Source organism: Balaenoptera physalus, assembly GCF_965194825.1.
Source record: "Balaenoptera physalus genome assembly, chromosome: 7".
Classification (NCBI taxonomy): Eukaryota; Metazoa; Chordata; class Mammalia; order Artiodactyla; family Balaenopteridae; genus Balaenoptera; species Balaenoptera physalus.
The window spans coordinates 35,763,769-36,052,126 of record NC_138886.1 but is presented as its reverse complement, the minus strand read 5'-3'; the positions used below and the strand labels follow the sequence as shown (position 1 = coordinate 36,052,126).

Below are 288,358 nucleotides of genomic sequence, written 5' to 3'. Positions count from 1 at the left end.
AAAGATAAGCAGAAACAGAAATCTAAGAGTAAGAAAAGGGGTGAAAATTTAAAAATGAAGACATTGCCTGTTCTCAGGACAGACGGCAAACCAGTTGTCAGACTAGCCGCAGGTCTGTCTGCTCCTGAACCCTCTCAGACGTGGGGATAGAACTTGGGAATCTGGGGCCCAAAGAGTGGGTTCCAGCTCTGTTCTGCCAGTTAGTCTCTGGGCAGTAAATTCCTTTACCTCTGCCTTAGTTCCTTAGTTGTGAAAGTGGGGATAATAATAGTTCTTGCTTCATAGGTTCATGTGGGGATTTATTCAATTATTTATTGGTTCCTACAATGTGCCAGGCTCTGTACTGAGCACTGAGGATATAGCAGAGAGCAAACCCCAGACCCCATGCCTCTATTTATGGAGTTGTGGTCAGATCAATATATTCATTACTCATGTAAAATTTACCAGTACTACAAGGGAGTCCACGATGTACATTGGGGAGCCCTGGGAGTCTAGCAGGTGAGGAGAGGGGAGAGCAGAGGCAGGTGTGGCTGGGGCAGAGAGGATGGGGAGCCCAGGTCCCGGTGAAGCGGGGGAGGGGAGAGGGCACCAAAGATGCTTACACGTCATAAAGTAGCGCTCAGCTCTGGGTAGCTGCTCCTATGAGTACTTGAATTGTGACTGCAGGCTTCCCAGGTCCAGCTGACCCCCTGAGGGGGAACAGAGCTGTTTACTGCCTCCTGTCCAACCGTGGGACAGCAGTGACAGGCCCAGAAGGAAGGATCTTAGGGTCAAGGGTCCCCATAGTTGGGGCACCAAGGAGCCTGGACCCACCTGAATGGGGGCCCAGCTGCAAGAGGGTCTGGAGTGAGGTGACATGAGGCAGGGGCCACAGGATTTTCTGAAACTGTCTTCAGCTGTGGTTCATAACCTGTGGCATGTATCAGAACCACCGGGTGAGTTTATTTCAGATGCAGATATCTGGGCTCCATCCCTGGAGGCTGATTTACCAAGTTTGGGCCAAGACCTGGAGTCTGTATTGTAATAAGAGCCCCAAGTTGGGGTCCCCCTGAGAAGCACTGCCCATTGGCAATTTGACCTTCTGAACAAACTTGGGCCCTGTGTGGATTCCTGCAACCTTGGTCAGCAGGGCTGAGAGGCTTCTCAAAGGAAAGGACCCTTTCTGCTTAGGTATGAATGTGCTAATAGTAGCAGCTTCCCAGAACCTAAAACCATTGAGCTTCTTGTCAAGATTCATATAGCAGCATGAAACGGGAATTAAGGAGACATAGCCTGGTACATAATTTCAACAAAGCTTCGAGAACCCAACCAGATGTGCCGTCAGCTGTGGAAACAGCCCAGCAAGTCCAGTGAACATCTGGATCTAGCGCCTGTTGACGGCAGACACTAAGGGAAGGGGGGACATGGGTGGCCTCCCTGGCACTGAAGAGTGGAGGGACCGCTGAGTCAGAGGGGGACCCAGCTGTGGGAATCCTGCCAGACCTAGGGGTCTGCTCAGGTGCAGGCCCTGGAGAAGATGGAGGCAACGGGATGGAGGACTGTTGGACTTGATGGCAGGGTGATCATCCATCCTGGTTTGTCAGGGACTTTGCTAGTTTTAGCACTGAAATTTGCATGTTCCAGGACACCCCTCAGACCCTACTTCTTGACAAGGGAATTGCATTCTCCTGGGGTGATTATAGCTCCACCATTACTGTGTGATCTTGGGCAAGTGTCTTAACTGCTCTAGGTTTTAGTTTTCTGATCTGTCAGACGGGAATAATATTGCTTCCTTCATAGGAGGATTTTTGGGGAGGAGTAAATAAAATGCATGTAGACCCTTACACAGTGCTTGGTACATTTATTCACTTGACAAATATGTTTTGGCCACTATTACCATATTTCACCATATTTCATTGAATCTAAGATGCATGAATTGTATGGTGCACAATGATCAATCTATTAAGGAAAAAAATGCTGCCAATTAAACTTTGACCTGCGGTTGGTTGATTGCAAGTTGTAGCCCACTCTCAGAGATGTGAAACTATGAGAAAAGGCCCAGTTTAGAATCAGCGAACCAGGTAGCACGCTGGGAACCGCTGAGGCTACTGTGGTGAGTCAGGTGTTGCAGTCTCTGCCTTTGCTCAATTTGCAGCTCAGGGCAAGCGTCCAGGTGGAGATAATTTTCTAAGAAACCTGAAGTGTAAGCATGTCTCCTTGAAGAATGTGGCAGGTATCTGGTGTTCAATTTAAAACGTCACGATGTGAAGGCAAGTTTCAGGCTGTCCAGTGTGCCAGAGGAGCAAATTCTTGGGTTCCCATTGGGACATGATTGCTTTGTGACCTAGGGCCAGTGGTTGGTGGAACTCTGAGCCTCATGTGTAAAAAAAAATGGGTTGATTCAGCTCTGAGGTCCTCCCAGCTTTGCCGTTAGGGGACCCTGCAGGTGTAAAGGCTTCCTCTCCCAATTCTGGGAACTGCTTCCTCCAAGTTAGATAGCCTGACAAGGGAACTCAGCCTCGCTCACTGCCTGACCTGGGAGGGTGGTGAAGGTGCTTGGGGATGGGCAAAGGAAGCTTCAGGTGTCAGAGTCTGGGACTGGATCGGAACCAGTGATAACATCCTGCCTCACTGTTCCCACTGCTGTTTTCTCTGAAGAAACACACATTTTCCCCGTTGTTGTCAGTTCCCGATATGGGGAAATTCCATCTGCTGGGGAACGGAGAACAGAACCATAATAGCATCTCCCCTTTGCCCCCAGTATGCTTGATCACCTGATCATCTTCCAGAGGAGGATCCTGTAAGGTCAGGTCGTGGGGCATTTCAGCCCTGTCCTGAGGGAGACGCAGTCATCGCAAACTCTGGGGAGGGCACTGGTTTCTGCTTAGTGCCCAGAAGTAGCACTGAGTTAACTCCTCGGGGGGAAAACCCTGGGCTAAGAATGCTGTTTGCCCCGCAGGGCATTCAGGGCCTCCTTTATGCATTTCATTACCTGACACCAATGTCGGCTGATGGGGAAAACGCTGAGTGGACTGAGGGTGGAGCCACCCTTGGGGTCCCTCCTGCTGGAAGACTGGGGTTGTTGTGGGAGCAGAGGGATAGAATTAGAAACCTGTCCCAGGATCCTGGTTGAGGGTAGAAAGTTGCATGTTGAACTGGGGTTGGAGAGCTGACCTGGTAAAGATGCATCACTTGAAAATATACTTACTTGTTTTTTCCAATTAGATAAGTAATATTTTTTCATTGCAGAAAATCTGGAAAAATACAAATAAAAAAATAAAAGAATAAAATAAAATAAAAATCATGGCAATCTTACGATCTATATTCAACTTCCTTTAAAATTCTGATGTATTTTTTTCTCGGGATTTTTTCTAAACACAAGCCTAATCTGTACATTTGAGGGGTCCAGGGCAAGAGTACTATTGGAGTCCCATATACCACATGTTTAAATCATTTTCCTAAAAAGGTTGTTTTCTAAAATATTCAAAATTATTAAGATGAGTGGGCAAACTTCGAATTATAATTAGTAAATATTGAGAATCTACATAAAAATTATTCCAATAAAGCTGAAAACTTTCATTTAATTTTCAAATGTTTGAGTAAATTAAACTAAATATTCAAAATAGTAAAACTCGACGCTATTTTAATGGCCAATGTCTATCTAGTTGTCAATGTAAAGACCTGGCATCATGCTTCATGCATATTATGTCTAGACCTACATGCATACAAATTTAAGAGAAAAATGAATTATGTGCTACTGCAAAATATTCCTCAGCTGTTATGTGCAGCTGTTGCGAATGTGCTAATTAGTGAGTACCTCTGGAACCACGAATTAGAACATGAAGAAAAGCAAGAAAATGGACACTTGGCACTACTGGGAGATGATACTTTGTTATGCAAGAAAAGATTGCATTTCATGCCATCTGAGAGGAAGTATTTGACAAATTAATTTGTCTTTTCTCTTCCTTAAGCACGTCCACTGCTCAAATCTTCCCTGCACTCTGAGGCAGTGTCTGTCTCTGGTGTCAGGAGCAGCACAGCCCGCACAGTGTTGTGGCACTGGGATTCAGTCCCTGTTTGTTTTTAAAGACAGAGGGCTAGAGGAGACATAGTTCCTAGGGCTTAAATGATGTTAGTTTTGAGTTGATATTTAGGGCTACACTGTGCAGCACCAAGCACCAGATCCCAAGCAACAGAAGTGCCCATGTCTTCTGGAATAACTCTTTGCATGTGTGTTTATGAAATGTAGAGTGCCCTAAACTGTGACCCAAAACAGGGACCATCTTTGCTTAGGTATAAGGATATATATACACATCTGTATAATTTTGGAATGTTAGGAACATACTATAGGTATTATTTCCCCAGGTTTCTATATCATGAACATTTTCTTTATAAGTATCTTCTTAAAATTTACTTTTAATGATTGCACAATAGTCCATAAACAGATATGTCATCATTGATTAAACTAGCCCCCTACTGTTGAAATTTTCTGTCTTATAAACAACACCACGATGAACATCCTTGTGCACATCTGGGGTCCAATTCTGGAAGAGGTATCACTAAGTCAAAAGGGATATACATTGTGTACATAGAATTAAATCAGGGAGGGGTCCCTTTAAAAGCCCCATGTTGAACTGATAAGCTCTTTTATCCCCTGTTAAGGACTGGTCCCAGGGAGACCAATGATGCAGGCAGCACTAGACTGACCAGGGAGTGGAGTCTGGAGAACTGGATCCCAGCTATCCGTGTGAGCTTGGGCAAGGCCCTTCCTCCCTGGGTCCCAGTTTCTCCGTGTCTACAAAGAGGAGTTGGACTAGATATTTTCTCAGCCCTTGCAATCAGAAACACTCTGATTCTGGGAGTCTTTGCTGGGTGAGTGGAGCCAAACTCAGTCCTCGGGGACTGTATCCATAAGACCACTCTGCCCCCTGCTGGCTGGTTGCCGGATGCCAGTCTTGTTCGTGCCTCCTTCAGGCAGAGCCCCTGGAAGCTTGCTGGCCTCACAGCAACTCAACTGCCTGCTGTGAAACCAGCAAGCTAGGAGAGGTGGAGAATTGGCTTCTGCTCCATTTACAGAAATTACATTCTTTGGGCTGTGTTCTCGATGTCTTATTTCATTCATTTGTTCAGCAAATGTTCCCAACTTCCTCGTTTGTGCCGGGTCAATGTGAGGGAGCTGGGAACTCATTCTTCACCCTTGAGGAATGCACAATATAGAAAGGGTAGAACAGGCCACATGTTACTACCATACAGAACAGAAAGAGAGGTACAGAGAAAATGCTTCAGACGTTTAAGTATTTGGCTAATGCTGGGCTCTCAAGCTTCTGATATTCATTTGTTTGGATAAAGAGCCCAAATAGATGGCTATGCTGGGTTAAACGGTGTCCCTCCAAAACTCACGTCTGCCTAGACCTGTGATGTGATAGAGGCTCCTTGCAGATGTAATCAAATCAAGATGGCATCACACTGGTGGACCCTAATCCAATGACTGTGTCCTCACTAGTAGAGAAAACAGAGACACAGAGACACAGATGGGAGAGAGTCCTGTGATGACAAAGGCAGAGGTTGGAGTGATGCAGCCACAAGCCAAGGAATGCCAAGGATTGTCAGGAGATGCTGGAAGCCTAGAACCTTCAGAGAGAACATGACCCTGCTGATACCTTGATTTGGGGCTTTTGACTCCAGAACTGTGAGAGAATAAATTTCTGTTGTTTTAAGCCACCCAGTTGGTGGTGATTTGTTATAGCAGCTCCAGGAAACTAATACAATGGTGACTTCCTGAGGATGAAAGTTGGCAAACCACAGAGTGCTAGAAATCTAATAGTGTGTGAGTGTTGTGAGTGCGTGTGAGTGTGAGGAGCCAGAAGGCCTGAGCTGTAGCCCTAGTCCAGAGGCTGACGGTGCTGGAAGCAAAGCCCAAGGAATGTAATTTCTGGAAATGAAACAGCAGCCACTTCTCCATCTCTCCTAGCTTGCTGGTGTGACCCTGGGTGAGGCCTGTCTCCTCTCTGGGCATTGGTTTCTTGGTCTGTATCGGAAGGATTGGACTAGACTGGTGGTTTTTATACTTCTTTCTTCTGCTATTTCATTTCCTAAAATTATATTCTTGGGGACTATGCCAAAGCTTTTTTCTTTTTTGAGAATCAGAACTCTTTTTCTCAAAAAAAATAACCATAGGGCCCTTTACATAAAAGAGTACATAGAAGCTGTGCAGGTCGCAGGATCTTGGGGCTGGGTGGAGCACTTCTGAGAACTCCTAACCCACTTCTAGGGCGTAAGGTTGTGCTCAGTCCTACACTGGCCTCTGGCATTGAAAAGGGTGACATTTGACGTCGGATGATTGCAGACTACAACCCAGAAGTGAGTCACTTCCTTCATTATTTAACTGGAAGCTTTGTTTGCCCCTGAGAGTTTACAAGCACTGGATCACAGAACTTTCCCACGGGCTCGGAGAGGGTAAGTACATTTGTTTTTTGTGGCTGCCATAATAAATTAACCACAAACTTGATGGCTTCAAACACAATTTTACTCTCTCACAGTTCGTGAGGCCAGAAGTCCAAAATCAGTTTCACTGGGCCGAAATAGGTGTCGACAGGGCCACACTCCCTCTGGAGGCTCCAAGGGATGTGTATGTGTGCATCCATTCTTTGCCTCTTCCAGCTCTGGCTGGCTGCCAGCATTCTTTGGCTTGTGGCCACATCACTCTAATCTCTGCCTCTGTGGTTACATTGCCTTGTCATCTGCCTGTGTCTAATTTCCCTCTACCTCTCTCATGTAAGGACCTTTGTGACTGCATTTAGGGCCCACCCAGATAATTGAAGATAATCTCTCCATCTCAGTATCCTTAATTTAATCATGCCTGCAAAGTCTATCTTGCCATGTAAGGTAAGATTTACACCTGATATTAGGACCTGATATTTGGGGGTTGAGGGGAGGGGGGCATTATTCATCCCACTATAGAAGTGATGTGTCCACAGTGAGTCAGTGGCAGAGACACATTCCATCAGTCTCCTACTTTTTTATTCTCACCCCCTCCTCTCTGCCCAGTAAAGAAGCTGTAGAAGGAATCTAGAGCCCCCTTTTTTGGGTGAGGGGTGGAAGAGGAGGCACTGTCTGCTGTCAGCCTCTTGGGCAGCACCTGTTGATCTCAGGGCACGTGGACAGCAAGGCCATTCCCGCAGAGAAGCACAGAAGAAAGCCCACCTGGGCAGCCATGTCTGGAGGCAGCCCTTTGTCAAAGGCTCATCTGACTAGGGTGGGAACTTGTATACACTGAGCTGGATCCTGTGTGAAAGAGCTTCCCCTTCTGATGTAATCCCCTCAATAACCCTCAGAGACAGAGATTATTAGGACCGCTTTACAGATGAGAAAACAGACTCTGAGAGGGGAAGGGCCTTGCCTAAGGCTACATAGCTAGTGAAGGTTAGTGTTGGAATCCAAATCTGTCACTGTGTGAAGACTTCAGAGTATGCATTTGGGTCTGGGTTTCTGCTACCCTGAGCACAGCATAAGAGCACTGGATTTGAGTCTGGGAGCACAGGCTCCTCTTCTAAGTAGTTCTATGGGCAACTCATTCTAATTCTCAGAGCCTCTGTTTCTTTATCTGTAAAATGGGGCTGAGAGCCTTTGATCTCCCTCCTAAGTTGTTTTGAGGTTCCAAGGAAATTGTGTCTGGGATAGCCTTGTACCCCCACTGCCCAGAGAGGAGAGGCTATAGGTAAGGTTTCACTGGATCAGCAAGCTGTGAGCAGCCTTCCAGGAAGAATGGTGATGAGAGGGTGTGCTGCACACCAGACTTTGCTGGGCCTGGCACAGACAAGGGCAACTGACCCCTCTGGAAGGCAGCAAGCAGGCTGTGTATCCAAGGTGATCTAGCTCTAGCCGATGGCCATTTAGTTTAATTCAACAGGCATTCACTGGGTAGTGATCCTAGGACAAGCCCTGACCAGGTGATGATGGCAAGACATGGTGGCTTCTGCACCAGTGACCTCTCAGGCCACAAGGAGATATGGGTGTGTAAATAATCTAAGAGAAGGCAGCATGAGGTCGGTACTGGGAGAACGACACAAACAAGTAAATGGAGGCACTGAGAAGGGCGTGACCAACTCTGACCCAGGGCAGGGGCTTCGGGGAGGACAGTGGAATCATAATCCTCTATGTGGTCCAGTCTCCTTAGTGTCTCCAGTTTGATCCTCACTCCCACCCTGGAGAGACAGAGTAAGGATAGTTACTAAATAACTTTTTTTTTTTTTTTTTGCTGTAAAATTAAGAGTGTAATGGCCACTGTAGAACATGTAGACAATGCAAATAAACAAAAAGAAGAAAATAAAAATCACTTATAAGCCCATTGTCCAGTGAATCCCCATTGTCCATATTTTGATGTATTTTGTTCTAGTACTTTTTCCTCCATAGATTTCACTCTGGATTCTGTCTTGAAGCCCACTTTTAAAAAAACTTAACAAGGAATAATTTTGTGTCACTAATGGTTTTGACAGATAAATTGGATACCATCAGATGGTTGTAACATCCTTTAACTAATCCCTAACGATCAGATATTTAGATCTTTCTCATCACCCCCTCCCCCCACTATTATAAGCAGATTCTGGGATAAAATTCTTAAAGTTCTTGCATTTTTGTTCATACAGTTAATTATTTCCTCTGGACAAATTCCTGGGTTTGGAGTTGCAGTGTCAGAGGGTAAGCTCATTTTAACAGCCAAGTTTGCCCCCCACAAAGGTAATTCTGATTTATATTCTCAGCAGCAGTGTTTGAAAGGCTTGTATCTCTCCACAGTCACTGATGCTGGCTTTTATCACCTTTTAATCTTTGTCAATTTGATAATCAAAAATTTCCTCTAGCTGGTTTAATCTGTATTTCTAAGTTGATTAGGGATTTTTTTTTTTTTTTTTTTTATGGCTGTGTTGGGTCTTTTTTTTTTTATAAATTTATTTATTTATTTTATTTTTGGCTGTGTTGGGTCTTCGTTGCTGCGCGCAGGCTTTCTCTAGTTGCGGTGAGCCGGGGCTACTCTTCATTGCGGTGCGTGGGTTTCTCATTGCAGTGCTGTAGGCACCCGGGCTTCAGTAGTTGTGGCATGTGGGCTCAGTAGCTGTGGCTTGCGGGCTCTAGAGCGCAGGCTTAGTAGTTGTGGCGCACGGGCTTAGTTGCTCCGCGGCATGTGGGATCTTCCTGGACCAGGGCTCAAACCCATGTCCCCTGCATTGGCAGGAGTATTCTTAACCACTGCGCCACCAGGGAAGTCCCTGTGTTGGGTCTTCGTTTCTGTGCGAGGGCCTTCTCCAGTTGCGGCAAGTGGGGACCACTCTTCATCGCGGAGCGCGGGCCTCTCACTATCAAGGCCTCTCTTGTTGCGGAGCACAGGCTCCAGACGCGCAGGCTCAGCAATTGTGGCTCATGGGCCTAGTCGCTCCGCGGCATGTGGGATCTTCCCAGACCAGGGCTCGAACCCATGTCCCCTGCATTGGCAGGCAGACTCTCAACCACTGCGCCACCAGGGAAGCCCTGATTAGGGATTTTGAACATTTTTTTCTGTATTTACCAGCCATGTGTATGTGTGCATGTCCTTCCTGGTAAAATGTCCGTTTTGTGTTTCTCTGATGTATTTGTAAGACCATCTGATGTACCAGGGCAGGAGGTAGTGGCCCCCGCCTTGATGATGGGGAAGCTGAGGTTCAGTGAGGATAAGTGACTTGCCCAAGGTCACTTGGGCAAATCAGTGCTGGAACCGAGACCTCCACCCTGGGCTTTGCAGTCACTCTCTAGTACTGTGCCCACTGCGTCACGCTGATAGATGACCCCCTCCTATGGTTCTGGGGTAAAAAAATCAAGCCTGCCTTGTTTCAATTTAGTCTTGATTCCTAAAATAATCTATCCTCTAACATACAGTAGTGTTAGCAGAGAAAATATGTTCCGCCACTTACCGCTAAAGGAGCGGAGATCTGTGGTGGGCTGTGACCCTTTAAGAGCGTGCCCTCCATTCTGATAAATCAGGTCCTGGAAGGCTGTGTGGGAGATTAGTGCTGACGTGTGTGAGGACAGTTAGCGCGGTTATTAACAGGCCACCATGGCTGGAGACAGCTGGCTTAGCGCACACCTGTGCTCCTGGAGACCCCAAGTCCAGGGCTGCACTCTGAGAGCTGCCTGGACTGAGGGATTGTCCACCCACGCAGCCACACCCCCCGGGACGGCTCTGCAGTGCCTATCCATGCACCCCACTCTGCTCGGTTGGTCTTGTGGCCACTTGCAAAGCCTGGGGTTAGAAAGAGCTGAGTCCCAAACCTGCCTCTGCCATGAGCTTACCTGGTACCCTAAACACCTCTTTGCTTCTCTGCCACCTGTCCAAGGTGTTAGACAAAATCATCTCCAAGGGCTCTTCTGAGTCTAGGTTGCCCTGCCCTCTCCATCTACCCACCCCTGTCCACCCTGGCCTTTTCTGCCTCTCGGCTGCCTGAACACCTAGAAAGTGCACCACCCCTTCTCCGAGTTCCTGTCTGGCCTCCCCTGCCTGCCTCCCGCCAGCAACAAAGAGCAGAGGTGCGCATTCAGGTCCAGGCTGCGACACGGCAGTCTCCTCTCTTCAGCTTTGGTCAGCATCTCAGATTCAGCTCTGGGACCCACACTTTATTTTATTATTGTGTGTGTGTGTGGTATGTGTGTGTGTTAAACCCTTTGTTACTTACTTTTATTATTATACAAGCAATGCACATTTGTTATAAAACTCAGAAAATACAGATAAACAAAAAGAAGAAAATGAAAATCAAGTGCAATCCCAATATCAAGGGAAAACCCTTCTTAACATTTTGGGGTCTATCCTTATCTCTCATATTTATTTTTCATTTTTACAGAAAAGGGTTCAGATGGTATGCATTATTTTTTATTGAAAATAATTCTGAATTCCTTATGTTCTACCAAGTATACTTCTGTGACATCATTTCCAATAGCTAAGTAGTTTTTCAGTGGGTACGGAAATGCAGGCAACCATTTCTATTAATGGGCGTTTAAGTGTTTCTAAATTTTTTATATAATTTAACTGAACAACATGAAATTTCTGACATTTGGCTGCTCTTGACCTAAGAAATGGCAGTTTCATAGGGTTTAACCTAATGTAAATAACACTATGATGAACATCATTAAGACTGATCTTCGCATAATTTTCTTGGTGACTTGCTTGTCTTTCTAGACATTCCTAGAAATCCATTTGCTGAGTCAAAAGGGATGCATGTTTTCAAGTAGACCTACACTTTAATATACTGACCTCTGGCCTGTGTTCAAAACAGAACAAGAAACCAAGGGACGGGGCTGAGGAACAGTTTCAGGAGCTGACTGTTGGGTGTCCCGGAGAGGAGCCTGGGTTTGGCCTCAGATGATGGGGCAGAAGTCCCAGCTGCTTCCCTCACTAGGGTGTGACCCTGGACCAGTGACAGCAGAGGTGAGACGTAATCTGGAGAGCAATCAGCAGGGTTTTCATAATGGGATAACTGGTGCTTTGTTTTAAAGATATTGGTGGTTTGGACATTTCGAACCCTGTCTAACCTCCATCACCCTTTGAAATTTCTTTGACTGAGCTTAGGATCCTCTGACCTGTGAGATCAGAAGCCCCCCCTTCTCCTGGGAAAGGTGACTCCGAGATGAGGGCTTTTTACCTGACTCTCAATTGCGTCCATGGTTTTGAATGTTTAAGAATGTGACTTGGCCTCAAGGATGGACCCAGGCCCGGCTGTGGAGGGAGGTCCTGATGGATTCCATGGTGGCAGACCTCCCGAACCATTGAAGCATGCAGGCTGAATTTTAAATATAATTGTCCTTTTTAATGATGTAAAACATGTCATCTAGATTAAAAAACAAACACATTTTATCACTTTGCCAGTCCTTTCTTCTTTCCTCCCAGGGCCAGATGGGGATTGCGTGAATATTTCTGGCATATTTCACATATTTAATAACGCCCTTGGAGGTTCTTCCAGATCTGATGAAAATGTGGGATTGAACTCTGCCCATAGACGCTATTCACAGAAAAAAAAACTGGTGGTAGGGGCGTGGGTGCGCGTGTGTGCTGGCGTTGGGGACGCATCCTATTTTGGAAGCAGCTGGGTCTACAAGTCAAAAGGCCTGGACTTTTTATCTTGAGCAACAGAGGACATTGTTTCTGAGCCCCCTTGGTGCCTTTTGGCGGGTGGGGGAAAGAAAGGGAAGAAGAAATGACTGCAGCTAAGCAAACTAGATAGAGCTTCTGGAGAGAGTCAGACCTTCCCCGACAGCTTTCCGCTAGCTCTCTTGAGCTGCGGCGAATCCAAGAAAATAATTAAAGCTTTAATTTATTTATACATCTTCTCTATAGATGTTATAGATCCAACAATTGCCGCCTCCGAATTTATGCACGCGGAGCCCTGCAGGAGTCCGGGCTGCTCGCAGAGGCCGAGCTCGGGTCCCGGGCCGCCGGGAGGAGCGCGGCCCCTGGCGGAGCAGGGACCCGGGCGGGCTGTCAGCCCCGCGGCGGCGGAACAATGGCTCGTGTCGTCGCGAGCTGCGCCGTCCCGGCAGCCGCCTCGGAGCGGGTGCACCTGGGTGATGGGCACCTCCCGAGACTCCCCGGGACGGCGGGCCTGACAGGCGCGAGGCGACTCCTTAATGGACTGCGCGAGTGTTCTCCGGGAGAAGTCTGCAGCAGTCCCCGAGGAGAGATCATCAGGCAGAGTGGTCCCCGGAGCAGGATTTATTAGCAGACAGGATGGGGAAGTTGATTAGCCTCCGCGGCTGAACGGACATCCTGTCAGACAGGCCTCTTAATCCAATCACTTACCTGTCGAGGGGGAGCCTCCCGCCCGCCGCGCCACACCGCCTCCCCCGCCGCCCGCGGGGCCCCCTGCTACCTGCCCGCCCCAGAGCCAGGAGCTGCGGCCAGGGCAGGGACCCACCGAGCACAGCCCACACCCGCGTCTGGGGCCAGGGGACGAACGCGCCCATCTCTCCATCTCTCCCTGGCCGGGTCTGCTCTCTGATTCTGTCTTGCTGTTGAGGGCACCTCCAGGTTGCTTTCTGGACTCAGCCCTGGTGGTGATCCTCTCCTCCGTGGAAACCTTGCCTTCTGTGGCTCCCTATTCCGCACTCAGGAAAATATCGCTCCTGCGTTTTGCCTCGTTTGACCCTGAACCACCTTCCCAGCATCATCCTGCTCTGGTCCCTCTCCCTGGAGTCTCTGCTCTTTGCAGACCCAGTTACCCTCCTCCTTTCCTAAAATGGGCTCCTGCCTGCATTCCCGGCCTTTGCTCCAGTTATGGGGTCTGGCTAGAATGCTTGCCCTCTTTTTTTTTTCTTTTTCAAATCCAATTTGTCCTTGGAGGTCTGGCTCACAAACCTCATCTTCCCTGATTACATCCCTTCTCCCTCCATGGCCAGGTCATCTCTCCCTCCTGTGAAACTTTATGTGTGCCAGGGTGAGGACTCTAGCCCCAGATCCTGCCTCCAACACTTCCTAGCTCTGTGACCTTGGCCAAAAGACCTCACCTGGGCTTCCCCCTTCCGTCAAATAGGGATGATAACAATAAGTTCCTCACAGGGTTGCCATGAGGACCAAATGAGAGGATGCATTCAAGAGCGGGGCGTAATGCCTGGCACATAGCAGTGCTCAGTACAGTCCTTTACAGATAAGATGGTTAAATATTTGTTGAGTGAATGAAGGAACTGCTGCTGCAATGCAGACCAAGTATGGTGTGCCATCTTTCTGAGTGACCCCAGGAGGCCCCATTTCTGGTTTGTCTGACCATTGAAGGAGCAGGAGGGTGAGGGACAGGGCCCCCTTCTGCTTTGTGTGGCAGGCATTGACTCCAGCTCTTGTCAAGAGTTTAGGAATTCAGACCCTATTGATCCACTGCATCTTCAAAGCCATCAATCATCATTAAGAAACAGGACCTGAGTCCCTGGATGGGGCGGCTGGTACTGGGTAATTTAGAGGATTTTACACACACAGACACACACACAGACACACACACACACACACACACACAGATGTGGCTAAAACAAGTTGGCTAAGACAAGCACTGAACACTTAGCAGGCAGGGGGGGATCTTGTAGAGACCAAAAGTTACTGACCAGGAAATACATCAGATTCTACTTCCTCGTAGAATAGTAGATTTTTGTGGTCGACTGTAATTGTCTATGAGCACTTCACTTTGGTAAATGTGGATGCTGAGGTCTCATCCAGGCCCTCATCTCCTACCGATGCCTGTCTTTTCTGGCTGCTCACAACCCACCAGTCTTGCCTGGGTCAATGTCAAGGTCACTGGTTTCTGATTTGGGCCACCTTCCTTATTTCTCTTTCAAAAAACCAGAATAGCATTTTCCAAGCCACAGTCATCAGGCAACGTTCCTATGTCTTGGTGTTTTTCAAGGATTTCTAACCATGCCTAGAAAATCTTGGTGTGGCGGAACATACCAGTGGAATGGGATTCTGAGCACCTGGGTTGGGGTCAGGCCCTGCTACCGATTAGTCGTGAGATCTTGGGTGGCGGAGGAGCATTTAACCTTGCTGAACTTCAGTTTCTTCATCCATTAAATGGGAATAATATTTGGTCTCCCGTCACCAGAGGAGAAATTTAAGAGTAAAATGAAGTAGCTGATAGGAACATGCTTTTACAAGTACAGTACTGTACAAAATTAAGGCAGAATTACTGTCATGAAATCGTTCCTAATATATTGATTGCCCTCAATGCGAGGTGCTGGGGAAGTAGAGGTGGCCAAGCCTCAGACTGCCCTCAGTGGGTTCACACGCTAACGAGGGAGGGGACAGATGTGGGGACACTGGCTAAGGCACCAGGACAGAGGAAGTCAGTGCTGGGAAAAGGCGTGACTAACGTGCTAGGAGAAGGGAAGGAAGCATCCTCCTCCCCAGCTCTGGGGGCTGGCCGGGCTTCAAGGAGGAAGGGGACTGGAATAGTTGGGGAAGAGGGTGACAGACAGAGGGAACAGCAAGGGTAATAGCCCAGGGACAGGAAGGTGGCCGTGTGGTAGAGAGGGGGGAAGATGAGGCGGGAAAGCTGTTGGGAGCCAGATATGCAGGGCCCTGTGGCCGATGGACGCAGCCCACATGGAAGGGTTCTCAGCAGGGAAGTAACAAGGTCAGGTGCATTCTGGAACTTTGGGAAGATGGCAGGCTGTGTATGGAGCATGGGTGGAAGGGAGGCAGGAGGCAGGGAGGAAGTTACTGCCATGTCCAGATGAGAGGTTGTGAATCCTGAGGACCTGGGAGCTGTGGGACTTGCTTTTGCCCCCCTGGGTGGGGCAGAGCGTAAGAGGGAGCAGGGGTGAGGATGGCTGAGGGAACTGGGGGAACCCTCTGGAACCAGGTTGAGGAAACCCTGGTCTGCATTATAATCCAAACAGGTAATAGTCTTTTTGCAGGGAGGCATCTCTGTCTATGCAGAGGGCGCTACCCTGGTGCCAAGATGAATGTTCACAATGCCTGTACACCTGGAAAGAGGACTTTTCATAAAACAAGTGTCTCAGTCCTCTCCCATCACACCACCGATGCAGGGACTGACCCCAGGAAGAACTTGTACCCTGAGAACCATCAGTAGAGCCCAGAGGGTGGGCTTGGAGTCATATCTGGCTCAAGTTCTGGCTCCTCCACTCCCAGCGGTGGGACCCCAGACAAGGGGTGTAACTTCAGTGTTCTTATTTTTTAAATGGGGATAATAATAATCAAACTGTATTAAGTACTTATGTGTCAGGCACTGTGCCATTCTCACTGCTGGGACGAGGAAAGGGGACCACTCGTTCCAGCCCCTCCCACTCTAAGCTTCCCTCTGCCCAGCCTGTGGGCACCTCCTTGGGACTTCAGAACCCTTCCTGGGTGAGCAGGAGTAGGTAGGATGTGACACCAATGAGGAGAATCAGTTTGCTCTGATAAAAATCCTATTGTTGGGAGAAACCTTGCAAGTTTCCACAATGATTATGGCTTCAATGCTAGAGTCACAGGCACAGTGTAGGTAGGGTGTTGTGAGACACAGGGTCCTAATTCCTCTGCCTGTGAGGGGTTGACCTCTCTAGATGAGGCAAGGGAATGTGACCCAGATCTGGGGAGAATAAACTGGGATTTACCTGAGTCATTGAACCGTTGACTGAGACCAGGGACCTGGCTCCTGAATGTTCTGAGGTCTGGAAGTAGCCCAGTGTGAACCTGGGACTGTGGGAGCTCCTTGGTTCCTCGTGCAGAGCCCACGTGGTCTGCTACCTGCCTTCCCCATGCCCCTTCCGACCCCATCCTGGGGCTCTGGGCGAGAGGGGCAGACGAAGCCCTGTGCCTGCTCACGGCCTGCGTGGTGGAGGGACAGGAGCCAGTTGTTCTGAATGGGAGGGGGTGGAGGCCATGCTCTGGGCTTCCCAGTTGTGTGATGCTGGCCAGCTGTGCTCAGCAGCCCTGCGGGTGGGAGGAGGGAGACAGCTGGTTGGGGTTCTAGGGGCAGGGATGATGTTTTGGTGATCCCTGTATCCCCAGCACAGAGTAGGTGCTCAGCAACTGTGATGCTGAATCAAAGAATAGCTGAGCAGGGGTTGTGCTGGTAGCAGAGGAGAAGGCTGCTCCGGACTGAAGAACCTGCCTGAGCAAAGGGCCTGGAGGTGGTCACGACAGGAGATGAGGCTGAAGAGTGAGTATGCGAGAACTCAGCTTGGGGGCACACAAAGAGCCACCCCGTTCCAATCCCCTCCCCACTTTGAATCCATTCTAGAACCCCAGCAGCAGCCTTCCAGAAGATCTTCTGGCTGTACTTGAATGCCTCTGGAGACAGGGAACTCATTCTTCCCTTGACACTCCTTTGCATCTTAGAACATCTCTAACTGTGAAAAAATGAATTCTTTCTTAAACTAAGTGAGCACTGATTCTTTCAGGGGCCCCTACTGCTCCTCAAACTGCCTGCTTCTTTGGCGCCTTGAGTGCCAAGCCCAGGGGTGTGGTCTTTATTCTGCAGATGGAGGGAGCCCTGGAGGCCTCTGAGCAGGAGGACCACGAACAGGTGGAGCTTTGCTCAGAAAGGCGACTCTGGCTGGGCTGGGGCTGGGGCTGAGGCAGGGCAACGTGCTGTCTGTCTCTCTGCACCTATTCATACCCACTGCGTTCATTAACAGACTTGAGTGTAGATAACCAGTGATAATCATTTCTCTTACCAGACAAACGGGTCCAAGGCCAGCGGTCATGGGTATGGACTGAGTGGAGGCACATGCAGAAGTTTGTATGTTAGGGTCATCCTGAGTCTAGGGATCATGGAAGTCAGTGCCAAACCCTGTTGGCCCTCTGGAGTCTGTCTCTCTGCAGAACTAGAGATGGCAGGCAGATGCAGGAACTGGGGGTCTTGGGGTAAAGGGAGTCTCCAGCTCTCCTCTGGACCTGATGCCGGGGAGGCAGCTGGAGGGATGTAGCAGATGGCCGTGGTGAGGACTGGTGCTCAGTGGGAGAGGCAGTCAGCTCTCCACCTTGAGATCAGGGCTTCACCTGCCCCCAGGATCCCTTCTAACCTTTGCATTCTCCAAAAAAAGTCAAGGTGATGACAAGACACATCTATCGCATCTCAGCCATCATTGTATTTGAAAGATGGGCCTGGAGCAGGTGGACTGCTTCAATTATGATGGATGAGGACGGTGACAGCTCTCGGGAGAGCTGCGGGAACCTGGCAAGTGTTCACTCAGCTATGACTCCTCTGGTAGCAATTTGACAAGATCAGAGCACTTTATGGAAGTGGAAAGTTTGGGGACCTCGGGGTTTGCTTGGCCCGGGGACTCTGTCTGCTGGAGCCCTCTGTCAGCAACACATGGTGGGCACCTCTCTTAGGAGGGCCAATGTGGGAGGCGGGAGCAGCCCATGGGGAGGCACTCTGCCTCGGAGGCCTCCTGGCCCTGGGCTCCACCTGGGCCTTGCCTGCTTCAGTCTCCCCCAGTCGCTGACCAGGGGACACCAATGTGGCTAGAGCCACCAGCGGACACCTCACAAGCCAGCCAGGCATCTCCCTTGAGCAGAGCTGGAGATTCATACCCTGCCTCATGGCACTCTCCGTGTAGACTCTGGGTGAAGGGAGGTCTGGGACCAGACAGCCCCATCTGTCACTGGCTGTGAAGCTTCACTTTGAGCTTCGGTTGGATCATCTTGCTTGGGCTTGGTGGCTGGGTGTTAAGTGAGATAACCTACAAGGAGTACCCAGCTTGTCCCAGGTGTTTAGTCAATGCTGCTTTTCCTCGCTCACTGATTCTGTTGTCCTTTGGTGCATTTCTTTATTCATTCAGCAAACCTTGGCCCCAGGAATTAGATGTGGTCCTGGAGATGAGGGGCTCACAGCTTTAACCGTGGTTGGATCAGGCAGTCCCCTGGCCTCACTGCCCCTGTTGGTTGCTGGGTGGAGGCGTCCACCTTGCAGAATGATGGCCAGCACAGCCGTGGCCTTAGTGCTCCTGGACCCTGCATCTCCCAGGCATCCGTGGGCTTCTCTGAATCAGGTCTGCTCTGAAGCCAGGATTCACATATTCCTCACTTTAGAAGGCCACCTTCCTAGAGCCTGGAGGGAACCCCCAGCATGGGCAGCTCTGCTAAGATTAGTGGAGCTAATCAGAGTCTGTCCTTGGGATTTCATACTCTAGCTGGGAAAGAAGATCTCTTTCCTCTCTGTTGTAAAGATATAAGATGTAAGCTAGAAGTTGCCTGCAGGCATGGCTCTGGCCTTGGGGGGATAGCTGATTCATCAGAAAAAAACCAACTTGGAGAGAAGCAGAGAAGTGGAGAGAGAGAGAGCCCTGATTGCACTTGAATCCCTGGCTCCAATAATCTCTTATTCCAGTGTCTTTAGTGTGGTTTCACTATTTAAGTGAATGTCCATAACATTTCCCTTTTGGGTTAAGCTGGTTGGGGCTGGGTTTCTGCCACTTGCAACCAAAGGATTCCAACTCTTATTAATATATGTAGCACAGTACCTGGCTTACAGCAAGGGCTCAGTAAGTGGTAGCTCTCAGAATTAACTCAAGTCAGGCTCTGTGCAGCTTGACTTTGGTGCTGAATTTCCATCTCCATTTACCTCTGGCCACCTTGTCATGAGGACTTGTGCATCCTCCCTGCCTCCCAGCCCAGAATCTAGGGTTACCTGCATGAGGCACAAAGCTGGTGGGTAGCTTGAGGCCTGAGCCTGCCTGGCAATGAAGGCAGCAGCGCCAGCCCCTGTAAAACAGAACCATGGACAGTGGCAGCCCAGCTTGCAGCCGCCTACCACAGGACACAAACACAGTCAAGCTGCTGACATCCTTCCCCATGTCGGGGCCTGATAATGAACAAGTAATTTATGTCCAGGAGTCAGTGGAGCCTGTCGCAGGCCAGGGCTGAAATGTTACTACGAGGGATTCCTATGAAGGTCATTGCCCTGCTCTTGTCGCTGTTAAGTGTTGTCTGTAAATGGCGTCCCTATTGGAGGCGTCCCCTTGTTCTCCTGGTTTCTTTGGAGGGAGAAGGACGCACGTTTGAGAAGCTGGGTTGGGAAGAGCAGTGGGCTTCTTCTGAGCCACTCCCTTGCAGTGGCCCTGGAATCTATAAAATCTAACCTCAGGTCACCCACAGATGAGAAATGGAGATCCAGGGTGGACTGGTGCTGGAGTGGCTGTGAGGGATCTGTGGGTAAGGAGGACAGGAATTGGGCATCCCTCTTTGGGAAGGGATGGAAGAAAAAATGGCTCCAAAGACTTTGTCTGTGAATTAATTTGAATCAAGTGCCAGATGTGACTGGAATAGTGTTCTGGGGATAAGGTAACAGAGTATCTCTTTTAAGAGCATGAAAAGAGGAGAAGAGATAATGGAGAAGACGCTGCGCTAGTGAGTAGATGAACCACTCAACCCCTTCCTATGGGCCTTAGTCTCCCTACCTGTTAGTGGGCTAGTGAGACTTCACCATTCAGGGATGTAGGCAAAGAATGTTTAACAGTCCCATTTCTTAGATGAGGAAACTGAGGCTCAGAGGTCATACAGCTTCTATGTTCCAGACTTGGGTCTTTGGATAACCCAGTGCTCCATCCATTACCCAGCCTTGCATGCTGTTTATAGAAATTGTGGGACAAGCAGTCTCATGGGGTCATTCCCCCAGCAGAGGCCCAGCGGTCCCTCTCTGTCCCTCCATCATTTCAGAGCAAGCATTCCTCAGGAAGTTGTCAGTCTTCTTCTTTGTGGACAAAAAGAAGGGGAGAAGGAACCCCTTGAGAAAAGTTCTGTCTCCCTGAGGAGATTTGGCTGCTTGTGTGTGCATTGCCTCAGCTCAGCCAGGCTAGGTTCTGTGGAGGGTCTGCAAGTGGGATCAACCCCATTCCTGCACCACGGGGTCCCTTGTCAGTGGCTTCCTTTCAGCTCCATTTCCACTTTCCACATTGGGTCTGGGGTCTCTGGCCTGAAACATGATCAATACACCCTTGGCTGAGTGCTGCAGTTTTCTTTTCCTCCCAGATGAGGACTACATTTCAATTTACCTGAAGGTCCTATGAGGGGATGAAAAATAAAGGATGGAGGGACTTCCCTGGTGGTCCAGTGGTTAAGACTTCATGCTCCCAATGCAGGGGCCCAGGTTCGATCCCTGGTCAGAGAACTAGATCCCGCATGCTGCAGCTAAGATCCCGCCTGCCGCAACTAAGACCCAGCGCAGCCAAATAAATAAATAAATATTAAAAAAAAATAAAGGATGGAGTGGGGAACTTCCATGCCAACCCAAGCCAAATGGGGCCCCACAGCTGTGAGCTGAGCCTGCTCTGGGCACAAGGTCCCATGGCCACATCACAGGAGTTGGGCAATGTCCACTGTGCAGAGGGATGCTGACAGCTTGATTCCCTCTGTGGCCTGGGCTTCTAGAAAATATCACTTAACCAAGCTTGTACCCTCAGGTTCCCTTGGCAGAATTCTGGGAAGCAGGTAGGACCTGGATGATCACTCCCATTTCACAGATGAGGAGATGTGGCTCAGACAGGGAGAATGGAGGGGACCAGAAGCTGGCCTTTGGGGCCCTCATGTGGGGCCCTTTCTGCTGCACCTCTGTCCACCCCACCCTCAACAGCAGGTGCAAAAGGGGTTGCCCAGATGCACAGGGCTCTGGGACTCCTGGCCAGATGCTCCCTGAGCAGGGTCGGGGGAGGCAGTGTCCCTCTAATGAGCACTGTCTGCAAGAGCATCCCCATCACAAACTATATTGGTTTTTATTTTTATGGGGAGATCTGTAAAAGGGATACATGTTTATTTTGAAATGTTGGGAAGATAAGGCAGAAAGGGGGGCGATTTCTCCTGTCGTCCCGACTGTCTGGCGGTCCTTTCCCTGCCTGTTTCTCTTGACTGTGTTCCTCTCTATTGCTGACTAATGACCTGCACCCTCCAGAGTCAGATAGACTGAGTCCAACTCTCAGGCCCACCGCATTCTAGCTGTGTGACCTGGGGGAAGTTACCTCACTTCTCTGAGCCTCCATACCTTCATCTATAAAAGGGGAATAATAATTAGTGTGACTGTTGAGGTCATCCAGACTGGGACACGGCACTGGGACAACAGGCATAAACCAGGACTGTCTTGGAATACCAGGATGTACAGGCACTTAGCAGTAAGAGGAGTAGCTATTCGTGGGTTATTGGAAATGATAAAATGCATGGAGCAACTAGCACAGAGCTGAGAGTCCAAGTTCTCAGTGTAAGAGCTTTACTCTTATTACTGTGCATTCTCTTCATCTCAGGGCCTGTTGTGACCTTCTTTTGAGACTGAGGGAGAATAAATGGTCTGAGCTGGGATTCCTCATCTTTCACATATGCATATTCTACACAATATTGGTATTTGACGTCTCTTCTAAGGTTGGGCTTTGGGAATGATCTGGATGGCTCTGAAGCCCTCTGACCATAATGGAATGAGGTGATATGTAGTCACACAAGGTCATTAGCCAAGATCCTGGAGAGCAAACATCTCTGAATTGGGGATGAAGGTCATATTTGTAGGTTTATTCCTCCAGCTTCCCCTGCTAATACCTTCCACTGCTTACTATAAGATGTAGATTTTTAGGGTGATGGCTGGGTGGTGGGAGAGATGGTGTTGCTCAGAGAGAGGTGAAGCCTAGGCAACCCTTCTGGAAAACTCACTCCTGGGAGTTGGCCTCAGGGGTGATCATACCTGCTCCTGGAGGCTGGGATTGGACAGCCAGGCTGGTCTGTCCTGACGTCATACCCTAGAGAATTCCAGGGAAGCTACTGAGGGGTCCTGGTAATTCAGAAAAAGTCACAGAAGAACATCAAGACAATCGGGGATGCCACCGTCCCTGGGTGTTGTTAACCGCCGTTAGCATTTCAGGCCAGGTCTTCTAGCCTGATGCAAGTGTGTGTGCGCTCCGTGGGAAGGAGTTTCATAGCTCAGGGTTGATGCACCCAGATGTACCTTTATTTTTCCTGTAAGTGGGCTTTTTTTTCTTGTGCCCCTGTTCTGCCCAATGGCAGAAAAATCAGTCTAGTTGTGTCTTACCTAAGTCATTATTATTCAGAGATTTCTCAGTGACTTGAGGTTTTAGAGCTCGGTCACACTCAGGATTCCTCCCCCTGTCAGAGTTTCCTCTCTGTCCCACCCTCTAGGTCGACTCTAAGTGGTGGGGGGAGCACTGTTTCTCTGCCTGGATATCCATGGCCTACACGCCCCTTGCCCTTCTGGCCCAGCTGGGTGGGCCCCTTTGGGCTGAAACCCACTGAGTGTGGCTGCACCCGCCCCTGAGGGCCTTCCTGGCCACAAAACTCTGACTCATGACTTTTCAGTCAACCTGAGTGCCCCACTTGGGAACCGTGAGAATTTTCTGAATGCCCTGCCACGCAGTCAAGGGCTGCAAGAAACTGCATGGGGCGGTGGCAGGGGGTGCAGTACTGGCGTCTCAGGTCCGGAGGCACCACGTCTCCGTTCTGTTCTCCGGCGGCTGCCTCCCCCACTGGTGTAGGCTCAGAGGCTCTCTGCTCTGGGGTGTCCACACTTACCTGGGTCTTTTAGCATTTCCTCCCCTCCTGTAAGATTGGACCCAAGGCAGGTAGGTGGCAGCATTCAGGGCTCTCCCGCACCAGCAACTGAGCTATATCTTCTTCTGCAAACTCCCCCTCCCCCTTCAGGCCCGAGTGCCTTTTGTCTCATCTGGGTGGGCAGGGGGTAACTGGTGGATGGTGCCCACCTGCTCACTTGTCCATCCTACACCTTGGGCCATGGCTCCTGAACTTAAAACCTAAGAACTTGGGGGGGTTTTGGGTTTTTTTTGTTTTTTGGCCATGCTTGGCACGTGGGATCTTAGTTCCCCGACCAGGGATCAGACCCGTGCCCCCTGCAGTGAAAGCGCGGAGTCCTAACCACTGGACCGCCAGGGAATTCCCTGGGACTTTTATTCTTTGGTCCTATTCTGACAACTACCCTCTTGGGTAATGGGAATGGGGTGGGGCATGACATGCTGTCATGGGGGGTGAAGGCATGGGGTAAAAGGGGTGCAGGGGAGACAATGAGAACAAACCAATTAATATTTCAAATTCATGTCTTATCACAGGGATATAAAAATTAGGGCACTAACGTATCTGGTTTATGAACTTCTTTTGACATGAATATTTACCACTGTCAGTATATATTCCTTCATAACATCGTTTTTAATGACTGCACCACATTTCATTATATATGAGTTTCCTAATGGAACCATTTCTCTACTGTTGGATGTTCAGGTCGTTTTTATTTTTTTTTACTCTCAGAAAAAAAAGCCAGGATGAGTTTCCTTGGACATAATCTTGTGCAGATCTCTATTTCTTCAGAGTACATGAGGAGGTTGATTTTAACATAAACATTTGAGGATATTCCCACCTCATCCCCGCACATGCTCGTGTGCACGTTTCCACAGATACACAGACATGCACACATGCGGAGCCACACACGGTCCCGAGACTGTGTCCCACACAGAGCTTGGCATGGAGCAGCTGCTCCAGTGGAAGTGTTCATGGTCCTAAGAGAGTGGCAGACACTGGGCTGTGGAAGGGCAGAGGGGGAGGAATCAATTGGCTGGGAAGCTTGGCATGTTAGGGAGAAGGTGGCCCGGGAACTCGGCTTTGAAAGAACAGGAAGGTAGAGAAATGGAGAGTCCAGGCAGATGAAACGGTGTGACCAAAGGCCTGCAGGTGGGACAGTGTGTGTTTAGGAAAACGCAAGGAGCTTGTGGAAGGTGAAGGTGGGTGCAGAAGTCAGAATTGGAATCTGTCCAAGGAGAGAGATGCCCCCAACCCCCAGTTCTTGCCTGACTGTGAAAACTCTCTAGCTGGGTGTGACCCGGCTGCAGCAGGAGGCTGGGTGAGTAGAGTTGTCAGATAAAACACAGGACGCCCTGTTAAACTCGAATTTCAGATATAAATGAATAATTTTTTTTTTACTGTATGTCCCAAATAAGCCTATACTTATATTTACAAAATTCTTCATTGTTTATCTGTTAATTCAAGCTTAACTGGGCTTCCTGTACTTTTACTTGCTAAATCTAGCAACCCTATATGTAAAGAATGCAGTAATGCTGCGGCGGCAGAGGCGTCATTACCATTTTTTGGGCCATTGCTTCATGAGCAAAGACAGATTGAAGTGTGTGAATCCTCACCGCACCTAAATGCAGATAAACATGACGAACGGTAATGGCTCCAGAGGAGCCAACGGGAGCATTTCCAGAAGCAGGTGAGTGATGGGTGTGCTGGAAATGAGCATCTGGGCGCTGGAGCTCAGGCCTCACCTGCCATCCCTGGAGTGCAAGGTTCCCAAGGGGGTCTCTTCTGCTGGAGTGAGGCTCAGGTCTGGAGGAACAAGGCTGGAGGCAGTGATTGCGTTCCCAGCCTCGCCCACTAAAGGTCCATTCTGCTAATAAGGGGCAGCGTTTTAGCAATATTATGAGAGGTTGGTGTGAGAGGCTGGCCTGGAGCCCAACTTCTATTTGGAACCCTATTTCTCTGGCGATGGGGACTCTGTGGTCCTAGACTAGAAGGAAAGATGGAGGCCTCAGAAACATTCCAGCCCTGGCTGCAGTGGTCTCTGGGCCATTGGCTCATGGGCCATGGGCAGTGGGGAAGGGAAGGAGGGGGGAGGACATGCATATTAAAGGAAACTGGGGAGTGATAAAGAAGGTGAGCTCCCCTTCATATCTTCTCTCCAGCTACCAGACCCCCCAGGGGAGGAAGTATCATTTACTATGTACTTTGGGTACATTATCTTGGGTAATTTTCCAACATTTGTTTGGTGTTATTCCATTTTATAGAGGTGGAAACTGAGGCTCAGAGAGATGAAATAACCTGCTTAAGGTCATACAGTTCAAAAACAGCAAAGTCAGTACTTGACCTATGTTTTTGTAGCTCCAAAGTCTTGGTTCTTTTTTCTGGGCCACATTGGAAATAACTCCCTGGGAGCTCCCATCAGGGGCCCCAGGACCTGACTTCAAGATTCCATATTCCTGACTCTCTGAGCTGCCCACAACTCCTTATCCAGACTGTCCCAGCATGGACCAGTCACTCACTTATCCACCAAGGCACTTGCTCTGTGGGTGCCAAAGATGGTAGCTATTGTCATGTTCCCAGGAGGAGCTCAGTGTTGCTGCTACTTTTTCCCAAAGCTTACCTGCACCCCTTTCACCCCAGATTTACTGTCTCTGGACTCTCTGAGCCTTGGTTTGCATCTGCTCATGAGCTCCCTGGAATTATTGGTGAAACCAAGTGGAGTCACCCCTGGGGTACGGGGTGGGGTGAGAACTAAGTCTGTTCTCTCTTCCTCTCTGGTGCTCCAAATGTGTCCATGGAAGAGAGAGGGGTGAAAGCTCCGTAGGCTCTACCGAGCTACAGCAGTCCAGGCAGGAAGAGTTGGTGACAAGACATCCACTTGCATAAATGCTGATTAGTCCAGGAAGGGCTGGACTCCTGGGCTGTTTAATATCTGACACCTCAAGGGAGCGATGGTATAATGCTAGCTGCTATAACAAACAAACCTCCAAATATATAATGGCTCAAACACAATAGACATTTATGTCTCACTCCTGTAAAATACCAGACAGGTGTTCTGACAGGTTGTAGGGTTGCCAGATAAAATATGATACCTAGTTAAATTTGAGTTTCAGATAAACAGCAGATAATTTTTTAGTCTAAGTAGGTTCCAAATGATAGCTATTTACCCAGGGATCCTAAGAGCCCAGAGCAGTTACAGAAACGTGACTGGGGTTGCCTCTCTCCCCAGTTTGTCCCCAACATATTATACTGAAAATTATTCATTGCTTATTTGAAATTCACATGTGACTGGGTATTCTTGTTTTTAGGCAACTCTAGATAGGTAGGTGGTCCTCCTTCCATGCTGGTTCAGGGACCCAGCCTCCATAACCTTCTGGACCTGCCACTTTCAACCTTGGTTTCCAAGGTCATGACACTTACTTGCATCAAACTGGTAAGAGTGGAAAGAGCACGGAGAGTCCTGTGGGGAGGTTCTTATGGGCCAGAGCTATAACTAGAGAAGACAGCTCTGCTGTTATTCCATTGGCTAGAACCATGGACATGGCCACGCCCAATTGCAAGGAAGACTGGGAAATGTAGTCTAGCTTAATGCTCAGGAGCGGTGGAAAGAGGTTTCCTGAGCAACTGAGCAGTCTCTACCATTAAAAAAAAAAGGCTTTTAAAAGAAGGTGCCGGGACTTCCCTGGTGGCTCAGTGGTTAAGAATCCGCCTGCCAATGCAGGGAACACGGGTTCAAGCCCTGGTCCAGGAAGATCCCACAAGCCGCAGAGCAACTAAGCCCATGTGCCACAACTACTGAGCCTGCGCTCTAGAGCCCGTGAGCCACAACTCCTGAGCCCACGTGCCACAACTACTGCAGCCCGCATGCCTAGAGCCCGTGCTCCGCAACAGAGAAGCCACAATAATGAGAAGCCCGCACACCCCAACAAAGAGTAGCCCCAGCTCGCCGCAACTAGAGAAAGCCTGCTCACAGCAGCAAAGACCCAACGCAGCCAATAAATAAATAAATAAATAAATAAATAAATTTATTTTAAAAAATAATAAGAATAAAATAAAAGGAGGTTCCTTTTCTAGGGTCATCTTTTTAAGACTGCAGCTTTACTTAAGCAAACATGTACTCCAGGAGGGAACAGACCCGTGCCTGGGTTTGTTGATGACAGTCCTTTCCTCTGCTTCCCTTGCAGAAAACAAACAAACAAAACATTTATTTCTTCTATGTTGAAATTAGTTTTTTTCTAGACAAAGTCCTAGTAATGGATTGTCAACTTATATATTCTTAAACAAGCAGCAGGAGGCAGAGTCATAACTGAATCTTGGCATTCAAGACCTGGGATGGATCCTGGTAGAGCCTGGTACCACCTACTAGCTGTGGAATCTTGGGAAAATTACTTAACCTCTTTGAGCTGCAGTTTCATCTCTGTGAAATGGGGCTAATGGCATTTACCTAATGGGTTTCTGGGAGGACACAGCCTGGTCCAACACAGAAGTGATCTTACTGTTCCTGTCCCCTCCATGTTCCTGTAGCGGGGACCTGGCTTGATCCTGAGCTGAGCCCATCTGGGTGTCTGATAGGAGCGTCCTCCAGGAATCTGCCTGTGTACTGAGGAAGCCAGGCTGACAAACTCAACATGGCAATAGGCCTGGAATCATTAGCAAGGAGGAGAATCTGTCTGAGAACTTTTCTCCTTGTCCAAATCCATCATGGACTCCTGCCTGGGGCCTGTGAGGAGCGAGTTACAGTGGGTAAACATGGAAAGACCTGTTCTAAAAAAAACCTCTGCAAATCATTGAAACACAAGCCTCCTTGCAACACCAAACTGGGGGAGAGGCAGTCCCCACAGGGACACAGACAGGCTGTGGACCCCCTAGGATGTTCTGGCACATCCATTGTGGAGATGGTGCTTCCCAGTGGACGGTGGCATAAAGGTGGCCCCGAGGCAGCAGTGTGTGTTCTCCTGTGACTTGGCAGGAGCCGAAGGAGGAGATGAAGTGGTAGCTGATAGGACTTGCTGGTAAAAACACATGAGTTTTCCAGAACTAAATAAGGAGGTGCTGGAAGCAGCTAGATGTTTGGAGTTATCAGGCGGAGTGGGCACCCTGGTTATCAGTAGTGATGTGTCTCCATTTTAAACCTAGAGTTGGGACTTCCCTGGTGGTCCAGTGGCTAAGACTCTGTGCTCCCAATGCAGGGGGCCTGGGTTCGATTCCTGGTCAGGGAACTAGATCCCATATGCCTCAACTAAAGATCCCAAATGCAGCAACTAAAAATCCTGCATGCCGCAACTAAGACCCGGCACAGCCAAATAAATAAATAAATAAACAAATATTAAAAAAAAAAAAAAACAGAGTTCATGTGACTAAAGTAACCCAGGGTACACCATTTTCTTCAAAACACCTTAAAAATGTGGGATATATATATATATATATATACATATATATATACATATACATATATATATATGTATATATATACACACACAACGGTGTACATTAAATATACACAATGGAATATTATTCAACTATAAAGAAGGAGGAAATCTTGCCATTTGTGACAACATGGATGGATCTTGAGGGCATTATGCTAAGTGAAATAAGTCTGGCAGAGAAAGACAAAGAGTGGATGATTTCACTTATATGTAGAATCTGAAAACAAAATAAAACAAAACAGAAAATGAACTCGTGGATACAGAGAACAGATTGGCGGTTGCCAGAGGCAGGCGTGCGTGAAATGGATGAAGGGGTTTAAAATGTACAGACTTCCATTTATGAAATAAATAGACCCTGGGGATGTAATGTACAGTATGGTAACACTATCGTATATTTGAAAGCTGCTAAGAAAGTAGATCTTAAAAGTTCTCATCACAAGAAAAAAAAATTTGTAACTATGTGAGGTGATGGATGTTAACTAGACTTACTGTGATGATCATTTACAGTACATACAAATATCAAATCATTATGTTGTACACTTGAAACTAACATGTTATATGTCAATTATATCTCAATTGAAAAATTCATAAGTATTTTAACTCCAACTACATTTCACTGTATTTTGCATGGGTGTGTCCTCCCAACTCCCACCCACCAATTGATTTGCCTTCCCCTTTGCGGGGGAGTCTGTGCCCTTCAGTGGAAAATGATTTGGCATCTTTGATTTAGACTCACTTCTCCATTCTTTTCCTGACTGCATCCCACACCCCTCTGATTATGGAAAGATTGTCTTCTGGTCTCTGAATCATTAACTTTGGTTGTGTAGCTCTTGCCTGGCAGAGTTTTTTCTGCTCTGAAAAACTCTGATTATAAATAGTTCAATAATACATGTCCTCCTGAGTTTAAGACTTGGGCCTATGTAATTGGAAATCTGGATGGGAAGCAAGTTAAAGTTGATGCCATAAAGACAGTAAAATAATTAATCACTTTGCTCCGTTTAATAGATTCAAGGGCACGGGAACAGCCTTGCGGCCAGGGTGAGTCCTCAGGAGTGGCAGTTGCTGTCATGATGAGCTTGCCAGGCGCTGGGGGGAAGGGCCCCAGAAATCAGCACCAGGGATCGGAGGATGGGGCCACCCCAGGCTGTGCCCCCAAAGCTCACTGAGGCCCTGCTTGTAAAGCTGTCAAGCGTCTGTCACCCTCTGCTCCTCCCTCCCTCTGCCAGTGGCTTTCTGTCCCTGGATTCTGGTGTAGTGTGTATGTCCTCGTGCACACACCAGCCTGGTCCAGCCCACCTGGCTGACCCCCTGGATGCAGTGCTCTGATTAGGATAATCTCTGTGCAGCTCACAGAGGACTTTTACATCCATTCTCTTGTTCTGTCCTCACAAGGCTCTGTGAAGCAGGCAGAGCAGTTATTCTTTCCCTCTCTGCTTGTCCTAAGGGAAAACGGATGCTTGGCTGGGTTCTGGGGGAAATGGTCCACTTCACATGTATCTTTCTCAAAGTCACACAGCTAGTTGGTGGAGCCAGGTCTTGCATTCCCATCTGGGTGACTCCTTAGCCTGTGCTGTCTTGGCTCTGCCTCAGTAGCTCCCTGAGGGACCAGGAGCACGAGAGTGTGGGCTTGAGGGAGGCTGCTCCGAGGGCAGGGACCAGCAGCAAACTGGGGGAGCTAATATTATTTTTGCATTTGTAATGGGCCAGGCACTATTCACTATTCAACCACTTTGTCATATATTTCTCATTTATTCTTCAAATCACACTTTGAGGTAGCTGCTATTATTGTCCCCATTTTGTAGATAAAGAAACTGAGGCACAGAGAGGGTGGGAAACTCGTGCAAGGACACACAGCTAGTAACTAGTAGAGGTGGGATTTGAACCTGTGCTTGTAACCATTGTACCCTGTGAGCTCCCTGGAAAACTGTAACTTGAGGCTGGGTTGTTCTCTTACTTGACTTAGTGTTTCAGTGTCGAGCCCAGGGCCTGGCACAGAGAAGGGGTTCACGAGATGTTTGTTGGAGGGCTGAAGAGCCCGGCTTGGTGGGGTTCTGCTGCCTCTGGACTGGCCAGCTTCTCCCCATCTCTATTCATTTATTCCTAACACAGTGCATCCTGATCTGGGTCGGGGCCCATCCTAGCACTGGGGGACAGTGCGGGACGAGCCCATCTGCTTCTGTGCAGGCAGGTGGAGTGCGGTGGGCAGATAAAGATAAAGCAGTGTGGAGAGCGCACTGATGGGAGCACCGTGGGTGCCTGAAGAGGGCCATCTGAGCCAGTCTAGGGCAGGCAGCAGGCAAGATGTGGTGGGAAGGGGACAGGCCTGTTAGGTGGAGAGGACAGCATCAGCAAAGACCTCAAGGCAGGACACAGCGTGGGGCGAGCGGGAGCCACTTTCTGCTAAAGGAGAAAGTTCAGGGTAGGGGGATAGCAGGAGATCGGCGGGAGAGGGTTAGGGCCTTGGGTGCCAGGGTTAGGGCCCCTGATTTTCTCTAAGTAAGGGTCCTGACCTGGTGAGGTTTTAGTAAGCCGGGTCTCGAGAGAGACTGGAGGTCGGGAGGCCAGCGAGGAGAGAGAGGGCAGCTGTGGGAGCTCAGGCAGTGGCTGTGCAGGAGGGACAGAAGGGGGTATGCTGGGGCCTCACTTGACTTATAAACATGTTCGTCCCTCCCCAACCCCTACCTGTGCCAGGGCCAGTTTTTGGCTTATTCTGCGGGTTGTAAGTGAGCTCTGGCGAGGGGCCCAAAGGGATGCATTTGAGACCCACAACCAGCACCTGCCTTTCAGACTCTCTTGCCCGATGAGAAGGGCAGCTCTTCCCTTGGTCTTTTTGGTACTTGGTGCCTGAGCCTATCCAAGGTGACTTCTGGAGTGAGCCATTGGGCAAGCAAAGGGCGGCTGGAGGTTGGAGATGCCCCCGGGCAGCGCAGACAGTATGGGAGGAGGCCCGGGAGCTGAAAAGAGCTCGCCACATCAGGGCTGAGCAGCAGGCTGCAGGGGACGGCCCCAGCCGAGGGCAGACGAGGGCAGGCAAAGCAGGACTCCTTTGGCTGTTTCTAGGGGTTTAGATTGTTTCCAAAGGACACTGGAAAGCCTCTGAAGATTTTTACAGGGAAGGAAGGGCCATGTGTTTTCAAAACAATCACTCTGACTTTGTGTGTAGAATGGATTGGGGAAAAGCAAGAAGATTTTTATTGGGGTGGCCTAGTTTTCTTCTTCCTGGTAACTGGTAACTAAAGGGAATTTGAGAGGAAGCAACGTTTAGAACCTCGAGCTGAAGGGCACTGCATCAGAGGAGGCCCAGTTTAGCCCCAGTCCTCTCCGGAAATATATGAGCTCACTTGCGGCACGCAACTTTCAGGACTCAGATCAGGAGTGGAGGGAGGAGAGAAAGGACACGGACTGTGTCACAAGCCAGCCAGGCCTTCTGCCCAGGTGCCCCCCACATCCCAGAGCATTCCTTAGGTCCTGTCTGAAGCCTGTTTTCCTTTCCTATTACAATCCTCCCACCCAATTTCCCCAGCTGGGTTCTTCTCCAATCCTGGGCAGCTGTGGGACAGAATTCGAACGCCTGGGTTCCTCCATTCCCTTGCTGTAAGCCCCCAGCCTCTTGCTTTGGTGTTCTGGTTTCTGAGAGGCATTTGCCTACCAGAAATCTGGTTACCTGGACCCATAGTTGAAACAGGGTCCAAACAGTCCACAGCAAGTGAAAAATATCCTGTCCAGCTGGCCAGCTGTGGTTGGACAGGAGGCTGAGTAGATGATGACCCTCCAGATTGTGGAGACAATGACAGCAGGGACGGGTCAGTTTCTACTTACCACTGCATTCCCAGCACCCTGCCTGGAATGTAGCGGGTCCTTGGGAAATATTTGCTGTATGGAAGACGCTTTTACCATGTTTTCCTAACTCTAAGGTATCATCAGCTATAAGAAACACTGTCAATTCACTTATAACTTTTCAGGAAATACAAAAGGTAGACATGACATTGATTACGCACATCCATTGTAAGATGCACCCTGTTGGGCTTCCCTGGTGGTGCAGTGGTTGAGAATCTGCCTGCCAATGCAGGGGACACGGGTTCGAGCCCTGGTCTGGGAAGATCCCACATGCCGCGGAGCAACTAGGCCCGTGAGCCACAACTACTGAGCCTGTGCTCCCAACAAGAGAGGCCATGATAGTGAGAGGCCCGGGCACCGCGATGAAAAGTGGCCCCCACTTGCCGCAACTAGAGAAAGCCCTTGCACAGAAACGAAGACCCAACACAGCCATAAATAAATAAATAAATGAAATTAAAAAAAAAAAAAAAAAAGATGCACCCTGTTAATAGGAATGCTAAAATGTGAAAAAAACCAATACATACATTTGAGAATCAGGAACTTGTGTGATCATAATCATTCTTCCATGAACCAGTTTGCAAACCAACTCCTGTGGCTAATTCAGCTGTGCAGGGCCCATTGTTTTTCCTTCTCAGGCCAGTGCTTGCTTTTATGTAGCCACATCCCCAGGCCTGTGGATTGCTCGAGCCCAGGTTTCTTTCCTCCAGAAAGTAGCCACGGCCCCCGGTCAGCGGTTGTGCGCAGATGAGCTCCCGGTGCTATCTCGCCATGACTTTGTAAATGACCAGCTCCACAACGTATTTTCTTTGGAGTTTTATAGGAGTAATGGAAGTGACATAAAACTGTGCAGCCAGATTCAAATGAAAGAACAAATGTACTTGGCCAAAATGAACAATTATAGGAAACAAAGGGAAAATAACGATTAAAGATCTTTCATTACAGCCGGCTAATTATCATGAGTTCTGGACTTAACTGTTCAGGCATAGAATTAAAAACCTTAATTATATTGTCACCTTTGTCTCTCAGCTCCCATTGCCACAAATGAATCCATTTACTGTAAGTGCCGCTGATGAGCAGAAATTGATGGCAGTCCCAGCGAGGTGGGAGAGGGGGCCCGGGAGTGGAGGGGGTGTGCACCAGGCAGCACGACCAGGCCCGCACAGCTGGGAGGCATCTGCATTCCAGGACATTATAAATTAGAAACACTTTTAATGAGACAAATACAGGTTTGATGGATTTTACGATTTCTTCTCCCCTTCAAACCGCTAACAATGCTCCTCCTCTTTCTTCCTTTCTATTAGAGCTGGCCTCTCATTAAGTGATTGCGTTAATGGTCTTTGGAGACAGGCTGTGTGCGGGAGGACAGGGGGACTTCCCCTGCCAGGGCACTGAAAGGCTCTTCTCTGAAAGCAAGACAATTCCCGGCTGTTCTTCCAAACGGGAGCCTCTTAAAGCCCAGAGCAGTGAGTGGAAACATGAGATTACTTTGAGAGCGAGGGAAATTGGAAAAGAAAGCTGCAGGAAGGTTGGGGAGATAAAATCCTTAAACTAGCCAGTTGCTTGGTTTGAGATACCAGCTCAGTGAGAGAAGCCAGGCACAGCTACTGGAGTGGTCAGGTGGCCAATTTCTCGACTTCAGGGTGGGGTAGGGTGCAGCTTGGGAGAGAGGAGCCCTAGAATTATAATCAAACGTAGTACAGATCTTCCTCGATTTACGATGGGGTTACATCCCAATAAACTCATCATAAGCTGAATATATCATTAAGTCAAAAATGCATTTAATACACCTTACCTACCGAACAACATAGCTTAGCCTAGCCTACCTTAAACATGCTCAGAACACTTAAATTAGCCTACTATTGGGCAAAATCATCTAATAAAAAGCCTATTTCATAATAAAGTGTTGAATATCTTATGTAATTCATTGAATACTTCACTGAAAGTGAAAAACAATGGTTGCCTGGGTACAGAATGGTTGTAAGTGTATCAGTTATTTACCCTCGTGATGGTGTGGCTGACAGGGAGTTGAGGCTGCTGCTGCCCAGCATCAGGAGAGAATATCTTACCATATGTGGAAAAGATCAAAAGTCGAAGTACAATTTGTATGGAATCTGTATAGCTTTCACACCATTGTAAAATAGAAAAACCATTAAGTTGAAACTTCATAAGTTGGGGACCATCTGTATAGTGGTTATGGACACAAACTCAGGAGCCAGACTGCCTGAGCTTGAATCCAGGCTCCATCTCTTTCTGTATGACTCTGGGCAAATTACTTAACCTCTGTCTGCCTTGATATCTTCCTCTGTAAGGTGGAGCTATTGATAGTACCTACCCAAGGGTTAAAAGACTTAATATGTATAAAGCACAGGACAGCACCTGGCATATTGTAAGAGTTATGTAAGTGTCACATATACCAAGTAAAAAACAGCCTTGAACTTATGTTTTTTCATTTTTAATTTTTATTTATTTATTTATTTTTAAGTAGTAGGTCCTTTTTGGTTATCTATTTTAAATATAGCAGTGTGTACATGTCAATCCCCAACTCGCAATCTATCTGTCCCCTCATCCTTCCCCCCCCCGACCCCGGTAACCATAAGTTCATTCTCTAAGTCTGTGAGTCTAAAAACAGCCTTGAATTTAAATATTGTCTCCCATTTAATGGCAGTGTTACCTTGGGCATGTTACTTAACCTCTCTGAGCTTCAATTTCTTCTATAAAATGGGAGGAACCACCATGTGTACTTCAGAATTTACACTGGGGAGCCAATGAGAAATGGCAGGGTACAGCTGCTACACACTATTACTGTGTCAGCACCAGCTCTGCTATGATTGGATTTTGGTGCTGTGAGGAGAAAAGGCAGGTACACAGTCAGGGAGAAAACCTAAAATTAGCTGAAAGCCATCTGCTGACACATCAGTGGCTGGGTAGGGGTGGCTCCGTCTTGGGTGGGGATGTTTCTGGAGGCACGCGCTGGGCGCATAGTAGGAGCTCAGGTGGCACGGCTGTTCTGACTGGAAATGAGTTGAGGTCTCTGGCCCTCCTGTGTATCTGGGGAGGGGGTGCAGGCCCGCCTTGGTGGCAGCACTCCTATCTCGTATCTTTGGGAGAGTCGGGAGCCTGTGTTGCCATGGTGACGTGGAGGAGTTAATGGGATGGAACTCCTCACAGGGCTGGCAGTGGAATGGCAGCAGTGGCTGCACGGTGTTAAGATGCCCAGAACAAAAGGGTGAACACCTCGGCCGCCCAGGGTCACAGCCAAACCCAGCTTGTGGGGAGTTCAGGCTCTGCTGCCCAGAGAGCAGGAATGAGATTCGCTGCTGGCCGCCTTTCCTCCTGTGTCGGGCCGCCCCCTCCCCCTCCCCTCCCCCCAGGACAAAGACAAAGACAGGGAGGCAATGTCAGGCAGATGCTAAATAGGCTGGGCAGGTGGGGCTGGGGGGAACCAAGCAGAGACAGGAAACAAGGGGCAAGAGAGAAAATGCCCACGTGGGGTGCGTGTGTGAAGAGCCCCCCAACCCCATTCCTCAAGTGAAGGCCCCAGACAACTGGGTCCTATGGGTGACCAGGGGCTTTTATATCCCATATCATACTTGTCTCTCCAAAAACCCCGGGGGTAACCAAAGTGAGCTTTATTATCCCCATTTTACTGATGAGCAAGCTGAGACTCAGTGAGGTGATGAGCCTTCCCCAGGGTCAGTGACAGAGCTGGGGAAAGACTGGGATCAGGTTCCGTGTCTTTTTCCCTTAAAACCATGAGAGCTGGAGTGACTATGGGGTTGGCGGCAGGCTGAGCCCTATGCTGCCCTTGCTCCAGGGCTTTCTGTCTTTGTGGCCCTGGCTTTCTGTGTAGAAGCCCAGGACTCTTCCTCAGGCCCCCAAACATGCCTCTGCCAACCAGGTGACTGCAGAGCTGCAGCTGCTCCATCAGGAGGTCCGGCCCCACCCCCTGAGCTGGCCCACGGGAGTGACAGGGGGCGGCCGTGCTGGGGAAGAGCCGACTGGACAGCAGGAGAGAGCCAGTCCTCATTCTTCCTTCCCCCCTGAACTCCCTGTGTGACCTTGTGTCAGCTTCGGGCCTCTAAGACTCAGCTTCCTCTTCTATAAAATGGGACAAACATGAGTTGCCTCCCACCTCACAGGCTGGCTGTGGATGTCAGGTTGTGAAGAGGCGGGAGCTGGAATGGATGGTGGTAGATGTGGAGGGTTACCCGGTGCCACCACGGCCCCAGAAGATCTGAACCTGCCCTCCCTAGGACTCTTCCCCCTGGCTCTCCCCTGCTCTGCCCTACACTTTACTGTTTCTCAAACTCTTAAGACTTTTGCAGATTTGAGTCTCTGTCAAATGGTCCTTCCATCTGTAACTCCCCGTCCCTGGCCTATCAATGCTGACTCCCTCTGTGGTGCTCTCCCAACCCCCGGGAACCGTCCCTCCTCTGTGTCCCACTGCTGCAGAATCATCTCTTGAGACAACCGAGATACTGTACAGCCCCGATTTCCCTGTTAATAGCCCCTCTCCTTGGTTAGACTAAGCTTCCGAAGGACCAGTGAGTGTTTGCTGAAAGCCCGATGGGTGTGGGCTGCACTGCGGTCCTCGCTTTATAGATGTGGAGACTGAGGCTCAAATTAGGCAAACGTTTCACCCAAGCGCCCCCTGGAGACAGAGGTCTCCATCTCTGGCCCCTGGTTCAGTGCAGAGCTTATCTCTCCCTTATTCATATGGTTGCCACTCTTGAGGCCAGGGAAGTTGGTGGGAGTGTACCTGTATGAATCAGGGTTCATTTAGTGGCACATAATACAAGTAATGTTAGCTGTTTAAGAAGAAAGGGATTTAAGTCAGGGAAGTAGGTGCTTACAGTAGCACTTGAAGGGCGAGAGGAGTAGACCTTTGGCCAGGTCTCCAGAAAGGACTCTCAGAACAACACTGCAGACCAGCTGCCAGAGGAGCCCTCGGGAGATGGGGGAATGCGGGAGCAGCCACCAGCTACACCCACAGCAGAAAAGTAATGATGCCCAAGCTCTGCCACTTGGCATACGGGGACCCCTGCAAATACTGCTGCACCTGCTGAAGGAGCAGAAGCGGCAGGAGTACAGCCCCTGCCTCACCTTCACCTGCCAAATGCACTTAAGTGCATCTGATGGGCTGAACCTAAATCACACTGCACTAGAGCTGCTTCACTGCTGGGGCCAGTTACGGCCTTCGGGGCTGGGGTTCCCCTGGACCCCTCCTGACCCACAGACAGGGAACTGATGCACAGAGAGGCAAGGTGAGCAGTGTGCCCCAGTAATGGGGACAGAGGCAAAATTCTCTTCTGCGACATGTGACCCCAGATGGCTATTGACCCCTCTAAGCCTCAGTGCCCTTGTCAGTAAAATCGCCTTCCTAACAGTGCCAACTCAAGGGTCACGATGAGGATTAAGAGAGACACAATCCACGCCAAGCAGTCAGCGCAGTGCCCAGCACTCAGCATGGACTCAAAGAATATCTGCCTTGCTGTCATCACTGTCCGTGCTTCAAGCCCGTGTCCCTTCTGATGTGTCACAACCAGTGTGTCATCATTCCTTTGCCTCTCCTAGGAAAGGCTCAGGGCAGGGCTGCCCCTGAGACCACGGAACCAACCATGTGTTAACCATTTAGATCCTGATTAGGAGCTGACCCTGGGGTCTGAGGAAAGAAATTACGCGAGCGAGCAAACCAAGCCAGAGCTTCTCGGCCTTGGCTGCACGTTGAGAAACACTGACTCCAGCTCCACTGGCAGAGATGGGATGTAATTGGTCCAGGATACAGGCCAGGCATCATGTTTTGTCTATTATTTATTTTACGGCTGCCCAGTGATGCTAACATGTAGTGGGGGCTGAGCCACACTGGACCAGGTGCTTTGCTGCAATCTGACTGGTTAGGGCAGAGTAATAGGGCCCTTACATCTTACCTGTGTCTATGCTTGACTTCTCAGAATCCTTGCAGGATAGGAATTGAGATCCCCTTTTTATGGATGAGGAAACTGAGGCTTGTGGGCTCTGGGTGACCCTGACCCATGCTCCTGGGAGGGCTGTGAGGAGATAGAGGAGGGAAACTCTTGTGGTCTTGCTTTGTTAAAATCCCTAGGAGGAATTTCCAGCAATAGAGAATCTTTGTCTAGATCCATTTACCTCCTGCAGGAGCTGAGGGATTGGACTGTCTGGGGGGATCCAGGCTGCTGTCTTGCCTTCCTCTGATCCCAGCCAGCTCTTGTCTCCTGCTGCAGGGGACATGAAAGGACCCTACATGACTTCCGTGGAGTCATGGAAGGGCCCTGCCATTCTTAGAGGCAGCCCTCAGCCTGCCCGGGCCCAGGCAGACAGGCCTGTCGTGGAAAGGAAAGCATTTCTACTTGGAAACAAGTGTAGTTCTTTCTAGGGGACCCATCTGTGTGGTGGCTTCTTGAACCCAGGTGCCCCCAGAGCAGGTTGTCACATGGGCTTGGCCGTAATATAGGCTGGTTGATGCTCCCAGTGAGGGTTTCACCTCTCGTCCCATGACTGGGGCACATTCATCACATCGAGTGCCTCAAACATTGAAAGAGATGGGATTATAGATGGTGCCAGGAGAAAAATGGAGATTTAGCTCACAAGTAAATGAATTTATCTATTCCCAGGCCCAGGTCGGACAGCACTGGCTAGAGGAAGTCATTTATCTCTTTGAGGGATGATTTTAGAAATACAGTCATGGATGTGTCAGTACTGTGCTTTCCAACTTCGAGGTGAGTTAGGAAGAGCCGAAGTGTCTTCCTTTGCCACTGGAAGACAGCAGGAGGCCCCACGGTGACCAACTGCTCTGCCTGACAGCGGGGGCCAGGCATCGGGTGCTAATTACCACAGCCTCTTCTGAATTGGAGTCTGTGTTGTTCCTCTTCACTTCCTTTTGATTATCTCAGGGCAATTTTGAGAGAGCTGGGGCCGAATTTAAGCAGAGCTGGTGCGCACATAATTACGTCTTCTCTCTGGGCTTAACTGGCTCTCTAGAAAATAGGCCTTTTTATTTATCTTCTCTCCTCCTCTCCTTAAATTGTAGCCCAGCCCGAAAGGCGTGGATTGATTGTGCATTTCCTTTGCCTTGGAGTGAGCCTGTTTATCACTTCTGTGGTTCTGGAAATAGGACAGGAGGTAGGGATGCTGGGGACACGGCTTCTCCCACCAGCCTCTCTGGCCGACTCAGACCAAAAGCAGCTCTGCCTCCAACACTTTTTTTTTTAATGAATTACTTACTTAATGAATTAAATTTTTGGCTGTGTTGGGTCTTCGTTGCTGCACACGGGCTTTCTCTAGTTGCGGTGAGCGGGGACTACTCTTTGTTGCAGTGCACAGGCTTCTCATTGCGCTGGCTTCTCTTGTTGCGGAGCACGGGCTCTAGGCGCGTGGGCTTCAGTAGTCGTGGCACACGGGCTCAGTAGTTGTGGCTCGCGGGCTCTAGAGCACAGGCTCAGTAGTTGTGGCGCACGGGCTTTGTTGCTCCGTGGCATGTGGGATCTTCCCGGCCCAGGGCTCGAACCCATGTCCCCTGCATTGGCAGGTGGATTCTTAACCACTGCGCCACCAGGGAAGTCCCTGCCTCCAACTCTTGATTTTTAAAGAAGTCACTTACAGTTTGCATTGGGCCTGGTGGAAGCAAGATGTGTGTGGTGGGTAACTGGAGTTTTTCTTTATTTCCTTATAAGTGGTTGGACCTTGGCCCCAGGACAGGTGCTGTGAAGGGTCAGTTCAGATGAAATAGGCTGCACCCATTAATCTCCTGGCCACAGGCTGGAGGTGGAGTCAGAACAAATGCGTCCTGGGCCCAGGAGGGGAGGCCACGCCCACATGCACTCTCATCAGTTGGGGACCTAGGAATTTCATCCTGGGACAATGGTCTTCACCTGACTTCCCACCTGGCAGTTAGTGCCAAAGCTGGGAGCAGAGGCTGGGTCACTGCCACTTCCTACAGCAGCCTTCTAGTCTCTCCTTCATCTTGACTTTGTCAACTTTTTAACTCTTTGACAACATTTGGGGGGAGGATCGGAGCTACAGAGCCCACCCTGTGCCTCGGCTTGTGCCCCTCGCTGATACAGGTGGCCCTGCAGGCAACATGCCCCACTCAGGGCACTATTGGTGGATGTCGGGTCAGAATAAATAACACCCGCTAACTTGCACTGTTACTCTGTACGTGGCCCTGGGCCAAGTGCTGCACCTCTGTTGACATCCTCCCTGCAGCTCTGCGACATAGTACTGTTATTATCCCCACTATCCAGATGCAAACACTGAGGCACCGAGAGGTGATGTAACTGGCCTGTGGCCACACAACTAGTGAGCAGTGAAGCCAGGATCAAACCTAGGCTACCTGGTGCCTCAGCTTGAACTCGTAACCACAACTCCAGGGAGTGCCGGGCCCAGCCTGTGCTGGGCCTTGGGGGATGTTTCCCGGTGGTCCCACAGCCACTGCCCACTTATCTCTCTCCTGGCCACATTCCAGCCTCTCCCCTGGATGCCATGCCTGTGGTGTGGCCCATCCAACCACCCTCCACTCAGCCTGCAGGGACCATTCCAACACAGAGGCTCCCCACGCGTCCCTCCCCACCCCCCTTTTACGGCTCCTAGTTGTCTGAATCTGGGTCCTCCTGACCCTTCTAGTCTGATCTCCCACCACATCTTTTATGAGTCCTAACCAGCCAAACAGCAGGATTCACCACCTTTTCTGTACGTGTTTCCCCACCTCGGAGTCTTTATCCAAGCCGTTCTTCCTGCCTGGATGCCTGTTCTCTTTCCCCATCTAGCTCTCAATTCCATCCCAGCTTCTCAGGCCCCGCACGTGGCAGGTGCACACCACTGGGCGCTCTGTGTGAACGTTGCTTTGTTTGTAAAGGAAGTTTTCTTGTTTATCTTTCTGGATCCTAAAAAGAATTCAAGTTCATTTAAGAACACTTGGAAAATACAGACAATCTCTCAGAAGAAAGTAAAAAATACCCTGGAATCCTACATCTGCTGTTAATATTTTGATGTATATCTTTTCAATTTTTTTCTTTCATTTTTTTAAAATTGTGAAATCTTTCAAACACTGACAGAATAGAGAATAAAGAAACATCCCCTGGGTGCCCACCCCCCCCCCTTTTATCAGTCCAGTAGTTTTTCTATGTATATATGCAAATTTAGTTTTGAACACTTTGGGATAATGGTGTACAAATTATCCACGCTATTTGAAAGTTGCTCGCCCCCCCCAACCCTCCACTTAATAAATCACAAATACTTTTCCATGGCTGAAGAGTAAGTAGTCTTTGAAAAGATGTACAATAGCTTACTCAGCTAACCAATCCCCTGTTTTTGGACATTTATAATTATTTAAAGCAACGCTGCACATCCATGACTATTTACTAAGAATAAATTCAAAGAAGTGGAATTATAGGGTCAAAGAATATGAACTTTTTGATGTATTCTGCCAAATGGGCTTTTCAAAGGATTATGCTCATTTACATTTCCATAAGCAGCATATAAGAATATCAATTTTAATGCATCTTAGCGAGCACTGCATATTATCGTTTTTATAAGACAGTGTCAGTTATGAAGGAATGAAGAAATGAATGATAAGAGCCCTTTCATGGGAGGGACATGATAAGGTCTCCTTGAGATGCTGTCATCACATTGCCACTCCCCTTGTGGCCAGCTCAGATCCCACTGCCTGTGTGAATGTGCGTGGAGGTAGTTGGGGGCGAGATGAGGCAGAGGGCTGACTTCCAGACCATCTCCGTGTAGCGTGGAGACTTCAGCCAAGTCTGTGAAGTGACCATGCAGCCGAAGTAATCACCCTTCTGTGGGCCAGGCTAATGTGCTCCTCCCTTCCTGCTTGTATCAATACCATACTTACTGCAGATTAGCTAAATGACCCAGCACAGCTGGGAATGAGCTTCTAGAGACAATTACTATGGAAAATGCAGCCATGTTTTAGTGGGTACCACATGCAGGAGGATCTTTGCAAATATCAATATATATTTGCTTGCTTAACAAAAACATATCAAACCTAAGTCAAGAGATTAATCCAAATGATTGGACTGTAAATGATCCTTGGGCGAAGTATGATGAAAACGTGACCTTTTTGATGGTTGCTATTGTTCGGATTATGCTGGAAACAACCAGCCTGGCAAGACCGGCTGGTGGTTGGCCTGCAAGTTTATCTCGGGTAGAAATAGTCATGATACTGATGATGATAACTATTCATGTTTGCGTAGTATGATCTCGCTTGCTCTTCACCACGACCTTGGGATGCTCAGTAAGTGCGTATTTAAGAACTCAATTCATTCATTGAACAAATAATTATGGAGTGGCCTGTGTGTATTGGCGTTGTTCTAGGTGCTGGGGAAACAGTAGTGAATAAGACAGGGTCCTTTTCAGGGGAACTTGCAGCCTGGTGGGGCAGGACTGACCATAAGCAAGAAAACAAGCAAATGGATAAGAAATCATGCATTGAAGGAAGTGCTACAAAGAGAAGGAAAGACAGTGCTGTGAAAAGAAAATATATGGGCAGTGGTGCTTAATTTCGATGGGTGATTGGAGAAAGAGGCTTCTCCAAGGTGACATTTAAGTTGAAAATTGAAGGATGTGGAGAAGTGAGCCAGGGGCGAGCCAGGGTCAGAGGAGGGGGGTGTTCTAGGCTGAGGGGCCAGCGTGCACAAAGGATGTGAGCGGGCATGAGACTGGCAGTTCCCAGGAGCCAATGGGCTGCCGTGCAGGGCTGGGGTGGGGGGAGGCAGGGGAGAACAGCACGTCGTCAGGTGGGAGAAGCAGCCGGCAGCCGGACCACACAGGGCCCTATGCGGCACGCTAAGGAATTGGGATTTTATTTTAAGGGGCAGATGGGAAGCCATCAAAGGGCTTTGCGAAAGGGAAGAACATAATCTAATTTACATTTTAAAAAGATCACTCTACGTCCTAGTTAGGGAACAAAAAATATCCTATTCATTTTGATAGCTGGTTCCAGAAGAATAGCAGATGTAAGTAGACAGGCTGGCAAGGTGGGGGAACCTTGGGTGGCTCCTCTGAAGAGCTCTCTGGGATATGAGGGCCTCTGTCAAGGCTGCAGTCTCTGGTTCTGAATTTTCTTCTGATTTCACGTCTCATCTCACAGTTTCTCTTTCCTTTGAGAGGGTTTGTCACTTGGTGTGATTCTTGGCCCAGTAAGATGGAAAAGCAACAAATGGAAGGAACGGAGAGAGCTGGGAACCTCTGAGTGGGTGTAACAGGGATGTCCACGTGCTCTCCCAGCCCAGGTCCTCCTGTGTGTGCATTTCACCCCAAAGAACAGTGTGGGAGCCCATGGAGCATGGTGGGGGGCACCCTCCAAGGGGAGCCCCATGGTGAGCTGGACAAAGGCTCCCCCTCGCTCAGTCACTGGGCTCGGAGAGCAGTAACTCCGAGGCCAGGAGCAGTGACTCTTGGTGGCCAGGCTCGGAGAGCAGGTGGCCTGAAGTTCCTCTCTCATGAAGAGTGGGTGTCTGATCTGTGATTGGCTCCCAGTGTCCTGCCCTTGGACCCCAAACACCCCCCTGGTTGTCTCCACCACAGTTTCCTTTGTTCCTACCACAACTTTCTTACTGCTCTACATAACTATCAACGAAAACACAACTGCAATGCCTTTTTGTGTTTGTAGACAAGCTGCAATTGTAGAGAAGTCTGGAGTGCAGGGAATGTGAAGGCAGGAAGATGAAGATACCAATTCCCTTTAGGCTGTTAGAAAAATATAAAGTTAAATATGTATTTAAGTGTTTAAAGGGACAACACTAAAAGATTGGGAATAGAATGTACAACTTCCAAACTAGTAGTGGGGGAAGAGACTGGAGAAAACACACCCCAACAGATGGTTAGATGACTTCCCATGTAACAAAGTGACAGAGAAAGGAGGAGAGAGGGAAAGAGAGAGACAGAAAGAGGACAAGCGGAATTCCAGTTCATAAACAGTTTGAACATGCTTATCCGACCACCGCCAACCTGGGGGCAGATTCTCTCAGGAGGCTGGTGGGTGGGGAGGCCATGGTGGGCGTCTCCAGTGCCCATGTGTGCCAGTCAGTAATTTATACACCTGCCTCTCCTTGATTTTAAACTCCTTGAGGGCAAGGTCAGACCCAGTTCCCAGTTCATCTCTGTTTGTGCCCAGCACAAGGAGGTTCAGCTCCCGAAGATGGAATACGAGTGTGTGTTGTTATTATCCAACATAAGCTGTGTCTTTCCTCTTGGCTCGTGCCATCTTCTGAAAGGCGTGAATTCTGACCCCACTCTGAAGGAAAGGGAATAGAGCAACGTAGAAAGAGAATGTGAATGTGAACCCCACTGTGGGTGAGACCAACAGACAGAAAGCTTTGCGTTTGAGGGGCTGAGAAGCTTTCCTATCACGCCCGCTTCCCTTGCTATTTCCTCCTCCTCCTCCTCCTCCTCCTCCTTCTCCTCCTCCCCCTCCTCATCCTACTCCATCCTTTGACTTTTAGCTTGCAGGTTTGCTCGCTGTAAAGCAGTTCCCTGAAAGGTACACGTGAATCTCCCCTTAGGAGTGTAAGAAACTCAAGGGCTTCTGTTCAATTCTCTCCGGCCCTGAGCATGGGAACCACGTGAAACCTGTGCCGTCCCGGAGCTGTGGTGACAGTGGTAACGTCTGTCGTTCTCAGGAGCCTTCTGGATGAGGCCTTGCAGGATGGCTCATGCCCACACCGGTGACCTCCAACAGAGACACACCAGGGAAGCAGGAAAGGGCCGTGCGGCAGGATCACGTTCTGGACTAGAAAGTACGTCTGCTCATCACGCGACCTTTGCTAAGTACACCAACTAATGGAGCGGGAGACGTGAAAGATCTTCACAGCCCACGTGGAAATGTAATTCAGACCCAGACCGCGGAGGTCACAGTAAGTTAGATTAATTTTCCTCCTGCCTTTCCTTGCAAAGCTAACCTTTGCCTTACAAAAAAGTTCTTTAAAAAGAGATAAGTCAGTGTTTATTCGGCATTTGAAGGAGTTTTAATCCTAGCAACCCTGTTGGAAGCGTCCCTGTTTCCTTGGGATTCAGCCCAGGCAACTGTTTATTGATCCTTTACATCAGAAATAATTGTTCTGAGTTTGAAATCTATCAAGTATTGGAAATTCAAATTAAGCTGTTTGTGAAATTCTGTTTAATGAGGGTTATCAACTGAGAGAGCCATTTGCTTGCAGCATTCATTGGCCTCATCTGTGTGCCCTTAGATGCTGCTGCATGCGCCCTTCCCTTGTTTGGGTATCTCTGCCCTTATCTACCTCTTGGCGGTACTTGTCACTCTGCCAGGCCCCCACGAGTTCTCTTTCCATCCCGACCCTTCCATGTCTTTTCTTGCCCTTTCATTTTCTGTTCTGTCTCTCCTGTCCCACATCTTCTGTCTCCTGTCCTCTCTTCCAGTTTCCTGCCTCTTTCTTGCTTTGGTCTGTATCCATCCCTGTCTGTCATCAACAAGAAGACCCACAAGCATTACCAAGCTGTCTCCTTCCATCAGAGGCCTCTGAAACGCTCTAAATCTGTCTTCAACGTGTTGCAGTTTGACAGCATGACATTCTGAGTTATCAAAGTTTATCATCCATTTTTTTATTCATAGACCTTTTTTTGGCTTGAAACTTTCTCTTTCACCTTCTATGGGGAGCTTCCTAGGCACTAGGTTGGGAGCTGATGGCAAGTTCCCTGTGCCTCTTCGCTGGCCCTCTGGGTTTTCTAGAATGTAAACTGGTGTTCTCTTAGCCCATGGTGCTCCAGACTGAAAAGTTCTACTGTTCATCAGGAAGCCTCCTTTTTGAGCACTTTCACTATCTTTCTGAGACTTTGTCAGTTCCGGGGTCTCTTGTAGGAGACGAAGGGCCAGATTGGAGAGATGCTTGGAGAGAGATGATTGTTGGGACCTGGAGAGGCATGTGGGAAAGGGGGATGCTGCAGAAGTATCCTTTCCTCCTCTTCCTCCCCGTCCTCCTCCTCCTTCCCCCTCCATTACATCTTTCCCATCAACCCCCAAAGCTTTGCCGATGCCCAGTTCCCTAAAGTCCCACATGAACTTCTTGCATGTATGCCTTCATTCCTGTTCCTTCTAATTCTCTCAGCTTCAAACTCAGGAAGGAGAATTTCCCTGATGAATTTTCCAGGAAACTCCCTTCAGCCTTCAGCCCTCTTGCTGCTCCTCGCTAGCCACTCTCTGCCTTTTGGTTCATGAGAACCATCCAGAGAGCCAGTGTGTCATTTTTAAGTAACTTAGCTTGTAACAAGGCAAGAAATTAAGGACATCCCCCAGTGGCAGTGTACCCAGGGGAGGGGTGGAGAGGGCAAAATGACAAAGTATCTGGGAACCACGCTGTAGAGCAAGGTCTACAGAGCTGGGATGCCTATGGTGTGGGTTGGTTAGTGACAGGAACCCAAATCAAAGGGCTTAACCAAAAAACATGGGTATTTATTGGCTCCCCTAACTGGCCTCTGGCCATTGATCCGGAGCTGCAACAGTGCCATCAGGACGCCATCTCCCTTGACAGCAGTATTGCCTAGTGGTCAGACACTGCCTGCATTTTGATCCTGGCCTCCCCTCTTATAAGCTATATGAACTTGGGCAAGGTACTTAACATCTCTGTGCCTCAGTTTCCTCATTTGTAAAATGGAGATAATAGTATGATAATAGTATGACCTTATAGGGCTACTGTGACTATTAAATGAGTTAATGTTTGTAAAGTACTAAGATCAGTGTGGAACACACAGTAAAGGCTCTATAAATATAAGCTGTATTCGCTTCCTAGGGCTGCTGTAACAAAGCATCACAAACTGGGTGGCTTAAAACAATAGAAATATGCTGTCTCGTAGTTCTGGAGGCTAGAAGTCCGAAGTCAAGGCATCAGCAGGACCCTGCTCCCACTGAAATCTATAGAGACTTCCTTCCTTGCCTCTTCCTAGCTCCTGGTGGTTTGCTGGAAATCTCTGGCCTTCCCTGGCTTGCAGATGCATCACTCCAGTCCTCCATCCTCATACGGCATTGTCCCTATGTGTTGTCGCAGCGTTTCTCCTCTGTCTGTGTCCAAATTTTCCCTTTTCATAAGGATACCAGTCATCCTGGATTAGGACTCACTCAAATGACCTCATTTTAACTTTATTACCTCTGTAAAGACACTATTTCCAAATAAGTCACATTCTGAGGTACTGAGGGTTAGGACTTAACATAATTTGGGGGGAACACAATTCAGCCAATAACAGCAGCAATTATTCCCCACCCCGTCTCCCTCTGTTTCTCTTTCTCTCTCTCTCTCTCTCTCCTCATATCCTTTACTCTCCTCTGTGTTGGCTTCATTCCATGGCAGATTTTCCCTAGGCTTTGGAAAAGATGGTCAGTACAGTTCTGGGCTTGGAGTCCACCGTCTTAGCATCATACCATCTTTTCTAACAGTTTCTGCAGAAGTTCCTGATTGCCCTTGATTGGCTTGCTTGGACTATGTGGCCACTCTGGAGCCAGTCCCCATGGGCAAGGGCACTGTGGTGCTCACACTGGCCATCTCTGGAGTCAGGGGCTGGGACCAGGCCTCCTCAAACCATGTAGGTTATGGGTTGGGCAGAGGTGAACCCAGAGCCCACAATGAAGACGTGAGTCTTGCTTCCTAGAGAAGGGATGCTGGGCAAGGCAAGAGAAGTGGATGAGCCTAAAGCCTCGAAAGAACTTGGCCAAGAGGCTTGTAGAGCTGTTTTCAACTCTCTTAAGGCTGTTATCTAAGGTGGGATTAGGTTTATTTGGGAGAGAGAGCTAGGGAAGACCAATGGGCAGGAGAACAAGAGACAATTTGAGATGAAGAAGTGCTTCTAGTGCGCAGAGCCGTCAACAATGGAAGGGGGTTTTGCCTTTGTCAGCATCCTGTTCCCAGAGGTGAGCAAGGGCGGCCGTGCATTTTATTGGGAATTCTGTAAAGGCAATTCACACAGTGTGGAGGGAGTGGACTAAAGCAGTGGCTTTCAAATATTTATTACTGTGACCCACGGAAATGGATTTATATTTTGAACCAACACACACACACACCCCGAAACAAACGTTTCGCAAAGCAATTTTACCTTTACCACAATTGATGCTCTCTGACATAGCCCTTCTCTTCTATTTCATTTTAAAAACACTCTCAGCTCAGTAAATCGATTTCCCAGCCTGGAGTTTGGAAACCTGGACTAGGTGACCTCTGAGGTCCCTGGCAGCTCAGTGATTCTGAGATTCGATGACAGGTACCAAGAGGGAGGAAATGTGGTTTGGTGTGACTAAACATCACCTGCGTAATTAGCGATGACCCAGGGACTGGAGCCCTGCTCTCTGGACACCCGCACTAGTGCTCCTTTCATATAACCTGCTTGTAATGGTGCTTCTGGGTCCTCTCCTCCATCTTTGGATGACTGCCCTGTCAGCCTGTGAAATGGACCATTTATGACTACATCAGTCTATTGCCCAGACACCTTTGGGGGGTTCTGCCGTTGTCCACAGGGCAGAGGTCCAACATCTTCATCTGCTGACCCCATTGACCTTCCCAGGAATCTCTGCAAAGCTCTATCCTCTTTGAGTTGCTCCTCTCCCATACCCAGGCCCACAACTTCAATCCCACCCTCCCTCCGCCCGGGTGTCCTCCCTCCATTTTTCCTTCTCCAAGTTCTCCCTGTCCTACCAGGGGCAGTGCCATGCCCCTCTTCTAGGAAGCCCCCATGGTCCATTCACGGCTGGCAGGGATCTTCAGCTCCTCTGAGTCCTCTCAGCCTGGTTTTCCAGTTCTTCCCAGACCATGAAACCACTGGTGGAGAGGATTGTGGCGTTTGTTTGTGAGTTTCCCACAATACCTCATCTAGTATGTCCAGAGAAATAAATGCTTGAAGAATGGATGGATGTATATGAATGGATGGATAGATTTCACAACACTGAATCTAATCCGTTCCGTCAACACATATTATTGTGTGCCAGGCACTGTTCTAGGCACATTGAACAAAATAGACAAAGATCCCTGCCCTCATGGAGTTTATGCTCTAGTTGAGAGAGACAATGAACAAAATACAGTATACGGTGCATTAGATAGTAATAAGGGCTAAGGAGAAAAACAACGCAGGGAAGGAGATAGGAAACATCAGGTCTTTTGCAATTGCTGATGGGATGGCCAGGGAGGGCCTCCCAGAGAAGGTGGTGTTTGAGTGAAGCCATGAAGGAGAAGAGGAGTGTGGATATGGGGGCAGAGCCTCCCAGGCTGAGGGAAGAGCAAGGACAGAGGCCCTGAGGCAGGAGCATGTCTGATCAATGAAGAACAAAGAGGCCAGTGGCTGAGCAGAGGGAGAGAGGGGAGAGGGGTGGGAACTGAGGTCAGAGAAGGAAAAGGGACCAGGTGTCATAGGGTCTTTGTCACAGGTTGGGTTCCTCAGGCAGCAGACTCTGAGCTGGAGATTCCCGGGCAGAAGGTTTATTAGGAGGTGCTCTTGGGATCGACACCTGTAGGAGGGAGTGGGGCGGATGGGAGGAAGCAGGACAAGGCAGAACAGGAGTTGAGCAGTGACAGTCTCGTTGGAGGCCTCCAATGCAGGGAGGTGTGAAGGCGGGCTAACCTTTCTCAGGTGTCCCAACTTGGGGTGAGACAGCTGGACCTTACACCCCAGTGTTGATCAGGCATTGGGTGCAGGCACCCTAGGAAGCGTGTGTGACCCGAGGCGAGGGGACATTCTTCAGCTGAGGCAGTCCCTGAGGGGGTGAGGGCTGTGGGCTGTGGGCTGGTGCCGCTCCCGCATCTAGGGGATGAGCCCCTTATTCCTGATGGGTGTTTGGGGGCCAAGTCTTGTAAACCAAGGTGAAGACCCCGCTGTTATGCTGAGGTACAAGGAGACACTGGAGGGTTCGAGAAGAGTGACATAACTGGGCTTAGGCTTTTTTTTTTTTTTAATTTATTTTATTTACTTATTTTTGGCTGCGTTGGGTCTTCGTTGCTGCGCACGGGCTTTCTCTAGTTGCAGTGAGCAGGGGCTACTCTTGGTTGCAGTGCGCGGGCTTCTCATTGTGGTGGCTTCTCTTTGTTGCAGAGCACGGGCTCTAGGCGCACGGGCTTCAGTGGTTGTGGCTCGCAGGCTCCAGAGCGCAGGCTCAGTAGTTGTGGCGCACAGGCTTAGTGGCTCCGCGACATGTGGGATCTTCCTGGACCAGGGCTCGAACCCATGTCCCCTGCATTGGCAGGCGGATTCTTAACCACTGCGCCACCTGGGTAGTCCTGGGCTTAGGCTTTTAAGGGGTTGCTCATTCTGCTGTGTGGAGAGGAACCTGTGGGTAGTGAGGCAGCAGGGGAGGGGCAGGGAGCACACTCTCCAGGCGACGGATGGATGTGGCTTGGGTGGGGTGGCAGTGGACATGATGTGAGAGGTGGTCAGATTCCGGATGGATTTTGAAGGCAGAGCTGATCCCGTTTGCTGACACATTCAGTGTGGGGTTTGGAAGAAATGGAGGAAGCAAAGAAGATTCTGAGGATTTTAGAGTGAGCCACTCAAAGGACGGAGTTGCAATTACCTGAGACAGGGAAGCCTAGGTATGGGAAGGCCTCCACTGTTACGTTCGAGATCCCGTTAGCCCTCCCAGCAGGCAAGGCCAGTGGACTTGGACACCCAGGTCTGGAGGGCAGGGCAGAAGCATGGGCTGGATCAGTCACTCTGGCGTCACATGCACACAGTCTCCATTGGTGGGAGATGCACACGTGTGAAGGATACAGGGAACGATGGGGATAACCTGTGCGTGGCTGTGTCAGACCCAGGGCTGCCCTTTCCTAGGCTGTTCTAGGCCAGACGCTGAGGGAACATTGCAGGGGCTGCTATGCAGGGCATCGTCCCTAACTGGGGGCTGGGGCTTGATAAGGCGGTGTGGGGTGGAGACAAGTTGCCTGTCAGGTCCCTTCCCACTGTGATTCTGGGACTTTCTGCAGCACCAGGGGCTCCTCTCCCCACACTCCTCTGGGTTCACAAACCTTGCCCTTGCCCGCTTTGTGGCCAGTTTGTTCTGACCTGGAGATGCTCGTGGTCCTTCCCTCATTTTATTCTGACTCCTCAAACTTTCGAAAGATATGAGTAGCATGCAACCTGAAGAGGAGAGGGGTGCTGACAAAATGAATTCTGACAAAGGTAATTGCATGAAGCCTCTGTATCTCAGCCCTGAACATGGCCCTACACTGTCAGTTTTTATTTTATTCAAATCCTGGAGTCAAGCGTCCGCCTGCAGGTGGGGGAGTGGTGGGAGAGGAGAACGGAGCAGGGTCACCAAGAGGCCAGAGGCAAGATTAACCCCTCCACCCCCTGCTGTGGGAGCCATCTGGGGGGAGGGCTACCATGCCACGTCCCAGCGCTTCCTTTGGTCTGGGGACCTAGACAGTCTCTGGGATGGACGGATACACAGACGTGTGAAAGGCTTAGGGGACCACCCGTTGGCACTGCCTGCCAGGCTGGGAATCGCAGCCTTAATGAACATTGAGTTTCTTGATGAAGCAGGCATGAGCTTGCCACCCTGGGTGAGAAGAGGGAGCCACTGGCAGGAGAGGGGGTCACAGTGACCTTGCAGAATTGTACCGCAGCTGTCTCTCCTCAGGGTTCCCTGCTGTCAAAGCTGACAGGGGCCTCTGGGCCACCGCTGCCCTCAAAGCATGCCTCTCCCGTCCAAATGCTCTCACGCCATATTTCCCAGCTGTTGTCATTGGACTGCACCCGGACATCCAGGCTTGCAGTCATTTTTGGATCAGGAGCCAAGTGCTCCCAGGATACTTGGTGTGGATGTTTCCTTGGATGAACCGTGTGGCTGAGCCTTTGCCTGTCCTGACCGCTTTGCCTGGAAGTGACCTTCCTCAGTGTCTCAATTTTCACTCTGTGAAATCCAAGTCATTCATCAGCACTTTATTCTGGGCCTCAGAATCCTCCTCAGCCCAGGCTTTAAGCAACTGCCACCAAACAATGAGCACTGGTAAGTGAGATGAAACATACATACTATCCCTGATCTAGAAGAGGGAACCAAAATTTAACCAGCATTAATGTTTTAGTGATACAGTTATTGGAACTTAGTTTACGTGTAACCTATGTCATGAGTATCAGAAGTTGGTCTGGTTCCCCATTATAACAAAATTTTTTATAATTGTTTGGTGGTGAACATTTGATCCTTGTGTGAGATTTTCTCAGTTAGGACAGCTTAGACCTAAAAAGCTGATGGAGAACCCATCCTCTTGGATGTCATGCTGAACCATTCCTCAGCTATTTAACACCATGGGCACTCAGGACAAATACCTGAATTCTTCTCATAAGAGGTCCAAACATGTAAGTTATTATGTCCCATCAATCACTTCAGTAAGCAAATCAGTCAAACAGTGAAACTGACCCAAACCCTCACTCAGGCAATCTCCACAGAAACCTGCCATCCAGACCCAACGGGGGCTTCTCCTTACTTCTTTATTTGGGATTTCCCCCTTCGCCACTATCGCTCAAAATAACATCTCAAAGAGCTAGGGGTGCGTTGGGAGTGGGGAGATGTTTATTACAGCTGAGGGCACCTGGGATGACTTCCAGGTGAAGTGAGATTAATAGGAGTGGAAGGCAGAAAGTCAAGGTACCTCTATCAGCTACTTCTCTCAGCCCCCGTGTCTTCTTTTACAAAGTGAGGAGTTTTGCCCAATCGCACTCCAGAGCATTCTGGAGACCTGGTTTTTGACTCCACAGCTTTGGATGAGCACACACGCTAGGTTAGATATGTTGGAAACCAAAATATGGTCTAAATGTTTATCAAGTAATTCAACCCAAGCTAGTCATCACCTGCTTGGTGCTGAGCAGGTGAGCTAGGTGAGCAGGAGCCAGCTTCTATCCCCAGGGACCTCACATACTAGTAAAGCATGGGCCCAGGATGCAAAGACCTGAAGTAGAGGCAGAAAGTAGGAATGCCCAAGCAGATGTACAGAGGCCATCCCACGGGAGTCTGGGAGAGGGAAAGCTCACCTCTAGCTGAGGTGTATGTGCATAGATCTGGGAAGACTTCCAGGAAGCGGTGGCACTGAGCAGACCCCTGAAGTCTGGTTAGGATTTGGAAATGGAAGGGGACGGACACCCCTCCGTCCTTTACTCAGGGCCTGGCATGCTGGAGAAACCCAGGAAATGCTTAATAACAACTGCTGAGTCCCTGAACATTGCAGTTTCCTCTGTTGGGTCCCTCAGGACATCATACAGTGTTTACACAAATTAATCCTGCAAGCAGGATGGCGAAGACAAACTCAACCCATCACTTCGTCAGGGCTCTGTTTTGAGATGCCAAGAGCCTGGTCAAGAACCATTTTGAGACAAGGTATGGAAAAACATTTGGAGCCCAGGTAAAAGGAGGGAGTTGTCAAGACACTGGAGACTGGCAGGGCACCCAGTTACAGAAAGTACAGATGGGCCCCACAGGAAGTGGAAAGACCTCAGGCATCTATTTTTTCCACTTTGCCAGCCGCCCCCTCAGCCCTCCACTACAGAATGTTTGGTTTCTTATTTTTTGTCTCTTGGTCTCCTGTTTTGTTCTGCTGGCTCTGCACACTGGCTTTGTCTGCTTGTTCATCTGCTTACACGTGACCCGTGGAGACCTCTATAAAATGGTAGCTGCAGGCTGCCAAGGCCTTCCTACTCCAATCCCTGCGGCTAACTGGCCAGCGCCAGAGGGTTCTGATTCCGAAGTCTTGGGTGAGAGAATCTGCTGGGTCAGCTTACGTAAGATGTCAGTCCCTGGTGCAGTCACCTGGGAGCAGGGGCAGGCGGGGCCCTCACACACGATAGCTGTCCCCTTGCCAGCTGTGTATGTAATCGAGAGATAAGGACACAATAATAGTTCTCTTTTTTTTTTTAATTTTTTTAAATTTATGGCTGTGTTGGGTCTTCGTTTCTGTGCGAGGGCTTTCTCTAGTTGTGGCAAGTGGGGGCTACTCTTCATCGCGGTGTGCAGGCCTCTCGTTATCGCGGCCTCTCTTGTTGTGGAGCACAGACTCCAGATGCGCAGGCTCAGTAATTGTGGCTCACGGGCCTAGTTGCTCCACGGCATGTGGGATCTTCCCAGACCAGGGCTCGAACCCGTGTCCCCTGCATTGGCAGGCAGATTCTCAACCACTGTGCCACCAGGGAAGCCCAATAATAGTTCTTTATTATGTCTCTTCCTTTTAGAAGTCGAGCGACTTCCCTGCCAGTCCAGTGGTTAAGACTCCATGCTTCCAATGCAGGGGGCACGAGTTCAATCCCTGGTTGGGGAACTAATATCCTGCATGCTGCACAGCCCGGCCAAAAAAAAAAACGGGAAGTTGAAATTATAGTTCTCTCTTATTTAGAGGAATATAGTGCAGTGATGTATAATAGAACTTTCTACAAATGATGGAAATGTTCTATATCCAATACAGTGACCATCAGCCACCTGTAGCTATTAAACACCTGAAGTGTGGGCAGTGCAGCAGAGGAACTGGATTTTTAATTTTATTTGATTTTAATGAACTTAAATGTAAATAGCCACTTGTGGCTAATGGCTACTATACTGGACAGTGCAGCATAGCATTATTATTATTTTTTTAAATTAATTTATTTATCTTTATTTGTTTATTTTTGGCTGCACTTGGTCTCCGTTGCTGTGCGCGGAGCTTTCTCTAGTTGCAGCGAGCAGGGGCTACTCTTCGTTGTGGTGCGCAGGCTCCTCATTGCAGTGTCTTCTCTTGTTGTGGAGCACGGGCTCTAGGCACGTGAGCTTCAGTAGTTGGGGCATGCAGGCTCAGTAGTTGTGGCACACAGGATTAGTTGCTCTGCGGCATGTGGGATCTTCCCGGACCAGGGCTCAAACCCGTGTCCCCTGCTTTGGCAGGCAGATTCTTAACCACAGCACCACCAGGGAAGCCCAGCATAGCATTATTAATCTTATCAGCCACACCACACTTGGGGCTCTCAGGTGGAACAAAACGAGGTAGGATGAGGAGAACAAAACATAGACACAAAGGAAGAAGTTTAATTACAACTGGACAAAAGTTAGAGAGGATGTGTGTTTATGTATGAGAGGGCATCTGAGGTGGCATAAACTGAGTTGTGAACAATAAGAGGCAAGGAGAAGCGGGTGCTTGATATATTCAGTGTTCTCAGGCGGGGTTAGATAAGGAAGGAGGCGCGCAAACAGCAGAGGTCAGACAGTTCCACGTCTCGGCCACCAGGGGTCCCCATAGACCCAGCACAGCTTGGTTGCAGAGATCAGCGGTGAGGTGTATGTGGTGGGAGAGGGAGGATGAGATACAGAAAAGCCAGCCCTGGGTGGGTCACAGAGGAGTGGGGGTAATGTCTTATCACTCTGTGTTAAGCGCCACTTTAAGTACCTTATAAATAACAGTCCCGTGAGGTACATACATGTATTTTATCACCCCCATTTTACAGATGGGCAACTAAGGCACAGCAAGATGGATACCTTGGCCAAAGTCGTGGAGTGTTAAGTTCATAGTTAGGAAATAAGGTCTGGGTTTATTAAAGTCTGGCTCCAAAGTCTGGGTTAACTGTGATGCTCTATTACTCCCAGGGAGAGCCTGCCTCTACATGGTTCTAGCCCAGCCTAGAATGTGTAAGTATGTCACCACTCAACTGGGTTATCTTCATTCATCTCTTACTATTAATCTGTGGGGAATGTTTCCATGAAATATTGTACTCTTTTTCCTTTTTTATTTTGCCTATAGCCACTTTTCGTTCATTTATTCATTCTTGGATTCAACAAGTAAACATGGAACATGCTATGTGCTGAGGCTGGGCATACAAAGAATCAAAGAACTTGCTTGTGGCCTCACAGCTCGTTGGGGATATAGGAAATGGAAATACCTGCTACACAGGGTATGAAGGGCTGATGTCTCGGGATAGGGACAGAAACACAGGAATGGGGTCCTGACCAATTGGGATGTTCTAGGTTTCTTGGAGGAGGAGGTCCTGGAGCTGAACTTGAGGACCAGGCAGCCTTTGAACATGTCCCCATGTCTCCATTTTGGGTTTCAGCGCCTTCCTGCTGCCTGCTGACAAGATATGTCACTACTGGGAGGATGACCTTTTACAGGAAATTCAGAACTCAAATCATCAATGTCCAACTACCCCCGGTGCTGAGTCCCAAGGTAGTCACGGCCTGGCTGCTGGTAATGCCTCCTCCACACACAGACCCTCAGACTTGCGAGAACAGTGAGAGCTTCCCTCCAAGTCCCAACCTTCAGCGCAGGCCTTGCCCACCCTCCGGGCGCCTGGATTCCTCGGAAACCGGCTCCTGGGGCCTGGCCAGCAAGGCTTGGAAGCCCAGGTCCCTGCAGACTTGCTAGTTAATGAGTTCGGCAAAAACTAGGTCTGTCTGTAATCGAAATGGGAGCACAAGGCTCGCACGGTCCCCGAATTAATTCAGTTCTGTTAGAAAAGAAGCGAGGCAGAGCTTCTGCTGCTGCCTGCAGGATCCACGGAGCGGTTCTGAGTGCCACTACTTCCATTTTGGGACCCGTTGTTTCTCATCACCTCAGCATAATCATGAAAACATTCTCCAAGTCTATTATTCCTGTCTCCTGCTGCCACACTGAGGCAGTTGTTAACAATGCCCTCTGCCCACCCCAGACCCCTCCTCTATTTAAATACTAGTCTGATGGGCAAAGAGAGCATTTAATGACTGCTCCAGACTAAAAAGTTCCTATTATTTTATTCCCTTCTTACTCTCGCTTGATTTCCTTCTAGATGGGGAGAGGTGGGTACAAAATAAATGAAGCTGGAATTAAAAATGCAAGAAGATGGGTCTGGATAAGGTGGAGAAATTGGATGTGGCTCAAAAATTTGTCCAGGTCGTTATGGGTGTGTCCTCTGTGAGCTTGCAGGCCACCAGCACTACCACCCCCAGCCTGGCTGCCCTCTGAATGGTCTGGGAATAGGGAATCAGAGTGACCAAAACTTTCCCTCCCATTGGAGTGGTCTGAGTATCCTGACTGAAAGAAAGGAGAAATTCAGCAAGGGGAACTTTCTGTGGTGGCCAAGAAGCGGTGCAGACAATGCCAGCTTCAGGCTACCTTGATCCCCATACCCTTTGCCCCCAGTATAAATAGTGCATAGCCTTTGTGCCATTCTTCTCTCCTGTCTTTATTCAAATGTAATCACCTCTGGGAAGCCTTCCTTGATTACCCCTCTTCTGTGCTCCCTCCTAACCCTGTTTATGTCCCACTTACTGGTCTACCGTGCCCTTCTGCATTACAGGCCTGTCTCCACTTTCCATGGCTGCTGATTCTTGTACAGAGGAGGTTTTGGTGACGTGTGCTGGGTGACGACTCTTCTTTCCCTGCTTGCTTGCTGTGTGACCTTGTGTATGTCTATCTCTGGTCCTCAGCAACTCCAGTTGCAACATAGGGATGCTAAGACCTACTTACAAGGCTGTTATGAGGGGTAAACTAGATCCTAGCTTCCCTCTCTGCCTCACAACCCTTTGTATTCACTACTATTAGGGCACTGGGGCTCTGGAGCCAGACCAACCTGGCTTTGAATCCTGGCTCCACCATTTTCTAGCTGTGTCTTCAGTCCGGTTCCAATCTCTCTGGGCCTCTGTTTCTTCATCTATAAAATGATGATGATGACTCCTAACCCCTATCTCATACACTTGTGGGGAGGATTAAGTGGGATAAAACATGTGAAGTGCCTAGCATAGGCCCAGCACAGAATGAACATTCAGAAGCTTAGCCATTATTATTGCTGTTTTTACTAAAATTGTGAATTGGTGGGGGCAGCCATGTCAGCCTAGTACGGTGCCCAGTGACCAGTGAGTGTTGAATATATAAAGAAAAGGAAAATGTTTTCAATCTAAGCTGGGGAGTATTGTACAAATGCAATGCTCGATAATGTTACCCTTCGTCAATCAGGAATGATTAGGACATGATGTAGGTGATCAGAGAATACGGGCCTGAGAAAGTGCCTGGGGGTCCCTGCCCCTCCCTAACTGTCGCGGTCCCCTTCAGCCTCCCAGCTCTCCCAGGCTCTGCGAGATGCAGGTGAGCTGGAGGTGACAGAAACTCACCCACTGATAGCCAGAAATTTAACCTAGAAGGAAAGAAAATCCATGGCTGCCAGCTTACATCCAGCCAGGAGCAATTGCTAGTGAGTCAAGGTCGATGGCCAGACAGACGGGAGGAACCAAGGGGAGGGTTGGCATTTGCTGAGGTTGCTAATTTCCAAGCTCTGGCCTGTGGTGGAACAGCAGCAGTGTGCTTGTGGAGACCTTGGCTTTCCTTCCAGGCTGAGATGGTCTGGGGGTTCCTCGAGCCATCCACTGGAAAGACTTACTGGCCCAGAGCCGTGCCCATGTTTGTATCTGTGCCTATGTCTGCAACTATAATAGCTAGCATTTAGTAAGGGCTTATCATGGGCCAGTTTACATGGACAAACCTGAATATTACACAGGCTTGTCCATGACACAGATACTGCAGTTTCCTCACTATAAAATGGGGACCATAACAGGCCCCACGGGTATTAGTCAGCATCAGCTACGTTATGCCTTGGTAACAAGCACCTCCTGGATCTCAGTGGCTTAAAGTGGCCTCAGTCACACCATGTGTCCCTCTTGGATCAGCAAGGGCAATGGTCTGTGCTATTGCCATTTTCACCTGGGGAACAGACTGACAGAACAGCCATTATGTGGAAGACCACTGGTCTCTCTCTCTTTTTTTTTTTTAATATTTATTTATTTTGGCTGCGCCAGGTCTTAGTTGCGGCATGCAGGAATCTTTTAATTGGGGCATGCAGGATCTTAGTTGCAGCATGCATGTAGGATCTAGTTCCCTGACCAGGGATCAAACACAGGCCCCCTGCATTGGAAGCACGGAGTCTTAGCCACTGGACCACCAAGGAAGTCCCTGCTGGTCTCTTGACAGAGGGAGAGAGAGTGACAGATTGTGCACTGACTTGTAAGGCTTCCTCCTAGAGGCAACAGACAGTGTCTGGTACCCAGTAAGCCCTGCATGGATATTAGCTAGGAACACCTCTGCTGTTATTATTATTTGTTTTAAAGATGAGGAAGTAGAGCACAGAGAGGCCAAGTAACTTACCCAAGGCCACACAGGGATTGCTCACAGGTTGTCCTCCTAACCAGGACACTATACCACCCCACCCCCAGAGTGCTGGGCCGACTTTGAGGGCTGAGCTGGGTCAAGACAGACATGATGTGCCCTTGAGGAACACCCAGTGTATTGGGGTGTGCAAAGGGAAGCTATTGTTTAGTGAACACCATGTACATGGACTCCTTGAATTCTCACAGCAGCCCCGAAGTACAGATTATTATTCCCATGGCTAGGATGGGGAGACAGGCTCAGAAATGTGACGTCATTTGCCCCAAACTAAAGGCTGGTTGGGGGTAGAGCCAGAATTCACACCCACCTGTTGGACTCTGAAGCCTGTGGCTCCTTCACTGCATCAGTGGGGCACGTGGCCAACAGCCTCGGGTGTTTTCTTTAGGACAGACTTGGCTGTTTGAGGGGACTTGGGTGAATTTAGGGAAGAACAAGCTGCACTATCTACTCCCTAAGAGGAGCCTAAGGTGTGTATGAGAGAGAAAGAGAGAAAGAGAGCGATCAGAGAGACAGAGGAGAGACACAGAGAGATAGAGAGTTGAAAACAGAGCGAGGCGGCCCACTCATGAATCATCCTGGTATTAACTCGCTGAGGGAGAAGTACAGGGGAGGTTCTGTGCGGATCCCTGAGGAAGCAGATATGGCTTCCAGTTGGTGGGATTGGGCAGGCTTCAGGGAGGAGGTGGCATTTTCTCTGTGCTTTCTAGATTAGATGTATCTGAAGATGGGGAGGAAATTGCAGAGGAGGGAGCAATGTGGGCAAATGCTGGGGAGTCGGGATTTCTGTTCAGTGTGTTTGGGGAGCCAGAGTATGGGCTGTGTGCTGGGAAGAGTGAGACCTGGGATCAGGTCTGATTATAGCAGGGCTACCGCAGACCAACTTCGGGGCTGCCATCCATATTGTAATCATAGATTAGAATGTTTATCATGACATCCTGGCAGATGGCAGCAAAAGTCTGGAGGAAGGGGTACTTGCTGGCCACCTCTGTTTGCCCCTAGCTCTTCTCTCCCTAACCCCCCTTCTCTGTGCCCTGGAAGACCTACCGCCATAGCCTGCATCCACCAAGCTTCCTACTCTCTGGCTTCCTGTTTAGCCAGTGGGATGCACCAGCAGAAGACAGGCGGACTGATGGAGAGAGAGGTGGGGTATTTATTCCCTCATCTCCCTCCTTTTCGGGTTGGCAGTGGCTGTGACCCTCTGTCAAGGCCCCCCGCTCTTATGAGGTGCCCCTTACCAGAGATGTGGCTCAGTTGGGGTTTCCATAACTGCTTTCTCCTGATGTCCCTTCAGGCCTATGGGTGGTAATGACCCCCCTCTCTTGCTAGGGTGTTTCACCATCTTTTGCTGGTTTTTCTTAATTCTGGTCTCACCTTGGTAAACCATCTTTTCACTAAACTCTCTCCAATCACCCATTTTGAGTGAGCCATCTATCTCCTGCCAGTACAGGGCTCTTTCCTAATTGACCCAGAGATGCCATTTGACTAGCAGCCACTTCGAAAGCCTTCTGACCTTATTCTGTGGCATTTGGGGAGTTATTCCCATCAGGGGACCAGGAAGCAGCCCAGACTCCATCACTCATGGGGTGGTTGAAACGAAAGTGCAGGGGCAGAGCAGGGGCAGCATGGTGAGATCTTTTGCCTTTTTCCAGACTCCTGGCACCTAGCAGCATCCCTATGAATGTTGTGCTGAGATCACTTGAATTCTGAAGCCAGGTCAGGAGAAGCTCAGAGCCTCGGAGAAGGTGACCTACAGGTGCTGCCCCTCGCTGCTCTCACCTGCAGGTGCCCCTTAGATTGTGAGTCTTCCAAGGGCAGCTGGGCCTCTCCCATCTCTGTCTCTGCCAGCACAGCCCCGTGGGAGCAGATGGGGAGTGGCTAGTGGAATGACCAGAGCTGGCTTGGGCTGATCTGAGTGCTCCTTTGGGCATTCCCCAGGTTTCTACTGGAAGGTACACCTGCCCGTATCCGGGAAAAGCCTGACTTAAAAGGATTTTAGAAAACATCATTTTATTCCTTTTTGAAATGTACAGAAAGTAATCAGGAACATTTCTCTTGAGTCCAGTACTATTTCTTCTCCAGTTCACTGCCCCTCAAGCCAAATCCCGAAGTCTGCTTTAATGAATATAGAAAACTCACTTGTCATTGGTTGGACAAAAGCTAATGGACTGGAGTCCTTGAGGACAGTGGGTCTCTTGAGCAAATTAAACAGTCCCCTTGCAATCTTCAAGTCTATGTTAAATTGTTTATCAAACCCTTCCCAGGTAGCATTAAGGAGACAGAAAGAAGGAAGTAATTTCAAAACAGTTTTGTTTTGAAGAAGAAAAAGTCACACTAGCTTAGGGAAGGATCCATAAATATACTTCACCTCTGGTGTCACGCTTACCTTCACTCATGGCAGACATTACTAATCAATCATGTATTCTTTCCTATTCACTCAAAACAAAACCTACTTATTAAAAAAAAAAAAAAAAAACCTACTTGTAAACCAGGGCCTAGGGTAAGTGAGTCTCCATGATTTTGGTGGTCAGAGAAGAAGATGAGTCGGGGGGCAGAGGAATGAGCAGTGGGCTGGGCATCAGGAAACCTGACCCCAGTTCTACTGTGATCTCCTTCTTTGAGTCTAGTTCCCTCTTTGTTCAAATGGGAATCCTTCCTAGCCTGCCACCTGATGCTGTTGAGAGGATGGTCAAGGTCATGACCAGAGGAGCTTGCCAGTGCTGTGGAGTGCCGCCTTGCCAACTGGACCGTCATGGTTGGACACTGCCACTGAGCACGTTCAGAAACGAGCTCTCCAAGGAGTCAAGATAGTCCTTCTGAGGTTTCATCATCATGGGACTGTTAATGTTTGGGTCCCATGTGCTGTGTATCCACATGTGGCCATGGGGTGAGGGATGTGACTTGCAAGGATGCCCTGGGTCCAGGGCTCTGAGGGCAGCATCAGAGAAGCAGAATGATGGAGCACGGGGGAGGAGAAGGGAGCCTTGTCCTAAGTGGCAGCAATTCACTCAATTGTTCATTTATTCCTTCGTACATGTTTCCTGCCAGGGCCTGAGCTGGGCTTTGCAGACTCACTATCAGTTCAATTTGGAGCTGGCTAACGCCCTTCTCTGACCTGAGGTATCATGGTTGACAGGGGCCTTAGGAAAGGGCGTGGCTTTGGAGAAAGTTCCGCTGCTGACTGGCTGTGTGTCCTTGGGAAAGCCATTTCACCTTTCTGAGTCTCCGTTTCCTCATCTGCGAAGTTGGGGTAAGATGGCCCCCAGGGGGTTCTCATGGGGATTAAAAGAGATCATACATGTAAAAATGCCTGCCACATAGTAAGCAGTCTGGCACGTTAGCCAACTGCCTGGTATCAGGACCAGTAATGCCTCAGCCAACGCTTACAGAAATGGAATTCAGTGCGAATACCCAAAAGAGGGGCTTTCAGAGTGCTGGAAACGCTTTTACATTTGCGCAGGGAGAAAACAAATTATTATTTGCCGTTAACTGTGAGGAGCGGGCTAAAGGCTCGGAGTGAGGCCACTGGAAATTGAATAACTTCACTTGCATCAATTTCATTCAATTTGTAAGCACTTGTCTCTGTATTCAGGAGGAAAAATGAGTTCAGCTCAATCAGTCAGCCTGTTCCGGGTGGTTTGGGAGAAGCCACCCTCTCTCAAAGGCCCAGGGGATTCAGTGCCGCCTGGAGCCACGTGTCTGGAACTTGGATGTTTTTGCGGTGAGCTGGGAATAGTCCAGCCTTAATCACTGCCTTGCTCTTCTTCTGCGCTCCCAAATCAGGCACCTGCAAGGGGCAGCTTTGAGAAGGTGTCTCAGCCCCAAGTTGGGGGACATTTGCAGAGGGTCAACAAGGACTTCAGTGGCTACCCTTGTCCACGGTTCAATGGCATGGGAGTAACACAGAAGCAGAACAGGGGCACGTCCACCCAGGAAAGACAAAAAGCAGACGGGGAGGAATTCCAGGAAGCAGCGACTGTTTCTCTCTTTCCTTCCTTCTTACCTCTGTTTCACAACACTTAACCTGAATTGCCCTGGGCATGCCCCTGGCCACGATTTAGTACAGAAATAGTCTTTCTTTGGGCATGGACATCACCGTAGAGGAGTCCAGAACTGGATCTCCAACACTCACCTTGTCACTCCTGCCCTGGCCCATAAGTAAAGGTTTGACCCCAGAAACTTAAAGGAAATGAGATCCTAAACATAGACATCATTTAAACCTTTACAGGTCCGTTTGCCATCCTCTCTCTCCTGTCTCTCCCCTCTTCCATGCCTGCCATTCCGCCTGAAGTTCCACGGGGATTCTTTAAGTTAGGATTTTCCACCATGAGCTGCTCTTATATAAATTGAATGTTCGGGCACAACAGTTGCTACTAAAGGCATGAAGAAGTAAAAATGACCTATATTCTCCCCTCCCTGGCCACTGACTGCTGTGGAGTGACAGGTAGTAAGAACACTTAAATGAGGCCGAGATGGATGGCCAGGGTGAGAGAGGTGAGCCCTCAAATGGGGCCAAGGTTTGCACTGGTCCTGCCCTACCTCCTTGATAAAAGGCAAATAGGAAAGGGGGAATGAGGAGGAGGGTCTCATGGGAGAATTCCGTCTGTAGGCGTTCGTGCTCAGTCGAGAAGCCGAGCCGGACTCAGCCCTGCCAGCCCCCCACCCCAACCTCCCCACGACGGAACAAGCTCTGATTGTGTTAAATGTTGACGATTCTCATGCCACAGCTCCGCGGGGACAGATTCTGGCGAACATGATAGATAGACCTTGGAGTGGGAAAGCAGATGATGTTTGAAAGCATAGCGCCGGGGGAGAACCAGTCTGGGGCTTAGAGAAAAGAGCACGTTTTGTTTGTTTTTGTTTGTTTCAGCTGGATTTGTTCAAGGGAGGTGGAGGGGACACTGCAAAATGCCCTTTTTGGTCCGCTGTGGAAGCTTAGTCCTTGGGTAGCTGCCATTTAAGCATCCTCTTCGGCAATGTCAGAAGCCCCCACTCTGGGTCTGGCCTTGTGGGGTCTCCAGGGATGCAGAAAGAAGTCGATGTGGTCCCTGCCCTGAGAGCCTCAGTCTGGGGGGAGACAGAGCGCTCACAGACAGGGATGATGCAGAGCGACTCATGCGGTGATGGGGGAGGGTACGAGGGGTTGGGCGATGGAGGCAGGGGCAGCTGATGTGCATGTGTGTGGGGGTGTGTGTGTGTGTGCACGTGCACACGTGTGTACATGTACATGTGTGTGACTGGCTGAAGAAGATTGACAGGATCAGGGAGGAGGGGATTCCTGCACGCTTGTGCCTGGGAGGTCGGGGTGATAAGCTGTCTTATGGATGGTGGCCGGCAACAGGGTCTCATGCAGAGGAAAGACAGGAGTAAAAACTGGAAAGGAAGCAGGGACCAGCTCATGGTGGCCTTGTGTGCCAGGCCCCTCCTGAGGGCAATGGGGAGACATGAAATGGTTTTAATAAAGTGAAGAACCTAGTGAGGTTGGAGTTTTAGGGGGAAGGGTCCCTCAGAATGGGAGGGAGGGCAACAGACACAAGAGGATGGTCAGGGAACTGTATGAGAGAGGAACTCCATTCACTCTCTCCCTCAACCTTGGGACCTAGGCTATATTTGTGAGAAAAAAAAGAAAAAAAGATGGGGAACCAAGGAGAATTTCCAGAGGGAATTTCTGACTTCCTGCTGGTCAGAGTGGAGTGGGACAACATACCCACGGAGCACAGTTATCCAACCTGCAGGCTGGGATGGAGAGGCAGTGGGGCAGAGAACCAGGGAGATAGGAAGAGAAGGACAGTGTAATCATGTAGTGGTTGGGGCACAAGCTTTGAAATCAGACAGACCTGGCTTCCTATTTCAACTCCAAGGCTGTGTAACTGTAAGCATGTTATTTAACCTTTTTGCATCAGTCAGGATAGTCTAGGGAATGCTGCAATGACAAATAGCTCTGAAATCTAAGTGGCTGTAAATGACAGAGGTTTATTTCTTGCTCATGCTACTTTTCATTAAAGGTAATAATAGTAACTCCATAATAGTAACTCCAGAAACCAGGTTGATGGAGGCTTCTTTTCCTTACGGCTTCTCCAATGACTAAGGCCCCGTGGAGAGAGAGCACAGTGACTCACTTAAAATGAGCCGCCTCACTTCCACTCTCATTTCATTGGCTAGAGCTTGTCTGGCTGTGACTATCTTCACAGGGTGTGGGGCAGTGAGAATTGGGATAGTGGTGAACAGTTTACATAGTGAGTCTCAATTTCCTTATCTGTAAAATGGGAACAAAACTACCAACCTCAGGTGGGCATCTTGAGTCTAATGAGAGAATATACATCAAGGTCTAGTCGCACTCAGACAATGAGAGCCGGGGAAAAAAAGATGTGGGCCAAAAGGGAAATGAAGCTTTTGTTGCTTTTGGAGTTTCCTAGACAGCATGGTCCATTTGCCCGGAAAAAGCCGCTGTACCTGGAATAGCTGGAGCTAGCACTTTTGCCTTGCTTGGGACCCAGGGAGTCCCTGGTGCTCCTGCAACTCCTGCTTGAGAAAGACTTTCCCACCTCCAGGAGTCTCAAGGCTGAGCTGGGTGTTCTCCGAGGCAGCCTCAGGCCTTCTCTCCAAGACCATGCATTTCAAACACCGACCTAATGCCTTTGCTGCTGCCGCAAAGGCCTCATGGAAATTGCATTTCTATTCCAAGAATCAGTTCCCATTCATCACCGTGAAGCACGATACCTGGGGGAAGCGGTAACTGAGACTTTGTGAGTCTCCAAAGACAGGAATGTGTCTGCACGAGCTGAGTAATTAGAGCGGTTTTCTGCACACATGCCTAATCTTTATTTAAGACATTTCACTTAGGTACACATCTAAGTTATTCAAAAGTCAGTTCGATTTGAGACATGTGTATCATCCAACAATCTCTCTTCTCTATTTTAGAATAGTTGAATAAGCACCAATAACCATAATTGCAAATGTTTACTGAGCCTATGTGCTAAGCAACTGCACTCCACACTTAACTTGGAATAACTCAGTTTTCATAATAACCCTCTGTTCTTTCTTGTACATGATCTTAGAAACTCACAGGACTCTCACTTGTTTCCATATGAAGGAGTCTTTAGTAATCTTTAAGGGGAAAGTGGTGAATAAATGGAGAGTATTTTGTCTGTGAGACTAAGAAAATAATGGTAGCTAACATGTATATGGAGCTTATTATGTGCCAGGCACTGTCCTAAATGTCTCCCATGTATTAAGTCATTAATCCTCTCAATAGCCCTGTGAGAATAGGTACTATTATCCCCATTTTACAGTTGAGGTAACTGAGGTATAGAGAGATTACATGACTCTCTCAACATAATCATAGCCAACAGGTACTAGAATCAGCACTTGAAACCAAATAGTCAGGCTCTTCACCACTCTACCATACTGTCTCTTGGGGTCTAGCAATCTCGATGTCCTTAACTACTGTAGGGACTGGCATGTGGAAGAGGATGATAGGAAGGCTTTTCACTAACTTCTAGATCAATAGAACCAGGACCAATGGTATAAGACACAAAGAGGCAGATTTGGACTCCACCTAAGAAAAAACTTCTCTCGACTAATGTGGTTTAAAGATCAAAACAGGGCTTCCCTGGTGGCGCAGTGGTTGAGAATCTGCCTGCCAATGCAGGGGACATGGGTTCAAGCCCTGGTCTGGGAGGATCCCACATGCTGCGGAGCAACTGGGCCCGTGAGCCACAATTACTGAGCCTGCGCGTCTGGAGCCTGTGCTCCGCAACAAGAGAGGCCGCGATAACGAGAGGCCCACGCACCACGATGAAGAGTGGCCCCCGCTTGCCACAACTAGAGAAAGCCATCGCACAGAAACGAAGACCCAACACAGCTATAAATAAATAAATAAATAAAAATTTAAAAAAAGATCAAAACAGAGTTCCTTGTAGGCAGTAAGCTCCCATCACCAGAAGTCCTCAAGAGCAGACTGGATGACCTCTCCCAGGGAGCCATGGGTACAGTTCCTTCCTTGGGCTTGAGGTTGACTTAGATGGCCTCTGTGATCCTTTGATGTGACAATTTTATGAACATAACAAATATCATGACATCTGAGTATGGCAAATAGTTTTTAAACTAATATATCCTCTCCCTACTTAAAATTAGGAGCAGATGACCAAGGCACATGAGTGGCTAATATGAAGGCCCAGGATACTGTACCAGAGCTCAGTGGTATCATCAAATTAAACTTACAGTGAAGGTACTCTGACACATGATAATGATGCAAATAATTGTTGTTACCTGGATGATCAATTAACCTAAGTTCACTTCACTGACTCTAAGTAGGGTAATTTTCATTAGTCAAACCTGCATTTTTATGTTTTTCATTTCTAGCTTTATTAATTTACCTGACTTTCACAGCAATGCTGAATTTGGTAGTTTCTTTTGGTGCTCTATAGGGTTTTATTCTTCTTGGTGCAGCCACTAGAGGATGAGAAGTTGTTGGAGGTGGTGGCGGGGGGGTCACTTGTTTGTTGGCCTGGGAGAGCCAGGCAAGGCCAAGGACCTGGCTGGTGAGCAGGCGCTGTGGTCAGGGGAGACTGACAGGAACACAGGGCAGACAAGCTTGGGAGTCTGGAGGGAGGAGAGAAGCTGGCAGCAGAAAGTGCAGTGCCCACCACCCCCCCCCAAAAAAAACCCACAACCAGACCCTTGGGGCTGAAGCCCAGGGCAAGGGGAAGGAATTGGTCGCAGGCTATGAAACAGGGTAAATGCAGGAGGAACTGTGTGGATGAGATGTGGCCCCCACTTCAACTTCTGGGCTTTTGTCTGGGTCCCCTGGGGCAGGAGGCAGTTCTAGGCAGGAGGGCATAGGTTCTGGATGTAAGGACAAGAAATCGGTGGTAACCGATGAATAAAAAGGACCCAGCACAGGAGTCCCAGGAGCTCCTGGTAGCAAATCCAGACCAGTGCTTGTAGGCAAACCTCCTCCCTGCTCAGCTCTTACTCTCAGGGGTGGGTGGAGGGCACAGGACCAGGATGCCAGTCCCAGCGATGCTCTGATTCAGCGTGCAGCCTTGCCAACTGCGCTTCCTTCTCTGGCCTCAGTTCCTCATCTCTACAGTGGGACAACTGGCATAGATATTCCCTAAGGACCTCCCAGTTCTAAAGCATCGTGAGGGCTCTCAAACATCTTCTCCTTCAAACGGGCTGTCAGGGAGGTTAAACCAACTTTGAGTCTCTCTTTCTCTCCTCTGCATGAGAATCGAGGATTTCTGTGAGATGGAATTTTTGATTTACAGTCCCAAGAGCAACATGGTACAGGAGGGAATAATAAACTCTTTAGACTTGGAAGCTCCTGCAAGAAATGATGGATGTCCCCAAGGGAAGGTACATCCAGGAAGATGCCCCCAGCCCCCCAGCAGGAATCAATCTCCCTGTCCCCTGAATGCCCAACACCTCCCTGATAGTGTTTTGTACTTGGTATTTCTAGCAGCTGCTTATGTGTCATATCCCCCAATGAGGTCCCAAGCCCCCGACATCAGCAACTGTGCACCTAGTAGGCTCAGGCGAGATCTGAGGTGTGGATGCTGTCTGGCTGGACGAGGGGACTTCTCTTATTTTCAACCAAGTGTCTCACTTCATCTTGTTGGGAAGATCTACTAGGATCTGTGCTGCTTAAATGCACGGAAGCCCTACTACTTTGGAGTTCTTGCAAATAGAAAAAAGGCAATAGGGGTAGGGGTGCGGTTCTAGGTGGAAGCTGCCCAGTCTTCTGGAATGCAGACCCCTCGAAGCTTTGTGTCTCCCACCTGTGGCCCTGACTCCACTGACACTTCAGAGCAGACGCTGGGGGGATGGGACCTGGGCTGGCCTGCAGGCTTCTAAGAAACCTTCTTGCCACTTTCTTAGTGGTGGAGGCCCAAGAGCTGGGACCTGGTGGGGTCACACTCTAAATGATAAAAATCATCACTGATGGTGAGTTTACATTTTGGCCAAGGCTGTGCCAAGCCTTTACCCACTGAATCCTCATCACAACTCTGTGGTGGTAGAACTATTATGACTCTCAAGTCGCGGATAAGAAAACTGAGGCCCAGATGCACACAGCCAAGGATGCTTTTCCTCCGGGTCCTCACATGGATCCTCCTCATCCCTGTGGCCTGAGCCTTGAGCATCACTTCCACAGACCAGCCTCTTGACCGCCTTCAGTCAGGAGGCTCTTCCCTCACCCCATCATTCTATATCCGGGTCTTCAAACTTGAGCATGGGCCAGAGTCACCTGGAAGGCTTTAGACACAGATTGCTGGGCCCCACCCCAGAGGTTCTGAGTCAGTACGACTGGGATGGAGCCCGAGATTTTGCGTTTCTAACAAGTTCCCAGGTAACGCCTATGCTGTTGGTCCAGGAACCAGACTTTAAGGTCTATCAATCATAAGTCTGTTTATTTACTTTGAAACACTAGTCAGAGTCTGTAATTGCTAATTTATTTACCTGCCTAATTGCTTATTGTCTCCTCCACCAAATCATAAAGTTCAGGAGAGCAAGGACAAAATCTGTTTGGTTCGCTGCTCTATCACCAGCTCCCAGCACAGTGCCCGGCACATGGTAGGTGCTTAATACATATTTGTTGAATGAATGAGAGAGTGCGGGAGTCGAGACTAAACCCGATCCTGTCTGACTCGAATCCATGTTCTAAACACCACTCGGGACCATGTGCCTTTGAATTCACACCCTCTGGCTGTGCTGGCCTGTTGTTGCTGGGTGAATGGGTACCAAACCTCTCATGTATCCACAGTGACCGTTCCACACAGTCCAGTCTATACCCTGGAAAATACCGTGCATACCCTGGAAACTGCCCGAACCTGGAGAGGCCAAGAGGCCGGGCGAGCAGTGTGCGGGGTACTGTGAGAAGCAAGGCCCCCAGTGTCTGACTGTGCCCACACGTGACAGGGCAGCCGAGAGTCCAGGAGGAACCCACCCACCCCATCATCGGCCCGCTGGCTCTGCTGAGGCTGTGTGCAGCCAGCCCCGGAAGCCCTGGGACCCAGCCGGGTCTGACCACTGAGGCAGCTGGTGACACTGGCATCCTTGCTGCCTGTTGAAGCCCACAGCCTTGTCGATGCGTCCTCCTGAAGAAGGCAGAGGAAGAAGAAAAAGGAGTGGAAGGACAAAAAGAAGATAATATAAGCAAATTGTTAATGTGCTTCTCTTTGGCAAACTAAGTGCTTATTGAAATTAAGATAAGCTTGACAGACTTTTGTAAGCAGTTTGGGGGCCTATCTGAGAATATCTTGCCTTGAGAGACTTCTATTAGAACTCACCCCACAACTAACAATGTGGTCTCTGTCACTTAACTCAAAAGTCCCTCCTGGACCCGCACAATGAAGCGTTAAGGAAATAAAATCTTTTTTTTTTTTTTTAACATATACAGCAAAGTTTGATTTGTTGAGAACATTTCTTCAACTGACAAGTTACAAGCCATGTCTGAGAGGCCCACTGGGAACTTTCAAAATTTGAGCAGCAGTTTCTAATCACTGATGATCATTAGCATTTTAGTGAATAGATTTTTGATAAGAAAAATCTTTGCTCTGTGGGAAGAAAAAAAAAAAAACCCTGACATTTGATAATGCAAACAGAGTAGCAATTTTAATTAGGCCTCCAGTCCTCCTTGGTGTGGCAAACATTGTACAAGATCCAGATGTTTTCCATCTTGCAGGATGTGAACTTAAGTCTGTGTCAAGCCACTGGTGCTGGGTACCATGCCACCGATTGGGTCTCCAGGGCAAACAATAATAACCACTGTTTACTGAGCAATTATTGTGTGCCAGATGCTGCGCTGTTTCACGTGTATCCTCTCAATTAGTCCTCACATCAATCTGATGAGATAGCTACTATGATTATCAGTCCCACTTTACAGATCAGAAAACGAAAGCCCAGAAAGTTTCACCAACCCAGAGTCACCCAGCTTGTTAGTGGTGGGGACACCAACCCACGTCTATGTGACCCCAGAGTCTCCACACTTACCCACTGGGTCATCCTGCATCCCAGATGCTACTCAATGGGGACAGACAGAGTGAGCAAGCAAGAGCATTGGGCTCTTGCCCTGGCTCTGTCATTGTGTTTGACGAGTCATGTGACCTCCCCCAGCCTCAGTCTCTCAGTCTGTGGAATGGGGATGCTATCAGCCGTCTCTCCTTCACTGGACTCTGGGGGGGCTCTGAGGAAAGAGTGGCTGTGCTAGAACATTTTTTCCTTTTGTAGAACTAGACCCTGACACTCTGTCTTCTTCCCATTGATCTTAGCCTCACCCTTTGGGGCCACTCAGAGCTCTGATCCCCTTTCCCTGTGATCTTTAGGAATTTATAATCAGTTCTTGGGTTTTCTTAATTTTGTGTTCTCAGACTGAACACCTCTGACTCCTTCATCCAGTCTCCATATGCCGTGGCATTGAGTTTCAACACTCTCTGTAGCAGAGGTCTGTCATCAGCAAAATGGGGTTAATAATGGTCATTGTGAGGATTGAATGGGCTTATGTATGATGCTATGAGAACAGGTCTGGCACATCATATGTAAGTATGTGTGTGTGCGTGCGTGGGCATGCACGCATGTCTGTGGTTCCTGCCCAATTTCCATTCTCCCCTTTACTTAGTGACAGAATCTTGATTTTATTTTGAGCATCAGGAGAACAACATTTTCCAGCTTTCCTTGCAGATCGGGGTTGACCCATGAGGTATAATTTGCACACAGTGCAAAGATCTTAAGTGAACCATGCCATCAGTTTTCACGAATGCACATCAAGACAAAACATTTCTAGGCAATCCCCTCTCTCCCCCGAAAGCAAACACTAATCTGAGTTCTATTAACACTGGCCAGTTTTGCTTATTCTAGAATAAATGGATAAATGGAATAATATATTCTACACTTTCTGTGTTTGGCTCCTGTCCTTCATCGTAGTGTTTTTGAGATTCATCCATGTTGTTGTATGTATACGTAGTTTGTTCCTTTGTCTTATTGAGTGGTATTCCACTGTATGACTCTACTCCAGCTTACTAATTCATTCTCCTGTTAATAGACATCTAGGTTGTTTCTAGTTTTTAACTATTATTATAAAATTTCTGTGACAATTCTTGACCTAGCCTTTTTGTAGATACATGTTTTAATTTCTCTTGTATGAATACCAAGGAAATTTTGGAGAAATTGCAAAGATAGTTTTCAAAAGTGGTTGTACCATATTACACTCCAAACTGTGGGAGTTACAGTTGCTCTACATCTCCAACATGTGGTGTTGTCAGCCTTTATCATTTTAGCCATTCTAGATAGTGTATAGTAATATCTCATTGTGATTTTGATTTGTATTTTCCTGATGACTAATGATGTTAAATGACTTTTCAAGTATTCATTAGCCATTTGTATATTTTCTTTTGTGAAGTGTCCACTCAGATCTTGTCTATTTTTTTTAAAAAAACTGTGCTGCTTGTCTTTATTATTGGGTTGTAGGAGTTTATATCTTCTGGATATAGTCTTTTATCAGGTAAATGTGTTGTGAATATCTTCTCTTCATTCTATGGCTTACCTATTTATTTTCTTTTTTTTTTGGCTGCATTGGGTCTTTGTTGCTGCGCGTGGGCTTTTTCTAGTTGTGGCGAGCAGCAGCTACTCTTCGTTGTGGTGCACAGTCTTCTCAGTGCAGTGGCTTCTCTTGTTGCAGAGCACGGGCTCTAGGCACGCGGGCTTCAGTAGTTGTGGCGCACGGGCGCAGTAGTTGCGGCACACGGGCTCAGTAGTTGCAGCACGCAGGCCCTAGAGCACAGGCTCAGTAGTTGTGGCGCACGGGCTTAGTTGCTCCGCAGCATGTGGGAACTTCCTGGACCAGGGATCGAACCCATGCCCCCTGCATTGGCAGGCAGATTCTTAACCACTGCGCTACCAGGGAAGTCCTTATTTATTTTCTTGATGGCAGTTGTGTTTTTTTTTAAACATCTTTATTGGAGTATAATTGCTTTACAATGGTGTGTTAGTTTCTGCTTTATAACAAAGTGAATCAGCTATACATATACATATACCCCCATATCTCCTCCCTCTTGTGTCTCCCTCCCACCCTCCCTATTCCACCCCTCTTGGTGGTCACAAAGTACTGAGCTGATCTCCCTGTACTATGCGGCTGCTTCCCACTAACTATCTATTTTACATTTGGTAGTATATATAAGTCCATGCCACTCTCTCACTTTGTCCCAGCTTACCCTTCCCCCTCCCCATGTCCTCAAGTCCATTCTCTACGTCTTCGTCTTTATTCCTGTCCTGCCCCTAGGTTCTTCATAACCATTTTTTTTTTCTTTTTAGATTCCATATATATGTGTTAGCATACGGTATTTGCTTTTCTCTTTCTGACTTACTTCACCCTGTATGACAGACTCTAGGTCCATCCACCTCACTACAAATAACTCAATTTCATTTCTTTTTATGGCTGAGTAATATTCCATTGTATATATGTGCCACATCTTCTTTATCCATTCATCTGTCGATGGACACTTAGGTTGCTTCCATGTCCTGGCTATTGTAAATAGAGCTGCAGTGAACATTGTGACATATGACTCTTTGAATTATGGTTTTCTCAGGGTATATGCCCAGTAGTGGGATTGCTGGGTCGTATGGTAGTTCTATTTTTAGTTTTTTAAGGAACCTCCATACTGTTCTCCATGGTGGCTGTATCAATCTACATTCCCACCAACAGTGCAGGAGGGTTCCCTTTTCTCCACACCCTCTCCAGCATTTATTGTTTGTAGATTTTCTGATGATGCCCATTCTAACTGGTGTAAGGTGATACCTCACTGTAGTTTTGATTTGCATTTCTCTAATGATTAGTGATGTTGAGCATCCTTTCATGTGTTTGTTGGCAATCTGTATATCTTCTTTGGAGAAATGTCTATTTACGTCTTCTGCCCGTTTTTGGATTGGGTTGTTTGTTCTTTTGATATTGAGCTGCATGAGCTGCTTGTAAATTTTGGAGATTAATCCTTTGTCAGCTGCTTCATTTGCAAATATTTTCTCCCATTCTGAGGGCTGTCTTTTCGTCTTGTTTATGGTTTCATTCGCTGTGCCAAAGCTTTTAAGTTTCATTAGGTCCCATTTGTTTATTTTTGTTTTTATTTCCATTTCTCTAGGAGGGGGGTCAAAAAGGATCTTGCTGTGATTTATATCATAGAGTGTTCTGCCTATGTTTTCCTCTAAGAGTTTTATAGTATCTGGCCTGACGTTTAGGTCTTTAATCCATTTTGAGTTTATCTTTGTGTATGGTGTTAGGGAGTGTTCTAATTTCATACTTTTACATGTAGCTGTCCCGTTTTCCCAGCACCACTTATTGAAGAGGCTGTCTTTTCTCCATTGTATATTCTTGCCTCCTTTATAAAAAATAAGGTGACCATATGTGTGTGGGTTTATCTCTGGGCTTTCTATCCTGTTCCATTGATCTGTATTTCTGTTTTTGTGCCAGTACCATACTGTCTTGATCACTGTAGCTCTGTAGTATAGTCTGAAGTCAGGGAACCTGATTCCTCCAGCTCCGTTTTTCTTTCTCAAGATTGCTTTGGCTATTCGGAGTCTTTTGTGTTTCCATACAAATTGTGAAATTTGATGGCAGTTTTTTAATGAACGTGAGTTTTAATTTTGATCAAGTTCATTTTCTAATTTTTTTAGTCTTTTAAAATTTTTTTAACTTTTTATTTTATATTGGAGTATAGTTGATTAACAATGTTGTGATAGTTTTAGGTGTACAGCAAAGTGATTCACTTATACCTATACATGTAACTTCCTTTTCAAATTATTTTCCCATTTAGGTTGTTACATAATATTGAGCACAGTTCCCTGTGCTATACAGTAGGTCCTTGTCGGTTATCCATTTTAAATACAGCAGTGTGTACATGTCAGTCCCAAACTTGATCAAGTTCATTTTCTCATTTTTTAAAATGCTTTATGCTTTCTGTGTCCTTTCTAAGAAATCTTTGGTCATAAAGATATTCTTCTACGTTTTTCTGTTTTCACTTTTACTTTGAGTTTTCTAAGCCATTCAGAATTTATTTTTATATATGGTGTGAGATGAGGGAAAGTTCTTTGTTTTTCATATGGATGTCCAGTTGTTCCAGCACCACTTGTCAAAGACATTTTCCTTTCCTCAAGTGACAATGTATGTGTTGACCTATGTCTGGACCCTCTATTCTGTTCCAGAAATTTATTTGTCTATCCTTTTACCAAAATCACGCTGTTTTGATTTTTATAGTTTTACAGTAAGTCTTAAAATCTGGTAGGAGTCTTTTCATTTTGCAACTCATTTTCAAGATGTTTGGCTACTGTTAGTCCTTTGCCTTTCCAAATAAAATTCAAAATCATCTTGATTGAGATTACATTGGATCTTTAGATCAATTGAAGAATATTGACATTGTACTAATATTCCTATTAGTCTTCTAATCCATGATTTTTCATTCAAGTTTTAATTTACTCAATTTAGATCTTTTTAATTTATTTCAGCATTGTTTTACAGTTTATATAGTTTCAGTGTAGAAGACTTTCACATGTTTTCACATTGTTAAATATATCCTTAAGTGTTTGACTTTTTAAATGCTATTGTAAATTATATTCATTTTTAATATCATTTTCTATTTGTTCACTTCTAATGTATAGAAGTACAATTGATTTTTATATATATTATGATATCCTAAATTCTTTTATTAGTTCCAGCAATTTTTTTCTTTGTAGATTCTTTAGGATCACAGTCATGTCATCTGCAAATAGAGACAATTTTAGTTCTTTCTTTGCAATCTGTATGCCTTTTATTTATTTTTCTTGTCTTGTTGCACTAGCTAGAGTTTTCCCTTCAATGCATCTTGATTTTGATAAAAGTCAGTCTTTGCACAGGTCTCAAGTTTTTTTGTTTTTTGTTTGTGTGTGGGGGGGGTTGTTTTTGTTTTTGTTTTTGTTTGTTTTTTGCCTTTCTTCATAAAACGCACAAATAATCAGTTGTAAAAATCCCTTCTACCCACAGAGTTGATATTTTTCCAGATCTAAGAAGAAACTAAAAAATTTGGCTTAACTCTTTTTTATTTTGGCATGGGATGAAATTTAACTTGCATAGTAGTTATTAGTGCTGTTTGCCACGTACTTTTGGTCCTCCGACCTTCTGGGCACAAGGTGGCATTGCACTTCCTGGATACCTTATGGTTAGGTGGGGCCATGTGACTGGTTTCATCCAATAAGTGAGTGATGAAATGATATGTATCACTTCTGTACCAGGACATTGAACTACTACTGATGCAGGAGTCTCCAGAACTCTCTTTTTCCTCTAGCATTAACCAATTTCCTCATACGTTAACCAGTGATGTTTAAGATGAAAGTTACTCTATCTCCCTGTATCTCTGAATGTCTACAATGAGCAAAGCCCCCACTGCTGACCCACAATGGACATATGGCTTGAGGTGGAAATAAAATTTTGTTGTCTTAAGGCACTGAGGTTTGGGGATCATTTGTTACAGCAGCATTATTTAGTCTATCCTGACTAATTCAACTGCATGAAGTTTTAAGAGAGATGGCTAAGCAAAATGATAGGTGGAGGCAATGTAAGAGAACATATTGCTCTTCTTCTCTAAGTGAGTCAAAGGCTATATATCCCCAGAGAAGCCAGCAGTGAGCCAGAGCTCAGAATCTTACTCAAGTCTTGTGTATAACCAGATTCCCAGTGCCCGGCACATAGTAGACATTCAAACAAAGTGTTTGCTTGATTCAATTAAGCCAGAGTTCTCCTTTCAGATTGTGCTTTTTTTTTTTTTTTTAATGGAATTTCTTGGAGGGGGGAATCAGATTCTTTTTAATTTTTTTTTTTTTAAACTTTGGGTTTATTTATTTATTTATTTATTTATGGCTGTGTTGGGTCGTCGTTTCTGTGCGAGGGCTTTCTCTAGTTGCGGCAAGTGGGGGCCACTCTTCATCGCGGTGCGCGGGCCTCTCGTTATCGCGGCCTCTTTTGTTGCGGAGCACAGGCTCCAGACGCGCAGGCTCAGTAATTGTGGCTCACGGGCCTAGTTGCTCCGCGGCATGTGGGATCTTCCCAGACCAGGGCTCGAACCCGTGTCCCCTGCATTAGCAGGCAGATTCTCAACCACTGCGCCACCAGGGAAGCCCCTAGATTGTGCTTTGTAAAGAGGAAGCACAGCATTTTCTGTCACTTTCCCCCACTACCTTCTCATTGCCTGCAAATGGGAGTGACAAAAACAACCTGTCCTCAAGAATTGTTGGGAGAAATTGTGCTGATTACAAAAAGCTTTGCAAAATGTGAAATCCTATCTAAGTAGCAATTTTCTCCATTGCTATGCCAATTGTAATAAATAAATATTGTTTTTAAAGCTGACTCCTGGCTTGCTTTCCCTTGGCCATCCCATAAAACACTCCAGCACACTGGGGGTTATTGTCTACTCTGGATTTGCATGTGTGTGCATGACGCTTGTGTAATGCTGTTTGTTTATTGAGGAGTTGAGTAATCCCATCTTGTAGCAATAAAACTTGAGAACGATGTCATACCCCATTGGAGAGGTGATGGGTCAGAACAACTCACCCAGGACAACTGTACTATATGTTCCCCAAGGGCAGGGGGACTTTTTTCAGTCATTTCTGCAGCCCTAGTGTGCCTGGATTAGAGAATGTTCTCTGTGGGTATTAACATTTTTTAATTCTTGGCCCAGCTTGTATTGAGAACCTAAGTTCCTGGCTCACGCATAGCTATGGGTAGAGTCCAGGAACTCCCATAAACTATGCATCTGCTGATTGTTAAATTCATGTTCACTGACCACTGAGCATTGACCACATGCTAGAAGCTATGAGGGATGCAAAGATTACTGACATACTTCCGGATTTCAGTGAGCTCCCAGTTAGTAGGGAGCTAAAGGAGACATTCATCCATTCATTCATTCACCCATTCAGTCATTGATCCTACTAATACTAATTCTACTAATGTCAATTGTTGTTCTAGGTACCATTCTAGCTACAAAACAAAGTCATGGCTCTCATAGGAGCATAAGTTCTAATAGGGGGATACAGGCATTAATCAAATCATTACAGTGGTAAATATTTTATTATAACTTACGATAAACACAGTTGAAGAAGATTTTAGAGTTCTGTGAGCACAAAAAACCAAAGGAACAGAGTGTTTCAGCGGGAGGCAGCCAAGGAAGTTTTCTCTGAGCAAGTGACCTCTGAGTTTAGGCCTAAAGGGTGAGTTAAGAGTTACTTGGTCTGGAGGTGGTATGGGGAAGGGGAACAAGTCAGGCAGGAAAAACAATACATTTAATGTGAGAAAGACTATATAAGGTGCCACAAATGAGAGGCAGATAACATGCTAGGGGAGGTCCCAGAACAAGTTTCATTGCTACTAGGGGAATGAGGAAGGCTGCCTATAAGAGGTGGTGCTTGGGGGCTTCCCTGGTGGTGCAGTGGTTAAGAATCCGCCTGCCAACGCAGGGGACACAGGTTCGAGCCCTGGTCCAGGAAGATCCCACATGCCGCAGAGAAACCAAGCGTGTGTGCCACAACTACTGAGCCTGTGCTCTAGAGCCCGCGAGCCACAGCTAGTGAAGCCCGTGCACCTAGAGCCCATGCTCTGCAGCAAGAGAAGCCACCGCAATGAGAAGCCTGTGCCCCTCAACGAAGAGTAGCCCCTGCTCGCCGCAACTAGAGAAAGCCCACGAGCAGCAAGAAAGACCCAACAGAGGCAAAAATAAATAAATTAAATAAATAAATTAAAAAAAAAAAAAAGAGGTGGTGCCTGGGCTGGACCTAGTAGGGCAGGGAGGACTCGCACAGGTGGATTTTCTAGAGGAAGGAGGAAGAATAGTACAAACAAAGACCCAGAGGTAGAAAAGAGTAGAGGATGAGGAATCTAGGGCAGACTGTGAAGAGCCTTGAATGCCAGGCTAAGGAGTTTGGACTTCCCCCACTGGTGGTGGAGAGTCACTGAAGGTTTTGGAACAGGAGAGTGATGTGATCAGAAAACTTGGGTGAGAGAGGCTCCTTTGTCCCCCCTGGAGACAGCTCTGTATGTAACCCAAAAGGATCTCAGAGCTTCTGGCCTCCTGGAGCTCAGAGAAGGGTTTCAGGGGCTAGTTCTCTGCCCACCAAGGAGAAACCACATATGCAAGAGAGGCAGGGAGTAAGGGACACAGGGTCCTGCAGCTGGCACTTTCTTCCTTAGTGGCAAGGAAATGTGTGTGTGAGCATTGTACCCAAAGTGGCCCAGAGCAGAGGTCTGTTTGTGTGTGTGCTATTGTATGAAACAGGCTGATATGAGAAAAGACCTTGTATTAGTTTTAGGACCCTTTAAGGTGCGAGGAAAAGAATTTCAACTCAGTCTAAAATAAAGACTAAAGAGAATTAATTGAGCTATGAGACTGGGTACCTATAGGAGATGACACTGACTTTAGGCATGGCTGAGTCCAGGGCTTAAACCAAGTCATCAGGATTCTCTTTCTCTCTCCATCTCTTGGGTTTGCTTCCATCTATATATTGGACTCATTATCTCCCATTGCAGTTGGGCTTCCTCTATGCAGGTGAGGAAAAGAACTGTTGAAATTTCTAGGCTTACACTGCAGCACAAAGAGGGAGTTTCTGTGTGTCAGTATATAAATCCCAGGGAAGCACTCTGATTGGTCCTGATAAGTCACATGCTCATCTCTTGGACCAATCACTGCTGCCAGAGGGAAGAGGTACTATGGTTGGTCAGGCCTGTCTGGAGACTGACTGCCAGCCCCAGCCAAATCACACACAGTGGAGGAGAGCAGAGCCCCAGTGGAAGCAAAGCTGAGTTGACAAAAATAACCCAGAGCCATTATGGTCCTTTTCTCAGGCTGTCCACTGTAAGGCAAGTGACCCATAGGAGTGTGTTTGTATTCATCCTGGCAATCTGGGAGGCTGGGTCATTTAAGGAGAGAATAATATAATAATATTTATAAATATAATAATTATATATTTTTTAAATGAGCTTTTTATAGAGACATTCATTTTTTAATATTCTTTTCCATTATGGTTTATCACAGGATATTGAATATAGTTCCTTGTGCTATACAGTAGGACCTTGTTGTTTATCCATCCTATACATAATAGTTTACATCTGCTAATCCCACAGTCCCAGTCCTTCCCTCCCCCATCCCCCTCCCCCTTGGCAACCACAAGTCTGTTCTCTATGTTTGTGAGTCTGTTTCTGTTTTATAGATAGGTTCATTTGTGCCATATTTTAAATTCCACATATAAGTGATATCATGTGGTATTTGTCTTTCTCTTTCTGACTTACTTCACTTAGTATGATAATCTCTAGTTGCATCTATGTTGCTGCAAATAACATTTTTTCATTCTTTTTTATGGCTGAGTAGTATTCCATTGTGTATATGTACCACATCTTCTTTATCCATTCATCTGTTGATGGACATTTAGGTTGTTTCCATGTTTGGCTATTAAATGAGCCTTTGAAGTCAGGCATGGTCAATAATTTTGATATGACAAGATTAATTAAAGCTATGGAGTTCTGCTTTCAGTAGAGGTCTAGTTGCTCCTCTAAGGGGTTTTAATGCAGAGGGGTCGGTGGCTCTGTTATTTTGAGGGAAGAGCCTTGGAGGGAGGTCAGGTGATTGAGCTCTGGCTCTGGCCCTGCCCGCAGCTCACTCTGTAATCTTAGACAAGTCCTTTCCTCTCTGTGGACCTCAGTATACCCATCTCTACAACAAGAGGGGTGATATCTGCTGGTAGATCTCATGGAACTGGGCCCCTCCTGCAAGATCAGCTCTCTCTGAGTTAAATCACATTGCAGGAGACGCCCATTGCTCCCACAAGCACAGGATGCCCCACAGGGAGCATGTGAGTCCTGCCCCCACCAGCTTCTCTCTGAGAACTGAAGAGTCTGGAGCATGTGGCTAGTGCTGGGGTAAGGGATGAACTAAAGTTCAGTATTCCTGAAACGCCTGGTCCTGGCTCCACTCCCCTGACAGGGGGCTACAAAGAGGGCATTTGCCAGCTGTGGTTTCTAAGAAGCCAATTCACAGAGTCACAGAGACCCTGGGCTAGAAGGTCCTGAAAGGTCCCTGAGCCAAGACTCCCGTCCTGTGCTGGAGCTCCTCCCTAACAGCGAGGAGAGTGCTCCTCCAGCCACTGTGCACACCTCCCGTGATGTGGGGCTCACTCTCATCCTTGGACCCCTCAAGAGTACAATTTGCCTTTGACATCTCCCTACAAGTCCCAGTGGTACAAAAGAATATTCTAGTCAGAGATATGGGGAAAGAAAAGGTCAGAATGGCTGGAGCACTGAGCAAGTGGCAGGCGCCGGAGATGAGGGGCAAAGACGGCAGGGCCTTGAAGACTGAAAAGGAGTCTGAATTCTGCCTCAAGGGCAAGGGGACAGGGGCCCGTTCCCCCCTCCTTGGTCCTGGAGGTCCAGACCAGTGGGGGTGGGGGGAGGCTGGGGGGCAGGCAGGGTTGGGAAGGTAGGACCCCCTGGTGGGTGGCGGGAGCCCTGGACCCTGAGCCTGCTCAGCACCGGGCTCTGGCCTTAGCCTTCGCCTCTGGAAAATGGGGCGAGGCGCCTGCGGGGCGTCCAGCCTGGGGGCTGAGCTGCTGATGGGCACGAGGCAGGGGACGGAAGGAGCCGGCTGGAAGCTGGTAATTAATAAATGAAATGCCCTGGGACTACCGCTGAGCCGACTCAGATGACATATCTGTCGCGGGCTCGGCAAACCATTAAATGACCATTTTCTGACAGAACGACTTCCCCGCTGCCGCGGCAGAGCTGCCTGACTTGCTGGGACGTATTTCCTTCTCACCCTCTTTCCTCCCCACCCCCCGCCCCTCCCCCACCTGGTACTCTGCCCTCCCTGGGGTGCCGCTGTCCTCGGTGTATCTCCCTTTCTGTTTCTGCATGTGTCTCTCCATCTCTCTGCCTCTCTGTGTGTGCGTGTCTCTGTGTGTCTGTTTCTGCCCTCTTGGTCTCTCGGTGTCTCTATGTGGCTCCATCTCTGTGTGTCTCTGTCTCTCTCCTCCCCTCTCACCCTGGTTTCTCTTCTCTTTGTGGCCACCTCGCTCTTTCTCGGGTCTCTGGCCCTCTCGTCTCCCGGGCTGCGTCCCCTCTCCCCCGCCCCCTTGCCCTCTCTCCCTCTGTCGGTTTCTCCCCGTCTGTATAAGGTTTAACTAACCCCACCAACCTCCCCCCACCCCGCGTCTGGCTCAGCCTCCCCCCTCCCCCTCCCCGGCTGCCTGACGGCTCCAGTTCATTTCTGCCTGTTTAATTGGGCCCCGGATGAGTTTGGTCGACAGGGCCATTCATCATGTGGCCGCGGCTGGCGGCGGAGCCCGGGGGAGCGGGGCTGACAGCTCCGCCAGGCTGGGATGCGGCCTGCGTCGGGAAGTTCACATATTTGGGCATTAGTGCAGCTATTAGTTTAACAAGCTTCGTTTATCCTTGTCACTACCACTTCAGCTTCCCATGTAATCATTTGAAATGTAGATTACAGCCAGACAAATGGGACAGCGCAAGATGCGCAGGGTGGAGGGAGTGACATGCTGCCGCTCGTTAGGGCTGCCTTCCCAGCCCCATCCCTTCCCAGGCACAGCTTTGATTAGCTTAATATTCACATGATTTCGGTGGGAAGCGCCAGTCACCTGTGCTGAGCCCCTAGCGCTGGGCGGAGGTGCCTAGGGTGCCCCCAGGTGAGGGTCTAGGTCCTGCCAGGGTAGGGCCCCTCTCATCCAAAGGCCATCCACCCTTAGGCAAGAACACACGTGGGTGGCCAGAGCCTCAGAGCCTGCCCCCAAAACTCCTCCCAAAGGGATCTTCCTCCCGGGGTGAGGGGGCCTCTAGACCTCCTTCTCCCTCTAGCTCTGATTTCGGCAGCCTGGAGGCTGGGCCACTGTCTCCCTGTGACCTGAGTGAGGTCTGCCCTTCTCTGGGCCTCACGTCCCCATCTGGACGGGGGAGTTTCGAATTAGACCACGTGGGCCCACTTGTCTCGCCTTAGTTCCTCTGATGGAATACCCCAGCTTCTAGTCATTTCTATTCTTCACCCGGTAGACTGAGGGCCCTTTTCAAAATGTGAACCTGGCTGTCGATGCCCTGCTCCAGAGGCCCTCGTGGCCCTCAGAATAAAGGCAGAGCCCCTTGGTAGAGCTTGGGGAGTGGTGGGGAGGGGGAAGTCGTCAGGCTCCACCGCTGCCCCCCTTCAGCTTTACCTGGAGCCCCCTCCTTTGCTGATGCGCAGCAGCTCCCTGCGCCCTTGGCAGTTGTCAAATGCCCGAGCTCTCTCTCACCTCTGGGGTTTTGTGCGTGCTGTTTTCTCTGCCAGGAACACCAGTCTCCCTGTGGCCCCTCCCCCCGCTCCTCTTCTCAGACATCTTTCTCATCCTCCAGATTCTCAGTGTAGAAGTTCCTTCCTCCAGCAAATCCTCCCTCCCCCTGGTCCTGCCCAGGGCCTCTCCTCCTGTGTGCATCTCAGAGCCCTGAACCTCCCTACAATAGCGCCCGACACATGGGATCAGGCTGTTTGCATCCCCACTGGACTGTAAGCTCCAGGAGGGCTGGGCCTGACGAGCAGGGACGCTGCCCAGCCCAGGTTTGCTGGAAGAGTAAATGCAGCACAAGCAGCGCCGTGCCTGAGGAGCCTCGGACAGAGAGGCCTGGCCCCAGTGTCCCTCACGGAACAATTGCGTTGTGTCAAAGCTCCTTTTCCCCGGCTCCCTTCCTCCCCGTCCTGCTGACTCTCTGGAAGGGTCGGAGTCTGGTTCTCATTGGGGAGGCTCCTCTGGATCAGTCAGGTCCCAGGAGAAATTGGTCAGCCCACTCAGAGTTCAGCCGAGAAGAGTTCAGTGGTGAGATTGTGCAGAGGAGTGAGCAGCGCTGAGGAGACTGACGCGGATGGCGAGGCCTCCGTGGGGACCGGTATAACCCTGGGCTGAGGGCAGCGGGAGCGAACGTCATTGCCAGAAGCTGGAGAAAGAGCAGGAGCTGTAGAAGAGGGGCCGCAGGAGGACGGAACTCTAGAAGCAGTCACACAGAACTGGGGTGAGGCGAGGAGGGAGTGGGGGCTGAATTCTCTGATGAATTTTCTCTCCCTCCAGCCTCTGGCTGCTGTCTCCTGGAGGACCAGCGTTCTGTGTGATGTGGGCCACAGAGACCAACCTCCTGGGGTACAGGGCAGGGCAGAGGAAAGAGAAGGCCTGGTGGGGTGGGGGACAAACGGGGGGTATGGAGAACACCCCACATACTGTCCCCTCGCTCCCTCAGGCTGGCCCCTTTGCACGGAGGCCAGGACACCCCAGAAGGGCCACAAGAAAGCACGTCTCAGGACCAAGTGGACTCCTCTACAGAGGGCTCCACAGGGTGTGGACACCATCAGCAGCTGCCTTTACCTCGCGCCTTCACTGCCACATCTCCCTGCCCAACCCGGCGGGCCGGGCAGTCCTAAACTCAGTTTCTTTTTCCACCTCTTCCCCTGCCAAGGTGCTTGTCTCCATTTCCTTCCTGACACCTTCTGAATAATGGCACCAGACCTTGAAGCCAACGAATCAGGAGTCAAAGTGGCTTCTCGATAGCATAAAAAAGATGTTCTAAACCCCAAACATAAAGATCGTTTTATCTTTATTAATAGTTTAATGCATCTGAGAAAGCTATTTGACATTTTTTACACCTCCAACTCTTTCCTTCATGCATTGCTGGTCAAATTACACCAGGGTTCAGCCACTTAAATCCACTTAATAACTGACTAAATTCTACACTGAATTTACATTGAGCTACTGATTCTAGGATATAGATGAATTTTCTAATGGGGGGGGAAAAAACCCCACACCAACAGATTTCCAAAGTTGTAAATCTGCTTTAATAATGAAAAAGGAATTAGTTAAATTATTGGGATTGATGTCATGTTTAACAGCATTTCCTGATGAAGACTCTGCAGCATAAAGTGAAGAAATAGACCTGGATTAATAATTGGGAGTATTTTCTTCACCTATTTAATTGAAGCACCACATTTGCAAACACACGTGAAATTAATTGAAAACATGAAATTTGAGACACAGAGAACACAGAGACTCTTTTCAACCTCTGGCAGACCCAGTGCACATCAGTGCATGACACTGTAAGGAGAAACGTTTGGTCATTAATGACACTGACTTGGAATAACATCTAATTGGCTAATTGTTTCTACTGTAAATACACACACCCACCACTACTACCACCACCATCACAGAAACATATCCAAACACATATGACCACATTTAACATATAAACGCACACACAGTGGAGCCTAGCGCACCACACACCTGCATACATGCAAATATTCTCTCAACAAGAGACATACATGTGTGGGTCAATAAATTGTACACACATACTCCCAAGCCAGGCTTAGTAGAGAAGGGGGGAAAAACCTGCTCTCTGCCTCGCCCCAGCTTCCCAGAAAGAAAAAAAATGTCAGTGTCAGAAATGTGATAGGACTGTCAAAGACATATGGGAAAAACTCAAACAAACCATGGAAGTTGTGAAACATAAATCTCAGTTCTATTTGTTCTGCGACAGTGTACACACCACACATTTTTCAAACCACACATTTTCAGATAGAAAATTAAAACCCTCACCAGGTTCAGAATTGCTGGGGAAGTTGGATGGAAATTCTAGTATCCTGGCAAAAGAGCTGTTAGCTGGCCTAGGACTGAAGGATGCTTCTGGACCACTGTCAGCAAGGCTTAGCTGGCCTCTTTTCCTCCACATTTTAGAGGGGCTGTGACCATGTCTGTGCAACCCAGGGCTGTGATGGGACAAACATTCCATAGATATGTTCTCCACTAAAAAACATTCCTTGGTTAAGCATAGGTTCTACTTCTGGGGAGTCCCCAAGCAGCCCTGATCTCCACATAGCTCCTGGGGCTGTCCTCTACTCGCCTAAATCCATAGCCAGGTCTGTTTCTCCACTGAAACTCACCTGATTCATTTCAAACCTCCAAGTGGCCTGGGAGTTTTTCCAATGCTTTAGTTCCAAATGTCTTAACTTCTTCCTCTCAAGGAACTCTCCCTAATAACCATCTAATATTGACTAAACCAGTTAATCCCAGTCCCTAGAAAAGTAGATAATGTTACTGTATACCATTCAGAGTAGTGTCTGTTTAATGCCCACATCTGGTTTTTCTTTCCCCTAAGCCAGTTTGTTAATCATGAAGAAATGTCCCAAGACTTCTTAAAAAGCTCCATGTTTTGGGTGGGTTTGTTGTGCAATGTCCCTAAAACATTTGAAGACCAAATAATGACACCTTTTGGTACATTCTCATCCAAACATCATTCTTCCTCAAAAGAAGCTTCCTGGATCAGACAGGCAAGCTTCTCTTTGTGGAAGCCTCACTCCCCCCTCCCCACAGTTTGTCCCTTATGGACCCTCAAGCCACCATTCTTAATAGCTCCTGCTGGAAACCTTCAACAGACAGGCAGTCTGTTGCCACTGGCAGCCTGACACTTCTTTGGCTTGGGGTTAATTTCCAATGCCAGGTGCCTCATTGTGGCCAGAGTTCTGCAATTTTATTCTCCACTTTCTTCCTAGCCCTAGGGTAGATACCAGTGTTGACTGAGATCCAGATGGTTGGCTAAGCAGAATCCAGTGCCCAGGGGCTTTCAGGGGGCCCTTTGAGGGATGAAGATCACAACGTGGAAGGCCAGATCCAAGGAACCCTCCATATCTTTGATCTCTCATTTTTGACTCTGAGTCCCCCTGGTCAGTGCTTGGTCTCTTGCCCTTGATTCACTGAGAACCCCAGTCTCACTGAGCATTTGAGAGGGAAGGACTGGAGAACATGTGGTTCAGCTTTATGTCCCTTACCCTGTTGTGCGGACGGAGACACTGAACCCCACGTGAGGACCTTCTGACATGGGTGCGAGAGGAATTAGGCAGGAAGATGACTGTTCTCTCTAGGGGTGGAGTAGTGTTCTTAGCTGATCCCTCCTGAGTTTCTGAAGCAGGTCTGGGTCCTCTGTCATCCTCACCCAAGTCTATCCTATCTCCTGTCTCCCTTCAATTCAATTCAACAAACATTTATTCAATAACGATCAGCTGAATAAATAATAAAGGAATGAGTCTCTCTGAACCAAGCAGTGTGCTGTAGGCAATGGAGACATGGTGGTGTGGCAGAAACTGCTGCTCGTGTTCCAATAGCCACCCTCTCCTTTGCCTATAGTAACAGAAGCTGTAGCTGGACAAATAGGGCCGCTCAGAATAAAGATCACCTTCTCCAGTCTCCCTTGCAGCTAGATGTGGCCACGTAACTCAGTTCTGGCCAGTGGGATATAAGCAGAAGGGTCAGGTGCCAGCTTCCGGGAGACGGCTGGTTCTCTTTTCTTTGTCTCCTCTGTCCTGTTGCCTGGACTCCTGCTGCTGCCATCTTGGACCTCAGGGCTGAGGGATGTAGTCCAGGGAGAGCTGAGGATGTCTGAGTCTGGTCCTTGCGGGCCTGCTGCAGCCAAGTTGCCATATCAACCCCGATTACCAACTTCCAGGCTCTGTATGTGTGAGAGAGAGTAAATCTTACGTCTTGTATAAGCCACTGTTATTCTGGATTTTTCAGTCATTCATAGCCTATCTATTCTGTTATAGGCAGTAAAATAAGTACTTAACAAGTGTTTGAAAAAAAGATTGTATTCTTCCTAGCTTTGCCAAGAAAACATTGGACTTTTTCAAAGGGAAATTTTATTAAGAAACTAGATCCTCTTGCTGAAAATATTTTAAATGAAGAGATATGTGTATATACACACATACAACTCACGTTGCCCCAAGCCCCCACTAAGCATGGAGCAGAGATCAAGGAGCATTTACTGGCCGAAGGGAGAAGAAAACAATGGACATTTCACTTTAAAATGCAGGTCCTGACAGCAGTTCCCAGTCACCCCAGTTGATCCATGCTTTTTCCTGGAATTTTAGTTTTTCTGGTATTCAACTTTCAGCCGCATCAAGGCATGCCAAGGTGAGGCATGTAAACACAAGGGCAGGCCACCAGATCTGCTGGCCAAGAATATACCCACACAGGAAGTGACATCCCAGTCTCTCCTTGAAGATACCTTCAAACTTCCAAGGGATTCTCTTAAAGCCACTTTCCCTTGGCTTTGGAGAGAGGAAGCAGCAGCCCTGCCCACAGGGCTCCTGAACCTGCATTTCCCCCAAGCTCCCCACCACTTCCTCTCTGTCTCTATATTTGCGGTGGTAGGGTGACTGTAGGGGAGTGGTACTGGGCAGTCAGGTCCATTCTCTGAATTGTCACCTCTCAGCACTGCAGGAGGTGACTGGACTCAACTGTTAGTGGCTCCATGAACTTTTAGCTTCAACTTTGGGCTTTGGCTATGCAATTTTTGGAACAACAGGAAAAAGTCCACTAAGCATCAGTGCCTGGAAGATAGTTAGTGCTCAATAAATGCTAGTAGGTATTATCGTTCACAACTCAACCCAAAGAGTCTTGTATTTAGAAGCAGGGCAGAAGATCAGAGTGGACCAGGAGCATAGCTGCTGATGACAAGACGTGGGACACCGTCAGTTCTTCAGGCCAGGAATATGCTTGTCCTCCAAGCCTGGTGTCAGTTTGAGTTCAACTGAGGGTAGGATGAAGGTGAGGAGCAGGGAGCTGGGCATGGCGGAACTGGGCATGGCTCAGCCATTCTTTTGCTTTCAGCCTATCTGTCCTTCACTGCCCCAGAGTTAGTAGAAAAGAACTGGGTGAGGCTGAGGTTGAAATTCTCTGGAATTCATGAGTGTCATAAAGATACAGCCTGACTATCTGTCCCCAGGCCCATTTCCTCTTCATCAGCACACAGCTAGACGGCATTTCTCAGCCTCCTTTGCAGTTGGGTGTGGCCACAGGACAGGGTTCTGGGCAATTGAATGTGAATGGAAAGGAAAACCTCCCAAGGCATGATCCTCCATGCTCTTTCCTTCTTTGCGAGCTTGATGCAGATAAACAGGATAACCTTGGAGGGCATACCTTAAAGATAGCAGAGCCAAAAGATAAAAGGAACCTGGATCCCTTAGTCACCTTGTGGAAGGCTGCCTGTCTACCAGGAACGCCCACACTTAACCGTTGTGTAAGTGAAAAACAGACTTCTATTTTGTTAAGACACTGAAGTTATGGGTTATGTTTGTTACATCAGCAGGCATCGCCTTAACCAATACGCCAAGTTCACACAGTAAATGAGGAAATGAGTCTGCGCCCACATCGTCCATGCTTTAAGAACCTCTAGGCATTTCAGGAGTTTATCTGCCCTGCTCTATAAAGTATGCACAATGTTTTAATTCCACTTTCTAGAAAGGTTTTCTTTCCAAACCTTCTTCTGGGCCTTCTCTATTAAAAACGACCATTTATAGAAACTACTACTTAGCATTTTTGGAACTTGTTATCCTATTCAGCAGAGTCTAAGTCAGGAGGCTTTGAACTCGGACAATTACTGCTCTTGATTAACAACAAGGACTGATGAGTTGGCCTTTCCAGTGTGCTAAGCAAACTCAGCCAAGCAGAAAATATCACTGAAAGGGAAACAACGGGAAGTGATTTTCTTGGTTACATTGTGCGCCGTCGCGATATTTACACATGTTTGTGGATAATGTGGGAACCTCTGCTGCGCGTGCCCTTCCAGATGACACCATTGGGCTTGAAACGCCATGTTCCCTACTTGACCTGGGCTGTAAACGTCATCCTGTGACTGCAGGCAGCCAGCCTAGTGGGAAAACCACAGACCTGGGAGTGGGAGTAGGCAGACCTGGATGCAAGACCCCCGCTGTGCTCTTTTAGAGTCCCTGCTCCTCTGAGTGTCCCCAGAGCCAGCACCCAGGCCTGGCAATCAACAGGCAGCTGTGGCCTCGTACTGTCAGACGGCCCAGAGGCAGCCTGGAGGAGCGTCCACTTCCTTGCACCCTCACCCAAACTGGGTATTTAAAAAAGATCTTTGTGACGTTGAATCATGTTTTTTTCTAATCTTGGACTGGACATTTACTAATATTTAGTATTACTTCATTTATGAGTGATCTATGCATGTCCGTTACCCATTTCTCTTTCTTCGAGATAATAGTATTTTTCATATAATTGCATACAGCATTTTCATATATTAAGGGCATTGCACCTCTTCACATTTCATAGGTTTATTTTCCCAGGTTATTTGTCTTTTGTTTCTGTTAAAAAAAATTTTTTTGGTATATATAAAAGTAAAAGAAGAGAAACAGTCAAATATTTCTACTTTTTCCCTTAAGACGTTTCTTTATAAGCTTATAAAGTCACATTCCATATGGAGATTTGTGATATATTTATCTATAAACCCCTAGTTTTATTTTAAAAAATTAAAAGTATTTGTTTAACCTACCAGGGATTTATCTGAATGTAAGATGTGAGGTAAGGATCTTCCTAGGGGCTACACTGGGAGTTGAGATCTGGGAAACAGAGCCTCTGGCTTGTGTGGAGGTTTGGACACACAGGGGCAGACGTCCCTGGACAGAGGTGGCACTGGACAGGCCAAGGAGGAGTTGATGTGTGAAGGGCACATCCAGGCTGGGCTTGGGTCTGGGGGTCTCTTTTTTCTCAGGTGATTCTGTGGACTGAATTGTGTCCCCCCACTATGCCCCCGACCCCCCGGCCCCAAATTCATATGTTGAAGTCCTAACCCTAGTGCCTCAGAATGTGGCTGAGTTTGGAGATATAGGGTCTTTAAAGAGGTAAATAAGTTAAAATGATCATTAGGGTGCGCCCTAATCCAATAGGACTGTTGTCCTCATAAGAAGAGATTAGACAAGTACAGAGGGAAGTCCATGTGAAGACCCAGGGAGAAGTCAGCCATCCACAAGCCGAAGAGAGAGGCCTCGGAAGAGACCAACACTGCTGACACCTTGATCTTGGACTTCCCCACCTCCAGAATTGTGAGACAATACATTTCTACTGTTTAAGCCACCTGTCCTGTGGTACTTTGTTATGGCAGCCCTAGCAGACTAATACAGGTCGGCCCTCTGCTAAATGCCCTCAGGGCTGGTCTGAAGTGGGGCTTGCAAAGCCTCCCATTACAGTCTGCTGGTGATACCGAGTCAAGATAGCAACGTGAATTTTTAAAAATTATCTATACATTGTGTATAATGCATATTCACTAGGAAAAATCGGGATATACAGATTAGCAAAAGAAATAAGATCACCTGAGGTGCTAATGCCCCCAGTGGTCCAAACTCACACTGGCTGTGTGTCCTGCAGGGGGCCCTCCTCCTGACCTGCTCCAAGTGGTGGCTACCCCCTTCTCCTCGGGCTGTGTGGACCATGTATCTCTCCCAGAGACAGCTGTTGCATCGCGTATGGGCGAGGCCACTGCAGTGCTAAGGCTGCCAGAAGAGTCCCTTTACCCCATCACCACACAGCTGGCCAGGAGGTCCAGAGGCTGCTAGATTCACAGGGCTGGAAGTCCGCCTGCTCCCACCCCCTCTGCAGCCTCCAAAGAGTCTTCACCCTTTGCTTGCACTTGCCACTGCCTCCTCCTCCTTAAGCAATCCTATCTGTTAGGAAATGACCTGAACCCAGTCTAGCCCTTACCTTTGACCCAGTGGCACCCACAGAGCCCCTGAAGGCAACGTGGGGGAAAGGCCACAGTGCCTGGTTAACTCAGAGGTAAACTGTCTACTGGCTCTTTCTGACACACCCCTATTCTCACCCTGGGATTTTGTGCACTGTCCCTGCTGCCTGGAATGCCTTTCCTTCCTACTTTCTCTAAAATTTCTTATTGGAATCCTGCCCACACTTCACAGCTCTGCTCAAAAACCATCTCTTCCAGGAAGCCTTTCCTGATCACCCTTCCCCCAAATGAATGGAATCCCCGCTCTGAGCCTACACCTCACTGTCTGCTCCACCCATAGGTGGCACTGGTCACGTTGCCTGGAATTAAAATATGCACATCACCTGCCCCAGATGGCAGGCTCCTTGTTGGTTCATTTCTGTACTCCACCCTTGTCTTGGCCTATTGGGGCTGCTATAACAAAAACACTACAGACTGGGTGGTTTAAACCAGGGGTCCCCAACCCCCGGGCCATGGACAGGTACCAATCTGTTAGCAACCGGGCCGCACAGCAGGAGGCGAGCGAGCGAAGCTTCATCTGCCACTCCCCATCACTCCCCATCGCTCGCATTACCCCCTGAACCATCCCTCCCCCACAACCCCCGTCCATCCGTGGAAAAATTGCCTTCTATGAAACAGTTGGTCCCTGGTGCCACAAAGGTTGGGGACTGCTGGCTTAAACAACAAACATTTATGTCTCACAGTTCTGGAGGTTGAGAAGTTCAAGATCAAGGCCTTGGTAGATACAGTGTCAAGTGAGGATCTGTTTCCTATGTCCTCATATAGTAGAAGGGATAAGGAAGTTCTCTGGGGTTTCTTTTATTAGGGCACTAATGCCATTTATGAGAGCTCCACCCTCATGACCTAAGCACCTCCCAGAGGTCCCACCTCCATACACCATCACAAAGCAGAGTAAGTTTCAACATACGAATTTTAGGGGGAACACAAACATTCAGTCTATAGCAATCCTCCTCCTGCATCTAGCACTAAGCCTGGCTCAGAGAATCTTCCAACTAGAGTTTGACCTTTGGATGTAAAATTTTGATTTCTTTGTGGCAGAGAAAATAAAAAATCTCACAGAATGCATAACATGTTCCTTATAACATCTTCCAAGTAAATGTTATAAGGTTTATACCTATTGTACAGATGAAGAAACCAAGGTCCCTAGAATTTAAGAGAAGGCTCACATAAGCAAACTGACCATCAAGAACTGGAGCTGAGACTCCCAGCCCCGGCTCTTAGGAGCCTTTATCCCTCCACCTTTTTCACAGCCCAGAAAAAGGTGTAATCTCATCCTCCCAATGGATCACCTCTGTCCCCATCACCCAGCATGGGACCTGGCTGCAGTGAAAGTTTGAGGAACAAATGGGCCTGAGGCTTAAGCCTCACATGGCAGGCCTCAGGCATCTGCTCTGCCTCTCTTGGTGATGGTCGCTGAGGGCAGAGGTGTTGCTGGAGACAGAACATGCCTGAGCGTGTTCAGGGTGGCATTTCCACCCTCCCTACTGGAGGCCTGGCCCGAGACCTCCATCCTGCGTCATGAGGGGGTGGCACATGCCCTGGTTACTGCAGATACTGGTGCCCCACAAGGAGGGCAGAGGTGTCTCCTCTCTGTCCCAGAAGAGTCAGGGACAAGGTTCTGCAGCCTCAGGGACGAAAGCACAGCTCTGCCTCACCGGTTCCCCTAGGTTTGGAGCCCAGCTTTCAGTTCCCAAATGCCGCTGCTTCGCTTTGAAGTTTGTGCCTCTCGGTCCTGAGCGTGGGGAGGAGAGGAGCTGGACCAGTTCTCCGCGCGGCATCTCTCTCTCTCTCCCTCAGGAATCACCTCCGTCACCATCCATTGCCAAAATGAATGGAGGCTGCTCAGCTGGCTTTATTAAATATGAATGAGTCGCAGCCCATGGCCCCACGCGGTCACTTGCCCACTCCATCTCTGGCAATTACTGCATCGCACACACTGTGCCAACGGGCGCAGTGGTCCCTGCCTGCCCTTGCAGACTGACACCGCCCAGCAGGGGCAGGGCTCGGGCTGTAGCTGCCCTGCCCCCTGATGGAAAGCCACCCCAGGCTCCCGTGCAGCCAAAACCCTCAGCTCTGAAGGTGTAGGGACAGGGCACCTCCCACAGAAGGATTGTGGATTCTTGGGCTCTGGTCTCCTGGCACGAGCGGCTTCCGAGCTTTGCTGCACGTTAGAGGTGTGGGAAACGCCCAGACTGCTTAGGTTCCAGGCAACTTAAAGATTCAACCCAGATCAAGGTTAAGAGCATGTTTGCATGCACGCACCATTACTGAGCATATACTCGTGCATGTTAACCTTCACGAGAACCCCCTAGCAAATAAGCTTCACGTTAGCAGGGTCCTTGTTTGCCAAGTTCTCCACTGTGTCCCTAGTGCTGGGGACAGAATAGATGCTCAACCACTCTTTGTTGAATGAATGAATGAGGTGGGTGTTACTGACCATTCTGGAGCTAATGAAATTGAGGTTACAGAACTCAGCCAAGGATCCCCAGCCAGTGAATCAGAGCCAGAAGTCAAATCCGGCGGGGGGCTCAACCATCACTCCCCCCTGCCATGGCTGCTTGCCTGGAACCTCTCGAGGGTGGGGAATCTGCTTCTCCTGCCCCTGCCCGGGCCACAGTCCAAAGCCACAGCACACCGTTCTAGCTGCACGGATTTGTTCTGACCCTGATTTTATCAGGAGAGCCAATAAAACTCCCCACAAGCCCAATGGGCTTTGTCAAAGTTGTAAAAGACCATCTATGAAGTTGTATAAACAAATGAGACCAAATTCTTTTTCTGAACTTAAAAAATTACTTTTATTTTAGGAACCAATAAAATTATGGCAAATATTTACAAATAATTATCTCACATAAAGGTTACATAAAATCAATTCTTCACAAGTAACAGTCACTCATGAAAAGACACACAGATATTGAAACTACGCCAATCTTATTGCAGGTTTCTCCAACTAACCTAAAATAAATGTGTTGCAGTCAACCATTTAACTTAGAATAAAACCACAAATTCCAGGTTTGACAAGAAAAAAAGTTAAAAATGAAACCAAAATCCCACCCCTCTTTTCTCCCAAGTCCCACCCCCAGCCCCTGCCCTCCTCCCAACAAAAGAAAAATATGTCCAACATCTTTGGCAAATTGGCACTGCTGTAATTACATTCAAATATTATTACACACAAAAGCAACACACATCACTAAGAAAAAAAAAACCACCAATATTTCAAGTCAATTATTTTCTACTAGAAAAAAAGAATACAAAACATACACATTTTTAAGAAGCATTTTTTTTTCAATCTGTTGGAGACAGATCATCTCCCACTTTCAAAGGCAATTCAATTGTGGTTTTTTTTTTTTTTGTACATTTTTTTTTTTTTTTTTTTTTTTTTTTTACAAGTAAGCGTCTATGCAGGCATCACAAACTTTGGCGGTAACAGTAGATATGTATTTCTTTGATGCTGGAAGGTCAGTCCCTAAGACAAAGTCAACTGTTTCAAAGAATGAAAAGCAAAATCCACGTGTCTTCCTGGCAAAGAGTTCCATTTGCAATGTAATCTGCATTTCTACAAATACTCCATGTCCAAGGCCACTAGAGACTGAAAACCAGGGCAGCATCTTCCAGCAAGAGTCAGGGCAAAACCCGAGTCAGATTTCCACTCTTGGCCCAAACTTGGAGGCCCGGAAGCTGGGGCCGAGAAGTGTGGCCTCACTGCCCGCTACCCCACACCGTGCTGGCGGCTTGGGACCAGGGCATGGGCCTGCCTCTTCCTGAGCCCCGGGATAGGCTGCTGCCAGGTCTGCTCATCTCCTCTGACCAAAGGTGAGAAGAGCAGGCAAGAATTGGCATGAGGAGACTCAGTGCTTTCTCTGAGTTTCAAGTACGTCTGAGGTGTCGGGGTGCGCATGCCTGTGCATGCGTGTGTACACTCACCTGGGCACGTGTGGAGGGGGAGGCCAGATTTGGAGGCTCTGAGCTTTGCAGGGTGTTTAAAACAGACTCAGGACTTATTTATTTTCTTTTTAGCTTTATAGCAATTAATTGGCTGTTGATTGGTTGGAATGTTCAACTCTCCATTTCCTCAAATACAATAAAATAGTTTCATTAAAATGTATTCAAGCTTGAAAATAAGGGAGCCATTAAATGGTTTCCTTTCTGTTCCACTCCAAGGGAAATCACCATTTGTAAATCAAAAATCCATCATCGAAAATCACTTGTTCTTAATGGTGCTTTTGGAGAAGATGAGGGATGTGGTCATGAGCGTGGCAATTGTGGCGATGAGGGGCCCCTCTGGCTGCAGGAGTGGGTGAGCCCAGGTTGGGATGGGTGAGGCTGCAGCTGGGCCTCCTCCAGCCAGGCCTCAGAGTCAGGGAGGGAGGCACGTAACTCCCAAGGGGTCCCTCCCCCTGCTGTTCCACACACCTCTCCCCCTGCCAGGCTCAGAGCTGCCCAAAGCTGAAGGGCAGGATTCCTGCCCTCTCCCTCCTGCCCAGAGGCCAAATATACCACCTGAGACTGACTCCCTTTTACAATTCAAAAAGATTCCCTCAATAAATAGATAAACTGCTGCATTTTCTCCTCATGTGGCTCAGGGGTCTAAGATGTGGGAAGAAGAATAGACTTACTGACTGGTAGTTATGTGTACGCTTAACTTGGAGATGAGCTAAACAGGACCCCTGGGAACATGTGGATTGAAACTCTAGAATGGCAGGGACGTGACCCTGAGGTCCCCTTTGATCCGGGGGGTCCAGGAACAGGACCCCAGTGTTGAGAAATTACAGTGAATGAAAGATAGGCTGGTGCCTGCCTGTTCCCGGCAAGCAGCCCGTGTCAGAGAAGCTGCAGGTCCCTGGTCAGGAGAGCGGGCAGGCAAGGGGCTCGCTCCCAGTCGGCCCCCTGGGACCTGGCCGCCACTCTGGAGGCACAGCCGCGCTGACAGTGGGGAAGGTGGATCGACACCTCGGCTCTGCCATGAATATGCAAGAGGAAATCCTGAGGTACGGGAACAACAGGGGACAAGGGGCCAAAGGGGCTGCCAGGAGGTGGGGCAGAATGCAGGCTAGGAGTCATGGCCTGACTGTCCAACTTTCCAGTAATGTATTTTGTTACCTTTTAAGAAATGCACTTGCCTTGGACCTCTCCGAGGCCAAAAGAACTAAAGGAATGTATTCTCCAGGAGCGCTGGTGTGCGTGCCTGGAAACCGTCAGAGGCGGGCTCCTGGATGGGTGAGAGGCCAAGGCTGCAGAGCCGCCTCTTAGCGGGGCCGCCGGGGAGCCGGTCTAGCCCCCGTGCTGTGGATCCACCCACTCTGGCCTGGGCCTGGCCTATCCAGGGGCCTGGATTTTTCCTCTACCCTTGTGGCAGTTGTGTCTCAGACATATCTTGTTTCCAGATATTTGTCAGGAGTGCTTGGCTTGTTTTTAAGATTTGCTCTCCATGGCTTGGAGCTAAATTCTAACTGAAATGTCATCCAGAAAGGGGTGGCTGGAGTCAGAGGCTGCCAAGGCAGGGCAGATGCTCTGGGATGTGACTTCTCATAAAGGGATTTCATCCCTCAGTGCCTTGTGGCCACATCTGGGGCTCTTCCCTGGGCATGTGAAAGACGCCGGCAGCACTGACCTCCCCTTGAAGCCAACAGTCCCCTATCCCGGTCTACCCGTCCCGCCTGCAAAGCCCAAAAGCCTGCAAGAGCCCAGAGTGTGGGAGGGAGAGAGTAGGTACTGGGGGTGCCTGTTCCTGACACTGACTTGCTGGACAACATGAACCTCATCTCTTACCTCTCTGAGCTCCCATCTCCCCCGTTGTCCTTCATCTGCAATGAAGGACAAGGAGGTGAAGAAGAAAGGAAGCATTGGACAAAGAATGGGGGTCACAAGCTGGTGACCCGTGGGTCAAATTTTACCCACAGACTTTTTTTTTTTTTTGGCTGACAGAGTATTTTAAAAGTTTTCACACTTGAATGCCACTAGGTAGGGCAAGCCCCCACTGCCCAGGCTGCCAGTGCCTTGCAGAAGCGGCAAGGTCACCCCACCTGCCTGGCCTGGGAAGCAGCTGGTCCAGGGCCCTTGAGATAGTGATCTGTGCTTCCCAGGGCTCTGGGCACCCCTGATGGCCCGAATCTGGGGACTGCTGCATATTGTCACAGCCAGATTTGAAGTCTGTTCCACAGCAAGAAGGACAAAGACAAGAGGAGTGTGGGGACAGCTCATGAGGCTGGAGCCCTGGACCCTGGGAGTCAGAGCTGGGCCCACGTCCAGGCCCTGTCAGGGCTTGTGCTATGGCCTTGGATAAGCTCCAACTCCCTCTGAGTCTCAGGCACAGCAGGGAATGAGTCGGGGTGAAAGCTCAGAAGAGTTGGTGTGAATCTGGCAAAAACTCTGCAGTTTTCAGTGTTAATGGGAATCAAGTTGGACCAGCAAAGCTACCAACCCCCTGGCCCCTACGTCAGGCCAGCCTCTGAGTCTCTGTTTTTTCTTTCCTCATTGCAGGTCTGGGGGTTTCTAGGGGACTGAAGGGTGTTTCTAAGCCACACATGCCCATGACAGGAGCATGAATCTGGAGAGAATGAGGCCTGGAAATCTGAGAATTCTCTTTACCTCTATCTTGCCATGTGAGTCTTAAATCTCAGTTTTTCCATCTATAAAATGGGCATTGTGATCTTTGCCCCATGGGATGGTCAAGGATTGCAAAGCACCATACAAACATCAGTTATGAAAGGGCTAACCCTAACTAAGGCGCCTTGGGAAAGGGATGTTGGGTTTGATATGTCATCAAATTTTTCTTGGTTTCAGATAGACTAATGGTATGAAAAATTTTCGTAAAATCTACAATGTCCTTTTCAAAAAGAGCTGGAACACAGGGCTGAAGGCCCATGGAGGAATGCCCCAGGCCTCCTGCCACAATGCTGGTGAAAGCCCTTGCCTTGTGTTTTCCTTCAGAATTCTCTGGCATCTACTCAACGGCTTGTGTCCTTTGGAACCTTCCTCTCCAAGCTCCCAGGAAGCTCCTTGGGCAGCGTGGGGAACTCAGCTGGTGAGAGCAGGTACATGTGTGGCAACATGCACGTGCGTCTGTGTGCGCTTGTGCTTTCTGCCTGGCAGCCCAGGAATCAAGTGGTAGTAATCGATATAAATGCAATCTGAGGACCTGCAGAGCCTCAGGGGAGAGAGAAAAGGCATGGAGGGAGCTCATCACAGGTCAGGAGGAGGAACAGGATGGGGAGAGTGGTGCACTTGGGGCCAGGTGGGCTTTGCCGAGGAAGGACGGTGTGCGCCTTACGTAGCCAGTTCAGGGAAGGCTGACCTCCTCCCAACAGCCTGAGACCATAGGAGCATCAGGATCCAAGGATGTGGGTGCCAGAGGCCAAGAGGCCAATGCTGCAGGCCCCAGACTCCACCACTTTCTCTGGAAGGGAGGGAAGGTGGGAGGGTCCAGGTAACATATCTGCTCCTACCTTGCCCGGCAGGTGGAGGCTGGAGCTGGTTCATCTGGGCTCCCGGAGGCGAGCTCTGGCCCCAGCTGCCTCCTTTCTTGGCACAGTAGGTTCCAGGGCGGTGGGTGTGCCTGCGGTGAGCTCACTGGCTCCACTGCTGCCCTGGGTGACTGGGCTTCCTCGGCAGTTCTAGCAGCTCCAGGACACCTCATCTGAAGTTGTGGCCCAGAACCATCTCCTGCTGCCCTCACTGTCGACTTCCTGCCCCAGGGATGAGAGCATCACTACATGCCAGGGGTCAGGGGGCCGAGTCCCAGCCTCACCTCCACCAGTCACTGCCTGGGGACTCCACCTTGCTAAGCCTCGGTTTCTTCTTCTATCCCACCACCTTGTAGGGGCATTGTGGGGCGGGGGGATACTTGGTGGTGGCCAGAGGAGATCGGCTCTGTCTCCCTGCACGGTCCTGGGCATCCCCAAGCTGGGCCTCAGTTTCCCCTAAGGGGAGCTGACTTAGGTCTTCCTCAAAGCTGAGTTTCACCCCCCTAGGTGTTCTTGTTTTTCACTTGGTCGGAACATTAGCAGGACTCCGGTGCCCCACTATGCCTGCTCGGACCTGGAGGGCTTGCCCAGAGGCCCGTGTCACAGCCTCAGCGCCCCGGGAGAAAGGAAGGGAAGGAGAGAGCTGTCGGGTAATTCTGCAGGGGACCCTGCTCTACCAAGGCAGCTGAGGCTCAGAGAGGTGAACGGTCTTGCCTGAGGACGCACAGCAAGGCAGGCAGAGGTGCGGCCAGGACAAGACCTCTTAGGCCTGATAACCTCAAGTGCGGGCTCTCTCTGCCCCAGCTCTCTGCCAGCTTGGTGACATGCAGACATCAGGCACACTGTCACAGGAGAGGGCAAAGTCCACTGTCATTGTGGTAATTCAGTCCATGTTTGGATGGGGCCTCTACCTGTCTGTTCTGAGTTGGCAAGAGATATTGTGCAAGGAGTTGAGGCCCCAGGCAAAGAGATGGTGGCCCTGGTACCTCCATTTCGAAACCATTCCCAGTTCACACACCAATTCCTCACTGCCTGTCCTGTTCCTCTCCAGGAAGCTTTCCTCTGTCCCCCAGATCCTCCCAGGTGGCTTTTTCTGACCACTCCAGCCCACAGTGAGTTATCCCAGCTCCCACTCCAGGCTCCCAAGGCCCTTGGCCATGGCCCTGACCATCACAGCCCCTTGCATCAATAGGTAGATACCCACTGTGCAAGTCAGGCATCCGCCCCCACCAGAGCACCTCTGTTCCTAGCTGCATACTAGGCTCCATGAGGCCAGGGAGGGGCTGGTCAGGAAGTTCTGGCTGACTGCTGTAGGTGTTTGTGGTCCTTGGTCCAGGCAAAGTCCTTTTTGTTAATCATTGTCTGTGTGGCAGGGACAGGCTTGCCCAGAATCCACTCACAGGCATCCTGGAGGGTGGGAGAAGTGTCCATGGTAGGTGTCCAATGTGATTTGAGCCTGGGCACACCTCAGAAAACACATCCCAGTTCAGTTCAGTGGTTCCAGGGGCTGGGGGTCTGGAGAGCCTCAGGCCCGCCTTGGACCATCATCTCCTGGGTCCCATCCAGCCCTAACATTCCAAGTCCACAATGCAATCAGCACCTTGGATGACATCTTACTTTAAAACCGTAGCTGAGGAATCTCCTAGGCAGTTCTTTTTGAGTCCTTTGATATGGAAAAGAGCTGCTCGCACTGCACTGGGCCCAGGGAAATGGGGGCAGGAAGCCAGGGAGGGGTCTTGGGGTGGGGGGTGCTTAGAGCAAAGCCAACCCAATGAGACTCTTAGTCCAGATATTAAAGAAGTAGCAATGAGCAGGGAGCTGGGGCCTGGGGGTGGGCATCCTTAGTCTCAAGGGCATCTCCAAACCCACCTTCAGGGGGCACCCAGAGCAGAGGGGATGCTCTGTGCACAGGTCTAAGTCATCCTGTGACACGACGGGAGTGCTGGATGCATAATGGCTGGGCAGTCTGCTCAGTTGGACCCTCGGGCCCACAAAAAAGCAATAAGGTATTTACACGGGTGCTGTTGAAGCAACAAAAGCAAAAACTCTCCTTCCCAGGCCTGAGGCAGGAAGACGGACGGGTGGTCAGACAGCTAGGGGGCTGGCAGGCTGGGCTGGGGCTGCAGTTGTCTGCAGAACAGTCTGTTGGTTTGTGGAGACCCAGTCACATCGGGAGAAGCTCATCAACTGACTCTTAGAAATGGACGGGTGTCTAGAAGTCCAACAGTCCTACCATAGAAGCCCAGAGTCCCTGGCAGGAAAAGGGGGAGGGAGTTTCAGGCGAGTGGGGGGTTGCTGGGGGACGGTCTCATTGGGCCCCTCTGGCTGTGTTCGGAGGGGGCTGGGAGGCTATGGCCTTCAGTGATATGTGTCATAAGTGCTTGGCGCCTGCCTGGCTCCTGGGGTCAGTGACGGTCGTAGGCCGTGGCAGCTGCGGGCGGGGCGGCTCCTCGGGCAGCGGCGCTGTAATAGTACGGGGAGCCTGGAAGAGACAGAAGAGGCCACGGAAGTTGGAGGGAGACCCTGTGCCCCCAGCTCCGTACCGGGGGTCCCCTTTCCACCAGTGTCCCCTGCCTCTGTCCCTTCCTCCCCCTCCCCCAGTCCAGGCCACTGTCCTCTCTCACCAAGATCTCAGTCCCTGATCAGGGCCGCTGCCTGGTCATAGGTTTCAGGGCCTCCTCACCACCTAGAGCTGGGGTGGGCAGATGGGGCCAAATCCACCCACCCCACCCCGCCCCCACGCTGCTGCCTGTTTCAGTAATTAACGTTTGACTGGGACCCAACCTTGCCCATTCCTTTCTGTATCGTCTGTGACTGCTTTCATGCTGCTACTGCAGAGCTGAGTGCTACAATAGCGACCACACGGCCTGCAAAGCCTAAAATATGTACTATCAGGCCCTTTACAGAAAAAGTTTGCCAGTTTCTGAGCAAGATGATGAAAAGTCATCACTTCGTAGTCTGGCCTGTGGAAGCTTTGTGACCTAGCCCTGCCGACCTCTGGATTTCCCTCTAGGACCACCACCCCTCCGGCTCACTCCCAGGTACCCCGCTCCTGCAAGATCACACTCTGCAGCCATCTCAAATATACCAGAGGGCTAATGGCAGCTACCACAGGCTGAGCACTTCCTGCCCCACCCTGCCATATCCTTTACACACGTTGTCTGATTTAATCCTACGGGGCAGGTAGAGCTAGCCCATTTTATCCAACTCGCATGCCTCCGCGCCTTTTCCACGCTCTGCCTCCTGCCTGGAACACGTTGGCTGCACCTTCACCCCCTTTCCTGTCTGCTGAATAGTGCCGCCTCCTTCAAGTCCGAGAGCCCCTGTCTCCTCCTCTGGGCTGCCCCCTCTCCTGAGCCCACACCGTGCTGCAGGCTGGCCACGGGCTCTGATCATCTCTTTCTGTGCTTCTTCCCCCTCGCCTGCACGGAGAGCCCCACACGGGCAGGGGCTGGGTTCTGCTCTGCTCGGTGTCCGTCGCCAGCCCCCAGCCTGGAGCCCGGCACATGGCACGTGCTCGGCTAGGTTTGCTGAGAAGATGAGCAACAGCACTGAGTGAACCAACAATAGTAAAGACCCTGCCCATTCATTCATTTATTTTCCAACCCTACTGGGTGCAGCACTGGGCAATAATGAACAAACGCAGGCCAATGTTCAGAGTCAGGAGGGGGATCAGAGCTCTGGGAAAAGAGCTCTGGGAATGCAAGATTATTCTGGCAGGGTCAGGCTTCCTGGAGGAAGCAGGTTGGGTTGAACTTGGAGGACATGAAGATTTGGATAGATGAGTACGTGGGCGAAGGGCAGGGGGCAGCCCTGCTTCCTGTGACCTCCAGACAGAGCCAGTGTGGGGCCTTTTGTACCGATGCTGGGTTCTTCCCACTGTCTCGGGGCTGCTCTCTTTAACTGCGTGCTTTGGATGAGGCCTGCCGGAGCCCTGCTCTGTGTTCAAACTCCTCTCCAGGGACAAAAGGGTCTGGGGGGCTCAAGGGGACGAGCAGATTCTCAGAACCACAGAAGTTAGAGACACTAGGCCGTCTCTTCCTTTTACAGGTGGGGCTGGGGGTGGTAGAACTGAGGCTCAACAGACCACTCATGTGCCCAAAGCCACAGAGCCTCTCAGGGCCAGAGCCTGGCCTGGAATTGTGGTTGTCGGCCCCTAGTTCAGGACCCTTTCTGCCATGACACAGTTCACAGCCTGTACAGCTATGTCGGAGGGCTGTGTTTATCCAAGTGGATAGCAGCTGGGGTCCTGTCAGCCACTGTAGGCCACGTGTCTGCTGGGGCAGGAATAGTAAGCTTCTTAATTCCCCAGGGGAGGTGACTCATACTTATTCTGAAATCTCACCCAAATCCAAACCAATCCTGGCAATTCTCCCAGATGCCATAACTGGGCACCAAGGCCTGAAGATTGCCAGTCAGGCTCTATCGCTCCTGGCTGAGTGAACTTGGACAAGTGGCTTCACTCCCCTGAGCCTCAGTTTTCTCATCTCTAAAAGCGGGGTCAGAGTGGGGCTATACGAGGGCACCACGAGGTAAGGATGTGAAGGTGCTCTGGAAATGGACACTTTTCTAAGCCCTTTATATGCTTTCACTCTTTTAATTTCCACAACAATTCTATCAGGTAGGCACTAGTATTGCCCCCATTTAGCAGATGAGGAAACTGATGCACAGAGAGAATAAGTAGCTTGCCCAGGGTCATGCTGCTAGGAGGTAATCAAGAGGGCAGGATTAGCATGTGCCACCGCCCCTCCAAACCCAGCCCCATTTAGTGGGTCTAATTCTCCCTCCCCAGCCCCCAGGAAGGTAGTAATGGCTCAAGCAGCAGTGACGATGGGGGAGCAGGCAGTGCCTTGCTGTGCTGTTCCGGAAGGTATGGACACCAGTGCCATGCTGAAGTATTCCCAGAGATGGATTTTTCTGCTGCCTTCTGTCACCTCCCTGGCCGGAGCCCTGACTCAGATGCCTGGCAGCCCCGTGGGCCCGGGTATGGCACAGGAGCAGGAAAACCACAGGGGCTGCCCCTGCAAATGAGGGACGGGAAATCCTGGCTCGGGCCTCAGAGTTTCCCAGGGGCCAGCTCTCACCCTGGGCTCCGACTCACTTCCCTCTCAAAGCCTAATCTCTCGGCCAGGCTGTCCAGCGACCTCAGTGCGAGGGCCCCATGGCAAAAATCAAAAACGCTTGCATTTACCGTGAGAAATGAAAACATCACCTCACAAAGCTCTCTGTCTTCCTGGTGCCCATTAGACCTCCATCTAGAATAAACTTGTCCTTTCTTCTGTCATTTTTCCTCTCTAATTCACATTATCATCAATTTACTTCTTGACACAGTCATTCCAGGCTCCTACTCGCTCTCTAATCCCTTTACAGTGGCCACAGGCGCTCCGGTTCTAATCCTAATTGACCGCGGCAGCCTTTCTTCCTGCCACCAGCCTGCCGCCCCGCCTGCCCGGGACCCCAATGGGATGCTGGATCCTGGCCGCCCTGGCTGGGCCGGGCGTGGGCAGACCGCAGGCAGCTCCTGGGGAGGAGGCTCAGCGGGAAGGGAGGCTCTCCTGCAGCTTCGTTAGGTGGCATTGCCCATCCAGGTGTGGGCACGGTGTGTGAGGGTCCCACCTGTTTCCACAGCTCCCACTGATCTAGCAGAGCACAGAGGCACCTCAGAGCAGGTTTCCCCGCTGGCACCCTCCCCAAGTAGCAGAAATACTCTACTTCTCCAGCCCAGTGGGATTCTTTCAGCTAAAGCCCTGAAGACACTGGGGGAAGGGCAGGCTGGTAGATGGGAGAGGGCCTGGAACTTATTTGCAAGACTATGGCAGAGCAAGCCTGGCATCTCACTCATCTTCAGGAAAGTGGGAACACCGCATTCCGGGCCTCAAGAGAGCATCGGGTTCAGCTCCCGCTTGAACGAAGCTGCCAGTGGCCACTATCCTCATTTTACACCTGAGGCAACTGAGGCCCAGATTGGTTGATGACCTGACCTTGATTCCCCAGGTTACAGACTTGGGCAGAGCAGGGGCCATTTCTCATGTTTGTAACAGTCCAACATTGTTTAAACTTTTCTTGCGTTTGCAGAGTTTTCTGTGGTATGAAGCCTGCCTCTTTGAGTTAGAAGTCAGAACTCATTCTCCCAGTTGCCTTTGCTGCTAGGGCACAGGGGCGTCACCTGGGCCCTGCCAATTGGAATCTCTTGAGTTTGACCTCAGTTGGGAGGGGAGCAGCTTGAGGAAGTGGGCTGACAGCCTCTACCTGCTGGAGGTGGGTACAGAGGCAGGGCAGAGCTCTCAAGCACCCCAGCTGAAGCAGTAGCACAGAGCGGGCTGCTTGCGGGTACCAACAGTGGAGGTGTGTATGCTAGAGCAGCCCTGGTGTTGTTCCTGACTGTGTGTCCCATGCCTGTCTCTTTGGTCCTCCTGGAGATTCTGGGAGCCCCCAATATTCCTTAATAAATTCACTTTCTGCTTAAACCAGCCAGAGTGGAATCTGTTGTTTGCAACTGAAAGCCTGACAGATAAATACAATAACCTGGCTTTCAAAAATAGATCAGCGCTGTTCTCATGGCATACAAAGTCTGAGTATTTGGGACTCCCAGGCTTGTTAGTATGGAGAGATGAGCCTCTTTTCCTGGCTGTAGTACTGTTCAGACTGAATTGGTCAGGAAGAGTAAGAGTACCACATCACACACTGATTATGAATACAGGCTCTAGAGTCAGGGTGACGGGAGTTTGAGTTCTCATTCTGCTCCCTGCATGCTGTGTGACCTCAAGTAAGTTAATTAACCTTTCTTTCTGAGCCTCACTCTCTTCATCTGTAAAGATAATATTGATACCTTGTGCCCCCTAGGACTGTTGATAGGATAAAATGAGGTAACCCCCATGAAGGGTTTTGCCCAGTGCCTGCACAATTAGCAAGTGCTCATTTAGATGAACAGAGTTTTGATTCTTTTTCCTCTTCTCCACACTGGTTCTGGCCCCCCTCAAGTCACTGAGCACATCCCAGCCCAGATACACTTGCCTGAGGCTCTCTCACCCCCAGCCTGTGAGCTCCCTGGGACATTGTCCACAACTTTTCCACACCAGACACATAGTCCACGCGTATAATTGGGGATATGAACTGGATTTCACTCCAGCTTGAGCAGCAAAGACCTCGGATGTGGTCTAGTCCCCTCCTCCCCTTGACATCCCCTTGGGGTCCTAGCTGCCCGCACAATCAGATGCAGACTTCTCAGTGTGGCATTCAAGGTCCCCCACCTGTGGCCCTACCTCCTACTCCATCCCTTTGCTATGCTTGCCTGAGCAGCTACTTTCTCACTTCTCTGATTCTTGAACTCCCAGGCAAATAAGCCTATCAGATACCTCATAAACATTAGAAAAAGCAGCCATACTCCTGTGCCAGGGCTTTGTACCATGCATGGGCTCGATTTCAGCCCCCACTTGTCCCCTTGGGCAGTACACGGCCATATGTGGAGGCCCTAGGTCAACATGGCCTCATTGGGGTCATATCCCCATCACAAGGAACCCCTCCTGCAGCCTGGCCCAGGCCTCCTTTGTGCCACATCCCCTGTGGGTCTCACAGCAGCGCTGGGACCAGGGCTCTGTATGAGGACGATTTGCAGGGAGCGGCTCCCAGGCTCAGGCCTCCTGACCCGTCCCTCCACCCCAACCCCTGCTGAAAGACTCTGGTTCAGGGTCAGCGTTTGCCTCCTGACACTGACAACTGGGCCAACTCGGAACCCAGGGCCTCTCAAGGGGGTTGTTTAAGGAAAAGCATTAAGTAAGCGGAGACCTTACTTCATACCTAGAAGTAATTTTTACCAAAACCAAAAAAGAAGTCTGAGCAATCAGTCCACAGATTCAGCCCCTCCAGGAGGCCACAGATGGCAAGAACCCAGTCTGCTATAAAACGAAATATTCAGGCACAGGGCCTGGAGTGCTAGTTGGCATTGTTCCTTATTTCACCTGAAGTTTTGCATGCTACACCAAAATGCTTTGGGTGGCCCAAGGCTCAAACGCATGGAAGGACTGCAGCCAGGAAGGGATGGTGTCTACATCATTGTCTGTCCTAATCACCAAAGCAGGTTGGGGAAGGGGCCAAGGCTGTGACTTCATGGCCTCCTTCGCAGACCCATGCCTAGCAACTTGAGTTTGAAGACACCAGGTTCTTGCTTTTTTGATAAAGTCTATGTTTCTCAGTCCTGAAATAATTCAGGATCCAGGGAATTAACAGGTTCTTAATTAAGCGGGCCTTGTTAAGCTGTACAGATAAACCTGGATGGTCTCAGAGGCCCTTCCATGCCTGACCTTAGTGGAAATTCCTCAGCTGACTGCTGGGGAAAGATCGGTGTTGCTGCCTGCAGGCTGATTCACTGGCTCTGCCCCCAGGGTGTGTGACATCTGCGAGCCCTGAGCCCCTGCATCATGCTCCAGAATCTTCAGCTCCAGCTGGCACTCACCAGCTGGTCTCATGTAAGTTCACTGCAACAAAACAAAGGGCTCTCCTTGGCCTTTTGAGGGCTGAGTTAGCCCTCCTTGGTCTTTGGGGTGGCCCAAATATCTTTGATGATGTACACAGATCAGGCTGGCCCCAGCCATGGACCATCTGCAGTCTGAGGCCTGGGCAGAGTCTGGGCACCAGCTGAGCTCGGAACGGCATGACTTGGCAGGCCTTCAGCCACAGGGCAACCCATTTCTAATGGAGCTGGCTCTAGTGGTGTCCATGGCAGACATCACTAATCAATATCCATGCCTCAGAGTCCTTACCAAGATAGATAGCCACTACCAATCAATCCAAGTTGGTCTTCTGGCTGCTCTTATTTAGAGATTTCTCACCAAAATATTCAATGATTCTTAAGAAATATGTTACTCTTGGGCAGGCACTTTTCCTACCTTTCTCTTTCTCCCTCAGTGGCCTTTTTAAATCTGTTCCCCTTCTGTGCTATTTTCCCTTATCCACTAAAACATCTGGGGGAGGGCTGAGGGCACAAGCAGGGCTGGAGTGGTGTTTACTGTCCTGAAGCCTCATCACAACTCCCATGTTGCAAGCATCTGGGGAGAGCTACCCACCCCACCTCAGTGATCGGACCTGAGGATATTGAGGAACCCTGGCCCAACGGGGCAGCTGATGGCCCAGGGGCCCCACAGGGCCTCCGCCAGTACTCACCGAGCAGCCCCGGGTTGGGGAACCTCCAGGAGTCGTTGTACGAGGGATATTGAGGGTGGCTGTAGGGGCTCCCGGAAAACTCACTCCCTGCATGTGGTGGGTGGGGAGAGAAACAGGAACCAAATGTCAAGTCAGGTTCGGAAAATGCCAATGGCATTTGTCTCTTTCATAAACTGCGGGTACTTTGTGTAACCAATAAAGGCAAGTCCCGTCCACCCCCTTATCAAGTGGACAGCTGTCATTGGCATTGTCTACATTTCCCCCTATAACCTTTTTCTTATTAGTGGGATTGAATACCAACCTCTCACATGAGTACCATTGGATTACCATGTGCCAGGTGTTCCCTGGGGTTATTGGCCCATTTTATAGATGGGAAGACTGATGCCCAGGGTCTCACAAAACAGCCTGGATTCACCCAACCCAAGTCCAAAGGCCCAACTGCTTGGTTCTCAGCAGTAGCCTAAAAAGCCACTCAACAGCCAGCTACCTATACAACTGCTGAGAACCAAGCGGTCTGGGGCTTGGGACTTGGTTCTCAGCACTGACAGAGGCCACTCCAGAACCCCAGTGTGGATGCAGTGCCACTTCCCATGTGTTTCCTGAGTGGCTCTGGACTGGGAAGCCAAAGATGACCCCAACTCTAGTCTAGACCTCTGTGCTGTGAATCCAGAGGTGACTGCTCCCCAGGCCTCAGTCCAATGGGGAAGATGAGACATAGACTCAGGCCCCCGGCACTTTGCTGAGATGCAGGGACAAGCTGAAGGGCTGGGGGAGCACAGAAGAGGGACTGGGTGGGGCCTTCTGGGCATGGGGAAAGGACCAAGAGCTGCAAGCTGCGCCAGGTGGAGAGAGCAGTGGGTGTGGGCGGGCAGAGTGGTAACTGAGGATGGTTCGCTCTTGCCCAGCTGTTCGTGGAGCCATGATACTTGCATCTGGCACTTCCTTGTGCCCTCACTTCCAGCCACAGGAGAGCCTCTTTACCACTAGCCAGTGTCAGGAGAGGAGCTCAAAAATCCCTGCCCTCAAACCTTGCTGCCCTGGCTCTGTAGCAGGACAGGCCCCTCCTGTCTCCTCCCTGTGGCTGGAGCTCCTGGAGTGTGGGTGCCCCAGTGTGGCAGCAGTTGTGTAGGTAGCTGGCTGTTGAGTGGCTTTTTAGGCTACTGGTTACAGAGCATGTGGGCCCCACCCTGGCAGTGGTGACAGGAGTCACACAGCCCCATGAGACCACCCTTGGCACCATCCATGCTTCCGTGGATTCTTGTTAGGGATGCCAAAGGGCCGAAGGGCAGGAGCCTCTAGAAGGACAGCCAGCCAGAAGTCAGGACGTGGAGCACTGCTCTTTCTCTGGGGGCCTCGGCCCAAATGTAGGGGCCCCAGGGCTCCACCAGGTGCAGCAGGAACAATAAAGCAGGCCCGAGGGCCAGCCGCTCCCACCCACCCCCGGGCCCAGCTAGCCTCCTCCCCACTTCCACAGGCGACTGCAGGCAGGTTATGCGCACGCGCGCATGCACACACACACACACACACACACACACACACACGCTCGCACGCACGCACACACGCGCTCCTCCTCTGGCCTCTCTGGGGGCCACTCCCAGCCTGACAGGCTGAGCCTTCCAATTCTCTGTTTTTTATGCCTCAGTGGTCAGGGTGTCAGGTTCCAGCGTGCAAGGGAGAGCATGGTGACAGTGCTGGGCCGCAGCAGCCCAGCCTCTGCATTTCCATCAGCGCCACGGCACCTCCTCCTCCTCCTCCTCCTCCTCCTGGGGGGTCGGGTGGGGGAGCAGAGCCACAAGCCGCCTGGAGAAGGGGGACAGCCACCCTCTCCCCAGGGCTCTGGGCACCCACGGAGCTGCCCCATCACAGGCGCTTCCTGACAGCTCTGCGCCTGGCCCGGGGCATCGGACTACACCAGCAAAGGCCGTCTCTGCATCTCCATCTAGCAGCATCGTGCCTGTCTGCTAGGCCCAGCTCCAAGGCCACCTCTTCCAGGAAGCCTCCTTGATCTCCAGCCCCCAAAAGTGCAAGTCTCGGGCCTGTTCAGCTGGAGTTAATTAATTAATTGTATCCTTGTTATCCATCCCACACCTTCCCCCCAACTCTGTCTCCAAATTGGCAAAGGGCCATAAACAGCTCCAACTCCTCGAGATGATGTACCTGTCAGTGTTGCCCACCATCCTCGACCCCGTCCCCACCTGCCTGGCCTTCTAGAATCCCATTCAGGTACCTCTTCCTCTGGGAAGCCCCTCTCCTGCCCCTCCTGGGGCGCACCCTGTCTCCCGCTGTGCCCCACAGCGCCAGGTTCGCCCTGACCTGCACGGGAGTCTCCTGTGACATGGGAGTGTCTGTCTGCAGGTCAGCGTCTGATTCCTCTCAGCACCCACGTGCCACCCACCCCCAGTGTAATACCCCGTCCACAGCAGACAGTCGGTGCTCCATGAACCGCCGGTAGCTCGCTGCCTCTACCTGTAACACGACGCTCTTGTCCACGTGGCTCTCTCCCTCACCTCCTTCCAGGCTTTGCTCCAGTGTCACCTCCGAACCATCGCATTTCCAATGGAAACTCCTTCCACTTTCCCTGCTTAACTTTTCTCCATAGAACCGATCACAATCTAACATATCTAACTTATTGTGCTTATCTTTCTTGTTAATTCTGCTTCCTCCACGAGGATGTAAGCTCCATGGGGGCAGGGAGTTCATGCCTCTATCTCAATGTCTAGCAGGCCCTGAAAACTATTTGTTAAATGAATGAAAGAATGGGAACTCCTCCCATTCTTTCATAGATGACGGCTCTCACTACTTCCATTATTAGTACCGATAGCCAGGGGTGTATTGTGCACCTGCTGTGCGCCAGGATTCAAACCAGTTTATCCGATCCATTGCCCAGGTTCCATCCACCACGCCATCCTTCTCCTGGTGGAAGAAACGAACCCCCAGGGACCCACCCTGCCTGGTGTGTTTAGAGCACTGGCATGGCGGTACCTTTGGTGGGGCCCCTGTCCTGTGAGATGCCCTGTGAGAGTGTGCCCTCTGGGTAAGGGGAGCTTGACGGTCTCTGGGGCATGAGGCTGACCTCAGGCCTGGTCCAGCCACGTGCTGGGGACTCCGGGCTGGTGTCATTATCTGAAGTGCCACACAGGCAGCTGGCTGGCTTTAGGGAGTCCTCACCCATGAGACGTGGGGAGACCAGGTCGTCAATTGCCAAGAAAGCTGCCTGTCTATGGACCCGGACTAGCTCGGCCACAAAGATGGCTGGGAAGCAGCAGACCACCCAGATTCAAGCCCACATGCTGCCACTGAACCCTTCAGAGCAAGGGCTCTGGAGCCAGACTGCCTGGGTCCAAATCCTGCGTCTGCCTCTTCCTAGCTCTGTGACCATCAGCAGGTTACTCAACCTCTCTGTGCCTGTTTCCTCCTCAGTAGAGTCAGGACAATTAATAGATCCCACTGCACGTGGTCACTGTAAAGACTGAATGAATGATACACAGTGTCTGGCACGCAGTGACTGCTCAGCAAATGTCAGCCACAGTGACAATGACCTGACTTCGGTCACCAAGGCCTCCTTGGCATCTAGAATCTCATTTAACCCTCCCAACAGTCCTGTGACGCTCATGAGATGGATGCAACCGTCCGCATTTTATATGTGAGGAAATGGAGGCTCAGGAAGGTGTGGGGGACTTGCCCAGGCCAGGAGGCAACCCCAAGTCCAGCTTCCTGTCTCCCAGCCCAGGGCCCTCTGCCCATGTGACACAGTGACACTGCCTTCCCACCCTGGGCCTCTGTCTTTCATTTGTGTCTAAAGGCCCTTCCTGTCTGCTGAGCCTGAATTTCACTTCTCAGGGGCCACAGTGCTCCCAGCAGGAAGGGAGGCCTCTCCTTGAGGCTCTGTGGGCCCCACCTGATGATGAGTTTCTTTGGGTCTGGAGGCTCCAATCTCCTGCTGCGTCTCCCCTGCTTGAATTCGCCACCATCATGACACCTGAGGCGCATTCACCTTCTTTCCTTCAAATCTTAGGACCGCAGCTTAGAAAAGAGAGTCTGGTCCAGCCAAGAGAAGGTCCGGGGAAAGCACTGGGGATGCCTTCTGGGTGGAGGGGAGCATGTGAGCCAGGATGGGTAGGAGTTTGATATGCAGAGGCAGACAGGGCATTCCGGGCACAAGCAAAGGTATGGGGTGGGATGGACAGAGTGTGACCCCCGCACACCCAGGTCTTCATGAGGCCCCAGCAGAGGCAAGCCATGGAGCAGAGTGGGGCGGAGCAGAAACGTTATGCATTTCTCCCTTCAGGGCTGGGACCCGGGCAGCCTTCAGACTCAGGAGGACCAGGACCTGGAGGACGGGCTGCAGGAGGTGAGCCCGTGGTCAGGGAGACCAGCTGGGAGGCTGCGGTCACAATCCAAGCCAGAGGGAACGGGAGCCCGAGGGACAACACAGCTGCAACATCCACAGGCACGAAGCGATGCTCCTCCAGCGCAGGAATGAGATTCTCAGGCATCACATGAAAGCCCCACTTCTGGCTCATTGTTGGGGCACCCAGAGGTGAGGCCAGATGGCCCAAGACAGAGCTTGCACAATAGATGCTTCTCTTACGATTGCCCAGCACCAAGGACACCACGGGACCCTTGCCCCATTCCACTAACTGATCCGTGCTTTGAGCATCTCTCAAAAATGCCAACCCTTTAAACTGGGAAACCTTTTCTTTATGCATTAAAAGAAAAGCTTCTGTGAGGCCTGACTGTGGTGCCAGCTCATGCCCAGCAGCTCATGCCCAGTAGGCAGTGAGACCTCCATCTGGGAAGCACACAGCACATGGACCCTCCTCAGAGACCATGTCTGAAGGTGCTCCGACAGAAGCCCCAAGAACTCTCAACAACGAAACATGGGTCATGATCTTCTCCATCTTCAGCCCCCCAGGAGCGAGCAGTCCTGAGGAGAAAGCAAGACTGGACCTTCTGAGACCAGGCCTGGAACTGGCACCGTGAGCTGGGCCCCCGCACTGTGCTGGGCCACCAGAAAGTGGGGAGGGGGCAGGGAGGAGCCTGCCCACAGGGTGGGTGTGGGCTTCCCGTGGCAGTGCTGAGAGGGAGCCTGCCCCCATGGTCTGTAGCCAGCCTGCCACTTATTGGCTGTGTGGCCTTGGGAAAGTAATGGAACCTCTCTGGGCAGAGTCTTGTCATCTTGAATATGGGCCTAATAAAACACCTACATCATAGGATTGGTGACAGGTAAACGAGATAATATTATTGGAAGAACAAAACTACCTTCTCCTGTGCCAAGGAGACTGGGGAAGCTGGGGAGTGAGGGAAGACTGAATCGGTCCCTAAAAGGAATTTTAGAGCGTTATTTATTTTTATCGCTGAGTTCTTGGATATGCAAAAGGAGGCCCAGAGCTGGGTTCAGGGGTGGGGATGGTGACGGCTCACGTGCGGTGCGCGGAGGACTGAACGGCCTGAACTGAGGGAGGTTCTGCTATCAAGAAGGAGAAAGCAGGAGACAAAAGGAGACGTCCGTGCCCCATGGGGTAGGGGGAGTGAAGAACATTCAAGAAGTGGGCATCTAATTCCCATTTTAAGTCACCCACATTGGGACGTAAAGCCTGCTACACACTCAAATGCCGGTACGACTGGGCTGGTGTTTTCTCCCCACGTGGAAATCGAAGGAAGCAGCTGCGTGCCACGTTTGGGCAGCCAGTGGGGTTGAGGTGAAGGACTGTGGTCCAAGAACAGTGTGGATCACAGGGCCCAAGAATTCCGTGATGTCAGGAAGCCTGAGTCACAGGGGTGGGCGTGCGAAAGTTAACCGTCCCCCCTCCAACACCCCGTCTGAGCGCAGTTAGGAAGCAGCCAGAGGGCGTGGCACTCCATCTCATGATAACCCCATCCAAGATTTTAGAGCAGAGAACTCAGGGGCTCGGGGCCGAGGGACTTGGCATCTCACTAGGTATCCGAGGGACTAGCAATCACTCCCCTCATACCTACCCAACTCCAACCAACTCACTCCTTCCCAGAATTAATGGGAAGTAAGATAGGCCCGTTCCCCCCACCACAAACTTATCTTACATTACACCTCGCCAACCTCTGCTGGGACTCATAGTCCCAGATTATTTGGACTGGACAAACTTGAGAGATGAGTTCCTTCAACCTCCCCTCCCCCAAGCCACACACCAGGCAGGGCCAGGGCAGGACCAGAACACCGGCCTATTCCCAAGTCCCCGGGCTTCCACCATCCCAAGGAAGACATCACTGGGCTGGGCCAGCGGGGGAGAGAAAGTCCTCCCCTCACCACCCTCACCACCTCTGGTATGTCTGAGAATTTTCAAACACACAGCAAAGTTGAAAGAATTTTACAGTGAACACTTGTGTACCCACTACCTAATTCCACCATCAATATTTTCTTATATTTGCTTATCATCTATCTCTCCCTCCAGCCTTTCATTCATCTTATCTTTTATGTATTTCCAAGTAAATTGGAAACATCAATACATTTTCCCCTAAGTATTTCAGCATGCGTATCATTAACTGAAGTTCATTATTTGTTTAAAAGTTTTTTCTTTTGACGTAAAGTGTACACATAATGAAATGCACAGATCTTAAATGTACTATTGCTACGTTTTGACAAATGTATACACCTGTGTAGCCCAAACCTGTATGAGGATATAGAACATTATCTTCACCCCAGAGAAGGAAAGTTCTCTTCTGCTGGAGAAGGGGGTCTTTTGACCATGAGAACCCAGTTATCTGGGGATCTGACCAAGTCATTCCCCCATGAACACGGAGCTCTAAGATTAGCGCTGACATCGTTCCTTCTGTTAACTAGAAGAGGGCAGTGAGTACTTTCATCTGCATTGTCTGTTAGAGCAGGGGACAGTTAAGTCCTTTGTGCTTGGCCGACATATCAAGCACATTAAGGAAGTTATCAAGCGTGATGTCTTGGAGGGTATAACCCCGAACATCGAGGACTGGGTAACTGTGACTAAAACAAAACAAGGCGGGCTGACTAAATCTGTTGATGCCCGCTACACTGTCTTTTATCTCCTCATTAAGCAGCATCCGGAGGCTCACTGGGCATGGACTAACATTCCAGCCTTTTCTCCAGCCGCCCTCCATACGGAGCGCCGCCGAGCTTTGATCGCTCAGTGGAAGAAGGATCTGCAGCCAGAGCCCTGTGGCCCTAGTAACAAGGTACCTGTTATTCTTAACAGGACCACTCACAAATACAGCGAGGTTGTGGACTGGCTAGTTGAAAACGGAATAACTTCTGAGAGACAATGGCTGCTGGAAGACAAAGAATCCTTTCGCAGCTTTCAAGCAAGCTCAACAGGGCAGCACTGGAGAACGCGCGAGCCGAAATGCTCCTGACGAAGTCGGCCGAAGACTACCTGCTAGGCAAGCTTCCAGTCGGGGACACCACCAAGAACAAGGTGTTCCAACGTTTCCAGGTGAATCGGTACGACCCCGTCTTGGCAGCGAACATCCTAGTTCGCTGGGCCCGGTGGGAGTTCAACAAGTGCAACGCCATCTGGTTCTACAGACCTGCGACCACCAGCAAGACAAGCATCGTGGAGGCTATTGCCCGTGCTGTGCCATTTTATGGCTGTGGAAACTGGACTAATGAGAACTTTCCTTTCAATGACTGGGTAGATAAGATGGTGATTTGGTGGGAGGAAGGAAAGATGACTAGTAAAATTGTAGAGTCTGCTAAAGCCATTTTGGGTGGGTTGGCTGTGCGGGGTTGATCAAAAATGTAAAGGTTCTGTGCAAATTGAACCAACGCCTGTACTTATTACCAGTAATACATATAAGTGTGCTGTGGTTGATGGGAACAGCACTACCTTGGAACATAAGGAACCTCTGGAGGAAAGAATGTTCCTTTTTAGGTTCACAGTAAAACTCAGGCATGATTTTGGGAAAATAAGTAAATGGGAGATAAGAGAATTTTTCCAGTGGGGCCATGACAATGCTATACCAGTTGAACCGGTGTTGGAGGTTCCTACAGGTGCTAACAAACCCCGCTTACCTGAGACTGCTATGACTAGACCAGTTGTAGTTTCGGTAGAGAGGGGATTTCCATTGCCTTGGTGAGCAGCTCCTGAAAGTTCCCCACGTCAGCTGGAAAGTGCCGACGTTCCCCCAGCTCCTCCCTCGCCCCCTGCCGCATCTGCTGAATCAGCAGCTGACACAGGGCTATAAGGGCCCACCAGGAGGCAAGGGAAAACACACCAGAGGAGTCTCTTGACCTGTTCACAGTGTGCGCTCTTGACACCACTGGTCTGGCTGAAATAAAGGCGAGGTGCCCAGAGCGCAAGTTTAGCCGTCATAGAGCTGTCCTGCTGTGCGAGGAACATAAGGGGTTGGCGAAGCCGGTGGCTTTGGATCAATCTAATAAGCATACGCGGGAATATCACACGTGCGTGGCTCATCACAGTTTTGACTGTTAATGAATGTTATCCTTTCGACCCCGCTGAGTTTGATTTGCCTGGTGATGGTGACTCGGAACAATAAATGAGTAAAACATAGATATGGCTGGCTTTCTAGGTGCTTCTGAAGAGTGGTACGAGCGGGCAGCAGCTACTTGGTGCAACTCAAAACCTGGACGCGCTGTCCCTGAACCAAACCAACAGCAGCCGTGGCTTCCAGCTTTGTCTGGATCTGGAGGACGACCTAAACACTCTGCAGTGGGTCTTGTCCTCCCTGGCTATAAGTACCTTGGCCCTTTTAACGGCCTTGCTAAGGGCCCTCAGGTCAACAAGGCGGACGCAGCCATGCGAGTCCATGACCTACGACAAAATAATCGAGGAGGGAAAGAACCCTTATCTCACTTTTAATTCAGCAGACCAAGAGCTGATAGACTCTTTCCAAGGAGATACCTCCTTTGGTGGAAACCTTGCCTGAGGTGTCTTCCAGGCCAAGAAGCACCTGCTGACACACATGGGCCTCACAGACACACACCCCCTCCCCCCCACAGCTGCTAAATGTCCCAAGGTCGCAGACACCAGCCCTGGAGAGCCCAGTCTCCCCGTGGGAGGACGAGGAGGAGAACGTACCCCTTTGGTCCCCCGCGGATCCTCTGGAGGGGCTACCACGAGAAGCACAGGAGGCAGTAATGCGGAGATAGCTACACGAGACACAGAAGTTTCAGATGCAGGCGGCGGCAACAGAGGCATTGGAGAGTCCTCAGGAAATCGGCATGTGGTTCTCAATGGCAAGGGAATCTCGTCACCACTCGTTCCACCAGAACTTGGGTGCTCCCCTCCTATGACAACAATCTCTACAAGCAGATTAAAGGCGATGCCTCCGACATGTCCTACTTGGGCTACAGCACCCCTGGGCCTACCTCGACTTCAACAGATTCCAGTGCCACTGGAGTCCCCGAGACTGTCAGCGGCTCATCGACAACTACTGGGGCATCCGACCAAAGGCTTGTAGAATCAAAATTTTCAACATACAAGTTAAGGAGGTCATGGAGGCAGCAGGCACAAAGACAATTGCCAATAACCTCACGTCAACCATCCAGATTTTTGCAGATGACACATACCAGCTGCCCTATGTGACTGGAAATGCCACTGAGGGGTGCTTGCCCGCTTTTCCCGGTGATGTTTTTATGTTGCCTCAGTACTGGTACTGCACTGTGCATACGAAGAGCAGAGGGAACACATCCCCTACTCCACGCTCAGCTTTTTATTGCCTAGAATACTTTTCCAGGCAGATGCTTCGCACCGGCAATAATTTCAGTTTTCAATATGCCTTTGAAGACCTCCCTTTTCACTCTTGCTTTGCGCATAATCAAAGAGTGACTCATCTCTCCAACCCCCTTGTCGGCCAGTACCTATATGGGTTCTACCAAACTTCAGCAGATGGCACAATTCAAACCACAAAAATTAAGAAGAGTAACTATGGGCAAAAATACACCAACTATGAGCCGGGCCCGTGGCAATGCATGCAGGGGTTCTCAACCAATAAAGAAAACAGCCAACCTAACATGTCTGCAGAGGACCAAGCAGTGGAGAATTGGTTGGCAAATGCAAAGAGCTTTTGAAGGCCCAGACCAAATGGCAGGAGCAATTGGAACGACAGTGCAGGGAAGGTGGTGTGGATAACAGCTTGATAATGCAGACCACCAACAAAGCACCTACCCCACATTTCAGCAAAGAAGAGACTGAAACAACAAATATCTATGCAGCTACTTCTGGCAGAAAAATTCCATTGAGTCAAAACACCCCCAGCAATAAACCACAAAAGGAAGTGCCCTTATATATGGGTGTACAGCCTGGTCAGGTATGTATGGATAAAGACATCTATCTCCAGGGCCCTATTTGGACGAAAATTCCTGACACTGATGGCAATTTTCAGCCTCATCCTAACATGGGAGGCTTTGGGTGCAAACATTCACCTCCGATGATTCTGCAGAAAAATACTCCAGTCCCTACAGAACCTCCTGCGGCCTTCACTGAAACGCCTATTAAGTCTTTATTAGTCAGTATTCCACTGGTCAGGTAACAGTGGAAATTGATTGGGAGCGAAAATAAGAATCCAGCAAACGCTGGAATCCAGAGATCCAATTCACAAATAATTACACCCCAACTGATTGGGCAGAGTTTTCTCCTAATGAAAAGGGAGAATACAATTATTTTCCTCGCTTTATTGGGTCAAGATACCTTATTAAGAACCTGTAACCCTGATCCCTCTATAAACCGTGTAATTCCTGAACCAAATATAAGTGTGTGTGTATTATTTTCGTCTTTTGATGTTTCCCTCTTATCTGGTTCATTCATTCATGGTCACGGCAGTGGCGGGGAGTGGGGTGGGGCACGGAATAGTGGCTGGTACAACCGGAAATCAAGATTGCATCAGACGGAAGTGATGCAACTGGCAGCACATCACTGGACCGGAAACACGTCATCAGAAGGCAACAGGGCGGGGCTAGTGTTAGGGTTAACCTCACCAATGGGATGTGCCAGGGCCGCCCGATTGCTGAAAGGCCCCTGAGTGGCAAATGGAAAGCCCTTCCAAAGCTACTAAACAGACTCAAGCTGAGGAATAGATGTTCTCTCCTCAAAGGCCCAGAAAGAAAGTAGAGGCTTAAGAAATTTAGGATAAATGGTGGATTTTCCCAAAACAGCACCATCTTTCAAACATAGAAGAGCTGGCTGTAAAAAAGCAATAACTATTGTAAAAAACAATAACTAGGTAACTAGAAAGGAGTGATTGAAATTAAAAGTTTAAAGGGGGCCACAAGAAAAGGCACTGAATGCAGCTGTCCTGGAGATTCCAGGGCCAGGAAAATCGTCAGAATCAGAGATGTTTTCAGTTTCCCCTTTGCTAAAAGCTCAGAGATGGCAAGAAAGTCAAAAATTCTCACTCTCACTAAAATTCTCAGAAGTGACAGGTAAAGGGCTCAGTGTAGCTCTTAATTAACCCAAAACGACACCTGCCAGATGATGGGGATTTGCAGAGCGCGCTGGGGGCCGACCCCATCTGCAGATGGTGGGCTCCCACCTCTGCTCAAGACCTTGGCCAGCTGTAATTAACATACAGAAAGTCTTTCAAAGTGACTTCGCAGCCAAGTTCTATTTCTGAAGGATTCAAACTGGGCTTTGAGAGAAAATCTCTGCAGAGGAAGAGGAGGAAGAAGGAATGATTTGAAAAGGACCGTGAGACGTCTGCAGTCCTTCCCTGTGGTTTTGTAGAACTGCATGACGCCCCGTGGCTCAGGGGTCAGCGGGTACCTGGGCGTATACAACACTGTCTACGGCCAGCGTGATCCTGACCAGAGCACCCAACACAGGCACAGCCAGCCCTTCAAATACATTACATATTATTTATATAATCACATTATATAATATACCACATACGTTATTATAATATACACGTATATATACACTGGATATATACATACACATATATGTGTGTACATACAATATATATAACACACGTATCCACAGATATCCATATGCACCTGCACACACATGCAGGATTCTGGGGCTCCGTCAAGCCTCTCTGAGTGACCCTGATCAAGTCTTTTCTTCTCACCAAGACTCAGTTTTCTCATCTGTAAAGGCGGTGTGTACGGGAGAGATTGAAATAACTGACCTCAAAGGGCTTTCATGGCTCAGATCCCCCCTTTCCTATCTTCCCTGCACCCACCCCCAATCTGGCCCCCTTGAAGGCCAAGGTTTCTCAACTGTCTTCTCTCCAGAGCAAGACCTTCCTGGGCTCCCAACGGAGAAAGGAAAACCCAAGCAAACTCGGTAAAGGTCAGCCCTGTCAGCCCGGACAGCCCAGCACACAGAGCATCGATCTGTTCTTGGGAAAAACCTCTTCTCCCACCAGCTAGGCCAGCCATGAAGCCCTTCAGAAAAACAGAGAGAGGAGAAAAACCAAGGGAGAGGGTGAGAGTGAGGGGGAGAATGCAGAATGTCTCATTTCTGCTTCTCTGGAGCGCCGTGGACTTTGCAGTTAGGTGGTGGTGCTGGCAGGGGCACAGCGAGACGGAGCTGAAGACCGGGGTTGAGTCCCAACTCTTCCACCATGAGGCAGTGGAGTGACCATTCTGAGCCTTGACTTGGTCCCCAGTAGAGAGGAGGCTGCTGTGCCCTCAGCCCACTTCCTGTTGTCTGCAACTCCAAAGCCCCGAATGCAGGGCCCCTTCAGGGAACTTAGGGGAAACAAGGCCACAGTCACATTACAGCGCCTCCAACACAGACCACAGGATGTGCACAGACCCCACCTGCTGGCCACCCATCAGAGGCAAGATTGGGGCCCCTGAGCCACATGGGGCCAACAGAAACATATTGCTGGTCTGCTCAGTGTTGTTTGGTTTTTTTTTGTTTGTTTATTCCCCACACTGTGCATTTCTTCCCTGGCTGCATAGTGTTTTAAAGGGGAAAGTGTGTCATCAGCTACAGAACAAGCAATATACAATTCTCTAGTTCCCGATGCTGATTTCCCCTCTTTCTGTGACATGCCTGGCCCCTGTAGGTATTTCAGTGTGAGACCCATGGCTATGCTATGACTCACATTGAGCACTTCTGGTTCAATTTTAATCTGTTCTCTTGGTGTGGTATTATTCCAAAATTCTGTCTCAGTGCTCTCATTTAAGCAAACAATGCACAAGACAACGTAATGTCTCACTAGGGTGCAAGACAACACCTGATTTGTGAGTATGTGTGCGGAACTGGGGAGTTCCTGGTTTCTAGCGTGCCCTTACCTGGGAGTGCCCACAGGTAACACATGTGTGAAGACCAAGCCTGCAAGGTAATGCCCAGAAGCCTCATAGTGGCATTCAAGGCCCTGCAGGGTCTGTCCCAATGAGCTTCCCAGCCATACCTTCCACTGCCCCATTGCTCTTCATCTGAAATGCCACCTTCCTCTCCCTCATGTCCAATCCCTCACCTTGTCAAAACCCAGCTCAAATACCACCCCCTCCAGGAAGCCTTTCTGGATTGATCGTCCTCACTTTTCCGTGAGCCCCCAACCCTGGGTCGATCCCTGGCTATGGCCCAGAGCACTTCCTGCCCAGACTCAGGCTGGTTGTGACCCTATCTTGCTTCCCCTGTTGGTAAGTCTGTGGCTTCTCCTTGAGGGCAGGAGCCAGGACTGATCATGTGTGACTGACAGATCCCAGTGGCCCCGGCTGCCCCCCAGCGCCTGGCTCCACCCATAGTACAAATGCTGGCTGAGTGAGTACTGCGTGTGTCCGACAGCTGTTCCTTGAGCCAGGTGCTTTCAACGTCAGATAGAAACAGATCGTGAAATTATGCTACAGAGCATTAGTGAAACACTGGTCCTTGCTCTTTGATAGAGGCATGAAGCATGAGACAGAAAGACAGACAAAGGCAACAAAACACACAGAAAAGAGAGGTGGGCTATATCTGCTGCAGGGGCCAGGGTGCAGGTCCCGCAGGTGGAAAGGGACACTGGATGGGTGCCATCCTGAAGGGCCAGGACCCCCATCAGGCCTCTCTGGGCCTCCTGGCCACATAATGACAGCACCAAGGTTGGCTCACTCCAAAAGAACAAAGAAGTTTAAAAAAATGAAAGAGCAAAAACCACTGATAGTTACAGCTCAGAAACCAGGACCAGACTGCATTCCAAGGGGCCGAAGCTGGGTTGGAAAACTGGGCAGGTTTTTTTCCTGAGAACTCATTTGGCCTTCAGAAGATGCTGGGTCTGGAAACCTGAAGACTTTCTCTGAGTGACCAGGAGGTGGCCAAAAGCCCCCATTCCAAGCCTAAACTGCCAGACTCCAGGTTCTACAGGATTCTGTGGGAATAACACTGAATTGCATTCCCGAGAAAATCCAGCTCACACATTTGTGATGGATGTCTAATAAATTCACAAGAATTCTGTTTATCCATTCAATTCAGCATTCACAGTAGCTCTATTCAGAGCTCTCTGCTAGGTCCCCCTTCCCCCCACTCGGGATGGTGCACAGGCCCCGTATTCAGGGCACACCCTGCATCTAAGAGACTTCCTTAGACCCAGAACTAGGCATTTAGGCACCAGCAAATGGTGAGGAGGACTTAGAAGCAGAGCAGAAGTTATCATTTATTCTGGCTGGGGTATCCAGGAAGGCTTCTTGTAAGAAGTGACTGTGATCTGGGCTTTGAAGGACCTTGAAGCACCATCATTTAGTGGGTTACTGAAATCTGTTCCTATGCACCTCCCACCAGCCCCGGCCGCATTCTGAAGATCAAAGTGCACTGCCACTGTCCCCATGGAAGGGAGCCTGCGGGCGAGGAGGCAGTTCCGCAGGACACAATGTGTCCTGGTGTGGAATGGGCCACAGAGGCCTGACTCTTATCTCTTTCAGCTCCGTTGAGGCAACTGCCGATGAGGCACATTGACCGATAAACCCTGAAACCCTTGGACAGCTCTGACCCACATCATGACTTTTGTAAATTATGGTAAAAAGGTGGGCACTGATATTCTGCACAGGTAGTGAGAGCAGCCGTGGCTGCCACTCTGTGTTGATAACTGAGGCGATGGGGAAGCCCATGGGCTTGGAGCCAGTCAGTCTCTGTCAAAACCCCTTGGCCACTCAGCTGAGTGGCCTTGGAGGAGTCACTTTACTTCTCTGAACCTGAGGTCATTTGCAATGTGGCATTGCAGCATTCACAGGACTAAACTGTATCAACGCATTTCAAAGTCTTCTGTGAATCAAAAAGTGTTCTACAGACGTGAGGGGCTATTTGATGCCTAACCCAGGCCTTGGCACATAACACACGCTCTGTGTGACAGTTGAAAAAATGGATGCACTGGGACTTGTTTTTAATGAAAATTATATTTCCAGATGATTTTCTCATATTTCAACAAGTGCTCCAAATTCTTGATTGTAGGGGAAGCCTTGAACTAGGAGTCAGGGTCCCAATCTTGTTCTGCCTCTACCACTGTGCGACCTTGGATATATGCCTTGGACGTTCACTTAGCCTCAGTTTTCCCAAGTGAACCATGGCAGGTGGGAAGTAGACAAGATTGGTTTCCAATCTCTCTGCACTAAGGAACACTTTTTCTCCCGGACTCCTGCTCAATCGCCCTTCTGCTTGCTTAAATGATGAGCCCAACCCCGTGCCCTTTGAAAGTGTTCTTTGAAGTCTTTTTGTGGGCAAATAGACAATTTCCACCAGGCCGCCTATAAAGCTGAACAAGCCCCCAGCCCCAGTTACCAGCTCCCAGACTCAAAAAATGGCCCCAGCCCCCTGCAACTCAGAGGCCCTCTCACCTCCCGGCACATTCCCGGAGCCTCCTGGGATGCCTTCTCTCAGCTCACGTCAGCCCAAAGCTGAGTTACTTTCCCGTGGCCGAGACCTTGGCCTGTCCCTCAGAGCAGCCGGGGTCCTCCTCTGAAGAATCGCCTCCCCCCTGGCTGGGCCTGGCTCGGCACGGAGGCCTGAGCGTCCTGCCGCTGACTAATGAGAGGGAGGTGACGGTGTCATACCTTGCTGGGAAGTCACAGTGCTAGTGCCGACCCGCGCCGCCTGCCATCAAATTTTAATGTTGCTGCTGACAGATTTACGGAATGCCTCACCAAGTGTTTGCGAGGAGACCAGCCAAGATTTACCTCCACAATTACTATCACGATGTGCAGGCTTTGCTGTGTGCCGGGAACTTGCAGCAGAGCGGCCCGGAGCCACAGTGCACCCCGAGGATCGCACTCAATTCCACACACCTTTCCCGCCCCCAGAGCCAAGGGTCCGGGGCCGGAGGCAGAGATGAATCAGACACGGTCCCTGCCCACCAAGAGAGCTCGCGGTCCGCGGGAGGGGGCAGCACACACATCAATTACTTAGGTCCTGGGTGGCTGGGGACCAGCGCACAGATACAGGGAGAGAGGCAGGCTGGGCTGAAGAGGGGAAGGGGTTATTTCTCTATCAGGGTCAGGGTCAAGGACGGAGCCAAAGATGGGGCTCTGCAGGACCATCCAGCTGCTTCAGCTCTCCTGGTCACTCCTCTGCCTGGAAGGGCTCCGGGGCTCTCCATCCCTCCCCACTGCTGGGCTCAGGGTGTCGGCACCCCTCTCCATCAGTAGCTGTGCCCGCCATTCAATCCTTGGGGTGCCCTCTCCCAAGGCTGATGGAGTGGATGTAGCCTCCCAGCTCCTCACCCTTCCTCACCGTGTCAACGAATCCCTTGCTCTTTAAGTTGTAGGGCTCTCCCTGAGCAGAGATGCGCCAGAGGGCAGGAGTAACGTGCAGTGATCCAGGCCCGTGTTCTCAAACCTTGCTACCTGTTAGAATCATCTGGGGAGCTTTAGGAAATCCAGACGGCCAGGCCACACCCCAAACCAGTTAAATCAGAATCTCTGGGGTGGGGCCAGGTGTCAGTATTGGTCTGAACTTCTGAGGTGATTCCACGTGCAGTGACTTCGAGAAGTAGTGGACAGGCACTTGCTACTCAGAGTGTAGCAGCATCAGCAGGGAGCTTGTTAGAACTGCAGCGTCCTGGGCCCCAGTCTAGTTTTACTGAACCAAATCTGCTCTGGAAGACGATCCCTAGGTGGTTTGTGTGCAGTAAAGTTTGAGAAGCACTGACCCACGTTAAAGAGTTTCCCAGCATCCTCAGAGGCACACTGTGTCTAGTCCCCAGGCCCTCTGAAACCAGCCCCCTAAGAAGGCCGGCCTCTAAGAAGGTTAACCTTCCACAGCTGACCGCTAAGAGGGGCCGCTGGTGTGGGTGGACCGGCAGGTGGCTGGGCACCTGCCACAGGTACTCGGCAAGTTTGATGAGGCACTTGTTCTGTGGAGGGAGCTGGATCAGGACACCCCTCAGGCCAATTCTCACAACTGTCAAGGCTGGACCGGAGGCAGGAGCCCCAGTGAGGTCCCGTCTCTACCACAAACTCACTGGAGCAAGGGTCTTCCCCAGTCCAGGCCTCAGTTTCCCCATGGGTGAGAAAATCAGCCCTGAAGTTTGCTGTGCCAATGGAGTCCTCTTCTTTCTTAAATTCAACTGACACTTTCATCCATGTTCTCTGTGACCCGCCCACAGACCTGGCTGAGATGAAGCTTTGTGGGGAGGGACCTGGGAGAGGGGAGGGGAGATGTGTTTGGGGGCCAAGGAAGGAAGAGTGAAGAAGCTTCCTAAGGGAATAAATGCAGGGCGAGGTGGGGGAGCCCCCAGGTGTGCCGGGGAGACCTGGTGTGTGTCTACCTTGATGCCAGGCACACAGCAGACGGTCAATGCTTCATCCGCCTATTCATTCAGCAGATGTTGGCTGAGTGCCTACTGGATACCAGGCACTGCTCTGGACACTGAGAATACAGCCGTGAACAAAACAAATGTCCCTGTCCTCGGAGAGCTTATATTCTAGTGGTACAAACAGATAATAAATAGGAAAAAGCAAAGCATAGAGTGTGTGTTAAGGAGAAAACATAAGGAGGTGAGAGGGTGGCTGGGGATGGCTTCACCAAAAAGGTGACCTTCGAATAAAGAGGCAAAGGAAGTGAGAGTCACCACGTGAATATCTATGGGAAGAGCACTCTGAGCAGAAGGAACGGCAGGTGCAAAGGCCCTGAGGCAGGAGAGTGGGTGGTGTGTTGGAGGATCGGTGAGGAGATCTGTGAGGCTGGAGGGGAAAAGTTGGGGGGGGGGGCAGGCAGAAGATGAGGTCAAGGAAGGAAGTGGGAAGGGGAAGATCAGGTAAGGACTCTGGCCTCTACTCTGAGTGAGCAAAAGAGGGACATGACCAAACTCAGATTGTAACAAGCTCACTCTGGCTGCTATGGTGAGAACGGACTCAAGGGGGCACGGGTGGCACTGGGGAGACCAGTAAGGAGGATTCTGCATATATTTACTGAAAGACTGACCTACCCACAGAGTGGGCACCTCCGGCCATTTGGAGCTTAAGGCTATGGGGCTGGGAAGGGCCAGGCTGTGTGGCCATGCAAGTAGGTGGTCAGCTGGCCAAAGCCAAGGACACTCATAGGGTGAGGCCAGATATGGACGGCTGGGTAGAGGGGAGCACCTTGGATTCCAGTCCTGGCTCAGCATGGCGCTGGGCCAGCCCCCTCCTCTCACTGAGCCTATAACAAAAGTGATAACCAAGGGCACCCACGGGTTTGTGGTGAGGATTCTGTGAGAGTGTGGATGTACCAACTGCGGGTAAACTGAGGAGGGGTGTGGCGGCGGGGCGGTCCTGCTTGTCCTGCCCACACCAGGAACGCCACAGGCAGGAGGGCGATGTGTCCCGATTCTCCACTAGGGGGAGCCTGGGCAATTCCTCCTCCAGCAGAAATGAAGTTTGCAAGCGTTCATCCTGTCTCATCCAGGGAATTGCGGAAGTGCCCGGGTCCCTGGATGAGAATGTCCTGAGCTGTCCTCCTAGCCTGGGATTCTGTGTCTGGGGAGCTAGTCCTCTCCAAGATATGTGCTGAACAGCCCAGCAGCAGCTACTGAGAGGTCGCTACCTGGAGACCTAAAGTTCCATCAGGCTCACACCGTAGCCCCCAAATAACAAACCAAAGAGTAGGTGGAAAGGAAAAGCCACCCATGGCTAAAGTCTTTGGCCTGAGGTAAGCAGGATGGATGGCTTTTAGTTCACCCCTGCACGTGTTTGTGTGTTCACTTCCTCTCTTGGTCCACACATTATTAAATGTGGCTTCTCAAACCTTCACTGAGCGTCTGCCCTGTGCCAGGCTCTGTGCTGGGTGGTGCTGTGATGCAGCAGACACTCAGGCTCGTGAGCCTCCTTTGCCCCCCAGACAGCCAGCAGCCAGCTGGGGTTTTGAGTTTCTCAGAGTCTCTCTCACCTCTCCGTTTATCTGAAGGCTAAAGAGTTCTAATAAGATTCCCTTAAAACAGACAAAGGGGAAGGACAGCCCTGTAGGGATGAGTAGGTTGTTCACTGCACAAGAGCAACAAGCTAATTGGGCATGCGGGGACTGAAATCCAGCCCCCTCTCCACTTGCCATACCCTGAATCTTGGAGTGGGGCTGCATCCACCCACCAGGAGGAAGGAGCAAGGTCCTGAGAAACAGCCTGGGGGAAACTACAAGATAAGTTCTGTGGCTTCCCCTCTCTCTCTCCTGATGTAGCTTCTTCACTCTGCTGTCACAGGTCAGGAGGAGAACACAAAGGTGGATACAGTGGATCCCAAAGACTGTCAAACCTGGGCCACCTGGGTTCTCTTCGTTCAGCCCACAGTTATTTAGTACTAAGAATGTGCCAAGCACTGTTAAGAGGCACAGGTTGCCTGCAAGGCGGTGTCATCACGCCTTTCACTGTCGAGGCAGAAGCATGATCTGGCTTTCAGGGTCCTGCCTTTTCTCTTGTTAAAAGGGCTCTGAGCAATCAAGACTGGACTCTACCCTGGCCCTGCCACTTGGGCAAGTTACTCTGTGTGAGCTGAGGCCTCAGCCTCCTCCGCTGGCAGGGAAATGGGGTACCATCAACACCAACCTGGTGAGGTTACTGTGAAGGGCAAGCAGGCTGGGAAATGACCAGCCCACAGACGTTCTCACTAGATGTCAGCTACTTCTAGAAAGCAGGGCCTTCTTCTCTTATGCTCACGACAGCCCTTGGAGGAAGACCATAAAGATGTCTCCACCATAAAGATGCCGAGTGGGGAAGGTGACTGGAGGCAGGACTGAGGCCACGGGTGCCGAGTCCTGGGCCAGGGCGTCCAAGACACCCCACACACCTTCTCAGCCTCCCCCAAATCTCCCTCCCAGCTGGAGGAATTCCACGCATAGATTTGGACAGAGATGTTCCAGGCACGCGAAGGCTGAGAGGGATGTGTTAAGTCAGGCCTGGGAGACAAAGAAGGGAGAGCGAGGCAGGACTTGGACTTGCTGCTTACAGGTGTGCAGGTGGGAGAAAGTGCCCCAGGGTCCCCACGGGGCCACTCGCAGAACCCACCCACTGACAGGCTCCCTGGGCCCCGGGTCAGGGGGCCCCACTCCACCCTCACGCTGCCCCGCGGCTCCATCCAGTCAAGGCTGGTGGAGCTGAGCACCGGCCGGCCTCCCCCAGCAGCCTGCCCGCTTCCTCGCTTCCTCCGGCTGGCCGGCATGGTGGCAGGCCCTGCCTGCTCCCCGGGGAGCCTGCCGCCAGGCCTGATGGCGCTGACGGAGGGAGGGAGGCCGCCAAGCTGTCAGTCTGGATGTGCCCCTCGGAGCCCCTCCTGGCTGGAGTGAGGAGGGCGGGCCGGCGCCGGAGCCGGGCTGTCAGGGCCTTCACAGAGACGAGGCCGGAGAGGCACTGCCTGACAGCTCGCCCACCGAATTAGGACCATTTGCATGCTAATTTCCAGCGCTCTAACGGGCTGGCAGGCTGGCTGGGGTGTGGAGAGTGTGCAGAGAGAGGCGCCGCGGCCTCCCTGCCCGCGCTGGAACAATGCTTGACTGATCTAGCTGCGTTAACGAGCAAATTATGGTAATTTTGTTATTACAAATGCATAGAAATTTCCAAAGCAGGCAGCCATTCAGGGCAGCTCCCTGCTCCTCCCCGCTCTTAAATACTGAACCCCTGTTTGTACACATGGGCCTGGCACCCGCTTCAGGGACGGAGGTTCCGAGGGGCCAGGCTTCCATGGGAGCCTCTCGCGGAGTCCCAGGGTGAAACGGCCTTAGGCCAGGGGATCCCTTCCTGTCTGCAGTCCAGCCTTGCATCCCCCAAACCCCACCCTCCTGTCCCCCAGGAGTCCCTGCGTAGTCCCTGGGCCTAGTGGTCCCACGAACCTGCTACATTCAAGCTGGTTTCTTTCCATTCTGAGCAGGTAACATGGGTGATTCTCCTCATAGATGCTCTGAGGTCTTGAGAAATTCAATGATTTCTGTATCCACTCTGTGAACTGGGCTCAGCACCCATGAGGAGGAGCTCAGGGATTGTCTGATGAATGAATGAATGAGTGAATGAATGGGAGAGTAAGTGAAGGAAGGAGGAAGGGAGGAAGGAAAGAGAGGAGGAAATAAGGGAAGGGGGGAAGGTTAGGGAGGGAGGTAGTGAAGGAAGGAGGGAAGGAAGAGGTGGAGGGAGGAAGGAAGGAAGGAAGGAATGGAGGAAGGAAGGAAGGAAGGAATGGAGGAAGGCCAGAACTTATCCCACAAATGAGGACAATTAAGAAAGACCCCGGTCAACTCACTGGTGATGTAATTAATCCAAGACCTCACCGGAGGAGTTTATTTGCCAACTGGCAACCCCTCCTGGCATTTATAATTGTCCACTGCTGGACAGTCACAATTTGTCCCAGTTTTTCTGGTGACCTTCTTTTTGATTAAAAGTATGTTTTTGGAAGCATGCTCTGGAATGTATCCAGATAGAAACCTTTTCCAAGAAAGTGAGCTCCCTGCTCCCAGCAGCTCGGAGTGGGTAGCTCCAGCCGCAGGGCGGGGCGACCACAAAGCTGGATGGTGGGACCCTATTAAAAACCAGTGCACTTGTGGGCGGGGCCCACTGCTTCCCTCCGGGGCCTCTGCCTGTGACCTACTGGCAGTCCTCTGATTTCATGACAGGGATTTCAGGTTCGGGCTGATGTTACTGAAAGGTCAAGAGGCTGCCTCAAATCCATTTTGGAAGTCAGTGGGGAAAAAATCATCAGTTACGGAGGAGCGCAGCACTGAGGAAGGTCTGCTCCAGGTGGCTGAGGAAGCCTGAGCCGGCCCGGCTCTCGGCTCTCGGAGGGGTGTATGGGAGGCAGGGACCTAAATGTGAGCCGAGACTTTAGAACCGCAGGTGGGGTCATGGCCAGATTTTTCTATTTGTCTGATTTTCTAATTGGGTCACAACTTCCAGAGGGAAACTGAACCCAGGAAAGAAAACAATCATTTCTTTTCATCCAGCTGCCTGACTCTGTGGGGAAAGCTGAGAGCAGGGGGAGTCAGGATCTCAGCATGGCCCCAGGCTGAAGCTCTGACCGGCCTGGGGACGGGCACAGCCTGCATCCCAGGAGATGCTCTTGCAGCTGACCAGGTAGGGCCTGGGGAAGATCTGGGCTCAGGAAGAACATGAGAAGGTTGGGGTGGGTGGAGCGAGAGTCGTGCTTTGAGTTGTTCTAGAAGCCGGGTCACCCAGGGACCACCCCAGGAATGCCAGGCCTGCATGAAGTCAGGAGACACAAAGCTTCCTTTTTTTTGCTTCGGTGAAGAACGAGAGGGTGTGGTATTTCCCACCAGCCCAAGGGGGGACAAAAGGACAGGCTGCTGCCACAGAAAGAAAGCCAGCCTGGCTCTTCCTCTGACTTGCTGTACGACCTTGAACAAGTCCTTTCCTTGACCTCATCTGCACACTCCCCTGCTGATTTCTAAGGTCAGTCCAGCCCTGTCCATCCCTGGCAAAGGGAGAAGTAGCTATAGAGTGTACAAGGGCCATCTCCAGCCCTCTCTGAGGCATGTGTTAGAACAGATCCGCACCCAACACCCCACAGCTGCACCCCAACCTAGACCTGTGCTAGCTGCCTGCAGTGCTTTGCCCGCGGGCAGATCCCCCCAACGCCACGGGCAGGGCCTCTGCTGAACCAGTACCTTTGTTGCTGCCCCCAGGTACCTGCTCTACGTTCCCCTCCTAGGGTCCTGGGTGGTGGTAGGTGATACACAGCTGCTGTCCAGATTCCAATTCTCCTGCAGCCATTTCTGCAAACGGCTCCGACTCCTTCCTGGGGAGTTCTCTTTCTAGGAACCCCCCACCCAAAGTACTCTCAGAAAGTCTGCATATTCACAGAGTTCTGCGGCTGTGGGGATCTGCTTCAATCCAATACTCCTCAGTGCAGACCCGGGACCTCCCCTTATCTCAGAGCTGCCCGTGCAGCACACTTCTCTTGGGTCCTGCCAGAGAAAGCACTGTGTTTCTAAGAGTCAAACTCCAAATTGGCAAAGTCCTTCCCTTGTCATCTGGACCCGACCGCTCGCTAGCTGTGTGACCTTAGCCTCGGTTTTCATCTCTGTGAAATGGGGCTAAAAACCATGCCCTCCTGATGCTATGGTGGGGACCTGCTGAGATCACACAAGAAAAAGGCTTGTACTTTGTAAAGATCTGTCCAGATGGTGGTTCATGTTCTTCTCATTGCTGTGAACAAGACCTCAAAATGGCCACAACTGTCACGCATCCTGCTCTGGCAGGACAATGCCCAAGGCATGTGTGACCTGGGATTGCACTTCAGACAGAAGGACATGATAACACAGTTGTCATCTTAAAATTTCCTTTCCCCCCTCTTTTATGTCTTGCTCTCATTCCCACTCCTTCCCTCTCTCTTTCTCTCTTTCTTTCAGCCCTGGATCTAAGTCTCCCTGATTCGGGTCCTTTATCTGTGCCGTTGCACATAGACTCCTTATAAAGAAAATTCATTTGTTCAGGGTCACCGCGTGGTTTTTCATTAAAAACAAATTACCCGCATTCAGGGAGGACATCTGGGCTTCTCGGGTCCCATTAATGACTATATTTCCAGCCTCCCCGGCCCGGTTGGGCTCCCCTTGCCTGTCACCCTGCGTTCCCGGCCCCGGGAGGACAATGAGAGTGACAGTCAAGTGAAAGGGAAAACATGAGGGATGAGGGCGAGAGGCGAGTCCCCCGAGAGGGGAAGGAGGCAAAAGTGAAAAAAATAAATAACTCAAACAGAGGGTAACAAGGGCCATTGTCTCAGCGTCTTCCAGTGAGGAGCCAGAGCAAACATGGGAAGAGCGAGCCAGGGTGTGTAAGTCGAGCTGAAGCCCCGTTTAATTATACAGTCGGGCCCCAAGTCCCCGACTCTGGACCAGACAAGGTCGGGGGGGCACGTGCCCGATTCAGATACATCCCACCCATATCCATGGAGCGCCTACTGTGTGCAGGGGCTGGGCAGGTGGAGGACTGCAAGAGGAGCAACCAGGAGCTGGGAGAGCCCGGTCACTCCAGCTCTGAGCGAGGCGGACCACGGGCAGTGCCCTGGCGCTGCTCAGGGGAGAGATGAGCCCCGGGGTGGGGGGCGTAGGCTTCCTGTGAAGGAGAGCACTTGACCGGGGCCTAGGAGGATGGCTGAGACGTGGACAGGTGAAGATGGGCAGTAGAAGGGGACGTACTGGAACCTGAAGTGTGGTCCCCGGGTGTCCCAGCTGGGAAGGACTTCTCCCAAGCCATAAAAGATCTCTGGGTCAGGAAGGCCATCCACAGCCCTGAGGGAGGACCGAGGAAACCAAGGCCTTTTCCAGGGCCCAGAGCCCATTCCCTCTCACTCTCTATGGGCACCAGGGGCTGGGTAAACTCGGAACCAGAGTTCCAGGCACCAGGCCTAGCTGCTCCCCTGACTGTCTGTGCACCCTGGTGAGGCACGGCACCTCTCTGAACTCAGCTCGCTTGCCTCTGAAATGGGGATAAACATTCCAACCTCAGAGGTGCTTTCAGGACTTCCCTGGTGGTGCAGTGGTTGAGAATCCGCCTGCCTGCCAATGCAAGGGACACGGGTTCGAGCCCTGGTCCGGGAAGATCCCACATGCCACGGAGCAACTAAGCCCGTGAGCCACAACTACTGGCTAGTGCTCTAGAGCCGGCAAGCCACAACTACTGAGCCTGTGTGCCTCAACTACTGAAGCCCGCATACCCTAGAGCCCGTGCTCCGCAACAAGAGAAGTCACTGCAATGAGAGCCCCTCGCCTCAACTAGAGAAAGCCCACGTGCAGCAACGAAGACCCAACGCAGCCAAAAATAAATAAATAAAAACTTTTTTTCAAAGGTGCTTTCAAATTGCCACTGGGGGTGACAGGCATGCCTCCCTTATAGACTGTAAAGCACCTTGTGTGTTGAGGCCAGGCTTGTTGGTGGAATTAACTTATGGACGGAGGTAATTAGGCTTTATTCCAAAGCATTTTCCTTTTGGAGGCCAGGAGCCAAGCCCCACTGCTCTCCCTGCCCCCGAGAGCTCTGGGGGCTGCCAGAAGTTCTCAGGAGAGAAGCGTCGCAGGTGGAGTGACCCACAGGCTTAGTGGTGGCAGTCCATCCAGCTGAGGGCTGACAGCTGATGAAGTTTTAGAGACAAGGGCTGCAGATTCCAGTGGAGAACAAAGATGACCCCAATAGATTTGGTTTGGTTTTTGGAAGGACTCCAGTATGTACAGAAGCTAAGCATGCCTCAGAACCTTTATATTCACTATCCCTGCCCCAGACTGAAGCATTCATTTCCCCCTCCTCACTCCACCTCCCACCAGCTAACATGCTGCTCCAACAACATCAAGCCTGAGAATCGCCTCTTCCTAGATTCCTCCCCTGACCCAGGGCAGCACCACTGGGAAGCTTTAGCTCTGCCCCTGGTCTCCCCATTCTTTGATGTGGACAATGGTGTCTGCTCAATTTTAGCAAAACTCTATGCAAAAGCTGCTTCAGACATGCCCACCGCCCCCTAACAAACCCCTCCATAGGGAAATTCTGGAGCCTTCTATGCCAGACATCCCCATTCTAGGCTGGATCCCCCTTCTCTGTGCTCTGTGCTCCCAGAGTCCCTGGGGTTACCTGTTGCCACCCCTGTCCCCATAGACCCTACTGACTCGCCTGTATGCACTATAGACTGAGAATTTTTCATGTCCATGTCCCATGGACAAGGGCATGGCTCTCCCCCTCACATCCCTAGGCTATGCCCGGCACATGTAGATGGTCAATAAATGTTGGAAGGAAGGAAGGGAGGGAGGGAAGAGGAAAGGAAGGATGGGGTGGGGGGTGGATTGGATGGATGGATGGATGGATGGATGGACGGATGGATGAATGGATGGAGCAGACATGGGGAAACTAACAAAAGGGTGGGACCCAGAGTAGCCTAGAGGAGGTGAAGGTGTCCTCAGTGCCCGCTCTGAGCTCCCCCAGTTGTGGCCACTTCCTGGGCAGCCTGTCCTTGCCATGGGCCTGACGTGTGTGAGAAAAGGCTGAGGTGCCCTGCCTCCCACCTCCGTGCTCCCCAAAGGGACGCTCTGCTTAGATGAGGGAACAATCATGGTCATCTTTGCTGCCTCTCTTGCCCTGAGGTTCTAGACTCCAAAGTCTGTAAGAACCCATCCCAGGTGGGATGCCCTGAAGGCCTTCCTCGCCTGTCACAGCAGTGTTAGGGGACACAGCTATGGGTGTATGGGATTAGCATATTCTGAGGCACCCTTCCTTCAGCTCCACTCCTTGGAAGTGATTACCCAATTATATATGATAGCCCAGGGGCCATTGCGTTAGCATGTCCCAGCCCCAGAGCTGAATGGAAACTGGAAGGGAAATTGCTGCCCACGTCAAACAGAGGTGGCAAGGTTCGGGAGCCCTCCAGTTCAGCTGAGGGGTGATACCAGCAGGCAGGGACATCACAGATTTAGAAGCCCTTGTGTGGCAGGACCAGAAAGCCCCCTACAGAGCATCTAATTCAATCTTCTCACCCCCTGCCTCCTGTTTTAAGAGAAAGCAGGAAGTCCCAAGACCACATCCCAAGGTCACACTGTGAGTGTCTGGCAGCTGGAATCAAAACCCAAGCCTCCTAAGTTCCAGTAGGACCTTCATGCCCCAGCGTGCTTTCCATCTCTGAGCCTTTGCTTTTGCAATTCTTTTCTTCCCCAATGCGGCAAAGCACTCATAAAGCCCACGTGAAGTTTCTCCCCAGTCCCAGTGTCACTTCAATGCAGGGTTCACATGGGGCTTTAGTCACATGCACTGTACAGATCAGGCCACTCCAAACCCCTCATTCTCCATTCTACGAAATCACAGCAGCCTTGCCTCTGACTCAGGTCCAGATCTTCCTGGGCCAAGCCTGCCATCTGTCAAGGCTGCTGTTTGCAGCACTTTGTGCCACAGACGTTTCCAGGGGTTAAGGCTCTGGGTCTTCTTACACATAGTCCCTCACCCAGCAATGCCCCTCCAACTTCTCAGACTGACAAACTCACCCTTCAATGTGCAGCTCAAATGACCTTCTCGGGGAAGCCTTCCCTGATTTCCCCTACTCCGCCCCATTGCCCCAGCAGACCTAGCAGTCTCTCTCCTTTATTTCCTCAGCACATTCCTAGATTTTAGCTCTAAACACAGCATGCAGGGATGATTTTTTTTTATATCTGTCTCCCCAACTGGACTTTGAGCTCCCTGAGGGCAGGGGCTGTGTCTGTAACACCACACCTAGCCCGGAACGGGCACCCAGTGTCTCTCAGGAACTGTCTGAGAATGAATGAATGGACAAATGAATGGCCACCTGCCATTTCATCCTAGCTGTGCCTGTCATTCCTTGGGGTCTACGTTCCCGGTGTGGCAGAGTGACTGGAGGCCACTAGAGGGCAGCAAAGAGTCAGGAACGAGCAACAGGTGTGCACCACGAGCCCAGGGCAGGCTTGGAAAGGTGTGGAGGGAGCTTGGAAAGTGCCCAGGCCACAGGACCAGCAGGAGCCCTGGTTAGGGGGAAGTAAGACCTAAAAACAAAGGCCATTCATCCCCTAAGCAAACACTCTGATGCTTGGGCCAGGGGAGGCACTTGGGGACAAAGCACTGATCCAGTCTCCTACCTGATGCTCCAGCCCCTCTGCCAAGTCCTCCCTGGCTTCTGCTGGCCCCTCCCAAGCCTGCCCATTCCCATACCTTCAGTTCTAATTTTGGAGAAGGTTCTCTATACAAGGCTGAAGAAGGTGTCCCTCTGACTCCCATCCATGGGTCCCGGCCATGCCTATGGAACTGTGCAGAGTGTATGGTCCCTGCTCTACAGGCTGAGCGAGGCCCAGAGAGTGGAAATGGCGTGTCAGACCACAGGGTGAGGCCCTGGCTGAGCTCAGCCAGAATCCAAGCTTCTGCCTCCCCGCCTGGTGCCGGGCCCCCACCCCTCAAGAGGCCTTTCACAGAGCAAGCAATGCTCAGTCAGGGAGGGGCTTGCTACAGACAGACAAAAGAAGCCCTCCTCTCCTCCCCTCCAGACCTCAGTACCCTTTCTACCTGACACGGCTGGTGCCTCAGTAACTGCAAACCTTCATTTCAAATGCTCCTCCAAAACAGCAGGCAGGGCAGCTCAGAGAGGTCACAGCGCTCATGCATAGTCCCACAGCTAATCAGTGCCGAAGCCACACTCCTTCCACGGGACCCCTACTTCTCTTGGGACAATTCCACGTCTCTCTCTGAGCAGACTTTGCCCCTGTGCTCCTGATCTGCTTCACCACCTGTCTGCAGAGCACCTCACCAGGATGTCTGCTTGGTCTCCAAAGTTGACAAGTTCAGATCCTAACCTTGTTGGCCCCCGGCCTCCTCCTCAACCATCTCCCCTTCCTGTCAACCCCACTTACCCAGCTGGGCTGGCTGGGCCATGCTCCCGCCCACGTGAACCCCCTCCAGTCGCTGGCGGGACCCACTCTCAGCCCCCTGCCCCACCCTCTTCTTCAGACGGCCAAGGATACTCCGGTTACAGCCCAGCTCATGGCCCTCTTTACCAGGACACCTTTCTCAACTGGACCAACCCCAGGTGCCTCTCCGTTTTCTCCAGGCCTGGCACTCAGAGTCTGCCCTACTCCTGCTTGGCAATGCTCTTGTTTGTGACTGGATTCTTCTCTAACTGGATCTCCCACTGATCTATGGGATCCATGGGCTGTGGGCTCTGCTGGAGAACTCTTGATCTGATGCCAGCCGGGCCAGGCCAGCTTTAGGCATGCCTGCTAGGCTTCTCTCCTTACCACCGCACCCAGCTCAGACCCCTGTATAAATAACAGCAATCATGAATAATAATAATAATTAATGCTTACATTGCACTTAATACGTGCCAGGCAAAGTTCTAAGAGTTTTTACATTTATTACAGCCGTCCCTCAGTATCTGCCAGGGATTGGTTCCAGGACCCCCTCGGATACCAAAATCCACAGATGCTCAAGTTTGTTCTATAAAATGATGTAATATTTGCATATAACCTACACACATCCTCCTGTATACTTTAAATCATCTCTTGATTACTTGTAACACCTATTCCAATATAAGTGCTATGTAAATAGTTGCTGACACTATTCAAGTTTTGCTTTGTGGAACTTTCTGGAATCTTTTTCCAAGTATTTTCTATCCATGGTTGGTTGAACCCATGGATGCAGAACCCACAGATACAGAGAGCCAACTGTACATCATTTACATGTACATCTCATTCTCATTATCATCATCATTCCCATTTTATAGATGAGGAGGAAACTAGGGTCTAGAGAAGTTACGTAACTTGCCCCACGTCACACAGCTAGTAAGAAGCAGGACGGTGACTCAAAACCAGGCAGTCTGGCTCCAGAGCCCATGCTCTTAACCACTCAGTCTCCCTGCTTCACCACGTGGCTGCCAGTGCGGGCCCTCGGGCAGCCCAGCCTCCTTGGCTGCAGTGTTCCAGCACTGGGCTGAGCTCTCCCTGGCAGCCCAGCCCTCATCGCCACCACCACCCCTCTCCACCACCTTTTGTATCTCATCTACTGTTGCCTGAGTGCTGCTACGGGCCAGGCACTCTGCCAGGAACCAGGGACACAGCGGTGAACAAAACAGACAGAACCTTGTGTGCTGTATGACCCTTCTGTACTGTATAGACCTGAGAGGAAACTGGATGAGGAAGGAGTAAACCGCTAATTAAATCCCTTCCATTGTGCTTAGTATCACAAATGAAAAGAACAGGATGCTTTGAGAGGGGCGTGATGGGGTTCTGGTTCAGATGGTGTGGCGGACAGAATAACACCGCCATCACCCAGAGATGTCTACGTCCTAATCCCTGGAACCCAGGATCGTGTTAGGTTATATGGCAAAGGGGGAATTAAGGTAGCTGACCTGAAGATATGGAGATTATCCGGGATTAAGCAGGTGAGTCCAATAAAACAACAAGGGTCTTTCTAACGGGAAGAGGGGGCCAGGAGAGAGCAAACCTGGAATATGGAGGCACGATCAAGACTCAGCCCAACGTGAGGCCCCAAAGCAAGGGATGCAGAGTATCTACAGGCTGGGAAAGGCAAGGAAACAATTCTCCCCTGGGGCCTCCAGAAGGCACACCTGGCATTCAGCCCAGGGAGACCCATTTTGGATTCCCGACCTCCAGAGCCGTAAAATGAGAAATTATCATTGTTTTTAGTCACTAGTTTGTGGTAACTCATCACAGAAGCGAGGAAACTAACACATATTTGGTGATGGGGAAGGCCCCTCTGAGGAGGTGAAACCACGGGGGCGAGAGGGAGCCAGGCAGGCTGGGCCAGTCGGCAGCAGCGGCAGCAGCAGAGGGGGCTGAGCGCGCTAAGCAGAGGAAACTGCCCGTGTGAGGGGAGCAGGTGCCGTCATTCCTCCTGCTGGAATCCGGGGCCCTGTGCCTGCCCAGACGGCCTCACTGGCCTCAGGGGTCTGCTCCACCCTCACCCTCACCTCCCACTTCTTCAAGAAAGCCATCAGTTGATTGAGCAATTTAACTGAATGGCATCTAGAAGTGATGTACACCAATCCATGGCAAGTAGGGCGCCCAGGGCAGAGGAGCCTGCCAGGCTCCTTCTAGAGCCTCCCATCAAACAGCTGCTCGTCTGCTGCAGCCCAGGGAAGGCAAACACGACAGGATTTCCTGGCACTCTGGCCTGAAGCCCCCAAAGAGGAGTCCAGTAAAGGATACATGGGGGCGCCCAGGTTCATCTCAAAGATAGTTGGTTACTTTCCTTCTTAGACTCACTGAAGCCAAAGGGCAGTGAACGCCCCTTTCTTTCCCTCAGCCTAGAATTTTTAAGAGTTTCAAATGCCATGTCGATATCCGTTAGGTTGTGCAAATATCTTCAGGCGGGAATCAACTAGTTACACTGCTCAAGACACTATGGAATCTTTGGTGCAAAACTTTTGGCATTTGATGAAGATAAAACCTGAAAACTGTCTCCACTCTGAGCTGACGTGATGTGCCGCACTTGCTTTAATCGACGAAGCAAAGGGCTACGCGGGGTTGGCAGAGCCACAGGAACTGAATCTACTAATCCTAGAGAAAACCAAGTAGCCCTGTTTTGCGGGTGTGAAAACACCCTGGAACCAGAAAGGGAAGACAACCCCTGATGGTGGAGTCAAATTCGAAATAAACAAGAGTCCAAGCCACCAAGCTGGCAGTACGGAAAAATGTACGATTTTTCCAGGCCCCAAAGTTCAACTGCCCAAGTGTTCCCTGGACATGATCCCTCCTCAACTTGTCCTAAAAGCAGACCTTATCCATGGAAGCCTCCTTTATAAATGGAAGCGGGGGCAGCCAAATGTTTCCCAAAACCTAGGGTAGGAAAAACAGCTCAGAAGATTTCAGTTTCCCTCGGGATTCACTGCCAGGCGAGGAGGGAGGACTGTTCCATATAGCGAAACAGACCGTCGCTGTGTAACAGCCTCAGCGATACAAAAGCAGGATAAACGATTCGCCTAAAACCTTGCTCAGCTTGTTTCTCCAAATGCTGTCAACATGCCCCTGGGGGTCTAGAAATGGTATCACCTGTGGTCACAATTGAATGAATGCCTCCCAGATCCAGAAGCCCCAGGGGTTATGGATCAGAAATCTGAACAACTACAAAGTTGAAACCCTGAAACAGGTTGTGGTATATCCACATTCTAATCCCTAGAACCAGGGCACATTACGTATACGACCAAAAAAAGTGGGGGGAGGGGTCCTTGTAGATGTGATTAAGTCAAGGATCTTGAAATGGGAAGATTACCTCACATTATCTGGGTGGGCCCTAAATACAGTCACATGTATCCTTACAAGAGAGAGCTTGAGGGAGACTTGATACACACACACACACACACACACACACACACACAGAAGTGATGTGAAGATGGGGCAGAGAGTTGCAGATTGGAATGATGCAGCCACAAGCCAAGGAACGCCAGGAGCCGCAAGAAGGTAGCAGAGGAAAGGAACGGGTCTTTCCCTGGGGCCTCCAGAGTGAGTACAGCCCTGCCCACACCTTGATTTTGGCCCGGTGATATCGATTTCAGCGTTCTGGGCTCCAGGACTGTGAGAGAAATTTCTCTATTGTTTTAAGCCACCGAGTTTGTGCTGATTTGTTAAAGCAGCCACAGGAAACTCATATGCGGGTCAATGTTAATTTTCCCTCCCTCCTGCCCTCAGCCAACACTCACAAAAAAGTACCTATGCCGTGTTATGGGCTATGAGGGGTGCAGAGGACGACTAAGGCAGAGGCCTGGCTTCAGTGAGCCCACCTCCTGGTGGCAAAGCTAATTGGTCCACGTGGCATAACAAACAAATGTACAGCATTGTCCCCAGAGCAGGGCCTCACCAGAGGCATCAGAGGCGGTGATGCTTATGCCCAGCCCTTGAGGGTGAAGCTGGATCCCAACAGGCTGAGGCAGGAGGTGGTCTAAGCCAGAGACACAGAATAAGGAGGGACACTGACCGGTCTGAGAGGCCTGCTGGGGACCAGCGAGCGGTCAGGGAGGGGGACGGGCTGGGAGAGTTGGCCAGAAAGGCAAGTTGAGGCCAGACTATGGTGATGCCTGAGTGACAGGCCCGGGACCTGCTCTGCTGAAAGGTGGGCCGTCTCTGCCGTGGGCCAACTCTGGGCAGTTCCAGCAAAGACCATGCATGCGGGCCAGCACTGCCCCATGAAGCCTTGCAAGAATGAGTTTGGAAATCATTTTGGAGACAGAGTCCCAGAGATGTGATGCTGGTTTGGACACTGAGGAACAGGAACTGAGGACCTGCCTGCTGAGCGTGGAGTCCCAGCCCTGACGCCGGGTCTGGCACTGAAGGAGTGCTGAGCTGCATGAGAAGAGAAAGCAGAGAGAGAAGGAACAGGGGGAGGAGGGAGACGTGGGGCTCCCCCGCCAAAATGCTTGTCTTCCTTCCTCCTCACTGTGCACCCTCCCTCTCTGCAGAGTCCCAGGGGACCACACCACCCGGCTGGCCCCTGTGGCTGCCCCAGTCCAGCTGCTGCCGGCAGGTTTGGTTAGACTGTACCCTTGTGCAGGCCTGTGATTCCTGCTGCCACTGTTAATGGGCATCGGTTCCCGCTGGGGGCTCTGCCAGGCCCCCAGCCGTTTGTATCCTGAGCCTGGTAATTAGAGCTGGAAGAATCCCAGGGGCTGGAGGGCAGGCTCTGTCTGGATAATCTCGGGAAAGTTCAGCTGCTCCTCTGAACTCGGCCTCTTTGGGGTTGGCAGCAGGGAGCCAGCAGGGCCAGCCGGGTGGCATCTGCTTCACCTGCCAATGTGCTCTCGGGACAGGGCCCAGGGCTGCCGCCTCCCCCTCTGCTATCACTGAAAGCGTGCATTGACAGACTGAACGTACACGATGGCAGAGGACAGGAGTGCTGAACTGGAGGGCAGAAGACCCAGATTCAAGATCTCCCACCACCAAGCTCTGCAGCCTTGGGCAGTTCCCTAACTTCTCTGAGCCTCAGTCTCCTTCTGACCCTCGGGACCCTGCCCACCTCACAAGGGTGTAACACCAAAGGGCTCCTGGGCGAGCACTCTGCACTTGACAAAGGGCTCCATAGACGCGAGGGGCAGGGTCCATTTCCTAAGGCTGCCCTATTTGCTGAGGGCTGAGAGATGAGTGGGGGTGGAGTGGGGGGCAGGAGGGCATGTGGCCCACCGCCTCCGCTTGCCCTGAGCATGGTGTCTCCCTGTGCTCTGCCACGGCCCATCCTGGCGGCAGAAAAGGCAAAGGCTTTGCAGGCGTGAACCTGGCAGGCCTCCCCAGCGTTGGCAAGGCCCAGGGCAAGAGTACGCACGGAGGCCATTTTCCATATGTCTCATATTTAAAAGTCATAAATCAAGCTAACAAACCGTTAAATGAAATATGCTCTGTCCTCCTACCTTGTTAAATACATCTTCGTAATACCCTGGAAGGCCAGGAGCGAATTTAGAATTCTGGGACTCCCTGGCGCCTGCGCCGGGCTCTGGCTGCGTGGGGAAAGCCCGCCCGAGCTCTGGTCTGCCTAGCTTCCTTTCCCATGCCCAGCCCACTCATCCTCACCCCGGCCTCGAACGCAGGTGTGGACGCCCAGCCTTCACGTCCAAGCTCTGTCCACACCGTCGCGAAGAGTCGGTCCTCAGGACCTGGGGTGCACGCGTCTGTGACGTGGGCTGGGAGGGAGCTGGAAGAGGCTTAGGGCTGTTTGGGCAGGACCCCTGGGTGGGCTAGAAGGAGGGGTATGGGCACCAGATGGGCACGTTCCCTTGGCCGGCAGACTCCCCAGTCCATGGGTGGGGGGACACTGCCCCTGCAGTGTGGAGGTGGCTCCAGAGCAGGGGCCCTCCTGCCTGGTCTAAGGGTGGTTCACGCTGGGTCATGGCTTCTAGTCGTGGCTCAGCCTCCTACTTGATGGGTGACTTAGGCATGTCCCGGCCCCTCTCTGACCTTCGGCCAGGTCCCGTCCCCCTCTGTGTTGAGGCTCCCTGTGTAGCCAGTGAGGGGTGTTTGAGCGACAGTCAAGGGCCCCCCTCTCTCTGATGTCCTCCCAGGTGCTGCCGCTGGCTGGTCCAGCCCCACTGCCAACCCAGCTGCAGAGAAAGAGGCCGAGAGTGCAGACCTCTGCCTCATTTATTCCGGTCCACTTCTCAGAAGCAGAGAGGTCATCTGGGCTGTTTGCGGGGATGCCCCCCGGAACCCCGAACGTCGCCTGCTACAGAGACGCAGAGAGCGCAAACTCACCAGGCACCATCCCTGTCAGTGTCGGCGCTGAGTAGCTGCCCTGTCCGGCGGGGGGGACATGCGGAGGGTACCCGGGGAGGGTCGTGCTCGCCAAGTCGCGGCCTGAGGAATCAAAGCAACAAATCACAGGGTGAGCATCTCCACGGCCAGCTGCTCATGTCCACAGCTCCCTGGACATCTGCACATTTGTCACGTCTGGATGCTTAACACCAATGTGCCTCCAGTCCACGTGCATGTGCATGCACGCGCGTGCGCACACACACACACACACACACACACACACACACACGCTTACCCACCCCTCCAGCCGCCCAGGCTCCACTCAGCAGGAAGCAGGGATGGCTCTGCCACATCCCTGGGAAACTGGAGCTCTGACCAGCTCCCCTTGCTCTCTACTCCCCAAGTAGGGCTTGGACTTCTCCATCCCACACCTTTTCTTCTGCTGTGCCCTCTGCACACGGCCCAACACCAGCCTCCTTCAAAGACCAGCTCAACCGCCTCCCTCCTCCTCTTCCTTGACAGTGGGCGGGGCTCTGCCTGCCTCAGACCCGTATCTGGTCCTCACTGAACTTTTCCTCTTTGGGCTTAGAGCTTGTCATTCATTCAGTGATGGTGCAGGAAGCACCTCCTGACACCAGACACTGTTCTGGACTCTGGGACATGGAGGTTACGGCCTCAGCCCTCGGAGGCAGACATCCAGTGGGCACATGTCCACCTCGTTGCAGGCTGTCAGCTCCTGAGGGCAGGGGCGACCCCTCGTTCAGCACCCAGAACGCCTGCCTCCACCACAGGGCTTAGCATCTATAGTAGGTCTTCATGAATAAATGTGTGAATGAATGCAGCAGCCAAGTGGTCTGGGTTCCAGGCCGTGTGGAAGAAAACCCCAAAGTGGTAGAACTCTGTAAGGGAAGTGCCACTGAGGTTTGCCGCTCAGGGAAAGAGCGGGGCTACAGCTCTTCAAACACTGCCAGTCACATGTATGTACCAAGGTGCTCACGCACAGACCAGCAATCCAGACCCTGGGAGACGGGACTGTTCAGTGATTACCTGCTGAGCTCTGAGGACGAGACCCTACCCTGGTGGGCGGAATTGGCAGTTGCCCCTAAAAGAAAGGGATGCCCCTGCTGTCAGCCATCCTGGGAAATGGGTGGGAAATCAGGTGCCCTTGGGATGAGGGAGGGAGAGAGGGCGGAACCTTGACCTCTTCTGGATGTGGACACTGAGGACTGGGAAGGCCAGAAGAGGTCCAGCGGTGTGGGGGACCAGCCCCTGACCCTGCAGAGCCAGGCTGGGGCCCAGGAGCCTCCCCTAGGGCCCAGTGGGGTGCTACCAGCAGGACACAGGTAGACGACTTTGAGCTCCCGCACCGCTAGCAGGTGGCCCAAGAGGAGGGACCACCTCTGACCAATGCCGCCCAGAGAATCCAAGGCAGCGTGTGATATGAGCCTATAAATGGTCCCCCATATGAAATAACAGCCCTTCCAGTGCCAGTCACTCAAAGACTGTCCAGCCAGCGCCCAGAGGCTGCCTCGTTTCACAGGTTCTGCTTGTCTTCCGGACCCTTACAGAGCACAAGGCAGCTGCTCGACAGCAGGCCCCCGGCCCCCTCCCTCTGCTCAGCACCTCCCTGGCTTTGGACTGGGCATCTGGCTTGTGACAAGCATGGCTCGTGTCTCTTCACACGTGGCATTGCTGCAGCACAGCAGGTGCCCCAAGGTTTACCTCCCGGAGTCCTGATCGCCCCCCGAACTGCATGTGACTCCCCATGAGAGCTGAGATCAGACAGAAAAGTGGGGTTGACAGAACTGACCACACTTACATGGTGATTTCAAGAGGCTTGCCCCCTCCCGGCCACCCCGCATCCCCTCCTTCTTCTGACCCAGCAACCACAGCCCTCCACGGCAGCTCCTTTCTGCACAGTCTAAGCTCCAGGATCAAGTCTTTGTACCCCAAGGCTGGAATGGCAGAGGCCTACAAACATTTAAGTGAACGAAAGGCTAGAGAAGCAGGAACTCTCTGGAGGCCATAATACTCCCCTCCATCCGGGGTCAAGGGCTCGCAGAGCTCTTCTTGACCAACCCCTGTGCCATTTTGCAGAGGGAAAAACTGAGACCCATGGCAGGGAGAGGGGAGCAATGGGCCCAGGTACGTCTGCCCATGTTTCCTAACATCAGCCCAGGAGCCACCTCTATCTTAAGCAGCATCCTGTTGGGGGTTGCGGGAGCACCCAGGCCCAACACAGTCTTCTCCACACTTGCTACAGAGATTTGGTGACCCAAGGGCCACTGAAAAGATGTCTCAGGAAGCAGAGTGAGCACAAGTGTCAGAATACTCGGTGCAAGATCGTGGTGCCAGGGGCCAGACTGTGAAACGTGTAGAGAGAGCGCAGGCTGGGGCTGCTCTAATGCGTCGGCTTCCCCACTGACCCATGGCGCACCCACTCGGCCCCGGCCCCAGACTCAAACCACAAACACCCTGATGACAGCAACAAACCACAAACGCTTACACAGAAATTGTAAACACCAGGCTCTATTCTCCGTCTTTTAAATCATTAACTCATTTAACCCTCAACAACCCTATGAGGTAAGGTACCGATACTTTCCCCACTTTATAGGATAATGAGATGGAGAAAGGTCAAGTAATTTGTCCAGGGCTGCACAGTAAGGGCCAGGGTTTGAACCCAAGCAATCCAGTGGCAAAGACCATGTTTAGCCAGTCCACTCCACTGCCTTGCACAGGTACCTGGCTGTGCTTCTGTCCATCCGACTCTCAGCTGGGACAGCAGGCTGAGCCCTGCCTTCAGGCCACAGCGTCACCATGACTTACTGGCTCCCTCATGCAGAAGGAAATTCAACTACACGGTTTTTGTGATATATGTGTTGAGGTGGGAGCCAGGACCACACCAGCAGGAGGCCAGATCTGCCTCCTGAAAGATGCAGGTATTATCCTGATAGGAGGCTGCCTGGTGCAGGGGGCTCCTGGGGCCAAGCCGCACGAGGTCCACACCCCCCCATCTGCCTGAGATGGATAAGAGGCTCCTGAGAAGGGAAGGGACTTGCGCATGACACTCTACTGATTTGAGGCAAGGCTGGGACTGGAATCCAGCTCTCCTGTCTCCTGGGATTTGGTTCTTTCTTCAACAGGGGCTGTTCTTTTGGTCACATCTGAACCTCAACGGTTTCTGCTGCTGTTACATATGCTTTAAAATCCTGATCCCATCTAAAGAAGATATACAAAAATGGCCGATTCGCTATCAGGGAAATGCAAATCAAAACCACAATGAAACACCACTTCATACCCATTAGAATGGCTATAATCAAAAAGACAGATTTTGACAGCATTGGGAAAGATGTGGAAAATTGGAACCCTTATACACTGCTGGTGGGAATATAAAATGGTGCAGCCACTTTAGAAAAGTCTGGAAGTTCCTCAAAAAGTTAAACATAGAGTTACCATGTGACCCAGTAATTCACTCCAAGAGAAACAAAAACATATGTCCACACAAAACATGTACACGTATGCTTAAAGCAGCATTATTCATAGTAGCCAAAAAGTAGAAACAATTCGAGTATCCATCAACTGATGAATGGATAAAGAAAATATGGTGTATCCATACAATGGAATATTTGGCAATAAAAAGGAATGAAGTACTGATACATTCTACAACATGGATGAACTTGAAATCATTACGCTAAGTGAAAGAAGCCAGCCACAAAAGACTACATATTGTATGATTCTATTAATATAAAATGTCCAGAATAGGCAAATTTATGGAGACAAAAAGTAGATTAGTGGTTGCCTTAGTCTGGGGGTGGGAAACAGGGGGAAGGGAGGAACTGCTAATGGATATGAGGTCTTTTTTTGGGGGGGGGGGTGCAATGTTCTAAAATTGGTCATGGTGATGGTTGCATGACTTTGTGAGTGCACTAAAAGTCATTGAATTGTACACCTCATATGGGTGAATTGTATGGTATGTGAAGTATATCTCAATAGCACTGTTATTTTTTATTCTTGCCATCTATCATCACCATCATCTTGAAAAAGAAAAAGTCATTTGACACCAAAAATGTAGGAAGGACATACTATTAAACTGTTTCTGAAACCAAATAAAATTATCTTTAAAGAAAAAATATACAATAAAAGATTGATTAAATGGATTACTTAATAAAACAGACCAAAAATCTCTTGCCTGGTAAAAACAAAATAAGCAAAGTCAAATGATAAATGGCGGACTGAAAGAAATTATTTGCAGCATATACCGTAGATAAACGGCTACTATCCCGATATATCAAGAGCACATAAGAATCAAAGGGAAAAGAACAAAAATCCCATAGAAAAATGCACAAAATTCATGAACATAAAACTCACCAAAAAAAAAAATATCTATATATATATGTAAAATGACAAACAAATTGAAAAGACGTTCAGTTTACTCATAATACTAGAAATGCAAATTAAATGCAAAATTGTACAACCCCATGTGGAGGGGGATTTGGCAACATCTAACAAAACCGCACAAGTGTTTACCCTTCCAACAAGCAATCTCACTTCTAGGGATTTACCCTGAACATACAGACGCCTTCAGCAATACACAAATGCATACACACGGGTTAGTCACTGCAGCACTATTTGTAACTACAAAGTACTGGAAATGACCTAAAGGCCCAAGCCTAGAGAACTGGGTGAATAAACTGTGGCGCGCACACACACTGGGGTGCTGTGCAGCTGTGCAGAAGAACGAGAAGCCGGAGGGCCCCGCCTGGCACAGGCGATGGAAGCCAGGAACTGAACCCTGGCCTCCCCACGCCTTTGCAGCAGGTTGCTGTCCTCCACACAATCCCAGGTCAGAACCCTTAGAGAACTTCAAGTTCAGGTTCCAAATGACTAACTTTGGAAAACCACGGAGGGACGATGGTAGGGAAGGGACAAAAGTAGACTGTTGGCCCTGGAGGTGCGTGAGTTTGGAATGCTCAAAATACAAACGAGTGAAGGGGAGGGGGCGCAGGGCTGGCTTAGCCACAGCTGACACTGGTGGAGGAAGTGGCCTCTGGAGGCCAGACCCATCCCGAGGGAGGAGACGCTCAAGCCAGTGCAGAGGGTGTCAGGCTGCAGGGGGCACGAAGCCACCTTCACCTGCTCAACTCTCATACAGGCCCCCAGTTGCCTCCAGAGCCAAATCTGGACTCCTGGGCCTGGCAGGGGGCGTGGAATTTGGAATCACACAGGTCTGGGTGCAAACTTAGCACCACCACTTCCCAGCCGTCTGACCTTTGGCAAGTAATACAATCATCTGAGCTTCAGTCCTCCTTTTGTAATCGGAAAAAGAGCGTACTTATTGGGAGCAAAACAATGTGGTGCTTGCTGTGACAGTATTAAAACATGTCCGCAAAACATGTCTTCTTTGCTAGCCTTCTCATAGAGGGAAGGGGTCTATGTCCCCTTGCCTTGAATCTGGGCCACTTTGGTGACTAGTCAACCAACAGAGCAACAACTTCCTTAGAGGTTCCTATGAGCCAGGCCCTGGGCCAGTACTTTACATGCCTTATCTCAGTCAACACTCACAACAACCCCAGAATGTGGGTGCTATTATTTTCCCCACTCTACAGATGAGGAAATGAAGGCCTCAAGCAGTTGATGTGCCCAAGGTCGTACAGCTGATAATCATGATCGCCAACATTTTTGCAGCACTTACTATATGCCAGGCACTGTTCTAACACTAGGCAGCATTCCAAACACTGTTCACTGTGTTTTGTAGATATTAACCCATTTAATGCTCAGAAACTCTGTAAGGTAAGTCCTACTATTATCCCCATTTTACAGATGTGGAACTAAAACACAAAGAGGTTAGGTACCTGCCCAAGGTCTCACAGCTAGTAAGAAATGGAGCCATATCCAAACTTAGGCATTCTGGCACCAGATTCCTCACACTCCCCCAGTGCACTGGGCGCTTGTCCTCTTCCTGCCCGTAAACTGGAGGTCCCCAGACAGCAAGAGCTGCTCACATCCCTCCCTTCCCTGCACTGGCCGGGCACACAGTAGGTGCTCAGAAAACGTCTGCCAAGGTGAAACTAATCAAAAGACATTGGTTCTCCCGTCTGAAAGAAACTTTGGTTCCCATCTCATCAACATCTCAGAAAGCCCTTCATCATGAACTCCGCAAGATAACTAGGCCTGATTTATCTTTTTGCTTGGATGCAACTTTTTCTTTTTCATACAGGCCATTTCTAGGTAGGCTCTCTCTATGTACACTAATGGGGGGAAATCTGAATCCAATTAACTTCAAATTTAGCTCATAATGAACTTACCTCATTTTGCTACCAGCTCCATTCTCATCGTGTGGCAGTAATTAACCACTGGGGGTTGTCACTCCCAGACACATGACATGGAGATCCTCCCATCCCCTCACTTCAAACCCTTACAGAATTCATTACCCTGACAGTGTGCAAACCCTTCATTCTGAATACCGCAGGGCACCAACCAAACTCCCCCTCTATCTGCCTGACTGTGTGTGAGCGAGAGAAAGAAGAAAGCGAGCCACTGAGGAGGCATGAATTATTGTGAACAAGATGGGAGCAGGATGCTGGTGATGGTTCAATGGCCAGAGCAGGTCTGCCAGCCTTGACAGCCCTGGGTTGGAGGTTCTGCCCAGAGGAGGGTAGTCTCCACCCACAAAGCCCAAGCTCTAAGGGAATATGGCAGAGCTGGCTGGGGAAGGCTAAGTCCCTTCCAAACTGGCGATCATATCCACTGGAGACTCTTAATGCCCAGGAAGCCTGCACACCCCAGGCTGGGGCAATGGTGACTTGCTGTGTGACCTCAGGTAAGTTCTACCACCTCTCTGGGCCTTAGTTTTCCCATCAGAACACTCAAGCAGTGGGAACAGATGGCCTCTGAGGGTTTTTTCTGCTCCAACATTCTATAGGTCAGAGGCCTCATTTTACCCCTGTGTTGTTGGAAATGGAAGACGGGCCAGCTACTATAGAGATGGAAGTTCCTGCCCACCTAGCCTCAGCACTCCCGCCTAAAGCATCAGGTACCCTGGGGCCCCTGGATTAAATCCTAGTGAAAGGAGGGTAAGTATCAGTCTTGTTTCTGTCTTCAGGAAAGGAACTTACGGCAGGAGATGGGGGCTGTCGCCCTGCACTTTACCGCCATGGCCTCCTCACCAAGTGTCCACAAGGGCGAACAGGCACCTGGCCCGGAAAGCAGGTCCTACTCGGCTGTGGCTAGTTTTCAGAAGAAGCTGGTTTCATTTCATTTGGGAATCGCCTGTCTATGTGAATGTTGACTCAAATCCAGTTTCTAAAATGTACACTGAGGGCCAAAGAAAACTTATCCAAAGCCCGTGTTTAGCCCTCAGACGGCCAATTCTCAACCTTTCCTATCCTCAAAGCTCTCGAATCCTGTCTGAACCTCCCCACACCATCACCCCCACCAACTTCACCAGCTGCCAGGCCTTTTAAGGACATGAGCCCTTCCTGGGTGTCCAGGTAACTACGAAAGAGGTAACCACCGTGCAGGGCAGAACAGGCCAGGGGATGGAGGAAAAGCACTGCAGGAGGCGACTGCTGAGAAACTGGGGCACGACCACAGCCAGCTCCCTGCGGCCATCCTAACCGCCTGCCATCTTCCTTGTTTCGGGGGGGGTGAGGGGACAGTCCCAGCCTCCCAGCCACGCCAGCTTCCAAGACACCCGTTCTCCCTCAAGCCCAGTCAGTCCCGAAGCCCCTCCTGACTCTCCATTGCCTCGGTGCCCTCTCCTCCCTGGCCCGACCTGCCAGGTCAGACTGTTCTTCCCTTCACTCTGTTTCCTGGCAACCTCCTCTCAGCCCCCTGCCCTGTCCCTGCCCTACCCTCTGTCTGGATGGCTTGTCAAGGCTGCTCTTCCAGAGCCCCGGCATCCAGCCACCAAACCGCTCGGCTCCCCCTGAAGGACAGCTTGGAATCGCGCAGGAACTCAGTGAGGGCCCTGAAGCCAACGCTTCTGATTCTGTCTTGGTTCAATAATTTAACCAGAACTGCAGACACTTCTACTTCTACAACATTTTCTCAGTAAACACTTCCTCAGAGCCACAGAACCATGAGAAAGCCTTCTGCATGTTAAGAAACATTATGAAAACTTAAAAAGAAAAGGTCATAAAGGTGGGAAACATAGCCTTTCAATGTCACAGGGCACTATTTAACAGGCACACCCAGGGATCATACTTCTAAGAGAATATGCCTGTGTTTGATGATTCTTTACTGTTTGATTAGAGCCTAGAAATAGGGAAGTTACACATTAATGTGTAGATTTCTATCAAGTAGAAAAGATAACCCCAAAGGTTTGGGTTTATTGCCCTACAGGGCATTAACCAATTTTGTATCTAATCTAGCCATTTTATTGCAACATTTTTTAAAAATGCCTTTCTCCATGGACAATATAAACCCTGTTCCTCAAATGTTCTTGGAACCACTTTTATCTTTTTATAGGTTCGCTCATTAATATGAGTTGAGTAAAATCTTCATGTGTTCATTCTATATTTGTACATGAGCTATGTTCTTAATTTTTTAAAAATTATACTTTGACACTCGTTATAGGAAAAAGCCAACAAACCCTGAGTGAGTTGAGTTGAAGATTTTCAACCAACACCAAAGCAGGTGGCAGTAAACAACTGCCGCCGTAGGAGAGGGAAAGAGGAACAACCCAACACCCAGGATCTGGGAAGGGGATTAATCCTGCTGCACAAACCCCCGGCGTGTGTGTACACGAAGTGCGTATGCCACCAGGCTCGTTCTTTCCAGCTGGCGTTTGAAATGTGTGACAGTTTGAACAGGGGCTGCTCCGGAGTCTCCCTTTGTTCAGACCTGCCACAAGCAAAGGGTGTGTGAGCTGGTGGGTGCAGGGGGAGTGTTTCACCTAGAGGGGAGAGGCTGGCAACGAGGGAGTAGCCCAATTGCCTGCACACAATGGACGTGCTAATTGCAGACGGGCCTATCCAGTCATTAAAGCAGACCTGGCCGGCTCCTAATGACAGGTTTATCAGCCATTAGTTTAGGTGGTGTTATTTACTTAGAAATAATAACCCTCAATTTCTTTCCCCCAAATTACTTAATCCCCACTTTCAACTAATTCTGACTAGCCCTCCTCTAATTGCCCTGGCTAAAGATCTAATCCGGATTTGTCTAGCAGGGAAGACAACTCTGAGAATTCATTCATCAGGGCTCTGTTTACTTTGCAGCCTCAAGCCTCCCCATTCCTTCATTCCAACCGACCTCATCTACTCCCCTGGAATCACTGGGAACTTCCGGACTCCAACAACTGTGTTTCAATTTCAAGAAAATGTTTGAATTTCATCTGCCTGGCATTTTAGAGCAGATACTGGGGCTCAGTCAATATTTCCATGTTCATTTATGACATGATCTTCCTCAACTAGCAACTGTTGATCCAACGTAATAAACCAACAAAGGCAGGGTTCTAGTGAGCAAGACTGCAAAGTGGCTCTGCCACGCTCATGGCTCCGGGCGTCCCTGCCAGGACAGGTGCTGCTCCAGGGAGAGACGGAAGCCAGTATTTACGGCAAGAGGACAGCAAGGGCCACTGTGGGCTAGCTCAGGTCTTCACTCATTCATTTGTTCACTCATTCATTCATGCATTATCTGATCCCTACTGAGTTCTAGCACCAGAGGACCTGGAGATGATAATAACAGTAATAATAATATCCACAACAATAACAATGATTGTTTATTCAGCTCTTACCATGCGCCAGGCACCATTCGAAGTGCTTATATGTATGATCTCATTTAAGTGTCACAGCCACCCTGGGAGATATAAACCTTTATAATCCCTAATTTGCAGATAAGATGGTGGCACTTGGAGGCAAACTGAGGCCAACTGATGCCAGAGTCCATACCTTTACCGCCCCCCTCCCCTCATTATTCTTCTTCAATAGGTGAATTGCAAAAAACAAAACACACCTACTTTTGACCTGCAATTCTACTTCTAGGACTTTACCTACGGAAACACACAGAAAAGTACACCAAGATTTATATTTAATGGGAAGGAAGGAGGGAAGGTGAGGAGGGAGGGAGACAATCCAAGTGTCTATCATAATGGCTGGATTAAATAAATTATGATACTTCCCTGTGATGGAATATTGCACACTTCTGAAAAACAACGAGGCAGATTTGAGTGTGCGGACTGTGGAAAGAGCTCCAAGATACATTATTAAGTGAATAAAGCAAAGTGCAGAAGAGCACTGTGCACAGTGTGATTTTATTTGTGCCAGTAAAAAGTGGATAAATCTATCTGCTGATAGATGCATAAAAATGTTACTGGAAGTATACACAAAACATGGTTAACTTTGGGGTGAGGGATTACGGATGGAAGAGCTGAGGTTGGGGAAAGGAGAACTATTTTCCATTTTATATTTTTCTGTATGGTTTAAATATTTAACCACATGCATGTATTACTTTTTATTCAAAATTAACTTTCTGATTTAAAATTAACTTTTTCTTAAGAATCAGACACTGTCTGTGCCCCAAGGGGCTCACTGACAGTCTTGAAGGGGAGATAATAATGAATCTAGGATGCACAAAGGGCACACTCCCCACCCTCCCCCCTGCTCCCACCTCAGCAGCTCCTGGGCCAGAGCTGTCATGGCGGGAACTCCTCGCTTTCAAGGACAACATCATGATGCCAGGAGCATCTTGGCCAAGTCACACATCCACAGCTTATGGTCCCACCAGGCCTCCCCCACGCCAGCACCCAGCCCTGCACAGACAGAAAATGCAGTGATGTCCCGCCCATCCGAAATGTGCCATCAGGGAACCTCAGTCCTGACAATCTGGCTGTGAGTAGCCAAAAGGTGGGCACAAAGCCTGTCCCTAGAGCCCCCCTGGGCACCAGCTCTGGCAGGCCAGGTCCTCATCTGCACACAGTTCCAACGAGCTCAGTGGCTTGGTTTCCCAGCTGCCAGCAGATTGAAAACAGCAAAATAAGAAGAGAGAGAGAGACTTCTAGAGCCAGGCAAACTGATGTTAGGAGAAGTGACAGGTGAGCAGCAAGGATGGAGACGGGAAAACAATATAATCCGACATAAGAAGCCCAAACCTCAGCAGCCTGGGGTGCTTGGCGGAGGGCAAGCTGCCTGCTTACAGACCTCCAGAGCCTTCGCCGCTGCAGCGGTCGAGGTGCAGGGATGCTGGTTCACGGAGATGAACCTGGGTGCTGTCATTGGAGGAGGGTGAACTTCTGACTCTCCAGCATGATTATGTGCATCTCTTATCTGAGAAACTGATATGACAAACCACTGTTTTGAAAGTTGGCTTGGGACCTATATAATCACAAGTAGCAGATGGAGAAAAGCCCAGTTGTCCATCTCAGTCCAGGATGGGTCCTTGGAGAACCCTTGTACGGTGCATGGCCATGGAAAAGACCACCAGGAGATTCGATTGCTGATGGAAACCCTCCTCGCCTCCACTCCTGGTTATGGTACGCACCCACCCAAGCTGGCTGGAGGATATTGAAGATGTATTCTTGCCTCCCAACGTCTCGGAACCATGGAGTCCCGTGGCTGGACTGAAACTTGGAGGTGTCCCAGTCCCCCCGCCGCCCTGACTCAGGGCTGACAATATTCTCATCACGTTTACCGACCCCAGGCTGCTAATGCAGAACACACTTCCCAAATCCAATGGTTGGGAGTCTCTTCCTTCCCAAGAATTGGTTTATACATAAACTAGATGATTACTAAATGGAAAGTGGAATGAATAAATGAATACACACAAAGCATCGAGTTCCCCTGAGGTGACCTCCCAGATTGGGGGACTTTAAATCTTTGTAAAAGGGCACAGTGTGGCATGGTAGTTAGGGACAAAGGCCACAGCCTGGCAGTCTCAATTCAGACCCTGGGTCCACCCTTGTTGGCTGTGTGATCTTGAGCAAGTTGCTTAGCCTCTCTGTGTCCGTTTTCTCATCTATACATGAAGATCTGCCTCATCGTGTTGTTGCGTGGATTAAGTTAACAAATGCATGTAAAGCCCCCAGCACAGGGCCCAGCACAGAGCAAACACTCAATAGTGCCACCATAGCTCCATAGCTCACCCGAGAGCACAGCCAGATCAGTCTTTGAAGGTGTGGCTCTGCTCTCCCCAAGCCATTGTCAGAACCTGCAATGGCTCCCCACTGCCAACCCAGCAAAGACCGCACCGTTAACTAAAAACACAAGCCCACCCGGAGCCCAAATCCCAGTCCTGACTCCTACCCGCCGTGTGACCTTGGGCGAGTGATCCAGCTTCCCCTTCCTCACATGTTTAAGGAAGCAGGAAGGCTCTGCAACAGTTCCTCCCTGGTGGGGTGATTGTGCGTGAGGCAAGTGCCTGGCTCGAGCCCCTCACTGCCCACTCCCTACGCAAGCGCACTGCCCTTTTGGGCTGCCTGTCTTCCTTTGTGCCCCATAAATCATTTGAAGAACGAAATGTGAAAGACGGTAAGTGAAGAAGGAAGCCACACTCTACACGAAGGTGGAAAGTCTCAGAAAGCTCACCCACCCACCGCTGGGTGTCCCCGCCGTGCGGTTGAATTCACGTACGATGGTTGGAGCTCTGCTGAGCTCTATTTGCCAGGTACTCTTCTACGTGCTTTATGCGCCTTGTCTCATTTAATCATCAAAACAATCCTACAAGGTAGAAGTTATTATTATTGTTGGTGGTGATACTGAGAGGATGAGCCTAGCGGTTAAGCGCACCGGCTCTGGGAGCAGACTACTGGATTCAAATCCCAGCTCTGCTCCTGACTAGTTGTTTTGTAATCTTGGGCAAGATTTCACCTCAGTTTCCTCATCTATAAAATGGGGCTAATAATAACACCACCTCCTTAGAGTGTTTAAAAGGATGAAAGAGGGGCTTCCCTGGTGGTGCAGTGGTTAAGAATCTGCCTGCCAATGCAGGGGACACGGGTTCGAGCCCTGGTCCAGGAAGATCCCACATGCCGCGGAGCAACTAAGCCCGTGCGCCACAACTACTGAGCCAGCACTCTAGAGCCCGTGCGCCACAACTACTGAAGCCCTCACGCTTAGAGCCCATGCTCCACAACAAGAGAAGCCACTGCAATGAGAAGCCCGTGTACCGCAACGAAGAGCAGCCCCTGCTCACCGCAACGAAGAGCAGCCCCTGCTCGCCGCAACTAGAGAAAGCCCACGCACAGCAACAAAGACCCAACGCAGCCAAAAGTAGTAAAAAAAAAAAAAAAAAAAAAAAGGATGAAAGAGTTACTACAGGTGAGGCCCTTAGAAAGGTGCCTGGCCCATGTAAGTGCTCCCAGCTATGCTTGTTATTTCCTCCAGTATTTAGAGGAGGCCACTGAAGCTGAGAGAGGTTAAGTAACTTGCCCGAGGGTGCACAGGCAGAAAATGGGCCAGGCAGGGCTGTGGGGCAGGATTAGAAACCAGGCAGCCTGTGCTCTTAACCACCAAGCTCCAAATCTAGGGTGGGTTTGAAATGAAGTCAAGCATGGTGGGAAGCACCTGCTGGACCTTTCCAGCTAAAGGGTGAGGTCATGGCTTGAGGACCGAGTGTAAAAGCCCTGGACTGGGAGTTGGACACCCTCCACGTCCTACCGGGCCTTCAGGCAGATCCTCCCCTCTCTGAACATTCTCATCTGTGAACCCAGAGTCCCGATCCCAGGCCACCCGCCTGGGAGGAGATCAGACAATGGTAGAGACTTGAGGAATGTGTATTATCAGGTTCTCAGCCTCCTTCCACGTCGGGCTGACTGCCCATTTATTTTAAGAAATAGTCAAAAGGTACATGTCGAAGTCAGAAAAGCCTCAGATAGGCTTCTGATCTCATGAAAAGGGACCAAGGCCTGTCACAAATCCTAAACCAGTGCCTTGGCCCATCCACTTCTGGTCTAGAGGGTAACAGGCTGGTGGATGTCACAAGATATGGGCCCAGAACCAACAGAGCCAAACCAGATGACACCCTCTCCCTCCAGTTGTTTCCCCAAACCACACAGCAAGATTGGAAACCACTACCGAGGGGGCCCACACAAGACGCAGGCTGGGCAGGTGTGCTGCTTGCCGAGGAAAACCGAGCCCACCCCGCAGAGGCACCTCCCAGGGTGCACGGCAAATTAATGTGCTGCAGAGAACACGCATTAAATTGTGCTGCTGGCCTGCGCCACAGGCTGCTGAAGCACCAGCCCATCCCTCCCCGGCCCTCCCCTCTCAGAGAGGCCGAGTCAGGTGCCTGGGCTTCTGAGAAGCCCAGCGTAGCTTGGGCTCTTCTTTGCAAGCCATTGCCAGTTCTGGGATTGCCCGTGCCCTGCCTCTCTCGTGGGCCATCAGGAGACCCAACTGGGATCACAGAAGTGAAAGTGCTTCGTGCAACACGGAACGGGCCCTACCGAGCAGGGGCATCACATGGGGACAAGTGCACGAGTCCGTCGAGCCTGGGTTCAATTTGCCAGTTATTCACCATCTCAGTGACCACAGCTGGGGAAACCGAGGCTCAGAGAGGCTCAGAGTAGCAAAGATCCCACATGCAGCAAAGAGCGGCCCTGAGATTCAGTTCCTGTAATCGGACTGCAGGCTTCCTGGAGGCGGCAGGACTGGAACTGGGTCTCAGTGGGTAAGGCTCCTCCAGGGGGATCGGGAGCAGGGCTTGGGCTGAGTCAGGGCCGGTGGGCAGTACTGGTGGGTCCCGTCATGTCAGTGAATGAGCCTCGAGGGGCAGCGTGCTTGGGACTGGTCTGAGTCTCCTCAGGCACAGGCAGAAGTTGGGGTGAGGTGGGTGGGCAGCTGGGGTGTAAGGTAGGAGGACCAGGTCCCAGAGGTGGGACCGAGAGCGAGGCTGAGAAGAGAACACACACGCTGTGTGAGTAGCCTTCACACTGTCTTGAAAGCCACTTTGGAACTGGAGAGCACCAGAGCCCAAAGGACACGAAAGGTCGACCAGGCAGGGGTTCCAGCTGTGTTCCCTGGGGCTTCCTGGGGCACCTCGGGGGGCCTCTGGGATGGCCACCTCTCAACCACTGAACCTCAATTCTGACTGTTTACATAAAGGCTTCCCAGGAAGATTTCATCTGAACAAAACTTTTCTGGACAAAAACTAAAACAAAACAAAACAGAAACAAAAAACTTAATTGTTGGAAAATCACTAATTGCCTATATACTGCAGGTGAATGAAGAAGCCCCTTTGAGGGCGAGGCCTTGCCCAGAGCGCCTCACACAGTAGGCCCAGGCCCTGAGCTCCCAGAGCCCCCGATCCAAACAGGCGTGGGCACTGGTGAACAAGCCAGGCTCCTGCCCATTTGTATCTAAACCTGCCGTGCGAGTGTGTGTGTGTGTGTGTGTGTGTGTGTGTGTGTGTGTGTGCGCGTGATTTTCGTCACATCTTTGTATTTATTGCACCTGCCGGACAGGACCAGGTAGGGGAACACACACAAGAACCAGACTTCCCAGAACGTGCCACTGGTTTCTTCCCTCTGTGTTACCAACAAATGACTGCACTTCCGTGAGCCTCACTTTCCAAATCCACAGAATGGGGATATACCCTTTGCCCTGCCTCCCAGGGTTCCTGGGCTTTGGAAATGGAGGAAGGAGAGATGGAGGAAATGAGAATGACAGGGAGGAAGAAGCCAGAACCTTCTGGTGAAAAACTGGAAACATTCAAACATACAACCCAATGTGGCACCAGCTTGAGTTTTAAAGTCCGGAGGGCCGGTGTTTGCCACTCCTGGCAACCAAGCACTATTTATGTGGTCTCAGCAGGTTCCCTAATTTCTGCCACTCAGTTTCCTTGTCTACAAAATGGGATATAATACCCACTTCACAGGGTTATTTGAGGTCTGAACCAGGTCATCGTGGAGCCTGGACTCATGGCCAGCACGCGGTCAGAGGCCTCTCCCGTCCCCTCCTGCCCAGGCCCCAGGTCCCCAGCTTCCCCCTCCCATCGCGAGCTCCTTCTGCTCCAGCCGATCCCACCAAAATGAACCTCACCGGGCAGGAGGACCGGGAGAATTAAAACACGCAATCAAACAGCTTCTTGACGGGAAATGCTTTAGAAATTTTCGGCTCCATTTACTTCTCAATCTAATTTTGTCCTCGGATGCACATTAGGAGCGAGATGGGATCTCATGTGGTTTGCCCGCGCTCCACACACCAGCAGGAGGCGGCCCGCGTGTCTCCACTGCCTTGAGTGGCATAATGAGGGCGCCCTTGAGCAAGAAGTCCCGTCCTGGACACCCTGGCACCCTCGGCCCAGCCTCTCCCACCGGTGCCCCTGGGTGGGCGTTGGGGGAGGTATCACCAAGTCACAGCCCCTCCGCATCCACGGCCAGCTCAGGCCCCAGTGCAGACGCCTGTCACCACCCACCCCTCAACTGTCTCCCTGCCCGGCTCCAGCCTCCTCCAGGACCCCAGCCCCTCTGCAGACCGACCCTGCGCTCCTCACTCCCACCACCCCAGCATCAAGTCCAGACTCCGGGCTGCCCTCCGTTCCTGCTGGAGGAGCGGAGCCTCCACCTCCCCACCCCCACTCCAGTCCCACATGGCTTGCTTTCCCCCAGCTGCCTCCAAACCTCAGCAATGTTGCTGCTCTGCCTTGGCAGCTCTGGGCAAACACCACCCACGTCACCTCCTGCGGAAAACCTTCTCAGATGCCCCGCCCTGCCGGGCCCTGCCCTGCCCACCCATTAGTCCCCTCAGAACCCCTGTGCCTGCTCCACGTCACAGCGCTCATCAGGCTGCCCAGGACGGCTGTCCGTAGAAGACACAAGACTGAACCCTTCCAGGGCAGGGACGGTGTCCCACTCATTCATCTGTTTTCCCGTGGAGGCGGCGCGGTGCTCAGCTGGGGCCAAAGAAATGCTTACTGGTTCATTCATTCATTTATTCACTCAGAAAACCTTTCCAAGCCTTTCTTCTAGGCCAAGCCCTATGTCAGATACTGGGGACGTGCCCTTAAGAACAGGAAGCTTTCTCTTTGAGACCAACGGATGATAACTTTCCATCATCCCCACTGGAGAAATGCCGCCAGCCAAAGCTCAGTTCTAGCAAAGGGAAGTGCCTCTAGCCACCGCCAGAACTCCCTGGGGCTGGGACTGGGCCACTGGGTCCTTGCCTCCTCCCTCTCCCTTACTCTTTAGTCCAGTTACTCAGCGAAAGTCATCAAATCCTGGAGAAACAGCCCAACCCCACCTCCAGGCTCCAGGGCCCACTGCAGCTTCTCTCTAGCGCTTTCCTGGTGACCAGTACAGTCACTTCCCCCACTCTTTGGGTGCTTTCTGACCTGTGTGCAGATGTCCTTGGGTCTGAATTTAATGATGCCTCAAATCCTATGGAAGGGGTTGACTGTAGTCAATAAATGACTCAAAGAACAAGACCCTCCTAACTGCCAAAGCCACGGTGCTTCTCAGTCCTGCTCGCTGGGATCTCTGCTCGCTCCCTAATTCTTCAAACATCTTTGGCCACCTCACACCATTGAACACCCTTCTTTTGTTTTTTGGGTTTTTTTTTTTATACATTTTATCACAGTCTTTTTTTTCTATTAAATTTATTTATTTTATTTATTTTATTTTTGGCTCTGTTGGGTCTTTGTTGCTGCGCGCCGGCTTTTCTCTAGTTGGGTCGACCAGGGGCTACTCTTCGTTGTGGTGTGTGGGCTTCTCATTGCAGTGGCTTCTCTTGTTGCGGCGCACAGGCTCTAGGCGCGCGGGCTTCAGTAGTTGTGGCACTTGGGCTCAGTAGTTGTGGCTCACGGGCTCTAGAGCGCAGGCTCAGTAGTTGTGGCGCACAGGCTTATTTGCTCCACGGCATGTGGGATCTTCCCAGACCAGGGCTCGAACCCGTGTCCCCTTCATTGGCAGGCAGATTCGTAACCACTGCGCCACCAGGGAAGCCCCCTTCTTTTGTTTTGGGAATTTTCCACCTTAAGAGTTTAGGCTCCTCACAACAGAAGTCAGGAGCTTGACCTCCCAGCCTCCCTTGCAGCTGGAGCACAGGCGCCATCCTGGCTCCATCAAGTAGACACATGTGTGTGAGTCGTTAGTCTAGAGGCAAGTGACGCAGAGAACTAGGTGCCTGTAGGATAGAGGTTCTACTGGTGACATCTGGTGTCCAGTGACAGCGACGTGAGCTGAGGGCTCTGTGTCCACAGGCCAAGGTGTGGCGTTTCCACAAGACCAGTCCTGTGCTGTTTCAGGTGTGGTTCAGGTGCTCAGGTGTGGTTCCTGGCTGTGAAGCCTCCAAGTCTAGTTCTGTGGGCCTCTTGAGAGTCTTAAGTTCTACTTAAGCAGCCAGAGAGAATTCTGTTGTTCCCACATCAGGGCTGTGACTGCTCTAGGCTCCCAGATGGAGCGCATTCATGGTCTGCTTTGTCCTTCACCAATCACCTCTTCCCAGACTTCTCCATGGCTTCTTCTCTCTAGCCATCCTTGTTCTCCAGTTTCTTCCTGGAGCTCTGCTGCTCTCAAGCCTTTCTATCTATGCATCTTCACTAGGTGACCCATCTCCTCCATGCCCATGACTTCCAAATTGGTATCACCAGCCCTAACCCCTCCTCCATCACCCTCTGGACGTTTCCACCTGGGCGTCCCTGGGCCACCAGAAAATATCCAAACCAGCTCTTCTTCCTGTCGTCTTTGTCTCAGCTGGTGGCTCCGTTATCCACCCAGTCCCCCAAACTCCAGCCAGGGGAGCCATCCTTGACTTCCATGTCTCACCTGTCCCCCACATCTGACTATTGCCAATTCTACTCCTCAAAATTTTTCCTCCATACTCATCTCCACTGCCTGGGTCCAGGTCCTCATCCTTTCTCTCCTGGACTTTTACACCCATCTTCGACGAGTTCACTCTTCTTGCTGGTCTCATCCACACTACGTTCACCCTCTGTCAAGACCCCAGAGAGAGTTCTTGGAAGATGCCACTCCTTACTTAAAACCCCGCAAGGTTCCCCAGAATCCAGAGGTTATGATCCCAGGTCCTTGGGAGCCTCTGTGGTCTGACCTTTTCTCATCTTCAGCTGCACAACTCGCCACTCCTGGGGCTGCTGGCTCTTCTTCACCCACCTGGTGCTGTTTCTGCCTCTCTCACTTGTTCCCTCTGCCTGGTATGTTCTTCCTCATCCGCCCTCCCCAGCCTGGCTAATTCCTACTCATTCCAATCAACTCCAATGTCACCTCCTGCAGGAAGCCTTCCTTGGCCACCTCCCCACACAACCTCAGGAAGGCATAGGTGGCCCTCTTCTGCTCCTGTGACATCTACCACATGCTTCTCTCATGGTAGTTCCATCTTTTATAAACATTTATTGAGCACTTCTGATGGGGCAGAACCTTGCTAAGACTCTTCCATGCATTATCTCATTGAATCCTCAAAACAGGCTTATGAGAAGAGTGTTATTCTCATCTCCAGGTGAGGAAACTGAGGGTTATAAAGTTGAAGTGACCATCCCATGACCAGCAGCTAGACAGCGGAGTCTAGGATTGGAACCCAGGGCTGTCTGACACCACCATTCCTAACAATGATGCTCTGTTGCTTCACCCAGGGAGTTGCCCTCTGCATCTGCCTGGTGTGGCATAACCTTGGCCAAGTTGCTTCACCTTGCTGAGCCTCAGTTTCCTCTTCTGCAAAATGGGGCTCAAGTCTCTCCCTGCCACACCCCCACCCCCAAAGGATGGAAGGAAGATCTGAAAAATAACAGCTGTTAAAATCAATCCGTAAACTGTAAAGGGTGGTGCACAGGCAAGAAGTTATTAGCATACTTTTAGGAATTGGTTTCACTGAACAATTTCTTTGCTCACCTTAGAATCAAAGGCCTGCCATTTCCCCTTACTTTAGAGTGGGTAGGCCTCCCACTTTCTCCCCTGGACCAGATTGCCCCTGAGATTTTTAAAGTCACCATCCAGCAGTTCTCATCCCCCCTCCCAAAACACAATTGTGACAGTCAAGCAAAGAAAGGCGAGGGGAAAAAATCCATAAAGGCTCGGCAAAGCGGCGGCCGGTGGAATTCTCCAGCTCCTGACCACCAGTTAGTGACGTCAGGATTTATAACTGTATTAAATGGTGTGACAGGCAGCCTTGATATATCAGTTCCCCCTTCTTCCCAAATCACAGACAATAAAAGCTTTGGCAGTGAAAGTCATTCATCATCATAAAGACCTGAGACATCCCAGTCATCAATTTCACTCACATCCTTAATACACTGGAGGGAGCGCAGGAGTTGAGCACCTTGAAAAGGGGAAGGAAAAAACACGAAGGAAGATTGAACAGGAATAATTACAAAGGTCAAAGAAGGGATTCCTCTCGGGGCGGGGACATGGGCAGGGCTGGTCCCTGCCGGAGGTGTGCTCAGCCCGCAGAGAAGCCGCGCAGTCGCTGGGCGAGCTCCAGGCAGCCCAGAGGCCGGGCCCTTAGACCAGACCCTGGGAGCCTTGGGGTAGGAGCCGGCTGACCCGGGCTGCAGAACCAGAGGAGGGAGGACAGGGAGCCCTACTCTGGGCTCCGTGGCTCCAGGCTGAGCTCTGTGGGAATCTTTTACTCCATCAGCCTCATTATACGAAAGAGATTTAAAGATAATAATAAAACCACAGGTATCTTTTGTAATCTACCCCCATATTGGCACAGATGGCTATTCGTGACAGCTAGGGTCTTCCTTTTGGCAACACCTTTTGAATAACTAACCAGGGCTGACACTACTTGTTGTGAAAGACACCGTAACACTGCCAGGCCAGCTGGGAAAGAGACACTGCTCAGAGCCCCTCAGGGCACCCTCTGCCACCCCTGCCCCTCCCCAAACCCAGCCACCTTGACCACGATGCTTCCATCCCAGGAATCCAAGAGAGGACATACACCCCAAGGCCCCGGTCAATTAGGCGAGCCCTCCCACCCTAGCCCGCTCTCAGTGTGAGGACCAGGACAGCCCAGCAGGGCCCGAGCACTCACCCCAGTTACCTCCCTGCCACCCCGTGGTGGATCCCTGCCGGGCTGCCCAAGCACCTGGGCCAAGGTTTCCCACCCCTGACCACCTGGACTGTTGCTTAATGTCCTTTTTGCTCTCAGGCAGGCAGGGCAATAGAGGATGAGAAAGCAGGAAGCTGTGCTGGGTGCTGTGTGAAGAGCCGTTGCTTTAGCTGACTTCTTCCTGAAGACAGCCAGGGCTGAACTGGCTTGACCCTCCCAACGGGTGCTTGCCCAGGGGAAGAGGAAGGAAGTCTGTTTAAGGAAAGCAGTGACCATTATTTTTCTTTTGCTTTCTTTCCTGAAAACAAAACAACAAAAGAGCAGCTGGGTCTAGGTGGGGAGTTGCTGGAAGTGCCACTGTCATCTGCCCATCCACTCAACAGACCTTCCCTGAGGGCCTACTGTGCTGCTGAGGCTGCTGAGGTCTGCCTGGGTGCAGGCTGACCTACACGGTGCTGGTTATTGGAGGGAGAGTCAGCCCGATGCCCTTCAACCAGATAGCACCCGGGATCAAGACAAGCCACATCACACGTGCCCCCCGTGCATGGCCCTGATCTACTCAACAGCCTTGTCTGTGGTCTGTTCTCTAAATTGGGCTCTGCCCGACTCGGATCTCCTCTGGCCAGATTGCCTGCCTGCCCCTGACACAGCAGGTTGGTGAGGAGCAGTGTGGTACAATGGTCAGGTGTGTGTCCTCTGGAATCTGACAGTATGCATTTGAAACCCGGCTTCACTACTTAGGAGATGTGTGACCTTGAGCAAGTTGCTATGCTCTTCTGTGCCTCAGTTTTGGCATCAGTAAAATGGGGATAATAAAACTAACTTTCTCACAGTGTTGTTTTGCAGATTAGACAAGTTAACACATGTAAAGTGCTTAGAGCAATGTCTGTTGCCTGGTGAGTGGGAGGCAAGTAGTAGTTATCACTCCTGCTGGTGACTCTTGCCTTACTGGATCTTATTCAGGATTGAGACCAGCTCTGGGGAAAGAGCCCTTACCTTAGTCCCCACTCCAGAGGCCAACCCTCCAAACAGGCTATTTGACCCCCCTATCCTTGAGGTGGGCATGTGACACCATCCTGGACCCGGGTTAACAGAGGGTTACAAAAGGAGCTAGTGGCTCCAGAAAGGCAAACACTCCTCTGGATGGGCAAGTCTGGACAGGCAGCAGGTGCCCCCTAAGGATTCGTGCCCAAACCAGCCTTACCAAACATTTATAGAAGATCTAGGGGTGGGAGTAGAAGTTCTATAGCCTCTTGGGTAATGAAAATAAAAGCTAATAGAGATAAATTAGAGGGAGATTTTTTTTCTGGGCTGTGAACATTGGTGGGAAAAAAAAAAGGCTGCAAACCAGTAGAAGCTAATGCATTTGGAGAGAAATAATAATTGTCATAATACCTTGCATTCAAATGTCCCTTTTGCTCATCAAAGATGTGTGTGTGAGTGTGTGAATCATGTCGATAACCTTGATAATAACCTAGATGGGTATGGTTTGGGGTGATTAGTAGCAACACAACATATTAGACAGCTCACTTGTTCATCCATCCATCCGTCCATCCATCCATCCATTCAACAAACACTTCCCGAGTACCTACAATGTTCCATGCCCCACGGTAGGCAGAAGACAATTCAGAACCTCATAGTCTAAGGATAAAGTTAGGCTGGACACAAAGAATCATAAGTCAAGGCACAATGGGATAACAAGTAGGCTGATCCAGGGCCCAGAGAGGGGGATATCACTCTGACTGTGGGGTAATTAGGGAGGGCTTCCTGAAGGAGGCGGCGCTTGAGGACTGCTCCCTGGAGACATGCCCTGAAGTCACATGGACAGAGACTGGCAGCCCTGCTGGTTCCTCAGCCCTCAGCAGGTGTCGTGAGAGTCTTTCACAGGCAAAGCCCTGCACCAGGTCACACTCATCGCCCCCCTGCTGGGGACACAGGACCTGAGCACCTGGCACAGTCAGGTCAAAAGAAAGGCTATCGCTTCTTACAGCTCACGTACACTTCACTGAAGTCCCGCAAGGAGAGGATGAGCCAGGATGATAAATTCCCATTGGGCAGATGTGAAAACTGAGGCTCAGAGAGAGAAAGCGTGTCCCAAAGTCACCAGGGAGTTATGGCAGAGCTGGAATGAAGATCTGTGATCCTGATCCAAGTCAGGCCATGGCTCTTCCTTTCACAGCAGACTACCGCCACCTCTGGGCAAATGACAGGAGCATCCTAAGCAGAGGAACCAGCAGAAGCAAAGGCTTGGAGTCAGGACTGGGTGTGGTTGAGTTGGAAGGTGATAAAAAGGCCTGAATAAAGGGTTCCATCAGGCATAGAACCCAACGGATGGCAGTGGACCAGTCAGGCTGAGAAATGAGGACAGGAGAGGGGGAAAGTTCTGTTCTGGAAGGCTGAGTCTGGCAAGGAGGGGGAGCCAAGAGATGTGGGTTCTGGCGCTGTCTCATGTGGGGAGAACTTGAGTTCTCAGTCCTCCGTGTCTCCATATGCTCGGAGTTACGCTAATGATCTCCAAGGAGCACCAATATTCCAGTCTCTTGACCCTAGGTATTCCAGCACGATTGTCACAATACTGGGGCAGATGGAGGAGACACAGTGAGGACCAGCCAATGCTCACAAAGGTGGTGGGGAGAAGTCAGGCAGATACAGCAAAAAAGGTGCTGATCCCCTCCCAGATCATGCAGAGTCCTCAAGGAGACCTTTATAGTGGGCACTGGGGAGGTGTGGTAGACAGAATCATGGCCCCCAAAGCCTGTGAATATGTCACCTTACAAAGCAAAAGGGACTTTGCAGATGTAATTAAATCAAGGATTTCTGAGACGTGGAGACAATCCTGGATTATCCGGGTGAGCTCAATATAATCACCAAGAGTCCCTATAGGGGAGAGGCAGGAAGGTCAGAGTCACAGAGAGAAGATGTGACAACAGAAGCAGAGGTCAAAGAGGACAAAAGATGATACCCTGCTGTCTTTGAAGACAAAGGAAAGGGCTACAAGCCAGGGAACGTGGGCAGCCTCAAGAACCTGGAAAAGGACTTCCCTGGTGGTACAGTGGTTAAGAATCTGCCTGCCAATGCAGGGGACACAGGTTCGAGCCCTGGTCCGGGAAGATCCCACATACCGCGGAGCAACTAAGCCTGTGCACCACAACTACTGAAGCCCGTGTGCCTAGAGCCCATGCTCCGCAACAAAGAGAAGCCACCATAATGAGAAGCCCGTGCACAGCAACAAAGACTCAATGCAGTCAAAAATAAATAAATAAATTAATTAATTAAAAAAAAAAAAGAAGCTGAAAAAGGCAAGGAAATGGAGTCTCCCCTAGAGCCTTCAGAAGGAATACAGCCCTGCTGACACCTTGATTTTAGGACTTCTGACCTCTAGAACTGTAAGATAATAAATTTGTGTTGTTTTAAGCCGTGAAGTTCGTCGTAATTTGTTACACCAGCAACTGGAAACTAATACAGGAGGCCAGTGGAACATCCAGAACAGGGAGCCATCAGGCCTGCTCCACGCTGGACAGATCCCAACCCTGGCAAGCTCCTTCTCCATCCCCTTGCTGTGGAGGACCCCTAAACCTGGCTCTCTGGTTTAGGCTGCTTTCCTGAGCTCCAGATGTTTAAAACAACACTTATTTAGCACTTACCATGTTCCAGGCAGAGTTTTGAGTGCTTCTGAAATATTAACTCATTTAATCCATGTAACAAGTTTCTATTCCCATTTTATAGGTGGGCAAACTGAGGCACATACACCCAGTTGCAACTGAGGTCACCCATTCATAAGTGGGATAAGAGTTGAGATCCAAAGATAGGCAGTCTGGCTCCAGAGACTGTACAAGAGATTCTACAGTTTGATCAGCTTCCACAGACCCCAGGGGCCACCAGTCTAACTGTGCTGCAGGTGAATGTGAAAGAGCTCTGCTTGGATGCCTCTGATGATGTGGAGCTTATTACCACCAGGGGCAGTACAGTACAGGGGTTAGGAGAAAACCAGCTCTGCTACTTACTGCTGTGTGAACTCAGGCAATTTCTTTTTAACTGTTAGTTGGGACAAAAATAGTACCTAGTTTCATAGAGTAAGGGGTGAAATGAACCAAAGCACATAATACATGCTCAATAAACATTAGCTATCACTGTTATTATCTCCAGGTGCAGCCTATTCCAGCTTCAGAGAGCTCAAACTGTTAAAAAAAAATTCTTCTTTGCGCTCAGCTACAGCTTGCCTCCCTGTGGCTTCCCCTGATGAGCTCAGAGCAGCCACATCTCCTCCTCCCATACCCCTGAGCACGTGGGAGGCAGCAGCCAGGCCCCCAGTCTGCCGTCTCTAAGCTGACAGTCCTGGGCTGCCCGTGAATGCCAAGGTTCCCGTCCCGCTCCCCTTCCTGGACCCTGTCCTTCTCTGTCTGCAGCCCAGGTATCAAATACTGAGAGGGATTCACCCCTTAGCCCTGAGGTAGGAATTCCTTAGCCCATACTGCTAGAGAAGAGTTCATTATGGTTCATCCAGAACATTAGAAAGGATGGAGGTTCTGGACCTACCGACATGTTGGGTGTCCATAAAACATGAAATAAAATTTTTTAAAAACTGACCAACAGTATGACGAGCAAAAACCCCTTTGTAGGAAATGAACTATATGTGTGTAACCTGATATAGTTTTTTATGCATAGAAAAGGTTCTGGAAGGATATTTACCGAACCATCAACTCTGCTGGCAGCAGAACAGGCTAGGAACGGGGTGAAGGGATACAATCACATGTTTACATATACTTCCGTACCATTCGAATTTATTGTACAATGAGCACGTATTCCTTCGTGATTTAAAAGGGATTAGTAAAGCTGGGGGCATTGCAACAGACTAGACCAAGCTTCAGAGCAGAGAAACCAAGAGTTCGTGGCTCCCCAAGAGCAGCTTCCATGTGGTCTCCCACAAAATGTTCCCAAACCCCACAGTCATAGAGAAGCAATATTTCCCTCCTCCACGCCTTCAAAAGCACTTGGCTTCTCCCTGGTATTTCTCTTTCTTTTTCTTATTTGTTTTGTTTTGCCCTGTACATGTATCCACATTTACCCCCCTCATCAAATTATGGGTATGTTGAGGGCAGAGACCCTACAGCCACAAGACCCAGCCTAGGCTAAGGTCTGATGCGAAGGAGGAGCTGGGTTTTGATGGAGAGGTGAGTGAGTGAATGAGAGAATGAATGAATGATGAATGGCAACCGCCCTGCTAATTGCCAGGAGCTACAGTTTGGTGTGTTTTCTCCTGCAGATAATGGCAAGGCAGTGGAGATCTCTGACCAGGAGGACAAGCTAATGAAATCGCTGTTTTAAGAAGATGGATCACAGCAGGGTCAGCTGGGAAGCTGGAGGCCCAGAGACCTGCTCGAAGGCTATTTGGAAAGGTCGGCTTCCAAGCTGCCCGCAAGTGTAAAAATCTATGAGTGCATTACCAGGATGGCCATCCACCTTTGTTTATTTTTATCCTACAAAATACAAGGTCAGAAACAACTGGAGTACTTTCTCCTGAAATTATTTTTTTTAATTGACACTGCTCCTTACACAAACATTAATTCATTTATTCAACAAATAGTTCTTAGGAACACTGTGCTAACCTGAAAGCAGATCATATTTTCCTTTGATGTGCATTTTAATTACAGAGATGCTTGAATTTCATTTGGGTTTTAAAATGATCAGACCTCTGGCTTCTCTGAACCTCTGAGTATCCTTCCAAACATTTAGATTCCAAAATTCTAGGTTTCTCTAGAATCTATAACTGTGAGTCTTATTTAACAAATACTTTAATCCCCAATTGGATTCACCTTGAATCTTTCTGGAATGCAAATAGCCTTGTTTTCCCGGGGAAAGTTCCGATCTTGGGTGCTGAGTTTTCTCTCCGGTTTGTGGTCCCCTGAAGCAGGTTCACAACATTTAGTTTGGACAGAGTGTGACATCACTGCACGGGGCTGAAATGCCTAATTGTCACACATTCTGGAAAACCTTGCACTCGGCACTCCAGGCCCTTCCCACTGGATGGCTTATACACGGAGCTGATATTTGGGGAAAGCCATTCCGGACAGGCAGAACAGCGTGAGCAAAGGCCTGGAGTCAGGGACAGGCAAGGCCAGTTGGACAGCCTGTGGTCAGCCCTTCCTGGCCTGGGTTTCTATTGGGCAGGAATAGGTGTCAGAGGAGACAGGAAGGAGGGGCTGGGGCAGGTGGAAGACCCACAGGGAGCAGCAGGCAAGGACAGTGAGTGAAGCTGGCCAGGTGGAGCCTGGGACAAACAGGAGCGTGCGGCTGATGTAAAGGGATGGCCCCTTCTCAACGCTCCCCTAGCGTGGCCACGTGGGACTGTGGACCCTGGTGGACAGTCTTCCAATTTTTCAAAACAAGTTAGACATTTTAGCCTTCATGTGAAATCTCCTAGTTTTAAAGGAACTTTTAAATTTAACTTTTTGAGAGTGATATATTAATATATATACAACGTTCAAAAAATTTAATATGTAGATGATATTCAGTAAGAAGTCCTCTTCCTACACCCACTTCATCGTCTATGCCCAAACGTGGTTACTGAGTATCCTTCCAGAACTTCTGTATGCTTGTGTGAACAAATACGCATTCCCATTGCCCCTCCCTTCTTTACACAAAAGGTAGCATTCTGTATATATTTTTCTTGCTTCTTTTCATGAATAATGTATCTCCAAGATCTTCCCAGTCAGGACATAATGCGCTTCCTCATTCTTTCCTGCAGCTGCACAGTACTCCATCTTACGGGCGAGCTCTTCTTTATTGAACAGTCCCCTTCTCATGGACATTTGGGTTATTTTCCTCTGATCTGTAAAATGTGGGCTATGATTTTTTTTTTTTTTTTTAGGTTTAAAAAGCACTATTTGGGCTGGACCCTGAGGACCCAGAATGCCAGTGCCTGGGTCTGAGTTCACAGCACGGATGCCGGCCTAGACTTTGCCGACAGCTCAGCTCTGGCTTGCCAGTGGGAAAGGAAATCACTTCAATGGAGACTAGCTTCAGGTAAGTCCTGTTTGAAGATTCTTTGCCTTTGAGCTAGTGAAATCCCCATCACTAGAGGTAACCAAGTCCTGATATAGAATAGATCCCAGGGCTGGGTGATGGGTTGGGCTACCTAACCTCGAAGTTTCCACTAACTTCCAGAGTCCCTGAGGCCTGATTATGGGCTGGGCCCAACTGGCAGCAGAGAAAGAACTGAGAAATGGCCCCATCCTCTCAGCACCTCATTCACTCATTCATTTATACAGTTAAAAGGCATTTCCCGAACAGGAATAAAGACACAGATGTAGAGAATGGACTTGAGGATAAGTAGAAGGGGAAGGGTAAGCTGGGACGAAGTGAGAGAGTGGCATGGACATATATACACTACCAAATGTAAAATAGATAGCTAGTGGGAAGCAGCTGCAGAGCACAGGGAGATCAGCTCGGTGCTTTGTGACCACCTAGAGGGGTGGGATAGGGAGAGTGGGAGGGAGACGCAAAAGGAAGGAGATATGGGGATATATGTATATGTATAGCTGATTCACTTTGTTATACAGCAGAAACTAACACACCATTGTAAAGCAATTATACTCCAATAAAGATGTTAAAAAAAAAAAAAAAGGCATTTCCCGAGGCTGTATCTTCTGTCCAGATGCCTTTTCCCCAAATCTTCCCAAGGCTTCTCCTGGTTGGGGTCTCAGATCAAATGCCACCTTTTCAGAGAGGCTCTACTTCATCCCCCACCCCTCTTGTCACTGCCCCCAACCCGTTTCTCTCTACTCTCTCTTCCAGTTTTCTTCAGATCACCTGCTAGTATGAAATCACATTGCACATTTCTTTCTGTGTTTGCTGAGAGTTGTCTGGCTCTCCCCAGCAGGTAAGCTCAGTGAAAGGAGGGACTATCCACCAGGGCCACCATCATACTCCCAGCTAAGCCCCGAGTGACAGCCTGATACACAGTAACTATCGATATTATGCTCCCCTTCCAATGCACACAACTTTGAGAGCCTAGCATCTTCCATGGGGCTCCTAGGAAAGCTCCATGGCTGAGCGCTTGGTTACGGGGTATCATGCTGTATTGTGTTGTAGCTTTTATTGTCATTTTTCCAGCACCTTTCAGCCACCTGGATACATGAGGCATTCTTCGTATTTTTGCTTTTATTTTTCATTATGATTTCACTTTGAGTGAAGAGGTTTATGTAGTTTGGTCTGATTAAGCCTCAAAAACGCTCATAAAAACCAGGTCAAAGGAGGTGTTCCCCACGGAGAGATAAGCAAACTGTCGTTCAGAAAGGCCTGGCACGTCGCCAGACGTTTTGGTACAAGAGCCCAGGAACATACGAATGGTAACGAGCTACCATTCGTTAAGTGTTTACCATGTGCCAAGCACCGGGCCAAGACTGCGTGGACCATGCATGAAATCCTTGCAGGCAGCCTGTGAGGGAGTGCTATCTTGGGCCCCATTTTACAGATGGGGACCTTGGGCATGGAGGCTAGTAACATGCCCAAGGTCACGCAGCTAGAATACAGAGAAGCTGGGCTTCAAGGCCAGGCAGTCTGGCTTTGCTGCTGACATTCTCAGTCATATGCTAAAAGAAATGCCTTCTGGAAATTTAAACTGGGATTTTTTTTTAGTCCATCCAACCACATATTGGCAGCAGGCTGTGGAAGCCAGGGCCCTGGATGAGCCCCAGATCCAGCTCTAACTCACTGGATGTGGCCTTGAGCAGGTCACCTCCCACCTCTGAACCGGGGTCTCTCCGACTGTGAAGTGAGCAGTTGCTCTGCAGGACCCTCCCACCCTGCCTGTCTGTGGTCGGATATTTGCCCCAGAGGAGGCTGGGAAGACCCAACAGTGGATCCCAGACCCTCCAGATCTCCTTTCCGGCCCACACACACTCAGATGCCCCCTTAGTGGCTCTCAAACCCTTCCCCGTCACTGTCTCATTATAGCCTCGAAACAGCCAAAGGAGGCAGGCAGGGCAGGAATTGTCATCCCCGTTTCATAGATAGGAAAACTGAGGCTCAGAGAAGACAAGCTATTTGCTGAATGATAGGACAGTTAGGTGGCAAAGTCCAGGCTTAAACCTGTTCCTCTGACTCCTGGGTCTAGTGCTCTTTCCTTCAGCCCTCAGCTATTGCTCAGATGAGAAAGGCGGAAGAGGATGGACTTACTTGCTTTCAGGTACCAAGTTTGGGATACAGAGACTCCAAACATTGAGCCTGGGGGATACCAGGAAATCAGAGCTGGTGGTCCTGGGGACTCGGCAGCCATCTGTCTGTCTTCGAAGGTGCTCACCCACTGGCCCATGTATGGTCTCTGTTGCTTAGAGGGGACAGTGCCCAGGGGATGCCTCAGACCCCAGGACCTGGGTCATGCACCAGGCAGGTGTTTCCCAACGTTGTTTAACCAGAAGAAGCCTCCCTCAGTCTCCACCTCCCATTCCAACTGGTGATGCAAAGAGATAGTCCTCAGGGGAATGGGCCAGAAAGGACACAGGCTGGCCCCGTTACTTTGTTTTCCCAGGCAAAGGGTCAGGTGGGCACAGCTGGGGGCAAGACTGCTGGGTCCTTTGCTGGTGTCCACCTGCTGTCCTCCCTGGCAGGTAGGCACAGTGGCTGTCCCATCAGCAGGCCTGTGGCCCAAGGATACACCTGCAGATAATTAGTCCCCATCAGGACAGGCCCAAACTGCTGACGATGCAGGAACGGGTGGGCCATGTCACTGCTTTGCAAATGGTGAGCAGTTTCTAAACCGTGGCCCTGGCTGGTAGAGCAGGAGTTTAACTTAAAATTTAACATGGCATATAAATGATGGAGAGACATGGACTCGTTCTCTAATGAGATCTCCCTGGGCAGCCGGTAGCGTGAGGGCCAGGGTGGAGCAGTACACAGACCAGCCGCCGCCTAGACCCCAGGCTGGCAGTCTAGCTGAGCACCTTGTGAGGAGGGGAGAAGGAGGGGGTGGGGCTGGAAGACTCAGGCCTTCCCTGAAGAGTTCAGAACTGTGTCAACACATCCATGGGCACAGGTGGAATTAAATTAATGCCACATGGTGACACGTAGGCCCATCCTGACAGCTCTCAGGGGTGTTCCTTCAAGGTGTTCTAACAGCTCTCATTGGGATCATCAACTGCCCCCAGAGGGTGTTTTGAAAATTTGTGGGAGCTTTTATATGATTGACAGGTGTTATTGGCTTGTGGTGGAACAGTCCCACACAACGAAGAATCTGCCTTTATCCTGCACTATTTTCATGTCCTGCCCAACATTCACGTAGGTGGTAGGTGAGAAATCTGCTTGTAATTCTTTAAATCTAGAACGGAACTTCATTTCCATATAAATGTGACCTTGCAATTTCCATGGTCTTAATAAACACTGAATTTTCTAGGAATGCAACTACTGTGTAAACTGAGCAAAGCTTGTACTTTGTTTTATTTGGAACGTTGCCAAGAGTTCCTCACCTATTGGTAAAATCCCACTCACAGTATGTGAAACACAGTAAGTCTGTGTTCGGGATTGTTGCATTCGCGTTGATTCTGTGCATGGAGCGAGCCCTGGGCTACTCCATTATGTCTTGCAGTTTAGACATGCCGAATACTTACTTATCAAAGTACATAGCAGTTAATTATAAACAATTTCACTTTCATTTCTCCTTTATCTTATAGTTAGGGTATTATTTTGATTTTATTTGAAATTACTTGTGAAGATAGGCTATATTTTTTATGAACTTAATTTCAGGAGAGTAAAGGGGCAATGTAAATATCTGTTATTCCCCAGGGGACACTGGGTGGGACTGAGCAGAGAACCCCAGTGTCAGCACAGCACTACAGTGCCCCATGAGAGGCTGGGGATCTTCTCCTACCGAATCCTCATATGCATGCATCTGATCTACACATGTGTGTCCGTGCCTCTGTGTGTATGTCCTTTATATTTTTTCACACTAATGGAATCATACTAAACATATTATTCTACAAATTGTTTATTTGCTTAAAAGTATATCTTAAACATTTATTCATGTCAGCACAGATAGCTCTACTTCATTCTTTTTAATGGTTGCAGAGTAGTTTATTGTGTGAAGGAGCCATAATTTATTTAACCTGCTCCTATTGATAAACACTGAGTTTTTTCCATTTGTTTTTCATTAGAAATAATTCTGTCATTATTATATAGATTTAGGTATCACTGTGCATCTGTGTGAATATATCTTGACATAAAGTCCTTAAAATGCGTATAAAAGTTCTGAGTTAGATGGTAGGTATGTCTATTTAAAATATTGATAGCTACTGACAAATTTCTTTCCAAAATGATTGCATTTATTTACACACCTATGACTGTGTATGGAAATATCTGTTTCTCATATCCTCTCCAACACTGGACCTCAAGAAACATTTCAATCTTTGATAAGCTAATGGGTTTTATTAAAGTATCTCCTGGGAATTCCCTGGTGGTCCAGTGGTTATGACGTGGGCTTTCACTGCTGAGGGCCCAGGTTTAATCCCTGGTCGGGGAACCACAATCCCACAAGCTGCGTGGTGTGGCCAAAAAAAAAAGAGTATCTCATGATTATTTTAATTTGTAGTTTTAAAACTATGAGTCAAGTGCATATATTTTCATATGCCATTGGACATCTGTATTTTTTCCTGTTCATTTGCTTTACCTGTTTTTTCTACTGATTTTTTTTCTTATTTGTTTTTTAAAACCTCTTTATATATTAAGGAAATTAGCTTTTTGTCATCTGTGTTCCACTTTAAAAAAGTTTTTTATTCTTTGTTTTTTTGGGTGTTTTTACATACATATATAAAACGTTTCTGTTTTAAGCAGTCGTTTATATCATTTTTCTTTGTCTTTTGTATTTGGAACAGTTTTTTTTTTTTGGCCACATGACACGGCTTGTGGGATCTTAGTTCCCCGACTAGGGATCGAACCCAGGCCCTCAGTAGTGAGAGCGCAAAGTCATAACCACTGGACTGCCAGGGAATTCCCTGGAACAGATTTATAAATTTATTTATTTATTTTTGGCTGCATTGGGTCTTTGTTGCTGCACGCAGGCTTTCTCTAGTTGTAGTGAGCAGGGGCTACTCTGTGTTGTGGTGCGTGGGCTTCTCATTGCAGTAGCTTCTCTTGTTGTGGAGCACTGGCTCTAGATGCATGGGCTTCAGTAGTTGCAGCATACAGGCTCAGTAGTTGTGGTGCACGGGCTTAGTTGTTCCGCGGCATGTGGGATCTTCCAAGACCAGGGCTCAAACCCATGTCCCCTGCATTGGCAGGCGGATTCTTAACCACTGTGCCACCAGGGAAGTCCTCCCTGGAACAGATTTTAAAAGGCCTTCTCCACTCGAAGTTTATTAAAAAATTTCCCTTATGTTTTTTTTTTCTAGTTTTATTATGATTTCATTCTTTAAATTTAAAGTTTTGATCAACCTGGAATTTCTTTTGATATAGAGAATAAGGTATGGATCCAACAGGCCTAACTGTCCCTACACCATTAACTGAATGATTTATCTTTTCTCCACTGATTTGCAATGTTGTATCTGTAAACACCCACATATATTTGGATCTATTTCTGGATGCTCCATGCTGTTCCATTTGTCTATTTACTTCACTTTCAGTAACAGTTTTAATTGTTGTAGCTTTATCATAACATTTTAAAATATGCTATGTTTTACTCATTTCTTTATTTCAGAATTTTTCTAGCTACCTTGAGTGTTTATTTATCCAGTATTTGTGTCATTTTGACAAGTTTTAAAAAGTTGACATTTTGATTGAAAATGCTTTGAATTAATATATTACTTCGGGGGAACTGACATCTTCATGATACTGAGTCTTCCTACCTAAGAACAAGCTATATCTCTCCATTTATTCTTTTATGCTCCTTAGTGGAGTTTTAAAGTTAAGTTTATTCCTCAGCATTCTACCTTTTTTTTTTTGACGCTATTGTTAATGTTTTCCCCTATTATTTTTCTAGCTAGCTATTGTTTACTTACAAGAAAGCTAATGGTTATATTTATAATATTATACTATTATATAAGTATTATATATTTATAATTAGAGTAATTTTAGTATTTCAACATTAGGTGTAATTCTGACTTTGAGATATTTATATTCTTTTTCTGCTCTGTGATGTGACTTTAAAATAGATTGATCATAATACAAACAAGTCTTTGGTCAAGGGTTTACCTGAAAACCCAGCCCACATCCAGACTTACCTTCTGCAGATCCTGGACAGCTAAACCACCCAGCTGGCTTTTAGCACCAACTTTCTAAATCAGGAGTATTCAACTCAAATTCCTTTCCAGGTTAGGCTTGTAAGATAATGAGAAAGCAGGTGGGCGGGGGCCATATCTCGAGGGGCTGCTGCCACTAAGGCCCTGCCTTCCACGACCATGTGGGAATACGGCCCAGTCTGGCCAGATCTTCTTATTTTTCAAGGGAAGCCGGAGATCCAGATTTATAAATTTTCAGTGTTGACTCAGATTTATAAAAAGTCCTACATGGGGCCAACTAACCATATCTGTGGGCTAGATTAGCCCTTTGGGCAGCTGGCCACCAGTTTGCCACGTCAGTAGACAAGAGTCTCGGAAATGCAACTATAGTCTCAGCGTTTACTGGATTATTTTCCATCTAAATAGGCTTGTGCAGATGGTAGAATATGTCTTCCTGTGATTTGTCTAAACCCATGAACCCCAACCCTAATAACAAACCCTCCCTCTGCAGAGCAGTCCCCTCGGGGATCTCATGAGATCCTCACAAGGGCCCTGAGAGATCAGAGACACATCCAAAGTCACAGCAAGGAAGTGACGGCGCCAGGATTAGCCCCCAGATTATCTGTGTGGTAGAGTGGCAGACTGTACTGGCCTGGTGTTCAATTTTACCTCTGCTGCTCACTAGCTGTGATCTCTGGCAAGCTGCCCCGGGCTTCCATTTCCTTGTTTACAAAGTGGATGTGATGTAAGAGTACCCACCTCCCAGGGCTCCCCTAAGGGTAAAACAAGTTCACCTACCAGAATGTTTGGTACTCCATAACTACTCAGTAAAGTGACTTATTATTGTTATTAACTAGTTCAGGCTTCTTTCTACCCTACCACAACCCCCTACCCAATTATTTGTACTTCTTTGAAAAGAATAAGGACCCAGGAGACTGAAGGCCGGCTCCAGCTCTCCCCTTTACCCCTTATATTGGGCAAGTCACTGCCCCTCCCTGAGACTTGGTTTCTGCATCTGTAAAATGGGAATGCTGTCAGAGGTCTTGTCACGGACTCTCATGACCCCAGGGGGGAGGATTCATGGGACACCTGTGATGTTAGGAAAAGTTCATTCTGACTGAGGTTCGCCTCCCCCATCCGCGCCCCGTTACTGACACCCCCCCCCCCACCTGCAGGCTCAGCAGCCCTCCAGGCTCTTGCCCCATCTCAGGTAGACAGGGGACCTAGTCACTCTTGCCTCTTAACTGATCTCCACGCGGTGCCCAGATCTACAACCAGAGTCCTGGCTGCTCCTGCCTGAGCCCCACAAGCCCCAGTCTCAGAGCCGGGCCCTCCCTCCTTGGGGCCTACATGAGGCTGTGAGAGAGCCTGTCTCGTCCGGCCCCCAGCCCCGCCTAAAGGTCTAACCCGAGTCCAGCCCTGTTGCAACTACAGCCCACTCACATTTCTCAGAACCCCTTGTCTCTGTCACTGCTTCCTGTGTCTTGCCTACCAACCTACAGGGACATCCCGCTACCTTAGGCTGGACCTCAAGGCTCTGGCCAAAGTGTGATCCCCAGCCCCTCACTGTCTGTTAATGTGAAGTATCCAAGACTGCCTTCTGCCTGCATGGTCGGACAGCCTCCTGGACCTGGTGGCTGAGTCTGTCCGTCCAAGTTATCCCGGTGCTGCTGGAGCAGGGAGGGGTGTCTTGCCTGTCCCACCCTCCTGGCCCAGCCCCTTCACAGCAGTGAGCCTGATGTGACCAGCCACCATGAGAGGAGTAATAATCGCAACATGTATTGGGTGCTTGTGTGTGCTAGACCAGAGTCTAAGCACCTCATATGTTTACAGCATTAATCCTCACAGCAACACTGTGGGCTGGGTGCGATCACCATATTACAGATTTAAAAACCACAGCCCAGAATTCTTATATAACTTACCCAAGAGTACACAGCTCGTCAATGGCAAGTTCAAACCCAGCAGTGTGCCTCCAGGGCCCAAACTCTTCATCTTTACACTGACAGCTAAAGCAGCTGGTCCCGAGCCTTCCAGAAAGGAAGCCTAAACCTCCTGCCCTTCTTAACTCCACCTCTGCCTGGAAATCTAAAATTCCTGCCAGGAAACCTACAATCTGCCAGGAATCCCACTCATCCTCCAGGCTGATGCCAAACAGGGCTGCCTTTCTCCTGAGAGGGCTAAATCCCAGCGCTCTGAACACTCAGCCCCACCTACAGGGGCCCCAAAATCACCCAGCCCCTCTGACACGAGGCTTCCCTGGCCCCCTCCCAGCCCATCGTCCATTTGCCATTTGCTCTCCTCTGGGTTTACCAGAGCGTCTACAACCATGTCTCATCGAAGCCACAACTCCTGGCCCCAGCAGTCCCCTGCCTGACCTGTTTCAGGACCTCATAACATCATTAAGACAAAGATGACCAATCAAGTCCAAAAGCACCAAGAAGCCACTTTCCTCATCACACACACGTCCTTTCTCTCTCTCTCTCTGCCACTCACCCACTATGCCCCAGGTGCCCTCACCTGTCACAATGGGGTAGGACTGCGGCCCCGGCACGCTGCTCCCGATGTCGGCAGGGGTAGGGCTGGTCAGGTTGGCCTTCATGTCGTCCAGCCCTCCAGCCAGCGAGGCCATGGTGGAATAATCGGCGGTCTGAAAGAGGAAACAAGACAGACACCTCAGCACTGAGACTCCAAAGCACCCCAGCCAAATGCCACCATCACATTCTGGGCTCAGCCAGCTAACCCATGCCAATGCCAAGGCCCCCAGGGGGCTCACAGACCCCCAGTATTGAGAGGGCAGATTCAGCTCGACAGAACAAGGCAGGTATCGAGAATCAGCAAGTCTCCCCAAGTGAAGAGGTAGACAAGATTCAGTGCAGCTGCACAAGAATTCAAACCTAGCTTCTTTATGGCCTGCAGGTTTCCCTTACCCAGCCCCAGCTAGCCAGAGACAACCATCCTCCTCAATGCAAGGAGGAGGAGAGAGACATCCGTAACCAAAAGCAAGGCAGAAATAAGAGTCTTGTAGACAAGAGGTTGGAAAGAAAGGTTTCTGATTTCTGTGCCCTTAAACCACAGATGTAAAATCACAGAAACAAGGGTTAAAGGGAATTTGGGCCATCACTCAATCCAAATCCTCATTTCACAGATGAGTAAACTGAGGCACAAGGGGAAGAAGGCTTTGTTCAGTGTCAACAGGGGATGGTTCACCATAAACTCCCACCCAAAAGCCAATATATCAAAGCATATGAGTCACAGTTGGCAAGTGTTTTTGAATTCCGGAAGCCTGTAAACACCTGTATGCCGAAAACTGTAGGGTGCGCACATCTGATTTACCAAGTCCACACTGACCATGAGCATTTGGCCCATGAGTCACGCTCCTTTCTTTAAGCCATTTCATGAAATCAGAGCTTGCGATGAGTCATTTCCCTGGCATCCAAACCACTGTCAGAATGGTCTCCAGGCAAGGTTGTGAAGATGCCAAGCTTTCTTCCCACTCAAGGATAGACTACGGTATAGGCATGAGTGACAGATCTCTTCCACTCCCCTACTCCCCTGGCCTATCTTCAGTAAAAGAAATATCTGCAAACACCTAAACCAAAGAGTCTAGTTGTGCCAAGCATTGGTGCAGGGAGTTTCCTCTACCACCCTGGCACTGCCAGTGGAGGACACATTACTGTCTGTCCAGGGTTATGTCCTTGGCAGAGAGGGACAGGGAAGCGAGCAGTCTTCTGACAGAAGTTTGCAGGCACCCTGGGTAGGATGATGAGGACTGAGCCACTGGGAGGGAAACCAGAGGAGCCACCAGGCAAGTGGCAGGCAGAGGGGACTCAGGCTCAGGCACGTTCCTGGCACTTTTCTCTGCAAACGAATTAGAAAGTACTGTCAGGGTAGCTCAGATGCCAAGCGGGGTGGATGGCAGCCGTGAGTCCAGGAGGTACTGCAGTCCCAGGCACCCTGAGATGGATTCTTGTCCAGAGCTCCCAGGGCTCTCCACCCGTCTCCGGCAGAGGCTGATTCTGAAACACGCAGAGATGAACACAGGCCCGAAGCCAGCCCAGGTAGGACAAGATGGGGGACAGGCCTCCCCGACATCAGAAATCACTACAAAGCTGCAGTAATTAAGACAGTATGGGACTGGCACAGGCACAGAAAAATAGGCCAATGAAACAGAATCAAGTCCAGAAATGGATCCATGCATATATGGAATCTTGATATATGAGAGAGGTGAGGTACAAATCAGCAGGGAAGGATAAGACTCTAATAAAAAATGCAGGGTAACCAGTTATCCATTCAGAAACAAGGGGGAAAAAAGAAATTGGATCTTTACACCAGACACAAAAATCAATTCCAGGTGGATTAGAGACCTAAATGTGAAAGGCAAAGGTATCTAACTAACATGGTCAGCTCTAGGTCCAGCCAAAAATCCTTGGGAACAAGTCTATCCTTCATGGAAAAGGAAATGAGTGGCCCTGGGTTGCTCACACAGAGTTCCTGGTCACTGTGAGGACAGCAGTGGGTCCTGGTCAACCTGCTGCCTTGCTTCAATGCCTCCTCCTCCAGGAAGTCCTTCATGACTACCACTCCCCAGGAAGCAGGAGTCCCAAGTGGTACCAGGACAATAAAAACCATAATCTTCACGACCTTGTCAAAGCTCATATTTATTGATCACTTACTCTGTGGCAGGAGCTTTACCTATATTATCCCATTTATTCCTCACAATTACCCCATGTAGTAGGTTCTGTGTTATTCCTATTTTACAGATGAAGAAACTGAGACTTCTATTATAGAGGGAAAGTGCTTGCCTAATGTCACACGGCTTCCAGGTGCCAGAGCCAGGATACAAACCTGGGTACATCGGACTCCAAAATCTCCACAATTACCCTAATGATTTTCCTATTATGTTCTAACCCTTTAACAGGTATGAAATCACTTTGCTAGTACCAACCATTTAAAACAGAAAATAGAGTCGTCTAGAAGAGAAATTTTCTAAGAGTCTCACACATAGAAAGAGTAAATCCTGTTTCATTAATCTTTGTTTCCATATAAGTGGAATTGTGTGTACTAGGTGGAGATGACAATATATTTCTTGCTATAGGTCACACCCAGCAGAGTCTTCATTCCATAAAGCAGGGAGCTATTGGGAAAAGGTCACTGTCTAGACTTTATCCTACGCAGAATGGGACTTGGGCACGACATTAGCCCCCTAATTTGCTTAAAAAATTAGGAAGTAAAGCTCAATGGAAGCTCCTCCTTCAGTGCATTGTTGTGTGCAAAGACAGGAGGTCAAGATGCCTCTGTGAGGGTCTCTGGGGTTTCTGGGACACCGGGGTGAGGACCACGCCTCCCATTTCCCTATGTTCCTGTGTCCTACTGGAGACCTAAGCATAGTGGATGCTTAGCATTTATTGAGCTTTTCTTGTGTGCAAGATGGCACGTGAAGACCAGACATGCTCTCTGACCTTTATCCACAAACCTCAAGGGAAAAGACACGTGGCCCCGAAGCTCCATCCAACAGGGACAAGGGCACAGAGCCATTCATTTACACGGGGCAGGAAGTGGTGAGGAAAGGTTTCTTGGGCAGGCTGTATTTATCTTGGGCCCGAGCAATCCCTGACCCCCAGGCTGAGAAGAGCTGAAGGAACGCTTAGAGGTGAGACAGGAGTGATCCAAAAACAAGGCACATGCCAATAGCTGCAGGAGGAAGAGGTGGAGATGAAAAAGTAGACAAGCTGGGATTCGACTCTGAAGAGCATGCGCAATGAACACTTGGATGAGCAAATGAATGAATGACCCCTTATCCTCAGGAGAGCCAGGCAGCGTCCTAGCCAAGAGGAGAATCCCTGCGGCTCTCCCCACCCCACTACCAGGCCTGGCCCCCTCCTAGACTCCAGGCTAGGCAGCTGGGTCCACAAGGGAAAGCCTCTGATTCCCAAGAAAACATAGCCAACCTGGGTTTAAGAAAATGGGGAGAGGATGGCCAATCCTGCCCCTTATTTAATGTCCAGATGGAGGGGCCTTTTTGTTATTTGATTTTGTTTTAGTCAATAAATTCAGTATCAAGGTTTGTCCAGTCACTTCAAAAGTTGGCTTTGAATCATCTTCTCAAGACACGAAAATCTTCAACTTGTGTAACACGCGCAGTGGGAGGTCCAAAAACCCAGTTTCCCAACCACCGATGGTTGCCAGAAGGTAAAGTGACCTTTCCTAAAGAGCTGGGGCTCAGGGGACAGCTGGATTCATAAACCAGCTCTCACTGGCCTTTGCCATTTGTGTCTCCCACCGCCCCACCTAACAGGGCTGGCCTTGAGCCCAATCTCTTTCTTTGCTGGGATTCCACAGCAATTGCTCTGCTCCTGCATGAATCAGGGGATGCTGTCATTTCATTTGCTGTGTAATTATTCCCTATTTTCTCCTGACAAATGGTTAATTTGCCTCTGATTGAACAATAGGAACATTGGAAACCACTACATATCCCTCCTTGTCTTGGGTGCCAGGAAAATCAGTCAAATTCAGTGCTCAATCACCACAACTACATCATTGCTGGAGCCTCCTGCAATGATCTTACTCTTTCCTCTGCACAATTTCTGAACTTTTTTCAGCCTTAACTAACTTAGATATATGTAATTGTTTATTTTGCAGGACAAGTCCTCTTTGAAAATGGAGGCTGGGAGAAGTAGAAAGAGTGACAGAAAAAGAAAACGGGAGAGAAGATCAGGACACGGAAAGAGAAGAGAAGAGAATACATTATTGGTGTCTCTTTTCTTGGTAACAGTGGTACCTATTTCCATATCTCATCGTTACTTGGGAAGCCAAGGGCTGAACAGTGGGGTTGTGTTGGTGCACCTATGCCCTTGGGAACATAGCCCCCCATCCTCCCTCCATCAGCCCCCAGCCTCCGACAGCCACAGGCAACAGCTGTGTTCCACATTCCTACTTCTCCAAGCTTTTGGAGTTCTTTCTTTGGCTGTCATTTTGGGCTTCCGCTCCCTTCCCATCAGGGCTCCCTGGTGCTGTCCTTGACTATGACCCAGGAAGGGAAATGAACAAGGTCAGCAATTCACAGAGCATCCACTCCAATGTAACCAATTGGGATAAAACTTCTCCACCAACTCACATGAAAAGATGTTCAACGTCGCTAACTATTAGAGAAATGCAAATCAAAACTACAATTAGATATCACCTCACACCAGTCAGAATGGCCATATCATCAAAAAATCTACAAACAATAAATGCTGGAGAGGGTGTGGAGAGAAGGGAACCCTCTTACACTGTTGGTGGGAACGTAAATTGGTACAGTCACTATGGAGAACAGTAGGGAGGTTCCTTAAAAAACTAAAAATAGAGCTACCATATGACCCTGCAATTCCACTCCTGGGCATGTATCTGGAGAAAAACATGGTCCAAAAGGATACATGCACCCCAATGTTCATTGCAGCACTGTTTACAATAGCCAGGACATGGAAGAAACCTAAATGTCCATCGACAGATGAATGGATAAAGAAGATGTGGTACATATATACAATGGAATATACTCAGCCATTAAAAAGAATGAAATAATGCCATTTGCAGCAACATGGATGGACCTAGAGATTGTCACACTCAGTATAGTAAGTCAGACAGAGAAAGACAAATATCAGTATATCACGGAATCTAAAAAAAACCTACACAAATGAACTTATTTACAAAACAGAAACAGACTCACAGACTTAGAGAATGAATTTATGGTTACCAGGGGAGAAGGGTGAGGGGGAGGGACAGACTGGGAGTTTGGGATTGACATGTACACACTGCTATATTTAATATGGATAACCAACAAGGACCTACTGTATAGCACAGCGAAGTGTGCTCAATATTATGTAACAACCTAAATGGGAAAAGAATTTGAAAAAGAATAGACACCTGTATATGAATAACTGAATCACTTTGCTGTACACCTGAAACTAACACAATGTTGTTAATCAACTATGCTCCAATATAAAACAAAAAGTTTTTTTTAAAAAAAAGATAGGCAATCATCCGTCAAGCATAGTTTAGATGGATGGGTTCCACATTTTGTTTGCATCAATTTAAAAAAAAACCAAAAACTTCTCTGCCTACTGCCACAAACTCCTGGGAGGCCTCAAGTTCAAGCACTGGCAGGTATGCACACCCTCCTCTCAGACACCATGCTCCAGATAACAAACCGTCTTGCACTCTCAAATGTCTGAGCTGGAAGGATGCTCAGGGTCATCTTTCCCAACCTGGAAAAACTGATTCAGGGAGGGGAATGGACTTCCTTAGCTAATTTTTATCTGCATCATTTATAGAGGTTGATCCCGTGGTAGAAAGAACAGTGAACTAGGAGCAATAACACGGGGTTCCTGCCCCAGCTCTGCTTCTTTCTCACCTGTGTGACCTCAGGCAAGCTGGGCCAGCTCTCTGAGCCTCATTTTCCTTATTAATAAAATGAGATTTAAGTCTAACCCCTTGCTGCCTGCCTGCCGAGGCGATTGTGAAAATCTGAAAGATAAGGAGAGGGATCACACTTCGGAAACTACACAGCATGAAGGGTCAAGGAATCCTAGCAGGGACTCAAGGAGGCGCGTGCCCCAGGAAAGTGTGTGCTGGGTGTCATTTGGGTCCCTAGGAAATTACCTGGAAAAGGACTGCCTGGGGCTGCACCAAGTATTGTCTCATCAGCACGGGGCACCACTGCCATAGCATGGAGGAGAAAAGAAACACAGACACGTGAGAAGGAGGGCAGCACGAAGCAGGGCAGTGCAGGGGGACAGGCTGGAGGGCTGGCTGCCTCAGCTGGCCACTTGGGGCCACAAGGCTTCCCCGTCACCTGTTGAGCTCCTCCAGGCTCACCGTTGTGCCAGAGGTAGCCCTCGAGAGCTGGGCCAGAGGCCAACCACTCCCATCCTGAGGGACCAGACACCTGCCCCCTACACACCTACCCAGAGGAGGACAGAAGCTGGAGTAGGGGAGGCGTGTCCCCAGGGCCTGGACTGATGACAGGCAGGAGTGTGGCTGAGGAAGCCCACCAGCCCTAGGGACAGGAGGACGGGGTTCAAGTCTGACACAGCCAAGTTTGTGCTGTGTGGAACCAGGCCAGGCACCTCAGTTCTTGGCTCCTTTTCTCATTTGTAATGTGGGGATATATGACCTACCTCACAGGGTCGTGAGAAGGCACACAGGGAGTGATAAGAAAGTCAAGTCCTGAGGGCAAGCCTTTTTGTTCTCATTTTTTTAGTCCTCAGGGCCAATATACCAGTGAGTTTATCAACATCAATATCCCAGTGTGATTTTGCAAGATGTTATCATAGGGGGAAACTAGATAAGGGTATATGGAATCCCTCTGTATTATTGCTTAGCACTGCATGTGAATGTACAATTATCTCAAAATAAAAAGTTTAATTTTAAAGAGTTAGAAAACAAAAAACAATTAGGTTTTAGCATTGCATCTCCACTAAACCAAATAAAGATGAATCAAACTTGAAAAAAATGTTTGCTGAAAGGAGGGACTACGAATAACGCCTGCAAAAAAGTACCCCATAATCTACAAAGGGCTACTGTCAGCATTATCTGAGGGGAAGAACTGCCAAGAATTCTGAATGGCCCCCCTCTTCCAGGAAGCCCTCCTGGATTTCCCCTCCTCTGTGCTCCTAGAACCCCAAAGTGGGCATGTCCCTACCACTGCACTTAACACTCTGCATTGTATACTTAATTGCTCAGGGTTCTCATTCCCCAACTACAGTGTGAAATTTATGAGGATAGGGCTGTGTCTCCCTCATCTTTGTGACAGCAGCTCCTGGCCCAGTGCCCAGCTCTGAACAGATGTGACATAAATGCCTGTGGAACCAAATGAACAGGGACAGGTACTGTGGCCTGGCTCTGCCAACAGCATCATAGGTGCTTCCTAGGGTCACTGAGAGGGTAAGTGATGGCAAAGTGCTTTTATTCATCAGAAAGTACCCTAGGCATGAATGAGACATGCTTGTTATTCATTTGGTTCTCCAGAACTGTGCCCATGCCTGGGTCAACATGGTCTGCAGTGGAATCAAGGGGCTTCCAAGAAGAGATTTGCAAGGTTTAACTGACTCATCTCTCCCTATTCTGTTTACAGCCTGGCAGGCGCCCCTCCAGCCCACCCCCAGACACACTTCCAGGTGGTGTGGGACAGCAGGGGAAGCCCCAGAGAGGAGACTGAAATCAGGTGTTGTGGTTTCTGTCCGGGAGAAACTTTTCCAGAAATGACTAATCCGGAGGCCCCCTTCTCCCACCCTAGCCACTTAGAGAATCTTAGTGAGCCCCAAATCTCAGGGCCCAAAGGAGCTCAGGGGTTATGGAGGCTGATCTTTAGCTGATGCTAGAAACTCACTGGTGACAGGAAACTCACTACTTCCTGAGGCAGCCGCTTGGTGGCCACACAGCTCTGGCTACAACAAAGTGCTAAGGCCTCCCCACGTTGGTCTTGAGTGTGCTCTCTGGGGCCCCAGTTCCAGAGAATGTCCTCTCGGGGCCTAAGAAGCCTGCTTCTGCTTTTTTTGTTGCCTCATCACCTGGTTAACTCATGCTCTTCTCACAGTCAATGCAGAGCTCACCACAAGTGCTTGTGAAATGGAAAGTGATTTTGTAGACGATTTTTTCAAGTATTCATTCTCCCCCACCCCTAACCAGCATGCTAGTTGTAAGCGAATGTTCTGTGCTGGTAAACCCTCCCTGGCTCCTCACTGCCTCCAGGTAATGTTGACCCAAACCATACAGGCCCCAATCCAAATCCCAACCTACTTTTCCAGGTTCAACTCAGATCTACCTACTTCCCAAACGGCACCCTCTACTCCAGCCACACCACACACATGAACTCCTGAGCGCCCCAGTCCCTCCACTCAATGCCTTTGCTCATGTTGTTTCCATCCTCACCCCAGTCCAAATCTTGTCCTCTAAGGCCCACTTCCAATGCCATCTCCTCCTGGATGCTTTCCATAAATCTCTTTGGTTGAAACAAATCATTCCCTTCTCTGAATTCCCCTGGCATTTTCCCCGCACCTCATCTAGGACGTTTGTCCCCTGCTACTTGATCCCAGTCATCTGGCAGCATGTCTGCTCTCCCTCTGAGACGAGGAGGCTCCTTCGGGAAGCCTGATCTGAACCTGGGTCCCACCAGTAGGCCTGGGCAGGACATATCCTGAGTGAAGCTGAGAAGGGAGAGAGGGAAGGAGCAAAGGAATCTGGGGCCCACCCTGAACCTCAAGAAATCTGTAAGAAAAGCAGGGCGAGTAAGGCCCTGGGCTCGGAGCATTCCGGCTCTCGTCCTCCCCCAATGCAAGAGAAGAAATGACAAAGCTTGGAGCACAGAGTTCCACTTCCAGAGGACAAGAGCTGGGACCCAGCAGCCAAGGCCCCCTGAATGATAAGAAGATGCAAGAGGGTGGGTGGTAGACTCGTGTGGACGAGGGAGGGGAGGACTCCCTGTTTGGGAAGCCCCAGGGTCTGCTCAGACTCTGCCATCCAGATCCTGATGTAGAGAAGAGGAGGGAGATTTCCGAAAACGAAGCTCTATCTTGGAGCAGCCAAATTCCACCAGCTTCTTCCAGGCAGTTCATGGTGGGGCCTAGCTGTTCCATCCTGCTACAGGGAAGGGAAAAGGGCAGGGAGACCCACTACCCCCAAAGGAATGCAAGCCTCCTGGCTACCTAGGGGCCTGAAAGGGGGCATGCAAAGGGAGGTCCCCCATCCTAAAGTACGTGGTACAGGAGTGGGGAGCATCCCAGGATGCTCATAGCTCATTTTCTTTTGGACTTATTTCCCCACTGTGGGAAGACAGAAAGGCTATCCTGGGGCCATGAAGAAATGAAAAGACTTCGCTCTGTACTGCAAGATCAATAGGATGGGGGCAGGGAGGTGAGCCTGGATGTCCCTCCCCGCCACCTCTGCCCTGTTACCGCTGAGTGGTGACACGCATGTGCGCGCGCACACACACACACACACACGTACACACTCACATATACACACTCCTCAGGCCAAAGGCCATCTCTCTGCCCCTTCTGCTCCCCATCAGAAAGAACTTTCTAACAGGCAACATTCTGAAAAGGCAAACAGGCAGCCTCGGGAGGGTGTGCCCTCTTTGTCACCAAAGTTTGCTAGAGCCAAACAGACACCGTGCAAGAGAAATACCAGAACAAGAAGGCTGAGAGGACCAGGCCTCTCACGGCTATTTCAGACTCCAATTCAGACGTCTCTACCAGTTCTCATCTAAACCCTCAGACACAGAATAAGTCAGGAGTACTTGCATTTCTTGGATGCTTACTACACACCAGCTAGGTGTTCTAGGTGTTAAAATCTATTAATTTATTTAATCTTACAACGACCATATGGGGTAAGTATTATTATTCCCGCTTTACAGAAGATGAAAATGAGGCACAAGGGGCCAAAATAATGTGTCTGAATCACCCCCCAGCAGCGCAACTCCAAGTCTGAGATCCTGAACGCCACCAGACACCACCGTCATCAGCTCTATCCTGGTACGAATGAGAAAACTGAGAATGGGGAGTGGAGTGAGCTGCTCAGGGGCTGTTAAGACTCAGGTCCTGTCTGATGCCAAAGTCTGTGTTCTTCACCACAACTCCACAGTGCCTCGCGCTGGGCCCAGGAGAGGGAGACCGACTGCTAGGCCAGGAGCATCTTCATAGGCTTCACAGCCTCCTCAGACACCTACCTGCTCCTGACTCTACCTGTGACAAGGCCGGTCCTTCTCCCTGAGTGCCCTTTCCTTTCCTCTCCTTCAATCTTGTCCCTCCACCCCTTCACGTCCCGGCTCTAGAATGACCTCCAGTATGAAATGTTTCCAGGTGGGTTCGGCCAGTGATGGTATGAACCTCGTCATTTATTCTCCCCACTGAGTCGCAGAGGGCAGCCTAAATGATCAACTCAGAGGACAGCTGCGCTCAGACTGATGTCAGTGTTAGCAAGTAATCTTAATATTCGTGGGAAACAACAGAAATAAAGGAAAACGTGACATTGTTAGCACTGTTAACAGAAAAATCAGGCATCGGACTGTTTGCTTGGTTCAAGCGCTGTGTTCTCTGTTGAAGGCAACATTCTGGTTTTAGAAAGATGAGAAACTAAAGGAAGGAGACACTAGGCTTAGATTTGAGCTCTTATGTGTAAGCCCAAATTTTAGCTAATGTAAATAATAGAGACAAAACTAGCACAATAACAATGGTGTTTCTGTTTATATGCCTCTTTATCAAGATTAACTTAAGAGCCTTTGCTTTTAATTACTGAAAATATGTTTGCATTTTGCAGTCATGTCAATTTCATGAATCTTGCATTTCATACCTGGAAAGAAAGCATAATAACCATTCTTTGTGCTAATACCTATAATTTATTTGAACAAGCAAGCCATTGGCCTTGAGACTGGACATGTAAACAAATACACTTCGGAAGGCTTGGTTCGAGCTTGATTTTTAACAGTTCCTTTCCCCCCCTCTCTCTCTCTCACACACACACACACACATACACACACACACACATACACGTTAACTTTAGCCTCCTGGTTTTATTTCCTTCACCTCTCAACCACAAATCAAACCTCAAATAATATAAAACTGCTGGCTAGAAAGAGGCTTCCCACAAATAAACAAAAGCTTTCAAGCCAAAGGCAGAGACGTTCACATCTCCCCATCCAACCATCTCCACCTCCTCTGCCTGCTCCAACATAACAGCCTTTCTCTGCCCAACTGCCCAGGAAAACCCTGAAATCTCTCATTTTCATTTCCAGGAGAGGAAGAGGTTTGATCCCTCACATAAAAAGAAAAGTTCAGTAATAACAGTAAGCTGGGAAAACCCAAGCAGACTTTTCCCTGCCACCCATGTCAAGCTCACAAAGAGAAAAAAAATCACATCATCCGACATGGTTGGGAGACTTTAATCCAAAGCACTGCTAATTAATATCCCCGGCTTTCCAGAAGCCAGTGCCACATACAGCTGCGAGGGCAACAAGGCTGTTCTCCCTTCAGTTTTATGGCAAGAACATTTTCATTACAAAGCCTCCTCCCAGACCCTCCTCTCTCACCAGATTAGCCGAGAAGGAAGCGGATGATCTATGTATCAGAACTCCTTCTCTCCCCATTAATTGTATTATTTATAACCCGTTTTACAAGTTTATTGGTGCAAGTCACTGTGCATCTGGCCAGAGCCCTCTGACAAAAAGTGGTATCTTCCTGCATCTTCTACTCAGGGGGAGTTTATGAATTGGTCACCAGAATGTGCCAACTTTTTGAAATTTGCCTTGGAGAGGGAGCTGACTCTAGTGGCATTGCCTGCTACCCCGCACAAACATACCATTTTTAAAGACGAATGTTGGAGCTTCTAAACTCACTCATTTGTGAAATGTAGGTGTACTTGATGGCTTAGCATGAGCTCCGGGTGCTCCCCCAAGGACCCCCTAAAACCCTGGGGAAGTCCTACATGGCCCCAACCAAACCAAGCATCCCCAGCTGTTCCAGCAGAGTTGACTCATTTTTTTAACCCAAACTGCCAGACCACGGACAGGCCTGGAGAGGCCACGTGTCCTACCATTTTATTCTGAAACCCCACGTGCTCAAAGCTGTCTCTTTCCAGACTCCTAGAGGGACTCCAAATCCAATCTAAATGTCTTGAATTCACCTGTTTGTCTTTTATACATATAAAGAGCTGCATTTCCATTCTCTCTTTGTTTCTCATTTTCATTTGGTTCTAATATCTGCATGTAAATGTCGGAAAATAGCATCTGTAATTGGAGATTATGAAGTATGGCCAGCTCCTGACAGGCTGCTAAGGAAGATGGATTATCCTCATTTTTCTGTAAATTTTGTCAATTTTGGAATTCATAAGCTATCAACGCTGATCAAAATGGGACTTCACAGCTGTGTCAAAAAAAAAGAGAGAGAACAAGAGAGAGCGAGTGAGTGAGCTCTGGAAGGCAGGCGGGTGTGCGCAGGGGCCAGGCGGCAGGCAGCCGTGGTGTTGGCGCATCAGATTGGATGCCGGGTATCATCGGCGGCCACCCTCCTCCCTGTGCCCTCCCCTCCACGGTGGCAGCTCACTGCGCAAGGGCCAACCTGGAAATCGGAGTGGGGCTGCCTAGTCCCCTGGCTAAATCAAATAGCTAAATCACACTACTGGAAGGCCACAAATCCTCCAAGGCACCCACTCAAACCCGAGGCTTAATTTATTGCCCGGCACAGCCTTCCTTATTTATCCGAGGAGTCTGCAGGCTCCCTCAGCACGGGCCTCCGAGATGTTCTACTCCTTCCAGACCATCACGGCCCACTTGAGGCAATTGTGTTGGCCTCTCTCTCTCAATTTTCCCATTACTGGGAGTAAGTACTGTTGGGACTCTGTAATAGCCCGACTGCAGCCCATATCAATAACAGATGAGGTTTAATCGTCCAACACAAAAATTATTTAGGCGCAGTAAGGACATTCAATGTCATTTGCATAATGGCATTTCTATCGCACGCACCTAACCCGTCTTGCATAAACAAGGCCTTGGGACCATAAATAATAATAAATCATGACGTCTGCAAGCCTCTTGCGGTAATAGGAGCCACTCTTTGTGGAAATTATTTCAGCAGGAAATGGGCACTGTAATTTTAAAGACATGTGGCGAGGACAGGTGCAGTAAATCACGCCTGCGCATGAGCCTCAGGAGCAGCCGGGGACCTGCCCCAAGCCCACAGCGACATCCCTGGGCAACTGGAAGAGCGGGCGGGTCTTGAGGGGGAAACATCCGGGGCCTCTAGAACGGACAGATGAACGTGCCACTGCTCCAGGAAACTGCGAGAAGGCAGGACGCTCAGAGCCCAGCACAGGGAGAATGGGCTTCGGACCCGAAGAAGCACCCAGGCCTCAGGTCAGAAACCGTCTTTGTTCCAGGAGAATGGAAGCTCCATGAGAGCAGTGATTTTTGATTTTTTGTCGGTTCTGTTCCCTGCTGTACCTACAGTAATGCCTGGCGCCCGTCAGGTGTTTGGGAAATACCCTAAAGACATGCAATGAGAGGAGAAGATCCTGGGCTCAGGTAGTGAGTGGATGAGAAGAGCCCTGAAAACAGGTTAAGGTGAGACAGACGGAGGCACAGCCCAGGGGAATTAAGGCAGGACGAGGCACAGAAGCACAGGTACTGCTGATCTGTGAATGACAGAGTGAAAATGTCCAATAAACTCTAAGTCGTATTGCAAAGCAGCTGTGGGGTAAGAGAAAGGCACAGATGGGGGATGGCAAAGACTGCAGGTCCAGGAGGCAGACACAGCTGAGTAAGAATCCCAGCTCAATGCATCTCGACTGACTGCCCCTCCCCTCCGCACCCCAGCTTTCTCATCTGTCGAGCGAGCCTAATAACAGTACAGGCGGTACTGTACGGTACTCGGTATCTGCGAGTTCTGCATCCGCGGGTACAGAGGGCCGAATGCAAGGGGCTTGAGCATCCCGGGATTTGGGTATCTGCAGGCAACCTGGAACCAATCTCCCGAGGATACCAAGCGATGACTGTACTCAGCTCACGGAGTTGTTCTGAGGGTTAAATGAGATAATGTGTGCAAAGTAACCAGCGCTTGATCAAGCTTTGCTGTCATTGTGATTGGTACAACTGCTGTTATCTATCCTTCAGGAAGCAACAGCAGAGAGTTCAAGTACAACTCCACCTCTTACTGGCTGTGGGCCTCAGTTACCTCTGGTCTGTCCAAGACGAGCATGTTAAGACAGTCCCTACCTACCTCCCAGAGCTGCTATGACAGTCAAACGAGGTGGTGCCATGAAGCTCCTTGTTAGTATAATGTGCTGTCTGCACGGGAAGGATGAACATTAACATTCCTCATGAGTGCGTGCAAAGAACGTGTGGGATAGTTCCCTACACCTGCCCCCTGTCATCTCCAGCCACCCCTGGCAGCACACACAAAAGTTTGTTCTTTCCAGAAAAGTCCTGAGAGGATACACACTAAGGCAACCACAGTGTTGCCTCTGGGAGGGAGAAGAGGGACTGAGACTGGAGCTGTTAGTTTAAGCCTTATCTGTAATGTGTTAATTTTACTGGAAGAGAAGTAGTACTTGAGTCATTGGGATTTTTAAAGCTGATGGAGTTTCATACCTCTATGCCCTGGCACACCCTATTCCCTCTACTGGAATACCAAAAGCAACGAACATGCTGATGGAACGGCAAAAAGGTGCCAACCCAATGATTTAACAACAACACCCAAGTTTCTCACCCAAAGGAACTGAGAGAAACAGCATGACATCATTTCTCCATCAAGTGTGGCTTTCCAGCTCAGGAGGCCTGGGCTGTGGGCTGTGCTGGCCCACAGAATGATGTAAATCACAGGCACCCACAATCTCTTGGGGGGTAGATGGCGCTGGCACCTGCAGTGCCACCTTCAGCTTACACATCGACCTCACCCTTGCCAAAATGAGAAAACTGCTCAGAGCCAAATAAGGTCTGGAGTTTAGTTATTAGTATTGTACCAATGTTAGTTTCTTAGCTTTGACAAATGGATTGTGGTTATATGACATTAACAATAGGGGAAACTGGGTGAGAAGTATGTGAGAACTTTCTGTACTATCTTTGCAACTTTTCTGTAAATTTTAAATTGCTCCAAAATAAAAAGTATATGTAAAAAAAGAAGAAAAAAAAAGCAGCCAGACTACACTCATAATAAGAGAAAAGCCCAGTAAAACCACAGTGTACCCTTTTTGATCTGTCAGATTAGCAATGATTCAAGGGGTTGACCCTGCACTGTGTGGGCAAATGGGGAAAACAGGTCTTCTCACTTCAGGGAGGAACCTCTTTGGAGAGCAAGGGCTCTATCTTTCAAAATTCACAATGCACACACACGGATCCAGCCATTCCAGTTCTGGGAGTTTATCCTGCAGGTATAGTCTCATAGCGACAAGGATGCTCACTGCAGCCTTTATTTATTTATTTTTATTTGGCTGCATCATGAGGCTTGCGGGATCTTAGTTCCCCAACCGGGGATCGAACCTGTTCCCCCTGCAGTGGAAGTGAAAAGTCCTAACCACTGGACCGCCAGGGAATTCCCACTGCATACTTTTTTTGAAAAAGAAAAAGGTTGGAAGCAACCAACAGGAGCCTTGTTAAATAAGTTATGATACCCCCCCCATATAATGGAATACTTTGTAGCTGTTAAAAAGAATGAAGCAGCACTCTATCCATGTGAAACAATTGCCAATAAATATTTGTTATGGAAAAGAACAAAAATAGAACAATGGGAGGGGAGTTTTATGTATGTGTGTGTGTATGTGTACATATATATATACACATACACATAAATACACACATATATATGTGTGCATATATATATATATATATATATATACACATACACATAAATACACACATATACCTTACCCTCACCAAAGTATTATATGTCAATCTCTAAAGAATACAGAAGAAACTGCTAAGAGTGGTTGCCTCCCAGGAGGGGAACTGGGTAGCAGGGAGAAAAGGAGTCAGGAGGAGACTTACTTTTCACTGTGTACATTTGATATTGTCTGAAATTTTTACCATTTGCATGTACTACCTATTAACATTTTTTGAATAAAAAAATAAAGAGTGTTGGTCAGGTAAGTGGCAATGAGCACGGGCTGCCTGGACTTGACCAGGGCCATGGCTGTGCCCATGGGCACCTCAGGACCCCATCTGTCTTAAAGGGTGCCCCGCACACCTCTGCATCACCCAGCCTGTCCGGCACGAGTCTCTGGGCAGCGAACTCAGCAGCTGGTGGCCAGATGCATGAATTCCTGTGCCCACCTGTGTGTCTAGAACCCTGCCCCACTCCTCAGCTCAGGGAAGGACTGAGGCCCTCCTGCATCAGACCCGCAGCTGCAGACAGTGTCTGAGCTGGAAGAGATGTGGGGTATCCCCATTCACCAATTTTCAGATGGAAACTTGAAGCCTGGTGTGGGAAAAAAAACTTGCTCACTGCAGAGAAGTAAGTTGGCCCAAATCAGAGCTCAGGTTTCAGGAAAAGCAACACTTGCCATTGGGAGCAGGAAAGAAACAGGAGCCATTTCTCTGGCTCTCAATTGCTTCATTGGCAAGATGGGAATAAGAATGTCTGTCTGCCCTTTGTATCCCCAAAGTGTGAACAGGGATCAAATAAGGTCACCGGTAGGAAAGCAGTCAGGAAACTTCTGAGCACCTTACATGGATAGAATCCCCCGCTGATGTGCTGGGTGGGCCCTGAAGAAGATCCAGGATGGGTACATTTACAAACCCCTGCTAGGTTACAAGTGTTGTGCTTAGATGCTGACACAGCTTTTTAAAAAAATTTATTTATTTTATTTATTTTTATAAATAAAAAATATATTTATATTTTTTATAAATATATAAAATTTGGCTGCGTTGGGTCTTCGTTACTGTGCGCGGGCTTTCTCTAGTTGCGGCGAGCGGGAGCTACTCTTCGTTGCGGTGCCAGGGCTTCTCACTGCAGTGGCTTCTCTTGTTGCGGAGCACAGGCTCTAGGTGCACGGGCTTTAGTAGTTGTGGCACGTGGGCTCAGTAGTTGTGGCTCGCAGGCTCCAGAGCGCAGGCTCAGTAGTTGTGGCGCACGGGCTTAGCTGCTCCACGGCATGTGGGATCTTCCTGGACCAGGGCTCGGACCCGTGTCCCCTGCATTGGCAGGCGGATTCTTAATCACTGAAACACCAGGCAAGCCTGGCACAGCTTTTATGTTGAGCTTTGCTCCAACTCAATCAGAGAGGTACTGTCATTTTTACTCTTCCTTTGTGCAGATGCAGAAACTGAGGCACAGGGAGATGAAGTGAATTTCCCGTGATCACACAATTAATAGAACTGTAACCTAGATCATGCAGCCACAAATGCTGATGCTGGAGGCTGAGCTTTTCGCAGAGATGCTGCTAGCAGTAGTGCAAACGGGCTTTCTTCCCAAGGTGCATGGGCACCATAGCACCAGTTACCATGAAAGGCTATGGCCAACGGGCAGGGTCTCATGGCCGGTCAGCTACCTTCAGCACGACCAATTCTATCCCAGGAAGGCTGCAAAATGTGGACCACCCACTGACCCTCCTCTCCCAGCCGCCTCCTCTGCGCCCAGCCCTCGGTTTCCCCTACACAGAGACTCCTCTGTCTTAGCTTACTCTCCCCCGGTGCTCGCCCCGTCTCAGCCAAATCCATGTATTCTTCTCCAGCTCAGACCCACCATCCCCACCTCAACCGCTTCACACCCTTGTCTCCCCATTTCCTGTGACATGAACAGGATCGTCTTGCCTGGTGGCTCTCTGGTCTGTCTGCAGGACGACTGAATGAATATACCTCCCAGGGACATTACCTGACGTGGGTGCAGTCTGAGGGGGCAGCTGCAGCAGAGGGAGGGGGTCTGAGGTGCCCAGATCCTCCCCAGTCTGCTGGCTGGCTCCTAGCATCCCACAGGCATTAGCTCCAATTCATTTCCCATCTCTCATTTTAACTGGCTATGCCCAGCCTCCAGAACATGAACCTGGAGTTTTACCACCCAACATTTCTTTTGAAAAGCAGAACTTTGTGGTGAGATAAAGCTGATCTTACTCGCTTAGTTCAACTTGACTGAAGACAATGCTGAGGATTTGTGGGTTAGTTCGACATTCACACAAGCACACAAGAGCCACATCTTTGCAAGCTATTTAATACCCAAAAAGAAGGCCTAGGGATCTCTGTGTCAGGATTCAGAGTAAAATAATATGGCAAGAGAATTTTCATATTAAAATCAGAAAAGATACATGAAAGACTTCGAGAAGAATAGACGAGAGTCCAAACAAGTGTGCCTATTAGCAATTGTTGTATTAACTTTATTTATTCGTTCACTCATTCTTTCATACCTCATCACTTTCCAGAAGAGATTTACGGCAGCTCACAATGGGGAAAAAAAAAAAAAAATACGAGGAGGCGGGGAAAGGCAGAAAGGAAAGCAAGAGGAGAGCGTAGAATGGAACCAAAAATAGTCAACTGGAGCCACCAGTGAGCACGTAAGACCTGCCCAAGTGGGCCCTGCACTGCACAGGGACCCTCGCATAGACCATCACACAGTCCGAGGAGGCAAGCCCTCATTACCCGCATTTTGTAGATGAAGGAACTGAGGCTTAGCAAGGCCAAGGAACCCGCCTGAGACCACGCAGCTGACAGACAACAGAGTTGGGAATGAACCCAGGCAGTGTGGCTCCAGAGCCCACACTCTCAAACACCACACAATCCACACCATCAAAGCCAAGACTGGGGCTGGAGGCTTATGAACTTGCTACAAGGAGGGACCACGTCCAGCCCTCCTTGTTGCCACCTGGAGAAGAGGAACCTGGTGTGTTACTTCACAGAGTCCGTGAGATGCAAACTGTCCATTGCTCACAGGTTCTCACTGCTTTCAGACTAGGAAGGGGTTCTCCCCAGGCCCTCCCTAAAGAACAGGCTGAGAAACTGTGAATTCCTCCAGACCCAGGGATGATGAACACAGGTTGTTTCTTAGGGTGTCCCTCATGCAGGTTCAGGCATCACCCTCAACTCAGTAAAAGTAATTCTAAGGGGATCACACAGGTAGTTCAGTTACTCAGTTGAATGGCCCGATCTGGGAATCATTTTAGAATAAATGGAAGACTCATCGATTATATGTTCTCCAAGCAATCATCCCTATATATTTTTTCTCTGAACCAAACTGATAATAATGAGAAGTTTTTGATTCTAACAAGTGGCAGGAGGGAAGCTCCTCTGTGCGCACAGTTCAATGTTGACCCAGCTGGCAGCTGACACCCTCTTATGAACACTGAGGGGCCTGGTAGGAACCTGGGGCTGAAGTCTCAGAGGTAAGCAGAGACGCTACCTGCCGCAGGGACAGGAATCTCCTTAGAAAATTGTTTTGGATCCACTCCAACACAGAGATATCTCGATGATGGAGACCCCAGAGTTCTCCTCCACTTAGCACTGTCACAAGGCTTATGGCCCAGAAGATATTTGGGGCAGGTGTAGCCACTCCCATCTCTGTCATTAAAAAACAAAGGAAATAAAACTCCCTTTGGACAACTAGCTTTGATCAATGCCACTTCTATTACCTTCTAGGATGAAATCAATTCCAAGATAACCAAAGCAAGTAGCTTGTCAAAAGGGATTGCTATTTATAAATCTGTTCAAACATGGGAAACAGGTCCTAAAAACAGTAACTTTTATTTTAGAATACTTGGCCTACAGCCCGCTCTTTCAGGCAAGTTGGATCAGCTGGTCCAATTGTCTGGGCAACTCTTGAAGACAGAAGAGCCTGTTTTCAAATCCCAGTACCACCGCCCACCAGCTGCGTGGCCTTGTGAAAGTTACTTAGTCATTCTGTTCCTCAGTTTCCTCATCTGTAAAATTAAGATAATAGAGGTCCCCACCTCACAGGGCTGCTGAAGGGATTAGATGTGTTAACTGGATAACAGAAGGGGAAACCAGGTGTTGGTGATGGGTCACAGGCTCACCAGGCTCTTTGGGGTTGGAGTCCTTTTTAGGATATTAGGAAGTCACTGGTGAGCTATGAGGCGTCCCCAGGAGACACCTGAGACAACTGATTACCAATAGGCAAGTCCCCAACAGAATCTGAAAGCCCCACAGCCCCCTTTCTGTTTCTCAGCTCCTAACCTCCCAAACCACAAAGAATAAACGATGTCAGCCATGCCCAGAGCCAAAACAGGAGGGAAACGGTTACCTAAATGTCCCTTCCAAAGAGGATCAGAAGCCCAGAAAAAAGTTTAGTAGCAAGAGAATCTATAGTGCTGTCCACAGGGCAGAGACAGCACAGGATTTCTCCAGATTTATTCCATATGCTATAACTTAACAGCCAGATGCTGTTCATAAATGAATTCGTTGAGAACAATCTGTATAAATTAATACACTTACTCCTAAAAGAGTGTCCCGCAGGGGAGCAATACTCCCCTTCCCAGCAGCTCCAGACGCAGCCCTATCCGCCCCGCCACCAATCCTCACACCACAACATCTGAAAGTGATGAGCGCTTAAGTTGAAAAGACAAAAATCACACTGTGTTAACCAAACCTACTGTATGTGTCTTGCCAATCAAATGTAATGTAAAAATTTTAAACCTTGCTGTATATCAAGTAGCATCCCTTCAGTTTCCTCATCTTTTAAATGAGGAAAATAAACACCAAGCTAGAAGGGTGTGTTATGAGAATTAAATGAGATAATACAAAGTATTGAACCATATGCACTGTCCAGATAGTATAGTATTATTTACATGCCATATTATATTACATTTTATTGTATTGTACTCTGTGTGTGTGTGTGTGTGTGTGTGTGTGTGTGTGTGTGTGTGTGTGTGTGTGTGTTTAAAATGGGCTTTTCAGAGTCATCAAATCTAGCTCTCATTTTCTGGCCACCTGAAACTACTGCCCCTTCCCCAGACTATACATGCACAGGACTCTGTGCTTTCGCTCTTCCTCTTCTCCTTCCAGCACCCTCTTACTCATCCTCCCCCCCACCCGCTTCCTGTGCAGCCCCCTGACTATAAGCTCTGTAGGTGTAGGAGCCTTGTCTGTATCATTCAGACATTCTCTGAGGATGTAAATAATAAGGATAAATAACACCTACTGAGTGTTCCCATGTGCCAAGAGCCGTCCAAGACGTTACACACACGAGCCTCCCGTTCTGTCCTCACACCAACTCTGGGGCACACTAACATCCCCATCTTCCTCTTGTGGGTGGGGAAACTGAGGCTCAGTGAGGCTGGGCAACGTGATCAAGATCACACAGCCAGTAGGTACAGGCGCCATGTTCCAGAACCAGGCGAACTCCAGAGCCCTCACTCTGAACCACCTTGCCTGTGGCCAGCATGCGTGACCAGTGCAGTGCTGCCTGAGTTCCCAGACAAGCTGAGCATGACAGGGAGGGGCAGGCGTCCCCGAGAGCCCGATCACAGGCGCTGGCGGTCCCAGCTCCTCCTGCCAGAAGGGACATTCACAAACTCAGAAGTACCAGAGTCTGGGTTGGAATACTGTTCTCCCTTCAAGACAGATCTAGGGGGCTGGAGAATTCCTGTCCTCTGTTGTACCAAAAGGGAAATATTAATTTGCTTGTTTGTAGAGGAAGATTCTTATAACACAACCCAGAATTAATAATTTATTACGGAGGTTTCTTAGCTCCTCAGGCAGAAGTTCTAAAAGTGATACAAATTGTTATTTTGATTACTTTAATAGCATTTTCCCCTCAAAGCCTAAACTCATTTGCCTGTGTAATCTGTAGCCAGGCAAACAGTGAAAACAGGGAACGCCTGGGGAGGAGAAAGTTCCCAGCAACTCCTGAGCGCAAACGTTCTACCACTGCGTCTGGTCCGTCCCTCATCCCTCCCACCCGGCATCCCCGTCTCTCTGCCTCCTCTCAAACTCCCCTCCTGTCCATCCAGCCCTGGTCCCTTTCCCACCATGACCCTGTCTCTCTGCCCTGTGGAACCTCAGCTGTGACAAATGCTCCTTGATGATAATGATAATAACAACAACAATAACAGAAGTAACATTGACCCAGTGTCTATTATGAGCTGGACCCTCTGCTAAGCCCTTTTGACATTCACCTCATTCAATGTGTACAACCAAAATGACACAAGAACTGTTATTATCCCATGATATGAGAAAACTGAGGTTAAAGCAGTGGTAAAGCCAAATAGGTTTAAAATAGTAACTTTGCACACAAAGGAAGAAAAGCTAATGCTTGTCTAAGTGATAGAGCCCAGCGTGCTCAGGTCCAGGAATAAAGAAAGAATCACACAGACTCTGGAGGTAAACCTGCAATCACTTATTACCAGAATCTCCCCAGGCTCAAAAAAAAAAAAGTAACCTAACAGGTTGTGAAGTCACAAGCAGCTGCTTCAGAAGCCTGTGTTCTTAACCACAACACTGTACCTCCCCCAGCGGCCCCGCAGATGTGGGTCCCTGACTTCTGCCCCAGTGGAAAGCACGCCTCCTTCCTCTTGCAGCGACTTCCTAGGAGAGGCAGAGGGGTCTGCACACTCACTGTTCCCCAGCGCCAATCCCAGGCCACTGCTCCCTGACACCGTCCTGCCACACCATCTCCTCCTCAGAACCCCACCAGTGGGCCCAAGCCAGTCCCTCCACACTGTTAGTGGACTGCCTGCATCCCTCCTGACAGATGCCCCCTTCCTGGGGCCCTCCCACCGTCATCTTCACCTGCCCTTGACCTCACTGAGCACACCTTTTTGACTCCATTGGTCTTGATCTCCAACCCCCTGCCCAGCCCCATGGATGGCCACAGGTAAGACCTTATCCTGCCATCTGGAGGTCCACCTCCAAGACCTCACCCCCTAAGCCCCTTCCAAGTACAGCCTCTCATCATCTTCCTTTCACACCCTCCTCCTGAGGAGCTGGCTCCTGCCAGGAACCCGCAGAAATTACAACAGGTGGATAAAGTTATCCGCCCTTTTGGTGGACTGAAATGGAAATAACATCACCAATTCCCTTACCTCGACCCTGGAATCGGCCATATCCTCTTAAAAGCACTGACACTGAGTTGGTCTATGTGATGGTCTTCAATAAATTCATTCTGTTGTGTTTAACAGCCAAGATATCAGGAAAAGGGCAATAAATCCATCTTTTCTCCAAAATAGAAGAGAGGAAAGACAACCCCATATGTCACAGAATGCCAAAGCTCTGAGCTGGAAAGGAAACTACTGGTCATCTCTTCCAAGCCCCTCTCCGATGCCTGAAGACTTTCCTCAGCCTTCCTTCCAAGAGGCCACATTGCCCAGGCCAGACACTCCCAGTGACAGGAAACCCACAGCCAATCCACATGTGTGCAGTTCTGCCTGTTTGAAAAGTTTCCTTCGACTGAGTTGAAAGCTGCCTGTCTCTAATTTCCACTAGGTCCTGGGTCTGCCCCCTGGAGCCACAAATAAGTCTGCTTCTCCTCCATGGGAACCCCTCTGAGATAGGATTACACTCTTGTGTATCCAGTGAGTTTTCCCTTCTCCAGGCAAGTTCCACTTCCTCCACAAGTGCCTCACAAGACAGGTTTAAGGGATGGGGAAGCAGGGTGGTGTAAGTGGGGGCAGGATAAATGGTGGTTCAAAGCACAGGCCCTGGACTCTGACTGCCTGGCTTCAGGATCTGGTTCCAAATGTTTCTACCTATGGGTCTTTGGACAAGTTGCCCTCAGTTTTCTCACCTGTAAAATGGGAATAATTCCACACCACCCACTTCATAAAGCATAGAGTAAGGAGCTACATAAAGAGTTCAGGGGACTTCCCTGGTGGCACAGTGGTTGAGAATCTGCCTGCCAATGCAAGGGACACGGGTTCGAGCCCTGGTCTGGGAAGATCCCACATGCCGCAGAGCAACTAGGCCTGTGAGCCACAATTACTGAGCCTGCGCGTCTGGAGCCTGTGCTCCGCAACAAGAGAGGTGGCGATGGTGAGAGGGCCGCGCACCACGATGAAGAGTGGCCCCCGCTCGCCACAACTAGAGAAAGCCCTCGCACAGAAACGAAGACCTAACACAGCCAAAAATAAATAAATAAATAAATAAAAATTTAAAAAAAAAAAAAAAAAAGAGTTCAGCACAGTTTCCTGGCACATACTAAATGCTTAGTAAATGTTAGAGGTGTAGTCACTTCCCCAACCTGGTCACCTCCTCTGGTCATCTTCCAATTAGTCAACATCGTTCTTAAGGAGAGGCACTCACCTGGAATTCCACATCACAGGTGTGGCCTGACCAACACAGAAGAGTTCACATTCACTGGCAGCTATGTCTAAGTTCACAGACAGCTAAAACCCCTAGATTTTTCTCACCAGTGCTTCTGTTAATCTTCATGTCCACTTGCCTTGGTTTTCTGAAATTTTACTTTTATAACTAGGAGGTTATTATTTATGAAACCACTGAACCATTCCTATGCCGAGGTCTATTCACTCTTACTATAGCTAGAACTATTCACCCATACCCATACATACAAGTCTAGAAACTCTTTTATCATTAGTTAACGCTGGCTCCCTGAGACACAGATTAGGCGAGAAGTAGGAAGAGGGTCTTTCACTTCTACTTAGCATGATTCTGTATTGTTCGAATTTTTTTGCAACACATATGTGTTACTTCTGCTTTACCAAATTGGAATTTAATCTGCTGCTCTTTTTCTAACTTCTTGAGATGAATGCTAACTCATTACTCTTTTATCCTCTATTTTAGATTAATGCATTTAAAGCTATGCATTTCCCTCTAAGTACCACTTTAGCTTTATTGCACAAGTTTTTATAGGTAGTGCTGGTTTTTTGTTTTTGTTTTTGGTTGTTCAGTTCTAATATTTTGTAATTTCCATTAGGATTTCTTTTTTGACCTATGGATTTTTTCAGAAAATTGATTTTGTTTTTTAACTTTCAAACACAGAGAAGATTGGAAGCCGTAATTTGCTTTAGACTATTAATTTGTAATTTTAGTGCGCTGCGATCAAGAACATGGTCTATGATGTGGATTTGGTGTATTGCTGAGATTCGCTTTCACAACCAGCACACAGTCCATCTCTGTAAGTGTTCTTCCATGTGTTTGAAAAGCACCTGTACTCTTGAATTGTTGGCTTTCGTTTGTCTATTTGATCAAGTTTGTTAATTGTTGTGCAAAACTTACAAATGTCCTTGCCAATTTTTTGTCAGCTTGATATATCCGTTAATAAGAGGGGTATGTTAAAGTCTCCAAAAAATATTATGGGATTTTTTTCCCTTTGTTCATTGACAATTTTTGCTTTAAATATTTTGAGATTCTGTTGCTTAGTATATACAGGTTCAAGATTGCTATATCATTTTCTTCTTATCATTGAGTAATGATCCTTTTTGTCTTTGAGGATACATTGGGCCTTAATTTCATCTGAGAGTGATATTACTTTATCATATTTTATTTAGTTTTCCTATCTCCTTACTTGCAACCTTTCAGTACCATTTTGTTTTAGGTCAATTCCTATAAATGGCATATTTCTGAGTTTTGGTTATTTTTCATAACCTCTGTATTATCTAACAAATTCAGTCTTATATTTATTGGGACTACTCAAATATTTTTATTTCTACCATCTACTATCTAATTTTGTATTTTTAACTGACCATGCTTTTTCCTTGCTTCTTTCTTCCTCTCCCCTGTCTTCTCTTGGGCTCACTGAGTACTCTATATATCTCTTTGCCTCTTATGGTTCCGAAGTTATACATTCCACTACTATGACTTTAATGATGACCCTTAATTTGCTCACCTGCATCCTTGACATACCCAAATTCACAGTTGATCAATATATCTATCCTCCACCTAAGTAATACAAGGATCTTAGAATTTTTAACTCAGAGCAGCCCATCCCCAATCTTATATATTATTATTGTCTTTTTTTAGTTTGTTTTTAAATCCCCCAAACTAGTCATTATGTTTATAGTCAATAGTTATTTAAATTATCCTTCGTTTATCAGTTATTTGGTTACCATTGCTTCTTAAATCCCATTCTTTCCTTCTGTATTTCATATCCTTCTCATAGGCAACATACAGTTGGGTCTTGTGGTTTGTTTTTTTTAATGCACTCTTTTAATGGGTACACTTAGACCATTAACATTGAAAGCAATTATTAATATAGTTGGATTAATATCTACTATGTTTGTAAATGTTTTCTATTTATTGAACTTGTTCTTTATTTCTTTTTTCCCTGCTTTTTTTCTTCTTTCTCTGGATTTAATTAAATATGTCATTTGATTCCATTTTATCTTAGCACTACTTAGCACTACTGAACCATACACTCAAATATGGTTAAGAGGGTAATTTTTACATTATGTGTTTTTTATCACAATTTTAAAAAGATTTTTAAGTCAAAAAAAATAGTTTTAGTGGTTGCCCTAGAGTTTTCAGTATACATTTATAACTAATCTAAATTCACCTTCAAATAACATTGTACTTCTTAAATTGTAGTACAGTTACCTTCTAACAGAGTATTCCCAATTCCCCTTTCCTGTCCCTTGTGACATTACTGTCATTCATTTCACTTATCCATATGTAATAACCATAAGGATACATTGTTACATTTTTACTTTAAACAGTTTCCTTTTAGATCAATTAAAAATAAGAAAAATCAAAGAATTTTTATCTTCATTTATTCCTTCTCTGACTCCCCTCCTTTTTATTTTTTGTAGATCTGAATTTCTGACCTATATCATTTTCCTTCTCCCTAAAAAAAATTTTTTTAACATTTCTTGCAAGACAGGTCTGCTAGTCATGAATTCACTCCATTTCTGTTTGACAGAAAGTCTTCATTTTTCCTTCATTTTGGGGGTACAATTTTCCAAGATATAGAGTTCTAGGTTGGTGGGTTTTTCCTTTCAGTGCTTTAAATATTTCACTCCACTCTCTTCCTGTTTACATGGTTTCTGACATGAAATCCACTGTGACTCTTATCCTTGTTCTTCTTTAAGTAAGGTGTTTTTCCCCCTCCGGCTTCTTTCAAGGTTTTTCTCTGTCTTAGGTTTTCTGATGTTTGAATACAATATGTGTAGGCTTAAATATTTTGATATTTACACCTACTGCTTGGCATTTTCTGAATTTCCCACATCTGTGGTTTGATTATCTGACTTAATTTTGGAAAGTTCTTGGCCATTACTACTTCAAATATTTCTTCTTCATTCTCTCTTCTCCCTCTGATATTCCAATTATGCACATGTTATTCCTCTCAAAATTATCCCATAATTCTTGGATTGTGTTCTGTTCTGGTTTTTGGTTTGTGCCTTTGCTTTTTCTTTTTCTTTTTTTATTTTTATTGGGGTATAGTTGTTTTACAATGTTGTGTTAGTTTCTACTGTACAGTGAAGTGAATCAGCCATATGTATACATATATCTCCTCTTTTTTGGATTTCCTTCCCATTTAGGTCACCACATAGCACTACATAGAGTTCCCTGTGCTATACAGCAGGTTCTAATTAGTCATCTATTTTATACATATTAGTGTATATGTGTCAGTCCCAATCTCCCGATTCATCCCACCTCTGCCTTTGCTTTTTCATTCTTTTTTTTTCTTTTGCATTTCATTTTGGGAAGTTTCTATTGACATGTCTTCAAGTTTACTGACTCCTTACTTGACTGTGTCCAATCTATGGATGAACCCATCAAAGGCCTTCTTTATTTTTGTCACTGTAATTTTTAAAATTTCTAGCATCTTTTTAATTCTTTCTTAGTGTTTCCATCTCTCTGTTTACATTGCCAATCTGTTTTTCCATGCTGTCTACTTTTTCCAGTAGAGCCCTAAACATATCAATCATAGTTATTTTTAAACTCCCTGTCTAATAATTCTCAAATCTCTGTCATAGCTGAGTTCGGTTCTGATGCTTACTTTGTCTCTTTAGACTGTGTTTTTTTCTTGCCTAACTTTTTTTGAAAGCTGGACATGATATACAGACAGGGTACAGAAACTGAGGTAAATAGGCCTTTAGTATGAGGTTTTATGTTAATCTGGCAGATCTCAGCTGTAACTCTCTGTATTCTCCTGTCTTTCCAGATTTTTCAGTAGCTGTCTGCCCTGCAACCTTAATTCTCTGATGGGTCGAGAATAGTTGTTGTTCAGTTTGCTCAGCTTTATTTCTTGCTGCAAATATGGGAGTGATGACTCCCAAGCTCTTTATACATCAGAGCCAAAACTGGAAGTCTCTCATATCCTTGTTACTGAAGTACATTGTTTAGCAGCTCAGCAAGAGTGTGTAAGTGGTAAACTCTCCTTTGTCTTAAAATGTTTTTATTTTCCTTCATTATTAAATGATCATTTATCTGAGGATATATCAATTGTTATTATCTCTTAACATTTGAAGATATTTTCTATTGTCTTCTGACTTCTATTGATGCTTTAAAAAGTGTCCTGTCAATCTAAAAGTTATACTTCCTCTCTGGTTGCTTTTAATTTTCTCTTTGTCTTTGATGTTCTTCAATTTTACTATAGCTTTGCCTAGATGTGCATTTATTGTTATTCAACTTGTGTGGGATTTAGTATGCTTCTTCAATCTAATGACACGTCTTGCAACAGTTCTGTTCTATAAATTCCTTAGCTGTTATTTTTTCGAATGTTGCCTCATCTCTGTTTTTTCTATTTACTTTTCCAGAGCAACTATTAGATGTATATTGGATCTTCTCATGAAATAGTGTTTTATCTCTTACCCTCTCTTTCATATTTCCCAACTCTTTAGATTTCTATACTGCATTCCTGACAAATTCCTCAGCTCTGTCTCCCAAATCACTAATTTTCTATTCAGCTGTGTCATACCCTGTTATTTAACCCATCAATTGAATTTTTAACTTTGATGACTAAATTTTTTATTTTTAGAGAATTTATTTGGTTCTTTTCCTAATCTGCTTATTCTTTTTTCATGTTGTTTTGTTCTTTTTTAATGTTTCTAGTCCTTTTTTCATCTCTTTAGTCATTTTATTGTCTCTTTCAGATTGCCCAGTATTTTAGGTTCTTGGAGTACTAATTTTCCTGGTTATGTCTCCTGACTTGCCCTTCTATGGTTTGCAATTTTTTAATTGTGAGCTCATCTTCAGTAGTTAACATTTACTCTGTAGGCACGTTGTACGTAATGGACTGTGAAAGTATCCAGATGAGAACTTTTCATGTGCTTCTGCTCGGCATCTCAAGAATTTCACTGACATGAGCCCAGTTTTTATATTAATTTCTCTTCTTTGGTTTCTTGCGAGTAATATAAAGTGAGATGCAACACCTGTATGTGCCATAGTTGGATTTCAATTTGTCATAGGAAACTTTGGTTCTCCCCTGAGTCCCATACAGAATCAAGTTTCCTTGCTGCTTCCCTCAGCCTACTGTTCATTTCATGGAAAGTGTGGTCCTTCCAGGTTTCAAGTTTTTAGCAAGAGTTTCAGTTTCAACTCCCATATTACATAGGTCTAAGAGTGGATCTTCTATCTTAACACCAGCATCAAAACTCCAGCCCCTATTCACTAGGAACAATATCCAGGACCAGTACCCTGGGCCGCTGGGACATTAGCTCATGCATGTAGAATTCTGGCTCTGAACTCCTTCTAAATTTCCAGCTCCAGAGGATTTCTCTCTCTTTATTTAAACCTCAGATATATATATATATTTAGGTATTTAGATATATATTTTTTTCATTGTTATACTTGATCCAGTATTTCTATTGCTTAAGATGGGAGGGAGTCTGCAATAGGTCAGACCTTGTTATCAGAACCAGAAATTCTATGGAGGTTTTTTGGTTTTTTGGTTTTTTGTTTTTGTAATTTACAAAATAATGTTTGCATTTTTTTAAAGAGCTTTGTGAATAACCAAATTCCTTAAGCCAAACTTGCAGTGCACTCTCAAGACAAATAAGCTGTAGGACTGGAATTACCTATTCTGTTAGCTTTTTTGTCTTTCTTTATTGCAAGTATTGGTTAGCATTGTTTAGGGGGAAATATCTCTACCCAAAAATCAGTTTTCACATAGTACCTTTGGCTACATCTATTGCTGTTACTTAATGCCACACAGCACAGCGCAGGTGGTCAATGTCATTGACATGGCACATCTGTAAAAGTTTCTTGGATGAATGAATGAATAAATGAATGAAAGAACAACCCAGCAAGGCACAGGCAGCTCTTTGACAATTCGCTTGTAATCTTTAAACCCCACGTACACAGAATTTTCCTGTCATCTAAAAGAGTGGAACAGACAGGAAGAAAAAAATGTAAACAAGTCAAAATAAAAATAAGAGATGAATTCCCAATTTGTTTTAGCTCTCACAGAATATTAGAGCTAGAATGGATCTCAAGGATGACCCAGGCTAATCCCCCACCCCAAATGCAGAAACCATGACCCAGAGAGAAGTGACTAGCCCAAGAGCCATTATGAAAGCCCAGCAGTCCATCCCATGCTTTTACACAATGGCAACTTGCTCAGTGTTCCCTCAAACATTCCCCAGTCTTGCAAAACAGGCATGATTTTTCTTGGGCAGAAAATTGGGCATCCTCAGGCAAGATCCTCAGAGCAAAGCTGAGATCCCACATGTCCATGTAATTTTCACCCTTGGGTCATTTTGAGATGATGACAGTAGAAGGACAAGGGACAGTATGGCTGGTATAGAGGCACCTAGTACCTCTAGAGATATAGGAAGCAAGAATTCCAGCATAAGACTTGTCATTATCTCATTTCAAAGGCAAGATGATATCCAAGTTAAATCCCGCTTAAGCATCTCAGTGTTCAGGATTCTAGCCCCTCTCATCCTGGGAAGAACTGGGTAGAGAATTCTTGCCCTTCTCCTGCCACTACCACTCTCTCCACCCTCCTGTAGCTCCTCTCATGGATGCTGCCATGGACTGGAGAGAAGGTCAGCCCCAGACAGGGCAGGCAATGATTTCCAGGGATGCAGTGACATTGTCTGCACCTTGGCAATAGCCTACCAACACTCCAAGTCTCCTCACAGCAGCCAGAATAATCTTCTAATCCATATTGGATTAGATCCTGTTAGTCCCTGGATTAAAATCTTGCAGAGGCTTCTCCTTACTTTCACGATAAAACCCAAGCCCCTGGCCCTGGTCCACAAGTCCCCTCACAGCCGTCCCCCACCACCTCCCTGACTGTACCACATACCACATACCATGCTTACCCACGGGACATCTTTTGGTTACTTTCCAGCCTCAGGTTTTCATTCAGGCTGTTCCTTCTGCCTGGGACACTGTTCCCACCACCCTTCCCTATCTTGAGCTCAAAGGTGCCATCCTCAGATAGACATTCCTGACCTCCCATCTAAATGAGGTCCCACTCTTCACTCTCAGCACACCCTGATCTGTCTCTTCACAGCACCCATCATGTTCTGTAATTACTGGTAATGATATACTGTTTTTACTGGCATAATTCTTTTGCTAAAATCTGTCTCCAGGACTTCCCTGGTGGCGCAGTGGTTAAGAATCTGCCTGCCAATGCAGGGACACAGGTTCGAGCCCTGGTCCGGGAAGATCCCACATGCCACGGAGCAACTAAGCCTGTGTGCCACAACTACTGAGCCCGTGAGCCACAACTATTGAGCCCACGTGCCACAACTACTGAAGCCCGTGCACCTAGAGCCCGTGCTCTGCAACAAGAGAAGCCACTGCAATGAGAAGCCCACGCACCTCAAGGAAGAGTAGCCTCCGCTCACCGCAACTAGAGAAAGCCCGCATGGAGCAACGAAGACCCAATGCAGCCAATAAATAAATAAGTTTATTTAAAAAAAAAATCTGTCTCCATTGCTATTGGGTAAATTCTAGGAACCACATCTTTGTTGCTGCTGTGTCCCCAGCACTTAGCACAGTACTTGGCACAGAGCAGGTACTCCATAAATATTTGCTGAATGAAATCAATCACTCAGATGTCTATACCTGCAGGGGTCAGGGAGCTGACTCCAGAGAACTGTCTACACCCACAAAAGGCAGGAAGCAGGGAATGTGGCAGTCTTACTAGCTACATCATTTGGGGCATGTTACTTTAATCTCTCTCTGCCTCAGTTTCCTCATCTGCCACATGAAGATTATACTGCATATACTCTACCTCATAGGGTCGCTGGGAGCAAGAGTGCTATGTGAAAGGTTATTGGGGTTTTTTAATTAGTAATTCCTCTACCTTCAATTATGCCTCACACTCTGCCAGCCCCCCTGCAGGCAGTGGCACCTGCTGGCAGGACACCGTCTGTTTAATCCTCCGCTCCACTCCCTACCCCCGACGGGTCTGGCCATGAACTCCTGGGCAGAGGATGCCGGTACTGTGTGTGAGCGGTGAGGCTGGCACCAGCCACTGGTATCCAGGCTTCTGGCCCTGGTGTCTTCACCAGAAACCCCAGCCCTGCTCTGTGCACTGGCGGAGCTGGACTCATCATTGGCCTCCCAAGACCTTGCAGTCTCCAGCCCTTCACTGCTCAGAGCCATGGCCCCTGTGACCCAGGCCTCTCTGCCTACCCTAGTGAGGATCCCTGAGGGGAAACCGCCCTTCAGTGTCCCTGTTCATGCTGCAGCATGAAAGGTCTTCTCCTTTTGTTGCCTCCCCTACCCCTTCCCCTCTTCCCAGTGGACCTTCTCACTCTTCTTACCTTAGAATCATTCTTTCAGGTTGGAAGGACCTTGACTTTTAGCTAATCAAGCCCTCCGTGGATTCTTTTTTTTTTTTTAATTGGGGTATAGTTGATTTACAATGTTGTTTTAGTTTCATGTGTACAGCAAAGTGATTCAGTTATACATATACTTATAACCACTCTTTTTTAGATTCTTTCCCATATAGGTCATTACAGAGTATTGAGTAGAGTTCCCTGTGCTATACAGTAGGTCCTTATTAGTTATCTATTTTACATATTGTAGTGTGTATATATCCATCCCAATCTCCCATCTCTGTGGATTCTTAAACTTTTAATACAGCATATATGAAAAAGGATAGATTCTCCTTATATGCCTCCAGTGACGGGAAGCTCACTACTTCCCAAGGAAGCCCACTCCACTGTGAGAAAGCTTGGGCTATTAGAAAGTTCTCTTAGCTTGTTTCCTTCCCTGCTCACACCCCCAAGTCTTCCCTTCTTCAGACCAAACAGCCCTAATTTCTCCAGTCATCCCTCCTAGGTAAGATTTTTCATCACCTCTTCCGAGCAAACTCTATTTTGTCTGCAGTGGAGGAGCCTGGCCCTGAGCACAGCCCTACGAGGGGAGGGGCAGAGTGAGAGGAGCACAGCTAGCTCAGAGTAGAAGGGGACAGTCACTGCCCCGACTTCGGTTCATACCTCCAGAGACTATGTTGGTTTGCGGGCAGACCCAGCACTTCCTAATTCATGCATAGCTCCCAGGGTGAGCAGACTGGACCCTCAGGGTGTAGCTCTAGGACACTGCCCACCCGGAAGAATCGGTGGGCAGCCTGATTGTGCTGCAACTGGGGGTAACCCAGTGGCTACCAGCCTGGACTCTGGACCTGGCTTCCGACTTGGCTCCACACTTACCGTGCCCTGTGGCTGAGTCATTGCACTGATCTCACCAAGCCTCAGCCGTCCTGTCTGCACAGTGGGGATAATAGGAGCTCTGTGACTTTGTAATGAGATGGGGCTAGAAGCGTTCTCCTCAGAACAGAGCCAGGCCCATGGTCAGAAATGAATACACAATCGCTACAACAATTACTACAGTAATGATTAGAACCCGGTGCATTTATGAACTCAGACAAGAGGTAAGTCAGTGCAGGCTAAGTGGGTCAATGAAGGCCTCCCAGGGCAGGCAGGACTCCTGCTGGGGCTGGACTGCATAGATTTAGAAACAGACTGAAAGGATGTTCCATTCGGAGAAACTGTGAGCAGGAGTTTGGAGTGAGAACAACAACATCAAGAAAGTAATAATAACTGCAGTCCCTGCCACTCTGCATGCTCAGAGCCATCCCTGGGGTTCCCGTGCCCGCACATACGCACAGGCATGCACACACACACATGCACACGCCAGCCTATCGTCTGTGGCCCCCTCGGACAGGAGGAGCCCAGCCCATGAGGAGCAGTGAGGGGTTAGGCCCGGCTTCAGCCGGAGCATCTTGTAGGCAAGCAGAGGGCTGTGGGAGTGGTGAAGGGTCACACTGAAGACGAAGAGCTGGGACTGAGGTTGTGAGCAGTGGGAAGCCACAAGGGGCTAGTATGCGAGGATGAGCTTCAGGAAGAGAAAGCCAACAGTGCAGCAGGGACAGGACAAGAGGCAGAAGCCCCACTGAAGGTTGCTTCCAGGAGAGCAGACTAGTCCAGGCTACAGACTCGGGGCCCTTCAGGGCACACTGCCCCCAAAGCAAAGCCAAACCTCCTCACCTCCACCTTCCAGCGCTCTGGGGTTTAGGGCCCTCCTGCTTCTCCAGCCCCATTGTCTCTGACTTTCTTTCACTCAGCCCATATTCCAACCACCTAGACTGGCCTGCAGTTCCCTGCCGCACTTGCACTCCTCCATGCCTTCATCCGTGCCGTTCCTTCTGCCTAGAATGCCCTCTCCAACCAACTCTACCTTCTCCACAGAGCTGGATTCTGCCCATCCCTCAAGGCACAGCATGAATGACACCTCCTCCAGGAAGCCTTCCCCCATTCTTAGCCTGGCACACCTGTCTCCTCGCTCCCTTCTCTCCCCACCCTCTCTCCTGGAGCTCCCTGAAGAAAGAAATCATGCCCACCACCACCTCATCGTTTTCTCCACAGTCCCTAGCCCTTTTTCTGACTCAGGGAGGGTTCAAGCCATCTCTGATGACCAAGCTCAGTCATGCTCAGAAACACAAACCAGCCCCTCCCCAGGAGGAGGACGCCCACAAGAGTAGGCAATGCTCAGCCCCAGGCCCACCAGCCTGGAGAAATGCCACCGTTCAGAGGGCAAAGCAGCTTATGAGAGCAGGAGGCATTTCTGGTGACTTCTCTGTTAGACAAGGGACAGGACTTCTCCCGGTTTAACCTTCCATGACCTTTGAACTTCCTGAGAGGTCAGCAGCACGTCCCCCTTCCCCAGCTGTCTTTCTGTCTCTGGCCCGATGGGAGGGAGGGCCCTAGGCCTGTTCCATTTTGCGCCTGTATTGATCTGTTGGCAGCAATGGGCTGGATAATTAGCCAGGAATTAGGGTTTCTATTACAGCCAGGAGGCTGCTCCAGCTGATTTATCACCTGAATAATTTACTGTGATTGAAAGGAAATTAAAATGAACTCCATTTGACAACTGTGAGCTTTTATGGGCTTTAGTGAAGGCTCAAAAGCCAGATTAATAGCCTAGTGTTGGTTAATAGTCTGCCGAGAGTAAATACGGCAGGCTGTGCTTGGTGGCGGCCTTCCTGGTGGCCAGAGGAGGGACCAGCTCCCGCCAGGAGCTCAGCACCCACCACAGCGTCAATGCAACTTTTACTGAAACAGATGCCACTGTTCGAAACACACGCACACGTACCACCCACCGTTGTTTCCTTTTTTTTTTTTCTCTTCTTCTCCAGGTGATTTTTACTCACTCCACATGTAGGGAAAACAGAATTGCTTTTTCAATAACTATTTTGAAAAGGAAGTGTTTCATTGCCCCAGGAGTGTGTATATATTAACCCCTTCCACCCAGGGACAAGGGTTTACTAAGTTCCCTCATAAAAAGGAGAAGCCTGGGACTTCTCTGGTGGCGCAGTGGTTAAGAATCCACCTGCCAATGCAGGGGACATGGGTTCAAGCCCTGGTCCGGGAAGATCCCACATGCCGCGAAGCAACTAAGCCCGTGCGCCACAACTACTGAGCCTGTGCTCTAGAGCCCGCGAGCCACAACTACTGAGCCTGCGTGCCACAACTACTGAAGTCCATGAGCCTAGAGCCCGTGCTCCACAACAAGAGAAGCCACCGAAGTGAGAAGCCCGCACACAGCAACGAAGAGTAGCCCCCGCTCGCCGCAACTAGAAAAAGCCTGCTCACAGCAATGAAGACCCAACGTAGCCAATAAATAAATAAATTTATTTAAAAAGGGAGAAGCCTGGGCCCACCCACCCAGGGCAGATCTTGGCAGGAAAAGCAGCCAGGTGAGGGCGGGCTCTGAGATCGTGGAAGTGACAGGCGGGACTCCAGCCTGGCCCTGAAGAGGAATGTTCTTCCCTTGGGCAGTTAGGGGTGGGTGATTAAGGAGGACTTGACCACCCAAGCCTATGGCAAGAATCTGAGGGTTCTACAATGACCAGCAGACTCTAGCTGCAAAAGGCCAGTTCTGAAAACCAGCCAGTCAGAAAACTGGCCCCTAGAATTGTTTGGGGACATGGAGGCCCATGTAACCATCTTGCACAAGATGGACAAAAGATCTTGAGGTCAGATTCCAGCTCTGCATCCTCGACAAGTCCCCTTCGGGCCTGAAAATGGGGTGAACAGTCTGGGAAAAAATGTTCCAATCGCAAAATGGAGCTCACAAATCTTGCTTAACCTGTGTAGCAGGCAGTTACACGGAGAGTCCGATGAGAGGATGGATGTGAAAGACCTTAGATGACTGTAGAGGATCACACATAGGTGAGGAGGATCACTGCCGCTATTGTTAGGCTATTGCTGTGCTGTTGTTGTCACCATCACAATTACTACTGTCCCAGATATGGCAACGGAGGTCCAGAGAAAAAGTGACTTGCCCAGCCGGGCAGAAGCCGGTCTCAAGTCAAACTCCCCCATCTCCAAGGCCGGCACACGATCTTTCTTCCCCACAAACTGCCACTAGACCGTGGAGACCAGATGCTCACAAATGGAAGAGGGGTCAGTATCAGCAGACAGAGCTCTGGGCCCCTTCCTGGCACCGCCGCCACGCACTCTGGGCTCACAAGGCAAGGTCGCCAGCGGGCACAAGGGGCTCAAGGAACCCGTACCCTTGACGCATCCCTTACCAGCCTGTGGCCCCTTGCTCGGCCGACATTTGTCCAAAGTGACTGAGAGTGGGGAGCAAGGGTATGTCATTCATAGTCCAGTGCCTGCGTGTGTGCCCGGCAGCCCCGTGGCCTCACCTCCCGTCTCTCCTCATTACGCCCCATTACGGGGAGGTGAAGCAGATTAACCAGAAAGCACTGAGTCAGTCATTATCCTATCGGCAGGCCCTGCCTCAGAACCCACACGGTCAGACAGGCCCTCAGCGTGTCCACGTCATTCTGAAGGACACTGCATGGCCAGACTGCTAGAAACAGAGTTTGTGATTCAGGTCTCCTCCCCTGAGGCCCACCTCTACATGGGCCTAATGACCTGTCCCCTAATGTCGCCTCCTCCATGACTTCCTCCCTGTGCTCCCAGCAGAGGCAACATCTCCATTCATCAGGGTCCATAGACCCTTCTCCCTCACCTAGGAGGTTATGAATCCATGTCACACTGCCCCTGTGTGGCTGGAGGCTGAGCTGATGCCTGATTCATCCTGCCCTCCCTGCCCTGGGTGCCGGCACTGTGCCAGGCTCACAGCCAGCATGTGAGAAATACGCTGGATAAATGAGCATCTGAGCGCCTGAGCAAGTGAGTGAATGGATACCTGGATGGACTCCTGTCACATACGAAGCCCTATAGTCTGCCCAGGCTTCCAGGGCATTCCATGCTGGATGAACTATGATTAGACTCTGAGTTTCCATGAGAATCACATGAAACACAGGGAAACACAATCCCTAACACCTAATGTGTTAATTCACCTAATGAATTAAGTAAATAAGGGCTTAATAGAAATGCCAGAGGTTTTGTGCAGAGGTATGGCCCTCGCTTGCTGGGTGACCTCAGACAAACCCTATCCTTTCTCTGGGCCTCTAGAAAATGAGGGGGTTGATAGCTTGCTTCTTTAGTCCCTGCTGGCTCTAAAATTCTGTAATATTGTCAAAGGTTTGCAGGTAATTTTTCTCCCAGATTCTGGAGGGAAATGTAGGCCTCATCCAAGGAAGGTTCCGGGTTGAGTTTCTTTTCTTTCTCCTCCTGGGTCAGATGGAATGTGGCTTCGGCCATCTCTCCGAAGGGCTCTGAGTGGGAGAGGCTGCCTGTGATGGAAACAGACTCCCTGAAGCCCAGGAACTAGAGCGTGTGAGATCAGCTCTTACCAGCACATACGACTATGTCATTCCCAGAGGAGGTGTCACTCGACTTGCAGGAGAAAGACTGAAATCCTGAGCACAGTCTACGAGACCAGGCCCAGCTCCCCGGAATCTCCTCCCACCCTCCCCAGCCCATTCCCTGAAGCCCATCCACACTTTCTTTCCATTCCTCACTCCTGCCACACTGCCCCTGACCTCAGGGTCTTTGCACTCACTATTCCCTCTGCCAGGCACGTTCTCCCCACCACATCCCTTCGGGGCTCAGCATAAGCCATTGTGGCCTCCAGGCTGGCTCAGCATCTGCTTTATCCCTTTAGAGCACCTCAGACATCCCCTCCTCAGCGCCTAGTGCATCTGTAAGCCGTGACCCTTTGAGTAATCCTTCTTTATTGTGATTCTTCTACACATCTGTAGGCTCCCTGAGGGCAGGTCCAAGCCTGTCTTGTTCACTCATGTACCTAGTGACTGGCTCCGTGCCTTGCACTTGCTTCATCAGTGTTTGTTAAGTGAATACATGACTTGCTGGGTGGCCTTAGGCAAGTCTCTTTGCCTCTCTGGGCCTCAGTTTCCCTGTCTGAAAACAAAGTAGCTAGATGGTCTGTGAGAGCCCTCATAGGAACTGCACAGAGACAGCCAGACTATCATAGGATGGTGGTCCCTGAGGCCTTGCTCACTCCTCCCCGTCCAAGGTCCCCACCAGCACCTATTCTCTCCACAGGAGCCTGTGCTGCAGCCTATACTGTTTTGAGTGGCTCTTTGGGAAAACTTCAGAAGCATCATCTAATCAGCCTGTAGAGGAAGCTCAGCAGGCCAGTCCTCCCCACCAGGACCAGCCAGCAAGTGCTGGGGAAAGTTACTACTCACAGGCCTCTGTGACTCACCCACCAGGTGGGAGCTCTGGGCAGGCAGGAGCCAAGTCTGAGCCGCCCGTGCCTGCGAGGTATACAGCCCAAAGCCTGTCACAGACGGGGCACCAGGAAACAGTCTCCTGAATCGAATCTGGTACTGGGGGGACCTTATCCAGGCCCCAAGAGCCTCTCACTGGGCAGAGCCTTTCTGATGCCATCTCTGCAGCCACAGGCAGTGACTGCTTCTCGGCCCAGGTTAGAGCAGGGAGCTGCTCAGCAAGCGATCATCCTGCTTCCTTCCCTCTCTTGCAAATGACCCAGCTGCGAGTTTGTCCAAAGAGACACTTCCTTATTTCCAGACTCTTGGATTCAGTTCTAAAAGCATGACAGGACAACGTGACGAGAAGGCTGACAGTAGGGGACACACCAGTGTCATCATAACCTGGTTTATGGCGATACGGTGCTTACGTATTTCCACCTGCACCCTGACTGACAGGATAATGACCCAAGACCACCTCAAGTGGCCCAGAAGATCATTACACCACCCTGTGCAAAGAGCCCTGGGAAAAGACACCACCCCTCAGCAACGGCAGAGCAGCCAGACACGGCACAACCCCCCGCCGGCCAGAGAGAGGAGGCACCAGGGCAAGCAATTGCAGAAGCCCCAGACACATCCTCCAGACCTCGTGGGATGCTGCCACTGGCCACGTTTGGCGGAGAACGAGAAGCCCGGCTCTGAGTAGAAGCTGGCACTCTCACCCACTCCCCACTGAATGTCTTTGGGTGGGTCACCCAGGCCTGCGTGCAGGTGGCAGGTGTGGAGGCAGCGAGTCGGGGGCATACCTGCTCGGGCTTGATGGGCTCTGTGGTGGTGAAGATGTCCGAGTAGTGCTGCCTCTCAAACACGCGGTCCAGCACCTCCAGCTGCTGCTGCGTGAACAGGTCTCCCCGCATCTGCTTCCGGAGGAAATCTCTGCCCGGCAGTGAGTGACCGTTCGGCACAGGAGACTCCTGAATACCTTTGATGAACATGAGAGAGGAGGGATGAGTGCAGGTCACGCAAGCTGCTGGGGAAGACACGTCAGACCCTGGATTGGGAAGAGGGCCTGAGAGACCCACGAGCCCAGCTCCTCCCTTGATGAGAGAGGAAACAGACAGGGGCTCAGACAGGGGGGTCTTGGCCAAGGTTGCCCTGCTGGTTAGGCCAGAGCCAGCTTCCCACAGTCACAGGCCGGGCCCTGCATGAAGCATGAGTCATTGTATCTAATCCTCACAATGAACCCTATGTAGATGGCATTATTTCCCCCATTTTGCAGATAAGAAAATTGAGGCCTAGAGAGATTAACTGATTTGCCTGAGGACTGGAGCTCGGGTTGACTCAGAGGCTTAACCACCAGGTGCCACTACCTCTCCTGCTCTGAAGATCCCCTTGGAGGTATAGTTTTTTCCCAGAGCTGACGCCCTTCCCCGGGACAACTGCCACCACATCATGTGACCAGCCAACAAAACACTGTGTTAGGAAGGCTGTAAGGAAACAGATGCTCTCACACAATTCTGATGGGAGTCTACTGATCACACACCTGTGATGGACAATTTGATAAAATCTATGAAGATCACAAATGCAAGTTCCCTTTGACAGAGCAATTGTACCTCTGGGAAATTGTTTCATAGTTAGACTTACACATATGGGAAGTAATATATATGCAAGGTTCTAGTAGCAAAAGACTGGAAACAACCCAAGAGTTTATTTGTAGGAGCTGGTTAAATAAGTTATGGTATGCTTACACAGTAGAATACTGTATGGCAACAAAAAGGAAAGAGGATTCCATCTGTGAATTGATATGGAAAGATCTTCAAGATTCATCGTTAAATGAAAAATAAATAAACAAGATGCAGCACAGCATGTATAATATACAACGTTTTGGGCTTCCCTGGTGGCGCAGTGGTTAAGAATCCGCCTGCCAATGCAGGGGACATGGGTTCGAGCCCTGAACCCGGAAGATCCCACATGCCACGGAGCAACTAAGCTCATGTGCCACAACTACTGAGCCTGTGCTCTACAGTCTGCGAGCTGCAACTACTGAAGCCCGTGCGCCCTAGAGCCCGTGCTCCGCAACAAAAGAAGCCATGGCAATGAGAAGGCCATGCACCGCAACGAAGAGTAGCCCCCGCTCACCACAACTACAGAAAGCCCGCGCGCAGCAATGAAGACCCAACGCAGCCAAAAATAAGTAAATAAAATAAATAAATTTATCAAAAAAAATATATACAACGTTTTGTGTAAAAAAGGAAGAAAATAAGACTTTACACATATTGTGTGTGTGTGTGTGTGTGTATACACACACACACATATATGGCTCTGGAAGGCAGCATGAGGAACATTTAGAGTGGTTACCCATTCAGGGAGGTAGGAGCTAAATGGATGGAGGCAAAGGGGAGGGAGACTTTTCAAAGCATGCTTGTTTTGTTTTGTTTTGTTTTGTTTCGTTATAGAACTTTAAATGTATTGACTATTCAACAAAATGTAAATTACTAAGAAAGCACAGGATTAAGTTCTCTATGGGTTCTGTATTGTTAGCTCTTCACCGTGATAATGCCTACATTTCAGAGAAAATACTAGGAATTATCAATTAAAACTTAAATGGGTTGAAATATTTTTCATGAGCTTTGGGCTTGAACCATTCAAAATGAGAGAAAACAAGGAGGATGAAAGATTCCAGTGAGAAAATGGCCTGCAGGACCATCATTCCCCAGGGCCCTCTGGGACCGAGTTGCTCGTGCAGGGCTGCCCAGAGACACTGCTGGAAGCCAGGCCTGGAGGTGAGGCCTGCCTTTGCCACTGGGAAGCCCCCGTGGGAAACCAGTGTGTGTCAGATCTCTCCCAGGCAGGTGCCCTTACCCAAGGCCTTGCCCAATCCCCCTCCCACCCCCCACCCCGCCAGTCCACTGCCGCCCTAGACTTCATCCATCATGTCAAAACCCCACCCATGTGAGGAAGGAAGCCGAACCAAGGAGCTTGAAGCAGTGGGATACTGTGTCCCTGAGACACTGCCCCAGGTTGGTGTTTTCCCAACTGTCCTACCCAGGGCAACTGCAATACAGGCTCTGACATTTGAACAAAGACACCAGCTTTGGGTGTTCACACGAGTGCTGGCCTTTCAGAGTCCCCCGTGGCGGCTGACAGCTCAGAGAACCCCAGCATCCTCGACAGGAAGGGCCTTTAGAGGTGGCTTAGGACGCCCCTGAGAAAATGGGTCCCAGATCAATTTTGCCCCAAGAGGATACCTAAGCTTGGCTGTAGACTGAATGACCAGACACCCCAACGTGTGGGCCAAGGAGGGAGCAGGTCTCTCTGGTTGATGTCCCCCAGTCTAAAGCCTGAGGCCCTCCCCTGGAAGCCTGTGACACTGGCCTTCCACGAGACAGGTCCCTGCTCCTGCCCACGGGACATCATCCTCAGAAACCTCTCTTTCGTCATGGCCTATATCCATGGGGGTCATTCCCACAAGGGCACCAAGACTAGCAGGATGTGGGAGCTCACGGCCCAGCCTGTGTCTGCCCAGCAGTGTTCTCCCATTGGCTGGCATCCACCAAGTAGCCCATGTGTGCACAGGTACACACGCACACACACGCACACACACACACACACACACACACACACACACACACACACACACACACACGGGAAGGAGGCTCAGCTGGCTCTGGCCAATCATCCTGGCCCCGGTCGCTCCTGCCAAAGCTTGACCTTGGCCTGGGTCCCCAGTGCTCCCACTGAGTCTCTCCCTGTCAGAGAGACCACGTCCACTTTTAGGAGACTTTTCCCTGTCCACCAACTTCACTTATAGTCCCCAGCCCCCATCCTACCAGCCAGACCCTATTAAAGGCTCCTTCCTATCTGCCAGCTCCTGACATCTCCTGCCAAGGCTTCTCCCTGCTGAGCCCCTTGGGCAGTGCCTGCCTCTTGCCTCCCACTCAGGCTGCCCCCTCAGACACTCCACATCTCTGCCCCTGGAGGAGGCCTCTCCCTGGCAGCCAGCCGGTCCTCCCGCTGATGTCCTCTCCCATGGGCTTCACAGGCTGGGCTCTGTGCACAGCTCAGAGCTCTGGAAAGGCAGAGCTGCACCTCCGCTGAGGAAGCTCTGAGGAGATGGCTTGGCTGAGGGCTCCTGTGGGCAAGGTCACTGTCTGGTCACCAGGGAGACCCTGGCACAGAGTTAAGGCTCAGGGTACATGCTGACTCAAGTGCATGCACTGCGGGTCCTTGGAGGACCAGCCCCCCGCCCAGGACACCACACATTCCTCAGCACAGGCAGCCACGCTGGGGCCTGCTCTGAGTCTTCCAGAAGGAAGGCTCACCGCGTCCCACTCGGGCCTTCTGACAGTCAGCCGCAGCACCATGGGCGGAGCCCGGGAGAGTGTCCAGGCTGTCTTGGTGACCCAGAGACTCGGAATGGAGGACTGGGAGCTGGGAAGAGGCACCTCTCCAGGCACTCGGCCCAATCCTGACCCCTCTGACTGCTCCCACCTGCCAGCACCTGCACCTGCTTTCTCTCTTCGGGAAGGAGGTGAAGTCTACCTGCCACCTTGCAGGTAGTCTGTCATTTCCTTAAGAAGGCCTGGGGCACTCCTAAACGTACAATCATTTATTCATTCATTTAACAGATATTGATAAAGTGTTTACTCTGCACCAGGTAATATTTTAAAAAAACAAAACAAAAAACAGAGGATACAGTGATGACCAAGACAGGCCCCTCTTTGCAAAAGAGAAAGGGCAGCCCACTTTAGTCAAGTGCTCACACAAACAGATATGATTACAAACTGTGATAAGTAGGAAAAGTGCCTAGAAATATATTCAAATGGCCGTGTGTAATGACCTCACGGGGAGGAGTCAGGGAAGTCGCCCGAAGCGGAGTCATGCTCGAACTGAGAGCAGAGGACAAGATGTCAGCAGGGCAAAGCGGGGGATGGGAGGGGGGGGTGTGCCAGGCAGAGGAGATGAAAGGGACAGAGGGAGTGGGAGGAAGAGACCCCAGGAGACTCTGGAGCGGCAGGCGGGGGTCCGGTCAGGCAGCCACAGAGGCCACAATAGCCACGGAGGTCATCTGAGCCTCGCTGGGGGGAGGGGGGGCCACAGAAGGGGGCTGGGGAGGCAATCGCCCTCCACATTTCTCAGTCCCAGGGCCTGAACTGCTAGTTCCTGTAGATCAGGCTGTGCTTTCTAAACCCTGCTCCCAAGGTCTGGAAAGACTAGGAACTGGCAAGATGAATTTTACATTTATGCACATTTGAAGGTGATGCCTGGAGTCAGCCTGTCAGCCACAGGTGATCCACAGAGCCCATATGGAAGGTAAATCACTCCTCATTGGCGTGTGCCCTGTCGCCAGGACAAACACTAATCATGTGCACGCATGCCGCCTCCTCCAGGGTGTCTTCCTTCATGCTTCAGTCACTGCTCCACCTGACCACTTTCTCCCTCATCTTAGGAGTCAAGCCCCTGGGCCCTTCACTCTCACATAGCACTGTTAGCTACCTTGGGGAGAAACACCACAATTAATTCATCTCTGTCTCCTCCACAGAGAACATCTATGGAATAAACAAACAAATTAGTAATACCACCTTCACTCCGCAGGTCTGGCCTGTAAATGTCACAGTCCCTCCATTTGACCCATTCATTCATTCGTTTGTTCGTTCTTCTCTCAACCAACCTTAGAGAGCAGGCGCTGGGCTAACGCTGGGCATAGAGAGATGAGCAAAAGCTGGCCCAGCCCTGTCCTCATGGAGTTACAGCCAGTGGAAGAAGCAAATGTTAACTGAAAAATAATCAGACTAGTAAAGGTGCAAGTGTCAACCAAGACAAATATTCTGACAAAAAGGCTCATGGTTCTCAAAGGCCAGGGACATGGCTGACCCATCTCTGGGTATCACAGACAGTGGGTGAGCATGAGCCAAACAGATTACATGCAAAGAGACGGCTACAAAAGTGAACACCAGAAAATCACACCCTGCACAAGGACAGGTCTGAACCTCCAGGCCTCCAATGGACGCTTCCATAGCGTTTCTCATCCACAAAGGTGCTGCCTCACTTCAATGGAGAATGTGATCTTGGAGACAGGCTCCAGAAGCACTCGGACCCATTGTATTCCAGGGAGAAAAATCTGAACTCACAATGTGAATGGTATGCTTAAATATATGGACAGACATGGGCAAAAGTACAAAGGTATACAGGGGGCATGGTATCTTTAAATCTTTTTTTCTACTCCAAATCAAATAATATGTAATAGACCCAGTGCTGGGCTTAGTCAACCATGGCTCGTAGAATTAACATTCTGGAAGCTAGCTTCAGGGGAGCAAGGGGCAGGAAGCTCCATCTCGGGGAGCAGAGAAATGCTGGCTTTAAATTTCAGGTTAAACCAATGTTATTCACAACCTGGCTTTGAAGCTAAAAGCTTTACACAATCGGGTCTGGTCACGCAAAGAGGGAGGAAGCAAAATAGCCTCAGATTCCCATCTGTCAAGAGAAAGCTGTCTCCTGTGTGTCTTAAAAGATCATAAACCCATTGCGTTTTCTTCAGAGCACAGCAGATTCAGGGGTTTTGCATTTTTCTTGGAGGGTTCTGGTTTGTTTCTTTAAAAATCATCATGTACTTTATGTCTGCAGATGCTCCCTGGGAAGAAAGAAAATAAAAACAAACAGGAATCTCCATAATTCCTTCTGGCATCATGGCCTTTGGGATGCAGCCCCAGCTGGAGGCTCCAGAGCCCAGGAAAGGAGGCTGGAGCTACTGGGTCAGTCTCTGGCCTTTCTCAGAGTCCCATTTCCCCGCAGAGCCCAGCCCAAGCCAGAGCCCTGACACAGCCTCCTTTATCCTCACAGTTGCTCCTCAGCATGGCAGGGCAGTGGCAGGGCCCAGTGGGAAAAGGGTTGGGAGCCAGCAGACCTGGGTTCTAGCCCCAGCTCTGCCCTTACTTGCTGTGTGAGCCCAGACAGGTACCTCTCCCTCTCTGGGCCTCACATGCCCCATCAATAAACTAAGCAGGCTGAGTCAGTTGTTTCTAACCATTTTCTCCTCCAAAAGCCACCGAGATTTTGTCTACTGAATAGTATTAAATGAGCATTAACCTATTTTTCCATTCTGGTTGTTTGTGCAGTCTTTGTAGGGGACACCCCCCAATATTCATTCTACCCCTAAATGATGGCCAAACCTACCCAGGAGATCCCATTCTCTTTGCTAATACTTACTTTAAGAATGGACATGTGGGGCTTCCCTGGTGGCGCAGTGGTTGAGAATCTGCCTGCTAATGCCGGGGACACGGGTTCGAGCCCTGGTCTGGGAAGATCCCACATGCCGCGGAGCAACTAGGCCCGTGAGCCACAACTACTGAGCCTGCGCGTCTGGAGCCTGGGCTCCGCAACAAGAGAGGCCGCGATAATGAGAGGCCCGCGCACCGCGATGAAGAGTGGCCCCCGCTCGCCGCAACTGGAGAAAGCCCTCGCACAGAAACGAAGACCCAACACAGCCAAAAATAAATAAATAAAATTAAAAAAAAAAAAAAAAAAAACAAAGAAACAAAAAAAAAGAATGGACATGTGAGGAGAGGGGGCCCTTGGAGGGGGCTTCTAGGAGAAAGTCAGAGACAGGAGAAATCTTTTTTTCTTCACTGGGCTGCATTCACCCTTAATCTTTTTGAAATTGTGAAAATAACTCCCGTGCCCCACCCTTACCCCAGGCTCTGAGGTCTTCTCCCAGTCTGGCTGGCAGTGCTCCAAGGAGGCTGACTTCCAGCCAGTTTGCTTCTTCTGGACTCTGGCACCCACCATGCTCACAGCCCTGCCTCCCCCAATGAAGACAGGGACAGAGCCAGGTCCTGGTGGGTCATCTGCCACAGGAGTCTAGAGCCAGGGAGGTTGGGAACATTGAACTGGTGTGACCTGGGGCATTTCCAGCTAGGGTCAGGTGAGTCCAGGGAGCTTGGGGTTGGTCTTCCCAGATGGCTGCCATGGCTAATTCTTAAAGCAATCCATAAAGCAGAGACCAACCAAATTCAGACCATGCTAACTTGCAGCTTTAAGAAATTGTTTCTGATGCAATGGAAGCTTGCTGAGGGCAGTAGTGGCTCCAGAATTTTCTCCATAGGAGGTGATAGGCATGACTATGGGTTACAAAAGGGGGGGGTGAAGGTAGACAGGGTACTTGTTCTGGGGCTACATCAGCAAAATGCCCTGCATACCACTGAAAGTGAGAGAGCATCATCTGTCCCTAGCTAAGAATACAGGGGTAGTGACAGAGATGATGGGGAACACAGGCTCTCCAAGCCCCACGATCTCGCACTGGATAGAACACTGCTCCGTGCCAGGGCTGAGCCAAGTTATTTTCGCATCCTTAAATTTCATTGATCCTCAGAACATCTGGGTGAGGTGTGTATTCTTACCCCATTTTACAGATGAGAAAACTGAGGCTCAGAGAGGATGAGTAACTGAGATCACTCAGGTGGGACTTGAACCTCAGTCTCTTGTCTGCAGATCCATTGCTCTCTCCACTTCCCTTTACTCCTCAGGTCAGCTACTAAGACTAAAGCCCTCTGTTTCCTTATCTGTAAACTGGGAACAATGGTAAGCAGGACCATCTCTAGGGCTTTTATAAAGATTAAATGAGATAATCCCTGTGACACACTTAGCACAAAGTTAGTGTCCAAACACCGTAAGCTATTGTCATCATCATTTACATCAGGAAAACCCTTCCAAGGCTGTCCCATGACAAAGCCCAAGCCTCCCAGGCCTCCATGACCTGCCCCTCCAGTCAAGGTCACCCCTCTAGTCACCCCCCAACACCATCCCAGTAAGCTACTCCTCATTCCCCAAGTGTCCCTGATGCCACTCCCTGACACCACTGTTCATTCCGTTCCCTCTGCTGACTCACCTTTTACCCCTGCCCATCAAAGGCTCAGCCTCTCTGAAGCACAAGGCTCAATAAATCACCCTATCTTCCAGGTCTCCTCAGCAAGTTGCATGGGCCACCACTATTATCCTGGATTTCACTCCTCACAACCCACCCTGTGAGGTCCATCCTCTTGGAATCCCCATTTTATTGCTGAGGAAAGTGGAAGAGATAATAAGTAACTTGCTCAAGGTCACAGCAAGGTCACATGGCAGAGCACTTGCACACCTTTTAACACGTCTTAAGAGTCAAGCTGAGCACCATGATGGATGTGATACAGCATACTAGGGAGGTTCAAATCCTCACTCTGTCTCTCACAAGCCTATGATATTTGAGAAACTTCTTTAACCTCTCTAATCCTCAGTTTTCTTATCCATAAAATGGAACAATACATAATGATACATGGGATCAATGAAAGAATTGAATGAGGATATATGTAAAATGCTTAGCATAGTACCTGGCACGTAGTTAGTACTCAATAAACCTGAGCTGTTTCTACGATTATCCCAGTCATACCTCGTTTTATTGAGCTTTGCAGATAATTGCATTTTTTACAAATTGAAGGTTTGTGGCAACCCTGCATCAACAAGTCTATTGGTGCCATTTTCCAACAGCATTTGTTCGCTTCATGTCTCTGTGTCACATTTTGGTCATTCTCGTGATAGTTCAAACCCTCTACCAGCAAAAAGATATGACTCACTGAAGGCTTAGATGACAGTGAGCATTTTTAGCAATAAAGTATTTTTTAATTAAGGTACATACATCATTTTTAGAAATAGTGCTATTGCAGACTTAATAGACTACAGTATAGGGTAAACATAACTTTTATATGCACTGGGAAGCCAAAAAATGTGTATGACTCAATTTATTGCGATAGTTGATTGACTGGGATGGTGTGGAACCAAATCCGAAATTTCTCCAAGGTATGCCTGTATTTCTTCCCTTCCCTGCTAAGAGTATAAGCTCTCTGAGGACAAAGCCCACGTCTGGCTCACCTCAAGCAAGGGAGATGCTAATCAATGTTTGTTGACTGAATGAGTGACCTGGGAAGACTTGAGGGGTTGCAGGTCCGAATGGTTCAGGGGAACTCAGTAATAGGATAGTGTCTGGTATCATCAGAGAACTCTGGAGAAAACCTTTGGAAGTGACCTCCATTATATCAGTGATCCCGGAGGAGAAAGAGTGAACCAAATAAGAGTTTATGTTCTATGTTCTAAGAAAGAGCTGAGGCAATTCACAAAATTTTAAACAAGAGGATGATAAACTACCAAAATTCAGTTGAACGCTAAGCTTCCTGGTGACACACACCAAAAGGAAAACACAGCAAGTCTCATAGTGCTCAGAGCCCAACAACAACAACAAAATGCCATTAATTCTTCTACACAAAATAATTCACAGAGCTTCTCTTCTCTGCATGGTGTTTTGAATGATTAGGGTAACTCAGAGATGACTAACAACACAGAGGTGCGTCCTGGAGGAGGAAACATCAGAGCCAGACCTCAGATAAGGGGAAGGGACAAGGTGCTGGCATAAGGGGATAGGATTCCAGGCCCAGACAACTAACTTCAGTCGGCAACATTTCTAGAGCATCTATGTGAGCCAAGCCCTGTGCTGGGGATCAGGGTGGCAGGGCTGGAAAGGTCCCTCGGCAGCCCAGAACCAAACTCAATGTTCCAGGTGATTTTATAAATGCCATCCTAAACCGGGGCAGCACGCTGAGAAAAATCAGAGCGGCATGGAGGAAAATTCCATTGGAACGACCATTATTCAGCCATTAGTTTCACTCAATCTTTCTTCTCGGGAAGGAAAACGCAAAATTGTAAAATTGCCGAATACGTTCAGGTTCGACCAGGGTGAATCTGATTGTGCCGTGTGTTACCCAATGAATCATAGGCTGTCAGTGAGGGAAAGACCCCAAAGGACTGATGATTCCACACTCAGAAACTGCAAAGGGATTTGTTTGGGGCCAGAAGGCAGGTCCAAGGTGAGCTGAGCCTAGGAACACATGAGGCCCCTGATTCCTGTTCCAAGCCTCATGGATCCATTCATTCCTGAGCAGCATGCACCAAGCTCCTGCTGAGTGTTTGGCCCTGCACTTGGCACCTGAGCTAGAGAGGTAAGTTCTAACCCCTGTCTTCAAGTGGGGGACACAGACAAGTGAAATGTCCCAATGCAGTAGGGTAAGCCGCCCTGAGAGCCAAAGGCAGAGAAGCAAGCCTGAGAAGCAGAGGCAGCCGTGGGAACAACACGGTAGTAGCCACTCCTTATACAGAGCTTACTCTGTGCCAGGCACTATTCTAAGCAACTTATCTGTTTAATCCTCACAACAACCCAGTGATGTCAAGTCTGTTATTGCCCCCTCCCATTTTACAGATGAGGAAACTGAGGCACAGGGAGGCACAGGGAGCACAGGGAGCACTTTGCCCAAGGTCACACAGCTAAGAGATGGACGAGCTGGGATCCAAACCCAAGCAGTCTGGCTCCAGAGTCTGCTCCCGCCCCTACACTAAACCACTCCACTTAATCCAGACTGGGAGCAGAAGTGATCCAGAAAAGCCCCCTGGAAAAGATGAAGCCCAAGTCTTAGGGATGAGTAGAAAGGAGTTAGCCAAAGAAAGGGGCAGTCAAGAAGTGCATTCCAACCAGAGGGCACAGCACATGCAAAGGTCTGGAGGCACAAAAAAGCCTGGTGCACCAGGGAATGGCTATAAGTCAGTAGGTTTAGAGGGCAGGAACTGGGGGAAGGGGAGGGAGTAAAGTGTGCAAGGCTCTTTCCTCCCCATTTAGCGGCCTGGTACTATTATCTATTATCCAGAGCGTAATATATACTCTGATGTACAAACAGTACAAATACAGTACTGAAGCTCCCATGGTGTTGGTATGAAGAGATGGGATTTCTTTGTGCTTAAATGAATCAAGATGACCTCAAAGAAGAGGCAGGAAGGAAGTAATACCTTATGCATTTCCACAGGACAAGTCTGTTCTCTCTAATCCGTACTGTCCAAGTCCATTACCTCGTACAGTAGTACCTAATTACTCCACCTTACAGAGAGATACGCACACTAATTAGGAAGGATGTTAACCACCATAGTGAAAATATTCCAAAGCAAATGAAATACTACTAAGAGCAAAAGGGTGATTTGTTTCTGTGAATTGTGTTTTCAAATGAGATCAAAGAATGCTAAAGGCTTCGTTTTAATTATACCTAGAAGGACTTCTCAGGCATGCATCCCTTTTTCGGCTTTCATGCACACAGCAGTCTGTCCCCATCCCCCACTGTGCAGAAATAAATAAATAAAAGGGTTTAAAATCATATTTACTCTGATATCTTTGCATTACCCCCATTTGAGTTTTTAAATTACTGTCTTTATTTTTTTCCGAGGACAATATAACTAAAAAGAAGGTTCATATTTTGAAGTGTATCTATCTGATCATTGCACAAATGTTTTCGGGAGAAATCACTATATTTCTCCAAGATGGGTATGGGTTTTGTCATAGATCAAAGTGAGAGGGAGGAAAAAAAGATAAATCATCAGAGATCCAAAAATACTTTTCATTTGGAGAAGATATCAGGCCATTTCGATGGGGCTGATGGAGTCCCTGTTCTGTCTCCATTACCCAAGGCAGGCAGCCCCAGCCAGGAGCCAACTACCGAGATTATATTCCCCATAAGATGGTCCCCAATATATATATATATATATGATCTTCAACCTCTATTGATTGACCAATTTCACAAGCAAAGACTGGTGAAATGAAGCTGAAATGAACATCATGCTTTAACTCATTGAACCTATCAGGCCTGAGTTAATCTCACTGTCCACTGTCTCTGATAGAATTCAATTGATCAATCATGTTTCGGTGATAGTACCATTTCACTGGCTTATTGCTTCTTCATTTCAGAGCTTGACCTGTTAGATATACTTGGACTGGCTTGACTCCTCTTGGATACACAGAGATCAGCCTCTGTCTGCCAACGTGTGTCATCTCCTGTCCCAGCTGAAAAGAACTCAAGAGGCTTTTGTGTAAATCTGTGGTGTGTTTTTCCACCAGACATACACACATGAGTGGTGGATTTATGATGGCATGGAATTGAAAAAGCACAAATTATAAGAGAGGCTCTTTATTCTGCACGGAAGCACCATCATTTCCTTTTACATAGCTAAATTGAGGTGCTTGGGCTCTGTACTCAGCGGGGGCATGTTCTTATATTGGCAGCTGTATGTGCCCAGACAGAGTAAGGCACATGTGGAAATGGTAACAACAACAACAATAACAAGCGCCACTCCTCAAGTATACATTCACGCTGACCTTTCACATTCATCAGCTTCTCTGATTCTCACCATAACCTCAGGAGATGGGCAAGAGATTATCATTCCCATTTACAGACAAGAAAATGGGCTCAGAGAAGGGCAAGCAGCTTGCCCAAGGTCACATAGCAGAGCTATCAGGCCAGTTGAGCCTGAGAGCCCTGGTATCTCAGCTCCTGAGTGCCTCTTACCCCCCTGAGGCCGACCTCCAGGCAGTTTCAGAACTGTGGAGTCATTTTGGGTACACCACTCTGTCCCTGGCTACCTGGACGAAGGAAGTGACCTCCAAATTCAGTTCAGAGAATTTTAGAGCTTACGATGGATTCTAAGATCAGCTGCAGCGTCTTCTACAGCTTAGAAACTGAGACCCAGAGGGCGGAAAACAGTTTTCCAAAGTCACCAAGACACTCAGCATCCCAGTCAGGACTCAAGCCTGGATCCCAGGCCCTCAGCCCAGGATTCTTCATGCTTTCTCTCAACACCTCCCCTGATTCACGCCAAGCCAATGAGCTCCTATCAACAGAGAACCTCATTCTCCACTCTCAACATGGCCCAATGTGCTGCTTTGGTTCCTTCATGGCAGTTAATTTAATTTTCCTAACTGCAAGCTAAAATGTTGTGCTTTGGGAAATCAGGGCACAGGGGCTCCACCCGGCTGTCTGCCTGGGGGAGGAGGCTCTTGGAACCACAAAGCTGAGCCCAGCATGCAGGTCTCTGGAGGAGGCCAGGGCAATGACAGTTTGCAAATAAGCCTTGCATCTGCTTAGAGCTGGCAGAGTCTGCAAACACACTAATGGACTTTCCTCTGCCCACAGGGAGCTGGGGAGAAGCAATAAATAAAGTAGGTGCCTCTGGGGGGAGCCATTGCTGAGGCCAGAGATGGGGCTGAGATGAAGGGCTTGTTGAGGGTGGGGGAAGGGCTTCTGGGACTCACACTGCATCATGCTGCCCCCCCTCCCCGTACACCTTCCAGTAGCCCCAGACCCTACCTCCCAGATTCCTCAGTCTGTATTCCAAATAGTCGGGCCCTTGTCTGATTACATCAATACAATTACAATTCAGTCCAGACACAGAACGGCTGTGGGGTAGAGGGGCTCATATGGTTGCTGTGGCCACAGAGTAGAGACCCTCTTGGAGGGGGATAAGAAAAGGCCCAGAGGCCAGATGGAGGCCCTCACCCAGGAAAGAGCCCATGGTGGGCATGGCTACCCAGGTTCAGGGGCAGGTCCAGGAGACGATGAAGAGGGAAGTCCGCCAGAGTTAGAGACTCACTGGTGGTGGAGGACAGAACGCACCCCTGAACTTCCCTGTTAGACGTTCCGGGCTGCCACCCACTGATGCCCCATCTCACTGAGAGCAAAATCCATAGTGGGTCATGGCTGACAAGACCCTACTGTATCTGGGTCCCCTGGCCTGCAGCCCCACCTTCCTAACCTCCCCTCCTCCCACCCTCCTCCCACTTACTCTGCTCTGGCCACATCGGCCTCCTTGCTGTCCCTCAATCATGCCAAGCACACCCCTGCTTCACTCAGACCTTGCCATGTGCTGTTCCCTCTCTCTGGAACATTCCTCCCCCAGGACCCGTTTGGCTCCCTCCTCCTTCCCCTAGAGTCTCTGCTCAAATGGCATCTCATCATTATGACCACCCTCCACAAACCAGCATGTACCCTACCCCCAGCCCTGCTTCATTCTCTATCTCCTTACCCAGTTTTGCGGTCCTCCAGAGCACTTAACAACATGCTGTTTATTTTCCTTATTTATTTATTCTCCCTCATTAGAATATCATTCATGAGGGCAGAGGTTTTGTCTGTCTCGTTCATTGCTGTGTCCCCAACACCAGGAATAATGTCCGGCACATAGTAGGCGCAAAAAAAACACTTGTGGAATAAACAGGTAAAAGTGGATATTTCATTGAAAGTGAAAAAAAAAAAGCAAAAACAAAAACAGGTACAAAGGAGACAGCCACAGCCACTCCTTGGCAACCTCCCATTGTGAAGGAGTGCTCACTCCCTCCCTGCGGGCGTCTGATGAAGCGCCTTTCCATGCTTGGCCTAGGGCTTGGGAGACAGAACTCCCTCAGGGAAAACAAAGGGGGCCACCAGGCCTTGACCATCACTGAGGTTGCAGTGCCCAGCTCTCAGTCAGGAGCCAGTGAATGGATGAATGACTTCCCAAGGGGGAGGCCCGGCCTTGGAAGAGTTTAAATGACAAAGATGGTAGTGTACCAGGTGCCAGCTCTGGCTCTGCCACTTGCCAGCTGTGTGACCTTACACAGCACATCTCATCTCATCTGTGCAATGGGGTCAATAAATCCTGCCAAGCCTGCAGCACTGGGTCAGAGCAAGCAAGCCAGGGGGACCACAAATTGAGACAGTATCATCTGCACGGCAAACATCTCGGGTCAGCCGATGAGGACAGGGAGTGAGAACAGGAAAAGGGAAGCCATTTGCCTAATTAAAAAGGACAAGGTGTGTTCAGAGAGGAGCACCTGGCTAAGCTGCACCCTTTGGTTCAAGCATTCATTCATCTTTTGCTGGTGCTCCGACCCCAAGCATAGTCCTGTAAGGGGAGCCCATTTCCTAGCAGGGGGAAGAAGCCTAGAGATGGAGTTAGGATTCAAGCATCGGAAAGTACCCTACGAGAGCACTGAAGAGCAGACAGTGGGCGCCAAGAGACAGAGTCTGTTTGGTGTTAGGGGTCAGGGAGAGGGTCAGGAAAGGCTTCCTGGAGGAAACAGTTGGCATTTGAGCCAGGATTTGGACTTGGGGGCATGAGAGAGGAGGCAGAGGGTATCCCAGACAGAGACAAGATGTAGGTGGGGCTCTCACCAACCGTGGTTCCCTGGGAGCTTGGTAGCCATGGAGGAGCCCCAGATGCACATCAGGCCATGCTTCTCTGTCTTCCCAGCACAGGGTCCTCCACGCAAAATGCACAATATATGCAGATTTTGCTTTTTCACAGAGTCACAGAACTTCCCAAAGGAAGAGACCCCAAAAAGAAACTCATTTGTTGCAGTGGATCTCAACAAGGGTGATGAAATCAGAGGAGATTTTGGAAATCTGTGACTTACTGTTGTTTGGGGAGGAGTTATGGCATTTAGTGGGCAGAGCCAGGGTGCTCCCCAGTCCGGGCCAGTGAAGGATCGCCCTGCGTCTCACACATCTTTGGAATGATTCATCATACATTCAAGTTGGTGAAAACTCTCTTCATAAATATTTGAGCCATGAACCTAACACTATTTTACTTATACACACAAACTTGGTGTTTTAATTTACACTGAATTTTCCAGGAATACAACCATCACATAAATTGAGGGAAGATTATGCTTTGCTTTGGTTGCAATTTTATCAAGACATGTTCACAATTTCAGAAAATCAGTTTGCTGATGGCAACACCACCAGAGGTATTTGTATTGCCAGAAAACGCAGCTGTCCACATTTGTAGCTGCCGCGTTCATGGTGATTCTACGCATAAGTGCAAGCAACTGACTACTTTATTATGTCTTCTGGTGTAATCAGGCCTGAGCATTTACATAATGAAATACATCATTTAATTATGATTTTATTTTTCTTTCCCTTTTTTGTTACAATTGGGGCATTATATTGATTTTTAAATTATGTGTATAGGTAGGTTATATTTTCTCTAAATTTCATTTTAGGATAGCAAAGGAAGCACTACAAAATACTTGTTTTAAAGAGGGGAGGATTTAACAATTTTTAATTTGACAGCATTTAAACTCACTGTATACGATTTCCAAGGTCCCTTCAGCTCTGCCAATTAGGACTATCTCATATTGAGACTATCACCCTAATCTGTCTTTGGGGAGAGAAAGAGTTCTCCAGACCCCTTCTGAGGAACAGGAAGACAGGTGCCAAAATTAACTATAAAATACATGTACTTCCTCAGGCATGAAAAGTAAGAGCTTGTTCCTAAAAGACAACAATGGATTCCCCCTCTTCTTTTTTAGCAACCCAATTCCAGATACAATAATCCAGCTAGGACAGAGCCAAGAAGGGACCCAGGTTCCACAACAGCTTCCCCCTCCTGCCAGGTCTTCTCTCAGCCAGCTGCATCAAGGAAAAGAGCAAAAAGCCAGGGGAAGAAAAGACACCTTGACAAACCAGTGCTCCTGCTGCCCTGCAAACATGCAGAATGAGCTTTGGAGCTCGGAGAGCAAGGGAGGTGGGACTAAGACCGGGTGAGGTGTAAGCGCAGGGGAGGGATTGCAGGGTTGGGGGGGTTACGTGCTACCTCTGCCATTAACAGAGTGATTAAGTGCACAGGCTCTGAAACCAGACTGCTTGGGTTTGAATCCCAGCCCTGCAACTTACTAGCTGCATGACCCTAGACTGATAATTTAACCTCTCATCTTTTCCATCTGCCAAAGGGAAACAGTAATAGTACCTACATTTCTTAAGGCTGGCGTTGTACACGGTGCCTGTCACACAGTGAGTGCTTCAGTCTCAACGTCAGCTGCACTGGTCACACTGCAAGACTTGGCTGGGAGCAGAGACCTGGGTCCTGCCTCCATCTCCCCTGTGGACAACTCACACTCATCTGGTCCTCAGAGACCATCAATTCCAATTCCCCCATTTTACAGACAAGGACACGGAGGCCCAGAGAGGGGAAAAAAACGGACAGAGCTCACACAGCAAACTAGCGTTAGATTCCCAATCTAGACTCCTTCCACAACATCGTGCTGCTTCTTAAACACACTAAGCATCAGTTTGTACATTTCTGAATAAGAGTGGTTGTCACAGGGTGGCACTAAGGATCACTGAATGCAATGACGGGGGAAAGTCCTCAGAGAGCCCTTATTAAGCCTGTGGCAACTCAAGGAATTCAGGCCGTTACTCAGCACACAGTAGGCGCCTGACACATATTTATCACGTGCCTTGTACTATCTTCTCTCACTGGTCAGTAAGTTCCCCAAAGTCAAGGGCCTTTTATATCAGAGTATCTGACACATGGCTGCTTCTCAGTAAATATTGGTTGAGTGAATGAATGAATGATAGTGTGCCTGAAGACAGAACTAGAAAGGGGTGTGGGGTGGGGGGAGAAAAAGGAACGCTTTGGTTCTCTAACTAGAGGGAAAGCAAGAGATTGAAAAGAAGAAAGAAATGCATCCCCTTATTCACTCCTTCCACATCTGTGCTCTGTGCCAGTCCCCAAGCTGGGCGCTAAGGGAGCAACTGGGAGGAATCGGAGGTGGTCCCTGCCGTTGGAAGTCACCAACCGATGGGGGAGGCAGAAGAAGGCTGCAGAGACTCAGAGGTGGCCATGTGGCTGGCAGCCTTCTCTGTGGGGACAAGGAGGGCTTCCTGTGGGAGGTGCCATGCCACAAAGAATGGGGATACAGACAGGGGACAGAGGTGGAAGGAAGGCCCTCTCTCCAGAGCAGAGGGCACAGAGACAGCATCACCACATGTGATGGGCTGATATGCAGCCCTGAATTTGTCAAGCCATGCCCCGAGGGGCAGGGATGCCTTTGTGTCTTTTTCTACTTTTCCACTGGAGCAAAAGACAAAAAACTGATGTCAGGGCATCACTCAGCAAGACCAGAAGAACCCTTACACTCAGAAGCAGAGGGAAGAAGCGGCCGCAGGAACACCAGGAGGACGGGCCAGTCCAGCAAGAGAGCAAGGAATTTACGAACGCCCAGCCCAATTCTGCACTGCGGAGCAAGGCGAGAGTGGTGTGCATCACCCACCGCAGCACCTCGGTGCAAGGAGGCCCAGCAACCCGGCCTCTCCTCCGCCGGCTCCGGGGCGCAGTGTCCCTCGGGCTCCTGACATTCGGTGGGCCGGTCCCCCGCCGCCGGCGCCCCTCGCCTCGGCGCGCTTCATCTGCTCCGCTGCCCAGCTCCCGGCTGCCGCCGCGCCCGCGCTCCCCGGGGCCCGGAAAGCTGGCATCCGTTGTTACCATAACAAACTCAATTGTTCTCAGCAGGGCCCCGGCAAATAAAGTCATTCATTACGGGCCTATCCCGGCCGCCGTAGGCTGCGCGGCAATCAGCGGGCCGCCCGCCGCCCCCTCGCGGGCCGAGACACGCGCCAACGCCGGTACCTGCCGGGGCCGGGCCCGCGGCGCCACGGCCGCCACGCTGTGCCCGCGGCCCCGCCGCGGCCGTGCCGGCGGGAGGAGCGCCGGCCGCCGATTAGTTTTATCTCGGCACGTCAACTGACTTATACTGATTGGCTTCCTGCCGCCAAATGTCAATTAAATTTCAAATGCTTGGCGGAGGCAGGGCAGGCGGGCCGCCTCCTTGCCGAGGGCGCCGCGCTCTCCCTTTTTTTGCGCCATGTTCTGACGCGGTTGGATTTCTTTCTCCTGCCACCCCGCGCAGCAAACCCCCATGCCCTCCTGGAAGACAGTTGCCCTCCGTTCCCAGCCGATGGGGCGCCCCGAGAGCGGGGCGGAGGAGCGTGGTCTGGCCTCTGTCTTCTCCCCAGGGCCCTCGGCCTCTTGGAAGGGCTTTCTTTATTCGCTGGGTGGCACGGCGGAATCCCTGAAAATTCCCCAGAGATCCTGGCAGGGGACTCCTGGTGCGACCTTGAGCATATCCCTTCCGCTCCACTCAGGCCCGGCTTTCTTCGCCGACCAAGGGAGCTTGAAGGAGATGGCGGCTGGGGGCCTCTTTCTGGGTGTGCGGAGGGAGGAAGGTCAGCAGAATCACAAACGTTCACTGGGCGCCGACTCTGTGCCGGGTCATGCGTGGGCACGGGCTAATCTGCTCAACAGCCCTCTGCAGCAGGTATTATTATCCTTCTTTTACAGGCAAGAGAACTAAGGCACAGGTTAGGGAAGCGGCCGATTGGGTTTCAGAATGGGCAGCCAGGCTTCAGAAGCCTGTGGCTTCAGTATTGTGCGCGGTACTCACAGGGGAGGCACCGTGAAGAAATAAGAAAGGGAAAGGGACAGGGCACTAACCTAGACCTGGGCACCTGCCACTGTTACCGATCAGGGCTCTTGGCCTTCCCCAATCAATAGAATTGAGGCCTGACTAGAGGCCAGACAAGAAATTCAGGCAAGGCTTTATTGGGGCCCCTTGTGCAGCACGTGAGGGCCAGCGAGAACAAACCACAGGTTCTCTTGCTTGCTCCCCGAGGGGGGGCAAGCTTGTTTCTTACATGGGGTGAGGGTAGGGGTGTGTCCAGGGCTCGGGCCAGAGGGGTGGCTTAGGTGTTTTGCCCACCCCTTAGGTGGTGGTGTGGGCAGGGGGTGTGCACAGTACCCTGCTTTTGCTCCCGACACCCTGTTTTTGCTCTGGACACCCTGTTTTTGCTCCAGACTCTTCAAAAGTGGCAGTTGGGTTTTTTTGATCTCTTTGTATCTTTTGGGTCCAGAATTTGCTCCAACTGGGCATGCATACAGTTATTTTTAGTCCCAGGCAGTTTCTTTGTATTTTGTTGCTCGAGGAGAGGTGTGTCCAGGTGCAAGCACTGCAGCGCTGCAGCAAAGGGTCCCAGGTCCCAGCCTGTCTCACCACTGCCAAGAACAGTTATTCTTGCCAGTTGTTTTACATCCATATGAAATTCTCACATTAATTGTATGATCTAAGGATTAGAGTCCCCATTTTACAGATGGGTAAATGGACCGTTGGAGAAGTTAATTCTCCAAGGGTAAATGGACCCTTGGAATTTGTCCAAGGTCATAGAGCAGGCACTTGAAATGAACTACGACACCCATACCTACATAGAGCTTGACAGTTTATAAAGCACTTTCTCACACATTGCTCCTCCTGAGTTGGCACAAGACTTTGAGGAAGGAATTCTGCTCTGTCTTTGCCAGTAAGAAAACCCAGGCCCAGCGTGGCTTGCCCAAGATCACCAGCACTCAAACCCAAGGCCCTGTGATTCCTGATCCTGTGCTCCAAGCCCTACCTCAAAGAGACCTTGAGCGAAAATGACTCAGGCACAAGTCCCACTCGTCCCCTCTCCCCATTCTCTGGGGAGCTATAGAGGAGTACGCAAGTCATAACTGGAGTCAAGCTGGAAAATACTTAGGGTCACAGGGAGAGCAGGAAAGGGGGCACCCAGGAAAGATGGCATTTTCGGGAAGGACCATACATTAGGCCCCCAAAGAGATTTGGTGGGTTTTCCTTCACTGTCTGCCATAAACCTCCCCCTTTGCTGCTTCTGTCTGCCTCCTTAAAGCTCTGTCTTGGGAGAGAGGTATGCAGGTTCTTAACTGATGAAATGTGCCAGCGTTTAAAAGATACAAACCTGACCAATCGTTCTTTTCAGAAAAGAGATGTTAGCGGAACAAAAGTCCCATTCAAAAGTGCTGGATGGCGTTTGTATCTCACACAGAAAGGAAACGAAGAGAGAGAAGATGGAGGAGGAGGGAGGGGGAACAGCAGGGAGGAGGGAGGGGGCAGAATCTGGGGATTGAAGGGTGATCCGGGCTCACTGCATCCAAATCAAAGAGCCAGAGGGTAGGGACCTGACTGAGACCACACAGCAAGATAGTGGTGAACTGGAGCCAGGAACCCAGCCTCTCCACCCTGTGACGGGCTCATCCTGCCTCTGCAAGCTGCCCTCAGCTACAACTCGAATTGTTTGTTTCTGAGAAAAAGTGGAGCTAAAATTCTGCCAATGTAAATTCTGGTGCGTACATCTTTTCCTTCTGACCCTAGCCTGAATAATCCTATCATTAGACTTAGCAATATAAATAAAATAATCATTTAAAAAAGAGAGAAAAATGGGAATTCCCTGGCGGTCCAGTGGTTAGGACTCGGCACTTTCACTGCCGTGGCCCAGGTTCGATCCCTGGTCGGGGAACTAAGATCCTGCAAGAGAAAGAGAAAACAAAAGAGCTGGGAATTTAGAAAGTTCTTAAGAAGGTCTTCTTGAGGAATTTGGATTCAGGGTAAAAACTCTGCTCTGATGAGTTAAATATTCTTAAAATGTGCCATGTGCCAGAGCTGATCAAAATACTATAGATAATGTTTTTTAATTACCAGGAATTGCAGGAATTATTAACCCCTTTTGACAGATGAGGAAACTGAAGCTCAGAGAAGTTCAGGCCCTTGTCAAAGCTCGCACAGCTAGTAAGTGGCAGGGCTGGGCTCGAACTCCAATCCACCCACTGTGCTACCCTGCTGTGGTGTGAAGTCCATATGTGATCAGCCAACTGCACTTGAAGGTGACCAACTGGAGGATGTGACAGGGAAGCATGCATAGCAGTGTCAGGGGAAGCCTCAGAAATGGCTGAGTACCTGAGTGAGGAAGCGGGCTCTGCACCAAGGTCGCCCTGAGCTCAGCCTGGCAGGGTGATGGGGATGGTAGAACTGAAATAAAAGGTGGGCTCAAAGCCCCCTTTTGGAGAGAGATGAGGACATTCCCACTGATGCCATCCTGTGCAACACTCTGTGAGAGGCAGACCAGGGTGGCAGGTAAGGCTACTCTGGAAGCCAGCTGCCCAGGGGCTGGTCCCAAAAGTGCCGCTGTGGAGCTGTGTGACCTTGGGCAATTTCCTGGATCTCTCTCTGAAACTCTATAAAATGGGGATGATAAGAGCTTCACCTGGTACAGTGGCGGTATTAAATGCATTAATAGTTTAAAATATATATGGCAAACACTCAGTAAATGCTAACCATTAGAGTCACAGTTCCCATTTGAGGCTGTGATCTATATACACCTGGAGTATATGCTTAGGTAAGGCAGGCAGAACAAGGGCCCTAGGCACCAGCATGCAGAGCTATGCACATGTGTGTGTGTGTGTGTGTGTGTGCGCACGTGTGTGTGTGCGCGCGTGTGTGTGTGCGCACGTGTGTGTGTGCGCGCGTGTGTGTGTTTAGACCACGGGAGAGCTCCCTCCCCCCTCTAGAATGGTTGTCATGAAATCCTTTCTGTGGAGCCAGACAGCAGCGCTGGAGGATGGAGACGATGGAGTCAGGCAGGAGTGAAAGGAAGAAGCCTTTGATGTGTAAGGCTCTGGGTTCTACTCAGCAGCCTGCACCTACGGACCAGATGGGCTCCCGGCTTCTGTGACATCAGTCCCTATTCAGTACATATCTGTTACCAAGAACCAGCCCTGTGCTGGGCACTAGGGCCACAATGGTGACCACTACAGACACTAGTCCCGCCTGCACAGGGCTCCCAGTCTCACAGGGAAGAGAGGTGAGTGACAAATGTGATACTTTTGTCAACAGGCAGGCTCTGGGTGCTGCAGGTGGGCCCAGGAGAGCTGACAGTTAGGAGGGACCCTCAGGGAAGCCTTCACTTTTAGGAAGTGACATGAGCTGGATCCTGAAGTTGTAGAACATCAGCTGAGTAAATGGTAGGGTGGAGAAGGGGGGCAGTTTCCAGGCGGTGGGAACACATTACCATAAAAGGCATCCTTTATAGAGCACATATCATGCATCGGGGTCCTCCAGGGCACTGTGCATGCATTACCTCATTCAATCCACGTAACAACCCAATCGCAGGCACAATGGGTGCCCTTGTTTTACAAAGAGGGAAACTGAGGTCAAATAACTTGCCCAAAGTCACACGAGTAGGCATTGGTGGAGTCAGCACCAGAACCCAGGTTGCCTGACTACAACCCGTGCATATAACCCTTAGGCTGCCAGCAGGAAAGAACAAGTGGTGCTCAAGGGATGGAATGAGGTTTGGTATGACTGGGGTGAGCATGAAAAGAGGAGGGTGGTGAGAGACGAGGCTCATGAGATGGGCACGGGTCTGACCACAGAAGGCCTAGCAGCCTTGTTAAGAAGTTTAGATGATTTCTGAGAACAATGGGCAGATTTGAAGGGTGAAAACCCTTCAGGTGAATCACTGATCCAAACTGTATTTCGGAAGTGTCCCTGGGGCTGCTATGCAGAAGGTGGACTGTTTGGAGAAGTCAGTGACATTGGAGGTGGGGACCCACTAGGAGGCTACAGCAATAGTCCAAAGGAGAAGAGAGGGTGCTTGGACCAAGGCAGTAACAGTGGGGACCAAAAAAAAGGAGCAGATTCATGAGATAGTTAGGACAGAGATGCAGTGACCTTGAGAAAACACCTACCATAGGCTTTGATTTGTGGTCACAGGCAGAGGCACAAACTTTCTGAGCTGTGAGGATGGTAGGAGGCCTGCTTCTGGCTAACCTAAGTTGCCTGGAAAAAAAAAAAATAGCAACCCCTCCCTCTCCTACAGCACCAAAAGAGATTTCAAAGCAATTTCCAACCTGCTATTTCATATAACAGACTGTGAGGGAGATGTTACTGCAATCCCCACAGATGGGAAGTGAGCTGCCCAAGGTCACACAGCCAATGGAGAAAGATCCTGAATTTAACTCCAACTCCAGTGCTCTCTCTGGCACACCACAGAATGTCAGAGCCCAAAAGATCCCTTAAGTCATCTGTTCAAATATTCACATTTTAACAAAAGGAAAACAAGACTCAGAGAGAAGTGACTTGCCCAAGGTCACACAGCCAGCAAGTAAAGGCTTAGACTAGAACTGAGGACTTGACTTCCAAAAAGGTTTGTATTAAAATATCTGCACCATGGAGGTGAGGAAGGACAGGACTGATCCCCAACAGCAATGGCCCAGCCTCCCACTGCTGTGACTAAATGCTGGCAGAGAAGTGAAACTCAGGCAAATGGTCAGCCTACCTGGGCACTGCTGCCCCCCACCGAGTTACAAGCATACCAAGCTCGGAAATGGTCAGTACACACTGTCCTGTAACCCCTCTTGTCCCTAACCCTGGACAGCAACTAAGCTGTCTTGGGTCGATGGTGCCACCTGGTGGCTGGTGCTGGGAAGAGTCTGACCCCTTTGTCGCTTTTTACCGTCCTCTTTTCTAGTCTCTCTAGGGGCCATGCCTTTCTCTCTGTTTCCTCTCATAGCTCAGTTCATCTCACTACGAGCATATCTCCTCTAGCATCTTTCAAGTCTTCCTAAATGACCTTAGGAAATTCTGTTTTTCTTCCTCTCCTCCATTTTAGTCCATCAGTCCAAGGAAGGACTACTGCAAATGATAAACTTGTACCAATGAAAATGAAAACTGGAAATTTCAAAATGAAATTACACACACACACACACACACACACACACACACACACACGCACACACACACACGTGACCAACCACTGACATTCTGGAAAAACTCAGAAGCCCCGGTGGAATCAGAACAAAAATCTCCCTTTTTTTTCAATTGCCTTTCACACCTGCTTTTCCTCAAAGGCCAGGAGTCAAGATAAACACCAAACCTACTTCTTTATTTCATTTTATTTTGTTTCATTCCAAATCAACATTATTTGCTGGGGTTTTCCCCACCAAAACTATGCGCTGGGTGGGGGTCTCACGGGCCTGCCCTGAACAACTGCAGAGCTGAGCTGGAATGGGGAGAGGTGGCTGGGTCCCCAAACGCCCACTCCCTGGGCTCTTAGGGAGCACTAGGAAGCTGTTGTTGGCCCCAAAGGAAGCCTGCTGGACGGAGTTCAGACCTCAAACCCTATGATATTCCACTGGAAGTGACAGGAGCCTCCGTAGCTGTGCCTTTCTGTGGAAGTTCAAGCTTGGGAGAGGACCCAGAAGCCCTGCACACCCTAATCTGCTAAAGAACGGTTTCCAAAGCCCAGCGTGTCTTGTCACTCCCTCCCCAGCTCAGAAGCCTGCCATGGTTCCCACTGCCTTCAGGAGAAACTGATGGCACCTTTCTTTTAATGAAAACCACTTAACTGCTCTCCCTCTCTGTGCGAGTGATAAGTAAGCTCAGAGTCTGCAGCAGCCTGAAGCAGAGATCCTCAAAGTCCAGTCCAGGGACCCCTTGAGTGATCCCCAAGACCCTTCCAAGGGGTCTGTGAGGTCAAAACTATTTTCATAATAATACAAAGTTGTTCTTGGCCTTCTTCACTCTGATGCTTTTCCAAGTATACAGTGGCGTTTTCCAGAGGTTCTAAGATGTGTGATATCACAACAGATTGGATACAGAAGCAGATATGAGAACCCAGCTGTCTTCTATTAAGCCAGACACTAAAGAGACTTGCAAAATCATAAAGCAATGTCACTCTAAATGTTTTGGCTTGGAAAATACAGTCCTTTCTTATTTCAAACAACACATTATTTATGTTATTTATTACTGCTATTTTTAATACATTAATAAATATTTTAAAATTTTGTCCATTTTAATTAACCCACATAAATTCAAAAGCTCCTTGAGGTCCTTGATCATTTTTAAGAGTTTAAAAGGGTTGCAAGACTGAAAGTCTGAGAACCACTTGTTTAAAATAATGCCAAGAGGACTTGAGATGAGACCAGGAGAAGCTCAGAATCTTGGTACCAAAGAGAACCTTGATACCATGTTTTAGATGAGGAAACTGAGGCCCAGAGAGAGAAAGGGATTTCCCCAAGGTCACCAGCAAGTCAGCCACAGACTGAGGACTGGAACCCAGAGCCCCAGGCTCCCTCCTCTGGGTTCCCTCCCCTGCCTCATGAGCCTCTAGTACTTGGAGTGTTGCAAAGTCCTGAACTGCAGATTCTGCAGCCAAGGATTAACCATATTCCAAAGACAGAGAAAGGACCATGGGATTCTCTGCCCCACAGGGCACCAGGGCACGCGGAGTGGGGAAGAAAGCCAAGTCCACTCCACCTTGAGCTCCAGACGGCCCTGGCAGGGGGCCTGCCCACCATGGATAAGACCGCACAGCTCTCCTGGTTGACCCCAGAGCCGACTCACACTGTGGCCCCTGCTCTTTACGTCCCCCAGGGCTCTCTGGGACACCAGTGCACAGTCCCGTGGGAAAAGCTGGTGGGGGAGGTGTGGAGGAAGCCTGGGTGAAGCAGGTGTGCAAACAACAGGGGTGGGGGGAGGGTGTTGGCTCTCACGAGGGCTCTTACTCACTGAATCAAAGTGAAACTCAGGGACCTAGGGGCCAGGAGGAACTGAAACCTGACCCCCTGCCCAAGGGACAGACCCTAGGCACCAGGGAAAGGCCCAAGGAGCCCCTCTGATTGACCACCTGGCCTCAAGTCCCCTGCTTTACCAAGGAAGCCTCGGACACTTGTCTGCCTGGCTGAGGTGCCAGTGACTGCAAGGCCGGAAGGACGGGAGAGTGGCCAGCCAGGCTGGGTCCTTAGCATCACTGCCACTAAGCGCTCCCGTGCCTGGACCACCCATCTGGCAGGTGTGAACTGAATGACCCCCGTCTCACTGTTCTTCTGGGCTGCTAAGGGGTGGGGCTGCTTGGCCCTGCCCTACTGCCTTCCCTCCCTCACCTACCTCCGGCCTGAGAGCCTGACTGCCCAGTTCCCTGACCGCATGCACGCACCCGCAGGTGTGCGTGCACGCGCGCGCACACACACACACACACACACACACACAGCCCCATCCAGCTCGATCAGGGCCCTGCCTCCCATAGGCTTTAGCTGCCACAGGCTGGACTCAACCAGACTTGTTCTTCAGAGTCCATACTAGGACTCCAGAAGCTCAAAGGCATTCAGGTAGAGAAAATAGAGCACAAACGCCGTGAACAAGGTGAGTACAGAGCAGTCTGAGAATCACAGGCCCAGCAGCCCTAGACTGGGGGTAGGAGAGCCTGCCCAGTGTCACAAGATCTGATTTTTTTTTTCCAAGAAAGGCTAGACATCCAGATGGGAAATCTCCTTATTTTTAAATGTTGGTAACTAACTCAAAATCATTTTAAATACAGGACAAGCCAAGTAAAGCATGACCAGAAGGCTGGCAATCAGATTCAAAGTGATGCCCTCTGAGCAAGCATGTTGGTCCGGGCCCCTGCCCAGACAAAAAAAGAACTCAGGGAAGGGCCCCCTACATGTCCAGCCTGAGGGTACATTCAGGGGACACCCTGTGGAGGGCAGGGAGGGAACCTGCCCTGCTGAAGCCCCAGGAGAGACCAAGACAAAGTGGTGGTCATTTCCTCCTCTCTCTGCAGAGTCTGTCTGGTCTCCAAAGCTCCATGCTGGCCTGGGATGAATCCAAGGGCCTCAGCCAGTTGTGAGGGACCAATGGCCCAACACTGAAAATCCCCCAGGGAGTGGACTGGCTCTGGAAACCAGGCCAGGTCAACAGACCAGCCTCAAGGACAGCATTCCAGGTGGAGGGCTTTGCCTGGATAATGGCCCAGAGACAGGAGAGCTCAGAGACTGTGCGGCGACTGGAAGCACAGAAGGGATGGGGAGGAGGAATGGGAGGCCAGGGAGGGAAGGTCAGGGCTCACTGTCAAGAGTTGAGGCCCAGGGGTGATAGGCTGATGGGGTCAGGTCAGGGTTGCTCATGGCTTTCAACAGTGGGGGCAGCAGATGGGCCTAGGAGAATGGAGGAAAGGAGGGGAGGTAAGAAACTAAGATTTGGCCTGTCAAATGGCAGTAGTATATCAAGGATGTTCTGAGGAGTCCGTCTGTCCCTCTAGGTTTTCTGGGTTTTTACCATGTGAAATGCCATTTTTACTGGCAGACCCCTTCTTTTCTCCAAGCCTGTTTTCCCATCTGAATAATGACAAGGTGACACGTCCCAGATGCTCTCCAAGGCCCTTCCAGCTCTGACAAGGGCTTGTGAAAACCAAGGTGGTGACCCCAAACCCCTAGAGGCCCAGCCCTCCCAGGTCCAAGTATTCTGCCTTCTGCCCTCCATCCTGGAGGTCTCCACCACCTTGTGTACCCAAGACCTCACTTCATGGAAAACTGAGGCTTAACCCTTTTATTCTTCCATCAAGGGGTTGAAGTGAAGGTCCTGAAGGAAAAGGAAGCAAAGGAAAGCCGGGGGCCCTTCCCTTTGCAGCTGACACCTGGGGGCGCTGTTGTTCAGTCTTGGCGCCCAGAGAGGCTGACTGTTACAAACAGGAAGTCAGGGAGGGGGGCAGGGGGGGATCAGCCAGTTTCAGCTGCCAAACAGAGCTGCAGCGGGAGCCTGCTAGCCCTCAGCCTGGACCGGCCTCACATGCTCAAGCCCCGGTCTCCTTCAGGGGCCATTTATTAAATACTTAGGACCACCAGGCCCTGGAGCTAAACCCTTTGCCAGAACGACTTCATTTTATCCTCACAATAACGCCCAAAACTTGTGCCCCCTCTACTTTCCGATGGCAAAATGCAGGCTCCGAGAGACTAAGTAACTTGCCAAAGATTTCACCACACAGAGTCCTCGAGCCAGTTGGTCCCTGGCCTGTGAGCCTGGGTCCTTGCCTCAATACCTCAGGTTATTTGGGGGTCTCCAGAGATCACTGATCTGTGGAATGGTGGTGCCACAAGGGTGCCTACAACTCCCACCTGACTCAGGAATCCTGAGCTTTTCCACACACCCCAGTCCCTGCTGGGAAATCTGAGAGCAGTCTCTGCATCTCTTGCTCCAGCTGGCTGCCTTCGGTCCTGAGTCCGGGAGCAACAGAGTCTGAGTGTCAGTAAAAGAAGAGGGTCCTAGGAGAGGAAGGCCAGGGCCTGCCCAAGGTCAGAGGGTCCCTGGGGCCCCACATGGTCTGTGAACTTCTGAAACCCCTTCCCTCCCCAAGATGACTCCCATGGAGGTCTGCAGGGCAGGGCTGAGCTGAGGCTCCCAGCCTGGGAGAAGGGGAGGGGGGAGCTGGTAAGAGAGACAGCAAGAGCCAATACAAGAAAAGAGAGAGAGTGGGTGAGTGCACATGAGAGAGAGAGAAAGAGAAGAGAGTGAATATGAGAAAAAGAAAGAGAGTGAGAGTTGGAACAGCAGACAGAAGCAGACACAGAGGAAGTCTCGATAAACAGGACATAAACAGAGGCAGAGGGCGCTGGATGAGATGTACCCCCAAACAAAAGACACAGGGAGAGACACAAAGACAGAGAGGAGACAGGCACCTCCAGAAAGAGGGATGGACATAGTCATGACAGGAGCCCCCGCTAAATGCCCCCAAACTTCCCCATGAGGGTCTTACTGGACTTGGCATCTTTTGAAAAGGACAGGCCCCTTCCGGTGCCCTCTGCAGGCAGAGGGCAGTCCAGTGCCCAGAAATTCCACCTGCAATGTACCCTCCACTGCCCCCAAAGAAGCTTCCACACTGGTGCTGGATTGGCCAGCTTTCTGAGCTAGTGAAAGGCATTCGCACTCGGCTGACCTCGGTGTGTTGAGGGCCTTTCAAACTGGCGGGATGAAGGGAGGGGGGGTCAAGGGGACCTGAATGGGGGCCCTGGAGACGGCGGAAGGAGGCCCCACCAGAGATCAAAGGCCCAGAAAGGAACAGAGGGTCTGGGGCTGCCCTTTCACCCATGGCCGCTATTCACAGCTCTGCCTGCTCCGCCAAGTCCAGCCCCGCCACGACCTCCTCTGGGCCTTCTGGGGAGGGAGGCACTGCCCGGGCTCTGTCCCCCTAGCCCCTCAGGATTCCTTAGGCCCATGCCACAGCTTTCTCCACAGACGCTCTCAGGACAGCCCAATCAAGAGACGAAGCTGCCTCTCACGCCTGGGCAGCACCCCAGCCTGACTCTCACCATCCACAAGCCTCCTGAGCCCTCTGGGCACCAGGCCCTGTGCCAAGGGGCCAGGCTGGGGGTAGAAACACAGGCGATGCGGCCCTGTCCAGTCAAGCCCACGTGATGGCGGACTCAGAGTCAGGCAGCAGGAGGGAAAACAAGTAGGCAGAACCACTTCCAGATGCCAGGCAGTCACAGAAGCACTTGTCCCCCAGATTGTAACAGGCCTCAAAAGTCATGGAGTCCAGAGACTTCCCTGGTGGTGCACTGGTTAAGAATCCGCCTGCCAATGCAGGGGACACGGGTTTGAGCCCTGGTCCAGCAAGATCCCACATGCCGCGGAGCAACTAAGCCCGTGCACCACAACTACTGAGCCTGCGCTCTAGAGCCCGCGAGCCACAACTACTGAGCCCGCGTGCTGCAACTACTGAAGCCCGCGTGCTGCAACTACTGAAGCCCGCGTGCTGCAACTACTGAAGCCCACGTGCCTAGAGCCCGTGCTCCACAACAAAAGCCACCGCAGTGAGAAGCCAGCGCACCACAACGAAGAGTAGCCCCTGCTCACTGCAACTAGAGAAAGCCTGTGCGCAGCAACAAAGACCCAACACAGCCAAAAATAAATAAATAAATAAATAAATAAATAAATAAAATTAATTTTAAAAAAAGTCGTGGAGTCTAAACCAAAATGCCTTCTTTGACTCTTCTGCCCTTCACCCCTGCTCATACCTCCAATGACAGGGAGCTCACTACCTTTCTAAGCTAATGCTTCTAACCTTGGCCCAGCCTGGGTGTTGTCTGAAAGCTGTTCCTTGTACTGAGCCATGATCTTCCTCCCTGTAGCTTCCTTTAACCAGCCCCAGCTCTGCCCTCAGAGGCCCCACGCACCTTATCTGCTGCCTCAGCCGCAGAACCGTTCATCTGAGATTTGGACACAGTGGCCACATCCCCAAGGCTGGTATTGGAGGCACATGTCCCAAGGAGAATCCTAGAATTTCTAGACTAAAAGGGCCCTTGGCAATCCACTGGTCTAACAGTGTTTTAACTTGTTTTTGCTACAGAACTCTTTACTCAAATAGAGCTTTCCACGGAAGCCAAAAATACCAAGAGAAACACTTCTAGTTGAGAAGACTAGAGATTCTCCCCACCACCACTATCCTCACTAATTGTGAACCCTCTACAGGCACGTGACCAACCCATTCTACGGAGAAGCATTTATTGAGCACGCACTATGTGCCAAGCATTTGTATTCAAGCCATGTTATCCAACAGTAGCCACTGGGCACGTATGGCTACTGAGCCCTTGAAATGTGTCTAGTGCAACTGAGGAACTAAAATTTTAATTTTATCTGATTTTAATTCATTTAAGTTTAAAAACAAGCCGTGTAAAATATTTTTCCCTTTATAAAGTGCCACTTCCTATGAGAGTCCTTACCAGATCCTTTTGGTCAATGTTGGCCCTTCCCTGCCCTGCCCTGCCCTCCCACTCTGGTGCCATCCTCCCAGCACAGCATCACCCCACACACTGCCCATCAGAGGGACTTTGGGTTGTCAATCTTCCCCACCAGCCTGCAAGGTCTAGAGGGCAGGTCCTCTGTGACGGAACTCTCCCACCACCCATCCCTGCCCTGAGCCCATGCCCACAGGGTAAAACCCAAGTCCAAGTGGAAGACGACTGTGAACCAGAGCTGAGCAAGGAACTCCACCCTGCAGAACCTCAGTCACCTCATCTGAAAAATGGGGATGGGGACCCTCAACTGTCTTCCTCTTGGCCCTCTATTGCCTCTATTGCCCCATGGCCCTTGCCTCAGGCTGCTGACGGCTCCTGAGGAAAATGGTGCCACGGTCTGCAGCCTCAACGGGCCGGCATCCAGCGCACCAGCATCTCCCCTGTGTTTCCCCAGCGGCTGGTTCTTACTTTCTCACCGCACTCTTGGCAGCATCCAGCCTGCTGACCACGCCCTTCTGCTTGAAACCCTCCAGGCTCTGCCCAGCCCCAGGCTGCTCCACCTCCAAGCATCACTCTGGAGGGGCTGAGGAGCAGCAGGTGGCTGGACAATGCCAGGGAGCTGAGGCCTCAGGGGGGGGCTCTCTCCACTCCTTCCCACCCCACCCCACCGCCTGGCCATACCAGCCCTGTGGCTTTGCCAACATCATGGAACTCTCTGGGGCCTTGGTTTCCTCCCCTATAAAAAGGGGGTGGCAATCTCTGCCTCTTCAGCTCCTCCTGAAGCCAATGCAAGGATGCAGGGAGCTATAGAGGGAGAATGGGAAAGGGCAGTAGGGAGCACCACACTGTACTGCTCCCAGGCAGTTTGCTGATGTGAGCAAGGGCACTTCTTTTTTTTTTTTTTCAGTATTTTAAAAGCAATCAAATGTTAAGTGATTATTTTGAGGAGCAATGTATTTATAACACATCCTATAAAGTAGGTGTGTTTTGGAACCACAAAGACTCAGGACTATGTACAACATGGAAATCCACTGTGTCTAGTCTCCACAAGGCAAGAATAATGTTGACTCTCTCAACCCTTCCAATATTTATGTGCAACATGTGTATCATTTCAGCTGATCTATTTTGGAAGCTTAAAAATGGAGCTATTCCTAAACAAGTAAAATTTTAATGTATCCTGGCACATGAAAGTACATAACCTGTGAAATATGCACATTTCAGAAGCAGAAAATTCTGCTTTTCCTGCACAACTATGCCTATTAATCCTACTATGGTAATTTAAACAACCACTTGGAGAGTTTAGTCTTAAGGGTTAAAAACAAACAACTAAAATCTGAGAAACACCAAGTTCAACTTGATTTACTATCTTTTATATATTACGCTTCTGCCCGTTGTATAAAGGCCCCAGGGGCCAGACTGAAATTTGCCAGATTCCTTTTCATAACAGAGATTTTAATTTCATCTTTTGTTCTAGAACTTAGAATTTCCAAGTTTCATTATGTTTTTTTGTTTGTTTGTTTGTTTATACTGTAGGTTCTTATTAGTCATCAATTTTATACAAATCATTGTATACATGTCAATCCCAATCGCCCAATTCAGCACACCACCATCCCCACCCCACCATAGTTTTCCCCCCTTGGTGTCATATGTCTGTTCTCTACATCTGTGTCTCAACTTCTGCCCTGCAAACGGGCTCATCTGTACCATTTTTCTAGGTTCCACATACATGCGTTAATATACGATATTTGTTTTTCTCTTTCTGACTTACTTCACTCTGTATGACAGTCTCTAGATCCATCCACGTCTCAACAAATGACTCAATTTTGTTCCTTTTCTGCCTATGTCTCTGCCCAGCCACATCCACTCTCAGTGATGCAGGGCAGGGGGCAGGCAGGGGCTCTGCTTGTTGCTTGAGTCTCTCAATCTTCCCAATCCTGTAAGCTTTCAGGACCATCAAATCCAGACCACAGACTGGATCACCTCCGAAGTCTTTCTGGGGATCAGGGCTCAATCATAAATTCCAAAACTGAAAGGATCTCAAAGATCATCCAATTCTGCATCTGATTCTTGATAGTCCTATACAGCAGCCCAGCAAATGGCTACCTAGGCTCTACTAACATACCTCTAGTGACAAGGCACTCACTACCTCCTGAGGCAGCCCCCTTTGGCCGTAGACCACTCGCATATTTACAAAGTTATTTTTTACTCTGAGCTGAAATCTATTCTGCATCTGCCACACACTGGCCTTTGAGGCCACACAGCAAAGTCTCATTCCTCTTGCCTTCCATGTCAGCCTTCCAAATATTTGAAGGCAACAATCCAGTCCTGCTCATTCTCCTCTTCTTGGTACCAAAACATCCCTAGAGCCTTGAGGTATTCTCCAAATACCTCTCCATCCGGGTTATACCCATCTGGACACATCCCAATTTGTCACTGTCCCTCTTAAAGGTCAATACCACAAATGAGTCACAGCCTTCAGGAAGGATCTTCCAGCACAGAGCAGTCTAGATGAACAACACTCACATCCTGACCACTCTTACACCTTCTCAAGCAGCTTGAGAGGCTAAACAGTGACCACTGATCAGAGGCTGAAAGCCAGCAGAGCACTCAACAGACACAGTGACACAGTCCCCCCAGTTCAGGACCTGTGTGTTTGATGGTAAACATAAAAGTCAATGTTTTTCTCTCTTCAAAACTCTCTGCCTGTATCCCTCAACCTCTGAGGGAACCTCACATACCTGTCCCTCCACATGATCAAACACAGCGGGCCCCAGCTTGGGCACATCTGCTGTGAGTCCAGGTGACAAAGGGAGAAAAGATGACACCATCAACGCCATAAACCAACAGAGATGGTAGGCCCACTGCCTCCTGCAGTACCCAGTACAGCAACCCTGAGTTAAAGACTTCCCACATCTGCTCTGAGCGTTGGGGGGTGAGGGGGCGGAGAGGTGAGGCAGGTTCCAGAAGCTGTGACTCATCCCCCGTGTACTCCACAGCTCCTAACAGAGGCCACAGGCCCAGCTCCTGCATGGCCTGGAGCCCACACACCACAGGCCAATCCACCGCTGGGCCAACTCAATTTTCTAGTTACAGATCTTAAGTACTTAGGCATGTGCTCGCGAGAACATACATCCCTTACAGGGAGCCGAGAAAGGGAATTGTGCTGAGGAACAGAATAATTGAATCAAGATTTCTGTCACCCTGCTCTCAGCCCCTAGACTACAGCCCGTTTTTTTTGTTTTTTTTTTTCCTTTCCTGACAAAGGTTTTACAGACTCCCGGGGGGGTCATTTCTCCTCTCAAACCCATTAATGTCAGCCTGCTGGCAGCCTATCCAGGGAAAGGAGAACCAGGTTAAGGTGGGCCCATGTCCGGGACAGAGTCGGCGGCCAGCTCCCAAGGCCCGGGTGGCACAGCGAGGGTTGAGAAAACCAACAGGGAAGATTGTCATCTATTTAATCCCCGGGAGGCCCCCGGCACTCCTTCCTTCCAGGCCCAAGGACAGAGATGAGAAGATTATTCACTTCCTCAACGCCCCCCATCACCGCACTGAAGGCCTTCTGAAAGACGTGTGCTCAGACCCTCGGAGAGCCCACCCGCTGACCCTGCCACCCCATGTGTGCCCCTCTCACTTTGCCCAGCCCCTCCCTCTCCCCTAGGCCTCCCCCCAAAAGGGACACTGCTGCTGTGCTCATACCCTCCACACCCTGCCCTCTGGGCATCACATCTGCAAATGCAAGGGCTTCTTAGAGGTCGCAAAGCACAGGCCCCAAGGGCTCTGCCAGGCCCGCCTTTCCCACCAAGGGGGTGAAGATGGGAGGAGGCCAGCGAGAAGTCCAGTCCCAGCCGGGGCCCTCTTCCTCTCCCGGAGGGCTCAGCCCCTTCCCTGTGGCCAGGACAGGACTGGGCTGGGCCAGACGCCTCCAGCGCTCTGAGGTAAGGGGTGCTCAGTGGGCGTCTGTGCTTCCACCCCTGACTGAGGGCCTGGAAACGGATCCCACAGATCCGCTCAGGCCCATCCCCGACGGGCAGCGCCGGCGTCTCTTACCTTCATCTCTCTTGCGCTTGTTGGTGTCGGCGCTGGGGGATGTGATGCCCAGGATGCCGCTGATGGAGTAGGAGGAGCCGGCTGAGTCCGTGCTCACCGAGGACACCTGCGTCACGGAGCCGGTGGACACTGCGCAGAGGGAGAAGACGGTCAGGGCCGGCACGAGGCTGGGGGGCGGTGCCGGGGAGGAGAGAGGTCGGCCCCGCCTTCGGGCCAATTCAAAGGCACTCCCCCTACAGGGGGCTGGTGCGACTGGGAGAGAGCCGGGCGGGGCAGGTGTGTGCTGAGGACGCTCGCCACAGGGCAGCGGCCAAACCTGGGCGATGAGAGTAGCCCCGAAGAGAACTGACACTGCAGAAGGGAATACGGGCACTAGTTCAAACCCCAGCCTGTCCGAGGGTGCAGGAAGCAGGGGGATGGAGCAGAGAAACGGGGGAGCTGGGGCCCACCACCAGCCAGTGCTAGAAACGACCTCACTCCCTACTTACAAATCCACCCATACACGCAGACATAAATATCTGCACACTCATACACAGAGCCAGCAAAGCACCAAATGCAGACTATCTCTTCTTTTTATAGTTCCTCGCTGTCTTTTCTCCTTCCACTTTACCTGGATTTTAATATTTTATATTAATTATATAATATTAATATACTATATGTTATACATATATTGATTTATAATAATGATAATTTTTTCTGAGAACTTACTCTGTGCCAGGCACTCAGGCATCATCTCATTTAATTCTGAGAACAAACTTATAAGCTAGGTCACTGGAAAGGTAAGGGAACCAAGGCTCAGAGAAGGTAAGTGACTTGTCCAAGGTCACACAGCTAATAAGAGGCAGAGTGGTGACTGGAACCAAAGAACTAAAGTCAACCCCTATAGTAATCTGCTCCTCACTAATGAATAATGAAAAACAATAATATGCTTCACGTTCATAAAGTGCTTTTCATTTGATGCTTGCAATAACCAAGAGTGCTATTATTCATCCGCATTCATCAGGTGAGGCAACTGAGCCTCCACACAGCAAAGTGATTGGCTCAAAGTCATCTAGCTAACAAGCCGTAGCACCAGGGCTCAGCCTTGGTTCTACTCAGTTAAAGTCTAGACTTCTTCTGCCCAGAAATGTGGGTTGGTGACTTATTGTGACTGAGACCAGGTATCTAAGTTCCTAAAAATAAGAATGGGGGAGGGGAGGTTTGTGCAAGTTTCACATTAACTCCTGGCCCCAGAATCCAAGGGGGAGACCTGTCGGTCATCAGGGTCCTCTCAAGCCGTACAGCTGAATTTCCATTTCTGGGCTGTGGGAATTCTTTCTTGGTTCATTAAAACCTACAGACCAATCTCAGACACATTACCTTCGGCTATAACTAGCTGGAGGCGGGTGGAGCTGCTTTTGACTCTAAAGTGTAGGAAATTACTAGAAATGGTGGTGATTGGTTGAGAAGCTGTTTGTTGCTTTCCTTGGAGCACATTCAGCTCTTGCTCCTACAGACCTAAAGGGAGCAGTGCCTTTCTTCTCATATTTGAGTTTGATTTTAGATCTTCCTTAGGAGACACAGAAGTAGAAATCGTTAACTTCTCTTTTCCTTCACCAGAAGAAGCTCCTCAAAATAGATTTATGCAAATCTCACAACCTTTTCTGTGTTAAGGTGCAAAGAACAGAGGAAGAAAGAAGCTCACCAGTCATTCGGTACTTTAAACAACCACCACATATAACCAAGGCTCACCACGTTGCTGACAGAGCCGATGACATGTGTTTCAACATTTTGTAATCACACTCGGCTCAAAAGACTCAGGTTCCAATTCTGGCTCCACCACTTACTGGCCATGTGACCTTGGGCTAGTTATTTCATCTCTCTAAAGCTTCCATTTCCTTACTCCTCAGTAAGTTAATAAGTTATAAGGGGCTGTACACAAATAAGATATGGATTTTATACAAATTTCTGAGATAAGGCATTCTGCTGACTGTCAAGTGTAATTATTCCTCTTACCCAATTGAAAGAATATTATCAGTTACCCTAAGTTTGATATACCTTGCTATGTGACCTGAAATTGTTAAAGCTGCAGATGAAATCCCAGCCACAAACACTTCCCCAGAAAGCTCTCCTTAACCCTCTCCACTCCAGCTCAACAAAGCTGATCTTTCCCTCCCTTCTGCTCCCACAGCACCCTGTACTCTCTTCTTGAGCCTGATCTCAGTGTTTTGCAGACTTCTCTTTGTTATTTTCCCCCATTAGACTGAGAAGCCCTTGAGAACGGGGATTTTGTCCCGCCTTCCTTATAACGTTAGTTTCCACCACCACGGGCTGCATAGCAGGGGCTTAGCAAACGCTTTTTGGATGGATTACTAAATGAAGAATTATTTTATGGAAGGGAAGAATTCTGTCTTACCTTTATGCAAAGAAGCAACCATGAAGAATCAGAGACCTCAGAGGGCACTGGGTTTGTGCCCCTTGCTCCACAAATGGGGAAACTGAGGCTCACAGAGGTGAAGGGGCTTACACAGTTCACTGGTTGACTTAATGACAAAGCTGGAACTATAAGCCAGGCCTCTGCCTGTCCCCCATCACCATGGGGAGTTCAAGTTTTCAGTCAAAGAAGGAGCAACAAAGGGTACACAATCTTTGTGTAATTAAGGTGTGATTAAGTGGAATTGACAGGGCCTGTGGCAGCCAGAACCGTCAGAGGCTTGCTGAATGGTGGCCCGCTTTCTTATAGTAGAATAAGCTTTCCCCCAACTAACCAGAGGTGTTTCCTTTATCCAAAGTGGAGAAATCATACACCTTGTGTAGACACACGTCACTTTCATCTCACGATCTTTGCAGGGAAGGGAAGGCAAGGGAAACTTCTGAACTCCTGGGTAGTAGGAAATATGACTCTTCTCCTTACGAGTCATGGTCACTCTCAGACTTCACCCATGAGTGTCAGAAACCCCACTGGCAGCCCTTGACAGTTCACGGAGCACATGAGATCGAAGCAAGAGAGAGAGAGAAAGAAAGTTTGGGAAGTTTTGCCACATCTTCACTCAAGACTGCAAGTGCACAAAGAATTGTAGAAGGGCTGGTTGATAGAAGAAAAAAACACATTCAAAACTACTTACTGACTAATGATGCAGAAAATGTTATGAATAAGTATCCCTTTCTTGATTTATTACTTTAATTATCTGACATTCTATAGACCCCCATTAGTGGATTTTTTTTTTTTGGCTTAGATTTCAATTTTCTGTCTCATGGTGAAAGCTATTTATCATAATAATCAGTAAAATTCAAAACCTTTTAGCAGTATTTATAAAATTCATTTACCAGGTTCAGCCCTTGGAGAATGACAAAGAAGGCGCATTAGTACGTGTGCTGAAGTGTTTTATGCAGAATTATCTGTCCATAAGAATGATTAAAAGTTCTTTAGAGTATTTGGAGCCCATTAGATTTTTAAATTTTTTTTAAAAGTTCTTCTTACCTATGCTGTGACTGGAAGCTGGGACCGGCTGGTTGGGTGGCTGCTGTACTTTTGTCCGGATGATCCTGTGAACAGTTGGGAAAAAAAATAAATGGCTATTTACCATCATGGAGGAGAAGAGATCTCAACTAGCGATGCCAGAAACCCATATCCAGCTGGGTCGTGGGTCAAGTTGGGGCAGAAGTGGGGGCGGATTATGAACCCAGGTCCTGAGTTGGGGGTGTGGAAGAAATATAGATTAGTTCCAACTCAGCCCCTACCTCCCTGGGTGTCTTTGGGTAACTTGCACCCCTCTCGGGGGCCTCAAGTGCCTCTTCTGTAGGAAGAGATTGATGTGTTAATATTACAAAGAGGCATCCCATTCTTGGAGCAGCTTCAGCTCCATAAGGAACTCACTGAGTGAGTTAGAAAGTTCCATCCCTTTCCTGGACCTCAACCTCCCATCTGTGGAATGAAGGCACTGAACCAGGTGACCTCCCTGTCTCCTGGCAGCTCTCACACTCTGGTTTCTCTGCCTTAGAGAGCCACAGGAAAAATAACATCCCTGCCCATCAGAAATTATCAAGGGGGTAGGGGGAGGGATGTGAATGTTGCTACAAAACTAGAAAGGGTTAAAGTGCTGCCAGGAGAGGCCTGGCTTGGCTTTGCTAAGAGGAAGCCTGAATTATGCAAAACAGTGGAAGGCTCTAAGGGGCTGGGAGCCAGGGCTGTCCTGGACTGTCTTTCCAGAGACCTTGCTCCAGTTCTAACACGAACTGGATTGTGACCCTGGGCAAGTCCATTCCATTGAGGCCCTTGATACAATGAGGGAGTTGGAACAGACCAATCTTTGCTTACTTTAAGTAATCAAATCCTTTTTGGAAAAAAAAAAAAAAATTCTTATGGAAAAGTACAGAGTATAAAAAGGATAATAGCAGCAGTGCCTTCCCTTTGCTACCTGGCAGCTCTGATGTCCTTCTGCAGAAACTTGGGCTCTGAGAAGCTTAGTTTGTAACTTTCCAGCTGGGACAACATGTGAGGCCTCCATGAGACCCCAAGCCCGATGCATCGTACAGCAGCTGACCAGGGCCAGGCCAAAAGTCCCTTTTGGGTCTGCAAGAAAGTTCCTTCCCTGGCACTTGGGAGGAGGATAGGTGGTAATAAAATGTGCAACTTCTTTGGTAAAGTTCTATTCCAGTCTCCAACTATGACCTTTTAAAATAACATTTATTAGAGTTTTTCCTAATTATAAAAGTACTTTGTGTTCACTGTAGACTATTTGGCCAACAGGCATAAAGAAGACATCTAAAACCACATTTTGGTACATTTCCTTTATGCTAGCATTCCTGTGCATATTTGGAAATATCCATTTCTTCTTAACAAAATCAGGATTAAACCATGTATACAGTTTTATGTCCTGCTCTTTTCACTCAGCTTTTTCACATTTCAGACCATTCTTTCTGGAAGCTCTTTTCAAGCTGCACTGGTCTCCAGCTTGTGCACGGGGAAAGGGAGAACAGAAGTGTCTCCTGAACTTCACTGGGCCACGGCCCCTGACCTCTGTGATCTCACAGCTCAGTGCTGGGCACTGAGGGTGCTCAGCATCCTCAGCTGGTAGCCTGGAATGGATGTTTCTGCTCACACCACGGCCTAGCCACAGGCCCTCTGGAGCCATGGCCACTTGAGCTCAGCGTAGGGCCTTTGCCATTTTCTGATGAGTCAGCATATGTGCTCCCTCAAATATACTGAGCGTTTTGTTTGTTTTCTCCAATAGTCAAATAATTTATTTTGACTAAGAAAACATGGAGCGTATTAACAAAGACCTGGGTTTGAGGCAGTCTTTTTGACTACCTGGAATTAAGCTAGCATCTGACCTAATTTTGGATTTTTGTGTGTGTCACCTTCTCTGTATACATGTATGTGTGGCTACAGAGATATAGCTAGATGTGTGAATATACGGATATGCCAGATTTAAATATAGTTTATCTATATTATGGTTTATGTTTATACAAACATATGGTAAAATATTAATAGATTGTAACTATTTCCTGTTGAAGTCCTGTATAAAGTCCTAACTTTTCAAAGCATTGTCTTGCCATGAACTTTCTACGTAAGCAAGGAAAATTATGTTTTCCTTATTTTTCTTTAAAAATATTTATAAATCATTGGTAAAACATTATCAATTTTTATAAATCATTGACAGGCAGCTGCAGCGGCGTGAACAGGCTCCGGATCCGGACTTCTAGAGTTTGAATCCCAGTTTTGCAATTTGCCAGCTGTATAATGTTGGGTGAATTACTTACCCCTCTGTGCCTCAATTTCTTCATCTGCAAAATGAAGCTAAGAATCATTCCCGCCTCATAGGGTTATTACAAGGATTAAATTAATTAAGTATGTAGAACAGTGGCTGCTGCATAGTAAATTCTCGATAAATGTTAGCTGTTGTTATTTTCACTGGTATCTTCATAAAGATTAATGACCAGCTTCAACCTTTAAGGGTTCATATTTTCCACAAACGCCTTAAAAACACATGGGATCCCCCTGGGAGCTGGGGAGGGGAAGGTAGCCATCCCCATACCCTGTTTTAAGGCTGTAGTGGGGCTTTCCTTTATAAGGAAGACTTGAATCATAGGGAACCCTCCAAACCCATCCCCAGAGATAGAAATTCTGCCCATCTGCTTGTAGCAGCTGCCAAGAAAAGAACAAAGAGCATCATTTTCCATTGAGAAGAAATGGGAGTGGGAAGAACAAGACTATAATTGAATCATAACAATTCTAAAAAAATTAAAAATTGAAAAATTAACATCAGGACTCATCACAATAAGAGCCATGCTCTGGACCTGTTCTAAACCAGAGACATTCAGAGCTAATTGACAGTCAGCGCTAAGAGGTGCAGCCTTTACTTTGCTGAGCATGAGCATGACCTTGGATGCCATATGATCATCCTAGATGGTCCAATGGAGAAGGAAGCTCAGCAATCAAAGTAATTCCTATAAATGAGGAAACTAAAGCCCAGAGTGCTCAAATGACCTGCCCAAGGTCCCACAGCAAGTCAGCTCCCATGCCCGAGCACTTTTCTTTGAGCCACATTCAAAGGAAGCAGTCCCTCTGCTAAATACTGCCTGTATGAGGCATAAAGCCTATTTGGATTCAAAATCCATCTAGAGTCCGAAGATTCAAAGTCCGAGGAACTTTAGACATTACAGGCACTTGTAAGGATCCCTTTTCAACATCACCCCCGCTGCTTTGAAAGGCTAGGTCTTCTCACCATCACCCCAGCCACCACCTCCCCAACACCACATACAAAATTCCACTGAAAGAGAAAATCGTGGTGCCTTAAAAAACGAAATGGGGCTCTAAGACTGAGAGAAATACCCACGTCTACCTCACTGATCAAACTGCCATCTTGCAGTAAGAATCCTGGGCCATCAGCTGTGTTAAGAATCCAGAAACCAAGAGTCCAACTAGGCCAAGCTGGGAGAGAGTCCACAGGTGACACTCACACCTGCGGCTGATGTGGAGAAGAAAGAGGGAAGGGATGAACGATACCAGAAGGCTTGTTGCCCAAGTCAGGATGAAGAGCAGAGTTTACAGATGGTCATCCCCAGGCCACATCCATCCCTGGACAAGGTTTGTTTGGCCTGCACAGTATATTTATTTTCATTTGAATTAGTTGCCAGTATTGGTAAGTTGGGAGCGTTTACATAAATACGTGGATTTCTAGCTTCTCTTGAAAAATCAGAACACTCAGAATACTGGCCCCACATCCTCACAGGACAACCACTGACTGGTACTAAATAGAGCTGCCCCTCTAAGCTGGGAATGTCACTCGGCCCCTGGTTTAGAGCCTCGGGACTGGAACGGACGAAGAAGGAAGGCTCCGTTCCACCCGGCATTGGGGTCAGCTCTAAGACAGTCACCTCCAACTGTCTCAGGCTGGATTCCAAGAACCTTCATGCAGGTTGTGCAACACCCCAGCATGTATTTGTCCTTAAGAAGCCACATAAACATGATGCTTTGTGTCCCAGGGAATCTCCCACAAGCCTAGCAGAACTGGTTCAGTGTTGCTTCACCCCATGTCAGTCATGGTTTCCCAGGCAGGATCCCCAGAAGGCAGCAGGAAGGCACACACTTCTGGTGGGGAAGGTGGAGACGGCCCTGTGGCCACCAGGGTAGCTACAGATCCAGCCACCCTTCCCTCCCTATATGTTTGAAGTATTGGAATAGTGAGACGTTGCCTCCCGGGGAAGCAGGGGCTGGAAGAGGGAGCTATGGACCCTCTTACACAACATTTGCAAGACAGTTATTTAGAAGCTGCATCTGTTTGAATGCAGTGGGATCTTTATATGGAAAATAAAACTGTGTGTGCTGGGATGCCTCAGGCTTTGTGGGTGCGGAGCTGGGGGGTGGATGCAGCAACACAAGACTGTCCCGCACTTAGTTTATTTGCATTGCGCGGTCTGTTGCTAAAGACACCAAAGAGCTCTCACAGAAGAATGTGGTGAGAAGCCAGAGAGTGCTCCCGGGGGGAACCCCAGAGAGGAGCACAGGAAAGGGCTATAGATCACAGAGGAAGCCTGCCGACAGGCAGCAAAACATACAGGCTGTGAGGCTCAGGAATGGATTGGGAATGCAGTAGGGATGGCTGCTTGCCCTTCCTTGTCTCTCTCCTCACAGATCCTCAGTTCTGTCCTGCCAGAGTCCTACTGGAGAGTGGCGGAAAGAAACATCCCTTCTCTTACCATCAGGGAACCTGGGCTCTACTCCCACCTCTAGCTCAAAATCATTGTTCCTGTGCACTCCCCATCTGGACCTTAGTTTCTATACCTGTCACAGGAGAGAGCTAAGCTTTGAGGGCTGTAGGAGACCACAGATGTGGCAGCACCTTAGAGGTACAGCCGGTGGAGCCACTGGGCCACCCTTATGGACTGGGACACCCAGGAGGCCCCTGAGGCTAGTCATGGCCCCAGCAACTAGCAGTCTGACCCTCCACACAGCACGGCTCTGGGCACAAAGCATCAGTTGAGCCATGATTTCCCTGGACACTCATTCAAGTACCCCCTTCATAGCCTTCACCACATCTGTAATCACTGTGCTCTATTTGCTTCATATGTTTCTTTCAAATCACTTACTTTTTGACTTAGAATTATTTTATAAAGCAATATTAGTTCTTTACCATAAATGGGGGGGATAGTTCATAAAGTTCACACTCACTGGTTTCAAGTGCTAGTTATATTTTTCTAAAGTACATTAAAATAACTTCATCACAAAACAGTTTTCCTCCTTGTATGACAGAAGATAGAAGTTGGGGCCCTGAAAATGATTTATGCTTGTCCCGCAAAGGCATTTTCTCATCGCCATTAGTTGCCACTGTTTAAAGATATAGAGATTTCATATACACAAATGTACAAATACATGCACACACAAGTCCTAGTTTCTGGCTCCTCTTTAAGAACGGAAAAAAAATCTGGCTACCACCGGGCCCACATTCCTGGCAGCTTTCAGCTAGAGCCGAGAGGCAACTGCCCCTTCAATAGAGCTTGTGTTCCTAGTTTGCCACAGACCGACCTTCCCCTGTCGCCTTATGCCTGGGCCACTTCCCTTGTTACATCATCTGTCTGACCCCATATTGGCATTAAGGTTTGTGACCCCCACGGGCAACCTGAGGTATCTTTCAAACCACATGTATAACCTAGATTGAAAAATCTCGGGGCCTCCAGAGCCTGACCACCAGTTTGCTAGAGGCTCCTCTGCAGAGCAGGCTGACTGCTCCTTCACTGATCTCAGCAGAGCAGGCCTCACTCCATGTTAGGGATTTTGGAGACACAGGTAGGTGGAAAAGTCATGTTGCTTTGTGTCATGGAAATCTTTCAAAGAGCTGGCAGTAGGGGACTCAGAAACCACATGGAGCCACTCATAAGCCAGAAAAGAACCGGAGTGATGCCCCTCAGACCCACCACAATAATTGCTACCTCTCCAGCAATTCTGTACCTATGGCGGGCTATCCAGACTTCTCAGTGAAGGCCAGAGTCCCTCCCTGGGTAAGGAGCCCCTCTAGAACAGAGACTAAGAGACCATATGCCTGATTCCCCTCTCTCTTCGTAGCACCTTGAAGGATGTCAGAGCCAAGGTAAAGGTTTGCTGAGAGAAGAAACAAAAAACAGGCTAATGGTTTATGAAATAGCAGGACTCAAAACACCAACACGGAAAATCACACAGTGATTCTGTGCATTTGAGTCATCACAGAAGGAACAATGTCAGGACCAGAGGGGATCTGGTCTGATCACCTCAGTTGCTGGGGGTGAGGGATCCCCTATGCCCAGACAGGCTCTGCACTGACAAGAGCAGGGCGTGGCCTTGGAGAAATGGGAGCTGTTCAGGTTTTCAGTCTGCTGGCTTCTTTTTTCTTTGTGGGGTTTAGAGAACAATCATTTCTGTCATCTCACAACGTCATCCTTGACTTTATGGCTTTCAATGGAGTTGAGACAGCACCATCTACGGTAGAAAACTTTCCTTCAGGAATTCAGTTTTGAAGCTCTGAGAGCTCTGTTGGATGTATTCTGGACCAGACTGGAAAAAAGAAGGAGCTCCCAAGAAGATCCCCAGCCTGGTATTCATGGTATTTCTCTGGATCTTTCTCCCCACGGGTGAGATTCGGGGCAACTGGGGAGAGGGCAACCCCCTAACTCCACAGGATCTTAGCATCCTGGATGTCAATCTTGGAAATCACAGACCCACATCAGCACCACCAAGGTCCTGGGCTCTCAGAGAGAGGAAGAGCTTTGTCACGGTCACACTGAGTTTGTGGCAGAGCTGGCACAGGAGCTAAAATCTCCCAACTGCAAGTCCGGGCTCTGTTCCCCACACTCAATAGCTCAAACTCTGCGCAAACTAGAGGCTGGAATTTTCCTCCTGGGAAGCCCTGAGGTGGGCCAGTGCCAACCTTGAGGATGGGCTTGCAAGGAAGTGACATTTGTGAAGGCCTAACAGGACAATTCACTGTGCGGTGCTTCACATGCAGAGGCAAGTGGTGAAGGGAGTGATGGAAATGACTCTGGGCTCAGAAGAATCTGCAGCAGCCAGAGTGTTGGCATAGCCTCCCCTCCCTGGGCTTAGGACACCTGCCCAGTTTGGAGAGAAGAGAGGGTAATAGAGCGATGCATTCAGCCCTGTTAGCATCTCTCCTGTCTGATCACCCCTATGGGGACTTGGTGAAAGGAGAGACCAGATCTCCAGGAAAGGCACATGCACAGCCCCCAGTATCCCCACCCCACCCAGACCCCTAGCCTCCCACAGGCACCAGCCCCTCACCTGTTGATGGAACTGACGCTGGGCACCGTGTCATTGTCACACACCCGTTCCGCCAGCAGCCGGTCCCTGATCTCCCAGGCAAACATGGTGGGATTTTGGCGTTTATACTCAGCGATTTTTTCCACCACTTTGGGTGTGGCAACCTTTGGTTTGGATCCTCCAATTACCCCAGGCTTGATGCTCCCCGTCTCATAATACCTAGGACCCAAGGAGAGAGGAGCTTAGCCATGAGAGACCTGGAAAATGGGTGTTGGTAACAAAATACTGGACTACTCTGTCCAGGAAATGTCCAGACCTGTGCTGTCCAGTACGTACCCACTAGCCATATGTGGCTTTTGAACATTTGAAACGTGGCTTGTTTGAATTGAGATGTGCTATAAGCGGCAAATACACACCAGGTTTTCAAAACTTAGTACCAAAAAAAGTAAAAATCTCATTAATGATTTTTCTATTGGTTACATATTGAAATGATCATCTTTTAATATATTGGGTTAAATAAAATATAGAATTAAAATTAATTGTACCTGTTTCTTTTTCCTTTTCTAATGTACTATACTACTAGAAAATTTTAAATGTCATGGATGGCTCACATTACATTTCTATTGGACAGCGCTGGTTGGAATGCTCTGCATTAATTAGTTAGTTAATTAATTAATTAATTAATTCTGTCACATTTATCTACCATTGACAGTTTACAGAAATCTTTCAAGTTGGTTTTCCCCTTTGATCCCCACAACACTTCTAAAGCACATAATTTTGAATTTCTAATTTCTAAAGCACAAAATTCAGTTTTGAATGACTGAATGAGTGAACGAATAAACAAATAGGTCCCCATCTACAGATATAAACAGAGATCCACAGAGGTTAAATGGCTTTCCCGGGGTCACTCAAGATCCAGTGGCCAAACTAGGACTGTGGCCCAGCCTCCTGAGCTACAATTTCCCAAGAAAGTTGCCCTGTGCCTTTAATTTGCCAGCTCTCCCATCCCCTAGCAGACTCATTCTGTGAAACTGTCCCTCAAAGTGCAACTTCTTTTTCCATAAGAGATAAACAATAACCCTGGTGTAAAATTAAAAAGAGTGTTGGATTCCAGAATTAACTAGAAATATGAGTTACGTATAAGTCAAAACCCAAGCAATCAGAAAAACAAACAAACAAACAAACAAAAACACCCAACCACAAGTCACTGCAGCTCTTCCAGGGACCTCCCCTGAGGTAAATCACTGTTTCTAAGGACATTTCCATGCTATCAGCTCTTCCTCGTTAATGCAAATAGGATGTCAGAGTTTTACAGTAAAACCGAGACCAGGGAAAAGAGTGCCATGAAAGAATATTTCAGGGGAAAAAAATTACTTGATTCCTTTTCTGAATCTGAGTCTTCACTGGACGTCTCTCTCAACATTTACAGAGGAATTCTTGACTTCCTCTTGCAAAGATTATCTTGCAGTTGAAAAAAGTTTTTAATGAAAAAGACATTTTAGAAATTGCTGGAAAATTTTAAACCTAACAAGAGTTTATAATAGCTAAGGGAAAGCGGTGATTCTCCCATGTGATGGGTGGGAAAGGTAACCCAGAACAATGACTGGTTACGTTTAAAGAGATGTTTCTCAGCTTGGGTAAGTCTGATTAGGGCCAAGTTAGTGAACATTCTAGAAACAGATGAAATAATTTGGGACCAGTGACGTGGATGCGCAAATTCTGTTTTTCACTAAGAAGAGTGAGTCATGTACAAATTTGGACCATAAAGCAAAACTCAATCTGTGCTCTTTCATTCTCTAATTGCTAAAAATTTGTTATTAGTCACAAATAGGTTTTTAGAGATATCCAAGAAAATACTTTTTTGCCAAAAGTCTAAAAAAAGTATCTAAATCAAAGCACACAGCAATCTCTGCAGATTCGGCAGATCCTTTCAACTTTACAATAGAAAAATATCTGTTACTATCAACACAACAACTCATTATTTAGTCACAGTGCCTTAAAGTTTACAGAGTCTTCCTTGAATTATCTTCATCCTCACACCAATCCTGAGAGGCCAGTATGGTTTTATAGAAGGGAAAACCGATGATCAGAAGATTAAGTACCTTGCCCAACTCCCTTCTGGAACTTAGAAGCAGTCCTGGGCTTTCAAACCTGACTCTGAATCCAGTGCTCTTTGCACTAGAACAAGCTGCTGCTTTAGGTGTAAAAATTAAAATAATACTAATACTAATAATAATGATCCCATGCAATTGTAGAGAGCTTTACTGTTTACTAGGCATTTCCATATGCATCTTGTCACTCATTCACTCACTTAATCAATAGTCACAGAGGGTCTGTTAGGACAGGCACTATCTTGGGGCGGGGGTTCAGACACACAGACAACCCTGCGCTCAAATATGTTAGCTGAATGAGACTGCAGTATTCACGCAGAAACTCTGAGAGGGTGGCAGGATGAAACCTCACACCCCAGCACTTGTCTTGCTTGTATGGCTGTGGATGGCAGTGCCCATGGCTCTCCATCCATCCCACCTGAACACGGCCAACCATAGGCAGCTATGGTCTTGACACAAGAGGTCTCTGTCTTCCTTTTGACTGACACATGGGCCAGGCACTTAGAAGGTAGCCCTGTCACTCCAGAAAACCCCAACTGGCAACTGTGTCAGACTAAATAACCACCCTTTCATCTCAGCAAAACAGCCACGCAGCGCTTTGGCTTATACACAACAAGACGAACAATAGCCACTAACACACAGTGCAGTTCGGCGCAAAGAACATTAGTTTGCGAGTAAAGAGGTATAGGTGCCAGTCAGTGGCTCTGATACTAACTCGCTGTGTGACCTTGACCAACTCAACCTCTCTGGGCCTCAGTTATCCCATTTGTATAATAAGGGGAGGATGTTCGCCCTGCCTACCTTGCAGGGCTGTTGTGAAGACAGAAATGCAGAATGGTTAAGAAAAAGCTTTGTAAAACATAAAGAGCACGTGTTGTGGATTAAAATCCTCTGAGTGTTTACTACTGTGTAACATACCACACAGTTCCAAATAGCCTGAACCTCCCAGCCAGGCTCCAGTGAAAGAAGACAACAGCCCAGCTTTCTGGGTGGATTTAAATGGGTCTCACATGCCACCGGGCTGTGCCCCTCGAGCCCCTCCAGAGCCTTGAGCTCTGTGGACTGAAGGCCCATACTCCTGGCAGACCGCCACCTTCCCGAGATGACTCTGCCTGCCCCAGGGACTCTGCCTGCCTTGCCATGCAGCCTCTGAAAACCACAGCCACCACATACCACACGCTCTCGACAATCTGTCACCCTGTGTGCGCCCATCAAATTCTTCGGTGACCAAAAAAAAAAAAAAAATCAGTGGATGGAACAACCCCAGTTCAGAAATTCCCAGTCACACTGTTTTAGGGCTGAACTTGTTTCTTAAAAGGCAGTTCTAATTAGAGTGACATTTTGTCCACTGTGGTTCTTAGTTATGAAAATAATGAGCTATGAAATTCCAATTTATTGTTGACAACTTAAACGGCCAGGCACCGGAGCAGCGCGTAACTTCCGAGTGCCACTCTACCTAGTGACAAATCTATTCCGGGCCGCGGGAGGCTGCCGGCTGGGCTTGGGAGGGTCACTGTCTCTCTCCTTCAGTCCCCCAGGGAAGATGTGGCGGGCTCCCGGGCACCAGAACATGAGGACCCGGCATCTGGATGCCCCCTCTGAGAAGGGCTCAGCATCTTGCCCTGAGAAGATTTCAAATAGCAAGCAAAATGTCGGCTCAGCAAAGACATCTCAGCAAAAACAAAGGAAGGGCCTCTTTTTTCTCTCTCTCTCTACCTCCGTACAATGAGAAGGCTTCCCAAGAAGATATCTAAGATTCACTCGGAGATGGTCTAAAATATTTTTCTTTTCTCTCTCTTTCTATCTTGTCTTCATTTCTCTTTCTGTTTCTCTCTCGTTTTAAATCAGTCCATTTCTTTTCTGTTTGGTTTTTTCTTTCTCTTCTCTTTATCTCCCTCTCCTCTAGTTTTTTTCTTTTTCCTTCGACTTACACTCTCATCCTCCTGCCTAAAATCACCATCTAACAAGAACACCACGCTGATGTCCTGACCTTCTCCTTGAACTCGGGCTGGGGCTCGTTTGCTGCTGAGTGCTAAACAGGAGTGGAGCGCACAGCCTCCATGGCTAGGGTGACCTGGGGTGGGCAGGGGCATAAGGAATAAACAGGGGGATATGGTCTCTAAAGGGGTTGCCATACTTCTGGCCCTGAAACCTCTTCTCGGCCTCCAGTGAGTCTCCTCAAGGTTAAATACTGTTGTTCCCTCCATCTGAGAGGACGTCTTAAATTCCAGCCGATGGAAGGGAAAGAGTAAGCAGGAAATCACGATGGCACTGACATACTTCAAAATATTTATTTTCTATTCAGGCGCCTGTTCTCAAACCATAACGCAAGCTACAGGCCAAAGGTTGTTTTCTGACCTGGCAAGAGAAATCCTGAGAGAGCATTGACAGCTAAACCCGAGAATGTTCCTGGCTGCCAGGGCAGACCTATAACAACTTCACATGCCTGGAAACACACTTGCGGCTTTGGTTTGGGAGTACAGCGAGATGCAGATGGTCTCGGAGTTCTTAAGGCCTCTTCCCAGCCTGAGTGCTGGCTGACTGGCTAGATGGACCTGAGTCACTCACTTCGCCCTCTAGATTTGTCTCCTCATCTCAAAACAAGCTTCCCTGGACCATCTCACCCGAGAAAATAAACAGGCGCATTAAGAGGCTGCAGAGCCCTCTGGGAGAATTGGCATTGTTAGTATTTTGCTTGCAGCAAATCACTGGGTCAAGTGGCACCTTTCAAATGTCAGATTTGAGAGTTAGTGTTTGTTTGGGGTTTTTTTTTTCCCTTCTCTAATTTCATATATATTTAGGATGCCTGTCACTATGAAGGAAACAAAACATACAGAAGGAAAACACTACAGCCCAAAATAATAAGGTAGATGATAACCCAAAACTGAAAATGACAGCTGACTTTTAAAAATGGAATGTGCTTTTTGAAAACATTAAAATGAAACATTGAAGTCTGGTTATGTGATTTTATAACTTGTAGATTTTCCACTCAGCCCTGCTAAGGCCCTGAGCTCACCAAAGATGTGTAGGGGAAATTCCTAAGGACCTCTTACTCGTGGGTTCTTTGGAATAATTCACCAGGCTTTCAGAAAACATGTCACCCTCTTATCTGAGTCACCCCATTCCACAACAGGGGTTTCCTGGGGCTACTTTGAACTGAATGGCCTCAAAAGGGCTTTGCAAACTCCAAAATGCTATGCATGTGAGAGAAGTGCCACCATGATTCTCACTATGACACTGCCACATTGGACAGCTTCTGGGTCATGTTTTAGGTCATTATTTGAAAAATCAAGGGAAGCCTGAAGCGCCTGCCTTTACCTGCCGAGGATTTTGCTGACACAACCATGGCTGACTCGAAGCTGCCTGGAGATGTCGCAGGGCCTGACACCTTGATGAGCAAGTTCCACTATCCTTTGGCGGACTACATCCGGGAGTGGCCGTCCATTCACAAAAACCCCCCCAAGCTGATTCACTCCTCCATGTCCTGAAACAGATCAGAAACAAAAGACAAGGGAAAGGGTGGTTAGAACCAGTCACAGGAGTAGAAACACTGCTTTGAGCACCCAGAGTCCCTCTGATCAGAAATGGCTGCGGGCTGGCTATCTTGAGCCTGGGATCTGATCATGCAGGCTACATGAACACCTCAGATTGTTTTTTAAAATTAACCTTAGCCTTTGTCCATCTTCAGCCAGTCAATTGGGCTATTGATAGCAAGCATCTCCATACTATGTTTCCTTTAGTTACTAGCATTTTCTTTATAATTTTTTTTAACAGTGGAATATATGAAGACCTCAAACTATACCAGGGACAGAACTTATCATATACATGATGCTGAGGTCTAAGATAGATCCTAGGGAGAAAATACATTTCAAAATGCATAAAATTTAAAGAGATTTTTAAAAACGAAACTCTTTCCTTCTAACAAATATCTTTAAAAGTGAAAAGGACTGCTCTAAAAAGCTAGATCTCGGGGCGGGGGCGGGGGGTGGGGAATATTTTTTAAATCAGCAATCTGATTCAAGGGCTAAGGACTTCAAAAAACATTTTTTTAGTAGTATCTGCAGATTACTGAAACAAAACCCAACCATTGCCATGATAAAAAACCCTTTCTTTAAGAAGGTGCAACTCATACCTCAATAAAGATGGGGAAAAAAATAAGCAAACAAAAAAGGTGAGGCTGACATGCAGACTTGACCACTGTACCCTCTTAGAGCACACAAAAGAAATGGGTCAAAGGATCACATTTCACTCTAGTGTATCAGGATTTGTTATAAAGGAGTTTCCCTGGAATTTTTGGAGTGTTTTGCAATCAACAAGCAGCTTTAAGTTGGTTCAGGGGAAATAAAGAAGCCGGAGAAGGCTTCTGAGTCCCAGGTTTTACAAGGGCTCTGGGATGGATTTTAAGTAAAAAGAGCTCGGGAAAGTATCGCCTGCACCCAATAAGCTCCCTTCTCTTACATCAAGGTCCATCTGGAGGGAAACAGGGATCTAAGTAAATGAAGAGCCAAACCAGTAAACACAGAGTGATCCAGTGTAGCAACATCATTGACCTTGTAGCTGTTAATCAGCCACTAATTGACATCGCTGAGGACTGTCAAAAGCCAGAAGCCAAGTCCAAGCATTCACCAATGCTGCTGGCAGCTCAGAGGCCAAGGAGGGGGAAATCTTCTCCTAAACTGGGACTTGCCAGGGACTTGACTGTACCAGGGAAGCCAGGGCATCTCAGAGGTCACACACACACACACACACACACTCCAACTCTAAAACAAAATAGCCACCTCATCTCAGCTATTCCCCCCCAGCACTCAACTACTATCCAGGTTCATGCACAGTATCTGAAATAGAGGGGGAAACACTACCCATAACATAACCTATTTCTTAAAAACTGCCAAAGCTATTCACTGAAGTTTACCATGAGAGTCCAAATTGAATATTTCCCCAAATTTTCAAGTTCAGGCTGATTTCAGGGGGAAAAAAAACCATTTTATAGGTGACGACAGTACTTAATTCTAGTTCTAAGCTGAATTTCTTTTTTGATTTTCAAACTGAGCTTTAAACAGTTTTAATTGTTCTAAAACACTCCAGACATAAGAAAAAGGAAAACCATCTCGAATAGAATTTTATAGTTAAGAACACAACTGCATAGTTCATCTAAAACAAAAAGACTACAGCCACCCCTAGTCAAGGGGCTTAAGAAAGCTTTGTTCTGGGGTTGGGGGCTCCTAATAAAAAAGAGTTGTATGGATCTTTCAATAATAAGCTGGATTTAAGAGGCAAGTAAATTGAAAATTGGTACAAGCTTATCTGAGAGGACAAAAAGGAAGCTAAAAGCACCTAGCACACTTTTGAGATAACCTATTAGTCAGGCATTGGAGCCATCTGTAATGGCCTGTTCCCTATACTACTGGCAATTTAAATTTTCTGCCCAAAACACAGTGGCAAACTTCAGAGGCCTTAAATTCCAAAAGCAGTCCTGCAGGACATTTGTGAGCTTTGGGGACTGTTTGTGTCATGGAAAAAAACCTAAGGGTCAGACACTCTAGGTGACAGCAGGTCCCCATACCCTCTAGTCTTGACCTCAAAGGCCAGGCTACCAATGCTCTTGCAGAGTCTGATCCACATATCCACAGCTGACACCAGACCCAGGATGACCTGGGGGCCCCCTATGTCCCTCAACTTCCTGGAAAGGCCCCCAAACCCACTTGGCCCTCTGCCTCTCTCCCAGTCCTATCTATTAGAGCATGTCAAGGGCGGTGGGTTGGTGATTTAAAACTGAAGTCTGAGAAGACAATGTCTCTCACTTACCCCAAGACTGGAAAGAAGTGAAACCAGAAACCCGAGAGAAGGGAGGCAAGAGGACAGGGAAAGAAATCAGGAAAAGAGATGTGAGGGCAAGTGTACAAAGAACGGGAACTCAATGAAATGAGACACACAGCAAGGAGAGAGAGCCTGGAAGGGAAGCCTCAGGTTAGAAATGAAGAGGAGAAAAAGGAATGGATTGGCCAGAACGGGGAGAAGAGAAAGGAAAGAAAGGTAAATGTGGTGTACAGTGGGAGGCAAGAGGAGAGAAGAGACAAACGGAGGAAGCCCAGCATGGGGGCATTTGGAAGACAGGGGACATCTGTGGAGGGGGACCTTTGTTTTCTGGGACCCCAGCTCCAACCCTGCACTTCTTCAGAGAAGCCAAGTCCCATCCTCTACTTCCTATGGACTCCAGCTGAGTGAGGGTTCATTATGTGGGAGGTGCTGGGGGGAGACATGGACTCAGCTACACTTTTCAGGGTCAAGTAGAATTTACAGAGACTGACACAGAGACAGATGCAAACAAATCAAGGCAAAGACCAGGAAACAGACACGCAGATACAAGAGAAACACAGCCCCGCCTCCACAGGGCAAACAGAGCAGGGTTTGGAGGAGGGGAGGGCAGGGGAGAAGGGTTGAATTGCAGATGCCCCTGGGGCCTTTGTGGCTCTGGTCTGGAAGGGGCTGGACTCCACAGATGCTCCTCAGGCCCTGATAAGGACATGCTGCCCACCAGGGCCCCCCCTGTCCACAGCCCCAAAGACCACACCTGGGCATAGCGTCTTGGGGAAAGGGTGTGTGCTGACTCAGTGGTAGATTCAACTCCAGGATCCACAGGGTCATTGAAGTTCCCCCTATTGACATCAGAGAGGATGACTGAAGGGACACACAAACATGCAAACAGGAACACAGGAAAGGCAGGGATGAAATCTCCTTAATGGACTCTGACAGACAGGTGCCGGCACATATGGACAGTGGGGCCATGGATACAGACATAGTTAAACCAGACAGATAGTGCCTTGCACTTGTGTGCAGCCACCCAGAGGTCCACTGCCCACTCTCTGGAATCAGAGTCCCTCTCTCTCCCCTTCTGTGAATCCTCAAAAGACTGCCTCCAGCTTTGTCCATGTGAACTTCCTGTCAGTCCTTTTGTCTGTCTGACCTCGAGATCATACTCTGTAAAATAGGTGTAGCTGAAAGTTTAGAAGACACTCAGGGAGGAGACTGGGTATAAAGGTGCTTAATAACTGGTAACTATAGCTGGGGGTGGAGGCAACAGAACTCAGAAGCCCATATCCTGGCGATGCCTGCCCCTCCCCCTACACCACCTCCCCACAGAAGCCACCCTCTAGTGGGGGAGAGGGGAAAGGAGCTGGAGGAAGAAACTGACCAGGGCCAAGAAGGAAGATGAGAAGGTGGGACATGGTCTGAGTCCCTACTAACCAGGCAACTTCTCAGGATCTACTGTGCACCCCTCCACTCAATCTCCAACAAATTGGGGCCTACATTGTGCAAGCAAATAGCTTTGGGCGTCAGAACCAAGGGCACTTCCAGAGAAGGCAGCTCTGGAAGCTAGGCAGGCTGGGGCCAAGCCCCCACCATGCTGCAAGGGAAATTGAAAACGGAAGGAGGGAGTACTTCTCAAGGAGGGGGCAGATGAGAGCTGGGACAAGGAGGGACAGAGACAGGCATTAGCGGTTGGCTAACCCGCACCTGGAAGGAGCTGCCTTCTTCAGCCTCATGCACAGTCATGGGACCACCAGTTCTGATGTGACCTCCCCAAGGGCTGGGGCACAACCTCTGGGCCACCAGGCTCTGTGCAGAAGGAAGCAGTGAGCGGATCCCTGCAGGCGAGGATAGAAGCGCAAGGGCAGCCCTCCTCATTTTGTCCGCAAATCGCTCCTTGACTAAGCTAAGGGCTTGGTCACCTCTCAGAGTACTGACCCCAACTCCTTTGCTTTCTGGCTCACTCTGCGAGATCAGAGCCTCCCCTGAGCCAGGCTAAGTCTGCACAGGAGACGGCTGCTGGGGGCGCTGGGGTCACCACAGACTGGAAACCGTTTTGGCATAGGCCCCTAACGGTAAGGAATCGTTTGGGCTGGAATCCGAGAAATCGGCTTCTCTCCACAAATCTCTCCACTGCTTTGGTGGATGATCTCGGACTCGTGAAACTGACACAAAGAGAAACTGACTTGCCCGCAGCCAGCCCAGCAGCTTAGATCAGCATTTCCCTGCCTACCAGGCCGTTCGGCCCTCCGGGGCAGAAACGGACGTATTCGCCCGGGGAGCTCGCCTTCTCTCCAGCCGGGTCTCTGCTGCCTTTGTTAAATAGGGGATCCAAGGCTAAGTAAGCAGGATCCTGGGCTGTCTGAAGCTTTGGGGAGGGCTCCCAGCGCAGAAGCAATTCCCTGACCGGAGGTCCGTGGGGGCCCGAGCTGGGCACCCGGCTGGATGCCGCCGAAGCCTGGCGCCTTGCTCCAGCCCAGCTGTGCAGCGCTCAGAAGGAAAATACGATTCGTTCCACTTGGAATTTCCTCGAAATCTCCGAATCTAATCCGGCGTTAACTCACCGTGAGAGGACCGCTCATCTCACAGGAGGGTGTACTAATGGGTGAACTGGCGGATCCCGACGGGTCAGGCAGCCGGCCAGCCTCGCCTGCGCCCAAAATGACCCTTCCCGTCTCCTACACACGCGGTGTCTTTCAGAAGGCGAGGGTGCCTGTATGGTGACTAATTGGCTTCTTCTTCTTGATTCTTTTTTTTTTTTTTAAGGGGAGAAGCCATCATGAGGCAAGCGTCCTGCAGAGGACTTGATAGTGTCTTTAAGGGTCTCTGTGTGAACTGGAGGCTTCTAAGCAGAAGCTCAGCTCAGGGACGGCTACTTCGTTGATTTTTCAAATCCCACTCCTCAACTCCAGGATGCCTTTGGAGCTCTGGACCTGGTGTCCTCGCTTAGCTCTCAACCTCTTCCTCCACACATACAAGCACACAGGCACTTTTGGGGCCCCACTTTCCCTCCAAGCCCCAGTTTTGATCAGCCCCACCGCTGAAAAAGGCGCCATCGGGATCCGGGTGTGGGGCGCTGTCTGAGACTCAGAATGACCTCTCCCTACAACTTCGTGCCCTCCAACTGGCCCGGCCCAAAGCCCTCTCCGGGTCCGAGTCAGGAATCTCCCGGCACGCTGAGATGTTGCTGCCGGAGCCCCGGAAAGACTGCAGCTCGCTGCCTACACTACCGGTTGCTGGAGGCGGGATTCCCGGTGCCAGGTGCTCCGGCCTGGTCGACCAGGAGTTTTGCTCCACATCCCCTGCCTGGAAGCCCTGCACTTTGCAAACTTGACTGCGCGGCCACAAAAGTCCTGGGTCCTCCCGTCCTTAGTACCTGCCCCGCGGTCCGGCACCCCCAACCCCGTCCCGGCGGGAGAGTGAGAGAAGCGAGCTCGCCGCCTACTTACTATGCATGGATGCAAACGGGTCGTGCTTACAGTGTATTTCCATCGGGGCGCTCCAGACTGCAGGCCGGCCCACGCTGCCGCCTCCCGGCGCCAAGGGGCTGCCCAGCGAGGCTACGGAGCCGCGCCGCCAGGCCGGGAACTGTGCGAGCTGGGCTCAGAAAGCACTGCTGGAGCTTCTGTTCCTCTCTCAGACCCGCTCTGCCGGAGATCGCCGAGAGCTGCGCCTAGAGGCGGGAAACGGCGCTAGTACAGTCCGGCTGGGAGCAGTGCGCCCAACTCCTGGTGGCTTCCCTCCCGGGCTGGCTCAGGCGTCGGCTCCGCACCTGGCCCGGGGTAGCTGCGGCCAAGGCGCCCGCAGCTTCGGGGGCATAGTTTAGGGGCCCGCCTCCGGGACGGCCTGGAGCCCCCCCGCCTCCTGTAAGAGCGGCTCTAAGGAGGCCTGTGGGACACACAGCCCTTGGCTTCACTCGGGGGGCAGCGAGGCCCGCGGGCTGCCAGGCTGGTTCCGCGGCCTTGCTGCCTCTGGAGTCTCTCCTCGATCCCTCGGTCTCCACCGGATCCTTTCCCTTTCTGCTTCTTTGAGTCTCTGGGGCTCGGACTTGCCGCTTCAGCTCTTCTCCACCCGGCTCTCCGACGTCTCGGACGAAGTTGCAAAGAACTTCCTCTCTGGCGGCGCTGGGGTCCTGGCGGGTTCTGAGACGCTTACGCCACTGAGGTTGGGGCCAAGACTCTGGAGTCCCCGGGAGCCTGCAGCCCTCACACCCTGGGACCCACTGCCTTCAAAGTTCCCGCGGCCCCCGCTGCTCCCTCATCGCCGGGACCAGGAATGGGGACAACAGCGACGATCTCCTCCTCGCCTGAGTATCTGCCTCGCACCCACCAACTCTTCGAGCTTCCGCTGCCTTCTCTCGGGGGTCTGGTTCGACTGTCTTTCAGTTGCCTCTTCCGGGACGGCCGCCACGCCTGCCCCAGGCGTAGAGCGAGGGACAGAGAAGAGAGCGAAAGGTCCCCTAGACCAAGGCCGCCGGGACTGCCGGTGCAGAGATGCAGCCTCTATCTGCTTTGACTCCCAGCGTTGCCGCCGCAGCCGCAGCCGCCGCCGCCGGCGCTAGCCCTCCGCCTGTTCGGCGCGCACAGTGCGCCACCGCGCCGCCCCGGAGCCGCTTTCAGGACCCGTTGCGTGTGGACAGCGCCGCCCGGGGCTCAGCCTCCCTCCGGGCGGGGGCGGGGGCGGGGCGGGGGCTAACCTGCCAATCACGCTTCATCAAGCCAGTCAGAGCGGTGGCAGCCGGCTCTGACCCGAGACACCGCCCCATTGGCTGAGCAACCGGCGGGCTCCGCCTGATTAGCCGATACCTGGGCAATGGGAGAGAATGGGGGGCGGGGCCCAGGCGGCGGCGCCACGTTCATTGACAAACGCGCGGGGCGAAGGCCTAGTGGAGCGCGGACTGGGGGAGGGGGAAGGGGATCAACACAGTGCCTGGAGAGTCCAGCTGCAGGTCCAGCAGGAGCCTGGCCTCCTCTCCGCGGCATTGGGACCCAGGGATGCCCTGAGGGATTAAGGGCAGCCGAGGCGGGGATGGAGGGTGGGGAGTGAGGGTGGGGAAACAGTCTCCAGAAAACGCGCGCGCGCGCACACACACACACACACACACACGCGCGCACACACACACACACAACGGATGTTGGAGGAAAACAAGGAGCTCAGTAGAGGTCAGGCTTTCAATCTAAGCACCATCAGACTCGCGATGGAAACGTAGTGTGTGCACATCTGCTCCGTTCTGACCTCAGTTTCCTCATCTGTAAAATGGACAGAGTTGACTTATCTAGTTTCTAATGAAGGCTCCTTCCAGCGGAAATATTTCATAGTTTTATCAAGCGCCTACTAAGCTGACGCTGCCGCCTCCTTGTCCACCGTCCTCCCCTGCTCTAACTCAAGGGCCCCCAATTCTGAGCTAACCGTAGGCAGAGACATAGAAGGGGAAAATCTCACAGTCCTTTAAAGTTAGTAACCAGGGTGCTCCTGGGGGAGAGGTCTATCTGAGGCTTTGGACCAGGTTGCCCAAGCACTGAGCCGTGAGCCCCTCTTTCCAGCCTCAGACCAGGAGCTGTCAGACGCTTTGGGGGCTAGTGATATGCACAGCTGAAGGCTTCTGTCTGCAGGGGCAATTCTGCATCCGGAGCAAGGCCTCTTGGGAACTGAATGAATCCAGTCCCGTCCAGTGCTAATGAGAGCCCCTGAAGCGGGCGGGCGCATTCAATCTGCAAGGGCCACGCAGAGCTGCGCTAAGGGTGCTACTGTGCTGCAGCTCTGTCGTCGAGAAAACCCGACTTTTCCTCTCCTGGGTAAGTTCTTGTCGCTTTTAAGACAAAATGAGTGGATTTCTAGCAGGACTCTTTTGGTCCAGAAGGGCAGGGTCTTTGGCGAAAGAGACTCAGTTTCTCAGGCGTGTCAGGCTCTGGGACCACAATCAAAGGAACTGTACGACAGCCATTCTACACCCAGGAGGCAATAGTTCTGTGAGCGCCTATGTGCGCCCGAGCCCAGCCCTGGAATAGTAACTGAAGACTCCCCTGTCCCAGCAGCTCATGGGAGTTGTCCAAGACCCACCGTTTCGAATTCATAAGTGATGATCTTCTAATATTAAACATAAATCCACCAAAGCAAGGGCTCTGAGATGCCTGCTCTGGACGTGGGCTTGTAAGGAGGACAGAGCACGGGTTGACCCTGGGAGGACTCCCAGGTTATTCTCTACTTCAGTCTCCCTTCTCTCTACCTCTGTCCAATTTCTCACACTCCTACATGGGATCAGCCCTCGGATCCATCTTCTGTTCCTGCCCCAGATCCAGCTGCCACTGAACGGTAGATAAGTTTCCGGCAGTGACACCGTCCCCACCCCCTCCAGGGCACAGCTGCTGAAAACAGACCCAGGAAGTCCTCTGGGGGCCCAGGAGGCTGCGTATGCACTGGGGTGGGGTGGCAGTGGGTGTTATCTCTCCTTTGTCTGGAACCCCGCCTGTCCCAATCTTCGACCACACTCCCCTCGCCCTGGAGCAGGAGGATCGCAACGTCGCAGAGGGACCAGGATGGTTGGGGTTCCCGCGTTCGTTCCAGCCGGTGGCGCTCGATGGATCAAAAGTGGACTAAGAATTCGACGTGGCGGCTCTGCGTTCCCACCGGAGAGGCGGGAGTATGGGGACGCTCAGAGGGTCGCAGCCAGTGACACCTCCACCTCCAGCCCCGCTCTAGTTCAGGCCTAGAAACTCAGATTCTAAAGTCTTAGAGCTAAAAGGGCCCTGAGGCTAGGCCTTCCCCATTTTACAGATATGAAAACTGAGGCCAAGACAGGAGGCTACCTGTCCAAGGTCACAGAGCAAGTCCGGGGTAGAGGAAAGGCTGTGAACCGGAAACCTCTTTCTCAGAAGGGTTTCTCCAGAGCCACTCTTGGGATGATGGGGCGGTTTTTTTGGGGGGGGGGTGGAGGGGAAACCCAGCCAGGGTATGTCCATACACACCGATTTTCCTTCCGATACCAGTGCGGCTTGGACCGAATCCCCCCAAAGCGCTGCCAGGGTTGAATGGAACCACATATATTACTTGAACTGGAATAGGTCGGCTTCCCATTTCACACAGAAGGCTTTCGCCTTCAGGACGGTGTTGGGCAGCCTAACCTGGGCGGCGAGAGCAGCCCCCTTCTCACCTTGTGGTGCGCAGGGCAGAGGGTATTTCCCTTTGGATATAGGATTATTCACAGCCGCCTGAGCGTGCCGGCCTCCCGGAACTTCTAACTCCAAGAGGCGCCATCAGATATCCTGGCCACCTAACCCAGTCTTACAGGCCAGCAAATGGCGGCCCAGAGAAGTTACTTGACTATTCGGGATAACACAGCGATTCCTTGACCAAGCCGGGCACCGCGCCTCAGTCCTGCCTCCGAAAGCTCACCAGCCCACGAGTCTGCGTCCAGGAGAGAGAGGCTATCAGGGGGTTGGTCTCCACGCCGCTGCGCTGAATGCGGTAGGGTGTCGCTGTGCGCAACAGTCGCGTGGTTTCTTTCCTCCGCTGCGTGACTTTGGGCCGGGCCTTGTATTAAGCGGCGGAGGCAGCAGACGGGGAAAGGAAACCCCCCGGAAAGAAATTTAATTTGTGTAAATGGAATTGCCTTTGAAAGTTTTGTTATTGAAAGAAAGCCCATTGAGAATAATGTTTGAGAAGCCACTTTCAGAGGAATGTCCACCTCCACCTCGGTCTCCATACACAAACCTGGCTTTACTCGGAACACACCCCCTCCCCGCCTCCCCCTCCCTCCCCCTGGGCCAGCCCCTCCTGCGCCCAGCGGCGTCTGGGGGTTGGTGCTGCTACAGTGCTCCTGGGCCTGAAATCGACTCCCGCAGCCCAAGTCCAGCTCATCTCCCTTCTGGTGCTTTGGATAAAGCGAGGCCTACAGGGCTCAGATTGGTTGCTCAGTTCGAGAAAGCCAGAGAGGCCCTAGCGGTGCTGTCCTAACTTGGTGGGTCCTCTCTCAGCCTCATTTTAAACGCATCAAAGAGAGAAATGAACTGACCCTAAGTTACACAGCTAGTCGGGTCAGAGCCGATTCCTGCATGATTCCTGCGCCTGGACCAGTGGTCTGCTCTGCCTGGCCCAAGTCTGTTTGTAGGAATGGTCGAAGTGGGAGAAAAAAGGGGAAAATTTAACCAGATTTTTCAAGAACTGTGCAAAGTGCCTTTGTCAGGGTTTGTTATCATTACCAGCGCACCTCAAAGGCCAGGGACTCTGGGACTACGTTTATTTCTCCCAAAGGCGGGTCCTGCTTCTCCTAGGGCTCAGTTTCCCCATGTGTCTGAAAAGAATCCCTGAGATGAGACCTCCCAAGGTTCTGAAAGATGAAGATCCATGGGTAGAGGGTATTATTCCACCAGGCTCATTCCAGAGCTAGGGGAATGGATGCCAACACGCAGGCAGTGTTCAGCCTATCCTGCTCTCCCTGGCCTTGGGACTCCTTAATCCTCACCTCAGCTAATCTGCCTAATTGTCATTTTCCTCCAAGGGAGGCCGTGGGGGGAGGGGGGTGCGTGGGGCTCTATCGCCTTTTCCAGCAAGAATGAGAGGTTTAAGGGCAGAAAAATTACCTTTCAGTCCTACTCCCTCCATACTTCCTTCTGTATGATCTCAAATAAGTCCCTGCTCCTCTCTGGACCTCAGTTTTTCCTTTTTTGGCACCACAAGGAAGAGGCTAGACAAGAATACCCTTAAGCGGCTCCTTGCTCAGGTGGAACCTCACCGACCTTGGGCTTACAGCTAGAATGGCATATATGCCTTCCCCATTATACAGATGGGGAAACTGAGGTCGAAAGAAGGAATGGAATACAGTTCTGAAGGAGGGAAAGGGCCATCCCATCGAGCGACCCATACAAGGCCCTGAAGTTGGGAGAGGGGAACGGCCCAAGCAAAAACCCCAAAACCAGACCTGGACGCCCCTAGACTGGCCAGTTTCTCAGCTCTCTTTTCTTCCCCGGCCCAGGCTGGTGCAGACAGGCGGAAGTGTAGTGTTACCTGAGTTACCGCCCTTTCCCAGGCAGGGCCCTCACCCAACCCGTCGGTGAAGAGGGGGCATGGCTCTCCAGATTTTTAAACTCTGGCCAGCCTAGGGGTCCTCAGCCCCACCCAGGCCTGTCTCGCAGAGGAATGAAATGCTTTATTGATTAAACGATTATTCAGACGATTGAACTAATCAAAGAGCCCATCGACTGCCATGAATTACAGTCTTCGTAGACAGCTTGTCTGGAGAGGCAGCCAGGCCAGCCATGCAGACCCTCCAGTGGACCCTCACAGGCCTCTGACCCATTCCCAACACACACACACACACACACACACACACCCTAGTCCCCAGTGCAGACACCTCTGGAGTCTCACCTACTAAGGGACCCACTGCGGAGTAGTGGGGAGAATAAGGATAGAGCAGAAGGGGATTCCAGGTTCCCTTTCCTGTGCCTTTACCCTGGAGAATCCTCTTCAATTCCCTGCCTCTTAGATTTCTGCCCTCACTTCTCTTCAGTCATGATTTTGGAAACACATATATGCCTAGGGAGTTGTCCTGGGTTTCAGATACAAGTTCACCCCCCCACCTCTCTCTCTGCTTTTTGACCTGTGTTTAGGGCTGGGGTGGAGGTGGGTGCTCACAGAACCATATGGATAGGGGAAGGGGAGTTCTGTCAGGGCCAGAAGTGTGTTTGGATGGGGGTTTAGCACATTTGGCCTAATGAGTAAAAGAAGTGCCCATACCTGGCTTTTACCTCAGGGCAGACAGAAGCTTCCTGCTGCCTTCCACCTCCTCTCAGACATAAACACACCCTGCCACCCACTGCCTGGGCCTGTGGGGGGAACACCAGGCTCTGTGCCAGGAACGCTTCTGTGCATATAGGTTCAGAGCTGGATGCCCCAGTTAGGCACACATGTCCACCTACTTGTGCTCTCCTCCTGGCACCCAGAAGATAAAACCTGAGCGCACACACGCATGCACACACACACACACACACCAGTGACAGAGGCTTGTCTAGGTAAGAGCTAAGGCAGGCTGGGGGTCCCTAGAAATGTCACAACTAGCCTATAGGTAGGCTGCCTCCTCTCACCTGCCAAGGTTGTGCCTGCAATGTGAGACCCTTTTGTACAAATGGTCGGCTCAACAGTACCCACGGAGGGAAGCAGTGTACACCACACAACGAAGGGCTGCACACCTCCACTCCTGTTCTCTCAACAGAATGGAACCTGAGCCTGACTGATGGCAGACTTAGTACAACAGATCCCCACAGGTCCCAAACCCATCTTTGTGCCTAGAGGCAGGCACTTTTGTGTACATTGGCATGTGCACAGTGAACAGCTGTTGACATCCAAAAATGGAGGGGTTGGTGTAACCATCTTATTCTCACTTCCAGAATCACTTGGGATGTGACGGGGAAACACAGACCCTTAAAGAAGTAGATGTACACTCAGACACTCATCCAAATTATGTATACACTACTCATAGACACACATTTTAGATACTCAAAAGAACAGTACCCAGGAACAGCAACTCATAAACACATACTAACAGACTCACGAATATAAAGCTACACATACACAGGCACACAGATTCTTCAACACATACTCAAAATTTTTGATAATATATATATATATATACAGGGACACACAAACTCATTGTCACTCATGCACACCCTGAGCCCCTATGTAAACACACAAACCCAAACAAACTTTCAGACACCCAGATAAACATCCACATAAACATTCAGAAATAGAGAAAAATACACGCAAACTCGCAAACACTTGGACTGATGCAGAAGTGTGTGAACAGATTGGAGAAAAGAAACGTGCCGCAGACAAACGCGCAGTCAATCCCTGCGAAAATGAGACGCGCCCCCTCCCCCAGGGCCGAAGTGTTTGAGGGCCAGCGCCCGGCTGGGTCTCTGAGTTAACACGCCTAGTGCCCGTATCGCGGTCCTACCTGTCCTGCCGGTCCGAGGAGTCGGGTAATTTTTCTCTAAATCCATTTTGATTTTTCAGAACTTGATGTAATGGACAGGGAAAAAAAGTTTCCACTTTTTGGTGCTTTTTTTTTTTTTTTTTTTTTTTTTTTTGGGTCTCAGGGGCCGCTCGCAGGTCGGAATAATTCAAGCCTTCCGCTCCCCCGCCGAGCTGGGGTAGCTGATCACTGAGCTGAAACTAAACGTTTTAGGTGGAAAAAAAGCGTCCGAAGGCACCGTGAAATGATTAAGGAACTAAAGAGCTTCTCGCCATGTGAGATCATGTCCTGTTCTCGCCAACATCACAAGATGTCCCCAGACGCGCCGCGCCCCCAGCGTGCCTCCCTGCACTGCAGGCCCCGAACTGGGAAAGGGTGTCCGCGCTCTGCGGCCCGGCCTGCTCAGCTGGCCAGACGGGGCGGGCCGGGCCGGGCCGGCAGCAGTGCGGGAGGCCGGGAGAGCAGCAATGCTGCCACCGCGCCGCCCTGGACTTTTATAGGGGGTTGCGGGGGAGGGACGGACGGCTTCAGACGGAGCCGAGCGCTAGCCTGCGTTCTAACGGCAAGGAGCCGACCGCAGGCGAGCCGGGACCCCTGGCGTCGCGACCGCACCTTTTACAAATCCCTAAGTCTGGGTGTCGCGGCCCTCTGCTCTGTGCGCGAGGCCGGTGACCCCTTTAGATGCAAACCCCGCCACGTAAGAGGGTGCAGGCCGCGTTTTTGTTTTTTAAGAAATTAACCACTCGGCCAAGCAGGTGCAGTTGAAAGGGCAAGCCGTGTTGCCAGGCATAGAGGGGGGCGTTCCAGTTTCCTCAGATTCACCCCTAGGGCGGCGTCCGCCCTCCAGAGCTCTCAGCCACTCCACCCCACCGCAGTTTGCAGCTCTATTATTACTATTGCTGTGTCCCTGACTCTAGGGCAGTGCCAGAACCCTAGAGCGCCCAGGTACCATTCCTGGCCCCAGAGCCTTTCCACACACCATGTCTCATCCCGGCCCCGAGCACAAAGGTTAAGCTGTGAAATGCTGGAGATAAAATCCCGGCCTCCGCTTTGGAACACCCGGGCTGAGCAGAACCTTCTCAGGAGGTCCTGGAGGTTGGCATGAGTCCCGGACACCTTACCCCGGCCCATAAGTGGAATCCCCTTGCCCTCCAGCCCCGAGACGTTGAGGCGTCCCCGAGCCCCAAGACTTGACTTCAGAGGGGAAATCAGAGACACCGCGCAGAAGTTTGGCATGTCCAGCCCGTTCTCTTCGGCCCAGGCTCAAGACTTCCCTCCCCTTTCTCCTCCCAAGTCCCGAGTCCAGCTGCTGGGCTTGGCCACTGGAAGCCCGTGGGGCCCCGCTGCGGGGTGGTCGCAGGGGCAAGGTTCTCCAGGGCGGGGGAGAGATCCGCAGGAGGACTCTTGGCCCGCCGGACAATGGCAGTTTCGAAAAGTGAATCGTCCTCAGCGAGAGTGTTGTTTGTTTTTTGGAGGGGGTGGTCACGAGGATGGGCCGAAACCTAGGGGGAAGAGCCCAGAGCTCGAGAAAAGGGGGCGGGGGGCTCGGGAACCGGACATCGCTTATCCACTGAGCCGATTTCGCCACAATCGGAAACTTGGCTGTGGATTCCCCGGCGGCTCCCTCCCCCCCGCCCCCCACAAGTAGTCTGCGCAGTCCCGCTGCGCCGCCTCTTCCTGCAGCCTACGCGTCCGGGTCCCTGCCCCGGCGACTTGATTTTTGGCCATCTCCAAGCGCTCGACTCTCCCTCGCAACCGGGCCCCAGCCCTTGCTTCCCGCCCTCCCGCCTAGCCCACGCCGGGAGGCTGCGCAGAGGAGGAGCGGCCTGTCCGCGCCTAGAGATCAAAAAGCCCTCCCGGAATTGACATTTCATCCCGGGCTGGGGACGGGAGTTGTTTGGGGGGTTTTTTGTTTTGTTTTTTTCTATTTAGAGGGTTTGTTTTGTTTTTGTTTGTTTTCTTTTCATTATCCATGTGAGTGTTTTGTTTCGGGTGTTTTGCGTGTTGGTTGTTCGTGGATTTCATTTTAGCGGGTTTTGCTCTGTGAGTCTTGGTCTTTTCTGCCTTGTGTTTTGATTTTGTGTGCGTGCTGTACTTTGTCCTTGTAGGCTTTTTGTGTGTCGTTTGGAAGGCTGCTCTTTCTGCACGGTGTTTTGATGTGTTTTGATTTTGTACTAGTGGGTGTCGTTTGTGTGTTTTGAGTTAGGTGAATTTTGTGTCTGTATGGATTTTGTTTTCTTCGATTTTGATTTTGTTTTTATGAGCAGTGCGTTTGATGGGAGCTTTGGTTTATGTTTTCGTGTGTTGGCTTTAGTTTTTGTGTTTGTGGGATGCTTTGGTGAGTTTTGCGTGTGTGTTTGGCTTTGTGGGGCTTTTGGATTAGGGAGGGGACACCGGCCACTTCTTCATTCTTGTCCGCACCCAGGAAGGGCAGAGGATTAGGCCAGGCACCAGGACCCGTGGACTCGCGGTGCTCGGAAATACCTGACCCCCGCGCGGCCGAGTCGTACTCTGGGCGCTCCAGACCAACGCGAACAAATATGTGTTCCCGAGGGGGCGCCCGCCCTTACTCATAACCCCGCCGGTCGTGTGGCGCCAGTGCCCAGAATTCACAGAGCCCCCCCCCCCCTCGCGGGGTATCCAGGCCCAACCGTCATCCCCTTGCCCACCCTGCCCGCTGTGGGTTGACCTCCCCTTGCGCCTGGCCAGCGGGCTTCGGACCTCCCGGACTCCCGCAGCGTTGAACCGAGGGGCTGCTCCCTGATGCGGAGAAGGTGGCGAACCTCTTCGGGGGACCCGGAATTGATGCTGCGACCTTAGAGATACTGGGCAAGGGGCTCTGGACACAAAGAGTCTAGGCGCAGATCGGCATTGGAACCCCCGAAAAATCCCCCGTCTCACTTGGCCGCAGCCTCAGAATCCTAGAAACCCAACTCTGCTCAGCTTTCGGTTGGGAGAACTTGCCCTAGTTTGCAACCATCGACATACAAATCCACACTCGAACATACGCATACACAGCTAGAGAGCGAGAGCGAGCGAGCCGGCGCCTTGGTAGCAGCGGCCTGCGTGGCTGAACCAGCGCTGGCACCACCTCAAGGGGAAGACGAAGTGTAGTGACCGGAAATGTCCCACGGACAGAATAAGGCTTTTTTTTTTTTTTCCTGTCCACGTTGCCGGAACTTCTCCAACCTCGATACACGTGGATTTGTTTAATGCTACACCGGGGAGAAAAAGAGAGACAAATTCAGAGAGGCAGAGAGACATGCTGGCTAAAAAGGCGAGGAAGTGCGGGGAGAATCTCTAGAGAAAGAAATATGGAGAGGGAGAGAAAAGACTGTGAGGAAAGGCAGACTGGAGACCCAGGAAAGGGGCTGGTGAGGAGGCTCCTCCAAGGCCCCCCGCGCGTTCTGGCCTTCTGTGAGAGGGAGAAAGCAGAAACCGAGAACAGAGAGTGACAGGAAAAGAAAAGAGTCGCAGAAGGGGTTGGCCTAGGCACGCTGCGAGCTTCTCTCCAG

General features: G+C 49.5%; 1 protein-coding gene across 1 annotated transcript; it reads right to left on the bottom strand.

Annotated features, from left to right (window-relative positions):
- Window positions 1-100,863: 100,863 nt before the first annotated feature.
- PAX5 (paired box 5) lies at window positions 100,864-286,393 on the bottom strand. The gene is made up of 10 exons (XM_082468811.1): window positions 284,826-286,393; window positions 271,388-271,553; window positions 265,980-266,177; window positions 258,690-258,754; window positions 255,230-255,358; window positions 219,949-220,124; window positions 180,255-180,384; window positions 143,600-143,701; window positions 108,582-108,668; window positions 100,864-101,904 (listed from the first exon to the last, which is right to left on the bottom strand). The coding sequence occupies exons 1-10, from the start codon at window positions 284,869-284,871 to the stop codon at window positions 101,828-101,830; spliced, it is 1,176 nt and encodes a 391-aa protein (XP_082324937.1). The 5' UTR covers window positions 284,872-286,393; the 3' UTR covers window positions 100,864-101,827.
- Between the last annotated feature and the right edge of the window lie 1,965 nt (window positions 286,394-288,358).

Coding starts and splice junctions, on each gene's coding strand:
- PAX5 (XM_082468811.1), bottom strand. CDS start 284,871: ATGGATTTAGAGAAAAATTACCCGACTCCTCGGACCGGCAGGACAG. Junction 220,125..255,229: donor CAAGCGCAAGAGAGATGAAG/GTAAGAGACGCC, acceptor TGTTCATCAAAG/GTATTCAGGAGTCTCCTGTG. Junction 108,669..143,599: donor ACTGACAGGGATGGTGCCTG/GTGAGTTTGCGC, acceptor CACCACATGCAG/GGAGTGAGTTTTCCGGGAGC.